Source organism: Copidosoma floridanum, unplaced genomic scaffold (assembly GCF_036245765.1).
Source record: "Copidosoma floridanum isolate Cflo_tuat_1 unplaced genomic scaffold, Cflo_Japanese_pri ptg000040l, whole genome shotgun sequence".
Lineage (NCBI taxonomy): Eukaryota > Metazoa > Arthropoda > Insecta > Hymenoptera > Encyrtidae > Copidosoma > Copidosoma floridanum.
In genome coordinates this window covers 2,066,019-2,354,376 of record NW_028321917.1, presented here as the reverse complement: position 1 = coordinate 2,354,376, position 288,358 = coordinate 2,066,019, and the positions used below count along the sequence as shown (strand labels likewise).

The 288,358-nt window shown below is 34.9% G+C and overlaps 9 protein-coding genes, 3 long non-coding RNA genes and 1 pseudogene across 18 annotated transcripts; 8 read left to right on the top strand and 5 right to left on the bottom strand.

Annotated features, from left to right (window-relative positions):
- The first annotated feature begins 13,800 nt into the window (after nucleotides 1-13,800).
- Nucleotides 13,801-15,212, top strand: LOC106644775 (uncharacterized). Its single transcript, XM_014360442.2, has 2 exons — nucleotides 13,801-13,826; nucleotides 13,874-15,212. Exons 1-2 carry the CDS (start codon nucleotides 13,801-13,803, stop codon nucleotides 15,210-15,212), a joined length of 1,365 nt encoding a protein of 454 aa, XP_014215928.2.
- An 801-nt stretch (nucleotides 15,213-16,013) lies between these two features.
- On the top strand, nucleotides 16,014-18,089 carry LOC149373121 (uncharacterized). The gene has a single exon (XM_089597927.1). It carries the CDS (start codon nucleotides 16,014-16,016, stop codon nucleotides 18,087-18,089), a length of 2,076 nt encoding a protein of 691 aa, XP_089454053.1.
- Nucleotides 18,090-18,138: 49 nt separating this feature from the next.
- On the top strand, nucleotides 18,139-19,162 carry LOC149373120 (uncharacterized). The gene is made up of 2 exons (XM_089597926.1): nucleotides 18,139-18,501; nucleotides 18,557-19,162. Exons 1-2 carry the CDS (start codon nucleotides 18,139-18,141, stop codon nucleotides 19,160-19,162), a joined length of 969 nt encoding a protein of 322 aa, XP_089454052.1.
- Nucleotides 19,163-32,155: 12,993 nt separating this feature from the next.
- LOC149373119 (uncharacterized) lies at nucleotides 32,156-34,011 on the bottom strand. 2 transcript variants are annotated; one of them, XR_016293449.1, is made up of 7 exons: nucleotides 33,712-34,011; nucleotides 33,449-33,612; nucleotides 33,130-33,344; nucleotides 32,872-33,065; nucleotides 32,570-32,799; nucleotides 32,364-32,508; nucleotides 32,156-32,273 (listed from the first exon to the last, which is right to left on the bottom strand). It is a non-coding gene; the product is annotated as an uncharacterized LOC149373119 (long non-coding RNA). The 2 variants fall into 2 exon arrangements; XR_016293448.1 differs by having other exon boundaries at nucleotides 33,130-33,612.
- Nucleotides 34,012-37,240: 3,229 nt separating this feature from the next.
- Nucleotides 37,241-39,474, top strand: LOC149373118 (uncharacterized; annotated as a pseudogene).
- Nucleotides 39,475-43,245: 3,771 nt separating this feature from the next.
- On the top strand, nucleotides 43,246-44,597 carry LOC106643051 (transmembrane protein 177). 3 transcript variants are annotated; one of them, XM_089597851.1, is made up of 3 exons: nucleotides 43,246-43,306; nucleotides 43,403-43,582; nucleotides 43,659-44,597. In XM_089597851.1, the coding sequence occupies exons 2-3, from the start codon at nucleotides 43,437-43,439 to the stop codon at nucleotides 44,464-44,466; spliced, it is 954 nt and encodes a 317-aa protein (XP_089453977.1). In that variant the 5' UTR covers nucleotides 43,246-43,306; nucleotides 43,403-43,436; the 3' UTR covers nucleotides 44,467-44,597. The 3 variants fall into 3 exon arrangements, with proteins under 3 accessions (XP_089453977.1, XP_089453976.1, XP_014213510.2); XM_089597850.1 differs by having other exon boundaries at nucleotides 43,247-43,306; nucleotides 43,399-43,582; XM_014358024.2 differs by having other exon boundaries at nucleotides 43,255-43,306; nucleotides 43,418-43,582.
- Nucleotides 44,598-79,843: 35,246 nt separating this feature from the next.
- LOC149373117 (uncharacterized) lies at nucleotides 79,844-82,332 on the top strand. The gene is made up of 4 exons (XM_089597812.1): nucleotides 79,844-80,116; nucleotides 80,192-80,894; nucleotides 80,950-81,211; nucleotides 81,828-82,332. Exons 2-4 carry the CDS (start codon nucleotides 80,713-80,715, stop codon nucleotides 82,143-82,145), a joined length of 762 nt encoding a protein of 253 aa, XP_089453938.1. The 5' UTR covers nucleotides 79,844-80,116; nucleotides 80,192-80,712; the 3' UTR covers nucleotides 82,146-82,332.
- On the bottom strand, nucleotides 81,776-92,701 carry LOC106646105 (uncharacterized). 2 transcript variants are annotated; one of them, XM_089597810.1, is made up of 10 exons: nucleotides 92,464-92,701; nucleotides 92,185-92,269; nucleotides 89,132-89,298; nucleotides 88,703-89,044; nucleotides 85,081-88,435; nucleotides 84,696-85,012; nucleotides 84,560-84,589; nucleotides 82,628-82,930; nucleotides 82,326-82,555; nucleotides 81,776-82,218 (listed from the first exon to the last, which is right to left on the bottom strand). In XM_089597810.1, exons 1-9 carry the CDS (start codon nucleotides 92,548-92,550, stop codon nucleotides 82,532-82,534), a joined length of 4,710 nt encoding a protein of 1,569 aa, XP_089453936.1. In that variant the 5' UTR covers nucleotides 92,551-92,701; the 3' UTR covers nucleotides 81,776-82,218; nucleotides 82,326-82,531. The 2 variants fall into 2 exon arrangements, with proteins under 2 accessions (XP_089453936.1, XP_089453937.1); XM_089597811.1 differs by lacking the exon at nucleotides 82,326-82,555 and having other exon boundaries at nucleotides 81,776-82,032.
- Nucleotides 92,702-95,001: 2,300 nt separating this feature from the next.
- LOC149373116 (uncharacterized) lies at nucleotides 95,002-97,565 on the top strand. 2 transcript variants are annotated; one of them, XR_016293444.1, is made up of 4 exons: nucleotides 95,002-95,308; nucleotides 95,388-96,498; nucleotides 96,567-96,965; nucleotides 97,045-97,565. It is a non-coding gene; the product is annotated as an uncharacterized LOC149373116 (long non-coding RNA). The 2 variants fall into 2 exon arrangements; XR_016293443.1 differs by having other exon boundaries at nucleotides 95,002-96,498; nucleotides 97,045-97,560.
- Nucleotides 97,566-104,767: 7,202 nt separating this feature from the next.
- Nucleotides 104,768-109,080, bottom strand: LOC106637457 (uncharacterized). Its single transcript, XM_089597925.1, has 5 exons — nucleotides 107,872-109,080; nucleotides 107,254-107,526; nucleotides 107,031-107,162; nucleotides 105,016-106,923; nucleotides 104,768-104,773 (listed from the first exon to the last, which is right to left on the bottom strand). The coding sequence occupies exons 1-5, from the start codon at nucleotides 109,078-109,080 to the stop codon at nucleotides 104,768-104,770; spliced, it is 3,528 nt and encodes a 1,175-aa protein (XP_089454051.1).
- Nucleotides 109,081-112,558: 3,478 nt separating this feature from the next.
- Nucleotides 112,559-115,124, bottom strand: LOC149373115 (uncharacterized). Of its 2 annotated transcripts, XR_016293446.1 has the most exons (4): nucleotides 114,818-115,124; nucleotides 113,628-114,738; nucleotides 113,161-113,559; nucleotides 112,559-113,081 (listed from the first exon to the last, which is right to left on the bottom strand). It is a non-coding gene; the product is annotated as an uncharacterized LOC149373115 (long non-coding RNA). The 2 variants fall into 2 exon arrangements; XR_016293445.1 differs by having other exon boundaries at nucleotides 112,560-113,081; nucleotides 113,628-115,124.
- An 8,257-nt stretch (nucleotides 115,125-123,381) lies between these two features.
- Nucleotides 123,382-130,885, bottom strand: LOC149373114 (uncharacterized). The gene is made up of 6 exons (XM_089597924.1): nucleotides 130,843-130,885; nucleotides 127,811-128,355; nucleotides 127,576-127,762; nucleotides 126,864-126,969; nucleotides 125,617-126,766; nucleotides 123,382-125,505 (listed from the first exon to the last, which is right to left on the bottom strand). Exons 1-6 carry the CDS (start codon nucleotides 130,883-130,885, stop codon nucleotides 123,382-123,384), a joined length of 4,155 nt encoding a protein of 1,384 aa, XP_089454050.1.
- Nucleotides 130,886-146,920: 16,035 nt separating this feature from the next.
- On the top strand, nucleotides 146,921-287,265 carry P5CDh1 (delta-1-Pyrroline-5-carboxylate dehydrogenase 1). The gene is made up of 7 exons (XM_014353790.2): nucleotides 146,921-147,288; nucleotides 180,301-180,514; nucleotides 180,804-181,238; nucleotides 181,644-182,054; nucleotides 182,156-182,334; nucleotides 285,535-285,723; nucleotides 285,897-287,265. The coding sequence occupies exons 1-7, from the start codon at nucleotides 147,245-147,247 to the stop codon at nucleotides 286,129-286,131; spliced, it is 1,707 nt and encodes a 568-aa protein (XP_014209276.2). The 5' UTR covers nucleotides 146,921-147,244; the 3' UTR covers nucleotides 286,132-287,265.
- The last annotated feature ends 1,093 nt before the right edge of the window (nucleotides 287,266-288,358 follow it).

The following is a 288,358-nucleotide window of genomic DNA, read 5'->3' as shown; positions in this document are numbered from 1 at the left end:
GAACAGAAACCAACCACGTATAATTCTTAACCAAAAACAGAATTTCCTCCATCACAATCCCCCTCCTAACTCCTATTCCTCTATTCTGACGTCAAATAATCCCTCTCACAACCTTTGACCTACCCAACCCACCTCCCCTTTCCCTAAGCATCACTCAAACGCTATTACTTCTCAATATACTAGAACGTCTAATCTACCTCGCAACAACACTAACAACAACGCCAACGCCAACCATGGAAAGAATCTCCCCCTCATCGGTTACGAACTTCAAAACCTCCGCTACTCTAATAAATTCCTCCTGAATCCAATAACGCTGAAGAATCTCCAGAATCTACACAAGATGACTCCAACCTAACACTTATCGTTGAAATGTTCAACAAAATTTTACAAATAACTTCTCCAGAAACCATCTTAAGAGCCCTCTCACTATAGCCATAGGTAAACCCATACCCCTCTTGATTCCCACCTCAGAAAACCCTTTGATCCCCCCTAATCCTGCAATAAAAACTAACACAGACTCTAATACTCAACCGTTCCTTCTATCCCCAATTACCTTTGATTAATCCTCCCATCTTACTTCTCCAGTCCATCTCTATTTTTTAAATACCTCAAACAAACTATCATTTTATTTTATTATATTTTATTCTCTTTTACCCACCTATTTAAACCTCTATCTACTGAACAGTCATGTTTCCTCAAAATCATGACAGACAAACCAGCACTTCGTTTAAAGATCTGAAAATCCTCCAATGGAATGCTCACTCAATTATGAACAAAAAGTACGACTTAGAACTAATTGCAAACCACTATGGTATAATCCTGTTGTCAGAAACTTGGCTATCTCCAGATACACCTTTTTACTTTAAAAACTTTCATACAATTAGAAATGATAGAATTTACACTAAAAAAAATAAAAATAAAAAAGAGGCTGGAGGAGGAGTTAGTATCCTAATCAAGAAAGATATTGTATTTGAAAGAGTGAACTCCCCCAACATCCCAAACGTTTTGGAGACTGTGAGCATAACTATTCCCTCAAACGATGGCAACATGTTCATAAGCTCCATCTATAGAGTACCTGATCGAAACACACCTACCCAAACTTGGAATACTCATTTGCCATATTTGGTGGTGACTTTAATGCCCACCACCCCTTATGGGGATCCAACAAGGAATACCATACGGGACGTTCCCAAGTAGATTCGTTAATTGGAAAATACCTAATTGTCCTAAACGACAGCTCTAACACTTACTTTTCATATTCAAACAACTCCTTGATTAAATCTGCCATTGACCTTACCATCGTTTCTTCCAACCTCTCTCTCACGTCGGAATGGAAGACGATTGATGACAGAATGAACAGCGATCATACCCCAATCAAAATCACCATTAACCATAATCCCAATAGAACAGCTCTCTCTCTTATACTCAAAAAATTAATCTGAAACGCTTGAACCGGAAAACCTACTCCTCTGATCTAAATATCATTATTTCTGATTCCCAACGCAATGATCAAAACCCGCCTTTTACCAACCTTGACACAGAACACAAATACACCTTCTTAATGGACTGCATCTGGAAAACCCTAGAAGCCAACGATATATATCAATAACTCAAAAAAAAAAATTTCCTACTGAACAATCAAAAACATCTCAAAGAGACTTACCTCAACGCAACCCAAATAACTACACAAAGGAAAAACTCCGTAAGAACTTTCAACCGCATCTAACCGAACCACCTTGGTGGAATGATGAAGCCGCTAATCTGATAAAATCAAGACACCAAATGGAGAGAGACTTCCTTTGTAATCCATCATTTGAAGCCTTAATACAACTTAACTCCTTCTGCAACCCGGTCATGAAGAAATTGAAAAAAATCAAAAAAGAAAGCTTTCAAAAATTTAAAGAGCAAAAACTTAATAGAGAATCTAACCCAACAGAAGTCTGGAATACGATTAAAAAATTCAAAAAATATAATCAGCCTAATACCACAAATTTTGATTTAGAATTAAATACAATCAAAAACTCATATAATGTTATTAAAAAATTTTGCCATTCTACCTCACCTCACAATAAACCTCCATATCCATCAGACTGGGAAAAACACAACATCTTCCCTTTCAATGACCTTGACAGACCCTTTACGCCAAATGAAATCAAACTGGCAATACTCATTAAAAATCGAATCATCTCCAGGCCTCGATCAAATTTCAAACTTGCTAATCATCTACTCCCCACCCTCTTTCAGAAATCTCCTTCTACTAGTACTCAACGAAATCTTCAACAACGACTCTGACTTCCCAGAACAATGGAGGCAATTTCTTATAATTTTAATCCTCAAGAAAAAGAAAGGAAAGCTCAGACCGATAACACTCGTCTCCAACATCCTAAAACTCATGGAGAAGATGATACAACTGAGACTAATTGACTTTTGCGAATCCAATAATTTAATTCCTAACACTCAAAATGGATTCAGAAAATCACGTTCCTGCTCAAATAGCTTGACACTATAGTATGCTCATTAAGTGCAGATCAAGTACTGGGTAGGTACTGATAAGTGCTGATCAAGTGCTAGTTAAATAGTGATCTAGTTCTAGCTGATCAGGTGCCGATCAGGTGCTTATAAAGTGTTGGCTAGGTGCTGATCGATTGCTGTTCCTTTACTGTTTATTTGTCCTTAATAACAATCATGGTTTGTATTAAACCTTTTGCCGTTATCAATTATTAATAGAAAGTCAAGTTTAATATATCCCTTACAATCAGGTGCTTAAAAAAAAAATCTACTTAAGAAATAATAAAAATAAGAGACAAAGGAAGCCTGAACTTCCATTAACATTTGTGAAGCAAAGCACTAAATAAATAAATAAAAATGACATTAAATGACTTTATTCATAATTAAACGTGTACATGTGGTCGAGACAAAGTCGTAGAGCCAACTGTATCTGTTACAGCGCAATGGTCATCAGAGTTTGCGTCGGTCGCGACACCCATCGGTTCAAGATGAAAATAAGTAAGAAGAAAGGAGTAGGATTAAATAATAAGTTAGTTTAGTGCATGCATATATAGATAATATAGGTATGTTCAACACTCCCCCATAAGCTAAATTATTTTTAAATCATTTGGATCATTTAGACAGCCTAAGCCCCAGTCCTTGCGAACAAAAATCTTGCTGTTTAGGAACTGCCTTGGTGAGTACATCAGCAATCATCTTCTTCGTAGATAAATATTCCACCTTTAATCTTTTATCCTGGAGAGCTTCACAAGTGAAGTGCATTCTTATGTCGATGTGTTTGGTCCTCGAATGATACATATGGTTGGATGCCAGTTTCCCAGCTGACTGGTTGTCGTTGAAGATTACACAATTGGATAATTCTGCAAATCCAAGTTGTAGAGTGGAAAGGTACATGTTTTCCTTTGCAGCTTCCATGAGGCTCATGTACTCAGCCTCCGCGCTGGATAATGCAACTGTTCGCTGTTTTCTGGAACACCAGGACACAGCACCTCCGGATAGAATTAAGGCATATCCAGTGTAGGAGCGCCTGTTTACGATATCAGAGCCCCAATGAGCATCAGAAATTTTCGTAGGGCCTCTCCGTCTTTTTTATACGTGAGTTCATGTCTTCTGTTCCTTTCAAGTATCGTAACAAGCGTTTTGCCGCTTCCCAGTGTGATTTTCTATAGCATGTGTTGAATTGACTGAGTGAGTTTACAGCATGTGTGATATCAGGCCTGGTGGCTACTGATACATACATCAAAGTGCCAATTAACTCTCTGTATGGATAAACTTCAGGTTGATGATCCTTGCACGGTTCCAGCTTCGCTCCGATTACAAGTGGCGTGGCGACCGGTTTGCAGTCAGTCATGTTATATCTGGACAGCACGTTTTTGATGTATTTGGTTTGACATAAACTGATAGAGTTCTTTGTCTGCTCTATCTCTATATCCAGACAGTATTTAGCGATGGACAAATCCTTGAATCCAAAGTGAGACGATAGTGCTTCCTTGATCTCGGTGACTCTGGCCTTATTGCTGGAGGCGATTATGAAATCGTCAACATACAGCAACAGGAAAGTTCTCTCATCCTTAGAGTCTACGTAGAGACATGGGTCTGAAGCTACCGACTGGAAGCCTATTACACCTAGCACTTGGTTGATCTTGGAGTGCCACTGCCTCCCGGCTTAACGTAACCCATAGACGGCCTTGTGAAGCTTACACTCCTTGTTGCCTGTCTTTAAATCGTTAGGCATTGTTTTGACCTTATCCATGAGATTCTTTTCCTCTCCTGTTCTGGCGATTGACTCCAGTATCTCTTTTAACATATATGACAACAGGTCTCATGTACAGTTCGGCATCTACCTCTCCGTTGAGATATGCAGAGACAATGTCAATTTGATGAAGTTCCAATCCGAATTTGACAGCTATGGCCGACAAGATTCGCAAGGAGTCGAGTTTGGCAACAGGTGCAAACGTCTCGTAGAAATCGACGCCTGGAACTTGCAAAAATCCTTGGGCGATGACTCGCGCTTTCCTGCAGCTAATTGAGCCGTCCAGATTGAATTTGTTTCGCAGTATCGTTCGACTTTCAATGAGCTTCATACCTTGGGTCTTTTCGACGAGAGAGCAAGTGTTGTTGACCAATAAGCACTCGATTTCTCAACACATTGATTTAAACCATTCGTCTCGGTTCGGTCCACTGAGGGCTTCCTTAATGTTCACTTCTGTGACGTACATGTCACTTTCCTCTTCTCCTGGTACTTTCTGATGAGTCGTAACGTGGCCTTGGTATGATGCTGTTGGTATTGTCTCTGGGATTTTGAATCCTTTAAAGTCCTCTTCCTCCAAGGATGACGTGCTGACAGGTCGTGCCTCGTTCTCTTGGGAGCCGAGAAATGGAGGTTCGTTTTCGACGCTTGTGTCGTGACCTTCTTCGCTGTCGACGTTCGGTTCATAATTTTCGACGTTGTCGATTTGTTCCGACTGAGCGTCGGCATCTGATGGTGCCTCGTCGACACGAGGAGCATCGTTGTTTTTCACTGGATTTTTCACTTCAATCAATTTGACAGACTTACTCTGGGGGTCCGTTGTTTTGGTAATTTTTTCGATGAGGTACGCTGGTGCTGACGGCGAAGTGCTGTACTCGTTTAAGAACGCTACGCCTCTTGATTTTATCACCTTCCTTGCACCCATGAGATATATCTGATAAGCCTTGCCATCCTCAGCGTATCCTAGGAAAATTCTCTCGATGCCACGCATGTCGAGTTTGCCTTTTGTTGGGTCTTTATTTAAGACGTGAACTTTTTCTCCAAATGTTCTTCCGTGCGCGACGTTTGGCTTCAGTCCCATCCATCTCTCATAGGGAGTGCGTTGAGATATGTTTCTTGAGATGCACCTGTTGCGTACGTATATAGTTAGTAGTGAGTATCGCTTCTGCCCAAAAGCTCTGTGGTAGACCAGACTGATGCAGCAAGCAGCGAGCCATCTCGACGAGAGTGTGGTTTTTCCTCTCAGCTACTCTATTTTGTTGTGGCGTATGTGGGACAGTGTAACGCTGCTGTATCCCAGCTGATTTTAAAATTTGATCAAGCTTTCCGTTATCATACTCTTTTCCACCATCTGAAAGAAGAACTTTTATCTTGAAACCGGTCTGGTTTTCGACCATGTTTTTATATTCCATGAATTTTTCGGTCACTTCGCCCTTCTTGTTGAGAAAATATACCTGACATTATCGTGTGTTATCGTCGATGAATGTGAGAAAATATCTTGATCCACCTTTTGATTTTGTCCTCATGGGACCACATACATCGGTGTATACAATCTCCAGTGGCTCTTTTAATACTGTTATGCGACCTTGAAAAGTAGTACTGGTCATCTTAGCTGCCGCGTACGTCTTGCAATTACTCAAATCTTGTGCTTTAACGTGATCTATTCCTTCGAAACATCCTTGGTATATCATGAGTGACAGATCACTTGCATTTAAATGTCCGAAACGGCAATGCCATTGATGCATGCCTGGACTGTTTTTCACTATGTCGCGCGCGTAAGACGACTTTTCAATGTCATTTATGAAGTATAAGTCACCAACTCGTTTGGCTACGGCAGTACGGCTTGCGTTTCACCTCGGTTGTTGATGATAACTGCTTGATGTTTTTGAAAATTTACATTAAATCCTGCGTCGACTACCTTGGCTATGGAGACTAGGTTTGTTCTTAGATTTGGAACGTATAAAGTATTTTTGTAGGTTATGCACTGTTCTCCATTTTTGGCTGCTACTTTTACGACTCTTTTTGCTTGAATTGATGCTGTGGCGTCGCTGGCGAGTTGAAGGTTGCCATCGTACTGAGCGAAGTTTTCGAATGCGTTTCTGTTGCCGCAAATGTGTGATGTGGTACCGCCGTCAAAACACCACTTTTCTTTCGCTGTACTGCTTACGAAGAAACACATGCTGAACCGTTCGTCCTTACTTTCGCCTTGTTGATTCTTCTTTGTGTAACAGTCAGCTTCTTTTTGCCCTCTCTTTTGATAGTAGCCACATCTGAATTTCGGCTTTCGCTGCTGCTGTGGTTCGTTTTCACTCGACTTACTTGTATTCTGATTGGTTGCGCTACCTTTGGGCTGATTTGCGTACGTTTGTTTTGCGAGCATGGATGAATCGTTTTGAGCTTCCTCTTCACGATGACGAGAGTTGAACTCATCTTTTATTATTTCGACTTCGGAAAAATCTAGACGCCCGTTGGTTCGTACCAGCTGCATCTCCAAGGAGACCCGAAGGTAAATCTTATCGAGTCTCTATGATCGATACAGCTAGAGTCCGGGACAGACACTTTCGTTACGCTCATCAGCTGCCCCGACTCTTGATTAGTCATTCCAGATCTAACCGTTCGCAGACAGCTTTGAAGATGACCGCATCCACGGGGAAACCTCGAGGCGGCGTGTCCGTCGGCTGCCGCCCGGAGCCGCGTCGTCTGCTATGAATAAATAGGGGCGCAAATCTCTAAGGCCAATTTTCATTTGGTCTCTCATACTCGTCTTTCAATAGTTTTGTTTTGATTGCTTTTCTCTCTCCACTCACGCAGAGTTTGCATTCTTCATAAAAGATTTGCAAGGCTCCGAGAAAGCGGTGAAGATTTCTTGACTTGACACGAAGTATTAGTTGTACTCTGGCCACTTATCGAGTTCTACCTTTCGCATGAATTGCTTTCAATTTACATGCGTTCTGGAGCAGCTCGTAAGTCTATGGTCAGAGGTATCCTTTGCCCCACTAAACGCAGGAAACACTGGCCGTTAAGCTAAACCGGTACAGGTTTGCTTTGAAATTTTCATGGCCAGTAAGCGCCTAAGTGCTTGCGTAATCTAATTCAACCACCTCGTGTCAAGTCGGTCTTTGACATTTTTGATGAACGGAAACGTTACACGTCCATTCATCGAACTTTCAAAATTTTGGCACTCAGCCTGCTAGTCAAGTTTTACCCCGTATTCGATCCCTTACTTCGGACTCGTTTTCAGGTCACCCAATCTCAGTAGAGAAAGGCTTTCCGTATCGTCCGTTTTTCAGTTCACGATCTTAACGAAGTAACTTGACTGGCCGTGGTGTACTTAAGGCGACACATACCTTTGCCTGGCGCTTATGCGCTTCAGGTCTTGAGCTGAGACAAGCCCAACTCCAATCGCAATTGGATCGTGGTCCTTATTTGTCCTCAGAAGGGTCATTTTCTTTCTAATCTTGCAAAGGGCAATGCTACTCTCGTTGGGGTTCATGCGAGAGTCAGTCAGTTGCTTCTTGCGCTTTTTCACATTTATTTGCCTTTCGCTCCTGCTTGTAATCACTGGCAGATTTTTGTTCATCTGTTCTCATGGAAGAAAGAGTTGCGCGAAGTATCGGGTGTTTGACCAGAGCAACCCACTGCCCCCAATCGCAATGTTCTTCATGCGTTTCGTTTTTCTGAAAAGGTTAAAGAACCTTTGACTCTCAACCAGGTGGTCAAATTCTGGTTCCGGGTCTCCTTTCATGCAACATTCTTCCACTCACGCCTTAGCTGAAGTCGTTGAAGCATGAGATTTGATTACCGTCATTGAGAGAAAACGGCGCTCATTTTCCCTGGCTCGGGGTCACTCGGGCTCATTTTTGGTGACTGCCCCCTGAGGATTCTGAAACGAGGACGCTTGCTCCCAAGCCAGCTCGTACAGGGATAACCACTTCACTTCACCTTTAGTTAATCAACTTTTGCAACATCACTTTAAGCATGATAGACAGTAGATCGTCATCAAGTGTGACACCCATCGATTCGAGCTTGTCCCTTGCGTCGAAAAATTGCTTGAGGTGCGTGTCAACGTTGCCGCTCTCCGCCATTTTATGTTGCGTGAGCGTTTCGTAAAAGGCAGCTTTGCGAGCCAGCGCTTTCGAGGCGTGCTCGAACTGTAGCTTATTCCATGCTTCGTTGGAAGTAGCGCATCCTTTTATGTCGGATAAGAGCGATGGGGATATGCACAGAAGCAATTCGGCTTTCGCCTTGCGGTCCTTGGCGAGTCTCTGCTGCAGTTTGGGTGGCAGCGTCCGTTACTGCCAAGTTGGGCTGCTATTTCTCCAGACACATATTCCCACATGTCATTCTTTATAAGTAGTGCTTCGACCTGAATCGCCCATATATCGTAATTTTCTCGAGTCAAAATCTCAAATCGTGGAGAATGGGTTGATCCGTGACTGTCCACCATGTTGGCTATTTGCCAGGTCTACGCCGGTTTTCTAACCTCAACTCGCACTTTTTAGATTAAACACTACCCAATTAAAAATGTCTAATAAAAACTGAAAAAAATTTTATTGTCCATTTCTATTCAGTTTTTGCGCTAGGAAAACCACATAAAAAACAATAATGTTTGGAAGTTAATTATTCTCATATCTATTTTTTTACTAGCATGAGATTAAACATGAGGAAATTGTCAATTTTAGTCGTACCATCTGAATGGCAACACCAAAACAGGGGGGTTCAAGTATTTTACATGGAATCTTAAAAAAAGTAAAAAAAAAACTTTTTATTACAGTTCCACGTAAAACACATCAACTCCGCTGTTTTGGTGTTGCCATCCAAATGGTAGTACTTAGTTTGTCAATTTACTTATGTTCAATCTTGTGCTGGTAAAAAAAAAGATATAAGAAAAATTAACTTTTGAACGTTATTGTTTTTTATGTGGTTTTCCTACTGCAAAAACCGAATATAAACAGACAAAAAAAAATTTTATCAGTTTTTATTAGACATTTTCAATTGGGTACGACTCGATTAAGACGCGTTTATATAGGCTTACGCGTGCAGTGGGTTATTTCGTTATGCTCTGGGCCCAGCTGTTAAGCAAAGCACGAAATAAATAAATAAAAATGACATTAAATGACTTTATTCATAATTAAACGTGTACATGTGGTCGAGACAAAGTCGTAGAGCCAACTGTATCTGTTACAGCGCAATGTGCATCAGAGTTCGCGTCGGTCGCGACACCCATCGGTTCAAGATGAAAATAAGTAAGAAGAAAGGAGTAGGATTAAATAATAAGTTAGTTTAGTGCGTGCGTATATATAGATAATACTAGCTGCCCCCCGTCTCAGATTCGCCCGAGACTTACTCAATGGAACATCGTAGTTGTTGACATGTAATGTGAAACGTTTTTAATTAGAAATTTGACATCTATTCCTGACACCTTTCAGAACAAAAATTTTCCTATTTAAAACGTATTTGTTCGCAATCCACACCGTTTATTTGGTCAAATAATAAGCTGTAAAAAAAAAAAAAAAAATGTAATTATGCTGAAAAGTACTGTGCGTTCCTTATGACAAAATAATCGTTGGCTCTTAAAAGCCGTTGATTTGCAGTTTCTCCCGTCTAATTAAAGAAAAGGGCCATTTATGAAAGCTTTTAAGATTTTAAACTCCCAGAAAATATATGGTAAAAAAAAATTTTTTTTTTTTCTCTTATCCTACAACTTTATTACCAGAGCAACAAAGTCCTGGAGTTTTTTTGCCACAAAAACACAAGTATATTTTTTTCTTATTTAAAAATCTGAATTTAGATCTTTACAAATTCAAGAGATTACTGTGAGGGTACAATGAAAAGCTGATCTCTCACGTAATGGATTCTTTATTTGTCGATTTTGACGCTGCTGTTCTAATCTCGATAACTTTTCTGCGTCAGTTTCTTGACGACTGAAAAATGTATTTGTTAGATTTAATTAAAGTTCTCCTTCTAATTTATCCTCTTGCAACTTTTGGCATGCTTATGACTTTTTTTGACCCCTTAAGTCTGTCAACTTTGTTAAGTTCTAATATATTTGTTGGCAAGGTAGTTCGACGTCCGATAGCCCTAAAAAAGACCGGTGAGCTTATTAAGTAAACTCTTTTTTGACTTCAGTTTACAGCAATTGTGACTGCCTGGATACCTCAGGGTGATCTTCTCTGGCCTGCTGTTGAAGCCCCAGACTGATCGGAAGAAAAATTACAAAGTCCGAAGCTTCGGAGGTAGTTGTAGAGATTTTTCCTAACGTCTCCTGGTATAACGTCGAAGACGTTGGTGTCTAAAGCACCTTTTTTTTGCATACTCACTCTTTTTGATGATCTAAGATGTGGAGATTGGTTCGTGATGCTTACCCGTTGGAGACTGTCCCGTTGGCTCAAGTTTTTTTTTCCCTTCATAGCTGTTAGGTTCGCCCAGCACAGACCTTGGAGAGGATTCGTGATTCCTGGTTAAATGTTTAGAGTCAAAAGAGTAATATAGGGTCGTCGATCATCGGAGTTCCCAGTCTTGCAACGAACAGCTCCGCTCGTGACGTCTGCCAGTGAATAACTGACATTGTTTAATAGTGGCCGTCTTTAGTTACCATAGTCTTTTAGTCGACAAGTTGCGTCCGGAAATGGTAGTAAAAATGTATTTGTTGTCAAAGTAGCTTGAACTTAGGTGGCCCTTAAAAGAACCGATGAGATTAATGGTTAAGTAGGGAATGTAAATACTTACAACGGCCCCAAAAAGGGCCAGTGGTGAAACTTCCAGCTATTCCTTATTATTATTCCTGATGATGAAGAGCTGGCTGCGGGTAGCATGACTTACCGTCGAAGTCTCCATATACGATGACTGTGATGGAGGGAGGTTCGCCACTGACCAGAGAATATCTCGTCTTCGGGCCATTCCCCGGATAACCAGCCGCTCATCGTTAGTCGGGAGAATGTGGGTATTCCGTTGGGAACACGACCACTGAGAAGGTTGCAGTTGTGGCTGCCCGTGCCCCTCAGGGCTGTCTTCCCTGGCTTACATTTGTAGCCAAAAATTCACAGATGGCACCAGGCGCGATGGTGGAGTGGTCATATAATTCGTAAGTGTTTGAGCAGGCTGTGCTCTGGCTAGATGCGTCTCAGCTGCACGACTATCATTTACATTCTTGATGCAGCTCGATGAACTGCCGGTAGACGACTGCAGAATTTATCGAGACGCTCCGGCTTATTACAACTACATTACTCTTATTTAATTATGTTACAGGTAGTCTCGATTTTTTGTCGACGCTACCTAGCGGATCTCACTGAACTACAGTGAAAAGCTGGCGTATTTTTGCAAAGCTTTTAGCTTATTTATTGTTATTGTTATTAAATTTTTTAAGATAAAAACTATACTAAAACCATCTAGGAAGTGTCAAGAATCAATGTGCAAAATTTCAGCAAAATCGGATCAGTGGTTTTCACGGTTAGCGATTACAACGATTTTAGCGACTTTGCTTTGTATATGAGTAAGATAATACGTATGAGATCTTTAAATACAACTATTCTTGTACTACACTGTCTGGAGACCACATGAGGTTATGCATGTTGGCGGCTGCTATGTGCTATTATCAGATGTGTAGTATATATGCACGTGTCATCCATTTAAACATAATCGTGTACGTCGGGCGTAATATATGTTTACTCTACTGCAGCGCCTGTCAAACTAACCGTGATCTAAATGAAGCCTTTATTAATTATTTTCTCAAAGTCTGTACATTATTTCAGTTTTTGCATATGAGAACTATTTATCAAATAGGCCCATAACAAACAAATACAACCAAACAAACAAAAAAAACAACAACAAAAACAACCAAGCAAAATAAAACAAAATGCAGTCGGGAAAAATTAATAACGTTGTAGGTGGGGCGGTGGACCACTTAGCAGACGCGGAGGTCGTAACAGACGACAGTTTATGGTTACAATTTTGCCACGATCCCGAGGCGGTCAAAAAATTAGAAAAGTCGAACAAAAAAACAAAAGACTTAGTTGGAAACATTTTTAAGGGCATGAAAACGGTCGTGCTAAGAGATAAGAAAAAAGAGGGCCCTAAGGAAATAATTGGAGGAAACGAAGCCTCAGAATAATATATAGAGCCCCTGTGTAGTGATGATAGTGGAGAGGAAGGGGATGAGTCAGATAGGGGGCCCGCTAGGAATCAGCTTGGCAATTGGAGAAGGGAGACAGAGTTGCTCCGGAGATGGCCAGAAAGGGAGGGGGGAGAAAACGAAAGTGAATTACACAACAGAGATAGAAGGAAAGCTAGACTGATGCAGAAGTTCGAAAATTTTAAAAATAACCAGAAGAGATGGGAGCAAACAACAGGTGGACCTACACACAGATCGCCGCATCACCGGGAGTATGAGAGAAATATAAATTACTCAATTAAAGAATTGAGCACAATAATCTCCACAATACCAATATTTACAGGGGACCCAATAAATCTAACAGCGTTCACAAGAGTAGTAAGGGCAATAGGCCGGCAGGTGGATGACAGAGACGTCCTACATTTTTTGGCAACGCTGTCCAGCAGGCTAAAAGGTCGAGCGGCAGCACATTTAAACGATAGAATCATACAGTTTGAGTCTAGTGAAGAATTTCTCGAGGTTTTCTCGTGTATTCAATCCCCTTACACTCCCAAGCTCCACAATTCCCACGTAACAGGAGTAACAAACAAAAAATTTTAGATAAGAAGTTGTCCATCTTAAAAAGTTCGAATTTATCTGCTGTTGACCATAAATTATTCTGATATTGATAATCCGCCAAAAGCTGAAGACTCATGTGACATGTACGACTTGTACGACTTGTACACGCGTAAAAATAGTGATTTACAAGATGAAAATGAAAGGCTAAATCAAAAAATTTGCCAGCAGGAAAAAGAATTGAGTAATTTTCTTTATCTTAACATAAAGTTGCAGACCGAACTTTTTGTGTAATGTTGTGTAAGGGAGGTCGTCGTGGTTGAAACAGTTCCCACGATTCGACACAGGTGTTGGCCGCGACGAAGTCGTGCCGCCATTAACGCTTGCCTTGCTGGCACTCGCGTTATCAACAGCATGCACACGGTGGCTGCCGCGGTCGCCACAGAGCCCGCGGTCCAGCAGCTGTGCTCAGCCATGGCAGAGATAAGGCCATACGGTTGTCGATGCGACGCTTTGTTCGACGCCATTCGAACGTCGGAAAGCGAGGCTTTCGCGGCCGCCATTGTTAGCCGCGATCAAGCGCTCGCGGTGTCCTCATCGGCCGCGGCCGCCATGTTGGCCTCGTGTCGCGCGCGTCCGCCTCGCGTGGCGGAGCTGTTGCGCTTCGCTGGCGCGGGGGGTCGACGCCGAGGGACAGGCTTCGAAGCTTGTGTAGCTTGCGTGCGCGTTGGCACGCGCGTGGTCTACGCACGTCACTTCTGGCACCCTCGCCCTTTCGTGTTCTCTCTCACACTCTTTCTCTTTCACTCTCCTTCTATCTGTTTTGTCTGCCATCGATGCGCCGCGCGTCGACAGCTGTGTCGAGTCTGGCGATGACATGGCCCCGCCGCTCGTGGCCCGGAGGCAAGACATGCTTCGTGCAAACGTCAAGCTAGTGATCGTTTTTTCAGGTCGAACGACGACTGGACGAGCTTGCTCGGCTCCCAGAGCGCCCTCGCCGGCGTCATCAGCCGGTTCGCACGGGACGTCGAGAAGATCGACCCCCCTAACTGGAGCCTGGGTCTCGTGGAAGTAAGGCTCGAGCTGCTAAACGGCTACTGGAACACTTTCCAGGCCAATCACGTGAGTCTCCAGGAGTCACCGCCGCCCGAGAAGCTGGAGTCTCTTGACCAGATGTACTCGACGGCAGAGTCGGACTATATCGCCTCTCGATCACGCCTCTACAACGCAAGAAACACCCTCACGCCTCTCTCTGGCCCGGGCGGCGCCGACCTGGACCGTCATAACTCGAGACACGGAGCCCGCTTGCCCAAGATCAGCATCCCTTCCTTCTCGGGGAAGCGAGAGGATTGGGAAAGTTTCCGGGACCTCTTCCGCGCGCTCGTCCACGACGATAAACAGCTCACCGACGTGGAGAGGCTGTTTTATTTGAAATCCTTGGTGGACAGAGACGCCAAGGCCGCTCTCGACACCGTTCAGACCATCGGTGCCAATTACCCAACGGCTTGGGCCTTACTCGAAGCGCGTTTCGAGCACCGCCGTCTTCTCATCCATGATCATATCACGGCGCTCCGTAACATCAAGTCTCTGAAGGAAGAGTCAGCTCGAGGGCTTCAGGGTCTCCTCGACACCCTGGGAAAACATCGAGATCAGCTGGAAGCTCTGGGTCGTCCTGTGTCTCAGTGGGACGACTGGATTGTCTCCTGCGCGATGACTGGCATGGATCCGACGACCCGGCGCGCGTGGGAGGACGAGATCGAGCGACTGGAGAGCGCTGGCACGGACACCACGGCGAAAGTTGCCACTTTTGCTGCCTTGACGACTTTCCTTCGTCGACAGTGCCGCGCGCTCAGCTCCGTCGAGGCCTCTCGCCCTGCTCGTTCAGCCAACACGGCCAGCATGCGCTCTCCGGCCCCCCCGTTTCCTGGACGAAACTTTAGAGCCCTTGCCACCAGTAGCTCGCTGCCACCATGCCCGTCGTGCAGAGAGTCGCACTACCTGGGTCACTGCGCGCAATTTCAAGGCCTTGACGCGCAGGCCCGGCGACGCATGGTCTATCAAGGGCAGTTATGTTTTAACTGCCTGAGACCAGGTCACGCAGTAAAGTTCTGCCCTTCACGGTCCGTCTGCCAGCAGTGCAGGGAGCCCCACCACAGTCTGCTGCACGAGAGCAACCATCGGCGCAAGCCTGAATCGGATCAGCGTCCCTCTTCGCCCAAGAAGCCAAAAGTCGACCCCGCGGGCCCGTCCGCCACCGACTCACAGCATCAGGGGCCTCCATCGTCCTGACTAGCCGTACTTCCGACCGCTCTTGTCCAGCTAACCGGTCCCACCGGCCGACGAGTCGCTGGTCGAGCTCTCCTTGATGCGTGCTCTGAGGTTACACTCATCTCCATCCGGTTGGCCCAGCAGCTCGGCGCAGCGCTAGAAGTCAACGAGGCGAGCATTCATGGAGTTGGGGGAGGGTTGACCATCCCTTCGAGAACCCGAGCGCATCTACGCCTTGAAACTGGAGAGCGTGCACCGCCAATCCACCTGACAGCGCTCTGCTTGCCGCGGCTCGGGCTCACCTCTCCGTCTGCCCCCTTGCACCCAGCTGTGATGAGACAGTGGCTCGATCTTGAGCCTCTGGCCGATCCAGCGTTTGGCACACCTCGCCGTGTAGACATTCTGCTCGGAGTCGACGTTTACCACCGCCTCATCGAACCAGGTTACGTTCAGCGTGACGAGCTCGTCGGACAGCGCACGGCTCTTGGCTGGACTCTCGTCGGCCGGGCCCCTGGCCTGGGCTCGAACGCCCTCATCGCAGGCACAACTCTGCACACGAACACTCAGTCGCCCTGGGATCAAGAGCTGGCTGCGCAGCTCCAGCGATTCTGGGAGATCGAGGAGGTGCCACATGTCAGCCACCGAGCGCCTGAGGATGTGGAATGCGAGCGAATCTTCGCCGATTATCATCGCGCTGACGACGGGCGTTACATTGTGCGACTTCCACTGAAACATGACGCTGTGCGCCTCCTTGGTGACAGTCTGCAGGGTGCCACAGCGGGCTTGCGCTCGTTGCATCGTCGGCTGCAGCGGACTCCTGAGATGGCTTCTGAGTACGCCCGGTTCATGGCAGAGTACATTGCCCTCGGTCGTATGAACCCCCTTACTGATGACCAACTCGCTGCATCGCACCGTCCAGTGCACTATATCCAATATCACGGCATTTGGCAGCACGGTGACCAAGGTCGCAAACTGCGCGTTGTTTTCAACGCGTCGAGCCCGACTTCCAGTGGCTACAGCCTAAACGACATGCTCCATGCTGGTCCTCGGCTCCAGACGGCTCTCCCCAGTGTGCTCCTGCGTTGGCGTCGTCACCGGATTGCGTTCTGTACTGACGTTCGCATGATGTTCCGCCAGATCCTGATTGATGAACGCGATGTCGACCTGCAGCGCATTCTGTGGAGCTCCGACCCAAAGCAGCCACCTACGAACTACCAACTGCTCACCGTTACCTACGGTGCCTCGTGCTCCCCGTACCTGTCACTACGGGTCGTACAGCAGCTGTGTGAGGATGACGGCCGCCGCTGGCACGAAGCCGTTCCAGTGGTGATGAACGATCGCTACGTTGATGACATCCTCTCCGGCGCTGATGACATCGGCTCGGCCAAGCGTCTGCGCGACCAGCTGATCGGACTTCTTCAAGCGGGCGGTTTCCCTCTGCGAAAGTGGGTTGCCAGCACGCCCGAGCTTCTTGAAGACCTTCCCGAAGACGTCCGCCTCCGTCCTACTTGGGATCAGCTCAGTGTTGAAGGCCTCGTCAGCGAACTGGGCGTAGGCTGGGACCCGCCCTCGGATTTCTTCCATTTGACGCCGCCCGTTGTCGAATCTCAAACCACAAAGAGATCCATGCTCGCCGCGCTCGCAGGCTTGTTCGATCCGTGCGGCTGGCTTGCCCCGATCGTGTTGAACGCCAAGCTTTTACTGCAAGACCTGTGGCGCGTGCGCTTGGACTGGGACGAGAACGTACCGTCCTCCATGACTCGCCGCTGGACCGCTTTCACCGCCGAGCTGCAGGCCATTCCCGGGTTTTCTCTGCTTCGTTGGATTGGTATGTCTCCGTCGTCGAATGTCCAGCTGCACGTGTTTTCTGACGCCAGTCGCCGTGCTATGGCCGCTGTTGTATATTCGCGGCTGCAGTCCTCAGATGGGCCCGCTCTCTGCCACATACTTTTCGCTCGTACTAAGCTTGCGCCCATCCGCACGCTCAAGCCGATGACCGAGCCCGCCGCTCGCATGACCATCCCACGTCTAGAATTGGGAGCGGCCCTCATCGCCACCAAGCTTCTCCGCTCAGCAGCCAGCGAGTTGGGAGTCGCCATCGAGCACTGCCACGCTTGGTGCAACTCTCAAATTGTGCTCCACTGGATACGCTCCGATCAGCCGGCCAACAACGTGCTCGTCGACAACTACGTCGCTCAGATCCAGGAGGTCCTGCCACCCAGTGCCTGGCAATACGTGCCGTCGCAATCGAATCCGGCCGACCTAGCTACCAGAAGTGCCGACATGAGTGGCCTCCGACAGCAGCCCCTGTGGTGGAGAGGCCCCACGTGGCTGGCCCAGGACGACAAGTCTTGGCCCCAGGAGACACTGCCTTCGCCCACTCCCACGCTCTCACTCTGCTGCGCCTTCTGCGCGCCTGAATCGGACCTGCTGCAGCTCTTCTCGAGCTTGCGCGCTGTATTGGGCCTCCTCGTGCGCGTTCGTCGATGGGTGCGACACCGCTTGCAGCGCAGGCCCACCCGTTCTGTGCTTTCGCCGTTGACGCCGTCTGAGATTCAGGACGCTTTTCTGGCCTGCGTTCGGTTGAGTCAATCGATGACGTTTGGGGATGAGTTGGCACTCCTGCGGAAGCGTGAACGTCTTCCGAAACGGAGCCCTTTGACCTCTCTTGCCGCCTTCCTCGATGCCGACGGAGTTCTGCGTGTTGGCTCGATCACTCATCGCTGTCTTACGAAGAGAAGCACCCTCCCATCCTCAGCGGAACATCGCCGCTCGCTCGACTCGTGGTCTCTTGGGCTCACGCACGCGCCCTCCACGGTGGATATCGCGTTACCAGCGCATACGTCTCCAGGCGTGCCTGGATTTCGGCGGGCCACGCAGAATCAAGGCTCACATTAGAGGGTGCGTCATCTGTGCCCGGTTACAGGCGCGCTCTTCAAGCTAGTTGATGGCTTCGCTGCCCGCATCTCGCGTCACGCCGTCTCGCGCTTTTGGTCGCACCAGAGTCGATTACGCCGGGCCCTTTTCCGTGCTTACATCGAAGGGACGGGGGATCCGGACCACAAAGGGCTACATCGCTGTCTTCGTGTGCATGACCACCAAAGCCGTGCATCTGGAGCTTGTCGGCAACCTTTCCACGGCCACCTTCTTGGGTGCTCTCACCCATTTCACCGGTCGTCGAGGCCGACCATCCGAGCTTTGGAGCGACAACGCCACCTGCTTCTGTCGAGCTGATTTGGAGCTCCGCGAGGCGTTGCAGGGCGCAGAATTTAACTGGGACCTAGTCGCCGGGACTCTTGCCTCCCAGGGGGTTTCCTGGCAGTTCAAAACCTCCCGGTGCGCCACATTTTGGAGGACTCTGGGAGGCCGCGGTCAAGTCGACCAAGAGCCATCTACGCCGTGTGCTCGGCTCTCGTCATCTAACGTATGAAGAGTTCTCTACGGTTCTCGTTGGAATTGAGGCCGTGTTGAATAGCCGCCCGTTGACGCCCTTGTCTGGCGATCCCTCTGACCTCGAAGTGCTCACGCCTGGACATTTCCTCATCGGGGCTCCCTTCGATTCCATCATCGAAGCTACCCCCGCTGCAGAGAATTTGGACCCGCTCACGCACTGGGAGCTCGTCAAGGCCGTTCGCGCCCAATTCTGGACGCGCTGGGGCCGTGAGTATCTAAATACTCTCCAACAGAGGCCGAAATGGAGCGCTGTCCGTCGAAACTTCGCGGTGGGGGACCTGGTGGTTCTTCTTGACCCTACGCTGCTACAGTCCAGCGGACGCTGGCCTCTGGGCCGTATCACCCGCATACACTCTGGATCCGATGGACTAGTCCGTGCTGCTGCCATCAAGACGGCCACCGGCAAACACGTGCGGCTCATTGTCAAGCTTGCGCGTCTCCCTGTGGCATCTGCGGACTCGAGCCTCCCTGCGACGGACGATCGAGGGACTCCCCCCGCTTCGGCGGGCGGTGACTAGGGTTTCGCTCTTGGATCGAGGCGGGCGGGATGTTCGGGTTTTCTTATCGACCAAGCGGGGACCCGCGCCCTGCCATGCAACGTCGGTCGCTGCGCTCTCTCCCGGCCTCCCACCTCGTGCGTCACCGCGCTCGGCAGGTGGCACTCACTCGTGTACGAGGGCTCAGCGAGGACAGTCGCACGCCACGCTAGAGAAGGAGAGAAGAAGAAGACGACGATTACACGCCGAAGCAACTATCCTTTGTGCCTTTCTTTTATTTAAAGCGTTGAAAGCATTTTGTAATCCCCTGCGAAATAAATAAAGCAGTAAAAACATTCAACTATCGAAACATTTCCTGTACATAATGAAGATTTTACTTCGCTGGTAAGCGTTATATTTTAACTTTCATTATAAAGAATTGCGCTGTATATTTTTATTGAACGTACGGTAAATATCCCTATTCGTAGAACATGTTCCTATTCGCGGAACATAAGAATTCCTGTATTTGTCATAAAATTCACATAATAATCATGTTATGATAAGGTAAAGGAGCTAATACTCGACCACTCTACAGAATTTTGAGGTTGTTTTGGCCAAGCGAGTGGAATAATTATAAAAATTTAACACTGCAATTGTTAAAAAGTATAAACAAACTATTAAACTTTATAAAAATACAAAAGAAAAAGAATTGCCTTTTAAAATTTAATCACCAGTAAGAATATACTAACATACCTTTCTAACCCCAAAAATTGATCACCAAAATTAAGGTGCATTTTTATTTCTGCGCATGTGCAGATGACAAAAATACTGTGGTCTAGTATTGGTGCCTGGTCCAGTGTCCAGTATTGGGTCCTTTACCTTAGTTGTCTATTTTATTAATTTTTATTAACTCACAAGAAAAACGACCAATTTTAAAAATGATTCCATAAATAGAAACAGTCAAACATAATCTATATTTTGAACTATACATAATATGGTACCAAACTTCAACGAGTCATTTATATTATTCCAGTAAGTAAATGAACGTTATAATTATTTCTGTTATGTACAATAATGTTGTGTAAATAAAAAGAACTTTAGTTTTTTTGAAATATTATATTAACATTATGTTTTTAAGAAAGTTTCATAAATAGGAATATAATTATCACGTACAATATTTTATTGTTATGTCCGCCTTAATCTTATAAACTTATAATAATAAAAGGTTACTGGCTAAACAGTTAAGAACCATATTTAAAAATTAGAATATTAATGATTTGTTCAAAGTTCATAGCGCAGCAGCCCTAGTACAAGGTATGACCTAATTCCGGTAGTAATTACGTAATTTGTTATTTCTGAAATTCTTAATGGAAAAGTATGTGTAAAGCCATGTGGTATTCCATGCAGGCAATTGGTGGGGAAACTATATTTATAATACAACATGGCATTACATATGTCATTACACATGACCTTACAAATAAATTTACAGCGATAAAAATAAAAAAACACGTCTAAAGAAATCGATTGATACTAAATTGTAGCATCTCTATATAGTGGGAGTCAGCAATAATTAAGATACACGCTTTTTATTAGAGAGATCAAATGGTTTATTACTTAACAGTACACAAGGATACAGAGTGGTCATTGCGAGATGCATGCTTATGCTCCCGTGCCTGCACATACACTGGACTCGTACACGCCAACGCAACGCTAATGATCTGTGGCGCAGGCAACAGCGCTACTCTATAGTAGTTACGCTCGCACTCACATACACAACAATCCTCTCCCTTGAAAAAAAAATAAGGCGCTATATTGTCAGCATGAGTTTTCGCTCACGTAACTCTTACAGCAACTGACGGTTTTTTGATAATTTCGGCCTGTATTTCGCACGAAGACGCATCTTTGTTTGTTTCATTACAAACCACAACATCATTAACAATCTGATCTGGAAGGACTCCCTGATTATTGCTAACCATTTCTTTTGTATCAGAAGGATCTATCTTGCTTAACTGTGGGACAGCTGAATGACTCAGCATACTTGGTTTGACATGATCAAGATGTCTCTTCCACATCAGATCATTTTGAGTTTTTACCAAATAAGTGACTGAACCTAATTTGTTTACAATCTTAGCTTTTTCCCAGGAATTATTCCTGAAATCCTTGGCCACGACTGCATCATTACTGTGGAAATCGATCATTCTGTTACCGCGAAAATTTTCTTTTTGTAACAGTTGCTTCTTTTCAACTGACCTCTCTGCGCCTTTTTTTAGTAGATCAAAACGGGTTTGGAATTTTCGACCGGTCTGGAGTTCGGCTGGCGAGAGATCAGTGGTTACGTGCGGAGTAGATCTATAGTGGTATAAATACTTGGATAGTGCTTCGCGCCTATTTAGTCCCTCTAACAAAAACAATTTAAATTTACTTTTGAAGGTTTTAACCAAATTTTTCGCAGCCCCGTTGCTAGCCGGATGATAAGGCGGGGTTAAACAGTGATCGATCATATTACTGCGCAAAAACTTCCTAAATTCCTGAAAAATAAACGCTGGGCCGTTATCGGTAACAATTTTTTCGGGAAGGCCACACGCTGCAAAATACTCTTTGAACGCCTCAATAGTTGAATTAGCCGTGATATCACTCATTTCTTTCACGTCGACCCATTTAGAGTGCGCATCAATTACTATCAAATACATCTTGCCTTGAATTAGCCCTAAAAAATCAACGTGCAAACGTAAATTTGGAGCCTGTGGCCATTCCCATACATGCAATACAGATTTAGGTGGATCATTACCATGTTTTAAACATAACTCACATTTTTTTGTAATTGCCTCAATTTCAAAATCAATGCCCGGCCACCAGACATAAGACCTGGCCAACGCTTTCATTTTCACAATGCCCATATGACCACCGTGTAATTCGCTCAAGACTAATGCGCGCAAGGCCCTGGGGATGACAACCCGGTGACCCCATAATAAACAATCTCCTTCAATAGATAACTCAGATGCTCGACGCTGATATAACTTAAATTCGTCGCCAACCACGCATGGCCATCCGGTTTTGACAGAGTGGCGCACAGTTTTGAGAATTGGACACTCATTCAACTCACGCAGGACATCGTCTATCGAAACGAAGTTCAATACTTCTTGCGAATAATTTAAATACGTAAAATCTCCTTCTACAGGATTCGCTATCTTAGAATTATTTAACCTAGACAAACAGTCGGCGTGGCTATTATTTTCACCCTTAATGTGAACAATTTGATAATCATACCCTGAAAGGAAAACTGCCCACCTTTGCAAACGGCTCGTTGACATCTGGGGTGAACCCTTTTTCTCCCCAAATATGTGAACCAGCGGTTTGTGATCAGTTTCCAAAGTAAACTTAAACCCAAACACATACGGATGAAACTTACGAATTGCAAAAATAATAGCCAATGCCTCTCAATCAATTTGAGAATAATTTTGTTCCGCCTTAGTCAAGGTTAGCGAAGCGTAGGCTACCGGCCTTTCGCTACCGCCCATCATGACGTGAGACAAAATCGCTCCAATACTCGTAGGCGATGCATCGCATGTGACCTTGATCGGAAGCTTTGGATTAAAATGAACAAGAACGTCAAAGGATGCTAAACTAGCTTTGGTTTTGATAAATGCATCCTCGCATTCTTCTGACCAGCACCAAGTTACATTTTTCTTAAGAAGATTGTATAAAAGATGAATGGTCATCGCATAATTTTTTAACAAACTTAGAATAATAATTCACTATACCTAAAAAAGTTTGTAGCTGTTTCACGTTTTTTGGGCTAGGGATCTGCGAAATTGGATCTATTTTTTCACTCAAAACATGGATACCCTTGTCATCAACATCATAGCCCAAAAATTTAATTTTACTTTTTGAAATTAAGCATTTTAACAAATTAAGTGTAAGACCTGCTGCTTTAAGACGTGAAAGTACCTGCAATAACCGATCATCGTGCTCAGCTTCTGATATCGTCAAAAAATATACTAACCCTTTCAATATTACCTAACAGCCCTTCCATTTCTCTCATCAATTTTATTAATCAAAACAACACCGTTAGGATCACGCTTTATTATGTCCAATGCCCATGACCAATCCAACCAAACGATAGGAACGTTGTTGTCTGGCATCACAAATAATTCTAACGAGAGACTTTTATTTTTATATGTCACAGGCACAATAGCGGAACCAATTGGGTTCATGGTCTCTCCGGTATAACAATTAAAACGACGCGACGTTGGGTGGATTTTCATATCATTAGTAAAAAACTTACAACAAGTAGATTTGGAAATAGCCGATATGACCGAACCTGTATCAATTTGAAACGTGACTTCCTTGTTACAAACGAAAACATCTACGGTTAACCTTCTAGTATCAACATCACTCACATCTTCTTCGTCGCCCGATTTTTCCTCTACAAATTGATTTTTAGCTTTAACTTTAGAACTAACTTTCTTTAGCTTAACACTAATTTGGTCACTTTTCTGTGAATTAACCTTACAAACGCGCGCTAAATGTCCTTTCTGACCGCACGCATTACAAACATACTCAACAAACCTGTACTTCGACGCTAAATGATTCGCATTTCCGCAACGAATACACGCTTTACTTGTCCCCTCCGCTGAATTTGATGAACTGCCGATGCTGCTGCTGCTGCTGCCGCCTTTCTGCCGCTGCTGCCGCCCCTTAACGAAATTCATGGAACTGCTATCAAGAAGCATGCCTGCCGCGTCACGTGTTGCTGACTCCATTGCCAGGGCCTTTTTTACCACTGAGTCAAATACTAAATTCTCTTCCCACAGCAACATCTTCTTGATGCCATCGTCGCGAACGCCCAACACAAACTGGTCGCGTAGATGACTATTGAGCTCGTCGCCGAAGTTGCAGTGTGTGGCCGCCTTTTTCAGATTCGAACAAAAGATACTGACTGAATCGCCGTCTCGTTGAACACAATTTTTTAACTTAAATCTTTCCGTTATTTCACTAGGTGCTGGGCGAAGGTGCCTCTTCATTAATTTAACCAATGCCGTATAACTCTTCGATGAGGGCAGGTCAGGCATGCACAAGCTCCTTATCAATGCATATCCTTTTCTACCCAACAACGTTAGAAAGCACTCACTTTCTTGGTATCATCAATGCCATTGGCAGTGAAAAATAACTCTAATCGCTCAATCCATTGATCCCAGTCATCTTCGTTTTCGTCGAATGACTCGACATTTCCCATTAGACCTTTGTTTGCCATAGCTTCTACTAATTTTGTTGACAAGTTGCGATTCTCTTGCCCCAACTTGAACACACTCTCAGTAAGAGTAAGTTTTCAAATCACTAGCTTGTTGTGCAAATTCTTTCTGACTTACATTGCACTATTCACACACATCTCCTATCACCTGCCATTCACCTCACAGCAACTCCCTACGTTGTAGAAGGAAAAAAAAATTTTTTACTTGGCGCCAAAATCACCAAGCACGTGCAAGCCACTGCCCGTTGCACTTGACCAGATGAACCTCTCAACCTTTTTCCTCGTCGCCAATGTAGTATCTCTACGTAGTGGGAGTCAGCAATAAGATACACGCTTTTTATTAGAGAGATCAAATGGTTTATTACTTAACAATACTCAAGGATACAGAATGGTCATTGCGAGATGCATGCTTATGCTCCCGTGCCTGCACATACACTGGACTCGTACACGCCAACGCCACGCTCATGATCTGTGGCGCAGGCAACAGCGCTACCAGAGATTAGTAGGGAGATTGCTGACTGCCATGCTACGGAGTGTGCCCACTTTTTTCCAGTGGTTCGAGCGCCCCGCCGCGGCCAAGCGGCCGAACCAGGCGCACATTTTTTTTTATTTGAGAAGCACGGTAGGGGTAGGGGTATGAGAAGAGTGGATTCGCGTGGAAATGTCCATATAGGCGCACATTTTGGAGACGCGTGGAAGGGGTATACCGAATGTGCGCTTACGAGGAGAGGAGTGGAAATATCGGCTATATAGCTGTATATATCTGAACGCACAGCCAAAGCAAGCGACGACACGAGTTTTGCTTTTTTGAGAGTCTTAGGACTCTGCAACTGAGTACATGCTATGTATATATTTAACTGACTTGCTCTCGCTCTGGCTTCAATGTTATCCATAAATCTTATTTAATTAAATCGTGGAACTAAATGCTCATTAATTATATACACATAATTTTGATTTCAATACATTATGTTTTAACTCTCCCGTACTCTTAAAATTCCCAAATCCATTTATGTTTTCAAAAAATTAACCACTAATTTATTAATTTCACACATCCTAACTTCTGTAAACTGTAGGACAAGCTCCGCAGGACATCCATGAACATATGTGACTTCGAAAGAGTTATATCCCGTCCTTCGGATAGCTAAGATGGATAAGGCTTATGCCCCTACATAGATTGTTTTGCACTTCAGGGTTCAAATCCACTTCATGGTAGATATTTTTTTTTTTTTTTTTTTATTCAATGTATCATTTTGTCTTCATTTCTTTTATTTATGTTTCGTTAAAATATATATATGTAGTCAACATTTTTTTTCGGATACATCAAAACAAATTAAATTAATATTGATACTTTGATACAAGGCAATTCTATAATTTTGTAATACTAAAATAACTTTTAAGGATTTTAACATAATTTGTGTATTTTAAAACTCCTAAGAAATTGTGAACATCCTATTTACGACAAAAAAAAGCCGAAGGCAGAAGAAAACTCATTCTTTTACTACGATTATATCAAATATGATCATTACCAGTAAAGTTCAACTTACATCCAATTATACGTGAATATTTAACTACGTACATATATAATATTTTTGAGCTTATGTACAAACATAAAAGTAGATTCTTTATAGTCTTTATAAATAGTGCGTATTTTAGATTAAAGAGTCTTACAGAGACTGAACGAAGCTTTTTTTATTCAACACATACTAGTTTCAACCACTTGTAACTCAGAGTATGGTTTAAAAAAAAAATTTGTATTCTGTGTAAACAATTAATCTTTTTACCTATAACCAAATGTTATTGTAATTTTTCAGAAATAGTTACCAAAATTTGTGACAGTGCGTAAATCATATACAGTTAACAAAAATTTTTTTTTCTCTGTTTTGAAGGTGGCACTATATATATTGTTATAGATGAATAACTATACAAAATATTAAAATTTCACAATTGAAATTGTTCTTTTAACTATCGGAATCGATCAATTGATTTTACATCGTATGCAACACACAATGATTCGCATAATTTTATTCGATTGTTTGTAGTTGATAAGATAAACCATCAAAAAACACCTCTCGCCACACAACGCAAGGCAGCTAATATTTTTTTTTATAGTTATAGTAACAACCGCATTGTCGGTATCTTCAACCACGTGACATAGGTTGCTTTTATTAAAAAGTTCGCGGAACTCTCACGACGAGTAGCTTAACTTTAAAATCTTTAAAATGCCTTTTTCATAGCTCTACATATTAATTATTGATAATCATAGCTGAATTAATTTATCATAAAGAAGTATGCACTTAACTACAGTAAACAATAATAGTTTGAATACTTCACGATTTTAAGAATAAAATGGAAAACTAGAATAAATAATTGGTCGATTTTTTCAGAAAACTGTAGATTTTTGAAAGATTTTACTCTACAAATGTATATGTTGATACTATTTTGAGGGGGTTTTCGTGGTACAGTCAATTTCAAAATTGAATTTTCGTATTAGAAATGTCTTTGTTGTGATTATTCTTAACAAAACAGGTAAATAATTTAAAAATTAGGTGTATGGAACAGAAAAATGCCCAGGAAAGTAAACACAAACGTTAAAACAACAAATTAACCTAACTTTCGCCTCGGACTGTACCACTATATAGGTATTCTAGTAACGTTGCAACTGAACTTTAAACTGTTATATTTTAAAAACAGTGAAGAAAGGCTTCCCTAATTTCGTTATACTTATTTCAACTATAATAAACCCTAACATATTAATTTTTTAAAAGATTCTTTAAAAAATTGCAAGAGTCATGAGTAAAAACGTGCATTTTCCGACAAGTCTATCTAAAAGCATGTGTATAAGTGGCCAACTTCGCGATTTTATTTCTCCAAAACGGTGAAACTAGGCTCTTTGAAATTTTAATATGTTATTTATGATACTGAAACATACCTATACAAATTTTTTCAGAAATTTCTTAAACAATGAAATATCACAACATCCCCGTAACTTAATCGAAGTTTTTGCTAGCAGAAATAGACCCAGACTCAGTTTTTACTAATATAGAAATTCGTAGTTAAAAAATTTTGTTAGTTCTCACAATTCCTGATTCTAAATAATTTATCACGTTAGCATAATAAAGAGTCTTCTCAGAGTCATAGGCGTAAAAGAGCCTTTTCAAACTGAATATAAGAAAGAGCCTTTAATTTTTATTTCTCCGATTTAAAGTTGGTGCTACATTTATGTGTGTATGTATATAATTGATCTATAAAAATATATACATTACTACCTTAAAATAGAAGTAAACAAATTAGTTGAAAAGGCATTGATATCTTTTGGTTAAACTCCTCGTTTTGCTCTCAAGTATAGAATAAATGTGTGGATTCGAAAAGGGTTACGAGACCAACCGAGAGCTGGGTGAGGAGCAAATAAGAACTCAAAAATGTCGAAGAATAATCTTGAGCGACGTTTCGTTGGGCTTAATTATACCAATCGACGCCGGCTTAATACACCTCAGTGCGAGTGTACCTCTGTATAAAAAGGCTTTTTCTTTTAGTTTAAGAGGACTTTATTCTGCCCGAAAATTTAAAAAAGCTCTTTCTTGACTTTTACTCTAAAAAGACTCTTTCTTGCACTCACCCGATTGTATCATTGTTAAAAGTATTACGATGCTTTTTCTGCATTCAATATAAATTATTAAACTTCCTTAATAATCTACAGCCTAAAAATATGTTTATTACAATCATCACTTTTAAAGGTAATTAATTTTTTTTTTTTTTTTTCAAACAAAATACTGCGGTATTACAAAAAATTTTTTGTCTCAGAATCTTGCCGAATAAATTTTATTACTTATTCATCAAACTGTTTCATTCATTATTATTCTTCTGGCTGTCTAAAAATAAATAAAAGTAGCCCACCTTGTTAAAGATTTGCAAACAATTTTAAAATATTTACAAAACTATTTTCTATTGTGTTCATCAAATTTATTTACTGATTAAAATTTCAACATTAAGTAAATAGCAGTAGACGGGCGGCTTTTTTTTGTCGTGAAAAGGATGTTCATAATTTCTTAGGAGTTTTAAAATACACAAATTATGTTAAAATCCTTAAAAGTTATTTTATTATTATAAAATTATGTAATTGCCTTGCTAACAAGAAGTATCAAAATAACAATATTAATTTATTTTGATGTATCCGAAAAAAAAATGTTGACGTCATATATATATATATACATTTTTTTTTTAACGAAACATAAATAAAAGAAATGAAGACAAAATAATAAATTGAATAAAAAGAAAAAAAAAAAATATCTACCATGATGTGGATTTGAACCCTTAAGTGCAAAACAATCTACGAAGGGGCATAAGCCTTATCCATCTTAGCTATCCGAAGGACGGGATGTAATCCTTTCGAAGTCACATATGTTCATGGATATCCTCCGGAGCTTGTCCTACAGTTTACAACAGTTAGGATGTGTAAAATTAATAAATTAGTGGTTAAAGCTGTTTTGAAAACCTTAAAAAAATAGTTGAAGCTACATATTTTTTCAAAACATAAATGGATTTAGGAATGTTAAGAGTACGGGAGAGTTAAAAAATAATGTATTGAAATCAAAAGTCTGTGTATATATAATTAATGAGCATTTAGTTCCACGATTTAATTGAATAAGATTTATAGATAACATTGAAGCCAGAGCGAGAGCAAGTCAGTTAAATATATACATATTATACATAGCATGTACTCAGTTGCAGAGTCCAAAGACTCTCAAAAAAGCAAAACTCGTGTTGTCGCTTGCTTTGGCTGTGCGTTCAGATATATACAGCTATATAGCCGATATTTCCACTCCTCTCCTCGTAGGCGCACATTCGGTATACCCCTTCCACGCGTCTCCAAAATGTGCGCCTATATGGACATTTCCACGCGAATCCACTCTTCTCATACCCCTACCGTGCTTCTCAAATAAAAAAAAAAATGTGCGCCTGGTTCGGCCGCTTGGCCGCGGCGGGGCGCTCGAACCACTGGAAAAAAGTGGGCACACTCCGTAGCATGGCAGTCAGCAATCTCCCTACTAATCTCTGCTACTCTATAGTAGTTACGCTCGCACTCACATACACAACATGAATAAAGTTTTTATTAGCAATCGTACTTGATTATGCTTACAGTTATTATTAAAAAAGGTGTCGTATGGGTGAAACGATCTTGATCGTTGATCTAGATGATAAATATTTATTGTGAAATAATATTTTTAGATAGTAAGAATAATGAGCGTCTATATCATTTGTGTAACGCATCTTTATAACATGTAGACTAATACATTATACCAACAGCTTATCATGAAAAATGCTATCATAAATACTTAAGAGTTGTAGAAAATATTTAAATTGTTATTTATAACAAAAATTTAAAAAAGCAGACGCAAATATAAAAAAGGCAGAAATTATTTTTAGTATAAAATCTTTGATATGTATATCAATTATTGCAAGTTTTAACCAATGATAAAAGATTCTAATGAATTTGAAATATAATTCAACGCTACGCTTTTCTATGTTAAGCTGTGTAACATTAATTCTAGGGCTTCACAAGAGTCAAGAGTAATCTTGTTATTGTCTTGTATTGTCTTGAATTTCAAGACAATATTCAATACAAAATGCGAGTCAAATTTTCAAGACAATATCAATATAACTCCCTTAAGAATATTGTCTTGACAAAAATTATTGACTTTTCGTGCGTGTAGGAAATTTGGGTACATTTAAAATAAAAATGATATTAATGGCAAATTCAATTTTAATTTTTATGCTGTACAATAATCTTACAATATTTTATTATTTAAGAAACATATATATCTAACTATAGCAAAAAAAAAAACGAATTTCTGACAACTTATATATCTACATTACAAATTTTGTTTTTTAAAGAACTCTTTATCCACGAACTCACACAAACCGAAGCTTTCATAGTTTGCAAGCTTTTTAATGATGTTCTTGTGTTTGTCATAATTAAAGCCGATAGAGAAAATAATCGCTCCACGGGAACTGACGAAGATAGTATGCCCCATATATCACGAGCCATCTTTGATAAATTGGGATATACTCGTTGATGATTTTTCCACCAATTCAAAATATCAGTATCCGATTTTGCCCGTGGAGTTTGATAATAGTTATTTAACTCTTCCTTCCAAGAGCAAAACGGTTCATCATCTTCAACATAAATTGAATCAAAATTGAGAAGATCATCGTCGTCTTGGTTGTTTTTTTTTCAACAACGCACTAGTCGTTTTTTAAATTAACGCAATACACATTTTGAAACATACTTTTAAATTTTTTAATACTTGGTTCTTTTAAGTCTTGAGCCCAACTTGTCACATCAAAGCTCTCTAACAAATGCCTAGGGTTTGAAATAAGTAATAAGTGATAAACCCAATTACACTTTTTATAGTGCTTAAGAAGCTTGTCACATCCTGCTTGGAAAGCAAAAAGCATTGTTTCATCTTCTCTTGTCCTATCTTTAGTAGCATCCAATTCGAAAATAGTTAAGGCAATTTTATCAATCAGTTTATATTAAATACGACAACCACACTTAGAAGTGTAACGTATTTTTCACCCCCTAAAAGCTTAGATACTTGTATGAAATATTTCAAAAAGTTGAAAATTTTTTCTAAGATAGTAGACCACTCGTCTTCTGTGATTTTACATTTATGAACTTCACAACAAGTGTCCCATAAAGATTTTAATGGAACTTTCAATTTGAAAACATTATTTATCATATCAAACGTGCTATCCCAACGAGTGCGAACATCCAAAGTTACCTTGATAAAATCTACGCCAGTCGCTGTACACATGAGTTCAAGCTTTTTTTTAATGGCTCCGAATAATTTATTTTTTTTACACAATTGTCGAACGTTTATTATAATGTTTAAAAAATTTCTATTTGTATCCGATTGTTCATTTACGTCATCATCATCATCTTCATCATCATCATCATCATCATCATCGTTCAATTCCTGAGTATCCTATAACAACAGTATGTTGGGGATAGACTTTAGACGCTGTTTAGGTAAAATCTACGCAAGTTTCTATGCTGTTTATACATAGATTCTATGTAGATTATACATGTATTCTATGTAGTTTCGCCACAGATTCTTATAGATTTTACGTAGAATCTGTGTGGATCCTGTTGAAAAAATGAGTAGGAACTGCATACAATCTTTATAGAATCTACGAGAAAGCACACGTAAAAGATACGTAGAATCTATGTAGAATCTAGACTGCGTATAATCAAATCTCAGAAGATTCTGCACAGATTCTGCATTAATTCCATTGTGAATTAATGTAAAAATGGCGTGTTATCTGGTGGATCTAATATATGATCTATGTTGAATGTACGTCGAATCTCTGCAGAATGTATAAGCTATGTGTTGGTAAAATCTGCATAAAATCTACGTAAAATGTATACTTAATCTGAAATAGTCATAGACAAAGTCCACTTAAAATCTACGTAGTATCCACGTATAATTTGCAAAAAATCTGTGCAGCTTCGTATCAGTAATTCTTGCATATTCATCTTTATCAAAATAATTCGATCCAGATTGACAAGATTAAGAGGGTTTAATGACTTCAATTTTTATTGAATTTAATACATACTTTATGCCGCCAAATTACAAGTAGATACATGTAACATGTAATCTATACTTTCGTAGCAAAATACATTTTTTAGTGAAATTTTTACACATTCATCACAAACATTTTTTAGTCGAATTCTTACAATTTTCAATTAGAAACTATTCATTTTTCAAAATTTAGATGTTTTGATTATACAAACAAATTTAACTGCAGTCGAACAAACTCTATAATGCAATTCTAACTAACTACGTAGTCTATGTCAGTGGATCATCTTTTTGAGTCATCGTTTTCTTCATTTTTAGCTTGCTGAAAATTAATAAAGATTAATCAATATTGGTGTTTTTTAAAGTAGTATGCGTTAAAGTAGTTGATAAGAGAAAAAGTGAAATTTCTTACTTCATTTGCTTGTGTCGCTTTAAGAATTCTTTTACTTGGAAGTTTATTTCTTGGCTTAGATATGCTCGAACTCGTTTTATTTCCATTTCAAAATCATTCTTCAACAGGGATGGTCTGACGTACACTATGAAGTATTTTAAGGCATCTGAAAAAACCATTCAAATGATGTGAATTTACTTTTTGACGTAATTTGTGAATATACAAACCTTCCACCACCGTCATTTTAGATGGAGTTAAATTTTTTCTTGGTGAGTCTCTGTCAGATACTTTTTTGGGGTTTCCTCTTGTTGTAAGACAGCGATTGACCAGTGTTGACGCCCCAAACGTTTCTGGCAACACATTTGGCAAAAGAAGATGCAGAGTTACTTTTTTTTATGATGTTCCAAACGTCAAAAGAGATGAAAATGTTGTTTCCAAGGTACACTTTATTTTGTCCCTAAATGCAGAATATAATATTGGAAAGAAAAAAATGATTTGTCGATTGGCTATATAATTATATACTGCTTACGTCAACAATGACTTTTTCATATTTTGCCATTCCAGACCGTGGCTCAATCAATTCAACCTCGCGTTCCAACAATACGCGAGACTGTTTGCATATTTTGTCGGGCTTTGCAATTGTGAACTTGCGCTTTCTGCTCAAGGGCGTGCTTGTAGCCACAAAACATTCATCATCAAGAGGAACAATGTCGTCAAACAGTTCTATAAAAATAAAAAAAATTTTACTAATTTTTTATTCAATTATGACGAATACGTGTACTCTTACCATAAGATTTATTTTTTGATAGCTCCTGAAAAGGCTTGGAAATCGTGCTCTGAGAACGCGAAGCTATCGATAGTTGCACATTTTGACTCTTAGAAATCAACTTGTTTGATTTACCGTTGTCATTGCCAAGTATTTTTTTTCATAAGTGCATCCATTTTAGCTTTTACAGCTGATGCCTCCTTTGCTGTATCCTCAGGCTTTCTGGGTAGCTCATCCTGCATAAATATATTTATGTAGCACAAACCCACACATATCATGATTAGCGAGTTTTACAAAGCTGTGCTGGATATGAAACAAATTTCTTCTGTGAGTTTTGTACCTCACTATTAGCTTCTTCCTCAGATGAACTGTTTTGGATATCGTCGGGAACAGAATCATCACATTGCTACTCTGTGATCGAGGAATTATTAAACTTGGTAAATCTGAATTTTCTGGTTCTGCAATTTCTTTGCTGACCAATTTCTTCATTCAGGTCATTTTCAACTTCAAAACACAAAAAAGTTAGATTTTTTGTAAACAAAATGCGTCATATCAATGAAGCTACTCGAAAATACATCCTAATAATCGCATAATAAAACTTACCACCGAGTTGGAAAATTTCAATAGCTGACCACGGCTCCTTGACTCTATATACGTCGCCCACGATGAATGTGTTTTGCAACGAAATCAAATTCGTCTTGTGGCTCGTCTAACCTCATCTCTTTGATGTTGCTCAATGGAATGACCTCGACCTCCGAGGTCTTTTCTGGTATAAAACGCACAATAGCGTGCGAAATCGTCATACTTGTTTCGCTGAACTGCGTAGCTATGAATATCAAAGGCTTATTTTTAAGTAACTTAGCTTTTCTCTTCTTATTATTTAGATAAGTGTACATACCCTGGTGGTCAGTACACTACAGTCTATAATACAAAAGAAGTCATTTTACTGAAAAACCTAAAGGTGCGTTTGCAAGTTGTCACCAGAGCGACACAGGGCCCCTATGATAGGGGCATACGGCACCTTCGATTATCATCGTTTGTTCGTTCGGTTCGTTCGCTTTGTTCGTACAGTTTGCTCATATCCGTTAAGTGAGTTTACTAGTTCAGTCATGTTGTATTTGCTCGCTTGCGTCATACACCTGATAACCTCAGGGTAAGGCGCCGCCCGAGCAGAAAAGTAATTTAGGCGCATGTGAAGTTCTAATGAGGTGCCCCACTATCGTCGCTAGGCCCTACCGTGGCGTGTGCATTGGTTAGATAGTGTGAATAGACGGGGTCTTCATGTGGTCCTAGGGAGGCGTTCGCGTTAAAGACATTTATGTTGACGTTTGCATGATAGATTAAATAAGTATAAGCTGTAGTTAAGAAATGCAAAAGTCAAGAAACAAAGAAGACATTTTACGTATTTTTCTGATCTACTAAATCAAGTTGTAACAATGTAAGTTATTCATTTTATTTTTTTTTTTGTTAAATTACCTAAGAATAGAAATGAATTTATATGATGTCGTTTGTATCTTCTGTGTCTTCGTTGTCGTTTGAAAATGAAATGATTAATTTTACGGCTCATATTTTAGAAATGTTCTTTCAGCAAAAAGAGATTATGTGGACTTCCTGCTCCGAAATGCTAGCGTCACCCTGGGAAGCCTCTCTAGGCTCTAGTATCTCCCTCGTCGCATACCAAACACGGGCCTAGCTAAGTCACCTAGTTAGGGCCTTACCCACTCATCAGTCAGCCACGTGAAATTTCTGTTCGGGCGTAGACTACGGCCCGTAGTACGTAACTTTTTTTAGGATCTGAACGCCCTTTTAGTTTTGGACCGTTCCACACTTTCCTCTCTAATGCCTCCATACTTCCATAATTTTTGGCAGCGCAGAACAGCACCATTACAGATGCGCCTTTCAATTTCGGTGCACTATATAGCTCGCAGTTATTTTTTTTTCTAAACCAACTACTTAGTGCTCGCTCTTTTGACAATAAGAAGAAAAAAAATTTACATTTGCAAGCTCTTTTTACTACATTCTGTCGACTTGCGATAGTACGAATCCGCTTATAAAGTAATTCATGCCGTATTCTGCTACCAGAAAAATGTGAGTACTTATGGCGTAGCAAAAGATTATACAAAGCATTTTATTTTGTTTAGGTATACTACGTGTTCTAAATCATCTTTATCTATGTATGGATAAATATTTTATTCAACGTACCTCTTATACTTAATAAGCTTCAAAAGTTATTCCTGCAGTGCTGCAGATGAGAGAAGTATATCTAGAGAAGGCAATTCATATTTGAGAAATTGTTGTTCTAAGAGTCATAAGTGGACTGAAATGAAAAGAATATATTCTTTTGTAGATTGTTACGTAGTTAAGTTACGTAATATAGTTACGTAACTAAATTACGTAACAAAATGGAACAAATCGTTACGTAATTAGGTTATGTAATCAAGTTACGTGACTAAATATTACGTAATGTGATTACGTGGTATAAAGAAACGAATCATTACGTAATTAAGTTACGTAATCGAATCATGTGACTTAGTTACGTAGATAACTGCATCGATGACGTATTACAAATAAAGTGTAAGTAATATTTACTTATTTTTTACGAAATTAATATTTCAACACATGTACGTGCGGCTAATTGTAAATCAAGTTTAAAATTTAGTTTTGATTAGGTGTACCTAATTATGTTATAATAACAAAATTTGTTGCGAATAGTTATGTAGATAGATTACATAATTTAGTCACGTAACTACATTACGTAATTTAATTACGTGATATAAAGGAACACACCATTACGTAATTGAATTATGCAATCGATTTACGTGGCTAAGATAAGTAGGTTATTGCATACATGAATATAAATACATTTAATGGAGTGAAAATGTTTCTAAGTAATTTTAATAAAATAAATAAGTGAATATAATTTAATAGACAATGTAAATGATTCATTTTTTTAACTTGAAAGGGCATTCTAGTTTAAAAAAGCACTAATATTAATTGTAAATTATAAACTAACAATCATACATTAAAATTATTTAGTTGTTTATTGTTTCATTAAAAAAAAAGATAAATACAAAATTAATTACATAAATAGTTGTTAGAATGAACAAAATTTTTTTAATGTATAACTGTAAATATTAAAAATATTATTACAGTGCGGTAGGAAATTAATCAATGTGAAGTACTTCACAGCTTTTAATATGAATATAAATTGGGCACTGGTGAAATAAATTTATTACTACCATCAGTACTGATTTGCACACAAATCCTATCTATTTTATTTGTTTTGATTGCAATAAAAGCGTCACTGATTCTCACAATTCGTTTACACGATGATGCATTTGTATCATTAAAGATAATATCTTCGGTATTAATTGGATGACAAATCGTAAATTCTTGTACTTGAATCGGGTTGACTATAAAATCTGTTATTTGAATAAAAGTTTCACATTTTGTAACTGCAAACGAGTTGTTAGAGCGAAAAGCAATACTTCTGAGAGATGTGAATACAGACTGATTTTTAATCATTTTACGGTATATTCGACTTTCATTAGATAAATTTAGTTGTTGTATCCATCTGAAACTTATTGGATAGCTGGGTCCAAAATATGTACAGCAGGTGAATTTAAAAAATGATTTGGTATCTTTTTTATCCAAATACGTGACAAATGGTAAAATTTGTGAATCTGGATTCAAACTAATATGACTTTTGAGGATAAATTCACTTTTATCCATTCCGATTCTTCTGCAGATTTGGTTGAGGACTCCTTTGGCCGCATAAACCTTTTGTATAATACGTCCGTTGCCACTTTCGAAAGAATACCCAAAATGAGACCACAAAGGACCCCAATCAGCTACGCTTTGCGTTAAATGTAAAAGCTGATGAACGTTGTACGTCATAGCTGATCTAGAATAATAATACTCTGTGTAAACAACAAATTTTTTCAGCATTCTATCAGACTCTTGTAAATCTTCTTCAGTGATATTCTCCTTCATTAAAATAAAGTAGGATTGTACTAATAAGTTCCAATGCTCTGCAAAAGGTCAAAAATGAGGAAAAAGTAATAATATGGGCACACTGTAATATAAGACCCAATTTTCCCATTCTTTTGCCTTCCAATAGCTCCTATCAGTAATGGAACGAGAAAATCTGGCTATTTTCTTGGGAACCTTAACTTTTTTCAGTACGGCTACATTTCATAGAAAAGAGAAGCAAATAAGATGTCAAAAATGTGCAAAAAATATTCCTGTACAAGAAAATAAGGGCAATTTTTTTATAACTATAAACCCAGGAAATTCGATTAAAAAATTAATTGAATCCCATGAAAATTATTATAACGAAATCAAGAGCTGTGAGAGACAAAATAATAATTGTAGTCCCACCTGAAAAAAAATGTCGGAATTCTATGTAGAATTACTTCTGTAAAACTTTCAGAAAAGCCATATGGCATTACACATGGATTTACATATGGCATTACATAAAGGGTTTTAGCTTGGTGATGCCATATGTAATTCCATATGGAAAAACACATGGAATTACTAATTAGAAAAAGAAAAAATTTCTATCATCTATAAATAACTGCAAAATACCATAATAAGTTAATTGCAGTTAACAATTTGTCTTACCATCGGGATGATAACTCCAAAACAAGGAGGTTCAGCTGATTTTACTTCTATAGAAAAAAACTTAATTTTATTATTTATTTATTTTTTTTATTCCTGAAATATAACTTGAATTCCCTTGTTTTCGAGTTATTATCCAGATGGTAACATTCATTGTTCACAGTAAATGACGCATTACAGTATTCTGCAGTTATTTCTAGATGACAAAATTTTTTTCCTTTTTCCAATTTGTAATTCTATGTGTTTTTTCAAATGGATGTACATATGGCATTACCAAGCTAAAACCCCTTATGTAATGCCATACGTGAAACCATATATGTAATGCCACATGGCTTTCCTGAAGGTATTACAGAAGTTATCACACATGGAATTCCGTCTTTCTTTTTCAGATGAGGTGACATTTACGATGGTTCTCTCTACAAGGACTTAGTTAGTTCACTGCCACCTTCTCGAAAAAGCAATTATGTCACGTGTATTTTTAACAGCGACGGTTCCCCAGTCTTTGAAAGTTCATCCTTTTCAGTGCGGCCTGTCCAGATTATCATCAATGAAGTTCCTGTAAATGAAAGAATGAAGCGTCCTATTACTTGTGCTTTGTGGTTCGGTAGAACAAAACCAAAAATGAACATTTTTTTGGATAGCTTTGTTAACATTATACAAAATTTGTCAAATAGAGGAATACAGTGTACCATAAACTATTTATTTGTACGCATTATGTTGCTGCGTCGACAGCGTCGCCAGAGCGCCTATGCAAGGCTTGATTCAATTTAATGGGCACTTTAGGTGCCCATGGTGTTACCACCCTGGCGAAGTAGTCCTGCAAAAAACAAAAAATACCATCAAGTACACCTTATAGGACGAGGTTTCTGAGCTTCGAACTGAAGTGGAGGCACTACAGCACATACGAGAAAAAATCGAAAAAAACGGTAAAGAATCAGTTTTTGGGTTTAAAACTGCTTCACCTTTATTGAACTTTGACACGTTAGACATCATTAAAGGATTCGTACCAGATGCGATGCATAATATTTTCCTGCGTTTTTGCAGACAGTTCGGAAGTTATTGGTTTGATTCTTCAAGAACTGAATATTCATTGCGTTGAGAGATGCCAAATATAAGTTGTTATTTGCAAAAAATCAAAGTTCCAAACGCCGTCGCACATTTATCTCGTCCACTAAAGGAAGAACAAATTTGGAAATCGAAAGATTGGGAGAATTGGTTGCTATTTTTCAGCGTTTTTGTATTAAACGACATAGAATCGTTCAGGAAGTACACTAAACATTGGATGCTATTGGTCGATAGCAGACATATATTATTACAAACTTCAATTAATAGGAATTGATAACAGCTGACAGCAAACTTAAAAAATTCGTAGCCAAAACGCAGTTGTTGTACACTAGGAAAGCCATGACGTTTAATATACATCAAGCGTTGCATTCATGTTAAAGCGTAGCTGATTGGGGATCATTACGGAGCCATATTGGGTATTGTTTTGAAAACGGCAATGGCCAATTGATTACTGATATTAAAGCTGCAAATGGTGTTCTTCACCAATTATGCAGACAATTTCATCACAAAGAGAGCATCGATATTCTTGAAAAACATGTTTATCGCTTAAACCACAGTCCAATCATCGATTTCTGTAATCATTTAGATAAAAAAACCACCAAAAAAAGTGTTAAGGTAAAAAAGTGTAGATACTTTGGAAAACCGTGCGTCGTTGATCTCGCAACACTCACGAAACATTAACTTTCTCGAGACCACACCTCATCGTATCATCGAATGGTAAAGGAAGAATGTATTTTTTCATTGTGTAAAAAAGAATTTACTCGTTCCTGTAATTATTACGCTGTAACGCTTGATGGAAAGTTCGTTCAAATTATTGAGTTTTTAGTTGATATGAAGAATGTGAAAGAAAAAACGATTTGTCTAGAATTATTCACTGAACCAATGCAATATTGTAGTGCAATAAGGATACTAACTGGTATAAATGAAGAAATAGTAGCAATTGAGACAGAGTCTTTATCAACTGTAGCTGTCTGCTCGAAGATTAATAACAAATCCTACATTACATCTGCTCCCAACTTATATCATATCAGTTAAATAAAAATTGTGATAATGAAAAAGTTAAATGTATATAAAAATGTAAATAATTTGTATGTACTGCAATAATTATTGCTATATTCTTTATATATTTTTTTATCAAATTTCTGAAAAAAATTTTAAGCAAAATTAGCGTGATAAAGCCTTAAATATACCAAATAAGTTTTATAATATTAATTACAATCGAAATTGAGCAAAAATTGGCTATTGAAATACCTAAGCTTCTGTCTAGAATCTACGTAGATTTAATTTGGATCTACTTTGGCTTCTGAATAGATTCTATGCAAATTCTTCATAGTTTTCTTTTTGCAGTTGTAATATATATTCTGCAGGGATTCGACGTACATTCAATATAGATCATTTATTAGATCTACCAGATAACATGCCATTTTTACATTAATCCACAATGGAATTGCAATTTTTAAATGTTATTTTTTTAACCTGTACTGTACTTATCTATAGGTCTATAGCTATAGCTTATCTTAATATTAATAATAAAATTATTTTAATACCTATACAACAGATTTTTTAATTGGTTTAATAAAAATTATAGTAAAAAAGTATAGTTTAATCAAAAATCTCTTTCCAAACAATGTTTTCTGTAACTTAATTATTCTCTCTTTCTATTTAAATTAATATCCCATTTTTATACTTGCATTTTGATAATGGGACATTAACTTAACCATATGGAAACAAAAGTTTCTTCAAGTATAAACCAACATCATCAAAACTCTGACCTTGAGATTTATTGATGGTCACAGCAAAAGCTAAAACCAAAGGAAACAGTGTTTTGTTGAAAATAAACGGTAGTGAAGAAGTATCTCCTGTATTTAGAATTATTCCTCAAATAAAAACTTTCTTTCCAATTTTTTCTCCAGTTATTACTTCACCTTCTTTACTGTATTTATATAATTTTGTTATTTGCAACTGTGTGTTATTACATAAATCATCTGATATACTCAAGTTTCTTATTAACATTACTATAATTCCAATTTTTATTTTTAGTTCCTGAGGTGGTGAGCCTTCCTGGATATTATTTAGCATTTCTACAGAAAAGTTAATATAAATATTATCATCTGATTCATCAACACCTTTATAAGTTGCTTCATCAATGCTACAATACAATTTAGACTCTCCTTTTAATGTTTTTAAAATTGTATCGTTTAAAAAAAAGGATATACATTAAATGAAGTTAAAATAACATTATTTGTTAAGTAATTATTTAAAAATTTGAAAGATTTTCCATGAAAATGATGATTTAATAGTTTCTGCTATTATTATACTTCTGTTACTGTTTTTTATTACTGGAAGATTTTGCCTAAAATCTCCTCCTAAAACGATTAATTTATTTCCAAAGTGTTTTTCCGTATTGCACAGGTCACGTTAAGTTATATTAACTATTTCTAAAGATTTCTTTGGAATTATTGACGCTTCGTCCCGAATAATTAAATGTACCTCTTAAGTCTTTCTTATCAATTTCCAAGTCTAAAAATGCACTTTCAATATTTACTTATTCAAGTCCAAAGGTAATCGAAAAGTTCTGTGACTCGTTATTAGGATTATGCCTCTACCACGTGACCTCAGTATATATATGACTAATATAGAGGAGAAATAACACAGGTCTTATGGGAGGAATCTTGTTTTTATTTTTTTTTTCGCACTTAAAAAGATATTGAGCTTAAAAAGGTTGTTAATTCCATGTTACTGACATAATGAGAATTACGTAGTTATTTTTTTCGTTTGGTGAATTCGTTTATGAAGGTTGAAACAGCGTTTTGAACGTATACGGAGTGCCGTTTAACCCTACTTTGAGCTGTTTATTTCAGCTGTTGCTGCTGCTGCGCTACTGCTGCTGATGCTCAGAGATAAACAAACAGCTCAAAGTAGGGTTAAACGGCACTCCGTATACGTTCAAAACGCTGTTTCAACCTTCATAGACGAATTCACCAAACGAAAAAAATAACTACGTAATTCTCATTATGTCAGTAACATGGAATTAACAACCTTTTTAAGCTCAATATCGTTTTCACCTCCTTGAAGGGGATGTTTGGAATCCAGACCACTTTTCCTATATTCTGTGCTAAATAAGCTGTTAGATAAAAAAAAAGACCATCAAGATTGGTTAATTCGTCTTGGAGATATTTTATTTCCGGAAAAAAAACCGTTATGTCCCACTGTGCGGCGTTACCACGACCTACGTAACACTGCTGGCAGCCTGGCAGCATTTGCGAAATACAGCCTTGTAGAGACGAGCATAGATATATATATATATAATGCGATATGATGTGCCCCTCTCAAGCGAATGTAAGAGAGGAGAATTCTAAAGAGCACGGGTCGCAAGTAAGTCAACGAGTATCCGAGGAGAGCGAACAGTAGTACCGAGTCGAACGGCCTGGCAAAGTGTAAAAGCCAATAGAGCCATTAGAGGTTCCAACCTGGTGTATAGACTCCGGAGGCTTAGGATCCTGGCCCGAAACTCTACAGCCTAGGTGTGCCTAGCGACACATAATGGCCAAGTATGGTACTGAGATTACCAGATGGTTGGAATGAAATCATCATTTTACAAACCACTTTAAAATAACAAAAAGACAAAATAAAAGGTTTTAACAGGAGCAGAAAGTATTTTTAAGTGCTTGAGTTTAAAATAATGTAGAGTTAGTTTTTTCGGTTGTCTCATGATTATATTAAAAGAAAATTACGAATAAACCTGCACTAGTTAGTTTATGTTTTCGTAAACAGTAGCGTCAGAAACGATTACTGACAGTCACTGACCGTTTTACAGAGCTGTAGCTCCATGGCAGCTCCAAATGTTTACGAAAACGTAACCTATTGAGTGCAGGTTTATTCGTTGTTTTCTTTTAATATAACCATGAGATAACCTAAAAAACTAACTCCACATTGTTATTTTAAACTCAAGAACTTGAAAACACTTTTTTCTCCTGTCAAAGCCTCTTATTTTGTCTTTTTGTTATTTTTAAGTGGTTTGTAAAATGATTTCATTCTAATCACCTGGTTATCTCAGACCTCAGTACCATATTTGGCCACTGTATCACTAGGTACAGTAGGCACACCTAACAAGGCGAACTCCGAACTGACACTTTGGTACCTAACTGCCTAAGCCTATAACTATAGATGACGAGCCTATACTAATACTACGTAGTACCCAAGCCCATAGACGTATAGACTGCTAGTTTTTATGTACGGCGCTGAAACAGAAGTAAGAGACATAACAACATTGAACGTATCTGTCTCTCTCGTACCTTACCACCTTAGGCAATGGGCGCGAGAGAGATACCCACGTTCGATGTTGTGTCTCATTCTACTTGTGCTTCAGCTTCAGCGCCGCACACAAGAATGAGCAGTCTACATTTCTTACGTGTCTATGCCCAGGACTATTTAGAGATGATAGAGTGCCATCTAAATCCTTATATTCTATGACTGTGAGCCAAGGTGGGCTGCATCCACCAAAAATTTTTTCGTAAGTACTGTTCGTTTTCATTTTAATTTCTCGTCACAAATATTTACATGCAGTACAAAAAGTATATTACTTACATGGACAATTTTATAAAGACAGAAAAATATTTTCAAGTTACTGACCATATTACAAGATGTCCAGATTAGGAGCAAACGTACCACACAAAGCGGCTAGATACATTGGCGCAGCAGCGGCTGCTCTTTCTTGCGTCTCACTTCTTGAAATATTACCTCATACTTTGTGCATTGAAAGGTATAAGAAGTTTCTTGCCAAGTACAAGTATGTGACTTTGTTATATTATAAGTAATTGCGTATACACTTAATGCTCATATCAATAGCTGTTACGTTCATTTAGACGTGGAGAAGAGGTACCAGTACATGAAAATACAAAGAAGCTGTTCAGTGAAGTTTTGGATGATTTAAAAGTTAAGCCCAAGTACAAAGAACTTTATGAACCTTTCATCATAACAGGCTTTGATACGTACAATGCAGGAATCGCTACGAACAGGTGTAAAGTAATTATTGGTATTCCTAGTTATTTCATTTACAAAAACAAAAGTTTAGTTGATGTAATGGATATTCGAATTGGTCCTAATCGAGCACTTCTCAATCCTTATGACCCGACTACAGAAAATCTTGTTGAATCGCTTGTGCTTTCAGAGAAGGCCAAAAAGTATGGTATTGCTCGTGAAGTTCTGATGAGTCAGTGGAATTTGCCTTTATATCGTGTACTTGAATCTCCAACAATAATCACCTGCTCAATTATCATATCAGATGTGATGCAAAAACGATATCAAATATTTCAGAAACCATTAATTGTTGCGGTTTTTGCTTATTTTGGTTTAGGTTTGATGAGTTTTGCAACGTGGTTTCAAATACGAGATGCATTAAATAACTATTTTGAGAAAAGTGTGGATGAGCAGTTGGCAAAGCTAGGTCGAGATTATGTAGAAGGTGGAAAGGAGTTTTATGAAAAGCTGTTAAAAAGAAATGTTGCAGTCAGAAAGTTACTTGGACCCCATGGAAGAAAACAGTATAATCAATTAGGTGATGAAATTCGTTTTATTCGTCATAAAAAAATACCGCTTACAGAAAGAAAAAAATTCTTTGAAGATTACAAAGTTCCTGAAACACTAATTCAAGGTGAACGATTGAGTGCATAGATTGCAGTCTAGGGATCCGTTATCATAATGCTTTTATTAGTTGTTAAATGTCACATGTGTGTGTGCACCTATGTATGAACTCCCAAATAAAACAATTAAACCATTTTGTACCGTTATTACTAGCTTAATACTCTTACAAATAAAATAATTTCTAAGTTATATTGTTTACAAGAACTTGCAACCATCTCTTTCCTAGACACATTATCAAAGCTTTAATCTGCTTTGAATAATATTAAGTAAATGAGTAAATTAAAAAAATTTGTATCAATTTTTTGTCATATGCATCAGGTAGATTTGTAAAATATCAATAACAAAATCATATTATCAAGTTGTCTTGCTACACAGGGTCTGTACCATATAACTTTTCTTCGCTTTGCGGGCCTATGTTAAAACATACGCCAGCGAAGCGAAAAGATTTATATGGTTATTGGGTTATTGGAAATCGGCTCCAGAGGAAAAAATAATGGAGCAAACGCATAGCGGCGATGGAAGTGACCCCCTTTTTTTGAATCTCTGTGATTGGCTCATCTTCTTCTTAGGAGGTTTTGGTGGCTCTAATTTGGCTGCTTGTTAGCAGCGTAATCCGAACGGCCATTAACGAAACTGATCCCAACGTCTCGCTAGCCCGCGCCCAGCGGGATGGATCTCGGCGCCCTCCGCCGTTTGTGAAGTGGTGCTGAACCTCGCCTCATCGCACTGAACTAGCGAGGGCGAAGACCCGACGGGCGTGGACTGCGGGACGTGATAGGGCGCGCGGTTTAGAAATAAAAAGTATAAGTGCATTGCAGGGGTTAGAGGGTGTATATGTAGGGGTGGGTGTGAAGAATGCCGTGTCAGGATGATTATGGGGAAGTAAAGTAATACAGTGGGAGATGAGCTTGGGTCTAGGGAAGTGTGTATTCAGACCCCTCCGTTTGGCGTGCGTGTAGAAAATTCTTCTAGATTACACGAAAACAAGCGATGTCCGTTATCTTCCGTACAGATAATTTGGAGCTGTTCACATAGACATTTTTTGCTTAATTCAATGTGAACGTTCATATTGAAAAGGGGGTTCCACTATTCCGCCAAACTCAAATTGACTGAGCAGACCTATACCTCTTTTTCCATCAGGCAACAAAGCACATGGTCGCAACTACGTTGACTGACAGAGAACACAGCATAGGTCTGTTCAGTCTGTTCACTCAATTTGAGTTTAGCGGAGCAGTGGAACCCCCTTTTCAATATGAACGTTCACATTGAATTAAGCAAAAAATGTCTATGTAAACAGCTCCTTTATCTGGCACGTTGAGATCTGTTTTCGTTTCTGTCCGTAACAAACGGAACAGTAGGGCAATTCTCGTAGGTATCCGTACTAGCCCGTGGCTGTCCGTCACAGTTCGTGAGGAGATCAAAAGACCCGATAGCCACGATTAGCCCGTGGCTGTCCGTCACAGTTCGTGAGGAGATGAAAAAACCCGATAGCCACGATTAGCCCGTCGCTGTGCGTCAGCCCGTGGCTGTCCGTCACAGTTCGTGAGGGGATGAAAAGACCCGATCACCACCATTAGCTCGTGGCTGTCCGTCACAGTTCGTGAGGGGATGAAAAGACTCGATAGCCACCATTAGCCCGTGGCTGTCCGTCAGCCCGTGGCTGTCCGTCACAGTTCGTGAGGGGATGAAAAGACCCGATAGCCACGATTAGCCCGTGGCTGTCCGTCACAGTTCGTGAGGAGATGAAAAGACCCGATAGCCACGATTAGCCCGTGGCTGTCCGTCACAGTTCGTGAGGGGATGAAAAGACTCGATAGCCACCATTAGCCCGTGGCTGTCCGTCACAGTTCGTGAGGAGATCAAAAGACCCGATAGCCACGATTAGCCCGTGGCTTTCCGTCACAGTTCGTGAGGGGATGAAAAGACCCGATAGCCGTGATTAGCCCGTGGCTATCCGTCACAGTTCGTGAGGGGATGAATAATCCGGGAGGAAATACTACACTCAGTTGTTAATAATATTGTCATAAGAGAAAATAAGAAATAGTGAAAGTGTTATGACATGTAAATAATATATTTATACTTTACTACAATTTTTTGAGATATAAATGTGATGCGCAAAGATTGATTGCAGTTAATAATAATATAAGAAAGTATGTTATCACTCTATCTATCAGTATTGCATTTGAGAGATTGAGAGTACTCATATACTACCAAGGATAGTCACTGGCAACTTTATGTCAGTATTATTTTACCTTTCTGCATTTTCACTTGCACAGGAAGTGCCAATACAAAGTGGATGCTTTGTTCTCTTTAGGTATTACTCTAGAGTATGATGTGAAGCAATAGTATTAAAACTCATCTACGTCGTTTATTCAGTACTTACTTTATTTGTTTGCAATAACTAAGTATTGACTATTGAATAAAATCGAGTAATACATAATTAGACCTTGTTTATTTTCATGGTGAGTGTTTTATTTTCATAAAAGAACTTAAGAAACTCAATTTTTTTGTAGATTACATTACTAGACTCGCATGTTTTTAGCGACTGCAAGTAATGTAAAATCTTTAAAAAAAAATAAAATCATGTCAAATAATCGAATCCCATGACTATAATAGACACAGCTGAAAAGACTCTGACACTGTAAAGGGAGTTACGAACCAAAAAATGAGGAGTATACTATCTTTAGTAAGAATGGAATGTAAAAAATCCGCAAATAGGCGAGTATAAATTATGGCTGGATTCCAAAGACTGTGGCCATATAATTTTTGTAATATTAAGTTCTTTATTTTAGAAAAAATTTTACATCTACTGAAAGTTTTTAAAACTTGTTTTGAAGGAATATTTGTTTTTTAAGTAGTGATAATGTTATTTATACGTCAGTTACTGCTGTAAATACTTCCTCAATTTTACAATAAATGGAAATATAGAAATGTTTGTTGTATGTTAAAAAAGAAATTATAATAAATTCTGGTTACAACATGAAAGAAAAATTAAAGTTATAATTAAATGTAACAACTTTTTAGACGTAATAAAAATACTTTCACTGTGTACACTGCTTAAATGGACAAAAAAAACATCTTCTGGTACGTCTGACAAGCCTACACACACGATAAGTCGAAATAACAGAGGCAAGCTTCACATAAAATGAATACAGCTCCTTCTGTACCATCATTATTTTTTTTGCAAATGGAACAAACCCAGGTTGTATTTTTTTTTCACAATTTGGTTTTGCAATTTAGCAAAAGCATCAACTGTCATATATTTTCTGAGTAGTTTCAGATCATCTGCACTTATATAACACAAGGACTCGACAATTTCAGAATGTATGTCTTGTGCTTGTATTCGATACTCCTTACTCATGGTATTTTTGATGGCTACGTCAGGCAGGTTCAACCATTTAAACATGTTGTCTAGTTTTTGCTCATTCGTTTTTTTGAAAAATGATGTTTTCTGCTCAACATGAACGGATACGAGGGAATAAATAGATTTATTAGAACATTCTAAATCTTCTGGCTCACTTTTATATTCTTCAATGGTAAAAACTTTTGTGTTCTTTTTTTTTGAATTAACAGGGTGCTTTACCCTGTAATACGAAAATGTAGGGTAAACATTACCGTACAACATATTAAATTTGTTAATATAGCTAGTCTTAAAAAACACAAAGGCATGCATGAATCCACTAAAATTAACTGACCTGGATGTTTTTTCCAAATCGTTTTTTTTATTTGCAACAATTGAATTGTTCATTTTAGTTTTGAAGGTGGCTTTTTTTACTCGTTTTCCTCGTCCTTCATTTTTGCTAAAAACATAAGAAAATGGGTTTTATACCATAAGTGAGATAAAATACACGATTTTAATAAAAAAGCACTTACACAGCAGACAACGTTGAACTTTTTTCAGTAGTAACACTAAGGTTTTGTACAGCTGATGGTTGGGAAGCTGGGTTTTCACTCGCTGGTGGCAATAATTGTTCACCATGATTTAATCTAGAAGGAGAATATTTTTTTTAATTAATCTACATAAAAATGAAAGCACAACTCTGTCTTTGATAATGAAAAATAAAAACTATTAAAAAATAACTATAAAATTATCATGGATCCTATTTTCTTGAACATATTAGGGCCATCTTACTGTTTAAAACCAGTATTTAACTCATCAAGTATTTTTTTCACAGAACTAAATGTGATGGACTTCATTTTTAAAATACTGAGGGAGTAACTAAATTGGTTTAAGATTTCATACTCGTTACGTTAGCTTGTGCTAGGATGTTACACATACCCACATACACAGAGTTTTACACTAGTAGCTATTTTCAGTACCAGAGCAGAGAGTAGTCAAACTTCCACGATCAGCCATATGTTCATGTTAGTGCGAATGATGAGAGATAGTAAATTGTATTTTTTCCGGGTCCTCCCTTTCTTGCGCTGACATAGGCATGAGGCTAGTCGTGAAAGTTCATGAATATATAAACAGCCTAATACAGCTCGTCTCTGATAACTTGACGAAAAAACAACATAATTGCTCCTTCCGAAAATTTAAATTGCCTTATCATAAAAATTGAACTATTTTAATATTATTGAGAAAAAATATCTGAATAAAAACTACCATAATAAGACGTGAAAACCAACTTACATCATTATATTATTCGTTGAAGCGTTGAAATTATTCACAATATTGTCTTCACAACTGTAATTAAAAAATAATATCGTAAATTAGAACATTAGTGAAGGAAAATTTAAATTTACTGTAATTTATAAATATAGAGACTCATAATTTGTGATATTCGCCCACCTTATGTAAGCTGATGAAAGGCTTGATATAATTTCTTTTGAGATTTTTTTTTCAGTATTGTTTTTTTCACTATTCACATCAGTCTTGACACCAATAGGCAAATTAGTTTTTTCAACTTCTAATCTGTAAGTAGATGATAAATGTATAAAAGTACATATAATAAGAAAATATTCTACCTGCATAAATGAGACATGTTTTCACGGATTGTGGAATGCATTAAAAAAATCAGTTTATAAATCAACTTACGTCTGTAATCCATCATCTTTAAGGCTCAAACAGTGTTTTTTTTTTTTTTATTTGAGGATCATTACCAGAACTAGTGGTCTCATACTTGGGAAAACACTTTTTATTGAGTATTCTGTAAAATAAAAAATAAAAAAAAAAAAATGAAAAATAAAAAAAAAAAAATGAAAAATAAAAAATAAAAAATAAAAAAAAATTTTGTAGTCAAATTTTTTTTCATTCGTTTTTATTTTTGAACTGGTCCAGGATCTTATATCTAGGGTAACCCAAAGTAGACTTATAGGGGTACCGTAAGATATGAAAACATGTATTATACATGAAAAAAATCGGTAACAAGAATTAATCATAAGGCTTTGGAACAATTTTCAGACGAAATATACTCTGGAAAATTTTTTGAACGAGCGTATCAATAAAATATTACTAAGTATGGACTTTTATTACCCTGTAGATGTATTATATGACTCTTCATCGTAACCATAAGGAGTGTCGTTATTATCTTCCAGGTCACTAGCATTTAAAAGTGGTGGCCTGTGAATGAAGTTCATTGAAATTATACGTTTTTTACTACAACATTACAATTAAAAAAGCCAGTCGTAACGAAACAATCTTAACTTACTCATCAACAAGAACTTCAATGCAAGGAATCAGTTCATCAGTTTCTGTCGTAGTGGAAGATTTACTTTTTGATTTTATTAGTGATTTAATTGTTTGCACGCTTACTTTAAACTCAGATTCGTCTTCTTTTAGCAATATCTGTGCCAAGTTTTGAGTTAAATCATTAACTATTTGCAATCTGTCATCTTGTTTTTCTCGAACCTATATGAACAATGTATAGGTATATTTTATAAAATAGCTTTGTCAAGTTAAAATTATTTGTGTACTTGAGATTAACTCCCATGGGGGATATATAATTAATATAAAAAACACTTATATTTACGTATTTTCATACTTTTATAGGGTGGTTGTGCATCTTGTTGAACGCAGTTAGCTGTAGTGTTTGATAGCTATCTCTTGGCATTAATTTGATGATTGAAGGGCAATCTGTTGTTTTTCTAAGAAAGCCAAAGAAAAGAAAATAAACTAGAAATGTAATAATTCAAAGGAGATAAGCAGCATCATTGATGGAATAATTATCTAATGCAGTGAAATTGATTACCCTGTTATTTCATCATGGTTTTTTCCCTTGCATTGAACGAAAAACTCACTGTAAACTATGCTGGGATTAAATGTCTTATTTCGAGCTCTTCGGTCATTGGCAACGTATTTTGTTGAACGGTATTTGTATTCAAGATTGTACATTTTCAAAAAACTATCGTACAACACTCGGAAGCTTTCAAAAGATTGGAATGTACTATTCACATTGAGTAAATCAAACTTGGTTTCATATAAACTCATATTGTGTGTAACGTTTTTTTCCACACTAGACTCTTCCATTTTCACAATAGGGTATTCAGTCACGTAGATGAATTCACCTAAAAAGTATCAATAAAATTTAAGTCATTTTTTTTTTACTTATCAATAATACACATGAAGTAGTATGAAAGATTCTTTTTGCTGATTTACTTTGTAAGTACTTATAATAAAAATCTGTTGAAGTCACAACACCCGAGTCGGAAGCCGAAGAGTACTACACAACCCACAGAATCCAGTTTTTCTCTCTCACGCGTGCACCGTGACTGTAACCAACTCGCAGTATTAAACCAAAAAAAACTCTAGAAGTCTAGAACTAGGAGTTTCTTCACTGTTGTTGTTGTTTCTCGTTAGACAGCGTTAGATACTGAAGGACTTAACACTTATACACTATCCACTCTAGCACATGTAAATAATACAAGGCCAATAAACTAAATTAAATGTAAACCTTACACAATACACATTATGCAACAAGGTATACTTAATTAATAAATAAATTTAATACACTACACAGCTACACATACAATATGAAAATATTGAAAATCCGCATTTTGCAGTAGCACTAGCGCTTATAATTATAGCTATAAATTATAGGTATATTTATAGCTATATAGCGCGCGGTGGCTCAGTCGGCTAGGTCGTGGATTGGCACGCAGGAGACCGTGGTTCGATTCCAGGCCAGTGCGACTTTTCGGGCAAGTACCTCTGTGATTTTTCACATGTGCTTTTTCACCACGCAATGCTCCTTGAGGAGGGTTTAGGCGACCTCCTCGCAGCATAATTGCCTAATTTCCCCCTACCCCCCTCCCATTAATGGGAGGCCTCCCATCCCTCTTCCCTTCCTTCTCCCAAGTGCTAAGTGCCCTCAGTAGAGCCCTTTATAGGAGCCGGACGTAGAGCACTATAATATAAAAAAAAAAATTTATAGCTATAAATTTTTGACTGAGACGGTTACCGGGTTACGTAGTATTATGACGCATTTCTGAAATTAAGCTACGGCTACGGGCTACGGCTACGGAATTAACGGGATTACTTATTTATATACTTACAGTATAATATATCAGTTTTTCGGCAAGTGCAGCGGGTTGCGGCGATAACAGTAACCTGTGTATAACCTTGGCGACAAAATATCTGAGTTTCGACACTTTACACTTTTTTTCAAATGTATACGAATTTTTATCAATCTGTTGGCTTCAAATTATATAATGCAATGCAGTGTTCAGTAAAAGCAGTTAAAATTATTTATTTTCAACCACGCTCACTAGGAAAACGCAATGTAAAATTATTAAATTAATAAAAACGAAAACTGGAATAATTAAACTGGATTTATAGAAAAATAAGGTCCACCCGGCTGGTCTGGGCTAGTGATACAAACGACAAATCTTACATGCTAAACATAATTTTAAAAAAATTTTTTTGTTACAATATAAATTTGTTCTTTATAGCTTAAGGTGATTTGTAGATAGTTCTATAATCAGAGAAAAAAAGCTAAAAAGACTTTTAGAAACTTAAATTTCAATGTGATGTTATGATACTGCAGATATAGTATAAGTCAAAACTAAAAGAAAATAAGTTTGTCGACTACTCCAAGGTCACTTCTAAAACGTACTAAAAGTTAATTACTTCGTCGTTATCATAAGATATGTATTTCGACACCAATATTAAGGAGCTTGAATTTTTTAAAATTGACTATGGATACCAGGTTAGTATGAGATCACTGTAAACAGCTATAAGAAACCTCTTAACTCATTTCAATACGGTCAGTTTCCAGAGTTAAAATTAAGTATACTACATATATTTTTCCAGTTCTATAAGTGGCATTCTATGACCGAAATTTGTACATAAAATGACTGCCGTTTCTGAAATGAAACTTGAAGTAGGGAAAAGTTTCACATCTTATGAGCAATTTCGAAAAACTTTGGATGAAATTGAACGTGAAACTTCACAAAAATTTGTTATACGTAAATCAAAACCAGCTAGTTCCAATAATCTAGTAAACAAAGTGGTAAAAAAGAGATAAAATATCTTAGTATTGAATTAACTTGTAAACATGGTGTTAGAAAAGATCCATCAAAGGCTACAATAAGAAAAAAGCTGTAAGTTTTATTTTATAGTATTCAATAGTATAAAAATTACTACAAAATTTTATTTTGCTTTTTTAACATAGATCTATGAAAGTTAACTGCCCGGTTTCTATAAGATTGACAGCGTCTCGAAATGGAAAACTTCTAGTCATTACTCGCTTATGTTTGACACACAACAACCACTTGGATACAAAGGTAAATCATCATACTCTAATGTGATCAATATGAGCATTTCATTTTAAAGAATAAGAATGAACTTATCATGACCTGGACTTTTTTATTGCACAGTTGGACCCCCCTCCAGAATGTAGACGGTTAAATTTTGAAGAACTACAGTATGCCATGGATTCAATAAAAATGAAGTGTAAAAATCATTTACTGATACAATCTCTAAAAAATAAATTTAGCAAAAGTGTCACTTCTAGGGATTTGAAAAATATTGCCGCAAATATGAAAAATGGTAAAAATAAGGATGAAGTAAAATCTACAATTGCGTACTTGGAACAAAAAGGTATTGACCTTATAATTACTAAAATTATTTCAAGCCCTAATACAATCCACAATGAGTATCTAAAAGTAGCAGCCATTAAAAGAGTATCTCATGTATCATACAAAAATATTCAAAAAAATTCGTGCTCTACCTATAGTCTGTGGTTATTATTTTCTGAATATTTTTACTCACATTCTGATATTTTTTGCATCTTCTGAGAGGATATATGTAGCAACTCCTTGCCCATAAGGCCGTGATGCAACCAATGCGCCTGTAGCACTGCATTGTTCAGAGTTCAGACTCTATTCCAATACACTTCTATGCCAACACACCAATTCGGCCTTACCAAGTCATCTCTCCAGCATTTGCAATTATGTACAGGCTTTGATGTATTTATATAAATTCTGTAAACTAAAGACAAATCAAATTTAACGATACCAAAAAAAAAACTGATAAAAAGTACTTACATAAAAAAAACCATACACTTAAAACTTTTCATACTCACAAAAAAAAAAAAATTGTACTCACTAGGAATGAAAACTGCAAATCACCCTTATCACAGTGTTGTATCTATATATATAAGTAGAATACCAACTAGTAAGCTTACATTTAAAAATTATTTTTTTTTGTTTTTTTTTATGAATACTTTAACAGCTTAGAATAGGGACAAAGTAAACTAATTATTCATTACAATTTTATTTACTACTACACAATTTTTTAGGGGCCGATATTGAAATTTTGGAGGATGACAAAGAATTTTCTGGTATATTCATAACAACCAATGATATGTTGGTGTCACTCAAAGCTTGGGGAGAAACCGTATATTTTGATGGTACTTATAAACTATCACGGAATAATCTAGTGTTGATTTTATTCTTGGTCGAAGATGACAATTTTCTAACGGAATTGGTTGGTGTAGCTATAGTTCGCCGAGAAGACCAAGCCACATATGACTGGATTTTCAAATGCTTTCAAGCTCACCATGGAAAATCAAATTGTGAAAAAATACTATACTTCATGAGCGATAAAAATGCCACTCAAGGCAACGCTGTAGGAAAATTTTTTCCACAAACAACAAAACTCTTGTGTTTATTCCACACTTTAAAGACATTCAGACGAGAAGTTAATAAAATGTGTCAAAGCAAAGATGAAAAAGAATATAGTTTACATATCTTACAAAAAATAGCTTACGCTGAAGACGATGTACAATATGATAAACTTTTAACTATTATTAGATCGGAACTTCCTGAATGTGTTCAGAATTATTTTCTTTCGAACTGGGATCCCATTAAGTATGAGTGGTCTATATAATATAATAAGCATCCTAATACTTCCTTAAATAGAACCAACAACGGATGCGAAAGTTTAAATCAAAAACTTAAAAACCTCGTTGGACTTTTGTTAAGCTTACTCGAGCTCATACATAATTTTTTTGATTGGAAAGAATTCCATGATGATCAGGTAAAACTTCAAATCATTAATAATTTTGGGCATACCTTACCAACAGACTCTTTTTCTATGGTTGAAAAAGAGTATTATCATTTTCTAATGAACAAACCATTTGAGATAGTGCAAAAAGAATTTCATTACAAAAACTTTTTAAGTCTTAATAAAACTAATGATGGATTTTGTATACGAGAATCTCATCGAATTACTACAGCTACAACATGTAATTGTCAAATTAGTAATGCATACAACTTACCATGTAGACATTTGTTTGCAGTACGCCAAATTTTGAAGCTTCCGTTGTTTCATGAATCTTTAGTGAATGAGAGATGGACCAAAAATTATTGTAGAAAAAACCACAGAATATATTTAATCAGAATGAGAGTATTTCACCGGGCACAGTTAATGTAACAAAAAAAGTACATGCAGTAAGTAGTCAAAAACAGTTAGAGAATATTAAAATTAACGAACTGATCGATGACATTACACATGTTGCTTCCCATGCATGTGGGAATAAATTTTTACAAAAATTATGTATTTTGCTGCAAATAACTGAGAAATGGTCGTCCAATTGGTTTATTGATATTGTAATTGAAAATAATGACAGTATAAGTGATGTAGATGAAGTGATTTTGAAGCTACAAGATTTAAACTTTGTACCATCTATAAGTTGTATTGAAAAACTCACAGTGCCACAAAGCGCAACAGAATCAGAAAATTATTAAGCAATTTAGTAGAGTCTTGCAGCATTCACACTGATTTTAATTATAAATTTTACATACTGAGTAAGCTATGTAGAGCCTGGAACAGCGACAAAAATGTTTCCATTTCAGTAATACAAAAATCCATGGCTATTGCATCTGAAAAACAGAACGTTATGTTTCTGCCACAAGCAACAAAAATTTCTGGAAAACCAAGGCACTCACTAAAAACAAATGTAACATTTAAAAAATAATATGTTCCGAAGCTGAAAATTTTTCATCGCACTAAGTAGATATACTGGAGCTGCAATATAAAGAATAGTAAATGATCAAACTAGTAGTAAATTTTTAACTAATTATTAACGTTAATGTAAGCTGACTAAGATATTTCTGTGCTGTAATATTATTAGGAATGGAGACTATGTTTGAAGATTGAACAAAACTGTTGTTTTTATTTTGTTGATAGAGCACAAAATATATTTATTACATTTTCACTATTACTATTAATTTTATTACAATTTTTAATTAGGCATCTACCCGTATCCTTAAGGAATAAATTAGTAAACAAAAATATGCAAAAATAAAGATATTATTTTTCATTTCTAATAAGTACTCGTTTTCAGTATCAACATTGTCAATAAAAGCTTACCTTCAATCTCTGTTAAGTTTTCAGACAAAAATGAATTTAAAAAAAACACCTCCATCATTTACATCCAGCCATTATGTTAACAATATTTTAATCTAATCCATGCTCCATACTCTACTGTCAGCATTGACCCAATTGATCGCCCTTCGTTAGAATACCCAATTTTTTTAAGTTGATAAACTGTCCAGACAAACTCTTAAAATTTTTGCAGCACCAAATTCCTCAATTACTTTACATATTTTTTGCACGTACAGTTGTGTGTATTCTTCATAGTTCGATATTGAAATAGATCTGTAAAATACATGATATGATGAGGGAAGAATAAATTATAATACCTTCATTTTTCGAATTGGTTATCTACATGGATACACTGCAGTAGCCGAGGCAGTAGCCATTTAAAAATGGCTCACCTTATTTTCAGAACCACAATTTATTTACACTTCTTACGTAATTTACAGTGAATTTCTTGATAGTTGCTCTTAAGTGGATAGCTGCTCTTGAGTGGATAGTTGAAACGCTGATCTCAAGGTGCTCAACAATTTACATCAATGATCGAGTTCCCACTTAGATGTTCTTGTTAAATAAAATTTCCCACATTTCCAAAATTTTACCTTTGACTGTTTCTTTCACTGCAGTAAAGCAACCATTACATTTTAACTTCTGTTGTGTAATGGTTAGTATGCTCCTGCGAGTAACGTGTCTGGGATATCTAGTCAAATCAAGTGACATCAAGAGTGGGATCACTGATATTCTCAAAAAAAGCCATTGAAGCAACAAACCTAATGCTTGCTCATATCTAGAAGAACGAATATACTGATATTTATTCATATTTATGCCTGTTCAAAAAATGCACCTGTGCGCTTACCTGATGAAGTACCCAAACAAATTAAGTGAAACACAGTAACATATACTGGCTTATGATGTATTAAATAGTGTCATGCAAACAGAAATTTTGCAACCTGCATCACTGGTAGAAAAACCCATCTGTAAAAATATTCAAATTTTATTTCAATAAAAAAAAATTTTAATCTTCAAATAAATCTAATAATGTTTTTTACCTTAGTAGTTAATAAAATTATCATTACAGATGTTAGATTTAGAAATTTTATGAGTTTCCACAAAATATGCTGTTTTCATTGGGTTTATGTTTTCCCATCGACCCTTTTCTTAATTTTAAAGTTTGTACATCCTGATACCAGTAGTAACAATTATAAAAGCTTTAATTGATTACTGTATACGTTTTTTTTAAAAGACGTTTAAATAAAATCATCAGCCGTATAGTTATAATACACCAAGAATAATTACCATTGCTGTATCCAAAGTGTTAATTTCAAGAGTGGATTACATAAATTAAGAACATAAATAATACATTCTTCTAGTTGTCAGTCCTTAAGTAGGATGAATTCAAAGTAAATAAGCTCTTTAATATTATTTTTTTTTTTTATTTATTTCATACTCCGTCCCTTTCGGGTTTGGAGGGCTTCCGTTACATTTCTTATCGTTATCTTTGCACATTCCTTTTACATATGTTTTACATTTTCATTCATGATTTTCAAGTTACATAACCTATTCTTATTAGTAAGTAAACAAAAACATATAATAAATTAAAAAAAAAAAACTTTTCAAAGATAATTTAAATCTAATTTGAAATTCATATTAATATTTATATTCAAATTTAACTACAAATGAAATAAAATGAAATCTATTAATAATACTGAAATAATTAGTCACTTTTACTTTTAGATAATATTATGAACCTAAAACTTTTTAAAGATAATTTGCTACTAATTTAAAATTCATATTAATATTTATGTTTAAATTTAACTAGAAATGAAATAAAATGAAATCTATTAATAATACTGAAACAATTAGTCACTTTTTCTTTCATATAAAATTAGAAACTTTAAAAAAAACAAAAAAAAATATACTGTCCATATAGCCACTGCAATTAAATAAATTAAATCTTAAATACTACAGTCTTTTTGAAAGTATATTTACACTTCACTTTACACTTAACACTGTTTTTCTTGATCCTTTCTCTTCGCTCTTCTCTCTTCTCATATCCTTCCCTTCTTCCTTCTTGATTTCTTCATCCTATTTCTCTTGGCACTCTCAAGAACTCTCCCCTTCTTTTCTTTTCCTAACTACTCTTCTCAATATTTCTATTTCCTTTGCGCTCTTATCAAGTATATCTTCTATTACTTTTTCGCTCCTTGTTTTTTCGCATCTCTTCAGTATGTGTGTATGATTTTCCTCCTCTTCCTTGCATAATCTACATTTCCTTTCTTTTTCTTCCTTCCAATGTTCTCTGCTTTTACATTCATTACCACATCTAAATCTTGCCATTAATTTTCTATCTTTTATTGGTATTTCCATCTTCAGATATTCTGGTTCATCCTCTGTTATTATGTCCTTGTATATCTTATAATATCTTGAGTTTTTTATCTTTTCTAATCTTTTTTCTTTTTCCTTTCTTCTTATACTCTCTGTTATCTTAAATCTTACTTGCTCTTTGAATTCTGTCCCTCTCATGTATCTTGTTTCTGTTACTTCTTCTTCCTTTAATATTTCCATTCTCTTTTTTGCTACTCTTCCTATGTTTTCTCTTTCTTTATCTTTATCTTTTTCTCTTATGCCTTCTTTTGCTAATTTAATTTTTGAGTCCCTAATCTTTTCTTCAAATTTTATTGCTCTTCTTAGCGCCTTCATTTTCATGCTTTCCAATTTACATTCTTCTTCAACTAAATAATTTGGTGTATTCCTGTCTAATCCCAATAACCACTTAATATATTTTCTTTGTATACTTTCCAATCTCTCATCTTCTTCCCAGCCCCATACTTCTGCTCCGAATAACGCTATACTCTCCACTAATGCCACAAATAACTTCTTCCTTCTTTGGTAACTATACTTAAATATCCTCTCACCTATACTCCAAGCGCTTTTCATCGCCATTATAGCCTTTCTCTTCCTTTCTTCCAAATGCCTTTCATTACTACCATTTTTTTGTAAAATATATCCCAGATATCTAATTTCTGTCACTTCTTCTAGTTCATTTTCTCCCCATTTCCATACTCTATCTTTCCTTGCTCTTTTTTCGAATACTAAAATTTTTGTTCTTCTTTCGCTCAAAATTATTTTCTTTTTCTCAATGTACTTTTTGAACCTTTTTAACATATCTTTTAGCTCTTCTTCTCTGTCTGCTATTAAAACTATGTCATCAGCGTAGGATAAACTCCATATTTTTTCATTTCCTATTCTGCATCCTCCTACTTGCCCTTTTCTCATTTCCTCTTCTAGATCCGCTAGGTACACATTAAATAATGTTGGGCTCAATGGACACCCTTGCCTTACTCCTCTCTCTGTCCAAAATTCATCTGATATTTCATCTTCTACCTTCACTATATTTATAGTTTCTTTGTATATATCCATAATTCTACTTATCAATATTTTACTCACCTCCACATCTTGCAATCTTTCCTTTAAAACCGTTCTATCTACTCTGTCAAATGCCTCTTTTAGATCAATGAAGCATGCGAATATTTTTCCTTTTGGTTTACTTAATTTGTCTTCCACTATGTGCTTCGGCGTATAAATTGCTTCCATCACTCCTCTTCCTTCTCTGAATCCAAATTGACTTTCTGCTAATTTTTGTTCAATCTCTTTTTTTAATAATTCATTTAACATACTCGCGTATATTTTATATGCCGTGCATGTCAAAGTTACCCCTCTGAAATTATCCAGCTCTTCTTTATCACCTCCTTTATAAATTGTGCATATCACTCCTCTTCTCCATTGTACTGGAATCCTTCCTTCTTCCCATACTTTCTTCATCAATTTCCATAGCGCTGCATCCACCTCTTTTGGCATGTATTTCCATATTTCGTTTTCTAGTTTGTCATCTCCTGGTGCCTTCCTCGGTTTTAACCTATTTATTAACCTCTTGAACTCTTCTTTGCTTAATTCTTCTTGGTCCTGTGTACTTTTCTCTATTCTTGCATTCTCTTCTTCCACCTTTTCTATCATCATAGCTTTTTCATCCTTACCGCCTAGTTTCCTCATAAAATGCCTTCTCCATTCTTCAATTTCTGTCTTATTATTAACGCCTGCTTTCTTCTTTCTATATCTATTTATATAATTCCAAATTTCCCTTTCTGATTTTGCGACCTTTATATTTCTTTCCTCCGTTATTTCATACCTTTTTCTTTTCGCCTCGCACCAATTTCTATACTCTCTCTTTTTGTTAATTAGATAGTTTCTATCCACTTTCTTTTTTCTCCATAGCTTCATTATTTTTCTCAGCTCCTTCTTTTTTGCTTTCCATTCTTTGTCATACCACTTTCTTTCTCCCAACCTCCATACCTTAGACTGTTTTTTAGTTTTTGGTACTGCTGCTTCTATTGCTTCTTTTATTTCTTCCCAACTTCTTTCTACTTGTATCTCTTTCCAATTCCATCCTTCGCACCTCTCCTGGTATTGGTCTATCAATTCTTGCGTCCATTCTCTTCTTGAAATTTCCTTTTCTTCCTTTCCCCTATCTTCTACCATCTCTATTTCATTTTCTAAGTATATTTCTAATGGCATGTGATCTGACTCTGTTCTTTGTCCTATTTTTAATTCTCTTATCTGATCTAACGCTTCTTGATTACTTATAACATAATCTATTACTGACTCACCTCTGCTGCCAATGTACGTGTAGTTTCCTTCTTCTCCTTTTTGTCCGTTAACTATACCCCATCCTTCTTCTGTTATTTCCTTAATTAACCTTCTTCCTTCCTCGTTGATTGTTTCATCTTTTGATTTCCTGTTACTGACTTCCTTGCTTCCAATCTCCATCTCACTGACCCATCCACCTTCCCTGCCAGTCCTCGCATTCCAATCTCCTGCCAGTATAATACCACCTTTTTCCTGCGTTCCTATTTTTTCTTTTATAATTTCCATTGTCTTTGCCACGTCTTGGCAATATACTCCTACAAATGTCCACTCTTGTTCGCCATATTTAATCTCTTGTTTTACTATGTTACCACTCAATTCCTCGTAATTTTTAATTTCTAACTTCTTATTAATTCCTGTAATTATTCCTCCTTTCGCTCTACCTTTTTTATGTTCTCTTTTTGCTGCAACAAATTTCCATTCATACTTTTTCGACATCTTACTTTCTATATCTTCCCATTTATTTTTCTCTAACCATGTTTCTACTAACATTATAATATCAAAATTATTTAAATATTCCCATACTTCCACGTCCTTATTTAACACTCCTGCTATGTTCCAAACGCATATATTTACACTTTTTTTTTTCTCCTCCTCCAGCTCCCTCTCCTCATTCCCTTCTTGTCCTCTTCATTCTTGCAATCTTTCTGTTATCTTCCCCTGTATCCTTCTTCTTTCTTCTAGGAAATTTCCCTTCCATTCGTTGTATCTATACCACTTATCATCAATCATCAATTTCATATAGCCAATTTTTGTGGTTTTTCCTTCGTTTCTTTGTTCCTTTGATTTATCTAATATCAATCTTTGTATTTCTCTTTCTTTTCGTGTCAAATCATTTTCAATATATATTCCTTTTTCAAGCTTCTTCTTGTTCATCATGATACTATCTTTCATTTCCTTGCTTTCCAATTCTACTACTACCATTTTCATATCACTTTTTCCTTTCTTTACCACTATTTCAGTAGCATTTTTCACTTTTACATTGACATTGATTTTCTGTTCCACAAACTCTTCCACCTTCTTTTTCATATTTTCTTTTTCTATAATTGCACCTTTAATGACAATGTTCTGTCTTCTCTTCTCCCTTTCATTTTTTTCTAATTCCCATTCTAATCTGTTGATCCTTTCTTCAATAGCTTTTTTCTCTTCTATCCACTCTAGTCTTTCTTTTAACCACCTGCTTCTTTCCTCTCTCCATTCTTCTTCTCTTTTTTCTAATCTTTCCATCAATTCAAACATACTATCTAATCTCTTTTCTATCATATTCATCTTATCATTTTGTTCTTTAACATCCTGACTTTCATCCTTTTTTTCTTTTTCTCTCTGGAAATTCAGGGTGGATTGTTCTTTGATTTTTGGATTTGTGTTTGTATTACTCCTCGTGTTAATATTTGCGTTTTTTCCTGTCATTTTCAAAATTTTACCGACTCTACAGATGTCTTCCTTACCGACTCTGTCAATTCCGGTAATTCAGGAATTCTTTTTATCTACTGCCAGTAACCAGGTTGTCAAAAACTTCTTTATCTACTGTCTCTACTTTCTCTGTCGGTAACCGATAAAAAGAAATCACCTTTTCCTGCCCGTGCCCTTCCTTCTTACTGGGTTTCCTAACCTCACTTTTTTCTATACCCCTGTTTGCCCACTTTTTCACTATTCACTGATCACTTTTCTTTAATTATTATCACTTCTTTCTTTCTCCCTTTTCCTTCGTATACAACTTTTTCCTTTGTTCACCCGATTGCACTATTCTTTTGCGACTTGCATCGGCGTCTTGTTCGTCTCTCGCGTTCTCTGTCCTACCTGTTTTTCAATCCTTTATAATCCTCCTGTTTCACTTTCTTTTTCACTTTTTGTCACTGTTTATTATGTCCTCATGTATTTCACCACTTTTTAAAGACTTTATTATAGCTATCTACCCTTGCTCTTTCTTCTATTTATTGCTTTATTCAGGAGCTCACTTTTACACGTCCACTCTCCTACGTGTCCACAACCAATAAGCTCTTTAATATTCAAAGCTTAACTACATACTGGGTTGCAGATTTATAGCTACCCGGCCTCAACAAATCATGTGAAAATTACGAAAAAATCATACGAGTGTCTTGTGATTTTTGTCATGAGTACAGTAAAAAAAATCCAATTCAGATTCAGATACTTTTCTTTGTTTATTCATTTATTCACCACTTCTATATATACTCAAATAAATACAGGCTAAAGAAGACAAGTTTTCAGAATAATTAATAAAAGCATGAGAATTGTCTTTTAATTTGGGCTTACGATAATTTAAATTTCAAAATATATAATAAAATAGTAGGCTATAACTATTTAATGGATAACCAAAAGATTACTGTAAATGTAGTTCCAAAAAAAATATTTTTATTATTACATTTTTGTATACAATTTTATAAAGCATTAAAATTTAATTTTAAATTTACAAGTTTCAATAAGTCATATGGAAGAGTGGCATAGGCTTAGTGGTAAGCGTGCTTGTTACTGATACAGCGCTGTTCTAGGGGTCATTCGTTCGATTCCTGGTGAGTGCAGATTTTTTTAAAAACTGTTATCACCGGAATAAGTTCCCATGCAAAGTTTTTCGGTTGTTTCGGGGCAGGTTTTCCAGTAGTATTTTCATGTAGAGTAATTCCAGGGTTTTTTCCTTGCCCCACAGGTTTTCGGGCCTGGGTGAATGCAAAACAGTGTTAGGGTTATAGGTAGGGAATAGCGGATCTGATCACCCTCGGTGGCCCCAGCATCCAGGCTAATAGGCTGTCGCAGCAAAAAAAAACAAGGCAAATGTAAGATGTCCGTTTAAAAAGGAAACCGCACAAGATGTTTCATAGAAAAGCAGCCTTTTATTTTTCAATCTCCTTCCCGAGGAGCATTGCGTTGTGAAAAAGCACATATGAAAAGTCACAGCGGTACTTGCCCGAAAAGTCGCACTCGCCGGGAATCGAACCACAGTCTCCCGCGTGCTGATCCACAACCTAGCCGACCAAGTCCCAGCGTGCTCTTACAAATATTTACAGATATATTTTTTTCTATTTTTGAAGGCAGTGATACAGTTTTTAATGACTGATTTGACAATTAAAAATGTCTTTCAGCTGTAACCATAAAGTAGTGAAAGTGCATAATTCACCAACGACATAAGTAATTAAGTGTTCTTCTTTAGAATTTCCGAAAACGCTGGTTACAAAGCCTTTTAACAATAGATTATGGGTATTTCATTCCAAATACAGATTTTGTAAGAATTATTGCTACTTTAATCTAGAAACACATCTTTTGTGTAGAATATTTAGATAAGGTATAATAACCTTATTTACCTGAGAATAAGAATATCTATGTGATTTCGGAATAAGATATGCAAATAAAATATTTACAAAAAACACCATTTTGTAGCATGTACATGTTTTATTTCAGCAATTAACATCATTTAGAGCTTTTATGTAATATAACTTTTATTTACAAAATTTATTTACAGTCTTTTGAATGTAGTATTGGAAATTACATTTTTTTAACTAAGGAAGAAATTAGACTCTGCAGAACTTGCATGTGGAGCGACGCATGCAGAACTTTAGTCGGCCAATTAGAGAGTCTCCGCATTTGTCGCTCCGCAAGAGTTTTGTGTCCCCCACTTATACCATGCGTCGTGTTTAATATGGAGGGACACTGAGCCCATGAGAGTTAAATTAAACGAGAGGAAACGTGTATGTGCTACTCTTTCGCACTCACGGGCTTAAATGGCGCTACGCACGGAACGTGATGCACAGTGTAAACGAGGGACACAAAACTCCTGTGGATGCGGTACATGGCCCGCATGCACAACAGTCTGCCCTTTACTCATTCTTTGGATATGGAAGCCATCGTAAGCAGATAGGCTAGTGATACTACAGAGAACGGCAACGTCCATTGAACAACAACAACAATGGTTTTTTCTCTCACTTTTCCACACCTTGATTCGGGTGAATGGTCGGCAACCCGCGGGGGGACGAAGCCCCAGTAGTGTATATATATGAAATGCTAAGGAAAAACCTTTTTTAGTACCGCTTTATCTTCAGTAGGATAGTATTACGTGCCAGTTAATGCCGCTTCAGGACAGTCATTACACATAGGTTTTTTTGATAGATATTATTAAAATATCAGACGTACATTCGTTATAGTATAATAAATAGCCACAAAAAATTACAAATCGTTTAACTGTAACTTGTTTTATGAGATTAATTTTAAAAAATCGCAATTTTACATATAACATTATGGAAGAATCTCGTAAAATTGCAGATATAAGGAAGTGATCTTTAGAAAGCTCCCAAGTTTTTGTATGATACGTAAGTATTATGTAAACCTATAAAATTTTGAAATTGATTCACAAAATGTTTTTTTTTTTTTTAATAAAAAATATATGGCAAAGTATGAGTAAAATCGCATAAATAGGTATGTCCATATGAAAATAGTTGCCAGCGTTGCTTTATAATTGTGCTCCTGTCACCTCTCTTCATTTTCCCCTGTACTAACAGTGATGAACTTTTTTAACTCAAAGCAATCACCTTAGTCTCGAATAAAAAAACTGTTAAAGAATAAAACGCAATGAACGTTAATCAATATATTAATATAGAACCTTGTATGCATAAACCGTTACTGGAAAAACGATGAGAAAAATATAAAAGTGTTAGAAAAAAGTTGAAAAACTTGAAATAAATTAAAAGGTTGTTAAAATAAGTATTTATTGATTTATTTGAAAATTAATAAAAATTAATGAAAATTAATTAAATATGCATCAATGTATAGAAAAGCTGCTGCTAAAAAAATATTGTATTTAAGTTCGGAAAATAATTATTTAATTATAAAAATAAGAAATAGTTAATTAAATAAATAATTGATCTATTAACATAACGTATTATCAAACCAAATTAATTAATTAACAGTGAATAAATATTGAACTTAAAAATAAGTGACAAACCATACTATAAGAAAAAGTAACTGGCTTTTCTATGTCGGTACCGCTCGTAGCAGAGTGGATAAGACACTCGGCGTGTATGCAGGAGGTTGGAGGCTTAAATCATGTGGAAAGTGATTTTTTTTTGCAGAAGAAGAAAAATTTTTAAATTGAATAAAAATTTATTGTAGAAAAAAATTTAAATCAAATAATAAATTTCTTGGTGTGTGGGCTTTAGCGATGCGATGTGAAGGGACTCGTAGGGCGGGGCAAGATGGGCAGGATGAGTGGAGGTGTGCGAAAGACTGGTACAGCATGGTAAGGGGGGGAGTATGCAGGGGACTACCGTGGGATGGTGAGACTGATGCAGCTTGATGGGGCTCGACGGGGTAAGGAAGAAGATAAAATGAAAATTCACTTCTATCACATATTTTTTCAAGGTCGAAATTCTGAAATCGTTGATTTACTCTCTCGCATAACGTGCCAGTAGAAGTATAACTTCAAAAAATTGTTTTAACAAATTGTGACAAGATTGTGCCCTGGAAATATGAATATTCTAATTCTGTTCGGTCTTATGAATTTGACTATGAAAAAAATCTGACTGCCACAATATCGAGTTCGCGATGCCGCGAATTTCGAGTTGGTCTATTCAGGAAGCAGCGTGACACTTGGGATATGACGCTCAGTGCTAATATAGGCTTTAGCTTTTAGTTTGAAACTTTTTTCTTAAATTTCTCACAGAGCATGAGGCAACAACTGGTGTCTAATATATTATTATACATTAACAAATAAGCAAGAAATAATTCAACTGAATTCTTTTATTTAAAACTTTAATGCATAAAGTCACTTACAAAAAGTTGGAAAATAGTAAGACACAGTAGAACTTCTCTGCTATAGTTGTGATTGTAAAAACAGTATATTACGCACTAAGGGAGCAAAGTACGGCATTCCCTCCCGGGTGTGTAATTGCCTCCCGAGCCGAAGGTGAGTGGGGAAACCACCTGGGAGATGATGCCGTACTTTGTTCCCGAGGCCCGTATACGATTTTTTCTCTTCCTCATCCGCTCAAAATACGACGTTGTTCCCTGATTCGAAGGAGAAAAGTGCAATATAACCTCTCAGGTAAAAATCGCATATACTTACTGCTTATTAGGGAAAGTATTTTGGCATTCTCTGCGAGGAAATTGCCTCCCGAGCTGTAGGTGAGGGTGGCAATTATGTAGAGGATGGCACAATACTTTTCCTATGAGCAGTGCATGCGATTTTTTACCTGAGAGAAATGTGGCACTTTCGGTGGGGTATGAGAAAAAAAAAATTTTAGAATACCCGTAAAAAATTTACAGTAACCTCTTTGTAATTCTCAAATTATAGTCTATAAATATTTTCTACCATTTCAGGCCTGTTTTATGATTATTTGCAGCAATCAAGATTTATATCTAAGGAAGAAAAAATCCAAGAAATACTCAAGGTAATTGATCGATTAAAATACATCATAAGAGATCTTAGGAAAAATGAAGTGTTAGCTAAGGGTGGCCGCATAAATGTTATGCGCAAAAAAACGTACAACAGTAAAATTTAATGATGTAATGAGAGATCTTGAAATACGTTTGTGGTATAAAAGAAAGATTTATAAGTTTCAAGTACAATCAAAAACAAAAAAAATGTTCAAACTAAGTTTAAGCTAATCCACCTGAAAATGGTAGTATTTTAACTGTTCCTACGAATAAAATGTTTAAGGTTAAGCTAGTGATACTTGCATAAATGCTATGAAACTTACAACTGTAAAATTCACTACTCCCTTTCAGAAGCTGTCTGCAAATAAGTCTGCAGACATGTCTGCACATTTCTTACTCTAGAATTCTGCAGACAAGTCTGCAAACTCATGTGCAGACTCTCCTGCAGACTAGGCTAGCTCAAATTTTCCAAAAGAACATTTTTGTCTAAATCTGATTTATTAAAGGTATATTAGCCTTAGTAAACGTTATCATCCGGATGATAACACCAAAACTAAAGAGTTAAAGTGTTTTGCACACTTTTTGAAAAACTGCAGATAAAAAAATAATTTTTAATAAAAAAATTCTTTAAAACCCTTGAACTCTCCAGCTATGATGTTATCATCCGATTGGTAACGCCTACAATGGCTGATATACATTCAACAAATTAGATTTAGACACAAATTTTCTTTGAGACTTTTCTGTAGCATTCTGGAGCAATAAATATGCAGACAGCTTCAGTAAGGGCTTGCATAATAGATATAAGAACACTTTTGCAGTTTAAAGTAAGGAGATTGATTTAGTTTTAAGTGGTATTTGAATGTTTAATACTGAGTACGAACCAAAGTAAACTGCAAATGGTATTGTTCAACAGTATTATTACTATTCCAAAGCATTGTACCTGTAATTTTAATGAGATTGATCATTTATTCGTTAAAAAAAGTTAGAAAATGATAATTAAAAACAGTTTCGTAACTAAATATACATATGAAAAAGAGATATATTCAATTGTTGATGGTAGAGAACATGTGTTTTAAAAATTTTCGTTTATTTATGAAACGCTTATGCTTAAGGACTGTGATTTGACTTGTGGAAGACGAATAAATAACAACACAAAAATCATTAAAAAAATTTTGTTGACAAAGAAAATCAACAAATGTTATTTTGAATAAATACAAGATGAAACATGTAACTGGCAACAATAAAACATGTATATATTAAAAAAATAGTGGTTTTAACTAATAATATAATTATATACCTTTATCCCGAAATACAAGACGCTTTTTACAGCTTCATTGTCTCTTTTACTGAATTTTTGACGACTACAGTAAATTTACTATTCTGATCATGGCAAACTGAATTCTAAATGAGTATTCAAAGAACCCGAAAACCCCAAAAAATTAATGTTTTTTGGCTACATTTCCCGTTTCAGTACTTGCTGTCGTCCATTTTCTATCTACAATCTTAAGTTTTCAACATCCAAAATTGAATGAGTAATAAGTTCTTTAGAAAACTTAAAAAAATAAATGACTGCTTTTTTATAAAAAATCTTTCGGAGTTCCCTTTTTGAAAGGACATCTTACATGTGCCTATTATTAAGACTTATAAGTTTAAAATTAAATTATAATGTTGCATTAGAATGTGTAGAAAAATATAATTATCAAAATATTTTTTTGGAACTTACTTTACAGTAATCTGTTGGTTATTTATCAAATAGTTGGCCTACTATGTTATTTTATATTTTAAATTAAAATAAGCCCAAATTAAAAGACAATTCTCATGCTTTTATTAATTATTCTGAAAACTTGTCTACTTTAGCCTGTATTTATTTGAGTATATATAGAAGTGGTGAATAAATGAATAAACAAAGAAAAGTATCTGAATCTAAATTGGATTTTTTTTACTGTACTCATGACAAAAATCACGTAAAAATCACGTGATTTTCAAGTGATTATTCGGTCGAAATTATCACATGAAAATCACGTGATTTACACGTGATCATCACAAGATAATCGTATGATTTTTTCGTGATTTTCACATCATTTGTCGAGGCCGGGTAGGGTCCACATTTACAAAAGTGTGTTTTGTTAAAGACACTGCTAGGAGATAAACTGTTCGCACAATAGTTTCTCTGCGCTCAGGTAGCTTTTGAAACCTAAACACATTGTGAGCCCCTTGCGTTATAATACTTTGATAAAATTATTGGACCACAATGAGAAGATGAAACATGGGTAAATCAATCACAACAATAATTTACTGTTTTCAATTATCAGCCTCTGCCAGTAAAGCACTCAATTACAGTTTGAACTTACAAAAACAACCAGTTTCAATCATCTTGTGAACTAACTGATCAACCAGATTTATCTATTGAAGCTATATATAACGGGTGTGCTGCATCTCACCAGTAGAAAAGCAGACGACGTCGGTCTACTATATATATTCTGTCGTCTGCTTTACGATCAGAAAAATAAAATTCACGAAAAAGAGGGTAAGGATACCGATGTCGTCTGCTTTTCTACTAGTAAGATTGCGGAACACATATCAGACATCACCAGTAAATTGACAGTAGCGCCCCTCAACCACGAAACGTTGTCACTAGTCACTTCGTTACGAGTCACGAATCACGTCTTACATGTAATGTAACTGGCTGGTGGCGATTGCGGAATGCAGCCAACAGCTAACAGATAGTACTGTAATGGTGGTTATCGGGTCTTTTCATTTCCTCACGAACTGTGACGGACAGCAGAGATGAGTAGAGAGATTGCTAACGCCAATGCTACGGTGTGAGACAACTTTTTTCCACTGATCGGGGCGACCCGCCGCGGCCAGCCGTCGAACCAAGGCGCACATTTTTCGAGAGTGCGAGACTCGTATCGAAGAGCGTGCGCCTACAAGAAGAGACGTGGATTCGCGTGGAAATGAGCATATAGGCGCACATTTTGGCGACACGTAGAAGGGGTATACCGAATGTGTGCCTACGAGGAGAGGAGTGGAAATGTTGACTATAGCTATATATATCTGAGCGCACAGCCAAAGCAATAAGCGACGACACGAGTTTTTCTCTTTTGACTGCAACCGAGTATATGCTATTGGGATTATGCCTCTACCACGTGACCTCAGTATATATATGACTAATATAGATGCGAAATAACACAGGTCTTATGGGAGGAATCTTGTTTTTATTTTTTTTTCGCACTTAAAAAGATATTGAGCTTTAAAAGGTTGTTAATTCCATGTTGCTGACATTATGAGAGTTACGTAGTTATTTTTTTCCTTTGGTGAATTCGTTCATGAAGGTTGAAAAAGCGTTTAGAACGTATACGGAGTGCCGTTTAACCCTACTTTGAGCTGTTTGTTTACCTCTGAGCTTCAGCAGCAGTGGCGCAGCAGCAGCAACAGCTGAAATTTTTTTTTTAACGTGATTCATCATTCTAGTTTATTTTCTTTTTATTTATGTTTTATTTATGTTTTATAAATAATATTAACAAACCCTTTTTTCCCTATACATCGAAATACATTTTTTTAATACTAATTATATTAAACAATTTCATAAGCTGATACTTATCGTTAGCATGGCCATTTCGGAATTTCATATAAATTCTTATATTATCGAAAATTATGTTCAAGGTTAAACTTTTACTTTTTTGAATTTCATAATGTAAGTGACAAGTGGTTGTAACTACCAGGTAAAAATTTTAAGTAACGTAAGAGTTAACTTGATATATAAGATCTGTTTTTCATTACTGTTCAGATTTTTGTTGCATAATTTTCAAAGGTATTAAGTTTTGATACTTACATACGCTAATTAAAAGTTTGGTCTAGAACCAACATTATGTAATTGAAATTGAAATTACATATTTAATCAACACAATAAGTATAGCTGCTATACCTAAAATTTTTTTACAACAAAAGACGGAAAATAAATGTTTAGGGAGTTTTATGTAAGTTTTCTTGTGCCTCCGAAGATTATGATTATTGTATAGATAGATAAAAATATCGATCAGAACAGCTTAATCATTTCTTGGAAAAAAAAAAATAAAAATTAATGAAAATTATGTATAAGGATTTTTTCTCTCTTACTTTCTTTGGAGTTTTAAATGTAAGAATTATACTCATATCCTAAGAAATTATTTTATTATTATGAAATTCCGAAATGGCCATGCTAACGATAAGTATCAGCTTATGAAATTGTTTAATATAATTAGTATTAAAAAAATGTATTTCGATGTATAGGGAAAAAAGGGTTTGTTAATATTATTTATAAAACATAAATAAAACATAAATAAGAAGAAAATAAACTAGAATGATGAATCACGTTAAAAAAAAAAATTTGCCGACAGTTGGGATCGATCCTCAGATAGCAAAACGAGAAAAGTAGTGGCATAAGCCCTTACTACCTTAGCTATCGAAACTTCGAGAGTAAGAGATCTGAAAGTCACATATGTTCATCGATAACCTCCGAGGCTTGTCCTACAGTTCATAACAATTATGATGAGGAAAAATAATTAACCAGTGGTTATAGCTGAACTGTTATCCTTAAAAAAATTAAGCTGATCATTTTTTCAAAATAATACTAGATTTCGAATTAAGTATTAACAATATAATTAAGAGGTAAACAAACAGCTCAAAGTAGGGTTAAACGGCACTCCGTATACGTTCTAAACGCTTTTTCAACCTTCATGAACGAATTCACCAAAGGAAAAAAATAACTACGTAACTCTCATAATGTCAGCAACATGGAATTAACAACCTTTTAAAGCTCAATATCTTTTTAAGTGCGAAAAAAAAATAAAAACAAGATTCCTCCCATAAGACCTGTGTTATTTCGCATCTATATTAGTCATATATATACTGAGGTCACGTGGTAGAGGCATAATCCCAATAGCATATACTCGGTTGCAGTCAAAAGAGAAAAACTCGTGTCGTCGCTTATTGCTTTGGCTGTGCGCTCAGATATATATAGCTATAGTCAACATTTCCACTCCTCTCCTCGTAGGCACACATTCGGTATACCCCTTCTACGTGTCGCCAAAATGTGCGCCTATATGCTCATTTCCACGCGAATCCACGTCTCTTCTTGTAGGCGCACGCTCTTCGATACGAGTCTCGCACTCTCGAAAAATGTGCGCCTTGGTTCGACGGCTGGCCGCGGCGGGTCGCCCCGATCAGTGGAAAAAAGTTGTCTCACACCGTAGCATTGGCGTTAGCAATCTCTCTACTCATCTCTGCTGTCCGTCACAGTTCGTGAGGAAATGAAAAGACCCGATAACCACCATTACAGTACTATCTGTTAGCTGTTGGCTGCATTCCGCAATCGCCACCAGCCAGTTACATTACATGTAAGACGTGATTCGTGACTCGTAACGAAGTGACTAGTGACAACGTTTCGTGGTTGAGGGGCGCTACTGTCAATTTACTGGTGATGTCTGATATGTGTTCCGCAATCTTACTAGTAGAAAAGCAGACGACATCGGTATCCTTACCCTCTTTTTCGTGAATTTTATTTTTCTGATCGTAAAGCATACATAAATATATTATTTACATGTCATAACACTTTCACTATTTCTTATTTTCTCTTATGACAATATTATTAACAACTGAGTGTAGTATTTCCTCCCGGATTATTCATCCCCTCACGAACTGTGACGGACAGCCACGGGCTAATCGTGGCTATCGGGTCTTTTCATCCCCTCACGAACTGTGACGGACAGCCACGGGCTAATCGTGGCTATCGGGTCTTTTCATCCCCTCACGAACTGTGACGGACAGCCACGGGCTAATCGTAGCTATCGGGTCTTTTGATTTCCTCACGAACTGTGACGGACAGCCACGGGCTAGTACGGACACCTACGAGAATTGCCCTACTGTTCCGTTTGTTACGGACAGAAACGGAAACAGACCTCAACGTGCCAGATAAATTATCTGTACGGAAGATAACGGACATCGCTTTTTTTCGTGTAATCTAGAAGAATTTTCTACACGTACGCCAAACGGAGGGGTCTGAATATACACTTCCGGTTGGAACGCATTCTGCTGAAAGATGCGACTTGGTCTCTTGATAGGGGGAGAGAATGGAACCAGGGTTTTGCAGAGGGTTTGAAGCTGATGTCGAAGTAGAAAAGACCTTTTCTAGAGTTGTCATCTTTAAGGAGTTGGATGAATTTTGAGGAAATTTGTGAGTTAAATAGGGCTTGATAATTCGAGAAAAGGAGAGGGTAGTCAAGTAGTAAACCATCGGCTATGGCTTCCTTTGCAAGTAGGTCAGCTTTGTGTTGCCCGGGATGCCTTTATGGCTGGGGATCCAGGTTAGGATGACTAAAATGTTTAAGGAATGTAGTTCGTAAAGGATTTTCTTGATACGGTGAATGGTTACATGAGGTGATACGTTTAGGGGGGATGTGTCAGCTAAGGATTCGAGGCTGCTGAGTGAATCAGTAAAGGTGATTGCGTTGTTAAGATCTTTGGAGGATATATAGACGAGGGTAAGGTAAATAGCAAGATCCTCTGCCGTGAATATAGAGGCTGGTGGAGATAAGCAGCCTTTGAATGTATAGTTGATTGTAGAGGGACAGTGAAAGGCCAGACCAGTATTGGATGTAGTGTTAATTTTGAAGCCGTCAGTGTAGAATGGGGTGTGAGTAGAGATGACATTATTAAATCGGTGCAGAAATTCTGATTGCGGGTCAAGAGCTTCGTTGATGACAGAGCCTTTTGTTAAAATGATGTAGGGCATGAATTGTTGGCTCTCCATAGAGAAAAAATAGCAAGGGGGTACTGAGTTGGAGTAGATGTGAGACTTGTGTGGGGAGAGTTTGTTAAGGGCGAGTATAAGGGGGTGGTTAAGGAGCCTGGTACAGTTTGGATTTGATGCGTTTTGAAGAAGTGTGGTGATTGAAGAAATAGAGGGGTGGTTGTCTATTGAGAGACATTTGGTGATGTAGTTAAGGGCTAGTTTTTCTTGTCTTAAGGGTAAGGGGGGAATTTTGGATTCAGCGTAGACAACTCTGTTTGGAGTAGAGTTGCGTAGACCAAGGGCAGCTCTAATGGCTTATCTTTAGATCATGCCTAATTTTTGCATGAAGGAACTGTAAGGGGGGGAAAATGCATGGTAGAGAATAGTCGATTGAGCCTTGCAAAAGGGTATCATAAATGTTTAGAAGTGTTGATGGGTAGGCGCCTCACCAGGTTGTTCGAAGGCTGCGAATGAGGTTGACTGTAGTGGAGTATTTTAGAGTTAGGTGTTTGAGGTGTTTGGACCAGGAGAGTTTGCTGTCTAGGTGAACCCCGAGGAATTTAGCAGAGTTGGATGCTTGGATGGAGGAGTTTTCAAAGTTTATGGAGAATTGTGACGGATCTATTACATTTTCAGTGAATATAACTAAGTAGGATTTAGGGAGAGAGATAGAGAGGCCTTGCTTGTTAAGGTATCTGTTGGCTTTAGGGAGGTTGGATTCAATAGTGTCTACACAAAACTCGGGGTCATCGGATGAGGCAAAAATGGCTATATCGTTGGCAAAGTTGCTGAGTTTGCAAGGTGGATCTAGGTATTTTGCGAGATCCTTGTTGCCTATGTTATAGAGGGTGGGGCTGGAGATGCAGCCTTGAGGGAGACCCTAGTAGGAGTGGAAGGGGCCTGATAGTTCTTTGTTAATTTCGAAAGTGATGAGTCTCGAGGAGGTGAGATTGTAGAAAAAATTGCAGATATTTTTGGGTAGCTCAATATCTTTTAGTGTGTGTATTAGTGTGCCTGGGTCGATACAGTCGAAGGCACTTTTCACGTCGAGGAAGTGGGCGGCGGTGTTGCCATTGTTGGCGAAGCTGAAGTAAATAGAGGAGGTGAGAATGGAGAGGTTGTTAATGCAGGATCTGTTTTTGCGAAATTCGAATTGAAGGGGGGAAAGGAGGTGATGGTGTTCAAGCCACCATGTGAGTCTACTATAGATCATTCTTTCAACGAGTTTAAGAGGAGATTGGGCTATAGATAATGGTCTATATTTGTTGGATGCATTTTTTGGAATGAAAAAGATTAGATACTCTCTCCAGGCTTTTGGGAAGAGACCTTGGGAGAATATTCCGTTGAATAGTTCGAGGAGGGATGTGATAATGTTGCTAGGAAGGTTGTTGATGATAATGTTATTAATTTTGTCAAGGCCTGGAGCGGAATTAGGTTTGAAACGGGTTTTCTTGATAGCGCTGTTAATTTCAGACTCAGTTAAAGGTTTGGAGAAGAAGTTTAAGGTATCTTGTGTGGCTGAGAAGGAGGAGGGAAAGTTAGGGAAAAAGCATGAGTCGGGGCAGAGAGAATGTATGAGGTTTTTCATAGAATCTATGTTTGACTGGTTTGTGGGTGAGGGAGAGGCTGGAAGAGCTTTGTGCCGAAATCTTCTGACAGTGTTCCAAATGACAGTTGGTGAGGATGTTGGGGAAAGACTTTCGCAGAATTTTTCAAAGGATTCGGATTTATGTTTTTTGAAGGTGGCCTTGGCGAATCTTCCGGCTTCGACATGAGAATCGTATAGGTTGGGGTTGCGTCTAAAGTTTCTGAGTGCAGATTTCCGATTTTTGTCGGCTTCTGCACACTCAGAGTTCCACCATGGGGGGTGGTTAGGTTTAGGGCGTTGGGTGTGGCTGGAAGAGGAAGAAGGTTGACTACCAATGAGAGAGGCGGCGTCTGTAATTTTTGAGACGAGAAAGTTGTATTTGTCTGGGGTTGATTGTGAAGGGGCATTATCGAACGTGAACGTCCGAAGGTTGTTTCTGAAGGCAAGCCAGTCATCTTTGCCTGTTTTTTTGAAGTTGAATCTGTGGGAGTTTTGAGGGGTAGAAGGGAGGGTTAGGCCCAAAGTGATGTCAATTGGGAAGTGATCGCTCATGAAGTTATCACACACAGTTTTCCAGTTACTAATGGTGTGGAGAGATGGAGAGACGAATGTGAGGTCAATGCAGGATTGATAAAGTGATTGGCTTGTATATGTTGGGGAACCATTATTGAGGAATTAAAGGTTGAGGTTGGAGAATGTTTTAAGGGTGAAATCGCCTTTTGGGCATAACTGGGAACTGCCCCATACTGGATTGTGGCAGTTGAAGTCGCCACAGATAATAGAGTGGGTTAGGTCAGGTAGTGTGCTTAAGAGAGAATTCTAGTAATGGTTAAAGAAGGGCCTTAGTGGTCTACAGGGGGTCTGTAGAGCGCTGTAGAGTGCAACTATGTATAAAGGTTGGTTAGTGGTGTGGATGGAGATGGCTAGGGTTTCTAAGATCCTGGGTTTATGAAAGGTGTCAAGGATTCTGAAAGTGATGTTGTTACGGATGCAGATGGCTATGCCACCGCCGTACTCGTCGATCCTGTCTTTTCTAATAATCGTAAAGCTTCTCAGAGATGGGTTGTGATGAGGGGACAGTCTCGTTTCTTGAAGGATGATGATATCGTATTTATGAGAGAGTAGATGGATATGGGTTCGTTTTTGGTGAAAAGAGGTGCAGTTCCACTGGAGAATTCGGAGACCTTGTCTAATGTTGAGTTGTGTAGCCATAGGAGTTGAAGTTGTTGTTGAGGAGTTCTAGGGAGTAAGTGATGGGTAATAGTGTTTGGGATTGGCCTAGTGTGGAGAATAGTGGACCGAGGATATTATTGACGAGCTCTTTCAGTGAAGAGACAATTTGTGTAAGGCTTTAAAGTGTGTTGTTATTGTTGGGAGGGAGTATATGAGATGAGGAGTGAGTCGTCTTGAGGGGTAGAGAGCAGGAATCAGATGAGGTTAGCACTGAGTTGAGAGAGCTTGCTGAAGAGAGTGATGAAGCGAACCCGGGGAGGGAGGTAGGTGATGTGGAAGAGTTGTGGATTTGGAGAGTGGGTGGTTTATTTTGGTGTCGGGAGTAGGCTGGGTTTAAGAGAGACTCTGTAAGATTATCTGGTGTATGAGGTGTGAGGCTTTGGTTGAGAGCTGGAGGAGGCAATGGTGACGATGGGCGTGGTGTCGAGGTTGTGATTGAGGTTGTGCTTGACCTCGTTGACCCGAAGCCTGCAGTTGCTGAGGCATAAGATAGGGAGGGGGATAGTGAAAGGGAGTTGGGCGTAGGAGGAGTAGAGGTAAAAGTGGGATGAGGTTGTGGTTGTGACATCAGAGGAAGAGATATGGGGGATAGGGAATGAGGAGTGGAGAGTGGGTTGCTAGGGAAATGTGGAAAAGTGGGAAAAGAAGGGTGAAAAAATTGGTTTAGTAGAGGAGGGATGTGGTGTGCAGGATGGGAAGGGTTGATAAGAGATTGGCGGCCTTGGTGAGATGGTGGAGAGAATTTTTTCAAGTAAGAGCTAGCATCTTTAAGAGATGTGTTGTTTGTGGCGGCGAATTGGTGTAGCTTTTGTTGGAAGATGTATTCTGGGCAAGTTTTATCTAGTGGGTCATGGGGGCCTTTGCAGTTGATGCATGTGGGAGAATCGATTTTGGGACAGGTAGTGCCGTTGGGATGGGCATTGAGGCCACAGTGTAGGCAGTGTGTATTTTTAGAGCGGCAGAGCTTTTGGATATGACCGTATCTAAGGCATTTGAAGCAGGACTTGATGGGCTGTACGAATGGCTCTATGGTTTGCCTGACACTGTAGAGATAGACGTGTGAGGGGAGTGATTGGCCGATAAAGGAGATTAGTATGGAGGAGGTAGGGGTAAAGGATGTGGTATTGGTGTCTTTATCAAGGACTTTGCGGTTAAGTCTTTTAACTGAGTGAACTGGTGAAGGAGAAGCGAGAGGAGCATTGAGACATGAGAGGATTTCATCCTCTGAAAGGTCGCGTGGGACATCCCTTATGATTCCTTGTTTATAGATGCAGTGGTTTGGGATTGACGCTCTGAGGTTTTCTGGAGAGAGAAGCGGGTTTGAGAGAAGTTGGTTGGCAGATATTCCGTCGATCATGGTGACAGATTTTATGAGGTCCAGAAGAGGCAATGGATGTAATTTTGCCTTTGTATGTGGCAGCTATTAGTCTTCCTACTGTGGTAGGGTGAAGCTTGCTTGTTAGTTTGGATGAGTCGATAGGTTCAAAAAAACAACGAAGGGGCCTTGGTGAGTTTTGCTGTTTTGCAGGTTTAGTGATTGGGAACTTTTGCTAATGGTGTTTGCCGTTAGATTGTCTTTGAGCGAGGAGAGAGGAGTGTTGGTTATGATTGTTAAGTTGCTGACCGGGGGGATATGATGAGGCATATGATTGGGGGAAGGAGGGGTTCTGTTTTCTGATGAGAGTTGTGCAGCTTCATTAAAATCAAGGGATGGAAGGGTGGCTGATGGGAGATTTTGTTGGGCGTTGAGAGTAGAAGTCGGAGCTTGTGTATTGGGGCTTATGCGGGTCAGTTTGGGGGTTAAAGCTGTGGTGGTGATGGTTTTGGCGGGAAGAGTGCCAAAGGATTCTTCGTAGAGAGACTTGAGCAGAGTTTTGTTTTTTGTGTCGGGTGAAGGAGCATGCTTATTTTTAAGGGTTAGGGAGGCGTGAGAGGAAGCAGAGGAGGATTCAGAGTCGTATCCGTGTATGTAAGCGTCTTCTGTCTCCATGTCGTTTTGGTTGTCTGAATGTGAGGGTTCGGAGCCTTTTTGCAGTTTTTTGGAGGGGGCTGAGGAGTTCGTTGAGCGCTTATTTTTGCGCTTTTTAGATTTAGATTTGACCATGACTAGGATAGGAGAATCGGCCTGGTCAGCATTAGCTGTCGGCAGTTCGCCAGTTATGGCGGCGGCCGCGCGGCGATGGTCAAGGCCGTGGGGTGGGTGAAGGTTATGAAATTGGGAGAGGGATTGGAAAGAAGGGGTTGGATAAGAGGAAATAGGAAGTAGTTTCAAAGTTTTGTTAGGTTGGTGAGAGGTTGGATAAAAGTGTATGATCAGGCGGAGCTATAAACTAAAGGAACAATGCACTTACGAGAAAGTAGACGCGCCCTTAGTAGATCCCATATGACGTGTGTGCCACTGTGTGCTGTTAACGCATGTAAGCTATATAGCCCATAAGCACAAGCCCTAACTACGGAGCAAATGCATAAAGGCACTGACTTTTTTTCCATCGTGCCTATGCGTTTTCGGGAGAGAGGGGATACCGTCCTGTAGCAGTCAATATATATAGGTACGTATACACTTCTTGTCTGCTACGCACTATATAGCTGACTATAGGACGGTATCCCCTCTCTCCCGAAAACGCATAACATATATATAGCACGATGGAAAAAAAGCCAGTGCCTTTATGCGTTTGCTCTGTGCTTAGCGCTTATGCTTGTGGGCTGTAGCTTACATGCGTTGAAAGCATACCATAGAGATATTATAAATAGAGTAGGCAAGCCTGTAAGTGGTACCGTGGAGCGGAGGCGATGAAAAGAGATGCCAAATCGAGTGACGATTCTGTCTCTTTCTTTGGTCGCTGCTGATTGGCTGCTGAAATTTCATATGTATATAGGCATATAAGCAATACACAATCTTAATACTTGTATGTCTATGAATAGGTACGTACAGCTGACAGCTGACAACTGAGTCCAGTGTCTGAGTCGAGGTCGAAGGAAATCGACATATTAATATTTTTTAACTGCTTATTTTTAATTGTTCTTATTATTTAGTATAGTAGTAAAGCGATACGGGTCGTTAATAGTATATGGATAACATGATAATTCAATAGTAGTTGAATCTTTTTTTTAAAATGACCTTAACCTGCGTAGTATGTAAGGCTGCAGAACCTAATCCTTCAGATAAAACTCGGAGTTTTCATAAGTAAGTCAATAGAATTTTTGAGTGAATATGAATACCATTCTAAAATATATGATTGTATGAACAACTGTTTCACAGATTTCCGCAGCAGCAAGATCAAAAAGAAAAATGGATGAAACTTACTGGAGTGACAACTGTAAAAAAAATGGGCTGTTTGCAATCTTCATTTTTCGGCTAGCTCATTTCATGTAACTGATGGTTACACAACACGGACAAGACTGTTAGCAGGCGCTGTACCCATTGTCGAAACAGACAAACCATTGTTAAATGACATTCAAAGTCACACAAAAATCACACGAAATGAAGAATAGAGCTCCACGTTGGAAAAAGGTGTCCATCTAAGTAAAGAGTATCTTTTGAAATCAACGTATGACTCTCCAACGTCTGTACCACATTCATCTCCGAGTACTGATCCACTTCGTAGTGAGAATCTTGTCGGAGTAGAGTTTGAAGACAATGCGTACTGTGATCAAGCATGTACAAGTAATAAGCCAGTATCAAATGGCATTCACAGTTTTCCAAATACTACTCTTAATAATAGTGTGAAACAAAGCTTTTCATTGGAAAAAGTGAGTGTTTGTGTAACACCAGATCCTTTCATGAAATCCAGTTTCAACTCTTCTAAGTCAGAACCAGACTCATCGACAAAAATATCTGTTTTGACTAGTACTGAACAAGCTGATGAAGTAAATTTTGGAGTCAGTGAATCCTGGGAGGAAGCAACCATTAGTACAAACAGTGCTAAGTTACATGGCAGAGAAAAAACAAGAAATTTAAAAAGGTTTGTTATAGAGATTACTTAAATTTTGCGACATGTCAATGTTATATCTTTCCAGAAAACTATGTACAGACAAAACTGAAATATCTCGCAAGAAGATTAGGTTCATGGATGGATTTCGCACTGAATATTTGAGCAGAAATGATTTTGTATCTGACGATGGGTGGAGACAGTTTTTACAGTTCGTCGCAAGCAAAAACAAACAAATTAAGGCTGCTCAAGAGAAACGTTACAGAGAGAAGAAAAAAGTAACACAGTTTCAAAAAGAATTGGAAGACGCACGAATTGAAAAAGATTCAGCGGTCTTTAGCCATTTACAGGTTAAATGTTAATTCTTGGTATTATCATTTATGTACATGTATATACTCTATCAACAAAATACGTTAGATCTTGAAATAGCCTTTGTTTTATGTCATCAAGAGATTTTTACACATAACAAACAATTAATTTCATATATTTACAAATTATTTTTTTTTACACGAGTACATCTATATTCATCCTTATTACGATTAGCAATATTTTAATTGCAAGATTTTTTTTAACGATTTATTATTTGTGTTATTTGAAATATACCTACGATTGTATGCATTACCAATGTATAATGCAATCCAAACTCAATGATGTGTATAAGTAAATTATTTTTAATGAATGTTACAGATATATGTTTATATCTAAGGAAACAAATCAATAATTAAATTAATCAAAGTATGCACCATCATAACATTTTTATTACCTTACTTAATTAACTGCATATCCGTACCGCACAAAAAAATTTTCTAAAACAATAGCATTTACACAAGTCAAAAAATAAAAATATATTTAATTATTTTATAACTAAAGTGTATATATCTACAAATAAATTTTCATGCAATAAAGTATGATAGTTACTTTTATATGACAAAACACTTATGCAACTCTTTTTTAAACTATTTACAGGGCTTGCCTGAACACGTGAAGCAGATTATTATTAGAATGAAAAACGAACATTCAACAGAAAAATTCCCTTCAGAATTGAAAACATTCGCCCGTACTTTGCACTTTCACTCTCCAGCAGCCTACGAGATGGTGCGGCGATCTTTTTTAAAATGTTTACCATGCGTTGAGAGCTTGAGTAGGTGGAACAGTTCGTTGAATTTCAAGCCTGGAATTTGTGAAGAAGTTCTTTCTTATGTTTCTTGTCTAGTCAAAAAAGAGGCAGCAGCGGGTCGCAAATTGATATTTAACATTACATTACTATCTATAACATCTCTATGAAGCATACACGTCATGAGCCAATTACATAGGTTCAAAAAAGAGGGGGGCACTTCCATTGCTCCATGATTTTTCCCTTCGTGTAGTTAGACACAACAGACACAACAAAGTTAAATAAAAAAATTTATTTATCAACAGTAATTGACATTCTTAAAAGAATTAAAATATTTTAATACATTATACCTATTCAAAATAATCTTGTATAAAGTAAATGTTAACAATAAAATCATAACTATGAATAATTTGTATTAAGATTGGTTTGACGGCTCATTTGAACATATAAAAAGGGCAGTCAGTAAAATAGCTGTCTTGATGTAGTGAAAGTTAACACTGGCAATATTCATGGTCAAATAATTGTGATTTAAATGGATGGGAATGGCTGGGGTATGTTATGTTAAACCTAGCGATCCCAGCTGAAATGAATAAATTCTTATAATTTTAAGTAAATTAAACAAGACACTGTTTATTCATTATATTACTTTTACCAGTGATTGTCTGTCTTCTTCACGTTTCAAAATTTTTGATGTTTGATCTTGATCAAATTTAACAACAGCGGCAATGACCCTGGCAAGCACCATAGTCTCCTTTCCCATCATATACTTAAACAGTATATTTCTGAGATATTCAACTTCTGTTGAGTCTTCAACAGACTCTTGCCTTATTTTAACTAACTTCCTAAGCTCAGCCAATTCTCGCTTTTGAGATAACAATGTTTGTTGGAGTGTATGAAACGAGCTCGTATTAGATTGCACGGTTGCCATTGCAACCCTAGCCGTATTTTCTAGTTCCTAAACAGAATAAAAAGTTATTTAAATATTGTACATTTGTAATTTTATAATGATGTTGTTGAAACCGCAGTTCATTTAAATTGACTTTTCACTCACAATACTCGAGGCATTATATTATTTTGTTCAATATTCTACTGGCATGCATAATTATGTTTTTAGTCTTTTAAACAGTGCAGGAAATACAAAGGAATAAAAATATCAAATAGTATAAATAGTTAGTTGAATGTATATTACATCTTACATAATTTAATTAATAAGTCTCATCATCAATGTATACTTGATGGTTTTATATTGTTAGTTAACATTGTGCAGTTTAAAGGAAAACCCATCTGTTTTTAAGCACGATTGATACTTAGGAGTGCCTTATCTTTTTGCTAGAGCAAAAAGTGTAAGTACTTTAAAACTAATTATTTTTATGTAAAAAGTTTTGGTAAAAAAAAAAATTGCGATCGCGGACCTCAGCGTCAGGGGTGTATGTATGTATGTGTGGGCGTAATCAAGTTTTTTTTATTAACTCATGCAGTTTATGTCACATTCGGCTGAAATTTGCCAAATAGCTTCATCTTTTATGTCTTACGTGATGGTTTAAAACTCGGAAGGTTTCTTGTTTGAGAAAAGAAATGGCAGTCGTTTTAAGATGGTACTTTCAGTGAAAAAAAAATTTTTTTTGGATAACGTGATATTTTCGAGGTTTGCTGTGAAAGACAAAGTTGTAGATATACTTAAAAAATACAACTTTTTCGAATTTAAAATTTTCGTCCAGGATGTAACCGAAACGTTCTGTGAGCCCAAAAGTGCTCAAAAATCGCCAAGACGTAGTTTTTTCCTATCTAACTTATTTGTTTTGTACTTTAAATTATGATATTTTTAAACGTTTAAGTTGTAGATCTTATTGAAATATAACTGTTTTGTGTGAAACATTTTTACCTAGGATGTAACGCACACGTTCTATGAGCCGAAAAGTGCTTGGAAAACGAATAAAAAGTCGTTTTCCCTTAACTAACTTTTTTGTTTTGCAATTGAAATTATAAATTAAACGTGATAGTTGAAGGTCTCGTCGAAATACAACTTTTTTGTATTCAACATATTTAGTTATGATTTTAAATTTGGGCTCTAAATCGCAAAAATGCTGAAAAATTGTAAATTTATCGTTTTCCCCTATCTAACTAACTCGTTTTTTTAAATTTAAATTTCAGATTACAAAGTTAATGTAAAACTCAAAGATCTTGAAAAAATATAACTTTTTTTAAACTAAAATTTATGTCTGTAAGATAAAATTAACGCCATGAATCGCAATAAACAATGTAATACTGTCTTGTTCAGAATACATACGATTGACACTCAATGCAAAGTTAAGGGCAATAATCATTGTGTTCTAAGGCTTTCTTTTTTTCATCGCGTGGGAATATGTACATTTATTTACCAACCCTACAAGTACCAATATAAGTAATATATATTCCTTTGTATCAGTCGTGCCTTAAATGCAAAAACGCAGTTTTTGCAAAAATTTAGCCGCTTGTTTATAATATAATTCATGCAATTGATAAGAAATGCTTTTTTTAGTTGTAATAGGGCATTATTTCTTTACGCATTGCCAATGCTAAATGAAAAGGAAAAAAAATGTATCACCTTATCAGTAACATCGCTATTTTCATCACTCTGAAAGATATTATTTTAAAAGGTTAATAAATGAATGAATGAATAAATAAACAATTGAGCAGTCAAGAATAAGAATATAAATTTTTTTGAAACGATTAATACATACTTTTCGTTCATTTTGCCACGCAGTGGTTAGTTCTGCAACTTGTTGTTCATGTTTGATCTCCACATTATTAGTCTTGAGGTGAATAAAGTTTTTCCACTTCTTATCAACTTCTTGCATTTCTTTTATATGTTGTGACTTGATTTGGTTGATAACTGCTGAAAGCTTTTTGACTTCTTCCTGTGACTCCTTTAAGAGTTTTTCGTCTTCGATTTTTAAATTCACAATTTGTTGGGATTTTTTTGTGAGTTCAACTTGAAAATCTTTTAACTGATTTTTGTACTCTTGTGCAGTATCTGATTCATAATTTTTTCGATGATCTGTAGCACAGATGAATGAAATTATTTGGCTTAAAATCAAATAAATGTTATTTCAGCTAAAAACTTACCATATTTTTTTTTTAATGCAGCCTGCAATTCTTTTTCTTTGTCATAAAGTTGAGCTTGAAATTCTTTTGAAATTTGCTTTAATCTTAAACTCTGTTCATCTTCATTGTTTTTCAACTGCTCCCTTAATTCAAGAATTTTATTTCGCAACTCATCATTGAATGCTTGCATTTGCAATTCTTTTGCTTGGAATGTAACCAGAGTCTCGTCCAGCTGGGATTCTAATTTTATTTTTTCTTGCATGAGGTATTCTACGTTTTTCGACAATTCCTCACAATTCGATTCATGTTTGGTATTGTTTGTTATTTCTCTTTCTAATTCTGTGCACTTTTTTTGCAAATCTTCCATCAAGGAATTTTTTTCAGCTAATCTTGTCTCACAATGTATAAAATTTTTGTGCAATTTTTCTATTTCTCGAGTCGATTTCTCTTCAACTCTTGATTTTAGCGATAATAGCTTCTCAATTTCTTCTAAAAGTTCGGTGTTTTTGGACTTCATGACTTTCAACAACCTCTTTTTTTCTTCTAGTTCGATTTTAAAGTTGTGACTATCTTCCTGTGCATTTTTACTAAGAGCATTTAACCCTTGGACTCTGGAAGACAACGATTCTTCTAAATCGACGATTTTACTTTTAGAATTATGTACTTCAATCGTTAATTTTTCATTTTCCACTGTACGATCTTGTAAGCTGGATAGTTTCTTTGTCAAAATATCAATTTTTAAGCTTAGGGAGTCATTTGTTTTTGTCAGAGCCTTGACCTGTTCCCGAAGATTCGAATTGATTAGCTCAAATTCTTTAGCTTCATCTATAAAAGCACTCAACTCATTGTTTTTGTGTTTCACTCTTTCCAGTTGTGACTTGAGTTTTTCTAATTCGTTATCGCTAATTTTCAATTTATACCTACAGGTTTCTAACTCCTGCAGAGTTATACTTCGTTCCTCAATCAAGTCGCTATTTTTTTTCTCTAACTTTTGAAGCCTATTCATTAAGTCACTCTGAGTCTGGTTAAAAACATTGTTCACCTTCAGCAAATCATTCTGATTGTCCTTAAGACTTTTATTTTCATTGCATAGCAACTCGCATTCCAACTTCAACTCTTCGAATCTACCAGTGACCTTATCCTTTTCGATTTTTAGTGCTTCTATTAAAATTTTTCCTACCTTCAGCTCCTCTTCTAGTCCTGCAAAGAATTGATGTTTTTTTTTCAGTCGTTCGTTTTCTTCAACCATTGAATTCAAAGACTGGTTCCATTGTTCCTCAGCAGTCTTTACTTTTAATTTCTCCTGCTCCAAATTAGCCATAGCTTTCTTTTTCTCTTCCACTGTTTTTTGAAATTGTTCCTCAAAAGCTTCTAATTTTTGCAGCAAATGAGTTTTACTTTCAAGGGCGTTCTGCAAAGAATCTTTGGATTTTTCCCACTCGGTAGTTAAGCTTTCTATGGCTATCTTCGAATTTCCCAATTCTTTGTTCAGCAGAGACAATTTATGGCTATTTTCTTCAAATAGATGCTTGTATTCTATACGTTCATTTCTTGTTACAGAGTATTGTTGCTCTTGTTGCCTATTTTGCACTTGCAATTTGTTGACTTCAATATTCCTTTTATCTGGTTCCACTTTTGCAGAAGTGAGTTCTGACTGAAGTTGCTTGATGTCTTCCAAAACAGTGTAGTGATTATTTTTCTCTGATTTCAGTGCATTCGTTAGATTGACTGTTTCTTCAGCAAACTCGTCTACTTCACTCAACTTCTCAGTCACATTTTCAATATCATATGTAAGACTTTTATTCTTTGTTTCGAATTGGTCCAGATAACTCATTTTTATTTTCACTTCTCCGATCTCACTCAGCTTTTCTGCCAATTCCTTTTTCAAAATTATTTTTTCGTCAAATATTTTTTCCGATTGCGTATTGCTGTTGCTACAAATGTTTTGAAGCTCGTGCATTGCACTTGTTTTTTTGTGCAAATCGTTCAGTTGAAATCTGAGACAATTATTTTTCTCATTTATCAATGAAAAAACTATTACAATTTCCCCTATAATTTCAGTTGTTGCACTCTTCACATTATTTAAATTACTATTTACATCTTTTTTTAATATTATACAATCTTGTTTTAAATCTTTAACAAACTTTTTATACATTTCCAAACATTTATTTAAACTATTTTTATGATTAACTACACCACTCATTTCGTTTTTGAGATCATTTATTGTTATTGAGGTTGACTTGAGTTCACTACACAATCCCAAAATATCAGTTTTCTTATTTTCATGCTCTTCCTGAATTTTTAAAATATCCTCATGACGGCTTGATCTGATTTCTAAGATTTTTATTTCTTCATTCTGATTTTGTAGTTTTTGCCTAAATTGCTCAATAGTTTCGATGTAATCCTGCATTTCTTTATTCAAATCACTGCAAACATTGTTTTTGTTGATCAAATCATCCTTTAATATTTCTATTTCTTGTTCATAGTTAGTTTTGATTTCACTAATGGATATTTCAATATTCCTTTTAAATGTGGTAAGTTGGGCTATTTCTCTCTTTAAATTTTCATTCATAGTTTTGTATTCATTTTCTCTAAACTTTTGTTCTTCACATTGCTTTTTTAAAACTTTAACTTTTAATGATAGCTCTTTGTTTTGCTTCACTTCTTCGTTAAGTTTTAAGCTAAACTCTTTTTCAACATCAATTAATTTGTGCTGTAACTCTTCTCTCTGTTGTAACGTTTCTAATTTTACTTTTAAATGCTGCTGGCTTTCTTCAGCCTTCTGATTTGCAAGTATTTTTATTCTCTCTATTTCTTGTTTTTGCAACTCAAGGGTTTCTTCCAAAGATTTTTTAAACTTGTGCATTATTTTCACCTCAGATTCAAGCTTTTTAATTTTTTCCTCTTTGCCTTCAAGTTCTTTATGAATGGATAATTTGTTTTCTGCCAATGACAGAGTACTTTCTTCTTCTCGCTTTCTTAAGATATTAATATATTGTTTTACTCGTTCAAGTTCTTTCTTTGAACTATTCAATTCAATTTCCATATTTTCAAGCTTTTCTTGGCTTGATTTTTGTAAAATGTTATAATTCCTTTCAACAATTTTTTTTTCATTTGTAATTTCAAAAATTTTTTCTTCATTTTTTTCTAACATCTCTTTATACTCTTCTAAAAAGTCATCCATCTTTTGTAGTTTATCTTTCAACTTAGTATTTTCAGTAGTCAATAAAGATACTTCCCCATTTCTATCATTCTCTAAATTATTACACAGGTTGACAAGAGCAGAGTCCTCTTTGCTATTTTGATGGTAATTTTCATTTATTTCTACATTTTCTAAACCTTTAATATTTGGACTCTTTTCTTGTAATAACTTTATCTGTTACAAAATTAACACCTTGAATAATATGAATTCAATAAGCACAGAGCAGAGCACTTAAAAAAATACGTATGAAAGAAATGTTGGAGAACGTTAATGTTACGAAAAATATAAAACTTTGAATAAAAAAAAAAAAAAAAAAAAAACTAATGAGTTTAAAAGAGAAAACGATTAGTAAATAAAAAGAAATAAACAAATCAATCAAAATTTTACAAGTGCTAAAGTCTCAGAGAATGACATTAAAATTTTGACACTAAAAGAGCTTACTTTAGTTTTCAAAGAATTTATAATATGATCTTTTTCCTCAATATCATTTTTCAATTCATCCTCCAGATTTGATTTGGCCTGTTGTTCCAACTGACACTGTTCTTTTAAATCACTTATACGCCTCAGTGCTTTATCTTGGGTTTCAACTAATAGACTTTCCAATTTTGATTTTTCTCTTTTTATTCCACCATGATGATTAACAAGATCTGTGTATCTTCCTTTGTATTTGTCATACTTGCATTTTGCTTTACGATATGCAGTGTACAATTGTTCCTTGGAAACACGATCCAACTGAGAACTGATGCTTTCGTCGATGTCACTTGCAGACTGATCCATGTCTGACTGAATCGTTATAACAATTCTCACATCATTGAAGACTGAACTTTATGTGTTAGCAATTTAAATTTTGTCACGTGCTTACGAACTTACCTGTGTGTGGTATACCACACCAGGACTCTCGTGAGTGGAAAACAGGAAAGACCTATCACTGACGTTGCTACTAACAGATGATCTCCTTGATGTACTGGAAATTACAGGTGGGGATGTCAAATCAACAGTTTGGAAGTCATGCTTCTCCGGACTGTTTTTTGGTATTTCTAAAATTGAATGAACCAAAATAATTATCTTAGCAAGTAGAACAGTTCCCTGACTTCCTACTATTAAATGGTTGCTCTTTTTAACTTTGACATTTTGCTAAGCCAAAAAATTCACTTCACTTAGCAGTAAAAAATTTAGAAGCAAGGTTACCCTGTTAAATGGTTCCGGTACTACTTGATAAAACCTGATATAAATTTCTTTTTGTATACCGGACATAAAATTGCGAGGTATAATATTTTATCAGTAAATTTTTTATCTTCCCAATGTATCGGTGTATATGATGTAAAAATATTTACCATGATTCGGAACGAAATATACCTATATGTAGATAACAAGTACATATGGTAATTAACAAAATAGTTGTACGTATTATTTTAAATAGGTTATTTTCTGATTGTTGCGTATGGCGAACCTTGATTTTTATTTACAACTTTTCGACTTGTTTGTATTACCCGTCCAGAATTAAATATCTCTATTTAACGACGCAAACTTTATGACATAGGTTTTTCTTGATACACTTCTGATAAGTTTGAATAAGGAAATTCTTTATACATTTGTATCATGTCTTACAAGCTAATAACTATGCATAAACTATATAGGATCATACACATTTAACTTCATGTATGTTATTTTTTTCTTAGTATTTTGATGTATTCTCGGTGTATCAGGTCTTATAAAATATGTCAGGTGCAAATACACACATATATTCTTATAATTTTAGTCTTTAAATGGTGTCATATGATGTATTAATATGATTCTCGTCTAATTTCTACTGGTTTGGTATTCAATGCGGATATGACTGACAATGTCAACATAAAACTTTTTGTCTTAGGGCCCACGGAGCTGAGCTTGCCAAAATATTGTGTAAATATTAAACGAACAACTACAATTGTGATATACACGTTCTAACGTGTGCTTCAATGTAACGGATTCACAAGATATCGATGGATTCCCGCGTGACGTAGGTATACTTTTATATCAGTTAAACAATTTATATCAGTTTTTCTTCATTCGAATCCAATGTTGCCATAGCTCAGCGGTCACACGTCGGATTCAAATACCTGTGGACTCCGGTTCGAATCAAACTCACGGTGAAATTTTTCACATTTAATTTTCAGGGTGGTAATTAATATAAAGTTATGTAAGTACGTGATGAATAATAATAATTGTCAGACTAAAATTTATGAACTACATTACATTAAATAAATACTTAGTATTTAAGATATGATCTATATTTAGGCTCTTAAGGAGGCTTGGGCGATTTTGAATTGAATGCTGGCTAGGTCTGAAATTCAGAGATTATATAGATGAAGTTTGCTAGATTTTTTTAGGAAAAAAAAATAGGTAGGTCAACACATTTATTTTCGAGAAAATCGCTTGTGAAAATTCGTCATTTTAACACGCAACCTTACGGAACCCGAAATTCAATAGACTACCGTACCGCAATAAAAAGCTGTGGGTCCACACATTAAATTGGTACATGTACTTGAAAGTATAAAGAATCTATTATTTAAATAAAAGAATAGGATCAACTCGTTAAATATTGAGAAAATAGCGAGGAAAACATCGAACATGAGAAATGTTTTGTTCAGGTACTGTAAGTGCGCATGCACTGTACATTCATAAACATACAAGAATGAAAATTTAAGTCTAACACAAGTATAGGTATATAATAGCAGATGAGAGCAAGAGAGTACAGTGTTGTCAGCTTTATCGTGGCAGGGCCGTCCTCTTAACACAAGGTACCTCGGGAAAACTAAAAAATTTTTTAATATCCATTTTCCCAATGACTTTTCCGCGTATTATTGCTATTTTGTTCACACATGTGTATAATCAAAATGATTTTAAAAAAAATATTACAAAGAATCATTTGTATGACAAGTACCCCACAGGGGCCCCTCAATAGATACGACACCAAACGCCCAAGCCTCCTTAAGTACGTAAAAACACATAAGATATATGTAAAGATAGTCTAGTCAAAGGCAAGCCGCGAAAAAAGGCACGTTTAATACGTTTTTTATTTTTTCAAATGATTATTTTAAATTTCAACAAAGTATTTTCATTTGACTGAAAATATGTTAGAATTTTATAATAGTGTATTAATCGAATTTCCCAAAAGATTTGAGTTCTAGTCAGACATCTAAAGTCATTTTCTTAAAAATATTAAATTTTCAGTCACGTATATTAATTAGCTGACCGTATAATCACAGGTAAAATATTTGAGTGTGATCATGCGTGAAACATAAATATATGATATGATGTACGTTATAGCACGTTATAACATCATGTCACACGTATCGTAATAATTTAGTGGATCCTGATAAATAATTTGGTCATGTAATTAATCTTATACGACATGATACAATTTTGTGTCAGCTCTATACTCTCCCTAAAAAAACCTATAAAAAATTGTAAGACGTATGTTTGAATCAGAAAAAATTTATATATTTTACAATACTGTTTAAAACTTGTATGATCCTATAAAGTTGATATAAAATTATCGTGGGATATTTACACGAAAACACTGATCAATATATCAGGTTTTGGTGCAAAGACACACATCTATCATGATATAATTTTTTTTTATCGTGTTTTATCGGAACCATTCAATAGGGTACTATCCTCAGCATTGGAAATTACACTATGGTATATACAGTCGATGTACTATACTGAAAATTGATTCGATCATTTTTAACTTTGAACAGAATAATTTTATTACTGCATTTCTATGTATAATACGTAACCCAAACAACTAATGTGACTGTAAAGAATATAGTAGGGCTAAACCAGCTACCTAACACAATGTACTTACTGCATCGACTGCATCAATATTATTTCGTACCTCGAAATTCTCGCAGAAATATTAATAAATAAATAAAAGTTACCGTCTGCTTGATCACTTAGACTGAAATTATCCCTGGATAGTGACAAATCTTGAAAGGAGCTGTTTGATAACGACGGCGAGACGGCCTATCATTAACAAAATTTATTTCAAATAAAAATGTTTTTTTTTTTTTTTTTTTTTTCTAATACTCAGATAAGTTTGAGTTTTTCAATGATACAATTTTAATTTCTTTCGTACTTAACACACAAACAACTTTACCAAAACAAAAAAAAAAAACTGTGAAGAAATGGAATTCATTGATCAATTTAAAATGATAAACCTGTGCTAGTTGTTGCATGCTGGCATGCAGCCTGGCAGGAGACTGCTTCATTTCCTCAGTGAGCTTATCTTTAAATTTCTTAAACATTATTAGACTAAACTGAGCGCTCAATATCAACAATCGCTATCGAACTTTTTAATGGACGAACTTACTATACAAATACAATGTGGTACTGCTCATAGACATTGCTTTGGTCACATTATAATTCTACTTGCGATTGCGAGTGACTGGTGACCAGTGGTGACTTGGTGACAGTTCATTTATGGTAAGCTTGTGTGAGGCTGCAGTCACATGCCTGACTTGGCATGACTTCTCTTCGGTTTCCCCCGGTAGACCAAGAGCTGAGGCCAAAGCCAAAGGAGTGGTCAAAATTTTAACCTGCCACCACTTTCACCAGAATTGAGGACCTTCATGATTCGTAGAGATCCGAAATATTTTTGTCATATTTCATTTTGGTGAAGAGTTTTGTTGGTACTTAGGAAGTGCCATATAGTTTTTTTATAAATCAGCCGCAACTTAGAGCAATAAACATAAAATAAAAAAAGGAAATGCCGTTCGCAGCAAGATGAAAATGCATCTTGTACCCGAAAATCGACCTTCAAAAAAATAGACCCCGTGTCCGATCTTATCTATAATACTTAAGGGGGCTCCAGCGAGCACTGGTACCAACCCGAAAACTATTCGGTTAGTTGGTATCACTTCTGTGAGTATATATCTATATATACGTGTATATATAAGCGAGCACCATCATCTATATATATGATGTGTCCGTACCTATGGTAAACAAACAGCAGCTTCTGTCACGTACAGAGCGTTTTATTTAGAATTAGTTTTTTTGTGTTATAAAAAATGAAAGAAATCACACATCACTGTAAGAGTCATCAAGACTTGCAGGATGCTGAAATGATTTTGCAACAGCAAAAAAGAAATAAAAAAGTAATTGATGATAACAAACAAAAATTAATTGTATTAAAATATATTATTAATAATAAGATAATTTATAAAATGGCCAAAGAATCGATATCAATAGAAGTATTAGTAGATGCATATAAAAAAGATCCTACAAATGGCATCACCTCATTATTATCTATGAGTGTAAATAATAAAGTAAGAGTTATTTCAAATAAAAAAATTATTGACGCAATTTTTGATAAAATAAAAAATAATTGCAGTTAAAATTTTTCAATGTTCTATTTTATTTAAAAAAAAAAATATGTGTAAGTAATCCATAGGAGAACACGATTAAAAAAGAGTTACAAATGACATGAAACTTATGTAAGTACTTGCAGTGTAATTCTGAAATATTCAAAAGCGCGCGCCTTACAAACAACAAGATGGCATCCCGTCATGACCCTGCTAATTCAATGACTTGATCAATACTTTACAAAATATCTCAAATATTTCCAGGGTTACCTATATTTTTGAAGGTACCATCTGAAAGCTGAGATGTTTTTCTATAAAACAGTTACAGTCCTGACATGTAACTCCTCAATTATTGTTAGAAAATACCGATGTTTTCACGTTGCTCTATGAGAGGCTATGTATAATGTACGAACTTTGAGAGCAAATATCTCAAAATTTTCCAGGGTTAGAGGGGTAAATCAGGACACCGTTGGAATCAGCGTGTTTTTACCTATCAATTAGGCTACCTGTGACCTCCTAACTCCTCCCGCTGGAGCCCCCTTAAAAGATAATATATAAGGCACTGTAGATAACGTTATAGATAAGAATACAATATCTATATTTTTGGAGGTCAATTTTCGGGTACAAGATGCATTTTACTCTTGCCGCCAATGACATTTGCACTTGACGACTTTTTTGTCTATCTATTGGTGTAAGCTGCGACTGGTAAATTAAAAAGACCATATGGCACTACTATGATTACGACATAACTCTTCACCAGAATGAAATATGACCAAAATATTTTAGATCTCTACGAATTATAAGTTTCCCCAACTCAAATGCGAGTGGCAGCTGGTTAAAATTTTGACCACCCTCGGACCCCCTCTCCCCCAACCCAAGAAAGTATTTTAAAAAATACAGTTAAAAGGAACAAAAAATGCACCCTCTGATTACACAGTTTGTTTAAATTGAACCCTCATAAATTTTGTAGAAAAAAATTATTAACAGTTGCCAAGGTGTCTTGTTTTAAACCTCCGATATCTGTGGAAAACACTTCTTTTTCGATACAACGTTGCTTATAAAAAATAAATCTTTTCTGATTTAAATTGAGCTTATCTTACATTTACAAATATTAGCTTAGTTTTTTATTAACAATTAATATATAATACTGGCCTAAAAGCTAACCTCATCTCTATCATGTATATCAACTGCGCATGCGCTCTGGGGGCTTGTGTCAAGATGGCGAAAAGTGGTCCCCCCACCACTCTCCCGTCTAAGAAGAGTGGTGGGGGGACTGCTTTTTGGTCGCGGCTGCGCGACAGCCAAAAGCGTCGTCTGTTACCACAGCGGTTCTCAAATACTATAGTCACTAGTCATGTATGTTGTAGCTATATATATACATGTGTGTATATAATATGTACCAGCTGATTGTTGCGCGATATAGTGGTTAAGTGCTCTGTTGTCTGTTCTGTCATTCCTGTCTCCTGTACCGGTGCTGATAACTGAGATACCAAGAGCCAAGCCAACGTTAATGCTGGTACTTATAAGTACTGACCAATGGCTTGACCTTGACTTCTCTTCAACCAACTGTGGCCTTTTTTCACCAAGTCAAACGATGAGGTGAGCAAAGATACTACTGTTAGTGCTAGCAGTTTGACAAGTAGCTGCTAAGCAGATCTGACAAGTAAACTGCATATTTCAGTTATAAGCCCAACAGTGTTTGGTGAGTTGCAGTGCTTGTTTTTTTATTTTCTTTTTGTATACTTTTTTGTCTCTCTTAAATTAGTATATAAATCAAGCAGGACTTTAACGTGGGATTGCTAACAAATGAGTAATTCCCATAAGTTTCCAGTCACAAAGTTGTGATTTACTTTTCCTGCAATCAAATCAACCAAAACAAAAAAAAAACTTATCAAGAAGCAAGAGGTTAAAATTTAGTTTTATCAAGCACAATTTTGGAGGATAATAAGAAAAATCAAGGGCTGATGAAGTTTGACAAGAAAATGTACCTGAATCTCTGAAATGATCGAATGGCTGTGAATTCCAGTTGCTTTAGAGGCTGTAGTAAAGAGTTTTTTAATAATTGTTGTTCACAATGGAGGTACAGAGAAAAGTCACTCAACGCTCTTATGAAAACTTGGTGCCATGTGATGCTAATAGCACAGTTAATAATAAAAATGAAGTTCAGACTTGCTCAAAGTTAACAAGTGCGCAGCTCATCATATTCCAAACATATAGTACAGTTGTGGCAGATGGTCTTTACGATTATTCAAATGAAGTAAATTATGAAGGTAAAGAAATTTCATGAAGCTGTAGATGTGACCTGGTCACCTCCAGTCCAGCAGCCCACCAACTTTCCAATTTTGCTGGCTGCAGTAACAGTTGCTCAGCAGTTGGATATCAGTTTTAGTATTGTAATGCCAGTTTGGATTTGTATTCTCTCAACCTGGAGGAGCCAGGCTGTATGATACGTACATCAAGATCAGTGTGCCAAGTGATCGAAGGTTTTGTCCTTTTTTTTATTCATGTGTACCTAAAATATTCGTAGTGTTGAGAAATTAAGTATGATAATTATAATTACCATCAAGATTTTACAAAATAATTTGGGGAGCTGGCGGAACGAATCCAGCTGGCATTATTGTGAGTTGCTATGATTGTGGAAAAATAATGATTCACTTTGCTGACAAGATGTTTGAGAACGACAGCAACTGTTTGATTAGCAGTCCCGACAAACACAAAGGTCCTGTGAGAGCACTGGACTTAAATCCATTTCAGTCTCATTTTCTAGCTACTGGTGCGACAGATAGTGACATTTATACTTTGTATATTAATTGGACAAATGAGCCTATGTCTCCTAGTTCCAAAAAAATTTACCACCTGAGGATGTACTAGATGAATCATGGAATACACGAGGTACGTTACATGGCAACATTTTTTTTTACACATTCATAATTGACATTAGAGCATTTTGTTGTTTACAGTGCAACACATTCTTGCTTCAACATTTTCACAGCGTTGTGTCATTTGAAGAAGAATTAAGCCATGGTAATACTCACCGATGCCAATTCAAGAGCCTCTATAAGCATTATCATCAGGAATTTTAACATAATAATTCTTCATCATTATTGAAATATAAGTGAGATGGAAATCAGTACACTGACATCCTGATATATAGTCACACAGCTGTCTCTTGCTTCAGAAGAGGATTAAACTCCAATTATTGAACTGTAGGATTTGAGATTTGCAACCACACCGTAAAAACATTCCAAAACCATCGAAGGAAAGTAATATCAATTGCCTGGAATCCTTATTATTCTGATCTTCTCAGTTATGCAAAAGACAATAGAATTCTCTCTTGGAATCCTAATTTCGATATTCCAGTACGTAGCAGTTAAATTTTTCTTGCAACTCTGTTTTTTATTGTGTGATGCTTATTTTTTATTACAAATCTTATTTTAGGGTGGTGATATTGTTGGCTAATTGGCTCAAACAAATCATGGAAACTTAAATGTATCTTAGTGTCCTAGATGAGCTTGCTTGGTTGTGAGTACTACTTCATATGGCCAGGCAATAGTATACTCTCTGTAAGGTGGAGCTGACCATTGATCTGCTGAAACGTTGAATAAAATGTTGATTTATTTCCTGGCATGGACCCATTTCCACAAGTCTCACCGATGATGCAAACAGAAGTATATTATGAAAATAATGCTGTAGAGTCCCCAGTCTCTGGTTTAATGGTAGCTAACTATGCGAATAATACCATAGTTGAAGTTATACCTTTTATTCAACTAACAATGAGAGTTGGAAACAAAAATAAATTAGTACCCGAACCAAATAATATACCAATTAAGTCAGACTATACACCTGAAATTCATGATCAAACTGATAAATTCCAACCACTCCAATAATTGTAATTAAAACGCTTCCAACTACTGTTCTCGTAATTTATGTAGCTCTACTAGAAAAAAGTAAACATTTGCAATTGACCAAATTGTTTAAAGAGATGCTACTTTAAAAAATTTAAGTATTAGTTACATTTCAACATTTTTACAAATTAAAGCTAATTTTTTTTTAGAAATAAACATTTTATTACACCTGGATCTGTCCTTACTCTTTTCTTCCATTATCCTTTTTTCACGATATTCTCTATTGGATAACATTTTTCTTTGAGCTCATAAATAGAGAAAACATTAATCATACACAACGTTAAATATCAAAAGAAAATTGCAAAATCTACACCTATAGAAATGATGTAAAGACAAAGACAAGATTATTTAAAGAGTAAAAAAAAATAGAGAGGTAAATATAGAGATGAATAAGAGGGTTAGTCGAGTTATTAAATTGTATATTCGTTTATTTACCATAAATCAGTTATTAATCAATTTTTTTTTTTTTTTTTTTTTTTTTTTCTTTAATTTAATGATTTTAATTTAGGAAACGTTTTTTTTTTTTTCGTCACATTTTTTACAGTAAATCTTTCTCTTTTAAAATTGCACCTGACAATGAATTTGCAAAAGTTGGACTCAACAATAGCTTAATAAAAAATCAGGTAACTTTTAAATGAATATTATGTATACACCGGGTAAGATTTGCTCAAGATTGACATAAATATATTAATCTAAAATTACAAGAACATTCTAAATAATAATTAATTTAAGTACTGGGAAAGAAAGCGCCAGTTAAAAAAGCCTTGCTGTTTCGAAGACTTTAACAGTAAGTAAAATAATTCTTATGTAAGCAAGCGGTGGTGATAACTAGCCCAGCCATTTATTAATTCATTTAATGAATAAATTATTCCTTCGGCGAGCAAGTGACGGTGAAAAGTAGCTCTACCATTTATTAATTTACTTAATAAATATATTATTTCATTGGCAAGCAAGCGGTACCAACAATAAGTTTAGCGATTTATTAGTTTATTTGATTGATAAACTTTTTCTTTGACAAGCAAGTGACAACAACAAGTAGCTCAGCTTTTTGGTGGATTATTGAGTTAATAAATTCATTCCTTGGTGAGCAAGTAGTGGCAATAAGTAAATTAGCTGTTAATTAATTTATTTGATAAATTAATAACTTCTTTGGCGAGCAAGCGATGGCAGTTCATAGCTCAGCTATTCATCAGTTCAGTTAAGAAATAAATTATTCAGTTGGGGAGCAAGAAATGCCATTAACAAGCCCAGCTAAATTTCCAAGTTTAATGAATAAATTATTTTTTTGCTGAGCAAGCGAAAGCGAAGAGTAGCTCAGCTATTTATTAATTTGTTTAATAAATATATAATTTCTTTAGCAAGCAAGTGATGGCAATAAGAAGCTCAGCTGTTTATTAGTTTAATAAACTAATTAACTCTTTAGTGAGCAAGCGACAGCAAGGAGTAGCTCAGCTATTTATTAATTTTTTAAATGAATTAATTCTTTCTTCGGCGAGTAAGCGACGGCGATGAGTTGCTCTACTATTTATTAATTTACTTGATGAATATATTATTTCTTTGGCAAGCAAACCACGGCAGTAAGAATTTCAGCGATTCATTAGTTGATATGATGGATAACTTATTCCTTTGGCGAGCAAGCAGTGGCAATAAATAGCTCAGCTATTTATTAGTTTATGCAATAACTCAGATGATTCTTTGGCAGGCAAGCGATGGCAAGAAAAAGCTTAGCATTTTGAAAGTTCATTAAATAGATAAAATATTTATTTGATCAGCAAGAGACGGCAAAAAGTAGCTCAGCTACTTATTAATTTATTAAATAGATAAAACAAAATCTAAAAATAGATATATCTCTATAGCGGGAATGCGACGTTAATGAGAAGCTCAGCTATTCATTAATTTATTTATTAAATAAATCATTTTTCTAGCAATCAAGCAGCTGCAAACAAAAAGCTGAGCTTATCATTATTTTATTTGGAAACTACATTTTTTCTTCGGTGAGCGAGTAACGGCAACTAGTTGATAAGCTATTTATAAATTTATTTATTAAATAAAGCATTTTTTTTGTAAGTAAGCGACGGCAATGAGTAACTCTGATTTTTAATAGATTATTTAATAAATACAATATTTCTTTGGCGAGCAAGCGGTAGCAATAAATAGCTCAGCTTTTTATGAATTCCTTTTATTGTTAAACTTATTCTTTGGCAAGCAATCGTCGGTGGTAAATAGCCCAGCTTTTTATTAATTCATGCAATAAATAAATTATTTCTTAGGCGAGTAAAAGCGGTGGCAATAAGTAAATTAGCTATATAATAGTTTATTCATCAAATGAATTATTTTTATGGCAAGCAAGTTTCGGTAATGAGAAATTCAGCAATTTATTTGTTGGGAAAAATCGGGTTTCATCTGGTGCATATTCGATCAGGGAATCACGAGTCAGCCAATAACGCTACGCTTATGATGGCTTTTTTACTGCTAGCCTACAGATAAACTTTTTCTTTGACAAACAAGCGACGACAACGAGTAGCTCAGCTTTTTGATGGATTATTGAGTTAATAAATTTATTCCTTGGTGAGCAAGTAGTGGCAATAAGTAAATTAGCTGTTAATTAGTTTATTTCATAAATTTATAACTTCTTTGGCGAGCAAGCGATGGCAGTTTATAGCTCAGCTATTTATCAGTTCAGTTACGAAATAAATTATTTATTTTTGGAGCGAGTGACGCCAATAAAAAGCCCAGCTTTTGATGAGTTTATTTGATAAATAATCTTTATTTTTGGCAAGAAAGTGATGGCAATGAGTTACTTATCCATTTATTAGTTTATTTCATAATCAAATTAATTTTTTGGTGAGCAAGTGACGGCAACGAGTAGCTCAGCTTTTTGTTAGTTTATTTAGTAAATAAATTTATTCCTCGGCGAGCAAGTGGTAGCAGTAAGTAGCTCAGATTTTTATTACATTATTTGATAAATGGATTATTTATTTGATGAGCAAGCGGTAAAACTAAGTAGCTCAGCTTTTTTATTAGTTGAATTGATAAATAAAAAATTTTTTTTGGTGACAAATCGACGGCAAGAAGTAACTTATCTATATCTTAAATTTATCAAGCAGATACATAATTTCTTCAGCGAGCAAGTACCGGAAATAAGAAGTTTAGCTATTTATTAATTTATTTACTGAGTAATACATTCGCTTGGCAAGCGAGCGATGGCCTTACATAAAATCATTCATACAATAGTTTATTTGTCAAATAAATTAATTTTATGGTGTGCAAGTGGCACCAATAAATAGCTGATTTATCTCTTAGTTTACTTGATAAATGATCTATTTTAGTAGCGAGCAAAAGACGCCCTAAGGTCATCTGCTATCTATTGATTCATTTAATAAATATTCTACTTTTATGTACGACCATGAAATGGCAATAATTTAATTAGCTGTTAGTTACTTTTCTGCTATGTTTATTTCTTTTTTAGCCAGTAAGCGAATTTAACAAGTAAATTATCAAATTATAAGTTTACTTAATAAATAAAATATTGTTTTGGTAAGCAAGCGACGGAAATAAGTATTTTATCCCTTGACTAAAATGTTTGATTAATAAGATACTTTTTTGGCGAGGAACTGATGGCAAGGAGTAGCTTAGCTTCATTTTCAGTTTGTTTAAAAGTGAGATTATTTTTTTAGGGAGCAAGTGGCGGCAATGAATAGCTGAATTTTTTTTAAGTTTATTTGATGCTCTTATTATGTATTTTGCGGGCAAGCCGTGGCAATAAGTGAATCCTATAATTAATTTATTTAATATGTAAAATATTTTTTTTGCCACAAAGTGCCGGCAATAAGAAGCTCAGCTATTTATAAGTTTATTCAACAATTAAAATTTTATTCTGATGAGAGCAAAGGACGGCGATGAGCAGCTCAACTTTTTATGAGTTTCTTTGATAAATAAACTTAATTTTTTGCAAGAAAGTAATGGCAATGAGTAGCTTAGTTATTTATAGAAGCTTGAGAAATAAATTAATTCATGGGCGATCAAGCGGTTGCAAAAAGTAACTCAGCTCTTTATTAGTTTATTTCACAAATAAATTACTTTTTGGCGAGAAAAAACGATCTTATTTTTTGGCAATAAGTAAATTAGCTATTTAGTAGTTTAATAAATCAATTCATTCTTTGACAAACAAGAAACAGCAAAGAGTAGCTTAGCTATTTAATATTTTAATTCAAAAATAAATTATTTTTGGGGCGAACAAGTGGTGTGCAATGAGTGGCTTAGCTACTTATTAGTTTAATAAAAAAAATTAATTTTTTGGCAAGAAAGTGATGGAAATAAGGAGCTTAGCTATTTATTAGTGTAATAAATAAATTTATTCTTTGGTGAACAGGCAGTGGCCATAAGGCAATTATCTATTAATTAGTTCATTTAATAAATATGTAACTTCTTTGGCGAGCAAGCAATGGCAGTAAGTAGCTAAGCTATTAATCAGTTCAGTTAGTAAATAAATTATGTATTTTTGGAGCAAGTGACGCCAATAAAAAGCCCAGCTTTTGATGAGTTTATTTGATAAACAATATTTATTTTTGGCAAGAAAGTGATGACAATAAGTAACTTAGCTGTATATAAATTTATTTTATAAATAAACTATTCCTTTGGCGAGCAAGCAGTGGCAATAAATAGTTCAGTTATTTATTAGTTTATATATTAACTAAGATGATTCTTCGGCAGGCAAGTGATGGCAAGAATGAGCTTAGCAATTTATAAGTTTATTTAATAGTTAAAATATTTATTTGATCAGCAAGAGACGGCAGGAAGTAACTCAGATTTTTAATATATTATTTAATAAACGAAATATTTTTTGGTAATCAGCCGACAGAAATAAGTAATTCAGCTCTTTATTAGTTTGTTTGATTAATAAGATATTTTCTTGGCGAGAAACTGACAGCAAGGACCAGTTTCGCTTTTTTTCAGTTCATTCAATACTTAAATTATTTCTTCTGCGAGCAAGTGGTGGCAACACGTTGCTTAGCTATTTATTATTTTATTTGATAAATAAATTATTTTTTTTGGCGAGCAAAAGCGGTGGCAATAAGTAAATTAGATATTTATTAGTTTAATAAGTAAATATGATTCTCTGGTGAGCAAGTGGCATCAAAATGTAGCTTATCTATTAATCAGTTCAGTTAAGAAATAAATAAATTATTTATTTACGTCGCAAGAGGTGCCAATAACATGCTCAGCTAATTGTTTGTTTAATAAATAATGATTTTTGGTGGGACAAGCAATCATTGGCAAGGAGTAACTCAGCTATTTAATTATTTATTTATTAAGTAAATTCTTCTTTTGGCGACCGAGCGTTTATCCATTCAATAAACGAAAACTAAGGTAAGCTACTACTTGCTGACAGTTGCTCATCAAATAAATAATCCATTTATCAAATAATGTAATAAAAATCTGAGCTACTTACTGCTACCACTTGCTCGCCGAAGAATGAATTTATTTACTGAATAATCTAATAAAAAGCTGATCTAATCGTTGCCGTAACTTGCTCACCAAAAAATTAATTAATTTCTCAAGCTTATATAAATAACTAAGCTACTCATTGCCATCACTTTCTTGCCAAAAATAAAGATTATTTATCAAATAAACTCATAAACAGCTGGGCTTTTTATCGGTGTCACTCGCTCCCAAAATGAATAATTTATTTCTCAACTGAACTGATAAATAGCTGAGCTATGAACTGCCATCGCTTGCTCGCCAAAGAAGTTATAAATTTATTAAATAAATTAATTAACAGCTAATTTACTTATGGCCACTACTTGCTCACCAAGGAAACGAATTTATTAACTCAATAATCCATCAAAAAGCTGAGCTACTCGTTGTCGTCGCTTGTTTGTCAAAGAAAAAGTTTATCTGTAGGCTAGCAGTAAAAAAGCCATCATAAGCGTAGCGTTATTGGCTGACTCGTGATTCCCTGATCGAATATGCACCAGATGAAACCCGATTTTTCCCAACAAATAAATTGCTGAATTTCTCATTACCGAAACTTGCTTGCCATAAAAATAATTCATTTGATGAATAAACTATTATATAGCTAATTTACTTATTGCCACCGCTTTTACTCGCCTAAGAAATAATTTATTTATTGCATGAATTAATAAAAAGCTGGGCTATTTACCACCGACGATTGCTTGCCAAAGAATAAGTTTAACAATAAAAGGAATTCATAAAAAGCTGAGCTATTTATTGCTACCGCTTGCTCGCCAAAGAAATATTGTATTTATTAAATAATCTATTAAAAATCAGAGTTACTCATTGCCGTCACTTACTTACAAAAAAAATGCTTTATTTAATAAATAAATTTATAAATAGCTTATCAACTAGTTGCCGTTACTCGCTCACCGAAGAAAAAATGTAGTTTCCAAATAAAATAATGATAAGCTCAGCTTTTCATGTTTGCAGCTGCTTGCTTGCTAGAAAAATAATTTATTTAATTAATAAATTAATGAATAGCTGAGCTTCTTATTAACGTCGCATTCCCGCTATAGAGATATATCTATTTTTAGATTTTGTTTTATCTATTTAATAAATTAATAAGTAGCTACGCTACTTTTTGCCGTCTCTTGCTGATCAAATAAATATTTTATCTATTTAATGAACTTTCAAAATGCTAAGCTTTTTCTTGCCATCGCTTGCCTGCCAAAGAATTATCTGAGTTATTGCATAAGCTAATAAATAGCTGATCTATTGATTGCCACTCCTTGCTCGCCAAATGAATAGTTTATTTATAAAATAAATTTATATACAGCTAAGTTACTTATTGCCATTACTTTCTTGCCAAAAATGATGATTATTTATCAAATAAACTCATCAAAAGCTGGGCATTTTATTGGCGTCACTCGCTCCAAAAATGAATAATTTATTTACTAACTGAACTGATAAATAGCTTAGCTACTTACTGCCATTGCTTGCTCGCCAAAGGAATAGTTTATCTATCATACTAGCAGCCCCCCGTCTCGGCTTCGCCCGAGACTCGCTGAATGAAACACATGTGTGTTGACAAATAATATAGGACGTTTGCAGTTAAAAAACTTAATATCTATTTTTGACACTTTTTGCAACAAATAACTTCTTATTGAAAATATCGAAAAAAGGAAAAAAATTATGGTAAAAAGTATCGTGCATTCTTTACGTCATAAAATAGGTATTGGCTCTGAAAAGGGCCGTTGATTTTTACATGTTAACGTTATGATATAACAAAGGGTTATTTGTTAAAGCTGTAAAGATACAAATATATAATTTAAAATTATTTTTTCATTCACAAAATTTCAGTATACGTGACATTTTTAGTTTTATTTCCAGAAGGAATTAAAACAATCTGATGATAAGGATCACCAGTTCTTGAAAGCTCGACATACAATTGTCCATGTGAAAAGCAGTTTGAACGTAAATCTACCCCCACAAAATTATAAGTTTGTCCTTGCGACTTGTTAATTGTCATCGCAAAAGAAACTCTGACAGGAAACTGTAATCGCTTGAACTGAAAAGGTAAATCAGTTGGTATCATCCGAATTCTTGGAATAAAAGCTATTTGTCCTGATGCTAGACCTGTCAAAATAGTAGCTTCTATAACATTATTTCGCAGAGTTTTAATTTGCAGTCTGGTTCCATTACACAGGTTCGGTGGTTGAAGATTACGTAGTAGCATAATCGGAGCTCCAACTTTTAAACTCAACTTATGGGGTGGAAATCCTGATGGAGTTAGGGAGTTTAAAAACTCCTGAGGATAATTAACAACATCTTCAGATGCGATGACTGAATCAATAGAGAGGTACTCTCGAGAATCAGCTACAAACTTTTGAAGAATAATATTGTTAATTTCCTCTGCTGTAGAATTTCTTGGTGAAATTATCGCTCTCTCACATAACCGTTGGTATGATTTGTTTGATAAATTTTCAATGTCTGGGTAAACTTCAGAAATAAGATCATCGACAGTTGTAACCAGTTTTCCAATGGATTGATCTAGGGTGATAAAACCGTTTTCATTTTCCATCGTGCCATCGCCAATTTTTAATAGCTGAGTTGGAAATTCCGTGTTTCTTCCGCAGAGATGTGCTCTCATATTAGTACGTAAATGAAGAGACTCTACATAATGCCAGAGAAATGATGATTTTAAACAGGCATGAATAATATCAGCTCTAGTTCCTCTCGGAATTACTGGTAACGTCTGCCTAAAATCACCAGCAAAAACAAATGTAATGCCACCCATTAAATTCTGGTTTGATCTTAAATCTTGCAATGTTCTATTAATTGCTTTAATGTGAGCTCTGTGACTCATTGTGCACTCATCCCAAACAACAAATGTTGTATCTTGAAGAATTTTTGCAAGTGGGCCATTTTTGCGTATCGGGCACGTGTAATCTTCTCCGGAAAAAACACATAATGGAAGTTTAAAAGTGGAGTGAGCTGTTCTACCTCCACTCAAGAGAGTGGCAGCAATGCCAGAAGATGCAACAGCAAGGGACAGTTTTCCTGCCGATCTTGCTTGGGCCAACATAAGATTAATTAGGAATGTTTTTCCAGTGCCTCCAGGAGCATCCAGGAAAAAGACTTTTCCACCACTATTTAAGACACTATCAATTATACGATCAAAAGCTTGTCGTTGGTCTGGAACCAACTTAGGAAGATTTTGCTCAACGTAGTTATATAAATAGTTATGATGATAACCATGTCTGATGGAATGTTCCAAAGGATCATTAGTACAGAGTTCATCTCGAACCGGTGAGTTTAGCCCAAATGCAGTCAAATTTTTTTCTGAAAGAGAGATGATCTTGTCTTCTACTTCAATTAAACCTTTGTTGAACACTTCTTCAGAAAATTCAACTTCAAAATCGTTGAGTTGAATTCGTCGAGAGTGAAGAATATCTTCACATAATTGTTGTTTAAACATATCCCACAAAATTTGAGGTTGCGATGGCTCACAAAAAACTAAAATAATAGCAAATAAGTCACGTAATTTAGATGGATTCTCAGACAAAGCAGCATCTGCGAGTGTGTTTTTCCATTGATCATCATTTTCCAATAAACCAAGTGCGTAACAGGCAGCTTTGAAAGTTGCGTAAGTAACACCATCAACGGTTTTTAAGTACTCAAATGAAGTTGGGCCTCGAACATATTGAAGTAACATTCGAAGATGGAAGCATTCCGACTGGGTGGGATGAATCGTATAAACTCTACCTATAGCTGAATCTTTTTTTACTCCTGGCCAGCCTGGAACATCTTTACCCTGTTTTCTTTTCACAAACTTATTACTGTCCCATCGGTAATAGGCGGCAACTTCGGAATACAAAAGAGTTTTAGCAAAATCATCTATTACGCAAAGTTCAAAAAACGCCATCAACGTTGTTTTTCTCAGATTTTCGAGAATCTGTTGAATGTTTTGCTGATTTATGTAAACTCTTTGATAATTTTCAAGGTGAACATCTAAATGTAAGACTGGAGGATACTGTGCGTGAATCTCAAAGTCAAAAAAACGCCAAAATCCCTCAGAGGAACAAATATAGCGTCCATTGGCATAGTTTGCAATTTCGTCAATGTTTCCAACTGAAAAAGTGGCACGGTCCGATCCTTTGTTGATATATTTGCAAATATATTTAATTGCTTGCACTGAATGACAAAATTCGACGTTAATATGTGCATTGAAACATCGTGATAAGACGGGTGAGTACGGTACAACCCAACGGTTATCAATCTGTACTTCTTTGCCACGAATTGTAAGTACAGAACTATGACCTCCATCTGCAGGGGCTTTTCTACGATAGGTTGGGTAGCCATCATCTGCAGTTAGGGTTTCTTTAACAAAATTTCGAGGAAACTTTTTTGTACATTTTCCATTATCCATACATGGTGAAGCCATGTTGAATTCACCGCAAAGTCCATGAATCATACTTTTCGAAATGATACTGAATAGCAAGGGATCTTGTTGAGGATCTGGTAATTCAGCTGAAATGATCTTGTCTATTTCATCCGGCTGAATTTTTGTTTTAAGTCATAAAAGTATGTGCACATGAGGTAGCCCTCGCTTTTGCCATTCGACACTATAGATCCAAGCATCAACTTCCCCGTATATTGCTTTCTTGGTGAGGACATCTATAAGTTTCCTTAATTTTAAGTGAAAAACCCTTGAAACAATGTCATGCCTGTCTGAAGGTTTTTGATTTTTGTGTAATTCATTTTTTATTTCCGACCACTCAGGGTTACACGTGAAAGTGATAAATAAATATGGACGCCCAAACCCACGTACGTAAGCCATTGCATCTTGAATTTTTTCATGCATATATCGTGGTGAGCCAGTGAATGAGGATGGTAAAATTACAGGCTGTCCGATACTGGAGGGTTCAATGTTACGATCATTATTTATTGCATCTCGTAGATGAATGTAACTTTCAGCACGCAGTTGTTTTTGATGTGTTCGCAAGTAAAGTAAACGCTCTGTGATCATTTTTGCCATCATATCAACAACAAATTGATTGAGCAGGTTCTTATAATAAAGTAGGTAATTTATATGATCATTTTTTAACATAAACCTATAAGAGTAGAACTGCATGCAAGAAACAGTTTTGTTTGAAACACCGTGAAGTGGTACATCAATAGAATATCCATTTTCTCCAAAAACAAACATAAGAGGATATTGCAAGGAGTCATAGAATCGGTGAAGCTCAGAAACTCGCTCCAACCGCCCATGTCGACCATGTAAAATAATGTCTCTAGGACCTTTTTCCTCGTTAACTATTAGTGCAGCAACTTCATTCACTCTAGGCGCATTGTATCGTCCTCGATGCTCCCCAACAGGAGTTCGATCGGCATGAATAATCAATTTTAAATTTTCAAGTTCATCTACTGTTCGAGAGTCATAATTGGATTTAAAAGTTCTTATAAGAGGATTGCAATCATGCATCACCTTTTGTAATGATTCAATCAAAGTTTTTTTTAGGGCATTATCTGACCGAATAGAAATTTGTTCAGCTTCAGACATGAAATAGATTTGTAAGCACTGCGGACTCTTGTTCTGTTCAGGAAGTAAGCTACCTATCAAGTGGTATACTTGACCTTGGATTTTGAAAGTTGGCATAAAGTTTCCTTCTCTAATTTCTTTCCCTCCAAATGACGTCATTTGGAATTGCGTATTGTAACGTCTGTCGTTATCAAGGAAATGTTTTGATAGGGGGTGTTCGTCCATTAACAGACATCTTAACAATTCAGGAGGATTTTCTAGTGGATCAAGGGAAACTTTACCACCAGAACAACAGAGCCCTGGAGCTTCATCTCTCCATTTTTTAGCGCCACAATGAGTGCAAATAGAAACCATTCCGCCAATTTGAATGGATGGAAGATTTAAGTAATCAATATCAGGATTGTAACAGAAAGCGGATCTGTCACTTAAGTAGTTGTTCAATCGTCGATTTTGCCGTTGCTGTTCTACTCTCGATGAATGTTCTGCATCAGTTTCTCGACTCCTAAAGTTGTAAACATTTAAAGCATTAGAAGTTCTCCTCCCGATTCGCCCTCTTGCGATTCGAGGCATTGTTAACAATTTTTGCGCGCCGCAAAAAGGCTGTTTTTGTTATACTTTGTCAATTACAATATATACTTTAGCAGGTGTTCAACGTTTAATGGCCCTGAAAAGGGCCAATGAGATTGACCAAGTTAGCTGAACGCTAATCTTGGAGGAAAAGTAATTTCTGGCCTATGTAATTCGAGTGCAGAAAGTCGTCGATGGCCGGGGTTCCCAGACTCACGACAAACAGCTCTGCTCTTGATGTCTGCCAGTAAATGACTGACTTAGTTTTGGAATAAGCTGTCTTTAAATAGATCCCTGTTGGACGAATCGTTGCAATTCGTTTAAAGACATTTATCCAAAAGTACAAATAAGATTATTTTTGGCAAAGTGGTTCAACGTTTAATGGCTCTGAAAAGGGCCAATGAGATTGACCAAGTTAGCTGAATGCTAATCTTGGAGGAAAAGTAATTTCTGGCCTATGTAATTCGAGTGCAGAAAGTCGTCGGTGGCCGGGGTTCCCAGACTCACGACAAACAGCTCTGCTCTCGATGTCTGCCAGTAAATGACTGACTTAGTTTTGGAATAAGCTGTCTTTAAATAGATCCCTGTTGGACGAATCGTTGCAATTCGTTTAAAGACATTTGTCCAAAAGTACAAATAAGATTATTTTTGGCAAAGTGGTTCAACGTTTAATGGCCTTGAAAAGGGCCAATGAGATTGGCCAAGTTAGCTTAATGCTAATCTTGGAGGAAAAGTAATTTCTTGCCTATGTAATTTGAGTGCAGAAAGTCGTCGGTGGCCGGGGTTCCCAGACTCACGACAAATAGCTCTGCTCTCGATGTCTCCCCGCAAAGGGCAGATCTATGTTTGGAAAAGTAGTTCAACGTTTAATGGCTCTTAAAAAGACCGATGAGATTGAAAGTTACTTTACGGTAAAATTTATTGATGGCCCTGGAAAGGGCCGATTTTTATCTTCATTTTTTTTTTTACTAACGATGGAGAGCTGGTGAGGGTCAATTATTTGACACGCTTTATCAGGCGTTCGATAAACGGCAAATATTTGCCGCTTCACTCTGCTCAGTTGACGGGGATCGCGGAGCTCGGGTGTCTGGACCCGAGGTTGCTTCGTCCTTGCCCTTGGAGTCTCTGAAAAAGGTGAACGCGCTAGAGGAAGGTATGTAGCCGGCCGAACAAAATCTCGTTTCCGGGTCGTTCCCCGGATCACTATCTGCTGACTGTTAGTCAGGGTAGTGGGCCTGAAGAATATCTTCTTCGTGGGGTTCCTCTCGCGACCAACTTTTGAGGAGGAGGCTGGTAAACTTTCCAGCTGATATGTCTGCTCACACTCCTCATGGTTGTTCTGCTTGGCTTGCTCTTCTAGAACCAGGTTGGATGGAAGAAGGGCTTCGAAACCTTGTATTGTTGGTGGAGCAGGTTGAGCTCTGGCCGGACGTATCCTGGTATTTCGCCTAAGACGTTGATGTTTTGAACGCCTATTTTTCCGTGGCGTTCGGTTATCTTGGCGATTCGGGGTTAAAGCCGATGTATTTCGCTTGTCCATGAACGAAGCGTGTCAGCGGTAGCCGGGATGCCCAGCTTCACGACAAACACCTTTATTCTTAGTGGACTGCCGAAAAACGACTATGGAAATCGTCGTCTAAGCGGGGCAACTTATAACCACTCTTCACTATCATTGATTGCGGGTGGCTTCAATTTTACCTCGACGCCAACTAGCGGATCCTACTGAACTAAAGTAAAAAGCAGGCGTATTTTTGCAAAAATTTGAGCTTGTTTATTGTTATTGTTATTAAATTTTTCAACATAAAAACCATACTAAAACCATCTAGGAAGTGTCAAGAATCGGTATGCAAAATTTCAGCAAAATCGGTTCAGTAGTTTTCGCGGTTAGCGATTACAACGGTTTTAGCGACTTTGCTTTATCTATTAGTAAGATAAACTAATAAATCGCTGAATTTCTTACTGCCATGCTTTGCTTGCTAAAGAAATAATTTATTCATCAAGTAAATTAATAAATAGTAGAGCAACTCATCGCCGTCGCTTACTCGCCGAAGAAAGAATTAATTCATTTAAAAAATTAATAAATAGCTGAGCTACTCCTTGCTGTCGCCTGCTCACTTAAGAGTTAATTAGTTTATTAAACTAATAAACAGCTGAGCTTCTTATTGCCATCACTTGCTTGCTAAAGAAATTATATATTTACTAAACAAATTAATAAATAGCTGAGCTACTCTTCGCTTTCGCTTGCTCAGCAAAAAAATAATTTATTCATTAAACTTGGAAATTTAGCTGGGCTTGTTAATGGCATTTCTTGCTCCCCAACTGAATAATTTATTTCTTAACTGAACTGATGAATAGCTGAGCTATGAACTGCCATCGCTTGCTCGCCAAAGAAGTTATTAATTTATCAAATAAATTAATTAACAGCTAATTTACTTATTGCCACTACTTGCTCACCAAGGAATGAATTTATTAACTCAATAATCCACCAAAAAGCTGAGCTACTTGTTGTTGTCACTTGCTTGTCAAAGAAAAAGTTTATCAATCAAATAAACTAATAAATCGCTAAACTTATTGTTGGTACCGCTTGCTTGCCAATGAAATAATATATTTATTAAGTAAATTAATAAATGGTAGAGCTACTTTTCACCGTCACTTGCTCGCCGAAGGAATAATTTATTCATTAAATGAATTAATAAATGGCTGGGCTAGTTATCACCACCGCTTGCTTACATAAGAATTATTTTACTTACTGTTAAAGTCTTCGAAACAGCAAGGCTTTTTTAACTGGCGCTTTCTTTCCCAGTACTTAAATTAATTATTATTTAGAATGTTCTTGTAATTTTAGATTAATATATTTATGTCAATCTTGAGCAAATCTTACCCGGTGTATACATAATATTCATTTAAAAGTTACCTGATTTTTTATTAAGCTATTGTTGAGTCCAACTTTTGCAAATTCATTGTCAGGTGCAATTTTAAAAGAGAAAGATTTACTGTAAAAAATGTGACGAAAAAAAAAAAAACGTTTCCTAAATTAAAATCATTAAATTAAAGAAAAAAAAAAAAAAAAAAAAAAAAAAATTGATTAATAACTGATTTATGGTAAATAAACGAATATACAATTTAATAACTCGACTAACCCTCTTATTCATCTCTATATTTACCTCTCTATTTTTTTTTACTCTTTAAATAATCTTGTCTTTGTCTTTACATCATTTCTATAGGTGTAGATTTTGCAATTTTCTTTTGATATTTAACGTTGTGTATGATTAATGTTTTCTCTATTTATGAGCTCAAAGAAAAATGTTATCCAATAGAGAATATCGTGAAAAAAGGATAATGGAAGAAAAGAGTAAGGACAGATCCAGGTGTAATAAAATGTTTATTTCTAAAAAAAAATTAGCTTTAATTTGTAAAAATGTTGAAATGTAACTAATACTTAAATTTTTTAAAGTAGCATCTCTTTAAACAATTTGGTCAATTGCAAATGTTTACTTTTTTCTAGTAGAGCTACATAAATTACGAGAACAGTAGTTGGAAGCGTTTTAATTACAATTATTGGAGTGGTTGGAATTTATCAGTTTGATCATGAATTTCAGGTGTATAGTCTGACTTAATTGGTATATTATTTGGTTCGGGTACTAATTTATTTTTGTTTCCAACTCTCATTGTTAGTTGAATAAAAGGTATAACTTCAACTATGGTATTATTCGCATAGTTAGCTACCATTAAACCAGAGACTGGGGACTCTACAGCATTATTTTCATAATATACTTCTGTTTGCATCATCGGTGAGACTTGTGGAAATGGGTCCATGCCAGGAAATAAATCAACATTTTATTCAACGTTTCAGCAGATCAATGGTCAGCTCCACCTTACAGAGAGTATACTATTGCCTGGCCATATGAAGTAGTACTCACAACCAAGCAAGCTCATCTAGGACACTAAGATACATTTAAGTTTCCATGATTTGTTTGAGCCAATTAGCCAACAATATCACCACCCTAAAATAAGATTTGTAATAAAAAATAAGCATCACACAATAAAAAACAGAGTTGCAAGAAAAATTTAACTGCTACGTACTGGAATATCGAAATTAGGATTCCAAGAGAGAATTCTATTGTCTTTTGCATAACTGAGAAGATCAGAATAATAAGGATTCCAGGCAATTGATATTACTTTCCTTCGATGGTTTTGGAATGTTTTTACGGTGTGGTTGCAAATCTCAAATCCTACAGTTCAATAATTGGAGTTTAATCCTCTTCTGAAGCAAGAGACAGCTGTGTGACTATATATCAGGATGTCAGTGTACTGATTTCCATCTCACTTATATTTCAATAATGATGAAGAATTATTATGTTAAAATTCCTGATGATAATGCTTATAGAGGCTCTTGAATTGGCATCGGTGAGTATTACCATGGCTTAATTCTTCTTCAAATGACACAACGCTGTGAAAATGTTGAAGCAAGAATGTGTTGCACTGTAAACAACAAAATGCTCTAATGTCAATTATGAATGTGTAAAAAAAAATGTTGCCATGTAACGTACCTCGTGTATTCCATGATTCATCTAGTACATCCTCAGGTGGTAAATTTTTTTGGAACTAGGAGACATAGGCTCATTTGTCCAATTAATATACAAAGTATAAATGTCACTATCTGTCGCACCAGTAGCTAGAAAATGAGACTGAAATGGATTTAAGTCCAGTGCTCTCACAGGACCTTTGTGTTTGTCGGGACTGCTAATCAAACAGTTGCTGTCGTTCTCAAACATCTTGTCAGCAAAGTGAATCATTATTTTTCCACAATCATAGCAACTCACAATAATGCCAGCTGGATTCGTTCCGCCAGCTCCCCAAATTATTTTGTAAAATCTTGATGGTAATTATAATTATCATACTTAATTTCTCAACACTACGAATATTTTAGGTACACATGAATAAAAAAAAGGACAAAACCTTCGATCACTTGGCACACTGATCTTGATGTACGTATCATACAGCCTGGCTCCTCCAGGTTGAGAGAATACAAATCCAAACTGGCATTACAATACTAAAACTGATATCCAACTGCTGAGCAACTGTTACTGCAGCCAGCAAAATTGGAAAGTTGGTGGGCTGCTGGACTGGAGGTGACCAGGTCACATCTACAGCTTCATGAAATTTCTTTACCTTCATAATTTACTTCATTTGAATAATCGTAAAGACCATCTGCCACAACTGTACTATATGTTTGGAATATGATGAGCTGCGCACTTGTTAACTTTGAGCAAGTCTGAACTTCATTTTTATTATTAACTGTGCTATTAGCATCACATGGCACCAAGTTTTCATAAGAGCGTTGAGTGACTTTTCTCTGTACCTCCATTGTGAACAACAATTATTAAAAAACTCTTTACTACAGCCTCTAAAGCAACTGGAATTCACAGCCATTCGATCATTTCAGAGATTCAGGTACATTTTCTTGTCAAACTTCATCAGCCCTTGATTTTTCTTATTATCCTCCAAAATTGTGCTTGATAAAACTAAATTTTAACCTCTTGCTTCTTGATAAGTTTTTTTTTTGTTTTGGTTGATTTGATTGCAGGAAAAGTAAATCACAACTTTGTGACTGGAAACTTATGGGAATTACTCATTTGTTAGCAATCCCACGTTAAAGTCCTGCTTGATTTATATACTAATTTAAGAGAGACAAAAAAGTATACAAAAAGAAAATAAAAAAACAAGCACTGCAACTCACCAAACACTGTTGGGCTTATAACTGAAATATGCAGTTTACTTGTCAGATCTGCTTAGCAGCTACTTGTCAAACTGCTAGCACTAACAGTAGTATCTTTGCTCACCTCATCGTTTGACTTGGTGAAAAAAGGCCACAGTTGGTTGAAGAGAAGTCAAGGTCAAGCCATTGGTCAGTACTTATAAGTACCAGCATTAACGTTGGCTTGGCTCTTGGTATCTCAGTTATCAGCACCGGTACAGGAGACAGGAATGACAGAACAGACAACAGAGCACTTAACCACTATATCGCGCAACAATCAGCTGGTACATATTATATACACACATGTATATATATAGCTACAACATACATGACTAGTGACTATAGTATTTGAGAACCGCTGTGGTAACAGACGACGCTTTTGGCTGTCGCGCAGCCGCGACCAAAAAGCAGTCCCCCCACCACTCTTCTTAGACGGGAGAGTGGTGGGGGGACCACTTTTCGCCATCTTGAAGCCAACACTGGCTTGTGACTTGTGTGTCCGCAGAGCGGAAAAAGCTCACGTACTCAAAAATTATAAAACAATAACACGTAAGGATTAATAGTAAAGAGTCATATAGTATTTATTGAAAAAATTCACACCATTTTGTGTTGAACACTCTTGATAATGAGGCTCTAGACTTATTTACCACTTATTTATAATCAATATAAATTTTTAAAACGATAATATAACTTGAGTTTTTATAATTGAAGTACGTAATAATGAAATATTCACTGTTTTAATATAGTATGTTTGTAAGTATGTATGTATCAGGGGATCCATTGCAAACATTTTTAAATAGCCGTAAAACTTTGTTTACTTGTACGAGTGAGTTCTAATCAATTTTTATTTTATTTCCAGATTTTTTTTTTTATGTATCTAAGCATTTATTTTTTTTTTCTTTTTTTTTTTTTTTTCTTTTTTTTTTAAAGACCCATAAGAATTAAACACGTATTGAAACTAAATATGTTTAAATTATTTCAAGAGAAACACAACACGTACTTTTTTTAATTATCTGTTGCAAAAGTTCTAATAGTGCTTTAGCGTAATCATAAAAGAATGTGTAAAAAAACTGAAAATCATTGAAGAGAGACAGGCTACTTAAAAACACAAAACAAAATTCCATCGAGTTTCAATCATCTCGAATCTCGAATGCACGTTATTGTGTCGGTAATACCGACCACATGAAGTGGGAGGAGGGAATGATGGACTCATGGACTTATGGATAAACAATTTCCCTATACCTAATCAGTGCATGACATTGTGTTTGTATTCGTAATCATCAGTCGTGGCATCGTTATATTATATAATCATAAGTTTTGAAAACGATCGAAAGAAGCCGGTGCTAGGATTCCTATGATTCCCAATCAAAACGATCCATATGGAAATCCATATAGAAAATCCATATGGATTTCCATATGGATTTTGTTCCAAATCGCCATATGGATAATCCATCAGGACAATCCACACGGATAATCCATATGGCTCTCAATTTTAATTGATCGTGATTCAGTTTATGTAAAGTAATTATGATGACAGTTATACATATTATATATTTATATCCATATCTGCGATCCGTACTGCGAATTTTGCAATACATGTTTCAAACTCCTTCAAAGTTTTTGTGCATTGTTTAAAAAAAATGGCCCTGTACTGAATATTTGTGGATATAAAAGAAGACTTAAAAAAGTTTTTCAATACCATTTTTTTTCATACAAATTTATTCAATTTTATATTTTATTAAATGTATAATACACATATCATCAATTACCATATTACAAACATAATGATAATGGTTACATAACAGAATAAGGCAAAATGTATACGTACAATATCGTATGAGTTAAGCATTGATGAAAAAAGAAAAAACTTTTGAACAGTTTTTGAAAAACATTAAATAAACAATTATTTATTTAAAAACTGCAAAGTTATAAAAAAAATTAATAAATATTTAATAATACATAGAATAGCTGTTACTAAAAAAAGGGTTTGTAAAGTAAATAATACTGATTTGGTTAAATGAATAATTTATTAATGAATATAATTAATAATTAAACCACTATACTTAACAAACAGTGAATGGATATTTAAATAAAAAGCAATGAAAATAAATAAGTACTTCTCAATAAGTATTCAATAATATATAAAAAAGCTGCTGCTAGATACATTGTCTTTACGTTTTAAATAAAAATTATTTAACAATATAAAAAAATAAGTCTATTGAATAAATTTTTTTTACCTCATACAAATTGTTATTCTACAAAATTAATAAATAAACAGTAATTGAAAATGTAATTTGAAAATAAATTACGAACCGCAGCATAACATCAAGTAACCGACTTCTACATTTCGGGAGCGCACACAGTGCAGTGGACAAGGTACACAGTTCGTGTTCAGAATATAGCGTGTCAAATCTGAATAAAAGAGTTTTTTTTTCGAAGAATTAGTTACAGAATAAGAAAATGTGCAAAAATAAAATTTAATGTTCCTTTTTCACATGTATGGCGTTTGTAAAAGGGACTAGCGCAGCGTGGTCAGACGGGCCTGGGAAAGGGGGGGGTTATAATACTACATAAATTTATGTACGCATTACGTGTACTTTATATAAAATTTTGTTAAGCTTGTTCATGAAGATTTGTATATAGCCTTTAACATTCATCAAAAACAGGCCAATATAAATTTCCGTATGGATTTCTATATGGATCATCCACATAGATTCCCATATGGATCACGTATATGGATTTCCATATGGATCATTCACATGAATTTCCATATGGATCATCCACATGGATCATTTATTTATATTTTTACATATATTGTTTTATAGATTTTTAAACGGATAATTCCAATATATTTTGCGTTCGCATATTAAGTTTAATTTTGCAAATTGATTTACAAAACTGTATTTTTTAAATACAATATTTTCCAGTGGACCAAAAAGGGTGCTGCCATTAAACTACAGTGCTAAACTATAGTTTTTTTCTGTCATTGCATGCGAACTATTGCAAAGCTTATCGGGCCTATTATGAATAATAAGGATAAAACTTCAGTTAAACGACACACTGTAATCGAAAAAGTCGATACACACATAGTTATTGAACATAATTACTCGTCAACAAAATATCTGTAATAATTATTGCAGCTCACGTTTATACAGTTAATACACTAATTATATATGATCACAAATGCATAGAGTTCTCAAAAATCTGACAAGCCTGTTATTTTCTCCCACCATTGCATCGGCTCTACTGTCGTTCTTTTTTACCACCTTCAACGACTAGCACACAGCAAATATACAAATACTTTTATTAAACTGACCTCTTTCTTGTCAACGATTACAGTAAATTTTTTCAAAAATTTATAATCGACACCAGATCCATCCACAGATAAGGCTCTTTCCACACTTTTGAATTTTGTGATGATTTCTTGCAAATGATGAGCGTCATCAATTTCATTCGATGAGGCTTTGTTGTGGTCGTGAACAGCAGCAAACTCATCATCGCTATATACAATAAAATTGTTTCCCTTCTTCGTAGCTACTTCGTTTTCCTGGTTTTCATCGTCTGTACCGCTAAGTGCTCTTTTTTTTTGGGAATCGAAGCAGCTGACAATGTCTCTTGTCTGGCTATTAAACAATATTACAATCATTTTTGGACCGTCTTATTTTAATATTTTATGAAACTTGTAATAACTCAAGTAAAAGACTTGAAGACCCAAGCGAAAGTAATTTTAGTAAATAAGCGATTATAACTGATAATAAAAATTAATTAAGTCTGCAAAGGAAACATCACAAATTTTAATAAGTATTACTATGAGTTATTATCTTTTTTTTTGTATCATTTATGATGACAAAGGTACAAAAAAATATGTAAGGAATCATAACTTTAACAAACTTATTCTACTTATAACTTATTGATTGTATTATTTATTATTGGTTATTGAGACACAAATATTTACGGAATCAATAAGAACTTGTGATTTTTGTACGTTGAAATTGATTCTAATTATAAATTGTTACTACTATTTAAGAGGAAATAGAACCATATTTCACAAGTATAAATGTTTGACAGCTCTACTAGTGGCAAATAATAGATAAGTATTTAACCAATCTTAACTTTGGACGACTCAGCTAAAAATATTACTGCTTAATATTATGATAAATTAGCTTACATGTACATTTGAAGTGTTGCTATCTGCATAGCATTAAGTACATCGCATAAGCTTAATTTTTAGCTACTTATATCTATACTAACTGATCATTTATTAATAAAATACTAATTAATGAAGATGCCCCCCAGGCCCTAATGACATACGGCCCTCTGCGCTTGATTCTCCTCTAAATATAGTTGAAAGTGTAACGTTTTGTCAATCATCATACCTGATTTTGTTCCACTGCTTTTTGGTGTATCACAAAGATCGACGGAGCTTTGATAATTATTTTCTATCATATCAGATACATTTTCCTCCTGCTAAAAAATTATATGAGATATGTTTGGTCTCTTAGTACATTATTAATTTTCTATTATAATTATAAATGATTTAATTATTTTCTATACTTACAACCACGGGTAGCCATAGTCGTTCAAATAAGATCAAGGCTAGCCATGTCTGTTGTAAGAGATACTATAAATCTACCATATTAATTGATACGATTCATCGTCCGTTACTCCAAAGAAATTTACAATATTAATATAAATAAGAAATAATTAATAAGAATAAAAATTTATTTATTCATTTTTTGTTATTTTTGTTTTTTAAGAGAATATATTTAGATTAACAAAAATCCTACTGACGGTGGCTAAAAGCAGTTGTTGTATTATACTGTCAATCAACCAGCTGCACTTTATACATTATCACTTGTGATCAGTATTCGCTAAAATGATTTGTACTTGGGAGGAATTTTACGGACTACCCAAGGTAGTTGTAGGGCAAAGAAACTTTTGTTACAATTTTCCTATAATGTTGTGTAGGAATCAACATTAGCAATATTTATAATGAGACACAATATGTAAAGTCTTAGAGAAATAGTTTCAGAGATATTAAATTTTGAATTTTGAACTTGTAACACAGTAGAGATAGGAAAGCATCTGAAGTATGGTCAAATTATAAACAAAATTGTTTATAGTTCTTCAACGCTTTTTACAATTTTTTTGACAGAAAAAAAATGTGACAATGATTATTTTTCATAAAATAAATACCAAGTCTTAAAAAGCCAGTCGACATAGTTCTGTAATATTAGCTTTTTACAGTTGAAAACTTCCGTACAGCGGCATAAGAAAAAAAACAGCTGTATATTGGAGAATTGTACATTAGATGGTGCAACTATGCCTTAGTAAAAATGGCGTCGTTCACGTGTAACAGTATACTTGTATATAAAATTCCAACTTGTGTGCCTATACCTATTCTATATATAGGTAACTCGTATGTACAATTATACTGCTACACGTGAACGACACCATTTTTTCTAAGGCGCGGTTGCGCCATCTGACGAATGAGGCGTATGGCACGCACTATGGGGATGGCGACCTAGCAAGCTTGGCTCAGATGGCGCCAGGGAGCCAAGACTCCAGCCAATAAGGTTGAAGAAGAAAAATCATACATTCTGTATATCTATATACATGGTATTCATCTTCCGCTCACTGCAGACAGTAAATATGTATATAGGTATACAAAATGTATGATTTTATTTCTTCAACCTTATTGGCTGGAGTCTTGGCTCCCTGGCGTCATCTGAGCCAAGCTTGCTAGGTCGCCATCCCCATAAGCACAGTGAGTACCATCGACAATGACACTGGATGTAGAGATATTTAAATTGCTAGGTAGTAGAAATAAGGAAGCCCCTACAACTTATGATAATCAAACGTTAAGTGCGTGGTGGCTCAGTCTGCTAGGTTGATAATATTCATCCGTAACAAAATAACATAATGTGATTACATAATTTTAATTAGTTTTTTTTACCTAATTAAAAAAATGATGTATATTGTTGAAGTTAAAGAAATATAACATTTTTCCAAATTGAACAAAATTTTATTTTCTAACATGATTTTATGACGTGTCAAAATGAAGTCACGCTTTTCCAAATCTGTTACGCGGTTCACGTAATTTTACTTAGAGAATAAATTTTACGATGTAATTTTATTGCGTAATAAGGATATGTGATAATTTTTAGATAGGAACAGTATGACAGTAGATGAGGGTGAATAGTTATGTCACAAAGTCCGAATATTAATAGAATACATTTTTCAGAAATTTGATGTGTACAGACGACACGATATACAAGAAAATACTAAGCTTAGCATTACTATTCTATAATTAGTGTTATAATTCTACTTACCGCTTCCTTACTTATTGGAGGGGAATGAGAATCATTTTTCCCCATTCTGTTACTTGAAATGCTTTCCGTGTTTAACTGACATTTCGGAAAGGGAGTAGGAGAGCTCCTTGATCTTGAAATATTTGATTTAACATACCTTACGATGTTTCCTGTGAATGTACATAACAATTATTAAGCATTATAATACGTCAACAGAACAAATTATGCCTATATATATCTTCTTTTATTATTCAACTCTTAGAGTGGGGCTCGCACCCCCTCCTGCACTTAACGCCCCCCTCCGCAAAATAAGGAAAAATTCTATCGGTATCAATATTATTGTCACACAGTAAAACAATGACCGAAGCTGGCTGTGGCCTCCTTGGCCACCACGCACAATTTTTACAACCCCTTCCCCCAACAATATGAGGGAAAATTCCGAAAATTTGTCCAATACTTTAATCAAATAAAGGACTCCGTTATTTTTTTGTGACTCTCTCGCACCCCACACATTTTTTTCCATCATTCATGGAATTCTAGAAAACATTGAGAAAAAAAGTGAATGCAAAGAACTTATATTATTAATTATCACTTTCCGATACTTGACTTTTGAAATTCATTACAAAACTTATATTTATTAATAACTGGTAATAATAGATTATTTTGATTGCATTACGTAGTATACCAGATAAAAAAAATTATAAAAAATAATATTTTTTCCAGGAACTTGTTGTACAAATCGATCTCGCAATTAAAAAAAATATAACTAATGAGCATTTATGAATTTTAATAACTTTTGACAGTTAGTTGTAAATAATAAGTTTTAATATTTGTCTGAAATCAAGACATTAAACTGTTATTTTTTATTATTTTTAACTTAGTGATTAAAACAGTTATTATCATCCCTGGTAGCACAGTCTTTGTAATTCTTACGTACTTCTTGCACAAGATTCACATTGACAGCGAAATTGTGTAAGTCTGCATCTAGTCTGCTTTTAAGATCTTGTGTAATTCTGATGCACAATGGGTGAGCAAGACTATTATTGCGTAAGAAGTGCACAAATTTGATGATCAGTCGAGTGCGTTGTCTTGATTTCACGCACTCCTGATTGCGGCAGATTGGCGCAAGATTTGTGTGCAGGCAAGTGCGCAAGACTCTTGCGTAAGAAGTGGGCAAATCTGACGGTCAGTTAAGGGCGTTATCATTCTGATTTGACGCTGTTTTCGCCGAGTCTCAGCTTCCCGTTTTCTCAGAGAACCTGGATAATTTTAAATTAATTTTTTATGAGGCTATACGTCTGACTTACTCTTAAAGCATGCAAATTAACCGCAAGTCCGCATGGTTCTGGGGTTAAGATATTTAATCAAACATTGATTTTACAATAGTTTTACAACACATTTACAAAATGGAAAAATAAAAAAACAACTAATTAAAGCAGCTCGAAGTTGTCTGTGTAAAAAAAAGGTGAGTGAGAAAGACCAGGAAAATGAAAGAGAGAAAGAAAAAAAAGACGCTAGCATGCTAGGCAAAACTCGTGCAAAGGGTAAATAAACTCGTGTGAAAAGAACTCGTGCAAAAATACTCGTGCATTGTAGGCGCAGTCTCGTGCCCTTGCCTGACGACAAGAGACTGCGCTTGAACTAGGAGGATCCTACCTGAATGCACAGCTGAACTGTGATCCCAACCCGGGTGGCCACCCTTTGCATATGAATTAGGACTTGCGAACCCTGAGGCGTCAAACTCCTTGAATTCTTGAAAGCCAACTTCCCGGTGGTCTTGTCTCGTCTCTTGCGCTGTCAATATCGCGCCTCGCCTTTCCTGGCAACTGAGATGAAACGCGTAGTGTCGAGGAGAAATCGAATAGCGGCGCCGACTTCTGTAGCCTTTCCACCGTATTAAACACGGCAAGGAGCGAAAAAAATGTTGCCCGATTCTTGGGGAACAACTAGCGAGCGTGCGCATCCGAAGATTGCAGAGAATGGAGAGAGAGAGAAAACCACTTTTTTTACTGTCCTGAACTACAACGCTAGCTGCCGATTTTTTTCCGTTGCCAAGGTGACGACTGCGTGTTCCAATGACATCTGAGCGGCCACCACCGCTCGTTTTTATTTCGAACATCAGCCTAGCCGTGTTGTTTCGTTGAACACGAAACATGCTCCCCCCGTTGCGAAAGTGAGAGCAAAGATGCAAAGTACGAGAGTAGCATGAGTGATGGGTTGTGTAATTGGGTGAACTCATGTTTTACAAATTATCGTGATCCTCAATATTAGGCAAGGGGCACAGCTTATGGTAACGCTTCGGAGGTAGTCTCCTTGTGAAGTTTTGACCTTGGCCACGCGCACGACGCCATCGCTCCCAGGGCTGACCTCCACGACCTTTCCAAGCAGCCACTCGCAACACGGTTGCTTTTTGTCAATAATAATGACGATCGAGCCGACCTTTATTGAACCGGTGCTCTTTAGCCACTTCTGTCGCCTCTGGAGTTCATTGAGGTATTCGACATGCCACCGTTTCCAAAAATGTTGCCGTGCTCTTGTGACAAAATTCCATACCTCGAGCCGATTTTCTGCAACAGAGGTGTAATCGTGCTCAGGAACCATTGTTATTGGTCGTCCGATTATAAAATGAGCCGGTGTTAATGAGATGCGATCGTTTGGATCGTTAGAAACCGTGCAAATTGGACGGGAATTTAAAATGGCCTCTATCTCTTTCGCAAGCGTATCTGACTGCTCGAAAGTAAGTAATTTCCCCCCTGTAACGCGCTCAAAGTGGTGTTTAAATGACTTGACCGAAGCTTCCCACAGCCCGCCGAAATGAGGAGCCAAAGGCGGATTAAAATGCCACTTTATACCCTCAGCTGACGCGTAATCAGAAACTTGACTTTGATGTTTCTTTGTGCTATGCACCTTGAACAATTCGCGTAGCTTATTATTCGCGCCTACGAAATTCGTGCTGTTATCGGAATAGACCTGTGACGGCCGTCCTCGGCGGCTAACGAACCTTCGGAAAGCAGCTAAGAACGCATCAGTAGAGAGATCGGACGCGATTTCAACATGCACTGCCTTTGTGACCATGCAAATGAAAATGCAACCATAAGCCTTAAGCACCACCCGATTTCTATCCTTCTTTTCCTTCATCGAAATCGGTCCCAAAAAATCTACCCCCACCCGGCTAAAAATCTCGGCCTGTGCCACACGCGCCTTGGGCAAATCACCCATCTTACACTGCACCGTTACTGGACGATGGCGAATACATGTAGTACAGCTCCTTACAATTTTCCTGACCTGGTTTTTGCCATCTAATATCCAATACCTAAGCCTAAGTTGATACAACGTGCTTTGAATCCCGGCGTGCAGTAGTCTACTGTGGGCCTCACGTATCAAAAGATCGGTAATGTAGTGCCGCGACAGTAACAAAATCGGGTGCTTCTGCGCGTAAGGAATTTGTGCATTTTTCAACCGACCTCCTACCCTAATAAGCCCGTGCTCATCGACGAAAGGGGAAAAAGCGGCCAACTTAGTATTATTTAAACCCTTCCCGTCTTTTAGCAGCTTATACTCAGTAGAAAACCGCTCGATCTGTATGGCACGCAGCAGCCGCCGTTCGACCTCAACACGCTCTTCGGGTGCGATAGTAAAAGTCTTTAGCTTCTCCGCTGTCCGAAATCGTTTGAACAAGCGCATGCAGTAAACTCCCGTAGCAACTATTGACGAAAAAGACGATAGTTTTCTGTAAAACGGCTCTAGATCTACTATGTTGAGCAAGCAAACATTCTTACGCATCCCAGGCAGATCAATGCTCATATCCAATCTAGACTCACGCCATGTGGCACTCGGCTGCCGAATCCATGGATGCCCTTCGAACCATGTCTTATTTTGCATAAACTCGGCAGCCGATTGCCCACGAGACAGCACATCTGCCATGTTATCTTTGCCTCTTACATGCCGCCACTCGCAATCTTTTGACAATCTCTGGATTTCTGCGACTCGATTCCCTTCGAATACAGTCAGAGCTTGAGGATTCTTTTTTATCCACTGCAAAACGATTTTGGAGTCTAACCAAAATACGACGCGATTGATAGGAAAATTAAAACAGCGCTTGGCCTCATTAAATAGACGAACGAGAACTATCGCACCGCATAACTCAAGCCGCGGAATAGTAACCTCTTTGACCGGGGCAACGCGAGATTTAGCACAAGCTAGCCGTACCAAAATCTTTCCTTCCTTGTCTATCGTCCTAATGTACAAGCAGGCGCCGTACCCGCGCTTGCTAGCATCGCAAAACCCGTGCACCTCAGTCGTGACCGCGTTTAGCAAAAGCAAAACCCGTGATATTGATAAGTTCCTGATTAATCCTGACTGTTCGGCAAAAGACCTCCATGCGGAGTGAAGCGCTTGAGGAACCGTCTCGTCCCATCCTACTTTAGCTTTTCAGCATTCCTGGATTAGAACTTTAAGCGATAAAATTACCGGACCTAAAAACCCGAGCGGATCAAAAATCTTAGCGATCTCCGATAGGATAAACCTCTTGGTAACCTTACTTGCCAACTCGATGGGCTTAACCGTAAAATTAAAGCTGTCCGCCCTTGAATTCCACGCTATACCCAACGTTTTTCGAAGGACCTGCTCGCTTTCTTGCTCTGCTGACTCGAAAGTATGGTTCATGCTACTTTCATTCATTGAATCACAGTTCGAGGCCCATTGACGAATATTAAACCCTCCGCTAGCTAGCAGCTTTGTAATTTCGGACCGAATTTGAGCCAATTCTTCGAGCAAATTGCTGCCCGTCAGAAAATCATCCACATAAAAGTCCCGATCTACGATAGCACTAGCAAGAGGAAATCGCTCTTTTTCGTCCTTGGCTAGCTGTTGCAGTGTGCGAATTGCTAAGAAGGCCGCGGCTGATACCCCGAAAGTCACGGTATTCAACTGAAAAATCTCGGTTTTATTATTAAAAAACCAGAAGAACTTTTGATACTTCCGATCAGCAGGATGCATGAGAATCTGCAGATACATCTTTTCAATATCAGCTATAAGAGCGTACCGGTAACTGCGAAAGCGAAGCAAGTGATCGAATAACTTTGGTTGAATCGTTGGCCCGGTCATTAATGAGCTATTTAATGAATTACCGGTGTCTGTTTTTGCCGAAGCGTCAAAAACCACGCGAAGCTTCGTCGTTTGGCTAAACGACTTAATCACCGCGTGGTGAGGCAGAAAATACCCTTCCGACGAATCGTCCTGCGCTCGAGATACGTAGCCCCTCGCGACATGGTCCTCTATTACGCTTGAATAATCTCGGTACCGCTGAGGATTAGTCTGGAAGCTTCTTTGCAGCGACTGAAACCTACGCGCCGCCTGACTACGCGAGTTCCCCAAATTGACCACCGGAGTCCGGAACGGCAATCGAACGATATACCTGCCCTCCTTATTGCGCGTAGTATTTTTAACATAATGCGCTTCGCATTCCTTATCCTCTTGCTCGCGTATCGACGCTCCTCCGCAATCCTCGATCTCCCAGAATCGCGTTAATCTTTCGTTCAATTCGAGCAAGTTACATGAAACTGAATTACCACGTGCATCGTCGTGCCCCCCCCGCGATAATCCACCCCAATTGCGTTTTCTGTAAGTACAAATCACAATTTCCTCGCGACAAATTGATCTGCTCGACTGATAAAAGCGACAACGTTGCCCCTGAGCCCATAAGCAAGTCCACCGGCCTTGGTATGTGAAACCGTGGGTCCGCTAAAGGCAAGTTTCGCGGAATCTCAACCGACTCGCGTTGGAAAACCTCGCTCGGATTCGCGTCGCAAATTTGTGGCACCACTAACGCAGTCAGGGATTTTTCAAAATCTTTGAATCGCGATCTCACTACTATATCGATAGTCCCTTCAGACAAGGTTTGCATACCGTTCATCGCACTTACCGAAACAGAGCATTTCCTAATCGGTAACTGTAACCTGCGGCTTAAATCAGCTGTGATAAAATGTGCGGTTGAACATGTATCAAGCAAAACCTGAGCTTGAATGAGCTTACCATGTCTGCTTTTTATGAAAATAATAGCGCTCATCATAAGCTGCGAGTGTACGTGATGCGAAAGCGCGTTAAATGCTTTTTGCACTAGTCATGCCGACGAGTCGTCAGAACTATTCCCAGCGCGACCCTCACTATTTTTTGACGAATTTCGCGTACTAACCTCAACATGCAGCAGTGTATTATGGCGATAATTACATAACCGACAATGGCCGAGCGAGCATTTGCCTTCGTGAGCGCGTAAGCAATAAAGACAAAGAGCTTTAGACCGAACAAAAGCTTTCCGATCATTCACATTTAACGCCTTAAATTTTTGGCATGTATAAATCGCATGATTACTGCTGCAGAAAGGGCATGGTGGAAGCGGAGGATTAGCCTCCGTTGATGTTATAAACGCACGTGCATTGCCGTTATTTGTCTTTTTTGCCTTGACCGGACACGACGTGTCAGACGACCGCTTTGCACCCTGCAACCTGCCATCCTGTCCTAAAGTCTGCTCGGAAGTACAAAGCCGGAAAAGCGACCGATCGATGAAATCAATAAATCTTTTCAGCGTCGGGACCTCGTCCAACTGCAGATTCTCCTCCTATTTCTCGCGTATATTTAACGGCAGCTTACGCTCCATCATACAAACTATGGTATGGTCATCAGGCTTGACCCCCAAAGAGCCAAGCATGGTTAAATGCTGCTTGAGTTCATCAATCAAGCCGGATAACCCCCTTGATGAAGCGATTTGCAACGGTTCAAAGTCAAATATCGCGTTTAAGTGCTTAGAAATCAGTATCCGCTTGTGCTCGTAGGCCTGAATCAAACTTCTCCATGCTTCAGCATAATTATGGGCGCTGAGGCTGAAAATCTCAACTTTGCGCAGAGCTTCCCCCGACAGAGCATTCCGCAAATAAATAAACTTAGTCACCTCATCGATGTCGTTACGAATGTGCACGACATTCATAAACCAATCTTTGAAGGACAGCCATTCATGATGGTTCCCATCAAATAGAGGAATGTTCGCGGTCGGCAGCTTGGATTGCTTAGGCCTCTCGGCAAACGTTGAATTACCAGACGGATTAAACGTTAAGCCCGAATCGTTCAGCCTTGGATTAATAAGTTCCCCGACCTTCCCAGCCACGGTGTAATATGCCGTGCGAACCTCGGTGCTATTATCAGCGATCGCCGGATCTTTTGAAATAGACGCACTTTCGCTTACGGCAGATTTGCGTAAGATTAGCGTGCATGCGAGTGCGTAAGACTCTTGCGTAAGAAGTGCAGAAATCTGACGAACAGTCGAGTGCGTTATTTGTCTTGACTCGAAGTTATACACCTGATTGCGGTAGATTTGCGCAAGATTTACGTGCAGGCGAGTGCGCAATATCCTTGCGTCAGTAGTGCACAAATCGTAGGTTTGTACTTGCTTCTTATAAAAAATATATAACAGTTTTGCGAAAATATGCAAAAGAGACAGAGATACTTGCAATTGTTTAAGTTGCAAAATGCAATTTCTCGCGAAAAAACGTCAAAAAAAAAAAATTAAATTTTTTGTTGTTGTTATTAATCATGTCAAATACAATGTTTTTACCGAAGCGAAATGTCAATAAACCAGCAATTAAGCTTGTAATAATACTTCAAAGTTTAACTTAAGAAAATAAATAATAATTTTTTTGCAATTTTACAAATAGCTGTTTTTAGTTCAACTTAATATCTATATTTTCTCATGGTTATATTTACATTTAAATTGACTCGATAGTTTGTTTCCTACGTAGATCAAAAGTTTCTTAGTGTGAAACATTTTTTTGCATTTAACCACCCATAACTTGTTATTAACAACAAATAATTTATTCGAAAAAGTTTCTATTTATTCGAAAATTTGATGACAAAGAGATTGGTGGTCGAAAATTTTTTCTACGAGTAATAGAAGCAGAGATATAAGCAAAAAACTAAATACAAAATTTGCATTTTTTCATAAATTGTTAAATAAATCAATTATGCTGACGGTTGATTGGGACAAAACTATTTTTCCCGTATTTCTGAGAAAATTTTGTAGGGGAATGACGAATTTTTTTTTACTAATAAAATAAGTTTGCTGCGTATTATATAATCTTAATAAAAATTTATTTTTGAATAAATAAACAAAAAATTATTCTAATTTATATATATTATACTTTTATTTGAAATTTTTTCAGATTTATAAATTATTTGTATCTTATACTCAAATATGATTTACAAAACTTAGGATTGTCAGAAATATATTAATTAAGTTAATAATTACACATTATTTTAAATAACTTTTTTTTAAAGTGATATATGTCTTAAAGCTTGTCTTACAAGATGTCCTACAGAATCTCCTAATTTCGTCGAAAATAGGACATCTTGTGGAACATCTTGTAGGACATAATGTTGGACGTATAATATGACATGTAAGAAGAAATGTTGAAAGATGTCTTTCAGGACAACTAATAGTGCATGCTGTAGGATATGATAATAGTTGAGTGGGATAAGTAATGATTTTTTCTAATAGTGCCTTTTACTAGGTCAATTAAAAGTTTAGTACTTAATCACACTAATAGGAGCTTGTGCTATTATATGTTTGGCAGATTAGACAACATGGCGTCTTTGAGAAACCTAATTGGTCGTGCTCAAAATTATGCCTGAGGTCATAATACCGTACGTCAGCCACTTACTTACGAGAGGTTTAAATTTGTCTATGATGTAGTCGACGTTCAATGGTAATAAAAGTACTATTATATTCATCCGAAGAGCCTCGAATTTTCATAAAAATTGTGCCACTTCACTTAATAACTAACAGTTAGCGCATCATAAGATGCATGTACAGATTGACTCGAAGGATGAAAAAATTATTAATGCTTATTACATTGTATGTACGTTTGTGTATGGTTCTCAGAATTAGGGATTGTGTTAGCTCCACAAATTTTTTACGAAACCGTAAAATGCACAGAAGGGTCTGAAATATTTACAACCCAGCTCAATTTCATAGAAAACTATGAATCTTTACTCCAGCAGCGTTAATTTGGTTGAAAGTGACAGTTCAGTGCAACGACCGTTCATTATTATGAAAGCCAATCACAAGGCAGTTGACTTTGGCTTTCCATTTATACAGTTCTATGTTTTACTGTCAAAATAATAAACAGTTACAGCACTGAGCTGTCTTTAATTGTCATCAAAATAAATGTCATTGGATTAAACATTTCTAGTTTTACTACAAAATTGAACTGAGCAGTCAATATTTTGGATCCCCCCTCCCCCAATGGACGTATGAGGCCTTCAGACTACCAATACTTTTATAACTGTGTTACAGTCCCATAATCCACATAATTGTCAGCCCACTTACATTTGGTTTTTCATATGTTATAGGTTTTCATTATTTAACGGTTTAAAAAAAAAAAATTAATATGACTGATAGGTATACAAGCGAATGTTGATACATCTAAATCATTGTATCAAAAGATGCATATGTATAGATGGCAGCACTTTATATACAAGCACTCTATATTCCCCATACATGCCCTTTTTGCAATATCCAATAAACTTAAGACTCATTATAGTAAGCCACATAATTTCTTTTTCAAGAAATTTTCATGGGGAAGTAAATAAGAATGAGAAAAATTTTCTCCCCAGGTGCGAATCAAACACATACAATCTCCTGTTTACTGGACAGTTGCTCTACCATTTGAGCTACCGAGGAGCTGTACATTCACTCACACAGTAAATTTCTGAAAAACCTATCGAAGCCCAAACTAGACCTACATCTTGTTTTCCCTTTTAGATAAATTTTGCACAGCAAAATGAACAAGAAAATATTACCGCAAACGATAAGTCATTTATTGTAAAAGATGATATAGAAATATGGAAAGTCAATCTTGACTTAGAAGAGTTTAAAATCTCTACACTAAAAAAAAAAAAAAAAAAATTGGAACAGATGTCTCAAACAAACAGTAAGTGAGTAAACAAAAATCAGATTTTTAAGTTGATGGAGAACAAACAGAAAAAAAAATAGCACAGTTACAATTAAAGCTTCAAAATGTGGAAGCGACAAGCCATATGAATCAACCATATTTACAAAAACACTATGTGTCAACTGTAAAAAAAAGTAAGTTAAGGAGATTTAATCCCTCACTGTAGTCAATGCAACGCTCTCTATAGTTGAGTATTGTCTATCTCTCTCACTCTCCAGTAAAAACATAATCTTCAGTGATTTTTACTTTGCTTCATAATAAATTTCTTCTTTTACCAGTACTCTCGTGAAGTTTAATAAAATGAGATATGATCATTAGATATTTTTTTATCATTGGTTAAATTTGTATCACCTGCTCATTGATAATATGCGAAGTAAATATAATAAAAGTGCTGAAAAGGATGACAGCTCATAAGCCTGCATGTAAAAATTGGCCAAATGTTAATATCAATTATTTGACTTCCAGAAACCCTCGTAACTTCCAACTTTGGCATCATCATTTTGGTGTCTTTATTTATTTTTTAACGAATTATCATTAAATTCTTATCGTTAATTCTGTAACCGATGGAACTTCCTTAATTATATTATTTATATAAGTATTATTTCATAAAAACGTGATTGAAATAATTGTATCATATGATCAGTTACGTCATTCAGTTATTTCACATTAATCAAACGGTGGCCATTCCAAATTCATTTATTTATATTTTAACATGTCTGTTGAAATGCTTAAGCGTAGTGTTAATAAAGCTACTGTAGATCTGAAATTATATTACATTACTAAATTGTTTACTTCGATGCAATATGTTACGAAACTATGGATAATATATAAACATTAACATTCAAAAAAGATTTTATCTCCTGATACGTTTGCATTTTTTTACACACTTTTTCTCTATCTTGACTTGTAATTATTATTTGCTCATCTTTCTCCATTCATCTTTATCTACTATACTTTCTTACTAGTTGCACCTAAAGGTACATCGTCTGACGGACCAAATACTCGTACTCACTACTTATTTCTTCTTTTTTTTCCAAAGTTCTTAAGGTGGTTCACCAGTGGGTTTGTTCACAAGTGTAGCAACCCGATGTATACATTACATCAAGGCCTTGCGCTCCCGTTGTCCACAGAGTCAAGAAATGTTACGGATACTATGCTTTATAACTATATAGGTGGAAACTCTCACAACATATCCTAGGCCAAGCACGCTGCAAATCAATAAACAGTCAACCTCTTCGTTTAATATCTCAGTAAAAACTATACTAACCCCCAACGTTTTAAGTACGAAGAGAAATCTCACGATCTTACCTATAAATCTGTCATTTTTATTGTACTGTAGTGAGCATTTTTACAAATATATTTTTATTGTTTTGATAAAAATCCGTTTTACCATTCTAATGTCAACCAGCCTATTGGTATAATTTTCTCAGAGCTTTTACGCTTAATTTCCCGTGCTAAATGAATCTAAAATTTAAAGTGTAAGTATACTAGGACTTTAATAACAATTTCTCAATATTTCATTGAGTTTGTGAGACATTTGGGTTTTCGTCAGGAAAATTATATTATTTATAAAAAAAATAATAATAATAAAAATACTAATAACAATAATAATACGAACACAAGTTGGAAATCATACAATAAGTTGCCGTTACTTATAAAACCAATAATCAAAAATAGGTTTCAGGCCTGCTTGATATAAATAAAAGCAAATCCAATAACAAATCCAACTTCTCATAATATATGTATAAGGTTTAAAAAATTGACATTACAGTAATATCACTTTTCTATGGATGCATATACATGAAAAAGAATATCTCTTATTTAAAAAACCGTTAAGCTCCTCAGTTTCCAAGTTATTTTATCCTGCAATACGGTCAACATCCAGAAATAACCAAGAAAATTTATGTGTAAAACTGTTTCCAAAATTGTTAGCGCGATTATTTTGGAAATTTCGCTTATTTTTGTACGCATAATGTTTTACAGGAAAAATTTTGCAAAAATGATACGAAATGTTCACCAAAAGTTTGTGTTAATAATTCAGCACACATTTTTACATAAACTTTTGCAATTTTTTGAGCTAAGAATGTTTCAAATTATTTTGCAAATTTTCTTGCAAAAAAAATTTGTGAAAATATTTGCAAATTTTACTGCATGAAAATTTGAAAAAGAATGTGCAGGCTTTCTTACGAGAGTGTTTAATTCCTAAAATATAACTGTATACAAAAAAATTAAGAAAAACCCCCCTGTAGTAGAGCTTTCTTCAATAGGGTAGTATAACATACCAGTAAATGTTCCTTTAGGACGTTCATCACACATAGGTTTTTTTGACAGATGATATTTCAAGCATCTAACGTATATTGGAATAGCGTAAAAAATACCCAAAAAAATTGCAGGTCATTTGTATGTACCATTATTTTATACATGCAACATTGAAAAAGAATCGATATTTATCGTAATTTATGAAAAAATCATGTTAACGTGCATTTATATGATTTGTAAGAATCTTCCAATTTTTCGGATACAAAATATAACGTTAAGATCAACCTATCGAATTTCGGGTGCCGTGCCGCGCACAAGTTAACTATGAATATTATTTTTTCAGAAACACTTTCTAGACAAATCATTTCTATTATTTTTTAATTTTAGATGAAATTCGAGATGTAAGCTTTTTAGTTTTATTACTTAGTTTTAAAAAAAGTTGATACTCAAAACTCATAAATGTTTTTTTTTAATTTCAATATTTTATCATTGATTGGAATAACAGCATGGATTTACGAAGTACCTTGTATTAAATTTGCTTCATCAAATCGAGATTTGAATTTAATTTTACATTTTTCATACGACTCGTTACTCAAATGAAAAACTTGTGTTTTCTTGCAATAACTCTTTGCCCAGTCATACAAATTGTCTGCTGTTCAAATTCGGTTACTTATTAGAGGAAACTAAAAGACTTTCACGTTTTGCACCTCTCTTCAAGTTGGCTTTAATACCGTCACATGCTCCCTTTCCATGAGCAGTAGCAAAAAAATGCCATACACAATCAATTTTGAATTTTTTTTGTGCAAAAGTATGTTTCTAAAATTGTTCTTATTTTTAAAATGTTGACTGGCCCCATCAGTTATCTAAAAAATTTTCTTCACTACAAACTTATATTTTAAATAATTTACTATACCTTTTTAATACTGATATACAGCAATTGTATTATGATTTAGGTTATCGGAAATAACAGGAATACTTATGCATTTAAGCTCATCTTCTTCTTTAAAATTAACTAGCAGCCCCCCGTTTTTTTTTCTTTTAATTTACCCTCTTGCAACTTTTGGCATGCTTAAGACTTTTGTGACCTCGAAATTTCGGTCGACTTTGTTAAGTTCTGATATATTAGTTGGCAAGGTAGTTCGACATCCAACGGCCTTAAAAAAAACGGTGAGCTTCTTAAGTAAACTCTTTCTTGACTGAAGTTAACAGCAGTTATAACTGCTTGGATACCTTAGGGTGATCTTCTCTGGCCTGCTGTTGAGGCCTTAGACTGATCAGGAGAAAAGTTACAAGGCTTTGGAGCTAGTTGTAGAGATCTTTTCCAACGTCTCCTGGTATAACGTCGAAGACGTTGGTGTCTAAAGCATCTTTTTTTTGCAGACTCAGTTGTTTTGGTGATCTAAGATAGGGAGATTGGTTCGTGATGCTTGCCCATTAAAAACTATCCCATTGGCTTAAGTTTTCTTTCTCTTCATAGCTGTTAGGTTTGCCCATCGCAGACCTTGGAGAGGATCGGTGATTCCTGATTGAATGCTTAAAGTTGAAAGAGTAATATAGGGATATCGGTCACCGGGGTTCCCAGCCTTGCGAAGAACAACTCCGATCGTGACGACTGCCAGTGAATGAGTGACTTGGTTTAATAGTGGCTGTCTTTAGTTAACATTGACTTTTAGTTGACGAATCATTTCCTAAAATGGTAGTAAAAATGTATTTGTTGGCAAGGTAGCTTAAACTTAGATGGCCCTTAAAAGAACCGATGAGATTGATGGTTAAGTAGGGAACGTAAATACTTATAAAAGCCCTGAAAAGGGCCAGTGGTGAAACTTCGAGCTATTCCTTATCATTATTCCTGATGAAGAGCTGGCTGCGGGTAGCTGTGGGTGGGTATGCGTTGGGGATACGACCACTGAGAAGGAAGCCGTTGTGGCTGCTCGTATTCCTTTAGGACTTTCTTCCCTGGCTTACATTTGTAGCCAAACATTCTCTGACGGTACTAGACGGGATGGTGGTACGGCCACATAACTCTGAAGTGTTAGAGCAGGTTGTGCTCTGGCTAGATACGCCTTCTAGTAATCCACTGGAGACATTATCGGTTAAAATAATTATTTATTGGTGGCACTCATCAATCCCGAAGATTCAGGGTGGATGTAGACCTAGGTCACTTGCCCATTAAAGAAGAGTGTAGTTGGTTACCAGGATACCCAGCTGCACGACTATCATCTACATTCTTGATGCAGCTCGATGAACTACCGCTTAAAGAATACAGAAATTACCGAGACTCTCTGGCCTTTTAAAACCATACTTATTTAATTATGTTGCAAGTAGCCTTGATTTTATGTTGACGCCACCTAGTGGATCCTACTGAACTAAAGTGAAAAGCTGAGGTGTTTTTTCAAAACTTTGAGATTACTTATCGCTATTGTTATTGAATTTTTCAAGATAAGAACTACACTAAGACCATCTATGAAGTGTCAAGAATCGGTATTCAAAATTTCAGCAAAATCGGTTCAGTAGTTTTCGTGGTTAGCGATTACAACGATTTTAGCGAGTTTGCTTTATATATTAGTAAGATTACAACTGTAAAAATGGAAGCTTGGTTATTGTTCCAATAAAAAGATTTGGTTGAATTCTGTATAACAAACGCATAATTTTTCAAAAAATCACAAGTTACAAGAAATTCTTCACTTTTAAGATCTTTTTTCAGTTGATTAATAACTAGTGATTATTTATTATGTAAATAAATTAAAATATGCAAGACAATTATAATGAATTCAGAACAAAAATACGCTGTGTGTTTAGACGGTTCTCTTAAGTCTACCTGAAAATCATATAAAAAATAAAAGATTTTATTTTAAATACACAATACTTTAATGATTAATAACGTATCAGCATACTTCATTGTCAAATAAATAAATAAATGTTACAAAACTAATAATATTAGTTACCTTAAGTGGAGCGCGTTTAGACAGCCGAACGTCTACTCTTTGGTTTGTTTTACTCGAACTTTTCAATGAGAGCACATTGCTCAAAAAGACGTTTTTAATACAAAAAAACCTCAGCTTTCCATATAGCCTATCAAAAAAAAATGTTAAGAATGCCTTTTTCGAGATATAGAATATTTTATGTTTTTTTTTCAATCAAAACGAAATTTTTTTGTGAAACTAACTATACCATTGGAAAGCTGACTAAAAAATACATCGAAAATGCTATTTGCAACATTTTTTTAGGATAGGAATGAGGCCAAGAAAATGAGCTGAAAACAGTGACTTTTAGCGCTCACGCGACGGGCCTGGGGCGTTTCGCGTTAAATGCCTCATATGTAAGTACATCTAACATGATAAATACAATTACCAGCTTTACTGCACACATTAGCGTTCCTCTCATTTCTCTGAACTATTTCCTCACTAACTATGTGAAGAACGTCCTTAAGTAAAAAAATAACTTTAATCACAAATAAAAAAATAAAAAAAATAAAACACAAAAAAAATTAATTATTGTATTTTTGCAGTACAAAAATTTTTTTAAATTTTTTAAAATTGTAAAAAAATATGGAAAATTATATAATCAATTATTTATTTACTGTAAAAGTGACAAATCCAATACATAGGAATAAGTATTGATTAATACATTGGAAAGCTACTCTGCTAAAATATACTAATTTCCAAGTTTAAAAAAAAAAAAATTATTCCATTGATTAAATTGTTTATTAATTTAATTTTTAACTTAACGAAATGAATTATTATAAATTAAAAAAAAATTTATAAAAGTAAGTTACGAATTACATCATAAGATGCAGGAATCGAATTCTCTGTGAAATGTTAATATTGAGAATCTTGCTACAGTGTCTGATGCTAATATTACAAAAAGTTTACAAATGATATTTGCCTTTGACATAAATTTTTCTCAAATATGACACGTTATTTCAAATACAGGCATCTGGAAATCCAATGAATCCATGTTCAAAGCTTGCTCTGGAGGTATGTTTTCACTAGCACAATGTATCGTAGATTGCATCTTGATAAAGTTAAGTTCAAATCAAATACTTTCTGTTTTAGAAGTTGAAACGTCACATAAAGATAGCTTAGAGTCGAATAAGAGTGAGTGGACATTGCATGTAACATCAATTTTTCGATCAAGTTATAGATGTGTTATACGAATTTTTTTTAAATTATAGAATGCCATTAGCTCATAGTGCGAAAAATTGATATTGTTGACATAGAGATTAACGACCTAATTCTTGAAGTAAGGAATTTGAGAATTGATATTAACCCTATCTCAAGTTATGATATCAATCATGACGTCATTTGTGACATCGCGAAATACGTCATTTATGACGTCATGAATGACGTTACATTGACATCAATATTACGTAATTTACAACATCGCTAAAGAGGTATTTTACGACGTCTTAAGAGACGTCATTTATATAGGTTATAATTTAACAAAGGGCTTTTTAAAAGGATTTGTTGGCTCTGTAGGTGCTACTATCAGGATGGCAACACTTAAACTGCGGGGGGTTCAAGTATCTTTTATAATAAAGAAAAAAAATTATTTTTTCTCAAATAGGGAAATAACTTTCTAAATTCAAAAACTTTTCGAATTCTTCTGTTTCGGTGTTACCATCCTGATGGTAGCATCTATGGGGCCATCAAATGCTTTCAAACAGCCCTTTGTTAAACAACATCCTATGTAAATGACGTCTTTTGAGATGTCGTGAAGTACGTTTTTTGCGACGTCGTAAATGACGTTATATTGACGTCAATGTAACATCATTTATGAGTTAGCAGAATTGAGCAATTCCCATTGAGGACGTGATAACTTTAACATCAATATATGAAAAGTATGAGCTAATATTACCATTATTTAATCTAGAGGATTTTGAAGCATTGAACGCTAAGCTCGAAGCAGATGTTAGTTTTAAAACTGATCATGTAAGTTTCTATTAAAATTTTAAATGAAGTGTCCATACTTTTATATTAAATTTCATTTTAGTGAAAGTAATGCCTATATCATTGTCACAGACTCATCATCGTTAAATTAACAAAAAAATTTCAAAAAAATTTTATCTGAATTGGTTTTAGCTCACACCTTTCAAAAAAAAGGGTGAGAAATCAATACTCTTTGACAGTAGTTATCATAAAGTGTAAAGAGGTATATAAATATTTAGCTTTTCATTGGTTTTAAAATACTGTCTTTTAGCAAAAACAAAGAACTATCTTTTTACGTTTAATAATTTTTTTCCAGACTACAACATTAAAAAACATACATCTGCCACAGGCAGTGCAATTAAAACTAGAACCGTGCGAAAAGATCTGGGTATATCAATTATTGATGCTGCATTTCGGGGAAATAGTTAAAGTGATACGGCAGCTGATGATCACGAAATATATGTCGTCGGGCGATAGTCCAGTATGTCAGTGTCATATGCACACGTTATATTTATCTGTTTCTCTTTTAATACATAAATTATTTATTTTTATACACTTGCATCACTACATAAATATACAACTCAACCCTATCACCTTATTTACTTTTTTTTGTTACCAATTCCTACACAACCACTAAAATTTTAACATTTTTGTATACAACACAAATGTATTGCTGTGTAGCAAGTAAAATAATTTGCAACAAATACAGCGGGCAGATAAAGTATGGATCCATTTCTGATTAATGAGTCCAGTTGCTAGGATCGATTACTTAACCTAACCTTCAAACACAATGGATCCAGCCTTATTCTACTGGCTGTGAGAATAACAAGTGGTGTCCTCAGCTCGTGGCTTTTGAATATAATATCTAAAAAGACAAGCATTTTATGGTAAAACATGAAGCGTAAAAGACATAGAAAATTCAATTATAAGTATGTACCTTTCATCCCATGGAAATCAAAGCAGGCGTTTTCGTATTACAGTTGTTGAGTATTACAGTTGTTGAAAGTATGAAGAGCCTGCGAGAGTATGATGTATATATAGTATATATATTATATCCAAACGGTGCGTCTGCTCCGTGTTTTGCTCTCAGTGTTGCTATACATATAAGGTTAAGCAAATGCAACGCACAGTTCTTGCCTGAATTTATCAAACTTTTAACGGCTGTAATGACAGAATGGCAGGACTGATTGACATGGAATAAAAAGGCACTTACTAATAATTCAATTCACTAAATGTCTTACACTTTATGTATCACCATTCAATGCTTACTTTTTTAGATATTTAAAGACATCCACAAACTACGGGCATTTAATGCCCCAGTGGCCCCCTGTGTTTTACTCAATCGACACCATGGGCACTGGTGCATATCGTTTTATTCCCTCCAGATATATTTTCGGAGCGAACATTATGGATAAATCCTTGATATAAAGCTACTGTATATGGATCAAGGCTTGATCCAACCTGTAGGTTGCTTTCTACGTGGGATATCTATAACTAGTAACGCATCCGAATTTACACCTTGCCAGAAGCCCATAGTTGAGAGTGATGTATGGATGTTCGACGCAATGAATGCCGTACAAAGGAAATGCTTATCAAGCTTACTTAATGAGTGTCACGAGAACTTAGCTATGAATGATTTGAAAGTTGACTGTTGTTATGGGCAATATATAGGCATTAAAAAATCGTCTGTACACAAGCACATCCTTGTATTCCAAATTGTACAAAGCGAATGGAAAACAGCGTGAAATATTGAAAAAAATAGTCAAATAGTAACAAATCAGTATTACGCGCAAAACTAACTCAACTGACGTAAGTCCCTGTTTATTGGTTAAAAAGGCAGACAGCATGCATAAACAGCGGTCTATTGTCGATGGCTTCACAAACAAACGGTTAGGATGAATTTCTCGATGCCTAATGTTGATGATGGGCTAAAAGAACTGGATGGAGCAAAAATATTTGCAACCCTAGATTTAGCACACGTGTGTTTTGCCAATACCCATAACCAAGTGAATTAAGATAAATACTAATTTAATTATTTTGGATGAAACGGAATAGCTTAAAAGAGCCATGTTTGGTCTTACGTATATTCCATTTTATTTCGTAAAATTAATAAAGAAAATTTGGAAATTACCACGAAAAACTCTTCTTCTTAACTATATAATTGATTTTTTAAATCATGCAAAACCTTGGAACTCTTTCTTTGGAAAACTGGAGCTTGTGCTGCAGTTGTTTAAAAAAACAGGACTTACGTTAATCCTGAGGAAATGACAAGTGAGGAGTTGTATCTGGGTTTTACTATTGACGGTTATGGTATAGGGCCAAACGAGCAGAACGTAAAAGCGATCACTGAGTTTCCGAGACCACAAAACGCTCTTGAGTTGCGTAGATTTTTAGGCCTTGCTAGTTTCTTTTGAAGGTTAATGCTATGCATGGGATGATTGGCGCGAAAATGTTTTTGTCAAGAAAACAAACTGTGCAGCAAACCAGTGCTGGCTTGATATAACCCGAACGCAAAACGCATAGAACTGCATTCTTATGCATCGAGCGAAGGGCTTGGAGCAATGCTTATGAAAAGCGATAAAAATAATTTTATGTGCCGTATGTATGCAATCAGTTAGTGAACATCAGAGGTAGAGCGTACCGGCCATTCTAGTCAATTAGAACTATAGGCAATTACGGCTGAAACCGTGATTAATGAGTTTACATTTTGTATTTGTTTTTAATTTTAAAGGACTGGCTTAGGTCAACTTTTAGAAACTAAAAATCCTTTAATTGTTCACTGACTGGCTGCAATCGCAGTGTTCAATTATGAAATACTTCATTGAAAGGGAAGGCATATAAGGCATGTAGATACTTTGTCTCGTGCACTGATAGAACCAGTGGAAAAGTTAAAGTGAGCATTTTTACAATGTCAGTGTGCATGAGGGCAAAATTTCACGGACGCGTACGGACGAAACCCTGTCATGGAATGTAAGAACGCAAAAATGGCAATTTGTCCGAATATGCATTGAGAGATGGCATTTTTTACGAAACACACTTTGAAGACAGAGAATGCTATGTCATGCCTTTCCACATGTTGAACAGAATTATTATTAGAACCTACGATTTGACTAGCCATTGTAGAGTCAATGGAACTATTGCACGGATTAAAAGATATTATTAATTTCCTCAAACAAGAGCATGTGTAATACGGCATACATCGTCATGTATCGAACGTTTACTTGTAAAGAATAAATCTCGGAAAAATGAAGGAATATTGCACCCAACACCATCAAAAGATAGGCTTTTCGCTATCGTATATTAAGACCATTTAGGCCTCTTTGCTCGCTTTTTCAATTGTAATAAATACTTCTTATCAGCTATTTAGACGTTAATAAAATTCGTATATATTTACGCTGTAAAGGATGTTAAGGCGTCAATGGCCGTAAAATGTTTGGGTAAAATAATAAATTGTTTTGGAGCACCGATTAGTTTCGTCACTGACTGCCAGACTGCGTTCATATCTACAAAGTTTGAGGAGTTCTGTAACACAAATGGCATATTTCTTACTCTAAATTCTAGTCAACACGCTTAGGTAAATGGTTAAGTAAAGCGCCTAAATCAAACAATTGTTCCTGCTCTTCAAGCTAACTGAGTGAGTGACACAGCGTCAGAGTGGAACGTATATATTGAGCAGCTTGAACGTGACTTAAATAACTTGATAAGCGAAACAACCAGCCATACTTTTTTAGAATATTACATGGCCATCTTGTGTGATTTAGAGAAGGATTGACCCGTATAATTACTGTTAATTCCAAAACTTACCATGTACCCGACGAAATAAGGCTTGATGGGGTGTATAAAATCGAAGTAGATCAAAAATGATCAAAAAATGAGAGAAAAAAATGTTAGTTATTCTGAGGGTGATATTATTTTAATAAAAACTAATCCAATTACAACTGGCGAGTCAACTAAATTCCTATCACGTAACAAGGGACGATTCATCGTCGAGAAAGTCTTGCGCCATCCGACACCTACTCCACTCAAAATCTGCATTCAAAACGATGTGTAATTGTACACACATACACGCCATACCGTTTCTTATGACAGTTAAGCCTGTATGACTCTTTTGTATTTAACATTAACTGTAATAATATATCTATAAAATAAAAATTAGTAAAAAATGTACAGATATTTACTTCAAAAGTAACCTTGAGCTAAAGATTTTTTGTGTCCAATGTGCAGTTTCTATAAAAATCAATCAAACTATAAGAGTAAAACTGCGTTTGTCAACGAAAAACCTCTACAAAAATTAGCCAAAACTATTAACGAGAATAAAGTCCGTACATAGTGCAATCCCTTTACGTCTTCCTCACTTGGCCAGTTACTCGAAATCTTTTGAGCGCGCTGAAGGAATCGAAAATAACTTAGAACTACCAGCGATATACCCAAAAAAAAGGCAGGTTGACAGCACCAAGAAGTGCTGAGAGCAGCTAACAACGTTGGAAAATCTGAGTGCAACCAACATCGTCTAGAAAACCAAATCATAACTTGCAATGCCAAGAAAGCCAAGTGATTCAACGTGTTAAGCCACTACATGTTGTATTAATACGTGTGGTAAGCAGTCCAAAGAGAATAAATTTAAACCAATGCTTATTCGCTAACAATGTACATTGTAACTTACGTAAGATCATAACGTTCTCTTAATACTGCCTATCACATCCAGTAATGTTGCAAGAGATCAAGTAAATACATTTTTTGCTCTCATTTTGTTTAAAATTTTTTTTTTTTAAACATTCAAACTACGAGTGTACAGCCCAGTAGGATTCCCTTTCCCGTTAGCACGGCACTAGTAGAGGATTAATACGTCCAATAAGCAATGACTGCAAGCCTGGGGTAACGCTAACAAAGCACTTTTATAAGTAGTAGCGCAGAGGTACATACAGCTGTAGCTTCGTCAGTTAACGAAGCTTAGCAGCATCAGCCGTGGTTAGCGCTTGAACGGGAGACCGGTATCTACCTTTTTTTCTAACAAACAATATTTCCAAGTCTACAAAATTCTGAATAACAAATTTTCCAATTTCAATTTTCTGATGACGAATACTCCAATTTTATTTTTTCCGATATTCAAAGTTTTTCAAACTTTTCAAGGTAAAGCTACTCAATTTACTTAACATTAAATTACATTTACATAAAATCTGAACCTTATATACATTGTGCCAGATCACTCTGAAAAATTGGATTCAGAAAATTATTTTAGGAATTTCAGGCAGTTAGAAAATTTGTCAATCAAAAAAATGGAATCGGTGAAATGACCAGTAATCGGGTAATTATGCATAGATATATTTTTTGCCTTTACTGTTTATTTAAAAGATCGATTTTCTCAGTCTTCTATGTTTCAGCAACATGAATGAAAAATTTGTTGGTGCTTCATCCTGATATCTTCGTTTAATATCCATTAACACCTGATTTAGGTAGCTTCCTTGAAAGAACCTGCAAAATTAAATAAGTTTCATTTGATATATTCTAATCTGCTTAATCCAATGGTATCCTTATTTATACCTTGAGTGAGTTAAAATCTCTAGATATTTCAGCTTAAAATTATACCTTTTAACACTAGCTCGTATGGCAGTGCATGAAAAAATTCGCTGTAGAGGCATTTTTTAACTCACAATACTTTATAATAATTTTTACACTTGTAAAAAATTTTCTGTTCTTTTTACATATGCCTTGCAAAATGCTGGTATTCGGTCATTATTCAGAGATATTTAACAAGAAAGATTGCGAAAATCAGTTTAATGGTTATGAGATAGACGTTTGTCTATCTGCTATTGTATTAAGGTGATTTTTTTATGAAATGTTCATAAACATGATAACATGAAACCTTGAGGAATTATTTATCAAGTTGCAATATATTATCTCTCAAAATTTAAGAGTAAGCTGACAAATATAAACGCAAGAAAACGGTAAATAAAAATTAAATTCTAAACGTGTACTTTATGGAAACTAAGCATTCCTGTACTGAAAGTTATAACCTACAGTTATTTATTTATTGAAGATAATTAGGTAAAAAAACTGACACAGTAAAAATAAAGTTCATGCAATACGAATAATACTGCCATCTCAAAATAAATGTGTTCACAGACTTAATTATAATAAATTAAAATAAACATCGGCATACACTCTCATTTTCTATGTTGAAAATATAGGTAAATATCAACTGCTGTTATTTTGAGGATAAGCGCAAATTTTACGTAACCATTCCTACAAACTTTTATACCGGATATCATGACCTGAAGTTGTAAATTAGTACCTAATTTGACTCAATAAAGAATAGTTGTGAAAGGACCACCTTAATCAAGCGCTCGAGTTAACGTAAAAGTAAACAGTGTCGAATATAATTATTCCTAAATTATCATTTAGCAGAAATGAGAAATTTAGTCAATTAAGAGTTACTTCATAATCAATAGTAACAAACTAGGTACATTGTGAATAGTTAATAATTAAGTTAATTTTTTCAGTGTGTCTTAATACTACAAGCAGAATACCAACATTACTGCACTTATGGACACATAAGTACACATTTATATATTATACGTTCGGACGTAGAAAAAGTCAACCCAAACTTAACCCCCTATTCCAACTTTCTCTTCATTATGTTCTCAAATGTCGAGTTCTGCAATAGAAAAGACATGTATCACACTCACTAATACATGCAAAAAAATCTCTACTGTACGATAACTTTCTCATGGTATAACGTGTCTTCATTTTGTGCTGTGGTATGAGACGGAAAAACGTTTATCTCATAGAGGCATTTTGTATAGCTTACTTTTTCATTTTGAATTCTCTTATTTGATTCTATGTTATTTTTTGAATCTTTTTTTTCTTCATTTAATAAAATGTAACATATGCTTTTACTTAATTACATTTTGTAAGAAAATATATTTTATCTAAAAAACAAAACTTTGTTTTCATCACGATAAATTGCGCATTAAAACATCTTCTTAAAATTCAGAAGAGATATTATTTGTTTGTGAAAGTTGGAAACCTTTGGGACCCAACCTAATCGCTCAAGAATACTTTAAGATATTTAATCTTTTTATTGTACGATACGCGTACATGTGCATGTGCACAATAGTTTATTATTAAAGCACATGCAACTATTTTTAGATTTCTAAGAGTAGTCTTTTTAAATGACCCTTTTCAAATAAAAAACTTTGTGTAAATGAGTAAAAAAAACTAAAAAATTAAGTATTTCCGTTGACAACTGTTCTATCAATCACCTTCTAGAAAGATGTGCACCAGTGATAAAAACGAAGATATTTTTTGTGTGTACATAAAAAGATACTTCAAGCTAAAATCTGAAACAAAATCATCAGCGGTTTTTTTGAGGTAGTATTTCCGCACATTGATCTACAAGATTACAATAAAATTAAATGTGTAAGATTATTAGCACCTTATATAATTTAGATAATTTTTTGTGAACCCAACACCCCTTTGTACACTATAGTCATGTAATTAATGATGTGAAATCCTTTTGAGATTCGGGGTGTTACGGTAATGACCGCTTATTTTACAGGGAAAAACTCTGTATTAGTGACGATACTACAAATAGCCACATTAAAATTTGGGACTACAAAAAAATTGACAGTGTTCTCGTACACTCCGAAATACAAGACGATGAATTCCAAGTGTCTGAAAATTAATCACTTGGCCACATTTAATCATTTGTGGTGCGCAGTTCGAAAGTGTCAAAAGTAGGCTTCACAAATAAAACGTCCCATACTTGAAGACAAAATTTTTTTTTGGTTCTAAGCTATCAGATGAGATGTCCAACACCTCAAATTTTTAAATAGTACATCTTTAAAAAATTAAAAAATCAATGTCTAGACACCAAAAGACGTAAAAAATAAAATTTTTAAATGCTTCGCGGTACGGTAATAAAATTTTGGTCTGTTTTTTCAACCTTACGGCCATGCAAAAAAGTTCTCCAACTCGATCTCAAAAACACATCTAGGAGAAGTTGGCTTAAACCATTTTAAAAAAGTTCTAACTCAAAATAATTCGATCAGTCGTTTGTAAACATGGGCATCATGAAATATCGCATTTTTTGTGAAATGACCTACATATACAAGCACATTGGCGTTAAGATAAAGCTCTCAGTTGATTAGTGCGATATCGATAACACTACCTTAATATTAGTACAATAAATTTTATTAAAAGTTTAAAAATACTTGACTTTCTCGTTTTTTACCTGTTCATAAGGAATTTGCAATTAATGTATAAGCTACACATGTTAAAACAGGTATTCTTTATTTTTACTTCTCGAGTAAAAATTTTTTTCCACTACCAAAATTTTCTATCTGTAGATTTTTCATGGAATCTGTCGTGTGTACGGATGTATCCATACACAAACAGTCATAAAAGATTCTCTGTTGAGCATAAACTTAGCTGGAAGCTGAAACTAGATTCTTTACAGCCAGTTTTGACCAACCAGGAGACTCCTTTAGCTACACAGGCAAACGGTCTGGCTGGCCCCTGGGTGAACAGAAACTAGGAGGTGCGCACACACAACAGCTAAACCAAAAGAAGACGGTGGGGATTTGAGGGGCGCGTGCGTCTACTCATAATGGTGTATTTCGTATATTAACATTAATCTATATACTTTCTCTTGTGGATTACCTAAACATCTAATCTCGATGTCCAATCGTTGCAGCAAGAATTAAGCATCATTGTAGTATAAGAGCAAATTCATATTTTTCTTTTTTGCTTGACGTATCACTGAGTACTTCAATTAACTGGTCATAAATATAATTATCGACCTGACCCGTACATAGAAACGAACCACCATTAGGTACTGTAATTCTTCGAGAAGCCGTCGTTATACGATACATAAAAAAAGTAGAGTGTAGCTCAACGGACGCCAGAACAATGCTAAGCCTCTGCCGGCAGCTGATTTTCGTTAACCCACAAAAGTAAGTACCTATATACAAATACTAACTTAGCTGTACATAAAATGTGCTCTCACACTTTCTCACATATTCTTAAAGCCTCACCATCGTCACATTAACTACGGTCTTATACAATTGAGTAGGTGTCATACGTTTCATTTGGTGAAATTTTGCATACATAAACTGTCACTAAGGTTGGCTGAGCTGCCTATAAATTTTTTGACCTACACTACTCTTAGTTATGTTAACCACCAGTACTCATCTCTCTACCTCTAGTTTTCGATTATTTTACATCTGTAACGTAATTTTTTTCAAACATGTAAAGTGTATTATTACGCATGATACATTGTCAGAAGTTTCTTTAAACCCTCAAAAATTAAATAAAGTATTTTCTCTCTCTGATGAGCTTGGCAACTTATTAAGTATCCTATGTACACATCGCCAAGATCTGAGTGATTCATTTTTTTAAGTACTTCTACAAAGTATAGAAGTACTAAATACGTCTAGAAAGTCTATTTCTTTCTTTTCTGCACTAATGACTTCTTTCTTATCAATTTTTCACTTTCATAAACTGCTGTTTTTCTCACTTTGTTCTCTACTTTTGCAGTAACTTAATAGAGCACGTAAGTAAATTTTCCTTTCATATTCATTAATTTGTATAAAGTAATACTTCTCTCGGAGCTCGTCTATTTAATCGCATGCACCACATAAATTATTATTTAATGTTATGACTATGCTTTTACGTTATCACGACCATTTCCTTTTCTAATTTTTTTTTTTTTTTTTTTTTCAAAGTTGTGGATAAAAAAAAATGCTAAACACGTAAGTAGTGGGTATATTTTCGTTGAAATAATGAAAGCAAACATATAAGCATGAGAGTATATAATACATGCTCGCTCTATACCTGTCTACACACGTAAAAATTTTTCTTTTATTTTGTTTATTGCAACTTCAACATCTCATTGGTACATAAAAGACTAGATCTGTGCAAATTAAACATTGTGTAGGCAGACGTATGAGTGATAAAGAAAAGTTGAGGAAAAGATGAGCCACCTCTACTTTTCTTGGACTTTCTAGATATATATGTAACATAATTTGAAGGTTCATTAATTATAAAGAATACTTCATCTCAATCGACTTAGTTTTATTCCAGTAGATTCATTGTTAACAGAATTAAATGGATTTGAATGGGCTTAATCGATTTTCCTGATGAAAAATGAATTGACTTGGATAAATTAATTTTTTTGACGAAAATCTTTTGAAGTAGTTTGAACATTGAAAAGTACCATTTAAGGTCATGAATTTAAACAAGCACTCTGAACTATACTACATTAAATGACTTTGCTACTGTGTTTGCATTGATTACAATCAACTTCAATAGTTGGGATTATTATTCCTACCAGTGTTAAGTCAATTTAAATAGTAGTTTTTACCATTTATTATAAACAAATTGAATAACAATCCTTGATAATTCAAGCTTATAAACTTTTTTAGTACTTTGTTAGTGTATGAATTTATTTGTTCTTATTTTTGTTTTGACATCACGCATTTAAAAACACGCATTTGACATGATTTTTCTAATTCTAAATATATTTTTATAATCTTACTATTTTAGTTTAGTAAAACCTATCTTATATAACTTACGACTCAAATTTTCTCCAATCAAAGTTTTATTTTGAAATTGGTTGGTGTAATTGGTTTTCTAAGCTCCCTATCCAAAATATCAGTGATGAATCAATGCTGAAATCAGTCGTAAATTACATCGTTGATTCTGCGTTTATTCCATGTTGAATCAATGCTGATTCAGCGTTGAATCAACGTTGACTTATTATCAACTAGGGAACATGTTGTTGTAACAGGTTTTAAGCTTCAAAATAATCTATTTTAATTGCAAACTGCAATGCTACCATGAAAAATGCACTGTTTTGAAGTTAATTACTATTATTGTTTTCAACAAACGCTGATTAAATGCTGAATCAGCATTGATTCAACACGTAATAAACGCTGTAGTTTACGACTGATTTCAGCGCTGATATTTTTTATAGGGAGATAAGACATCTTTTATTAAAATGCTCTCTTTAATAGTATTAGACATATTAGGTGTGCTTTGCGCAAAAATATTTTTTTTGTAATGGTATATGTGATGATAAGAAAGTTTTCCATTCACAAATAGTATTGACTAATCATCAAATTTTTTTTCCTTAGTACTTACGACGTCTTTTTTTTTCCTTATTCAAAAAGTACAGTGTAAAGTACTTCACCTACACATCATATAGCGCTGTTACTGTCATTGATATTTACGTATAACTTTTTGTTAAGACCAAGAATATTACCATGAAATCATAAGTTTGATTACATTTTTTTTAAATTGGTGAATAATTAGAGTAAGTATTTACAAACAATTTACTACAACTAGTGATTTGAACCAATCACATAATGAATAAAAGGATGAATTAAAAATTTTTTTTTCTTAAGATAATATATTATTACGTGATACTACTTAACTTAATTAAAAGATTAATAAAAATATTTTAAATTTAATAAAAGCAATGGTACTAATCTCGTATGATGGTAGCGAGTAATAAAAAAATTTAAAAAAAGGTGTTACTTAAGAGAGTTGGGTCGCAATTCACTTAACGATAAAAAAGTTTCGAAAAAATATGTGTTGTAAAGAAACATTGCGTGAATGTAGTCACAAAATTTTAACAGATTTCGAGAAAAAAATTCATGAAGTTTTCTTTTTTCGTCGTCTTTCACATGGGCTCCAATGTAAGTTATCAAAAAAGTTGTGGAAAAATGCCTGGTACTCTTGACACAGCGACGAGAATATTTTGAAAAACTAATATGTTATTTATGACAACTTTATTTCTTTACGTGCAAATTCTTAACAAAATCGCGTCTGCAGTTATGAAGATATTTGCACAAACGTAACAAAACTTTTTTCCAGTTTGCATGCTACATTCATGCAGCAGACAACGACGCACTGCTACTGCACACTGTCTGTTGTCAGCTCAACTTTTTACGGGGCAACATGGCTTTTCACAATGTCACTTCTAGAAGCCGTTTTACTTAAAATTCTGATCTCAAACTTGGTATAGGCCTTAATAGGACTTTATACTTTAATGGTATACCATTAAAATCTCTAATTTCGAGAACTTATAGCACACTTTTATCAAGAGAAGATGAGATCGACTACACCTTTTTCTTCTTATTTTTTATCTTCCGTACACAAAGTATTTATGCTGTTTACTTTATACTATAAGAAACAAGGTACCTTGGAGAAGATTCTGTAATTTTTTTAAACCATATTATTTATACATTATCGAGTACTGATAAGTTAAATACAAATGCATTTTCCGTAATCGAGAGAGCGGACATTTTTAGGCTAGGTTAGTACAGCAGACTTTATCACGGCGCTTTATGCACATACACGGGCTTCCCTTCACCTCCCCATGGGAGCGACCCAACTCCCTTAAGCACTTATGAACTAGATTTTAAATAAAATGAAAAAACCAGGCGTGCGTCTTAAGATCCCCAACAGATGTGAAACATTAAGGAATACGTTATGGAACTCAGTGGTATTGGACTATCTATGATGAAAAAGTATTTATTTTTTTCACATTAAATAATTTTGATGTTATATTTCTATATTAGAAAGACAGTTTATTTATAAATATGTGTTTTCATCAATGTATATTACATATACCTTAAAAAAACAAATACTAAATTATGTTTACACTTTTTTTTCATTCATCAACATATAAACAACGAGAATGAGAAAGAACAACAATAAATGGCAAAGAGTATCTTTACTATCTATCTACACATAGGTACACAAATATGTTCAACGGTACGTTTGTGTGTAATACTTTCTCTGTTTTTTTTTTTTGGATACCTGTGCGTAACTGCGCACGTGCGCGAGTTCATATAGCTCTTGTGTCATCTTGTTATTTATTTGGCTTTTGAGTACCTAATTGGACACCGTTATGTCACATTTCATGATCGCTTTTGAGTATTTAATTTTTGGTACCGTTTTTTCATTACTGTCTGCAACGGCATGGTAAACATCGAAAAGCCAGGAGCTATCACTATGATAATAGAACATGTAGATAAAAAATCCCACAGAGGTGCCGCAAGTGCATGAAGCAAGGATCAAACTCGTAAGTACCTGTAAGAGCAATTGAGATAGAGAGAAAGAGAGAGCTATATTGATTATCTGCTGTCACGCTCGCTGTCTCTATGAGGGTTATTTTACGGTCAGCTGGCGATAGTGTGCCAATGAGAGATTTTGATAAAACTATAACTATATATTTAATACCTAAGCAGTTAGAGTTCTGTAGAAATCTTACATGTGTTCATTTTAAGTAGCCACCTGAAGGTAGAATAACCCTCTCTGTACTCAACAGATAGGCTTTTTTCATTGCTTCTCTCAATATTTTGTGCTTGTAGAAAATGACGAATAAATCATAAAATTAACATTATTTTTTCATCATTCAAAAATTCCTTTTCCGTGAGCATAATTATTTTAAAATATAAAGATTTGACTATGATTCGAAATTTTCCTGGTGTCTTTCAATTGTATTTACTCGAACTCCATATAAAACCACCTTTTAGTTAAGAGCCAAAGGAGTCGAGAGCTACCAGTGTCTCGATCAGTGGTAGAACGTTCACCTTTCACTTGGAAAGCTATGATTTGATATCTGCTCCATGCACTTGCGGCACTTCTGTGGGATTTTTTCTCTACATGATCCATTATCACTGTGATAGCTCTTGGATTTTCGGTGTGTACTGTTCCGTTGCAAACAGAAATAAAAAAATGGTACCAAAAATCAAATACTCAAAAACAAGCATGGAATACGGTCTAACACCCTGCTAAGTTGAAATGCGGTAAAGGTATCATAGGTGTTATCATACCGTATATAATTATATTCACTATGCGTCTAATTAAGATGGCACCACCAAGTAAAAGAAACTATGTTTCGCTGAGATTTCCAGAATACACGAAGCCTTATGAGAAATTTTTTTTATCAATCAAACAAGATTATTGAAAGTGACTTGGCCAGAAGAATCAGTGATTCGAGTATAACTTGTGCTAGTGTTCAGTAATAAATTTTGTTTTGTATTGTCACGATCCTTTGAAATTAAATTAGAAAAATTAAAAAAGTAGATAGCAGCTGTTTTAACACAACATGTGTACGGATGTAAATTTTGTACCGAAGAAGTACGAGTGGTTGTGTTGCTGAAGTACGATACATCACTGAACTCCTACAGTATGGGTGATGTGTGTCACCTAACCCAAAGTTTGTACACTTATAGAACAGCGCAGCATTAAACGGTGGAGCGTCGGAGCGTCCAAACGTTTGAGCTCACAATCATGAATGTAAGATATACGTATATATACATATTGAACCACCTGAGTAGTAAGGGTACTATTTTTCCAGACACTTTGATAGATATATGTCATACGGCTGGCTGCAAGAGTGGGGGCGTGGCCGGGGTCCTATTTTGACAGATGCCACGTGATCCTGCGTGGGTAGCCAGTATGCGCGGAAGTGGGCGCGCAGTGGCCCCGCGTAATTTAAATATTATTACTGACACTGCCTGGTTGGTAACATTTTTTTTTTTTTTTTTTTTTTTGGAGGGGGAAAATTAAGGCGTCCAAGTTCCAACTGTGCCGATTGGTAAGCGTGACTGAATTTGAAAATTGAAAAATTCAAAAATTTGTTCTAATTCTTGACCGCTGTTCGAAAGGGTTAGTATGAGGAGCGGGTGGTGGGTGAAGTTTTTTAAATAAATTAAAAAATATTTATCATACATATATTATATAAAAATAAACAGAATGTTTAAATGTTTTACAATATAATTACAATATTACAATATTACAATGTTACAACATTATTAATTCTTTTTAATTTAATATTTATGTCTTTTAAAAAAATCTCTAGACAGTACGTTATTAACTCTAATGAAAACTGCAACAAAGGTTCGATCTATCTGACGATGTATATTATAGTGAAGCCTAACGACGATTTTTTCCATACATGACGAGCTTACCAGTTTGAGTAAATCGTCCCCGTACCTCACGACACCCTACTTCACATTTCTTGTCGTCACAATTTATTTCTTCTATAAATCCATTTTGAAGACGGAGGTGGCGACTCCGTTTCTTCAAATCAACTTCCCATGTTTGATGGCCTATGTTCGATTTTATTAAGTTAAATTTATAAGCGTATTGCTTATGCAGCAACAGCTCAAAAAATGCCACCATACACATATGATCCTTAGGTACTCCGGCTTCTATAGCTTTTGTAGTGAGGTGATATGCTGCACATAGTGATCCTCTTATGGTCTTATGTTTCGAGCATATTGGTTCCGATCCATAACTCAAGTTATTACAGTATCGATCTTCATGTGGAAACTTCATTCTCACATCACACCTGTGCATCTCCTCGAACTTGAGCCACTTGGAAACAAAATCATTCCACTTTGTTTTCCTTCTGATTTCTTTGATTGACATTTCCAGACGACAACCATAGTCCTGTACGTCCTTATACTTTACATATTCCTCCATTTTTGCGTCGAAGTATCTAGCTATATTAATCAACAACCAATTGAAATCATGGTGTATTGAATAGATAGCATAATCTATTATCTCATGACAATAGATCATGATTTTTGCAACAAACATGTAGTAAACTAGCACCAAATCGAAAAAAATTTTGACCGATGGTTTGACCACTGGCTGATAGTTTTTAAAAAAGACTAAAACCTAGTGTAGAGTAAGTAAGGTCAGAGAAGCCCAAGAGCTATGGAATACTTATACATTTCGAGCAAACACTTCATTACTCATAAGTCTACAGGGATTGGAAAAATGCATCGGCTTAAAGTCAAACATTGATTAAAGTCAAGAAAGTCTACTTGATGCTTACGTTTCTCAATAACATTTTGTGTGAAAATTTTGAAAATTAAAAATATAATTCTAAGTTATTCATTTTCATCAAAGTACATCGTAAAACAATTATTAGAAGTGGGTAGTTAGGCGGGTTTATAAAATAAAAGCCATCTTAAAATGTATCATATACATATATTTTTATAATAACTTACATTATCGAATTAAGCTTACATATAAATTTTAATAATGTACTTTTCTATGGTTGCACTTAGATTTACTAGTTTGAGTACATATATTGCTTACAATACGATTATTTCTATAATTCCTACGTCTAGTTATACGATTTAAAAAAGTTACAGCTATTTTATCATTTATAAGAGTATTTGTTGAAAAAAATGAACAAAACATGCCTAAAGAATAGTTGTTACACATGAAGAATAAAAAATCGATACAGTAATTTCCACAAAAGGTGGAATTAATATTTTGAAGCTGTTGTACATTCTAATGGTTAGTAATGCAGTTTCTTTTGAGTCTATCAATATGATGAGAGATCGTGGGTGGCAGGCCATAGCTGTCAAAGTACACTCCATCACCTTTAATATCAACATATATAGCTACCCAATGCGAGCCAGGTTTGGAACTTTCGTCGGTATTAACTATGAGAGCACACGGTCTCGTACAAACAAAAGGTAACTGGTCAGCGGGGAATAATCCGATCGTCGCTGCAGGTATATTGCAAAGAGCTCTACGCAGTTGCAACGAGTCCACAATAACAGATGTTTAAATTCTTATGAGTTGAAATCCACAACTACTTGACGATTTGAATCTATTTCCAATATGTTGTCAAATTCAGCATACAAAATGCAATTTATAGTTTTCGTGAGAGCTGTCTCGAAACGCACCTCTATTCATACTGTACCATTTTTTACTAAATTCCAATGACCTGCAAAATGTGATGAGAGATCAGGTGTAAGATCGAATGCAAACAGGCAATACCCATTGGGATAGTCTTTTTTGTGAATACTGTTTCCCTCGTTCATGTAGTAGATCCCGGTGCCCGAAAATAAAGTATGGTATGCTTCCACGTACATAGGTGTGTTACCTGGAAATGTCGGTTGCAACGGTTTATAGGGACTTGTACACCATCAACGTATAACGACAAAAAATTTATAGAATAATTTTGAAAGTTGAATGGATTCATCTTTCGATTCCCGTTGAAGGCTTTGTTGTCAACAAAATCTAATTCTGAATGAAAAATTCTAAATGATTTTTTTCGGAAGTTGTCCAAGGATATCGTTATCCAAACAGTCACCGCTACGTAAGGTAAAAGATTTGACTTCGACGCGCGTAATTGGATACTTGCCGTAGTGTTAGCCAAAGTTTTTGCGTGCGCGATCAAAACTGTAGGGCTAACTTTCACTCGCCAAATAAGAAGCGTAGCCTCGGTAATGCTGATAGAATAATTTTTCGTTGAAGCATCCATGAGACAAAAAGCATCTTTTGAGCGTATTAGATGTAAACGAACTTCGACGCCATTTAATAATAATTTATCCTGATTGAATACGTCGTAGTGTAAATGACCCATTAAGTCTATGGTCTTTCCGTCTTTTAAACATTCTAGACGTTTAGTAAGAGCTGAATTTTTTTTTGAGCCGGATAATTCATCCATTTCACCAGCGACATCTGTTTCCCAAAGATTTGTTGACAAATGTGATGATTTTGCTGCAGGGCCGTAATTTAAAAGCGTTTCAATGTATGCTCTGTAAGGGTAAGCATTATTTGGGGGAGTCACAAGTTTTTGATTAAAATATACGTCAACTTGGTTGAATATCGAGTGTAAAAAATTGTTTACTGGAGCTACAAGCGCATCCCCATCCTTGTCGTAAGGTGTCAATTTGACATTCACTCTGAGCATCGTATGGGCCAGGTCGATGTAATCCTCGTTTTGAGAACTGATAACAAACTCTATTGAACTCTCGTCACTTAACGACGAAACAGGTTTGTAATGCACCCATCGGTTAGCTTCCAATGCCGTCTGCGTGAGAGGAACGAAAAATAAATCCAATTCGCTCTTCAAGCAAGGGTCTGTGTGACTATGTAGGAAAGACATGATTATCCAAAAATATCTACTGGTTTTAATTTTTCATTTTTTACTGTCTTTCTCTTAGTTTTGCGAACAACTCTTTTTTTTACCTTTCGGTTTGATTTTTTTTTCTTACTTTTTTTTTTTATTTTTCTTACGCGTATCTTTCTTTTCGCTTGACTTTTCTCGAACGACTTTTTTTCTTTTTTTCTGCAGCGTTTAACGAGTTGTTTACACCACCGCTTTTACGCCAAGACTGTGCTCTTTTCTTATATGGTAAAGCATTATATCCCGATCCTTCCATCAGCTTCACAATTTTTTCTGTAGCTTTACGTTTTAAATTTTTACCAGATTCGTTTATCCGATTTTTGAATGCGCGTTTAAATAAAATATTGCTTTCCCCTATATCTTCAATTATATTTACTCCCGCTCGTAAAGCTTCTTTTCGAACGGCACGAGCACCTCTGACTATGTAGGGCATAGCACTCCGAAATAGTCCAGTGAAAAAAGAGCAAAATCCATGTTCTCTCTGTCTTTATGACCCCGCAAACACATGCTTGACTCCTCTTCCACCCCCGTGCTGTGTGTGATACCCCTCGTAAAAAACCATTTTGTAACGATTCGCTTAGAAGAAATCTTTTCTAAAATGTAACACCACGGTCAGTGTCCCGAACTCAAATAATATTGGTTTACCAAATTGATCTCTTATATCTATTTCAATTGTATGAAATCTATTATTGAGGAGGGGTACGTAGGTTGGTGGAGTATATCTCTTGACAATTGTGCTTCCGAAATTAATTTTTTGAGCGGCTAAATTTACCATTTTTAGTAGGTGTGCAAATGTATCACCAACTATACTTGATTCACATGTATAAGAATAGATAAAAAGTTGATCGGGTACCTTGCTGGTTGTTTACCATGAAACAATAGCCTGTAATTCCCTCTTATTTCGGCACGGTCACGCTCAATCTCGGTCAGTCCTTCCTCAAACCCAATAACGCGTTTTACTACAGTTGATACAGCCAAAGTTTTTCCGCATGTTCTTGTACGTCCTGGTCCTATTATTGGAAATCCAATAAATACAAATTCGCCTCGATGATCATAAGTTAACTGCTGACATTTCTTATCTTTATGATAGTATTCCCACCATTTTCTATTTATTTCCTCGCATAAACTATGTCTAGAGTCGTAGGTGCTATGCTAAATAAAAAACTTTTTTTCTTCACCAGGATCGCTTATTACTGCCTCTTTTCGTCGTACATGCAAAATAGTGAGCGGTACGTGAATCTCGGAAATTCCTACCTCCCATTTACCACTAAGCTCGATCTCTTTCGGTAACTGAGTGGAAAAATTTGTTGTAGTATTGTTCGGAAAATATATCATACTACTATTGCTATGTAGAGTTACAGTAAACTCGTTATGATGCATTGTTTTTTAAATCGCTTGAATTTATCCACGAGTTAAATTTTTCAGGGTATCCTGCCCAACTAACAAAGTGTTGTTTGTTTTTTCCTTTTCCTCTTGTTTTCGAGATCTTGTAAATTTTATGGTCTTGTTCTGAGACACGCTCTTTGCGAACAGGGTTGAGTTCTTGAATGTAAAAAAGTCCTTCAATTTTTTCATCATCTAAATCACTGAGCTCATATACATGTAAATTTTGTCTTTTCAAAATTCGAGTAATTTTAAATATCTTTTCACTCCATGTTTTTACTGCACCTTTTTTAAACACATTTTTATCACGGCTTATGCGTACATAATCACCTACTTTATAATTATATTTACTTTGACTGTGCCGTTGTTTTGTTCGAGGTTGTCTCGAATTGACTAAATTTTGTCGTGCTATATGTGCGTTATATATTGTTACACTGCTTGGCACTAACTTTGTTGTAGAGTGGGGGGTATTATTGTAACCACTAATTAAATCTTGTAAAACGTCTACGTAACGGTATGTATTTTTGTATGTAAAATATCTGTACATACGCTCTTTAAACGTTCGAATGACACGCTCTACTACGGCCGCTTTAACATCAGGGTTTTTGGCAACTCGAAATTTAATAGCATTGTCTTTCAAAAAGCGCTGAAATTCACTGCCTAAAAATTCAGTCCCTCGATCCGTTTGTAACATAAAGGGCGAGTGAGATTGACTATTTTCAAGAATTTTTTTAAAACCTGCTGTTTCATTACGGCAACTTTTATCTTTTAAAGGTTGCACCCATACAAATTTGCTTAATACATCAATTACAATTTAAATAAGACACTCCGTCGTTGTAGTTTTTTAATGACGTCAGTTGAATGAGATCTGCTTCCCACAATTCATCTCTAGCATTAACATGGTAAGACAACCGTGGAAACTTTCGCCGAATAGATTTATGTAAAGTATGAGCATCATGTTTTTGCAGCCACTCTTTGATTTTCTCGGGGGAGATTTTGTTTTTATTTACTCTTATTAAATTGCGGACCCCAGAAAATGTTGCTTCATGGTTAGGGGTAAAATATTGTTTCTCTAGCACATTTATTATTTATTAATATCGTAACCAGCTTTTAACACCGCTTGATTTTGGTGTAGATGAATCCTGTACAATTTTTTCCGAAGGTGATGAAAAAGTCTCGTGTTCTAACGTTTCTTCGTCTTCTTCGAGCGACTTTATATTACTGCTCCTATCTAACAGCAAGCTTGAACTGTCGTGATCTACGATTTTCAAGAGGTCTGTGTTTCCCACGAGTTCTTGAGGAGTGTTTATCTCCCGAAGTACTTTAGCAAAAATTTTTCTCCCCACCGATTTAACATTTTTCCTTCGCCTTGCAGCATCATTAATTAAACCGATAATATTTGACCCATCAATTTTTTTACCTTTATAAATTACTGTACCTGTACTATCCCACTTAATATTGTTTTTGTATCCTTCTAAATGTTTTAAAAGCAGCATAGATTTTTGTTGGTACACTTTAGGTACAGTACTGACAATCGTTTCTTCGCTCATTCCATAATCATCTGTAGTAGTAGTGATATTTTTAACTTCGTTTTTAGCAATCTGCATTGGCTCACGCTTTTCATCGATAAAGTATTAATACCTGTACAAAACTCTCAAATATTCCTTCAATTTATCGTATTCATTGCTATACGAATTTGAATCTAGATTTTTTTTTATCGAGTCATCTAATCGACTCAAGTTATCTCCGGCTGTCTGTGTGGTTTGTAAAATAGAATGTGTGAAAAAATTATTTGCGGCTGTAGGAGTAGAGTGACTGGGGTTTCCTTCTTCGGTGGTGCTTTCTCTTTTTATTCTTTCGAGTTGGTCTTTAGACAGTAAAATCATTTTTTTCCCCTCTTGCCATTTTATTATTTTTACAATATTCTTGATAATATTTCACTTAGAATAGGTTGTTATATTAGCGGTAAAAAACCGTTACCTTTTTGAACTATAATTTTCCTCTTTTTTTTCCACGAATTTTTACCTTGACTTTTAGCAATCAATTGTCTTAAAACACTTTTAAACTTAAAAAAATTTTTTTTTTGACTGTTTTTCAGAGAAACAACACCTTTAAGAATGTTTAAAACACACTCGCACAAGCAGTCAATTAATTTTTCGTCTCCTTTTTTTAATAATGCAACTCTCTGTTCTCTATTGAGATGAGCGAGAGCTTCTAATATTGCAATGTACTTTCTTTCAAAAGGAGCTTCACGAGCCTCGTCCACACAACGAGGGGGTTGTTTAAAACGTCCGTTTTTCGGTGTTGATGGCTTCATTGTCAAAAGAAAACTGAGAGCTATGCGTTACTACAAACTATTTTATCTGTTAATTTAACCCAAATGCGCAAAAGCACTCGTTGCATATTTTGGCAGGTAAACATATTGATACTCGTCGTCGGGGAATATACACGCACGAAATCTTAACTCATCCAATGTGTTCTGTTTGCAATCAATCATTAGGTAACCATGACCTTTAGCCGTTGCATCTTGATAGGCCTCTTGCACAAATTTCGGATCTTCAAGATATATCTGTCTCGCTAAATGTTGTATCTGCGCACGATCGCGAGGATTTTTAAATACGACAATATACGATGCGTTCAGACTTATGTCTCGCGAATGAGTTGACTTGTGAAAAATATTTTGCGTTATAAACATTACACTAATATTTTTATGGTGACTCCCTTTTGTAAAAAGATCTACCACAACATGATTCGACGATTCACGCATCAGATCGTCGATGATTAAAAGTTTTTTAAGATGAGGATCGTTTGAATAATCAGAAGGTTTTGGCAACCCCTCGTCAAATTCAATTTGTCGTCCATTTTTCAAAAATTCTCACTTTTATAGCCATCCTGCCACTCTGCATAATAAAATAAAATACGGTCAAATGTAACGCTTGCCATTTGTTCTATATTATTTAGAAATCTTTTAACAAAAACTGTTTTTCCACAACCAGTTGGACCGCAAATCATGCTTGTCGACGGATGTTGCCAACGGGTATCCACTATGACAATATTTTTTATACTAATTATATTTTGAAAAGCTAGTACGTTAAATACTTCACCGAAAAGCATACCTACTTTGTGGTGGTGGGTGCAACAGTACGATTTTGTAGCTAATACTTAAGCGTATATATGTATATTCATACACACACACACACACACACACACACATATATATATATATATATATATATATATATATATATATATATATATATATAAATCTTACGCATGGGTTGGTTCGATGTGTGAGCGTCGGCTGATTTGTCTCTACGTACACATCAGACGCTACTCTCTTCTTCTTTCAACTACTCCCTTGGGTATAGATGGAAGGAGCATGCACCGGAAAAATATTACCTGCATTGGTATCTAACTACGCAAATGAACAACTCGTATACTTTTATTACTTACAAAGTAGTTGTAGTGCCTAATTCTGATTTTGGAAGATGCAAGTCCTGAAAAGCTCAGTTGGTTAATGGTTTCATCGACATGAAACCGTTGATTCAATTTGATCTCTTCAGGGCTTGCATGTAATTTTTTTTTATTTTTTTTTTTTTTATTTACATATTTTATTACACCTAATATTTATAAGTATGGGATTTTTTAAAAATTAAATTTTGGATGGGGTACCACTCTAAAAAAAGCCAAAATATTAGTTTGACGATTTTATTTTGCAATAACTTTTTTCATAAACGTACAGTAACAAAGAATTGTTTTATTTTTTATTATCACCGACGCAATCCACAACGTCAGGACATCTAGGGGATGGTCGTAGCGATCTTTGACGTTTAAGCTTCTGGTAGGCGTTGTAATATGCATCACTATCCAACGCTGATGCTTTATTTAGAGATTCAGTCTTAATGATCCATTCTTTTAAGAAACATGCTATATACAGTGCACAAAATGACTGTTTATCTTTGAAATGTTTTTGCGCATGCGTTGGACAAGTTGGTAAGCCAATTTTTTTATTTTCATACATTTTTAATGAGGTATGAATTTGCGATAAGTCGTTAACTTCACGTGCTAGTATTGAACTTATAAACTCGGCTCCATCGTTACCGTACATGTAAATTCTCTTGAGATTTTTAGTGAGCGTAATAAGACTATATTTTAAATAATTTATTGTGGTATCTCCATCAAACCACTCTATACCGTGAACTTCTAGCGTGCGGTGATTATCATACTTTTTTACATCGTAAGGTAAATCGTTTAATGGGCGGGGTAGTTTAATTATCCAATGACCGATGAAATTTGCTTGTATCGATACCACGGCAACTTCTTTTGGTATAAAACGCCTGTCAGAGTCATAAAAACCTTGTATATCTACAACCAAATCCATGATGGTGAATTACTACACTCTCTTATAATTTTTATTCTCTGGACAAGATTTTTGGTTGCTGGAGAATCGATCGGTCGTGAATTTTTTAACCGATGAAAATAACGATTTCTTTTTTTTCTCCTCGTCTTTTCTGGTAAGTAGAGGGGTCTTCTCTTCTATAGTACCCTTTTCCTTCTTACTACTTGCAGAAATCATGAAATACTGAGTAAAAAACATATTATAACATGCTCTTATAATATATTTTTACAGAATGTAGCGACATCTTTTTCTCTCTCTCTCTCTCTCTCCTTTATCTTAATAAGCCCCTTTGAAAAATATCATAAAAATGATCATGCTATGAGTAAAAGAGATGAAAGAAGCAAGTGACTCACCTTTCGCAACTATAACCATCATCGTTTTTCTTCCACAGCGTTAGTATATAACAAATGTTGAATATCAAAATTTTATAAGAAAATATATAATTAGGAAAAAATAAAAAAAGTTTCACATTCATGTTGGGAAAAACTCTATTTATCAAAAATTAAAAAAAAGTCATTATTACAATATATTTTTGATTTGTGTTTTACAAGTGCATAACAACAGACGCACACCAGTCATTTTGACAATTATTGTCATCTTGTATTGCTATTACATAAATATCTGTTATTTTATTTGTATTTATTATAAATAAAACTTTAGCAATTGTAATGTTCTCAAATTCTTGAATATTGTCGTTATATTCTGTAGAGCCATGATAATTTATTATACTCGATGCTTGAAAATAGCCTATAAATTTTACATGAAATATGATATCGGAAACTGTTTTCATGATGTACATTTTTTGATACAATTGTCTATTAGCGAATATCTGCTTTTTATTTTTTAATTCTATCAACATATGGAATAATGAGTGCCACGATAAGCCTTGCAACGTCTGGCAAAAAGTTGGAAAACGAATACATTCAGAAAATTTACAAACATTTTCAAAACATGAACATTTTGATGAAGAGCAGGATGTTTGAATAGTACGCATGAGATCTATAACAAACAAATCAAAGTATCAAATTAGTTTAATCAAGTAATTTTAATGTACATAAAAACAATTTTTTAGAATTCATTTTCTAATAAGCTTAGTCTACGTCTATGTTTAACTACGTCAATCCATCGGTTGTAATATGTTTTTTTTATCAAATGACCGTTGCAACATTTATAAATCACACCGTCATCACGTTGCTCTTCATCCAAACGTCTAACTTTATGAAACTGAATTTTTATAATTCGATTTGTATCGATTAGATGTAGGAGTTATGCTGTTCTAATATTTAAAAAAATTTGCGCACCTAATAGTCTATTGTACGGTACAGTATTTAACTGATCGTTAGGTTCCAAATTTTCAACGGGTTTTTAAAGCCTCCATATGACGCTTGACTCGTTTAAATACCCCAACACTCTTACATATTCAAAGGTCATCTCAATAAAATCAAGCTTTAATAGATTTTCGTACATTTCGTGATACGCTTTAACTTCTCCATCTGCTTTGAGTTTAACAAGCGTATGTAAAAGGGAGTGCCATGCTAATCCTTTTAAAGAGGATTTATAGGGCGGATAATACTTGCACGTTGGCACACGATAACAGTACCGATGGCAATCACAATTTCCGTCAGCACAGACTTTTTTGATTGCGCGTACTGTATCTATGACAAAAATAATTTATTTCATTTTATTTTGTTTTTTCTGATAACCAAAAGGATACGATAAGGTTTCCAAAATAAACCGCCGCTTTTTTAAAACTATCGGACATGTTTTTTCTTCATTATGCGTTACCACTTCATGTGTGTCGGACTTTCTAATCATCGTATTTTTAATTTTTATTGTGTTATCTGATTCAACATTATTTTTATTCCATCGATCAACCATAGTTACAATAGAATCGAAATTTATTTTTAATGAATTTTCGTAATTTAATTTAATACCCTAGACTTTGCATACATCAGGAAACCCCCCAGTAGCTGGTCGCACACGGTACGCATAAAATTTAGGACCTCCTGAAACATGGGTCTCTATGTACGATCCCTCACCATACACCTCTAATTCATCTGTTAACTGTCCTAATAACTAACTGGTAGGTGGTTGATATTCCCTGACATTTTCATCATTACTTGTTAATATTACTGAGTCTGTATCATAATATAAAACTCTTCTATCGAGTTTTCCCAAGTATAAGTAACGTTTTAAACGTGCTTGAGCGGTCGTATATGCAACTACAGCAACGTTTGTACATGGAGAGGAAAGTGCCACTTCCTTTTTATATCGCCACGTTACATACATAACACTATCATTCGCCGGTAGACAATTTTCTACATACTTCTCACTATCGCATAATATCTTTAGTATTTCTTTATAATCATTAACTATACTAGTTTGAGGTAAATTTCCCCTTTGACCAAATTTCCCCCAAAACGAATTTATACATAATTTTGCTACAGAACGCAGACCCGAATTTCTTTTAATGTTACAGATGTCTAATTTAATACCTTCTTTATGTTCATAATTATTGATATATTCTAATTTATCTTCTTCCGTCTTAACCGTACTGGGCCACTCACTTGCTTCTTGCTTAATTTTAAAAAAAGTGTCTATATATTCTGTAAATAAACCACCACTTTGAGAAGTCTGATCGTATTTAGCAACTGCATATTGCCAAATAACATTAACTTTTAATAATTTATACCCTAGTTCTAGAGCTTTCTTTATTTCGACGGATACCCATGTACCGGATAAAGCCCTATCTGACACTGAATCGTGTTTACATTCTTCCTGAGAGGGTGTTACCATAACTACCATACACGTGCGACATAATCCAAAAAGTAAACGACTATTCATTTTTGTTCGAAGTATACGGTGAAATAAATTTCGCGGCGGTAAAATTGTGCATTTTACTAAACCTTCGACTTTTTCTTGAAAATTTTCAAAGTTTTTTCCTGATAATTCTAAACAATCATTCCCGGTATAAATTTTCAGATGTTTAAGTGGAAACGTGCCTGTTTTACAAATGTAAGGGTATAGTGAGCAAACGTCCAAATATTTTATCCTTTCATTATTTTTAATCGCATAATGTGTGACAATATTCCCTGTACGACCACCATAAAAAGCATCTCGAGGGTTTATAGTGCAGATTTCCACAATTAGGTGATTTTTTATATAGTCTAAGTACTCGTTATTATTTTTTATAAATTTGTCAAAATCATGCTCCCACATCTCAATCACTTCGTAACCGTATTCTTTTATTTTAAAAGTTGTTTTCATAGTATTTTCATATCGTTCGGTAAAAGTTTCATTATTGTTCAATTTTTGATATCGATCGTTAGGAAAACAGCGAATACAACCATGAAGATAACACCCATGAAACTGAAACACGGTTCCTTTCGGATTCATTGTTACTGCTTGAGGTTTTAAATAACCATCAACGAGAAGACCTTCTATTAAACGATATTCTCGCGATCTACCTGCATGGATGATCTCTACATTCCTTACTTTTTCTTCCTACAAAAGCCAGTGGATACATTTTTTATAAAACTGCCCTGCGTGTGTATATCCAGTTGCTGTAATAATCCCAATTGTATCTTTTTTTAAAAAGTTTTTTCTCTATAGTACGGAACACGCACTTGCTATTGTCATGCTTTCAACACGGGGGTCTACATTTCCAACTTCACGTAATATTTTAACATCTTGCACACAATACTCAACAAGTTCTTTTTTAAAGTCAAACTGTGCGTTTACGTCTGAAGTAACTTTATGGTACCATTCTAAAAACTTTGCGTGATCGCGGGTGTTCATAGAATCTGGCGCGTAGGAGCGAGAATCTGGATAAGGACCTTCATAATTTTTATCGCTCGTAACGAATAAATGTGGAAAATACCCTTTTTTTATATTTCCTGCAAGACTAAACGTTTTGGGTAAATCAGCCAATTTCATGGGTAAGTAATTTAAACTATCTATAAACTTAGTTTTTCCTAACGACATAAGAATAATATTACGCCCATTAAGAATAATCTCGGGAGAACCTTTTTTATTATCTACAATATATTTTAATATAAATTGACCATCAAAAGCCTTAGAGTTATCAGCTATACAGATAAATGAAGCGAAAGTTTTACTTTCAAATCTTCCTGCAAAATCAACAAAATTTTTTAGACACTCTTCACCCTCAAAAATAATCTGTTTAATACCACGGAAGGGACAAATCGCGTGGGGATTTTCTTCTATCTCGTCTATACACGCATCGCATCGTACTTGCAGCACGCAAAGGATCAGTATGTGTTAACACGTGTTGGCTGTATCATGTAATTCTTTATCTTGTCGCGTTTCAAAGTCGTAAAAAGTAAAACAATTTTTTTTAGCATTTAAATTATTCGTTAACGTAATAGGTTGCATACTACAAAGCGTGTTAAACTTATGAACGCTTTTACACTCTTTGCAATATTTTTTTCCGCATTCATGCTTACCTTTAGCTAAGTTTATGAGCTTGGCACATAAATTACAAATTTTAACTACATCGCATATGCTTCTTGTCGCTCTTTTGTGATATTTTGTATGCGCAAATGACCCTTTTATCTTATGATTAGTATAACATTGATCTCCGTAAAATTCTCTCCTACAATCAGTGCAAGATTTTTTTAACGTATCGTTTGTGTTATTACAATTTGGCGACCCATTGCATGCAGGGCAAACCGATTTACAAACATGCTCACCCACACGCTTGTAATTTTTATTGCATGTTGCAAAAAAATACATTGATCTTACGGTTAATAAATTTTTAATTAAATTATAATGCCGTATGTCCTCATAAAACATGATGTTTATAAATGATGTGCAATATACTGCTCCGTCATTAGCACCATCGTATATAAGAGCTGTGTCATCACCAAAAGACTCATATTCAAATATCCGAATACATATATTATGTTATTCAAAATATCGCTGAAATTTCGAAAACTCTACATATCCATACCCTTGTTCGTTATTTATTACAATGTCACACTCTTGCATTAATTTAATAGCTTCCGACTTTTGTTCATTTTCGGTTTTAATTTTTTTCCATTGTTGGGACCAATCTGACGAACAATTTTTCGCAGTCAAAACTTTACCACATACAAGAGCCCTAGCTAAACATAGATTATCTCTATTATTTACTCAAACTATTTTTAATATCTTCCTGTGCACCCCACCTTTGAGGGAGTTTGACGTATGTAAACTCAACTACTAAAGTTTTCGTGATGTCGATTATTCGTTTGCTTTGTTCAATTTTTTGGCATAAGCTCCAGATATCTTGAAAATTTATTTGATCAATAAGTTTGTAATAGATACCCGCCAATCCCTCAGTCAATGCGTCTGAGTGCAAATCTATCCCTACAAGATAATTACTAGAGTAATTTTTTTTAATAACAGTTATAAGTTCTTGAAAAGCGTTCTTAATCCAATCAAAAGTATTCGCTGCATCGGAAGGGTTGGTAATTTTAAATTTTGTCGCGCGACAAGTGGTTTTAAAAGATTTTACAAATTTTTTTTCATCGCTTTCCAAAGTAATATATTTTGTACCTATTGACGGGTCCGGTTCATCCTCTGTTTGCACGGCGACGCTTGCAACACCTCTTCCATGTTGATGATAAGGGATTTGCTCCTGCTGTTGTTCGATATAAGCACCATCAATCCCATTAACTCTATCTGTAAAATAAAAATATGTTACAATTATAATTAAAATATTATACATTGTGTTTGAGAAACACTAATATTAAATTTATTAGTTACCTGCAGGGGTGTAACGCATCATAGTTACCCCCGACGGACCAGGCATCGGTTCGGATACCTCCTCCAGCTGGCGGTCAGTTTGGCTCTCTACGTAATATTTTGAAATGAATATAATTTTGAAACTTGAAATGGATAATAGAAAAAAGACGTGTACGTAAAGATTTTAATTTACCTGAAAATATTTTTATCTTCTTGTAAGAGAGGCCCGCCCCTGACGGTCCAGGTATACCATCATCTAAGGGGTCCTCCTGCTTTCTCTTAAGTCCACCATCAACGTTTGAATGATTTTTGGAATCTTCAAAACATATGTTGGCAACTAAAACAGGATTTCGTTTAATTTTACCGATCATGTAAAATTTGTAAGTATAAAAAATTTTGAAAAAATACAATACAATACATTACTTACCAAGTTTATCGTAGGCCTTATAAATTTCCTTTAACATCCCGATGTTCCTAGCGTTAGACGGTAGACACTCTACCACCGCTTGGATGGCTATGGGACTACGAATTAGATACAGAAGGTACAATGCAACCGCGTTCACCCCCGCCAGGTAAATGGTAAAAAGCTCCTGTAATACTCCTATTAATTCGTTAACGGAGAATGTAGGTAGCACGTTACTAAACCACTTGTCGGTGTACACCTTACGCGTATCTTCCGACACGATGGTCGCGTATCGCACACACGAACGGACAACCTCGAATAAAGCACTGACCATAGATGCTTTCATTTTTTCTTTTACTTTTTTTATCAACGCAAAAAAAAAAAAAAACTAAGAAAAGTTTCTGTAGCTAACCAAAAAAACTGAAGCAACGCCACGGTGAAAACACACTGTTACAAAAATTTAAACAAGTTTAAATAAATGCAAGAAATACACTGTATTTAACTTTCAAGTAAATTGAGGAAGATCTCAAACGAATTGAACGCAGAAAGTTATTGTAACGTATCAGCAAGATGTGATTCGGCTAAGAGTGTCAGATAAGGACTGATTTTCTTTTACGTTATCTTCTCTTTCTTAGCTACTTCTATACTTTCCCCCCTTTGGTCGAAGTTTTAGTGAGATTATGATAAAAGTAAAAGGTATACACAGTCAGATAGGTCCACTAAAGTCGTAGCCTGGGAAACTCTACAGGTATGACGTCAAATATTACTACCGGGGGGACAATCACGCACTTTCACCGCTGTTTTTTGTAGTTCTTCATGTTTTTAAAAAGATTAAAATTATTGTAGCTGAGGGACAATAAATATGTTGCAACTGAGGGACAATTGCATATTTTCCACCGTCATCACTTCCTCTCTTTCATATTTTGAAAAAGAGTGAGGAAAAACCCTACATTTGTTCACGAATACTTCTCAGATGACTATAAGAAAGACAAAATATAGGTTTGAGCTCGCGTTCAAGCATATTTTAGCAGGTTTTTCCGTAGCAGTGTACGTGATAAACATAAATGGTGTACTATCTATAGGACATCCTTATGAATCATGTATCGACAAAAAATTTGAGAGGGAGAGTGTAGCAGAAATGAAAAATTTTAGCATTAAAGTATCACCTTTCTATTAGACTGTCAGTCATCTTCATAGTATCGATAACGACGGTTGCATAGGTAACGTTCACTCTGTTCGCAAACGTGTATTTCTTTAAATTTTTAAGTGAAGTAAAATAACACGAGTGATTCAAATTTTACTCACGTTACATCGATCTGTAAAATGGATCTATTCAAACAGAAACAAAAATATTTTTTAACGCGTGATAGTGACAAGACAGGATCCAATTTCATAAATTTTGATGAAAATACAAGAGACAGTGAAAGTGCTTTCATATCAACTGCAAAGGTATTACTGCATTCGTATTCACTCAACAAGATGGCTACGAAAAAAATCGTCGTTGGGATTCACTATAACATACATGGTCAGTGTTTTGAGCCTTTGTTGCAGTTTTCAAAATGTCAGTTTACAGGCGGTGTAATTATAAATGCATATGTATGGAGCTAACTTAAAGATCATTTTGCTTTTATAAATGATTACTTTACTGATAAAAACACCCGTCAGATGGATCGCATACAAGTAGGTAATATCTAGTTGGTATTCACATCATCTTACGGAAAGAAATCAGTTATTTTTGATAAAAATGAGTTTAGTAAAGATGATCATGAAGATGCTGATAAGAAAAAAAAAAACTTATGATTCAACTATTGTTATGCAGCACTGTACATTTTTAGGGCTCGCTCAATCTGTCATGTGTGTGGATGAAAGACTTCGCCAAATCGAAAGTGAAGCAACGTTAGTTACTAAATGTAAGGAATTTATAATAAACGAGTTAATTGTTTTATAAGAAAGTATGACTGAAACGAATAAAACCACTGTATTAAATTTGGGAAAGCTGATTAAGGAACACTTTTCATACTTACAAAAAAATGTCAAAGGAAATCTTTACTCTTCGATTGATAATTTCTTTTTAGAAAATAATTTCGACATGGTATTTTTAGAGTTAACTACCTACTGTTAAGAAATATTTCTAAACGACATACATTTTAAATTAAACAAAATTAATAATGTTGTAACATTGTAATATTGTAATAATATTGTAAAACATTTAAACATTCTGTTAATTTTTATATAATATATGTATAAAATATATTTTTTAATTTATTTAGAAAACCCCACAGACCACCCGCTCCTTATACTAACCCTTACGAAGAGCAGACAAGAATTTGAACAAATTTTTGAATTTTGCAATTTTCAAATTCTGTCACGCTTACCAATCGGCACAGTTGGAACTTGGACGCCTTAATTTTCCCCCTCCAAAAAAAAACAGAAAAAAAAAAAAAAAAATGTTACCGACCAAGCAGCGTCAGTAATAATATTTAAATTACGCGGGGCCACCGCGCGCCCTCTTCTGCGCATACTGGCTACCCACGCAGGATCACGTGGCATCTGCCAAAATAGAACCCCGGCCACGCCCCCGCTCTCGCCGCCAGCCATATGACATATATCTATGAGAGTGTCTGGAAAAATACTACTCACCTGATGTTGACACTTAAATTTAAAAAATGTGTATACAAACGTATATATTACATTGACTATGGCCGCAGCTCAAGCGTTTGGATTCTGAGAGTATAAGCGTCTGGGCTCAGGCAACCTCTTTCCTTGACCTTCTACCGTTTAATACTGCACTGTACTCTATGCGTACTAGCTCTGGAACGAGGTTAGCCTGATCGAGAGCCTGATTCATTCGTAATAAAGCAGTGCAGTGGAGTTTGGAACTGTTATGCACAAACTGTTAGGCACAAAATTTCTTTCTGTGTATAAGTTCATATATGTGCTTTCACGTGTGTAAAGCTAAAGAGATACAAAGAATTCCATGGCAATGCTATATAAACACGTAGAGTTTAACCTGACCTGACATTATTATTTATGTTTATTAAACACCGTAATGTGACAAATGGATAAAGTCAAGCTGTCGTTGTGTTTCTCAAGCTTCACAAAAGTGCAAGCACATATATGAACTTATACAGAGATGCATATACACGTACTCCCCTTCATCACTCTTCTCCTCACCCCCCTAATGGAATGCGTACTTTTTTTTAAAATTATTTTAAAAAAACTAGATGTGGGTCTCAGGACCCCTGGCAGAGGTAAAACTTCTCAAATATTATCAAACTCGGTATAACAGAAACTGAGAAAGTAAGATGACATCTAATTTCAATAGGTCTTTAAGAATCCAGTTTTGAAATAGTGAAACTGTTATCATTATTATTACGTACTCAAGCACGTAAGTGCATAAAATACTTATACTTATACACACTATTTAAGTTACACGTGATTCACGCATTTTACCTACTTCTATGTTTGCTATGATATATGTATTAATGTATGTACGAATTGTTGGTCATGTAATGCAGAACGAAGCAAAAAATCCGAAAAATAAAATTTTTTTTTGAATTTTGGCTACCATAGAAGTAAATCCACTCTATCTGATTATGATTAGGTAAAACTATAGACATACAGATATTTTTTATTGTAAAGCTGTAATTTGTGATTTAACTCGTTTTCTATAATTATTTATAAATTGATATTGAAATTTATCTGTACTTATAACAAATTCCTACCAATCTCAAAATTAATAATAACAATGTAAGTTTTGGTCACGTGACAGTTATTTTTATAATACATGATAGAACATAGAAAATAAATTAATTTATAGCTCAGATATGTATGATGTAGCCTTAACTGTTATTTTTAGAATTATTACGATTGTTTGTACAAATCCGTGTAACATTTTTTTTTGCACCTTAATAATTACTTTTTATATGTGGAATTGTTTTTGGCCTATCCGACTTCCCTGTCAATATAAGACTATTTTTCTAATTTTAAGAGCTTATGTTGTAACAAAAATTTTTTGAAGATTTGGCCATACCCGTATTTATGTTTCAAACATGCCATACTCAATAAAAAATTTTTTGTGGCTTGTTCTTTTCAAGATACAGTCAAAAAACGATAAAATTGAGGTGATGTTTGTGCACAGTCATACCCCCACCTATTTGTAAGCGTTGATCATGTAGTTCCGCTATAGAAGATTGGTAAAAGTGGTTATTTTGGGTCTATCTAGCTTCCCTTTCGAGATATAATTGTTTTTCGTATTTTTAGAGGTTATGTTGTGCCAAAAATTTTTCGAAGATTTAGTACATATCCATAATAATTTTTCAAATACGGCGTGGGAAAAAAAAATTTTTTTACTCGTTTATTTGAAGGTACAGTCGAAAAAAAAAAAAATTAATTTTATGTTTGAGCATAGTCCAACCCTTCTATATTTGTGAATCTCGATTATGTAGTTCCCCTTGTGGAGACACGTTAAAATTATTATTTTTAGCCAATTTTGCTTTCCTTTTGAGATACAGCGTTTTTTCTTGTTTTCAAAGGTTACGTTGTCGTATTATACATATTCAATACTATATGCACGTTTTTAACATACAGGTATACATTTGAACATGTATGTAATGACCGGGACATGCAACACGTATATATATGTATACAACATACATATGTAAACTTTGCCTCTAGTATAGGTATGTACAGGTATTTTTCTCTTTCTTCATCTTTTCTCTATAACTATATCTTAGCTTGAGCTAGCGCATCCCCGAACGGAAATTATAAGTAGGCGATCAGTATGGCTTACTAAGGCTGCCTCTCTTGCCAACTGAGGACCTATGTTGGCAGCGTCAGGTGGCGTTTGGTATGCCGTAAGTAGACTGCCTCCATTGAAGTAACATAACCAACTTTCAATTGATTAATATATAGATATGTTCATATGAGAATACACAGTGTATTATAATTAAACAAAAGTCATGCTTCATTTCAAACGAATCATATTTTATTTCTTCATGAAAATTTTTTATCATGGCATTGTTGATCATGTGTAATGACAAAAATATAAAATTAAGACAAATAGAAATTTTATATAATAATAAAGATACAAATGTCACCTTAAAAGTATCTCTCATTCACAATTGATATCAAGTTTACAATATGAACAAGTGATTCGTTAGTTAATTGTGAGGAACTGTCAAATAATCAGCCAGAAACTAATACAAATTAAATGCTCACACTGCAGTTTACTTTTCTTTTATGCAATAACATATTGATTCAATTAAATAACAGATGAACTTGATTTGACGGCAGACATCTAAATGACAGTGTCCAAGCTGTTGAATGTTAAATTTAATAATCTTAGTACGGTTTTCAAATAGTTTTTATTGATATTTTTTGAAGCAACAATCATTATTTCTAATTCAGTACTTTGGAAAACTTTGTTTAGTTGACAACAAATTTTATGTCGATTGATTTAATTAGTCTCATATGTATAAGAATACTCATTAATCATTCGTATAGGACTCAATGAAAGACGCTTGTAACTTGTGTACCTGTGTATAATTTTATGCTACAGTTTACACTGCAACTGTAGCTGATTTGACTGTATATACTATTCAAGAAGTAAGATAAAGGTAAATTATGTAGGCTGCCTAATGAGTACCTCACGCACGCCCCCTGACGCGCCTACTTGTGCCCTCAGTAGGCCGCCTAAGTAGGGCCTCATGAACTAGAGAGGCCACCGACTTTTATTTCTGTTCGGGTCGGTTTAGTTGCAGAGTAGAAACATACAAAACATATACCTACAATACATATACTATTTACTTTTTTTTATATAATAGTGCTTTTACGTCCGGTTCTCTTGTAAAGGCACTACTCAGGGCACTTAGCACTTGGGATGAGGAAGGAATTGGGATGGGATTGGAAGAAAAGAGGGCCCTAATAAACTGCTCCACATTCGCCCATGACGTTTTGTCATGTTGATCAGGAGAACCCCTGGAAATGTATCGTAGGAAAAACCTGGTCCAGAACTACCCAGTGTATCTACCTCATTTCTGACCTGGTGTCCAACCTGCAGACTTAAACAACGGGGCCGAAATTCGGCACACCTCCCGCTCACGATGTCAAAGGGATAGAGAAACAGTCAACCAATCCACGAAGCAAACAGCAGAGGCTAAACGGCAAGCAGTGTTTTTAACTACCCAAGAAATTTCGCGCACACTTATGCGCATGTTTACTCTCTCTCTCTCTGTCCCTGAGCAGGAGAAGGGGAGCGCCCTCTCCTTAATTTCAACATAAGCCCCACCCACTTCTCACAGCTTAAATATCACATTTAAGGTGGTTCTTCACGATGGTGCCGTATCAAAGTGACACGGGACCCTGTGATTTTCTAATTTTCGATTAGCGTATTATTTGCAACATAAAATATGTTGTACTGGCACTTGACTATAATATCATTGCATTTACATACAAATAAACAAGCTAATAAAGTCAGAGTAAGAGTTGTAAAAAAATTTTTTTTTGACGCAAGGTTCTGAAAATGGCATGTACGCTCCTACTCAAGCAGACGTTGCCGCAGTTTACACGGCAGACATTTCGTTTACGATTAAATATCGTATACTATTTCCCTGATTAGCCCAAACTTTTGTTATATTATTAGAAAGCTGAAAAGTTCTTCTTTCACTACAAACTTTTTCTATTACGATCTTAAGTCTACTTTACGAGATATTACATGATATCGTAGTATGGAAAAGTAACCTACATAAGAACACATGTTAAAAGTGCATTTTTTGACTGACTTGTTTTCAAAAATTTGCCTGATAAAGGGACTTGAAATTTTAAAGAAAGATGCCTTATAACTTTAATAACAATCCCTCCAAATTTACCTGTAAGTTTAAGTAAATGGGTTAGGTGAAGAACCACCTTAACTGTAGCTTAGCAGAGTCCTCGATGGGTCAGTTGGATAAACCTTTTACTCCAAGGCTCCCAGATTTTCAGGAGTTCGCTGCATGCACAGTGCGCAATCACCCTTTCTCCATAGAGCAAGCTGGAGCGGGAGAGCCCCCTTACCAAGACCTTTAACCTAAGCCCCGCCCACTTCTAACAACTCAAATATGACATCTTGTCAGATAAAAGTATAATCAACGATAGCTGCGCGGGCTAATTCTCTTGCCCTAGCCAAACTTGACAGTTTTCGAATCTCACTGATAATTTTTTTTTCTTTTTTTCTTTTTTCCATCTGCACAATTTTCATACGTTAGGTTTTTATTTAAAAAAACATTTTGTTAGTTTGTTGCCTTTTGTACGCTTGGTACATGCGACGGGTCATCACTATAGACAATTTCAACAAAGCAAAATAATAAATTTTTTTTTTTTATTAAATTTTCTTTAGTGAGTTAAGCGTCGAGTAATGATAATTAAAGCATTATTTAGTATTTAAAGACTACCAAACGATACGTCTTCATAATTGTTAATGTAATTCACTATTACATTATTATGGTCGGTAAGCAACACTGTTTAATACATTTATCTGTCCCAAATTGCACAAACTTTTTTTTTAATGGTGTATCATTAATAACTTACTTCGCTACATATATTTATTTTTGGAAATACGTCTCGTCGAAAAATATGGATTGTCATAAAAGCTCATGCTACAATTTCTCAATATTTTTCTATATGTACCCTAAAAACACTTGACAAAAAAAAGTAAAAAAATTCATGCTGATTTCAGATAGTATAAGTAATAAAATTTATAAATTTTTAGTTGTTGTTAAATAAATAAACAACTTTTCTTTCGCTCGGAGTATGTTTATCACAGCACCCTCTCTCTGTAGTTTCTCCGGGCTTTTTTTAATTTTGAACGTGAATGTAAATAAATTACCGCGCGCGTAATGTGGCCACAGTAAATGTGCCGGTCTCAAGCCTGGACAAACAACAGAGAGAGCGTGCTGTAATAAACATACTCTGAGCAAAAGAAAAGTTGTTTATTTATTTAACAACAACTAAAAATTCATAAATTTTATTACTTATACTATCTGAAATCAGCATGAATTTTTTTACTTTTTTTTGTCAAGTGTTTTTAGGGTACATATAGAAAAGTATTGAGAAATTGCAGCATGAGCTTTTATGGCAATCCATATTTTTTGACGAGACGTATTTCCAAAAATAAGTACTTGTAGCGAAGTAAGTTATTAATGATACACCATTAAAAAAAAAGTTCGTGCAATTTAGGACAGATAAATGTATTAAACAGTGTTGCTTACCGACCATAATAATGTAATAGTGAATTACATTAACAATGATCAAGACGTATCGTTTGGTAGTTTTTAAATACTAAATAATTCTTTAATTATCATTACTCGACGCTTAACTCACTAAATATTAATGTTTTGATTTCCTTAATAAGTGACGAATATTTTGTTTTATAATTTTACTTACCTTGTCTTGTACATAGTATGTTAAAAAATTATGTTTAAGTATTAAAACGTTATACATAAGCTTACATAATTACATAAACGTGTCATGACACATTATGTATCACGTACATAAAAAAGAAAAAAACTTTAAGCATTTTTTTAATAAAAAAAAAAAATGTTATTATTTTGCTTTGTTGAAGTTTTCTATAGTGATGACCCGTCGTATGTACTAAACGTACAAAAGACAACAAACTAACAAAATATTTTTTTAAACAAAAACCTAACGTATGAAAATTGTGCAGATGAAAAAAAGAAAATAAGAAAAAAATATTATCAGTGAGATTCGAAAAAATCGCTAAAAGTTATAATTTATAGTTGGAAATAGAACGTTCGAATTATTTTCTAACTAAAGTTACCTTGCAAAATGTACATTGTTATAATTTTTATTGAGTTTATCAAAGTTAAACACATCGAGAAATATAAATTTCTTTGTCCAAGAATAGCTTCCATTCGATAACATAAGATTTTTCTTATACTTGGTACTTGGACAGTAAAAAACACTGAAAATTATTGATTATTACTGAATCTAACACGTTAATTTTACTGTTGAAAACTAAAATAAAGTTGAATGATGACCAGAAACTATACCATGGAGTTAAGAAAATTAAAGTCATTGAGTAGTTGATACATGTGAGAAAGCATTTTGAAGTTAGGTCCACCCTAACCTCGTTTCCATTTAATTAATATGGGATATCCAACTACTGGTCCCAAGTCTCATGTTGGTCCTAGTACCTGGACACTGGTGTCCAGATACAAGGTCTTGATGATTTTTCTTTGATATTAATTTTTTCTTTGTTTATTAACCTGACACTTTTTATTTTTTTTCTAATAAATACAAAAAATTTTAAATAATTAATGAATTTTTTTTCGAACATCATTTTTTGTTAGTTTTTTATAAATCAGCAAACAAAATTTCGATTGTCAAAAGTGTTCAACTACTGGGTACTTGTCATAGACCAATGCGTAGTAGTTATAAGTGCCCTCCCCCTTCCAATCTAATCCCAATTCCTTCCTAATCCCAAGTGCTAAGTACCTCAAGGGGGTTTCAGCGGGAGAAGCTAAAAAAAGTCGTAGGTGGCTTAATTGATAGATAAGAATCCACTAAATCGAGTGGTGTCTTTATTTAGCCCTCTAACCGTGAAAAATTTCGAGTTATTGGCTCTCAAAGTTCGCACATTATACACAACCTCTTATGCAGTAACATAAATACATCTTAATTTTCGAACCATAATGTAGGTGTGACATATTAGGACAGAAACTGTTTTATGGAAAAAATTTTTAGCTTTTAGATGGTACCTTGCAAAATATAGGTAACCCTAAGAAAATTCGAGATATTCCGTAAAGTTTATTGAGTCGTTGTATTCTAGTTGTATTAGCACACAGTTTTGACAGTTACACATATACATATACCATGGTGTTCGCACATATATCTGCAGCAGTGACACCAACTAACTCAATTATTTTTAGGTTGACAAGGTAAAGGACCCAATACTTAAGCAGGTACCAGTACTCAACCACAGTATTTGTGCCATCTACTCGTGCGCAAAAGTAAAATTTTGCTATCTACACATGCGCAGAAATAAAAAATGTACCTCGATTTAGGTGATTGACTTTTGGTATAAGAAAGGTACGTTTGTAAATTCTTCAAGGTAATTAAATATTAGAAGGTAATTATTTTTTATTTGCATTTCTATAAAGTTAAGTGGTTTGTTTATGCTGTATTTTAAAAGGGAAGCAAAACTGGCCTCCTAAAAGGGAACTACATAATCGAGATGCAAAAATATCAAGAGGTTTGAGTATGCACAAACTTAGTCTTAATTATTTCCTTTTTCGACTGTATCTTGAAAAGAACAAGTAAAAAAACATTTTTTTATTCAGTATGGCATGTTCACAACATTATTACGAATGTTTACAAAACCTTCGAAGATTTTTTGTTACAACATAACCTCTCCAAGTTAAAAAAACAGTCGTCAAAAGGGTAGCCAGATAGGTCAAAAATAATCCCACGTATAGAAAATAATTATTGAAGAGCAAAAATATATGTTACACGGATTCATTCAAACAATCGTAACAATTCTAAAGATAATAAGTCATATCTCAAAGGCTATAAGCTACGTCTTACATATTCTATCTATAAATCGACTAACCTTCTATTCTCTATCATATATTATAAGAATAATTATCACGTGACCCAAAACCTATACTCTTATTATTTATCTTAAGAATCGAAGGATTAGTTAAGGACGGGTGAATTTTAATATTAAATTATAAATAGTCATAGAAAACCAATAGAATAACAAATTACAACTTTACAATGAAAAATAGCTATATGTCAATTGTTTTCCTTGATTTTAATAAGATAGAGTGGATTATTTTACTTTTATGGGAGCCAAAATTTATAAAAATTTGTTGGATACAACGATTTCAACAAGAATTGATTGCACGTATATAATATTTCAAATGCACGAATTAAAAATGTTATATAAAAATAGTTTTTGTCCCACATAACTAGACAAAAGTACTTTTTTTCGGTGCACCATGGTGAAAATTTTTGTTATTTTCTGCATTACATGACCAACAATTCGTACATATATTAAAACATATATTATGGCAAACATGAAAATATTTGAAATGCGTGTAACATGCGTCGCATGTAACACAAGTATATGTATTTTATGCACGGGCGTGCTCGAATACGTGATAATGATAAAATTTTTACCATTTTAATATCGTATTCTTAAGGATCTATTGAAATAAGGTGTTATCTAACTTTCTCAGTTTCTCTTATACCAAGCTTAATAACATTTGAGTTGGAAGTTTTACTTCTGCTTGGGGTCCCGAGACCCGGCCATACCTGATTTTCTTATTAACTTGCTTTCTCCTGAAAATACCAGAAAAATCAAGACAGAAATAATCTTTTGAGGTGGCTTATTACAAAATCGAAATACTTTCAGTAGAAATGAGACTTATAGGAATAATACTTAAATATTAACTGGATAATCTCAAAAAATTTCAAACTATTTTGCCAGGTAATTTTTTTCCAAAATGAATCACCTACAAAATTCATGTTTTACGTTCTTTTATAGAAAGTCATTTATTCTTAATATTATTTGATACAATATTTTCCAAATTATACATTTACTTTCATGATAAAACTTGGTACTGAAAAAAGAGATCATACGCTTTTCTATGGTACCAAAAAAATGTAGGTTTGCCAAGCAATATATATTGTACGATTTTTTTATTAATTGGGTAATTGTGTATTTAAATAAATGGATTACTTGAACTATGATTACTTTATTACCCGATGTTTTTAGATGTGATAGTCTAATATCACAAAAGTAGGTAGTACAGGTGTGAGGAGCCACTTGAAGTACCGCTTGCACTAAAAAATGTTACCTTACGACAAAACTGCTTAGTTAACTTTGTTTAGCATCACTGTCAGCACTTCTTTGTTACAAGTTATAGAATTAATATTTAGAGGTACCAATGACATCATTTTAGCTGCCCTTTTTATGTTAAATATTATACTAAAAACATCTTTTTTTTTTTATAGAATTTTATTTATTTTTTTGTAAAGAGTAGATTTTTCACAATTCTATAAGTTTTTAAAAATTGCAGAATCCACCTAAGATGTATTGGAAGCGTCGTACCAGTTTTGAATCTCAAAGATTACCCGTTAGTAAATGAGCCAATTTTAAGCTATAGGAAGGGCAGCAAAGAAAATTCAGATTTAAAAAATACTTTGGATGAAATGGCTAGAGATTGCGAAGAAATTCCCTTAATTATTGGTGGTAAAGAAATAACAACAGAAATCGTGAAGTATCAAGTAATGGTAAGGAATGATTATCTCGGGAAAAAATATTATTGTCGTTACTGTCATTTCAAAGTAATAATACTATTATTTTTTGGCTCTGAAGTGTCATATCTATCAGAGCAGACACAGGAGTACAAGATCTTTTGTATTTTGCCCTGTAAGGAAATATTCTAATATTAAATAATTTTCTTTATAAGGGCACAACAAAAATCTACTGTCAAGACCAAAAAGTCTAAATTCCGTGTTTCCTCTAATAAAAAACGTAAATCATGTATTTGAAAGTAATAAGATTTATTAAAATTTTTAGCCTCACAATCATCAGCACAAGATTGCCAAATATTATTATGCAACGCCAGATCTGATAAGACAGGCAATCAACGTCGCTGTTAAGACTCAAAGAGAGTGGGAAAAAGTCTCTTTTGAAAAGCGCTTAGATATTTGGTGGAAAGCAGCTGAATTAATGGCTACAAAGTATAGGCAGCAATTAAATGCGGCAACAATGCTTGGCCAAGGAAAAACAGCAATACAAGCGGAGATCGACAGTGCTGCTGAACTTGTTGATTTTTTCAAAATGAACGTTCATTTCGTCACAGAGGCCCTTAAGTATAAACCCATATCAACAAATCCTAAAGAGACTCTAAACTCGATGAGGTATCGAGGAATGGATGGTTTTGTGGCTGCTGTGTCTCCATTTAATTTTACTGCTATTGGTGGTAACCTTAGCTATACGCCAGCTCTGATGGTTCGCATCTTATCAATTGGTTTTGGTAGTAAAAACGCTAACATTAAAGTTTTATAAAAAATAATGAAATCAAAAATCTCTCTTTGAAGAATATCAACGTAAAGCTGTAAAGTTTTTCTTAAATTTATTAGCTATTAAGGCTTTAAGTCATCGCTTGCTTCTTCTCATTATTCTTGATCCATACAATATAAATTTTTTATCCTCATTTTCAGTTCAACATATGTATATGCGATTAATTGTAAGACATTTTGAGATTACGTTATTAAAATTTTATAGAATTTTGTTGGACTTTTTTATCACCTACAGCTTAGAAATAGTAGCTTCATTATTTTACTTTTATTTACTCTTTAACATAATATTCAGTACTGTCTACTAGAATCACTGAAAGGCAAGTAATTTTCGTAGGGTAATTCAGTTTTATGGAAACCATCCGACACTGCTATTTTATCTAACTGGTGGATTTACAAAATTTGTCGTGAAGCTGGTGTGCCAGAAGGGGTTGTCAACTTTGTTCCTGCTCATGGTCCAGATTTTGGAGACACTATTACAGCCTCTCCTCATCTTTCTGGCATAAACTTTACTGGTTCTGTACCCACCTATAACCGACTTTGGACTCAAGTTGGAAATAACGTGAACAACTATAGAAATTACCCAAAACTCATCGGGGAGTGTGGTGGCAAAAACTTTCATTTTATTCACCCTACTGCGGATGTACAATCAGTGGTTAACAGCACAATTCGTAGTGCTTTCGAATACAATGGCCAAAAGTGTTCAGCATGCAGTCGAATGTACGTTCCAGAATCCTTATGGAGCAAGGTAATATGGATAACAATTAACGGTTTAGTCGTCATATCGTGCAGGTATAATAATTTTTACTTATATATATTTATTGGTATTTATAATTTTTTTTTCTTTAGATTAAAGCGGGACTTTTAGAAATTAGAAATCAATTGAAAATGGGGGATCCAAGAGATTTTTCTGTTTTTCTTGGAGCAGTTATAGATGGCGCAGCTTTTAAACGAATTTCCAGCTATATTAAACATGCAAAAAACTGTTCAGATCTCGAGATAATAGGTGGAGGTGGCTACGATGACTCGTAAGTTAATAAAGATCTTTTCAATACATAATTTTAATTATTATATGAGAGGTGATTAATTGAAACAAATGTATGATTGTAACGTAAATAATATTGCAAAAGTAAAAATATACAGCCACATAACGATATTGAGTTAATTTTTACGAGAGGTCTTGTTGTTAGCAGACCTTATTTAAGGTCAGAGAAAAAAATGAAATGTAAGAAATCTGTAATATTTGTTAGCATATCAAGTACAAAAACATAATTTTTAACATAAGTAGTATCTAATATAGATTTACTGGAGTGATTGCAGCTGCTGGGAACGAGTGCCAGTTGACCACATAAGTGGCTAGCTCATGTTTGATAAGCATGACACCTGTTAGCAATAGTATAGTTCTCCTACACTATTGCTCTGAGGCGATGCAAATTGGGCGAAAATTATTGCAAACGGTTAAGAGCATATATACATGCGTATAGCTGCTCTTGTGATTGTCTGAAGGAGACAGCAGGTGGGTATCGTCGTTCACTCTCTATTCACTCTCTAGCCTGCTAATGAACGCGCCAAGAGGCAATTACAAACAGCTATACACATGTATATATGCTCCAAGCCGTTTGTTTACATGCAAGAATTGTGGCCTCATTTTGGGTAGAGAGGGCACAACATTTGCCTCGGCTCATATATGAGGGAGGGGCACCACTCTATAGAGGCACTATCGGTACTGGAACTATTTTGCGGTCTCTCGAACCTTTTGATAACGCTTATGTAAGAAATACTATTTTGGCAGGTCAGACTGCTGTGAACGTCCAAATGTCGTAAAAAATAACCAGAGGAACGAAAAATAAATTTTTTGCTCATTATGTGCGAAATCAAATTTTCTTCAAGTTAAACTGTACGAAAAATACTTTCTAAGTTTCTTCTAAATACTAAGTTTCTCTGCACAGATATAAAATTTGTTTTGCGATTTTATCAAAAGACGTGCAAGAATCTCTCATACATATGGCTTACAAAACTTCTTGCGTACTAAAAAATACATTTCAAAACTTTTAAATTAATAACTTCTATTAATTCGAAACAACAAAGTGCTTCGAAAAATTTTTTTTTCTTACACGAAAAACTTTATATTCTTTATTATTTTATTTTAATTTAAATTAAGCTCGGCTATCACTCGACTAAGAAACATTGCCTCCCGTTATTAAATTTTTTTTTAAATATCTTCATCAGATAGTATTACATTTAACCTTATAAGGACCACTACTACTACTGCACTGGTAAAAGAAGGAGATATCTTTTTGTGCTGCAAGATATAAGTTTGAATTTATCGCAAGATTAACGTATCAATCTCGAAAAATGTCTTATTTAATTTATTTTTCCGATTTAACTAAATGTGTATAGGTGATATGCCAAAGAAGTTTTTTGAAGATGAAAATATTCTTAACTTAGGTAGTATTTTATATTGTGTGCATTAAACTCCAAAACTGGAAACAAAATTTTGATATTTTCTGATCTTTTGAAAACCACGCAGTTATCTATTTGCAGCTTCTTATAAAGTAATAAATTGCTGTAATAAGTAAAAAAACACAGATAACTAACTACAACATACTTGTACTTACAATGGTGGATTAAATAGAACACGTAAACAAAGTGTAACAGTATTAATGCTTTTAACTAGATACTTACAGATTTTTACGTTTAATTTATGTACATTAGTTAATGAATGTTATCTACTACTGGCTACTTAATTAATTTAATCAGAAAGATAAAAAAAAAACAAATTTTTTGAGATTGATCTGTAAAGCAAGCTAAAAAAACAAATAACTTAATTTATGGTCGATTTTTATATTTCCGCAACAAAATTTCTGCGCAATATCGAATAAGATTTCAGAAGAAATATCTGACAAGATATGTTATATGAAATCTTATAGGATGTGGTGTAAAATTTCTTGTACGATAGCCTACATAATATACTACACAATATCAAGCAACATTTTCGGCAACTAAAAAATGAAAACGTATAACCTACAACACTTGAATTAAGAAAGAAATTCATTCTGCATGGAAAAAGTGCGAGCACTTAATGTAAATGATGAAAATAAATTAAATTATCCTATATCTCGTGTGAGGGGATTTAAACTTGGTCTGGAGGATCTATACTCCAAAGTCTTACCCACTTGGTCAGAGATAATGAGACACTTGCGATAGAATTCATGTCTTTATGAGGTATACATGTTTATCTCCAACGTAATCTTGTTTCCTTATTTCGAGTATAGTATAAACTTTTAATAAAACTTATTCTCTTTACTAATTTATAGTTAGTAAACATTCTATTAATAATCGTGTAACATTGTTTCATATCTGTTAATACAGTTGTCAACAGTATATCTCGTAATTGGTTACATGAATGCGTTCCATTGACAATTTAAACTAAAACTTTAGAAATACTTTTTATTCTAAAGGGAATGTAATCGATTATTAAAAGTCTAATAAATTTTTTGTAATTACTAGAATAAAGTTGAGATGAAATAACAAAACAAAAATATTTTAGAAACTATCACATAATGTGTATTAAGGGGGTTAGAGCAAAAAACAAATTTCTTACGACAGTCTTCGAAAAATTGTAATGCGTTTGTTTTCATTACGTTACCAACATATTGAAATTTCAGGAACCGTAGCGTCACAGTTTTTGAGAAAAAAAATAGCAAACTCAGTATCTTATACACAGAATCTTATTAGAACGTCGTCGCGACATGTACATTTTTACCAACAACTTAGAAAATATTTTTACAATTCTTGCAAAAAACTAGTATGTAATTGTAAGTAACAACTAAAATAACACATCCAAATTTGAGAAAGCAAGCCGTCACGATTTAAGAAATACTTTAATTAAAAATTTTACGAAAATGCTATTGGTACATCTATATACAGCAGATGAAAAATAAAACATGGAGCATAAATTCGATTTTGAAGTATTAATTTTATATTTTCTCACTTGTTAGTAATCTTCTGCTTTACGATATGAAATAGCTCACATGATTTATCAAGAATAGTCATAAATACACTAATTTTTAATTTGCATTAACTTTTGAGACTGGCTGTACCGCTCTAACCCCCTTAAGTTTACACTTTTGAGAACATCAAAATTTTTTTCGCTATAAATATATTGTCAACATGTAATGCTTCGTGATTATTGGTATTATTTATAAATTATATTGTTTACGTTAGTAAAAAGCATGCTTAAAAGTAACGGTGTTGAGATTTTTTCAATACTACTACACATGGACAATAGAGTTAGGTTAAATTAAAGCAACGGTAAAGTTGGGACGCCATCCCGGATACCATATTTTTTATATACGTGCCAAGTAAGTTTTACTGCCATTTACGGTAAATTTTTTAGTGTACATAGAATTTATCAGGATTCATCCATAAATTTTACAGTAGGCTAAGGTAATTTTTTCCCTGCTGGAAATCCTGACTGATATCGGAGGTTGGTATGGTAGAGTTATTGTAGCAGCTGATGAGTACGACGAGGTCCCTACTATACCAACCTTCTATATCAGTCAGGATTTCCAGCAAGGAAAAAATTACTGTAGCCTACAGTAAAATTTATAGATGAATCCCGATTAATTCTATGTACACTAAAAACATTACCATAAATGGCAGTAATATATACTTGGCACGTATATAAAAAATAAGGTACCTGGCATAAGCGTCCTAACGTTACCGTTGCTTTTGTGGTTAAATTTAACCTAACTATTTTGTCCGTGCACACAAAGTAGACAGCATGTGGTACAATTATTCAAAAATTTTAGAATTAATTTTAGCTTTTAACAAAACAAAAGCGTATTGTAAGTTTAACGAGTTGAGTTAATATTTTGAAAGGAATTTTTGAAGCCTTTAAACACTAACAGTAAATAATGTTCTTCCTAACAAATCTGTAGCCTTAAAAGGTTCTAAGATAAAAATACAAAAACGGTAAAGTTTTTGAAGTTACACTTCTATTGGCGCGTTCTGCCCTACAGAGTAAACCAAAAATTTCAGATTGGTGACCTTGAGAAAAACTGTCCCGTGGATTTGGCTTTATTCTCCTCCCTTTGCCACACCCCCCATGACGTACTTCCGATTTTCTGTACATAACACCACCACACCACACTACAGCAAACATTTTGAATTTTATCTTTTCTATCAGCGGTCCTGATAAAAAAAATCCGATTACTTTATGTTATCTTACAGTTCGTAACTTACTTCAAATGTAAATTTTTAATTACTGTGTATTAATTCATTGGGTAAACTGTACATTGAAAAAATTGATAATTTATTTATTGAAACATATTTTTTAGGTATATATTTTTTTTGAAAATTTGGAAATGAGTATATGTTAGCAGAGCATTTTTTATATACACTTCCATGTCAACCCGGCCACCCCCTGCTGCCCAAAATTCCTTGAGGTTTTTTGAAATGAAATACCAAGGAATTTTTAGCTTATGGTCTCTAGTTTTAAATGCCGAGTGGTACTTTGTGAAAATTCAAAATGGTGGTGCCAATATGGCGGCTGCAAGCAACACACATCACTGGGAAAAAACAGTTTTACGTACTGTACTTTGATTCTGGCTGTTTAAAATTTTAAGTTTGACATCATTTCCATGTATTTTTCACGGGCCAATACACCTATACCAATATTAGTTACCAGTGACCCTTAAATTTTTACCTAACCTCAAATAATACCTAAAAAACGTTGATTTTTGTAACTAACAGTGACTGATTGCGTTTTTAGTCTAGAAAATTAAACTTTTTTATGCAAATAATATCTATTTTTAGGACTATGTGTATATAGACGTCTATCGACCCTAATATTTAAACCTAACCTCAAAATATACCTTCAAAACGCAAATTATCGTAACATACAGTGACTGAGGGTCATTTTGATGAAAGAATTTAACTTGTTATAGAGCATATTAGACCACCATTTATAATTATAGATGTTTCAAAAACCATATACCCAAAATTTTGTACCTAACCTCAAAATATAGCCTAAGAACGCATATTTTTGTAACGTGTAGCGACTGAGGGCCGCTTTGACGAAAGAAATATATTTGTCATAATACTTATTAGACAACTATTAATGATGATAGATATATAACGAACCTTCTACCCAAAATTGTGTACCTAACCTCAAAATTTACCTGAGGAACGCATATTTTCGTAACGTACGGCGACTCGTGGCCGTTTAAACTAAAATTTTTTACTTAAGTCTATGTAGTTTCGACGGTCGTTCAGGGTTATGGATATATCATACACTATAAACATAATAGCTTGCAACTTACCTCGAAAAACACCTTAAAAACCAAATTCTATCTCTATTTATAGTGACTGAGGCGCCTAAAACTAAAAAGTTTACTGCTATTTTGGCTGTTTCTCCTGGCAATCCGGAATATGACCATATTTTTGTTTATAATTAGAAATCATCCCACCTAACCTTAAAAATTACTCAAGCAGTGTACAGTTAATAAGAGTGTTTAATCGAGAAAAATTCAATTATACTCTTTTTTTTGCAGCCCGATACGATTATGATTATATCCCTCTACCGTCACGAAAGCTGACACTCGACCTAGGACACTAATTTAAATAGTTCACTACAATTTACTGCCACTGAATTACTTATTTTTTAAAAAATAGTACATGAAGCAATTGCAGTTTATTTTATTGATCGTAGGGCATAGAGGGGTCGGTGTAATATATATTTCAAGAAAGTATCGCCATCGCTTGCAGTGAGAATCAATGAACATGTACTTAAATGTCGCTTTTCATGCTTGCGCATGCACGCGCGTGATCTAAGACATCATGCGCACGCTGAGGTGACCTTCATACACGCACACACACAAACACATATCCACATACTTCCCGGACTTTACCTCGACGCTTCCGATGAAGAAAGGTTCATGACGGTACGTTACCATTTACCATAGCATTGTAACACGACGTCATGAACGTTTCTTCGTCGGAAGCTTCGACCTGTCACTTTAGTTACTTGCTGTGTGACAGACCCGCTACCTATGAAGATCCAAACCGTTGAGCACGCCATCCAGACCTTCGTGCTCTATGCATGAGGCCCATTGAGAAACACTCACTCTTCCTTCTTTAGAATTTGTCACAGACTTATGTATCAAGTTACTTAAACTAAAACCTCATTCTTATATAGTGAAACAGCAAAATGAATACATTGAAAACAGGAAAAAAAATTTACATATTAGTGAAGTGATTGTACATGGATTTTTCAGAAAACTACAAGTATATAGTGCAAGATGCCGCTCAGGCATTTCATTTTAACAACGATCAAAGCACGGTTTTTCCTGTTGTCCACTACTATAAAAAAGTTTCAAAAATAGAGCACAAAAGTCTAGTATATTTGTCTGACAGTACTGAACACGATTCAGCAGCTGTTTACACGGTTCAAAATCAATTGATAGAATACATAAAAACTAATGTCAAGTCAGCTAAGCATATTATTTATGTAACAGCCGGTGCAAAACAACATTTTAAAAACAGATTTCAAATTAATAATTAAGTTAATCATAAAGAAGATTTTGGTATGACTGCAGAGTGGCATTTTCATGCTACGGCCCATGGGAAAAGCGCTTGTGATGCTATTGGGGAAACATTCAAACGTGAAGCCGCAAGAGCAAGCTTATTGGCTAAGCCTACGGAGTCAATACTCGATTACAAATCATTGTATAATTGGGGTAAAAAAAATTTTGATACGATATCAACTTTTTTATACAGCAAAGCAGAGCACGCAAGAGTTCAAAGGAAGCTTAGAAGCAGATATGATCATGCGCCAGCGATTCCCGAGATTCAGAAACAGCATTCTTTTATTGTATTACCAAATAAAAACTTACTATTAAAAAAGTATTCTAATGCTCAAAATAGTATCCAGTTTAACTATGCATAGATGCACATAATCGGTAATTTATATCATTTCTAATTTAAATTCCTACTAAATAATAAATATTTTGAACAAACCGTATGAGAATTATTTTTAATGCTCTTGATGCAACGAAGACATTGTTTAAAACACTCTTATTAACTGTACACTGCTTGAGTAATTTTTAAGGTTAGGTGGGATGATTTCTAATTATAAACAAAAATATGGTCATATTCCGGATTGCCAGGAGAAACAGCCAAAATAGCAGTAAACTTTTTAGTTTTAGGCGCCTCAGTCACTATAAATAGAGATAGAATTTGGTTTTTAAGGTGTTTTTCGAGGTAAGTTGCAAGCTATTATGTTTATAGTGTATGATATATCCATAACCCTGAACGACCGTCGAAACTACATAGACTTAAGTAAAAAATTTTAGTTTAAACGGCCACGAGTCGCCGTACGTTACGAAAATATGCGTTCCTCAGGTAAATTTTGAGGTTAGGTACACAATTTTGGGTAGAAGGTTCGTTATATATCTATCATCATTAATAGTTGTCTAATAAGTATTATGACAAATATATTTCTTTCGTCAAAGCGGCCCTCAGTCGCTACACGTTACAAAAATATGCGTTCTTAGGCTATATTTTGAGGTTAGGTACAAAATTTTGGGTATATGGTTTTTGAAACATCTATAATTATAAATGGTGGTCTAATATGCTCTATAACAAGTTAAATTCTTTCATCAAAATGACCCTCAGTCACTGTATGTTACGATAATTTGCGTTTTGAAGGTATATTTTGAGGTTAGGTTTAAATATTAGGGTCGATAGACGTCTATATACACATAGTCCTAAAAATAGATATTGTTTGCATAAAAAAGTTTAATTTTCTAGACTAAAAACGCAATCAGTCACTGTTAGTTACAAAAATCAACGTTTTTTAGGTATTATTTGAGGTTAGGTAAAAATTTAAGGGTCACTGGTAACTAATATTGGTATAGGTGTGTTGGCCCGTGAAAAATACATGGAAATGATGTCAAACTTAAAATTTTAAACAGCCAGAATCAAAGTACAGTACGTAAAACTGTTTTTTCCCAGTGATGTGTGTTGCTTGCAGCCGCCATATTGGCACCGCCATTTTGAATTTTCACAAAGTACCACTCGGCATTCAAAACTAGAGACCATAAGCTAAAAATTCCTTGGTATTTCATTTCAAAAAACCTCAAGGAATTTTGGGCAGCAGGGGGTGGCTGGGTTGACATGGAATGCCTCGTGTTTACTTATCATTAATTTATTACTTCTAAAATAAATAAATTACTGTTCATAAAATTTTTCACATTCTTCTAAAAATTTCAGTTAAAAAAAAATTTTTGTACTGTATGAATACAATAATTGATTTTTATTGCGTTTTCTTTTTTCACAATTTTTTCTTCGTGCTTGAGGTGATATTTTGACTTAAGGACGTTTCTCACATAGTGGGGAAAAAGTTCAGCTGAAAATTCAAAGAGGTAGCAGGAGCGTAAATTTATGCAGCAACGATGGAAATTATAATCATTTTTCTTATATGGAAGTAGTGACATACACGCTTTTATGCACACTTAACCCCTTGTTTTTTGTGTTCTTTTAAAAAAAAAAAAAAAAAAAAAAAACAATTCATAGATGTATTTGAAAATTAAACAGCAATATCGAAAAGTAATCTTTCATACAAACAAAAATTGTCAGGTTCATACAGATCTTATTATTGTAATTTTAAGTGATTGTCCTACAAGGTTATATGTTAAATAAATTTTTAAAATAAAACATGTGAAAAAAGGTACAGTTAAACGACCTGAAAGTTTTTATGGGCATTTCTTATGGTATTTTCAGTATAGTCTTGATGCTTGAAAAATATCTGTGTGTGCAACTTGGTATTATGGAAGACTGCCTTGTTGTTAAAGAAAGGCTTTAGTTGCATGAAGGCTCTGTATGCCCTGACGCGAGTACTGTTGATGTGACGAACGTACGGGAGTCGACCATCCAGTGTGACGCCAAGATACTTGGGGGAGTAGCTCCAGTCGATTTCGACTCCATTGAACTTTATCTTCTGCAGTTTCTTCCTTGAATTTTTTCAGGAGACAAGCATCGCTATAGTCTTTGAATTATTTATGACCAGTTTTTAAAGACTGTACCGGTTATGTAGAGTGACGATATGCTCGGTTAGAAGGGTGGTGCACCGAGAGTGTTGTTTTGACGTGCAGCTGACCGCGACGTCGTCTACATAGACATACGTGTTGTTGTCTTCGAGCTGGGGCAGGTCATGGTAAAATGCGTTGAAAAGGATGGGTGAGAGTTTGGAGCCTTGGGGGACTCCGGAGGTTATTGGGTGTGGGTTGGAAAGGAAATTGCCTACTTAACGTGGATGACACTATTCGAGAGATAAGATTTGACGGTGCCGATGAGATGGTGTGGAAAACCTAACTGAATAATCTTGTAAAGGAGGTCTTCGTGCCAAACTCTGTCGAAGGATAACTGTACATCTAGAAAAGCTATAGCGGTGATTTTGTGGATGAGGCTGTCGGAGAAGTCTTCAGGGACCTTAGAAGCTCGTGTACAGTCAAAAAACCGTACTGCTCGTCTGGAAGGATGTTGTTTTCCGTAGCGTGCTTGTTGAGGCAGGTGAGAATGACGCTTTCGGTGATTTTACTGGGTTAGGAGAGTAGACTAATAGGTCTGTGGCTCGAGGGGTTGCTGAGGAGTTTTCCTAGCTTGCAGATGACCGTAGCCTCCTTCCACGCACATGGGAAGTAACGAAGGCGCATCATGGTGTTGGTAATGTTGCAAATCGCCGTGATGAATTTTTGAGGAAGGATCTTCAGAACGCTGTTGGAAATACCGTCTCTACCAGGGGCTTTCCAGATTTTTAGGGAGTGGATGATACCTCTGATTTCGAAGGTTGTGCAGTGTTTAAAATCCGGGTTGTGAAGGACCTGTTGCTGCACCGTGTGGTTGGTTCTCGCGTGTTCCTGCGCTAGTTCTTTAGTACTAAGATTTGGGGAGCATTGATTTTGCAGTAAATCTGCAAAGATCTCTGCTTTGTCCGCGTCTCACAAGTAGAGTTTGTTCCCTTGTTAAAGGGGGGGGGGTGTTGCCCTCGAGACCGGGCACTCTTTGGTCAAGGCGTGTCAGCAGGGCCATTATGAAGCGAGAATTGTCTCGGTGGTGGTGGGTGTGTTGAGCAGAGGAGTTAGGGGTTGAGCTTTTGTCTGGTGTAGCTTAGAGAATGCCACATTCACGTATAACATCCCTGGGTGAATGGTGTTTAAGCCTTGGTATGTTGTCCGAAGAGTGGATCTCACAAAAGGAGGAAGAGGGGCCGTTTCTTTTTTGGAAGCATGAGCTCTTTTTTGGGGGATTTTTTGGCATCCTCAGTAAAAAGCGCGGTGCTCGTCGTTGCAGTTTTCACAGCGAGGGGTGACTTGGTCCGTGTCTTTTTTTGTACAGGCTGTGGTGGCGTTGTAAAAACTGCAGAAGCCTCAGACGAAGGCAGTGCGACAGTAGGCTGCCGTGTGGTTGAACTTTTGGCAGCGACGGCATAGGGGAATGTTGTTCGACTTACACTTATGTTCTACACTGACCGATGTGCCCCCGAGGAACCTGAGGTTGTATATGTCATGGGATTTGGCGTCTGAAGCGTCACGGTATACGGTGACCAGGGACCAGATCCAATTACCCTTGGTCATGCGATAGACACGACGGGCAGAGGGTACTTTTTTCTGGATGATGTCTAGGATTTCAGCTTCCGTGTAGCCAATATTAACGCCACGGATGACGACCACCATTTCACGGTCTTCGTGAAGCTGGTGTGTGGTAAACTCGACCTTTTTTTCGTCAAGTTCGTGTACGATACTTTAGAAACTGTCGATATCCTTGGGATACACGCGAGTGCCTTGAGAGGTGGTGATCACCCTGTAAAGCGGAATATGTTCTGTGGAGAAAGGATTGTTCATCTTGGGCCAGAGTTTTTGGTCCAAGATCGTGATTGGAGGTGGTGCTTTTTTTTTAAGAGTACTGGCACTCTCCTCTTGTTCACATTGCGGTGGGTCCTCAAGGTGACCGTTGAACGTGTTTTTCTTCGCTTGGGAAAAGCTTGACGGAGATCGGGAGTTCGGGAGTGGAATTGTCCGCTTCGAGATCTCGCAGTCTTTCACAGTTTGTAGAGAGTGCTGCAATGGCAGCGTCTTTCTTCTCGTTGGAGCGTTTTAAAGAAATTATTTGCTGGATCGAGTTTTTCAATTGAACTGAGTACTCACTCACAATTTTTTCCAGGTACTCGATCCATTGTTTTTGGCTAGCAAGTTCCCTGGCGATCTCAGGCGGCATTGTTGCGGAGAGTGGGCTGTGTTCCTGCTGGGAGTTGCGTCAGATGACGTGAGGGTCTCGGCTGTTTAGCTCAAAGAGTAGCTGGCCCACTGGCTGGCTGTCTCTCATGCTTGACATTGGGGGAAACTGTGCACTATTGTCACTTGCACGAGCACTATCACTTGCACTATTGAGCGTGAACATCTCGGAAGATGACGAGTCCGTTTCTTCCAACAGCACGTCGAAAGACTATGTCATAATGACTTTAAATTGTGGATTATCCACTGTGTTGCTTGTTAGGCTGTGCCTTTGCAAAGGTAAGAAGTGTAAGATTTAGCGGAAGCACAGTCACGAGGCGCGACTAAGTGGTAGTTACCAAAAGAGAATAGAGGTAGCCCTGAAAAGGGTCGTATGGAGAGAACTCAAGTCCGAGTAAGAGCGATGCGTAACGGGCGTCCGCAGAAAGCGATCGTTCGGGCAAGACTGTGAAAAAATACCCACCCAACGTAAGTATACTTATACCAAGATACTTGCACCACCTTTGTATACAATAACGTTTTATTGGACGTATATTTATATTCATAATTTTATTATGTGCCATACTTCCTCCTTGAGTACCCAAGCACCCACTGTCCACTGATTTTTTTGTTGTTGCAGCATACATTTTGTATGACACACGTAGCATAATACTTTTTAGTATTTGTACTTTAACAAAATCAAACTAAGCAATATTGATACACATTCATTAGAAAGAGAACTATTCATTGCCAGTGTATAAAGGCTTCAGAAATTTCTTACAAAATATTAAAGCAACACATCAAGCTTACCTATCTTTTTTGTTTTGTTAAAAGGCATTTATATGAAGATATTATATCTTTCCAGGAAAATATTTTTTAAATGTTCATTTAAAAAAACTGGAATACTCATATCAACTTGTATGACTGTACAAGTACAGGATAGAAATGAAGTCTGCACAACGTAGCTATGGTAATCTACGATGGTTTCACTAAATATTTACTTAAAGTTGCTCGTACGAAGATGTTTTGATTACACAAATGTGTGCAGAAGTTGATTTATATATGAATAGCTCATAAATTTACTGAACGAAATAAATTAAAAAAAAAAAATACAGTTTTCAGATTCTTATCTATTCTGTTTTATTGTTTTTCTCTTTTTTATTAAACTACTTTATCGTTTAATTCTCTTTATTGTATAACTTTTAGATAAAATACTTAGTATTTTTTTTATTTTACAGCCAACTAGGGTACCCATACAGGTCCTACTTGGCTCTGCATGACTGTGTTACTCTGCATGTGTTGGCCCCATGCATACTTCGTGCTGCCCTTATTTTATACCCCCAACCCATGTTAAATCTTATGGAAGTACATTGTACCTATGGCAACCACTGACGACACTATACCACCGTTTTCATAAAACTCCGTGTTGAACTGATAGCCAGCGCCAGCCCTCTTATCCAACTTCATGCACGGAGCCAATATACTATCGTCATTGGCATATTAAAGAACCGCCTCAGATTTAATATGGCGAATCACTTACACAGCAATAGGGACCTTATTTTACCTGGCTTCCAAACCATCGGACCACGGTTTAAAACATGAGCAATTGATCCCTCAAAGGTACAAGCCAAGTGTGTAAAAGTTTTAGTCTTGAGCTCGGAAGACTGTGTTACCAAGCTTCCAAGCCAGAAGAACCAAGACCTAAGCCACCGTGCTACCGTGGCTGCAAAATACTCAGTTATTATACGCAAAAAAATTACCAAATGTATCATTTATTTCACTAGCTTTTGTTCTAATATCTTTCTTATGTATTGATAGAATTTAAAACTTTAAAGTTACAGTTTTTAATAATTGAGTAATTGTTGCAATAATTATTTGTTATAAAAATATGTACGAAAATTGAAGAAGCGATGCACAAGTTACTTAAAAATTTATTTTGACTGCATAATTACTCATTTTACTACTACTTTAGATATTGGTTAGTAATGTATGATTATTTACAAGCCAAATCACTGAGTTAAATGAGACTTAGGTTTACAGCTTGTTATTAAGGGCATTCTGCGAAATAATTAGAGTTGCCTGTCTCATCGATTAAATTATATTGATACTCTTACAACTATATTACACAGTTTATTGTAAGTAGCTGTTTGATCAATCAATATGTAAATCAGTAAATTATTTGATTGCGCCTTTGACTTAGGACACACGGTTTAAAAAAATAAAAAATAAGTTTATGTTTTAATCGTCAGTCATCTTATTCTTCTCCTTGAGCTCCAAATCATGTCACTAAAATAATGCGGGCTTCATTATTTAGTAGAAACGGTAAAGTTCAGTAGCAATACTATTCTTTTCAATAAAAAAATTATTTTTCAAATATTTTTGGTTGATTAGCTAGATACTTACAGAAATATAATTATAAAGGTATAAAACTTTAATTTTCTTAGTATTATCTGTTTCTTAATGTCTACAATTTATATTTATTATACAAATCATACCCTTTTCACTGTTAATGCGTGTTTACCAACTACGAAGTCCGTAGAAACGCTACGAGTAATGATTTAACACTGTTACTAATGAATTAGCTAAATTTATTGCTAATAATTAATTTATTTATTACGAGTTTTACTTCAAATGCTTAAACCAAGGTATTCACGTTTTAGGAGCACGAAATTCAAGGTTAGGATAATAGATCATTAATGTATTTAAGATGTTAAACTTCTCGTGTGTCATTTAAAATTTCCGCGAAGTAAGTGTCCTACTTTAGCAATACCACGTGTTGTCTGACTTTGTTTAATGGTTGTGGCTACACACATACATGTGCATAACTTCAATTTGCCGTATAAATTTGATTATTTGTATTATTTATTATTTATGGAAGAATTTTACTATGAGAGAGTCATCCACCCACCCACTCACCTCTGCTGGGGAATTGTTGTTCTTTACTATAATATGCAAATCTGCATGCCAGGCTAAAAGATAATATGGCAGTTCTCTACTTATATGATACCCTAGTAATTATGTCCTATGAAGAACACCACAAAGTTAACCAAGAGAAAGTAATGAAATGGAGTCTTTGACCCAAGCCCTTCAGATGGGAAGCAAGCTGTCCAGCATCTTATACCAGGAAAAGGAGTCAATTAGAGAGGTGTTGAAAAAACGCCAACCAAGTTATTTCCACAAATTAGGGTTCATCTCTGCACACATTAATAATGAACCTACAATCTAATAGCTGAACTATTGTAGATTTTCTTTTATTCATCGGAAAAGTTGTAAAAACGTAGTTTTTTTGGAATTATGGGTTTTACACTTGACTAATTAGAAAAAATTTATTAGATAATAACTTGTAGGTATTAAAAAAATCTACAAAATCAACAATTTTTAAATAACATTTTAAACAAATAGTCTTACACCTAGACGTCCCTAATTTAAAAAGACTGTAGGCTTCAATGTGTTTTATTAGTGGTATTTTTTTTTAAATTTTTGACGCTATCATACACTAAACAAAAAATGTGCAGTTCGTCATACGTGTGTAAAATGTTCCAAGCAATAGAAATTAATAGTTGCATTAGTAAGTTGATAAGAAAAAAATCCATAAGAAAATGATTTTTGCAGGCTTTGGCAATGGTTGAAAAAAAACTATTTTCAGATTTAAAACAAACAACTTTAAAAAAAATATAATTTCATGTATAAACTGATACTCTAAAAATTTAATTGAAGAGGCTTATCACATGTAACAAAATACCCTAAAAATAGATAAAATTGATATCTATGATTTATAAGTATAAATTTTATCACTGTGCAAAATTTTGGTATAGATTGCTGTGGAAAATTTTGAGAAAAATACTTTTCAAGTGACCAAAGATAAAAAGACAGATTGCTAACGCCAATGATACGTTGTGAGACGACTTTTGGCACTGATCAGGATGACCCACCGTGAGCAGCTGTCGAACTGGGTGCACATTTTTTCAGAGTGCAAGACTCGTATCAAACAGATTGCGCCTACACGAAGAGGAGTGGATTCATGTGGAAATAAGCATATAGGCGCATATTTTTGAGACATGTGGAAAAAGTATACTGAATACACGGCTACGAGGAGAGGAGTGGAAATGTTGATTATATAGTGAGATCGGATTAGCTGAAATGTCAGTAATTTTTCATGAAATTCAGACTAGCGCAAAAAAATACGTTGTAGAGAATCAAACAATGCTAATCGATTGTAATGAAATCGAACAAAAAATATTTTCTGCTAAGGTTAAAAAAAATGGCAAACACGGTATTAAGCGTCGAAAATAAACAATAAGACTTAAAATAAAAAAAATAAAAATATAGAAGGATGTATGGCAAAAAGACAAACAAAATAAGGTACAGTTGATGCCGATTGGTTCCGTGGTTTCCCCGCAAAATGTAAAAAATCTCGTTTTTTGAGCCTATATTCAAAAATTAATAACTCTCTTTCGCATAAACATTACAAACTGAAATTAAGCAGAGTTCAAGCTTTAGTAATCTTGAACAACCACCCCAAATTTTAGCACAATCGGATCCATAGTTTTCGCAAACCGCAGCTAAATGCAAAAAAAGGTACTTTGACAAAACGGCCCTAAAAAAAGTTGTTTACAACGTTGGATGCAACTTTTTTGCAGGATCATATTCTTTAATACTTACTCTACAAGTGACCAAAGTATCACATTTTTTTGCCATGTAAAAGTTGGTTATTCGTTCCCGAGATATCGTTATTTTTAAGAGCACTTGCAGTTCGAACGTACTTGGTCGATGTCACCGGAGTCGAGCTTCAGAGAGTGGACGTGGCTTATGCATCGGTGGCTACGGCAACTCATTGCTCCTCACGCGCCATACCACCGTGCGCAGTAAAAAATCCATAAGGTTTATGATTTATTAAGCAACTCCCACATAGGAAAAAAATTTAATACCCTAGTAACTTGTAGAGTAAATATTAAAAAATATGATTTCGCCAAAAAAATTGCATCTAACTTTGTAAACAACTTTTTTCATGCTATTTTGTCAAAGTACCTTCTTTTGCATTTACCTGCGGATTGCAAAAACTATCTACCTAATTCTGCTGAAATACAGTATGATTATTTAAGATTTCTAAATCTACAATTCTACTAAATGTTAGCTCGTAATGTTTATGCAACAGAGAGTTATTAATTTTTGAATATTTGCTCAAAAAACGAGGTTTTTAAATTTTGCGGGGAAACCAATGGATCTATAAAGATCGACTGAAGCCTATTTTGTTTGTTTTTTGGACACGCATACTTCTATAATATTTTTTTTTTTAATTTGGGACTTATTGTTAATTTCCGATGCTAAAAACCGTGTTTAACGATTTTTGCCATTTTTTTTGAAGCCTTAGTGAAAAATATTTTACGTTTAATCTTATTAGAATCGATTGGCATTGTTTCATTCTCTACAACAAATTTTTTTCGAGCAAGTATAAATTTTCCTTGCTGAAAACTTAATTTGATTTCACTAATATAGCTGAGCGCACAGCCAATGCAAGCGACGACACGAGTACTTCTCGTTTGACTGTAATCGAGTAGGTGCTGTATATATTTATTTGACTCTTTCTCTTGCTCATGCTTCAATGTTATCTACCAATCTTATTTTATTAAATCGTGGAACTAAGTACATGCTCATAATTATATGCACAGACTTTTGATTTCGAAACTTTTTTTATTTTTCCCGTACGTTTATACTTATTTTGAAATCCAGTCTTCCTTTGAAAAAATACTAAGCTCTTTTTTTAAGGATAGCAGTGATAGCAGTTTAGCTATAACTAATAATTTATTATTACTTAACCCAAGGTTATCTATGAATATATGTAACTTCAAGATTTATTCTTCTCCGATGTTCTGATACCTAAGATGGTTAAGATTTATGCCACTACTCAGATTGTTTTGCTTTTTTAGGACCGATTCTCACTGTTGGCAAATTTTTTTTTTTTTTTAAAGTGATTCATCATTCTGGATTGATTTCTTTTATTCATGTTTAATTAATACATAATGTTGCAAATACTTATTTTCTGATACGTCAAAATAAATATATTTCTTATACTAATTCTATTTAATCATTTCCTAAGCTTATGCTTCTTGTTGGCAAAGCCATTTTGTAATTTCATAAAATCAAAATAAATTCTTAGGAAATGAGTAAAATTTATACGTTTGAAAACTCTCAAAAGATTATGAACTTCCAATGTATGGGAGAAAAAACCCGAAGCTACAAGAAATCGTACACAAAACTACCTTAACATTTATTTTTTGTCTTTTGTTGTAAAAAATTTTTAGGTACAGCAGCTGTAGTTATTATATTGATTAAATAAACAATTTTCATTTTACCTGTAAATTAATAATTCCAAAACAAAGTTTCCATTAGCGCATATAGATATTCAAACTTGATACTTTTTAAAATTATGGAAAAAAGATCTTAATAGTAATGAAGAACAGACCATGTAGATCGAGACTGATTTTTCTTCTATTCTTTCTTGCGTACTAGTATGAATAAGAGCTACTTGGCTGAACTTTATTATTGGTCCAAATTATCAAGGCGAATCATCAGCGTCCGTCTACTATCAATTACTGCATGTTGAAATTTTTATCAGTAAAAATATTCTATAAACACAATAGAAAAAATTTTTGTAAAAATTTAAAATGATTTTAAATCTTTAGTCAGATATATAGCTTACTTCTAATGTCTCACTGCAAAAAAAATCATGAAACAGCTTCTCTATCAATAATTAAATAAAATTATTGGGCAAGTCTCTAAGGCATAAGGATTTTTTAAAAATATCTGATTAATTTGTTTATAAAAAAAAAAAACTTTAACTTTTTAGGGTGATGTAAAATAACGAAGGTTTTATTTTTCAAACTAAAGCATTAGGAGCTGTGTTTTTATTTATAAGTATTTTAAATGATTGCAATAGATATCTCAAAACTGTGCTTATCATCCAAAGAAAATGATTATTGTATGGACATGGAAATAATATTGATTGGAACAGCTTTATTATAAAAAAAAAAAAAAATACACACACTATGAATGAATAAAAATTATGTGTGAGCTTAAATTTTTTATTTTTGTTGAAGTACATATTGTAAATTACAAGTGGTTGTAACCACAAGGTATAATTTATAAAGAATGTAAATACAAGCCAGAAAATATAATGTATGTACACAGACAAATATCCTTGTATAATTAGATGTATGTTTTATTTTACTGGTAGTAATGATGTTTAATATTATTGTAATGAAGGTAAGTTTTCTTGTGCCTTCGAGTTTCTCTCTCTTACAATGGATGTTTATAATTTCTGAAGAGTTTTAAAATGTTTGAATTTCACTCATATCCTCAGAAATCATTTCATTATTATGAAATTACGAAATGGCTTTGCCAGCGAGAAAAATCAACTTCCCAAATTTTTTAAAAGAATTCGTATTAAAAAAGTTTTCATTTCAACGTATCGAGAAACAAGTGTTTAAAACATTATTGATTAATTTAAGTAAAAAATAAATAGAAGAAATCAGTCCAGAATGATAAATCACATTAAAAAAAAAAAAAAAAAACCTGCCAACGTTTGGAATCGATCCTAAGATAGCAAAACAAGTCGAGCAGCGGCATAAACCTTAACCATCTTAGCTATCAGAACATCGGAGAAGATAAACGTTGAAAGTTACATGTGTTCATTGATAACCTTCAAATCTTATACTACAGTTCATAATAGTTACGATAGTAAAAATAATAAATTAGTTGTTATAGCTAAACTGCTATCTTTACAAAAAAGCTACATGTTTTTTTAAAATAACTTTGGATTTTGAAATAAGTATTAAAGTACGGGAACAATAAAAAAAAATGTTTTGAAATTAAAAGTCTGTGCATATAATTATGAGCATTTAGTTCCACGATTGAATTAAATAAGATAGGTAGATAACATTAAAGAAAGAGCGAGATTGTTGCGGCCTTGGCTCCACGTCTGGCTTGGACAACGAGCCACCACTGCCCCCATCAAGCCCGCTATGCTCCCGAGTTCATTGTTACTAAGAAGACAGTCGTGATGTTCACTCTGTAACTCTACCAGCCCCGAAACGCTCCTGAGCACATCGTTACTGTAAGGATAGCCGTGAAGACCGCTCTGCGTCTCCACCTACTCTGCTGCACTCCCGAGTGCATCCACGCTGAGGGGACAGTCGTGATTAGCATCCTATGTCTCCTCCAGCTTCATCGCGCTCCCAAACTCATGGTCGCCGTAAGGGTGGCCTCGCCGTCCGTGTCCATTATTCAACTCCTTAAGGCCTATTGTATTCCCGAATACCTCGCCTCTTTAACGAGTCTGACTGAGAAGAAAATTCATCAAGAAGCGAAAATGAGGATGAGGATATTTTGAATGGTTTGCGTTATGATAAAGTTCGTAAAAGGCTAAGAAATCGTTTCCAAAGTACAAACTCATCCCAATCAAAAGGAAATCCAATTGATTGTTCAGCAAAACTGTTAGAGTCTACTGTTATAGCTGTCAAAGAGTCTGACATGAGCTTGCATGATTCTAAATACGTCAATAGAGTTTCGAAAAAATTTTTACCTGCCATTTCTGGGAAACATCTTAATTCGAGTTAATTCAAGCAAACATACGAGACTTTTATCCGTTTAGATGATTATTCGGACGAAAAAAATATTATGCACCTGTATGAAGCGTTATAAGGAGAAGCTCATGACGTAACAAAACCTTTGTTTGCCTCTAAGTCGTCGGTGGACGATATCGGTGACAGTCAAAAGTGCACAAACTTTCTAATTTTTTTACTAACTTTCCACCGTTTTATTTGGGGCAAAATCTTTACTTTGTCCTGCATTGTATGTTCAAAATTTTAGTGCCTCTCAATTTTCGTCTGAATTTCCAGTTACTGCAAAGAGTTTGATCGATAACTGTTAAATGGATGACTTTTTAGATCGCAGTAAAACGTTAGAAGAAGCGTTCGTGAAAGTTCAACAAGTAATTAAGATCAGCGCTAGCGCTAATTGGTCCTAGCATAAATAGGCAAGTAATAATGCTTTTTGTTTGTCAAATTTAATTTCTTGCGATAACAACAAAAATCTTATCAAATAAAACTCTAAAGAAATCGGTGGGAAAAAATATTATGTTTAAAGTGGTTGAACATTTCTGATGAGTTAACTTTTAATTTGGAGCTTAATAAAATTAATCGCGAACTATTGAATGAAAAGAAAAAATTACCCAAAAGAGAATTTTCAAGCATAATTATGTCCGTTTTTTATTCTTTGGGCTTTGTAACTCCTTTAACAATCCATTCGAAAATTCTTATGCAAGACGTGTGGAGCAGTAAGGTTAAATGGAACGAATAGCTTCATGATACCGAATATACAAAATGGAAACAATTGCTTGATGAGTTTAAAAAATCAAATGATTGTCGCGTAAATAGATGTTATCAGTTAAAGTATTCTCATTTTAAAAGTGCCGAGCTTTATATTTTTTGTGATGCAAGTTTGAGAGCTCATTCAGCAGTTGCGTATTGGCGTTTTCCAATGAAAGATGGCAATTATCATGTATCTTTTATCATAGCAAAAAGCAGAATCACTCAGTTAAAAAAATGTACCATTCAATGATTAGAGTTGCAAACTGCTGAGTTTGCTACCGCACTTGCAAATGTAATTCAGATAGAACTCAGCTTCGAAATAACTCGGCAAGTATTTTGGTACAATTCCCAGATAACACTTCATCGTATTAAGAAAAATCACCACGATTATCAAACCTTTATTGCAAATAGATTATTAAAGATAAAAGAAAGTTCGTTGGTTGCTGAATGGAAGTGGATACCTTCCAAATATAACCCGGCAGATGACGGTACAAAAATTGCTTACGATGCTTTGACAAAAGAAAGTCGTTGGTTTTTTAGGCCCAAAATTTATAAGAGATTCAGATTCAACATGGTCAATGGCGAATTTTCATTTTAAAATTCCCGATTGTGATCCCGAAAGTAAACAAACAAAGTTTTAATTTTATGTTGAGTTTTAAAAGTCCCTCTAGTATATTTTTCACGATTTTCAATGTTCAATAGATTGATTTATACGGGAAAAAACGTTCTAAAAATTCGAGACGCTATAAAAAGAGGAATACAGTTTTTTGTTTCATCTTAATACGGAAGTGGAAAAAATTTGTACAAAGATAAGTCAATTTTAGTCTTTCCCGCATAAGACTAAAGGTTTAAATGATTCTTCTAAGATTAGCAAAAAAAGCAAATTAATATCCGTAGACTTATTTTTGAATTCAAAAGGTATTTTATACGCAACAGGTCGTAATTCTAAATTTTATCAAACAAATCAATCTTCCCATTGAATTGTTCTCTAATCTAAAGAAACTTTCACTTAGTTACTCATAAAACATTATCATAATAAGTTCTATCACGGTAATCACGGGAGCATTTGAAACAAGTTACGTCATTTCTATTAGATAAGAGGCTTACGTCAAAAGCTACGATCTACGGTTGACAAGTGTTCCATTTGTAAATATTTTCGGGGTAACCCATTTAAACCTAAAATAGCCCTTTTACCTCTGGCCAGATTAACTTATCAAATCCATCCTTTTACTTATTGTAGACTCGATTATTTTGGCCCTATATCAGTTAATATAGGCCATAGGCATGAGAAACGCTGGGGGTTATATTTGAAAGTATGACAATTCGAGCCATTTATATTGAACTCACGCACTCTTTAAGTACGGATTCCACGATAATAGCGCTGAGCGGGAATTTTAGAGGTATAAACAACGAGTTAATTAAAGTTCAAAAAGAGCTAGATCGAAATCATTTGAATAATTATGCTACTGACAGTAAAATTTAATTTATATTCAATCCGTCAACCGCTTCACATATGGGAGGAGCTTAGGAGAGACTTATTAGATCTATAAAATCTGTCTTAAACGTTGATATGAAAGAAAGAGCTTCTAGCAAAGAAGTCTTTCAAACGCTTTTAGCAGAAATAGAACATTTTGTGAATTCTTGTCCTCTCACTCATGTTTCTCTTGATCCGCAAGATCAAGAAGCTCTCGCGCCCAACCACTTCTTGTAAGGAGCTTTGTCTGACCAAATTAAAATATATAAATACGATAACCAAGCAAGTTGTACGTGCTAACAATGGATTTTGTCTCAAGATTTGGCTGATGCTTTTTAGCATCGTTGGCTACGTGAAATTTCACCAACTTTGATTCCTCATAAAAAGTGGCATGAAAAGAGAGAAGACCTAAAAGTTAATGATATAGTTTTTGACGACAGTATTAATTAAAATTTTCAGAGAAAGGGTGCAATTGTTTGAATATGTCACTGAAGGTTAAAGTTTAGATATTGTTTAAATACACCCTCACAGGAAAGAAAGAGTCAGTTGGTAGATCAAGCTCTCCGTGATCAAAAGACAATTTTTGTATCTTTTCTCAGAAAAACCACTACGTGTAAATCTCAAAAATCATTTTACTACGTTTGTGTTTAAACAAGAATGATTTTCAATACTACAATATGGGGATATGGGGATATATGGGAAGAATGATATGGGGTTAGAGAATGTGCAGGGCGTGCAAAGGAACCCACGTGCTGTTACGTTGCACATCGCTAGATTAATAAATTTATCTTTCATAGTATAGTAATTTCTCCATTAATTAAAAAAAGGTTTTTGATAGAAACATTGACGTAAAATACAATGGTAATATTTAAAAATTTCTACGAAGGTTGGACAATGGTTAAAAATCGATTTTAACATTTTAGTTACTTATAACAGTATATATGTGTCATTAATTTTTATTGAAGTATTTTTTTCAAAAAATTCATTCTTTCAGCTGTTAGATAAAAAAAGAGTTTACAGCTCTAGCCAAACTAAAGTTACGAATTGTTTGAAATAGGTCTTCAAGCCAAAAATCATTAAAGTGTTAAATTTTTTATATCCTCTAATTCCAAAAATGTTAAGGAAAAAATTCCTTAAGCATGTGTAGCTTTTTTTTTTATAAAAAACCTGTAGAGTAAGTTTTAGTTAAATCAAACACTTGTTGCTTCACTTTTTTCCATACCTGTCCGGTTCGTTAAAGAATGATCCATAAATTACTTTTATCATTTATCATACATTTGAAAAAATATTCTTCTTCATTTTGCAGTAAATCATATAAATCACTATTGACGTATGTCATTCCTGCGTGGTTTTTAATGTTTACCACTATAAATCTATTTGTTCCTTATTAGTATATTTTTACAGCAGAAACTACAGTTGTGAATGTAGGGAGTAGATTGTAATATGAATGTCTTAAGTAATAAATACTTAATCCTCAACTTTGGTAGTATTCATCCGAATAAACTAGAGGCATACTACGTAATATTTGCACTTCCACAGCAATGTAATACAGTGGCTACAAAAAAAGTAGTAAGTAGATAGACTATTGCAGTTCTGAGCCCCCCCCCCAGCTGCCCCCAGCTGCCCTAGAGTAGTGGTGGGAACAGTGCAATACTGCGCCAGGAGAAGGGAATACTACAAGACGAGCTATTAGATGGGGCCCGAGCGTTATATATATATATATATATATATATATATATATATATATATATATATATATATATATTTATATCTTGCTTTCGGAGTGCTCCCTCTTTCTCCTTGTGCTATTGGACAAGAGTCCATGCATTATCTCTCTCTTACTCCCAGTATGGTGATGGCGATGAGTAGTGGTGGGGATATTGCGATACTGCGCCAGAAAAAAGGAAGTACTATAAGACGAGCTATTAGATGGAGTCTAAGCGTTATATATATATATATATATATTCATATCTTGCTTCTAGAGTTCTTCTTGTGCTATTAGTCAAGGGCCCATGCGTTATCTCTCTTTCTCTCTCCCTCTTACACGCCCAGCATGGTAGTGGGGATAGTGCAATACTGCGTCAGTGGTGCAGCCTTGTGCTGTAAGATGGGGCCCATGCGTTGTATGTATGTCTCACTCCACAAAGTGCTCTCTCTTTCTTTCTCCCGCTATTAAACAAGGGCAGATATAAGTAGAGAGAATGCTAACGCCAATTCTACGATGCGAGACGAATTTTTTGCACTGATCGGAGCGCCCCACCGCGGCCAGCCATCGAACCAGGCGCACATCTTACTACTCGTATCGGACAGCGTGCGCCTACGAGAAGAGGAGTGGATTCGCGTGGAAATGGTCATATAGGTGCAAATTTTGGAGAGACGTGGAAGGGGTATACCGAATGTGTGTCTACGAGGATAGAAGTGGAAATGTTGACTTTAGCCATATATCTGAGCGCACAGCCAAAGAAAGCGACGACACGAGTTTTTCTCTTTTGACTGCAACCGAGTATATCGTATACATATTAAACTGATTTTTGCTCTCGCTCTTTTTTCTTTTTCCCCTACTTTTAATACTTATTTTAAAATTCAGTATTATTTTGAAAACGTGTTCAGCTATTTTTTAAAGGATGGCAGTTCAGTTATAATCCCTAATTTATTATTTTTCCTCATAATTGTTATGAACTGTAGGACAAGCTCTGAAGGTTATAAATGAATATAAGTTGCTTTCAGATTCCTTAGGACCGAAGTTTCGGTAGCTAAGTTGCTTGATGCTTTACGCTGCCGCTCGAATTGTTTTGCTATCACGGGATCGATTCCAACTTTTTGCAGATTTTTTTTTTTTGTTATTACAGTTCATCGTTTTGTTTCAATTTCTTTTATTTATGTTTTATTTAAATTTATAAATAATGTTGCCAACTTTTTTTCTTTTTTTTTGTATACGTTAAAATAAATATACTTTTTATACTAAATCTATTTAATAATTTAGTAAGTTAATACTTCTCGTTGGCAAGGCCATTTCGCAATTTCATAATAATGGAATAAATTTTTTAAAATGTAAGTGTAATTCATACATCTGAAGACTTAAAAGAAATCACAAACATCTAATGTAAGAGTTAATAAACAATAATTAAAAAAAAAATTTGGCATGTTTCTAAGGCATAATGAATTTTTAAAATATATTATTAATTTGTTAATAAATAAAAAAAAATTATAACTTATCAGGGTTATGCAGAATAGTATGCTCTATGTATGTGTATGTATGTATGTATGTATACATGTGCGACCTTTCATGCATACGCGCAATCGTACGCGTGCATGACGCACGAGCGTAAGCATGCACCACGGGCAAGCGTATGCGAGCACGCGCGATCGTACGTGTGTATCTCGCACAAGCGTATGCAAGCACGCACAATCGTACGAATGCACCGCGCGCGATCGTTAGCATACGCATAATTACATGAGCTCTCACACAAGCTTGGATTAGTGTATCCGTAATCTTAAATTATTAAACAGAGCACAGCCTGGCATTCAAAAAAAGTCTGCATATGCACATGCCGTTGATGCGGGACGTAGATTTTGTTCGTGCTCTGTAATATGCATGTCCTTAATAGCTTAGTTGGTTAAGCATCTTATTGGTATAAAATTGTTAATCATATTGATCCGTTAAACATTTGAACTTTTAGTTTTTTAATTTTTACTTACAACTAAACTTTACTTCCTTTTATGATTTTTTAAATCTTGTAAGCAAGTAACAAGGAAAGGTTCCGTATAGGTAATTCAAATGAAAACATAATGTGTTAGTTTATAACATTTTTTGATCATAATATTACTTCAACACGTACAATTAAAAATTTTATAGACTATTTCTCAAATTTTGCCACACAATCGACGACATCTTCACCTATAATCCAGTCTGGATTATTTTTTTTAATATACAATGTTTGTAGGCGTTATAACACTTATTACTATTATACGTCGAGGTTTTTAAAGATGAAGTCCTGATAAATTATTCTTTTAGTAAGTATGCTTTGTGTAATGCGCAATATAGCTGTTTGTTTTCAAAATGCTATTGTGCATGTGCAAGACATATGGGTGAAGAGTAATCCTCGATTTTTTTTAAGGAAGAATAAATTGTTGACGAATCACAAACTTCGCCATCTAAGAGTAAACTAACGTACTTAGCTTCACCATTACCAAGCACATAAATTCTTTTGCAATTTTTAGCAAGATAAGCAAGATGATACATAAAATCATTTATTGTAGTGTCATCATCATACCACTCAATACCATGTACTTCCAGCGTCTGATGACTATTATAAGTGAGCGCAAGGTGGCTTGTTCATCTAATGCCCAAAAATGTTTTCTTGTAATGATACCACTGCAACTTCTTTTGGTATGTTATTTTTATCTGCACCGCGAAACCTTTGAATATTTATGATGAAATCCATGATGTTAAAAACTACTACACTTTTTAATAACCTTTATTTTCAGAAAAAGTTTGTTTATTTGATAAGTATCTATTAGTTGTGATTTTTTCGAAAATGAAGACAGCGATTTATTTTTCTTCTCCTAAACTTTACTGTTGACTAGGAGTTTCTTCTCCTATTTGCTGTCGCTCTTACCACTTTTCCTCATTGCAAAGAACTGAGGAAAATATATTGAGCAACCATTATTTATAACTCTTCTTCATCATAGTTAGTGGCATCTTCCCATTCTCTTTAAAAATACAATTTTTTGATTCTCTTAACATTGTGAATGGCATAGATCTAACGAACCATTATGATGTGGGTATGCGCTTGCCAAAGATGGTAGCTCAAATGGTGGATAATCTGACATATGAGTAACCTAAAAGTTAAATCACTCGAGTCATTTTTTCTTTATCTTACCAATCACAAAAATATTTGAAGCATCTGTATAATTCTCTCGATGCACGTTGCCAATTTCTGTGTAGTTTATATCATCTGATTGCTAATTATGTCCATGATATTTGATTTCAAGGCATGAATTCAATCGTTTGTATTTATCACTCAATTGATGCCAAGAAAATGGTGGCTTAAAAAGAAAAACACATGGCTCAACATTTTCATCATGCGAAAGAATTGCCCACTACACACAATTTTTACCAGGCTTATTAAAGCACTGCATGTCTACTACGTACCCCATCACGATAAAGACTAATTTGAAGAACTTCTGCTAAAATGTTTTAATTCTCAGGTGAGTCTAGACAAGTTGTTTCACGTTTCCACTAACAGGATTATATTCTACTATGCAATCGTGTAAAATAAGATAATAGAACATTGACTGCCACGCTTTTCAAAGCTTTATTTTATTTATAGCAGTTAATAACGATGAGGGGCGTGTGTGAAATAAGACCTTTTTACTAAGCATAGATTCTACTTCTTTACTATAGTATGAATCTACAGTCTTCACTGTAACAAGTAAGTAAATTATCTGTGATGGAACTTGAATGATTTTATAGCCTGGTGGAACTACAAAAAAAAATTTCTGAATCGTATGAACTTACATTGATTAATATATGTTCCAGTGGTTATGTTGCATTCAACTCTAAGTGCATTGATTTGAAGTATCGCTACAGGTTGATCCGACTCATGAGTCAAGTCTGATCTAAGTATACGTTTTGTGAATCCCAATACTGAACCCAATAAGTCATGCGGTCGAAAATCAATCGGATGGCTGCACTTGATTAAGCTGCGAAGCGTATCATTGTTTGGTCTTTAATTTATTATATTTTTAGAACGAAGTTCTTTATGTCACGTACTCGGGGGGCTGGAGTTTTAAAACCGACAGATTTTATGAAACGGAAGCGGCTTACCGGAAGTCTCTTCCTCTCAAGTTTCCCCCGTTACCCCGTCCCCCTCACCTACAGTTCCCTACACACTTACCCTCACCCCTCCATATATCTATATCTTCCAACCATGCTGCCCTACTCTCCTGCACACCTTTGCCCACCATTTACCTTCACACTCCCAAGCAATACATTTTGAAACAAATTTTAATTTTATTATCCCACTATAACTTTTCTTTAACTTAGAAATTTTTTCTTTTACAATTCTCTAAAAAAAAAAAAAAAAAAAAAAAACACGTTCCAGTTAAGAAATTTGAACCCTCAATTTCCTGCATACGAATCGGGTACCTTACCCACTCTGCTACGAGCACTGCTGACTATATAAAACTCGATTTCTTGTACTTATCGTACAGTTCGTAACTATAATATTCCATTTTCATATGCATTCACTGATAATACATTCAATTAATGATAAATTATGTATTTGTTTTCTAAATAATACATCTAAAAAAACAAAAAGTTGATTAGCATAAATATGGTTTTGTAGATTAAATCGAATAAGGCGCGTTATTACGTATTGAATATTTGTATTTTATGCATTTAATGCATAAAATACCAACCAATTTTTTTTTAAGCCTGATGTTTTTTTGGCATTACAGTAATGCCAGTAATTACTGTTATAAAAAATATGAGAATTAAATAAAATAAAATTTAAAAAAGGTATGAATACAATGGAATGAAAGCAAAATGAAATATAAAAGGGAATTAAAAAAAAATAAAATAGAAAAATACAAAAAATGAAATAAAGGAAATACAAAAAAAAGAAGAAAAAAAAGTAATAAAATAAAATATAAAAAAATAAGAAAAAGAAGCATAAAAAAAATAAAACAAGAAATAAAAAAATAAATAAAACAAGAAATAAATAAATAAATAAAACAAGAAATAAATAAAACAAGAAATAAAAAAATAAATAAAACATGAAATGAAAAAAAAATTAAAAAAAAGTAATAAAATTAAATATAAAAAAAATAAAGAAATAAAAAATAAAAAAAATTATACAAGAAATTGAAGTATAAATAAAACAAGTAATAAAAATAAAAAAATGAAATAAAAAAAAGTAATTAAATTAAATGTAAAAAAAATAATGAAATAAAATATGGAAAAAAAAAAAAAAAAAAAAAAAAAAACAAATTAAAAGAAACGAACCAGGAGGTATTAATAGGTCAGGGGACCCATGGTAAGAACGAAGGTCTTTAAACATCAGATGAGTATGAAGACACACAATTTCTCAGGTAACAAGGGGGTCACCAGATCCATAGAAATAACGAAGCTCTATAAAAATAAGTACTGCATTCATGTAGTTCATTGGAACAAAAACTTGAATAACGAATAAAAAAAATAAGAAATTTTAGTTTAGTACTCACGATAATTGAACTTTGTGAGTATTTCATGCATAAATACAGTACTCACGAAGTTCAACTATCGTGATTGTGTGTCTTAGACGGAATATCTTTAGGATTCTGCGAATACGCTATATCATGCTATTTACAAGCTTCATAAAGAGGGTTGATACCGGGATTACCACGAGTAAGTCTTTTAGACAACATAGTTCCTGGTTTGCAGTATCGATAACCTGGTAAATGTAGTTCTCCAGGTAAACTATTGATTATTCTATCAATCACTTTACAAACTTTTTTTTCAGTGAATGATCATCACTGTTTAAAAGCTCAATTACAAATAATGTTAAAATTATAAAAACACTTTATTTAAAACTTAAACAATCAGTTGCACATAAGTCATTGAGCAGTCAATATAAGTTTTATTAAGCAAAAAATAAAACTTACCGTTGAAAATTTTGACACACTAGTTAAGCAAGATAAATGAATTAAACGTCATGAAGATCAACTCCTTGACACAATTATGGCTGTTTTGTGTGGCTCTTTAAACGCTAAAAAAATAAGCAGCTTACTCAGGTTAATAACACATTCTATTAGATTAAGATTTGAAAATGTACACATTTACTCAAAATCACTAAATAAACCAAAATATAAGTTTTTGAAGAAGCTATAAGATACTATTAAGAATGTTCAGTTTTTTTCATTTAGTGAGCATAGAGTTGTCATTGCACCAGATACATTACTCCCCAATTATATCACGATTTTTGATGATATAGCGTGCAAAAGGCAAGATTATGTTAAAGCATTTTTTTGTATGGGGAGACACAGAAACGTCCATTGTTTCTATCTATGTCAATCTTACGCACAAGTTCAGAAACATTTGGTTCAAGATAATGTTAATCTGTTGATAATATTTTGTCAGGATGATATGAATTTAAAACACAATTATCGAGATCATGTAAATACAGACATAATTTTTGCAGAATCTAAAAGCTTATGCATAAAATGTTAGGAATACGGAAAACATAATTTTGTCGTGAAAGGTAAGGATAGAGATATTGAAAATGGTGGATATATTAAAGGAATTAATTGTCTCGCTATAAATGTAACACACACACTTTAAAATTATTTTAGTCTTTCAATATTCAGCAAACAGTCAACATGTCTGAATTTTGTCAACAAAAAGAAGTTTTCCAACAGATTAAAAAGTCTAGAGAAGCTACAAGGCATAAGCATGGATTAAAAATAAATAAATGATCAAACTTTGACAAAGCCATCGAAAAAACATTTAAACCCTTCACCGATCCTCTTGAAGAAATCATTAAAGAAAGCAAGAGAAATATAACTTCTCAAGTGTCTATACCTCTAGTTGATCAAAAGATGTTATATCAACGCATGCAGAAAGAAAGCGATATGCTCATAAATCTTTACTGTTACAGACATCCATTATTTATGATAGTGACGCTGATGTTTCTAGTGATGATGCTACCAATACAGCCAAGCATACTTTTCAAACTCAAACGTCTCAAACACATATGAGTCATAACGTTGATGACGTCAATGATTCTTTGGATAATACTTTAGGAGGTTACGCCACAGTGGTAAAGTATGATGACACCAATAATGATTCATCTGATGATATTAAGTTGTATCTTAAAATATTGGATCAAATTAAATTGGACCAATTAAATCAAATTTATGGTGTACGAAAAAAAGATGGAGTTTATTTGCTAGTTAATTCAAGAATAGGTTTTAATAATAATCAAATTCAAATGAATGGTAAAAGGTATCCAATAAGTGTTGGATTAAAGGAGCTACTCATTGAAAAAAAATTTGATAAATATCTTATCACGAATGAGGATTTGATAAATTATTATCTTATTCTAGAAACCCTAACCGTAGATAGAAAAAAATTTGACAAAAATACAAGTGTACAAAATCAGGAAAGTATGGAATGTAATAAAGTAATTGGACCAACGTTTAATAAGGTTGTTGCTTAAAAATTAAGAGTAGCAGCGTTTAAAGCCCTTCGGGCAACGGATGCGGACTTACTCCAGATAGCCAGCATGATTTAAATAACAAAAGATTTTGCAATCTTGCCAAACCAAAACAGCTTTAGGATGCAATAAATCATGCTAATTTGGATGAAAGACTTCAAGTAATTGCTAAAAAAATTGACAGTATTCGAACTTTCATTGACAACTTAGAAAAACAGTTGCCATATATTTGGACTTTGACAAGAACTTTGACAATATGTGAGCACTTCAATCGTACTCTAAAATATGCTATGTGGAAAAAATTTAACCTGTGTAATAGATATAAGTGGATCGATATCTCAACCAAGTCAATTACAGCATATAGTAATCACAAACACCAAACGATTGCGATAAAACCTAAGAATGTGTCAACTGCTAATAAAGGTAAGGTTTTGAAAAAATTTATATTCGAAGCAAAAGTGTAAGTAAATCATAAATTGAAAGTGGGTAATAAAGTTCGAGTTAATGATTCTAAGCAAGTTTTTGAACAGGAAAATACGCCTACTTGGTTGACTAAGGTATTTACTATTGTGAGAGTGGCACGTACAAAGCCACCAACATACCATTAGACGGATTACCCAAAGCAGCCAATTTCTGAGGGCTTCTACGAGCAGGGACTACAGAAGACTAAGTATCCAGATACTTACCTTGTTAAAAAATTCTCCGTCAACGTAGTAACAAAGTTTCTGTCAAGTGGTTGGGCTTTGACAAAACTCATAATAGTTTTAATAATGCTTATTTATATTTTGTATTGATAAGAAAAGGATTTTTTTTAATAAATAAAAAAATCATGAATTATAAATGGATTTCTTATTTTTATATCCCGTTATGCCTAACAAAATTCAATATGCACACCGTTATATTCTTTAAATAATTTTGTCTTATTGACTAATACAAGCAAATTATTGTATACGCTATCTTTTCTAACTAAGTCCTCTGATACATATTCGGGTAAAAATATTAGGAATTCGTTTTTTAACTCCACATGAGTTTTCTGGCCAAATTTGGTTTTCACCTTCTTCAGCATTGTTACCATCCATGTTTGGCTGCCTGGTAGCTCAACGATTTTTCGATTGGGAAGAATCCCCCACTAGCTAATTTATTGAATGCGGCCAAATCTGCCATTTATAATGTAAGTCAAGAAGTCACTTAATTAGTTATACAACTTTATAAATAAAGTTTATTTTTTCTTAATTATGGGGAGAACGAAACGAAATGAAGATCTCTTAGTGTAAAGCAATGCAATATTTTACTTGCGCAAAAATGCATAACTTACAACAAATTAAAACTTTAAAAGATTATAGTGAATAATTTTATTAAGGATATAAGAAATATTAACGATAAAATACAATTGTAACATACCTCGAAACTAAGCTTTGGTTCCTTGAAAAATTTTTTTCTGACAGTTCTACCAACTTTAAACTTCTTTTGTAACTTCTTTCATGCTTCTGCACGCGTTTTTAGTCAACAACTGATACTGCTGTTGCTTTGGGATACTGGTTCACGTTTTCGATTAAACTGATCTGCAAAGGGTGCAGCTTACCTTTACGTAAGGAACCCCTTATCACTTCAAGTGATTTTGCTACAATCAGCTGATCTACATTCATCTCTTTTTAAAATAGTTATCTTTTTATGATTTGTACACCCTTTCCTCTGTTTTTTATTTTTTCATACTTCATTGTTTAAATTGCATTGCTCTTCAGATGGTAATAAGGCAGTTAAATGGACTAACTCTCTTTGACTTATGGTTTGCGTTTTGTTTTTGTGATGGTCATATACACATTGAACTTGTTGCTGCACGTCTTTTTTATCCGCTTTTGAACAATTTTCTAGAACATTTTATTCCTCAATATTTTTTTCTTGATTGGTCACTTCTTCGTAATTTCCTTTTTTCATTATCTTTCCTTTTTTTTTATCTATTATTTTATAATATCCCCAAGGTATTGTATCCGTAGAAGTAGTAAAAATATATCGCTTACTATCGTGGGAACTGAGAGCAATTTTATTTTGCTTTTCTGCATACATTTTATGATGGCGAGATCTAATATTCATTTGTTCTCACTCGATTTTTTTGCCTATATTGTGCAAGCAGTTAACGTAATCTTTAACTTGAATAGTAGCTTTTACAACGTTAGTTTCAACACTCTTTGCTTTTTTATTAGATTTTCATTTTCCATTAGAATACCGTACATTTTACTTCTTAGGCCGACGAATTTTGAAATAATATTTCTATTGCACTCATCTTTTATGAGTCCAACATCTTTTCTGTTTCTTAAGAGCATTGTTAATTTATTATTTACTGCATAATCTGTTGTATTAATTCTTGTATATCAGCTTTCATCATTTTATAAATATCTTGGTTTTTAATTTCATAGATTAAACTGTCTATATCAGTATATAGTAATTGACATTTATTTTTAATTTGGAAAACATATAGTCATAATGAAAGCGATAAACAAGAGTTTTATTTCAGTTTGACACACTAAGTCCAATATATATAAGCTTTCTTTTTTTACTTCTGTACGTTGGAGTTAAATGGCTATGAAATTTTTACCGAAAATATCACAGCTGGGAAGATTAGGTTCAGAAAGATAAGATCTTGCACCATATCGTTCACTCCAATAATAAAATAGCTTAACATCGATTCGTTTTCTCTTGTTTTCATTTGTTTTACCAAAAATTGCATTACTAAACAGTTTGAAAAGCATTATTTCAAACTCATTTCTAGACTTTTTTCTCTGACTACTATTTAGGTCAACATCTTTTTTGAGCCATGTACCCTGCCAAAATTTTAAAGCACGATGAATTTTTGTGACTTGTAATCCATGATCTACGGCTTGCTTAAGAGCTTTATAATGCAATACATAAGTATTCTTATACAATGTTGTTATTAGAGGCTATTCGTTAATTACGTAAACGTATTTTTTTTTTTTAGCCCCCCTTGATCCCTCGTTAACTACAGTAATATTTTAGGAATCCCCCTTTCTTTTTAGTGAACACAATCCATATAGTAATGTTAAAAATGATTTGAATTAAAAAAAAATATTTTAAAAAATTAAAATTATTGAAATAGACAAAATTAGAATTAAGGCATATTTGTCTTTGCTATATTTATTTGCTACGTATGTTATATTGCATTGTTATGAATATATTTAAATTCATAACAATAACTTTATACTAAAAAAATGCTATTCAAGAGATAGTAAGTGAATAAATTAGTTTACGAATCTTCTCTATCGTGCTTCTGGCAGAAGAATCCCCTTACGTTAGTCGTCTAATAGATCTGCAGTATCAGTAAAAATTAGATCGACTACTTGTCAGGTGTCAGTTATGAGAAAATACGAAAGAAAGGAAAGATGAAATTTTTCATATTAGATGTTAAATTGGATTACGTTATCTTTAAATGTTCCGCCCCCCCCACGTAATTAATAGTAAACATAGTAAACAAATAACATACCCCCCCTAAAAGGTGTTTACGTAATTAATGGACAGCCCCTTAACTTTGTCGGATTCGATTCTGGAGACTGATTATTGGTCTCAGCATATCTGTTACAGTATTGGCTGATTCCACCTCTTATTCCCTTTTAAATAAATAAAAAAATATCAGTGTTGGCAATAAGTTCTAGTGAAATCTAAAAATAATTATTAATTACTAATTTGTACGAAAATAACAGTAAATGTACTTAAGTATACAACAACTAACTTTTTTTTTACCATAGCATCCCAAGTAAATCCTGGTGTAGTCAAATAGTGCGCTGGATCTAATTTATACATTTTCTAACAATTATTCCGAAAGTTTTCAAAAATGTATGTCTATAGAAGCACATCAGTTTTGAGATATAAGTCTGAGTATTCTTAAAGGTTTTCAATATTTAAGGTTTTCCATATAGTTTCAGCAAGCACATAATCTGCATTACTTATACGAGTGTTGTTAAACTAGCTAATCTTATTGTTGAATGGACGTGAAGAAATGCGTATTTATTCGTGAGGGAGGCGTGGTACGTTTGGTTGCATAAATAATCACTCGCTGTGTATGAATTATTGTTTTGCTTTAATTTATAGAGAATAGATATAAAAAGGTTTACAACAGTTTTACAAAAGATCCCTACGTGAATGCATTCAAGGACAACAATACAATTGGTACAAATCAAAGACGCGTCTTGCCTACCTGGGCTCCACTGTGAGATACCAGAACTAACTCGTGGAAACGAGGGTGCGAATTATAGAGAGAGAGTGCCGGTCGCGCGTCTTGATAGCTGGATACACTCTCACTGGCAGGCTCTTGTGATGACTCATCGACTGACACAGATGTTAATTAACTCTACAGGCCTGTGTTTGACTGCGATCACAACTGTTCCTTTCACGCACCGATCTCTCGGTCAGCCTCAGCGTAACGCGAAGGAAGGCCTGGTGAAGGTTAAGGGCTCTGGCTCCGTACACTGACGTCTCGGTCTGCCTCAGCGTAGCATAGAGTTCGAGTTACCGTGGTGATGGTAGAGGTTCCGGTTCCTCCGTGTCCGATAGTCTTGATCAGCCTCGGCGTACCACGGAGGATCACACCGACGTTGAAAGCCTGGAAAACATACTCTAAAATGTGATACTTTTCAAAGTAGAATGCCAATTTATCTAGAGGTAATGGTATTATTTGAAACGAGATAATCAATCGTAAGTTAATGCTCATCCTTTCAAAATATTTTTTTAAAGAAACATACTTTTCTTTCGGTTTAGGAATGACTTGTACTCGTCTGGGAAAACAAGTAACGAGTTTTAGTACAAATAAATGTGCATATGGGTATTGATTGAGAGTCTTGGTATTTAATATGCATTCATTATGTGCAGGTCCTTGATATCTAAATTATAAAAATAAGATTTTTACTTTAAGAAATAAATGTTTTTAAATAACGTAAATGCATGATACCTACTCTCCAGTTAAAGATAATGGTCATAAACTTTGTTAAGATTTGTAATTGCTTTCTCACATGTATGACACCTGTCTGCATCAAAAAAATAAAAATTTTCTTAATTAGTAAGAGGTCTCTTGGTACTGGATTATTATGTATGTTTTGTAGCTCCAAAGCAAGATCTAGGATTTTTAACGCACCAAGAAGCCGAATCTTCGTCACTTTCATTGTCTTGTCTATAAAACGTTTATCGTGACTTAGCGTTATTGAAATTGTACTTTACGTAAGATCCCACTCTTAGAGTTTCATGATGTTGTATGGCTTTCTCCCCATCATGTATGAGTTGTTACATGCATTCAAAGTCAGCATAGACAATAAATATTGCTGGATTCATATTCTTGTGATTTTCAAATCTTGAAATATTATATTCAGAATGTGGTAAAGTAATTTTACACTTGTTTACTTTGACGCACTCCACTGTATGAATTTTTAATTTATCATTAGTTGTCAAGTTATGAAGGCAGCGATCACAAATATATATTTTTTTCTGGTATTTAGTTAAAGAGCTGCAAACAAGTCAAGATAGATCTTTAATCCACACATAGTGATTGTTTTTATTGTTACAATCACTATCACTGTCACCATCTTGACTTTCTCAACTTCTTTTGCCTCGTTTTCATTATATTCCTCGTGTTCTTCATCTTTCGTGTATTCTCCATCTTCCGTGGTATCATAAATTTATTGTTTAACACCCACTTTGTTTTTCGTTTTTTTTGTTTAATTTTTTTATCATCACTTATGTCTGTGAAATCTTTTTTTTTAAGCAGTAGATTTAAATGTTTTTTTTTTCTGCTGTCAAATAGAGGGGTAATGTTTAAAAAAAATTTTCCATTTCTAAAAAATATACATTAACTAAAATAATATTTTGTTCTTCAAATTTAGGTATCTGTTTAGTTTGGACGCAATAGGTAATGCCACTAAAATTGTTATTTTATTTATCTTTTTATGTAACTAGAGACGCGATTTGATCTATTACGCGTAGGATGTAAAGCAGATGAAATAGCCAATTTAAATTAAGGTTGATCTATTTTTTAAACATTTATGCAAGCTTTTTTTTTACGACAGTAGGTGAAAGTTTAATGTAACAACTTTCATTTATTGCACAATACTTATTAATATTTACTATTACATTTAAAATGAAGCGCAAAGTCAATCCAGAGTCTCTCTGCTGAAACTCTTAAATGTTAATGCAAAAAGAATTCTGTAGGGTAACTGTGGGTATAACTAGCACTTTTTTGACATAGGCTACTTTAATGTATGGTATAAAAAATAAAAATGTATTAATCTGATACTTTTTTAAATTATTTACTTTATTTAATAAAAAACAATAAATGATTTTTAAATGGACATAAATAAGATCACATTATTAATAATTAATATTTTTGCGAATAGTCAACATGCTTCTGTAACTGACACCATGCACGTATTACTGCCCCCCCCCCCAAAAAAATACAGTCTAAATTTGAATTACTAGCCGTGTAATACTGGAAAATATAATTTTTTGACACTTATCACGTGAAATCACATTAAAATTTACCTAATTTAATAAAATCTATGATAATTAAAAAAAAATTTTAAGATTTAGCTATCAATGAGTTTTAATTTTGTTTGCAATTCTCTTATTTGGTTTTTCAAATCTTTTTCTAACTTTATCATCACTAAAATTTCTTCTTGAGATTTATTTTTTTGTTTAATTTCATTAATTTTTTTTGGTGTGCCACAAGTTTTGTCTTTTCTTTTTCGATTTTAGTTTGTTGTTTTATAAAATTTTTTTTTGCTTGATTAATTTGTCGTTTTCTCTTTTGACTTGTAACATTTTTCTTTTCTCTAATCTCATTTTTTTTCTGCTGCTGTTTCCAATTTAACAACTTTATCTTCTTCTTTTTTCTTCACTGATTATTTGCTACAGAGGATCTGATATAACTGATGGAATTTTAGTTTAACTCTTCTTTTTATTTACTAATCGAAAAATATCTTTAGAAGGCCAAGACAAATACTGAGCAAGAGGCTTTAGTGGTTGATGACTTTGTTAGGTTAGATTGCTGTACCTTACCGAATCACTGCCAGTAATTCAACAGTAGTGACAAATATTGTACCAAATACTGGCATCAAAATGTAAAAAAGAAGAAAATTTTCATTGCATTTATCGAAAAATTGAGGTTTTTTTTTAATTCAATAAATTGTTTTTTGTGTGATTTTGCCATATTTATTAATAAAAATACCATTGAAAGCTAGTCGCTTTATGCTGTAAAATCTAACTTTTTGAGAGAGAATTACACACCCGTCTGTGTTTTCATTGACAAAATAATTCAAATTTATGTTTCGTACTGATACGTGATTAAATAATATTTGTGCAGTTATCTACTTTACGAAAATAATTTCTCTGCAGATTCATCATTATATAATAATTTTGTATGTATTTATTTCTATTGACTGCCAGTAATTTAGGCAGTGCTAGTAATACACACAGTTACCCTACATTTATTTCAAACCAATTGATAGAAGTTTGTTTCATGGAAAATACACTCCAACTTAGTATTAAAATATTTTATTTTAATAGTCCTTACATCTTTTGTAACTATAGCAACTCAGCTGGAAGTGTAGTATTCAATTTCAGAGTATACTGTTGAATCATAATTTCTTGCACTTTTGAAACAAATTTTTTTCTGCAGATTTCACAAATGTCATTACATCCAAGTATCTACTATTAGCAATTATGGTGGTCCGTAAACGCCTTCTAAATTCACTATTAACTTCTTCCCACGTGACACTCCGCATTTCCTTCAGCAGATGTACCAATTCCTAATCCTTGCACTTCCAATTTTTTACGGAATGTTAATAGAAAAATTGATACTAGACTTTCAATATTTAATAACTTTTTTTCAGTGTTTAATGATAACTTTATCGCAGTGTCTATTTGCACGCATATCCACGTAATTACATGAATATAAGCAGGTACACGCATGCGCGGTCGGCATTTTACAGGGTCCAAGTTTATTTTCTTTTCCGAGCGAGCGAGGCCCATGCCCATATCCACGTAATTATGTGGATTTACGTTCAAATTGACTCTGCGTATTTTTATACATTTCTTGTGGTTGAAATACTTTTAAGCAGTAATACAATTATCAATCAGATTTTTAATACTAGTAATGTTATTATCATTTAACAAACGTAGATGTTCTAGTCATACTATATCACAAAAAATGACATAACGTTCTATAGAATTAGCATTTGCAAAGCTTAGGAATAGTTGGTCCATGATGCTGATTGTGAGCGATAATTTACTCGACTGTTAGCATGCTCCACCTTTTTATCTATGGAATCCTGTAAGAGGGAGACAACTAGCGGTTACACAGTAAAACTACTATGAAATGTGTACAAAAAGTAGTGCATTCATATTAATTAAGAAAAGTCTCTCCATCGATAGTGTTAACTGTACATATTTCCCTAAGGTGCACTACAGCAACGTCTACGTTAGATATTTTTCTCGAATCCACCAAAACCCTCCTGTATCATGTGCGTGCCACATTTCTTCTTATATGAGTAAAGCGTTGCAAACATTATATTAAAATATTGTATGCTCACATAATATTCTTACATTTCCTATTTGAATGTTTTTAGAACCAAGTATAAAGGAATTAAAAGTAAAGTAATGCTTTCCTAGGAAAGCTATTTGGAAAAAAAGTGAGTTGTGTCTGACGTATACAGTAATATCATGAATTATTGTTATGCCCTAAGGATCCACTCCACCAAAATGCGCATCCGTATTTTTAACTACGTTTAAACAACACGCACAATGTGTTTTTCTGCTTTTCAGTACTTGGCGAAAGAGTCCTGTAAAATAATTGAAAATATTTTACACGTAAAATTAACTACACCTGAGAGATATTTTGGAAGTATTCTTAATTTTACAAAATTTTTATTCAAAAATCCTTATCACAACTACCGTTTTCATGCTACCCCTTCTCTCAGCAACTTGAAACTGCTGCTCTGAGGTGTAGATAAGTGAGCTACTTACGGTGAAAAATTAATTTATCGACAGTTCTTCAAGGTTTTAAAAATGTATTCTAGCAGCATGGAGAATTAGAGATATTTCAACGAGGCATCTGCGCTATTACACTCATTTTCAAATGGGTTTTCACAGCATTAAATCGACTCGTGACCAGGGTTCAGTTTACAGAATATTCATGATGTCATTCTGCCCAATGTCTCTGGTAAGTTTTTCATTTTATATTTGTGTATGATGCCAAAATATTGGAGTGTTTAAGTGAATATTTCTTAATCAATAAGTCAATATTTGTTACAAAGCCTGAACCTGAAGCGGGTTGTAGTTTTTGAAATATACCAGATGTCATTCCACCCACTATCTACAGCAAGTTTTTATGTTTGCAAGATGGCATAGTATTAAGTTTTTTATTTATTTTATATTTCAGAGCTGCTTGATTTAACACTGTAGAATGCAGTAGCTACGATGGCCAAAAACGTTGAGAGGTTTCTACGTTCCTCAGCATCTCCAAGCAACAGCGGTCTGTTGTGGTATATGCCACTATGACCAGCTCAATCGGATAAAAATGTTGTTTGTAGACCGCGACTATCAACATCCTCACCAGCATCTCCAACTCTCTCTTTCATATAGAGATTCGAGGTTCAGCCGCTAGTAACATCTCTGCAAGAGCACAGAACTATACCATTGGTTGATTTGACTGAGTCATCTCCATCATCACCAGAGATCAACAACGAGGTTAGATATAATGTAAGAAGAACTCGTCAAAAATGTAGGAAAAAATTAAACCAGGTTCGATGTAAATTGTTTTATAAAAATACGTAATAGGTGATAGATAAAATATATTAAATCTGTGAAATAAATTTATAAATAAATTTAGTTACGTATGTTTGAGGTATGGTTATAGTTAATAAATGTTATAAACTAATACCTTATGTTCTCATTTAAATTTCCTACACGAAACCTTTCTCCATTACGAACTTACTTACAAAAATCAAAAAACCATAAAAAAAATAGTTGATTAAAAAAAGTTAATTCATAAGTTTAAAGAAAAAAATTCAATGTTAAAATCATCAATGGATCAATATGATAAACCATTGTATACCAACGAGATGGTGAACCAACTAAGTTATTAAGGACTTGTATATTACAGAACACGAATGAGATCTACATTTCACAACCATGGCATGTACATATGATAACTTCGTGTATGCAAAAGCTCGCACATGTATGCGTGTGCTTGTACAAGATTAACGTATAAGCATGTACGTTATTCCGTATGAGTGTGCAGGTGTATTTGCAAGCGTGTGAATGAGAGATCGAACATATATACATACGTACATACATACACATACATAGAGCGCTTGAACCCTTGTCCAATAGTGGGAGAAAGAAAGAGAGAGCTCTCAGCGGAGCGAGACATGTATATAACGCATGGGCTACATCTTACAGCACAAGGCTCCACCGTTGATGCAGTATTGCACTATCCCAACTACCATGCTGGGAGTGTTAGAGGGAGAGAGAAAGAGAGATAACGCATGGACCCTTGTCTAATAGCACAAGAAGAACTCTAGAAGCAAGATATCAATATACATGTAACGCTTGGACTCCATCTAATAGCTCGTCTTATAGTACCTCCTTTTCCCTGGCACAGTATCGCAATATCCCCACCACTACTCATCGCCATCACCATACTGGAAGTAAGAGAGAGATAATGCATGGACTCTTGTCCAATAGCACAAGGAGAAAGAGGGAGCACTCCAAAAGCAAGATATATATATATATATATATATATATATATATATATATATATATATATATATACATATAACGCTCGGATTCCGTCTAATAGCTCGTTTTATAGTACCTCCTTTCCTCTGGCGCAGAATCGCACTATCCCTACCACTACCCTAAGAGGGCAATTAGGGGGGGGGGGGCGCAAAACCGCTATAGTCTATCTACTGTAGTAGACAAAAGATCTACTTTTCTAATTGCATGAGTCATTATGCCTCCACTCTATGTTGTTAAACCATCGTAACACTACCGAATAACCCAATAAGCCCTCCTCACAACTTTAATGAAATTTTCTTCAGCTACCTATAGCCACATCTCTTAATAAGGTTAAATTCTATTGGTTATCATGTCACTTTTAGTTTTATAACATTCCCCTCTCCCTCTTAGCTCTCCTTACATTATTTAAGTAATCTTTCAGAGTCCCTACAAAATTTCTAACGACATTGTCTGAGGAACGCTCCAATATTTGTTTCAGCCCTTTGCTGCTAATTTTTCCCACTCTCTTAGTTATTATTTTATCTTTATAATTTGTTACCATAATTCCACTCCACCATTGCTGTTGAGATATATTGCGCTGATCTTTTTTTTTTTAAGTCTTAGTAAGCCTATAAACAGCATCATTTAACGTGTGTATGAACATGACATGATACTTTCATACTTCATCAAAATACAACGAACAATCTTACCAAATATTTAAACCGTGAAAGTTCCTCGTAGTTCTGTTAACAACAAAAAATTAAAAATCTTTTCCCCTCTTTATTGAAATATGTTAAATAATTCAATAAAGTTTACTCGTTTTCCTTCAACCTAGATAATGCGCAACGTACGATAGAAAATAATTTATATGCAATAAACTTTATATTATTTAAAAGCTTGATGTACACATTATTTTAATGTATTCGTAATACGTTCTTGTTTAATGTATTTGTCTTCACGTTTTTATTTAATGTTTTAATACTACAAATGTATTGTTTCAAAATGAATCAGTAATTTGAGAAATGTATTTTTCTAAATTAATAAAATTTAATAAAACTCGAAAGTATACGTTAAAATGATATTTATGTTGTAACGGGGTGTGAGTACTCACTTACGGCTCTGATAGGCAGTAATTATCGCCAGGAAAACTCTAACCCAGACTGTGCTTCCCAGGTACCCATGGAGACACACTTACGTGACGACGTGGACAGTGAGTCTGCTTTTCCTTGTTCTCGTCTGCTTACTGAGGGGCCAGCTCAGCTCAACTTAGGATGCTCGCGCTCCAGTGTTTACGCGTGAGCCTGCAGAGGCAGCTGGATAAGACTGGTACTAGGCTTACAACTCCTCTTTATAAGTCGTGATCTCTGAATAAAGCCTGTAAATAAAGAATAGCCGAAAGGGCTTCATGCAGAAAGAGTCGTGTGCAAAGTAGAACACAAACATTGGATAACCTTAAGCACTAACTCTAATAACTGCACTAATACAAAAGCATACGTGTGAGCATGTGTATGTGTATTTTGCTCAATCCCGCTGATTACCAGGCATGTACGGCCAGATAAAGGCTTTCCTCTAGGATCCGACGGCCCAAGATGGTTCTACCTAGCACAGAGAGAGTTTACGCAGCTAACACACTTTTTCACGCACGCACTGCGCTTATCTCGCTTTTCGTAGCCTTGTGTTTACGCTTGTTGGCCAAGCAGATGGTCTCTTGGCAAAAATTCTTGGCCTTGTATCTTGGTGGCAAGTCGCTTGTTCGTAAACGTCAGGTAGCAGGAGCTGATGAAACTTGGTATGCTTTGCTGGCAAGAGATGCACGTGTGTACACTACCTCTACATGATGTCTTCTAACCTAAAGGCCAAAAGCATCTCTCGCTAATCCCCATATCAAGACGCTTATCTCTCCTTTCTCTCTCTCTCTCTCTCTCTCTCGCATTATGATTCTTCCCCCTCTCTCCAGCCTTTCTTCTTTGCGTAGTCTAGGTGAACGACACTCAAGTATTGACTGCCTGGTACAACGAATAATAATACAGTATTTTGATTTTTATAAAAGTAAACAGTAAAAAATAATTATGAAAATTTATGCTATCGTGTTATAAAACAATTTTTTAATAACAAATTTACTAATCTTAAGCACTGATTTATTATTTTAATAAATTGTGCAATAATATTAAGTGTGTGAGTATTTGTTCACTACTTGCAATGATTCAGCTTTTACTCTTTCAATACTTGATAATAACACAGCCCCACAAAAAAAAACAAGTTGCGGTACTTTTTAAGAGACACATGTCTTCTTACATATCTTGAGCCGCTGATTCCGAATTTTCAAAACAGCACCTTCCGCGATCAGTTTTTTAGATAAACTCAAAAAACCGATTTTTTTAGTATGTGATGGAAATACTTGGTTTTTATTTGGACTTAAAACTGCTGAATTAAAAAATAAAGTCACATTTTCAGGAATACTGATAACTTAGTAACATAACCTTTGAGGAAAAGTATCAACTCTGGTTTGTAATTTTTTGAGCACTGTACACTTGTAGATTTTGAGGCGTGGAACCTGGAATGTTCAGACAAAAAATTAAAGTACAGTTAATTGGACTTGTATTTTTTTACGTATTTAGAGTCACTGAATTTGAAACTTTTAACAAAATTTCGTTTGCCTTGACTAGCTTTTCAATAACCTCAAATAATTTCATTGTTGAATGTGTGATGAATAAGCATTTATTATGAGAATTTACAGCTACTTAATTGAAAACCTAACTCAGTAAAGTAATATTGCTAAAAATTGAAAGAAAATTGTCAAAAAATTTCTTGACAGCAATTTGTAAAGTAGCATCGTCATTTAATACATATATTCTGAATTTTGCAGCCTTGTTTTTAAGTCAGATCAATATAACAACGAATGAATTCCTGCAGATTTTTGAAAACGCTTACACTTTTCTCCTAATATTTTTATTGAAAACTCTTTTTGTTAATACATTTTACTTAATGAAGTTTTCTACTTTTCTTTATAATATAAGTATGATTTGAAGTTTTAAACTACGAGTTTCGCACGATTGGTGGGAGCAAAAAATGCCGACTTTTCAGTGTACTCAATTCACTCGGAAACTCAATTCCCATAACTGCTGCTGTACGGGATAGTGGAGATAATGACAACTGCCTCCAAAGAGGGTGTGTAGAATGATTTATCTACCAACTCAGTCAGTAACGAGGCCAGCGAAGGCACACTGCCTTGCAGGAGGGTATTGAGGTGTGAGCATTAAGGCAATCAAGCCATAGTGTGTCCGGTGATAAGTTGACATTGTCCTCATCAATGCCGGAAAGCCCTCATACTTAGCTCTGGGAAGGTCTGAGGGTTATCATTTCCAGGACAGCGGGCTCTCCTGTGATCCGGCTGGGATCCTTAATATGTGGGAATTATAACTACCATGGCTTTAAAAATGAAGCACATTAAAAAAAAAAAAAAAAAAAAAAAACAGTCGGGCAAGCAGTCTGGATCAATTTTGTTTCGTTTGTATGAAATATGAAACACCAAAATATATCGGAAAATCATGATCGAAAAAATTTGAAACATGTATATGAATACTTTGAAGTCAAATTTGGAGAGCGCAACGAGAGCTGAATTCCACATATCATTTGCTCCACTTGTCATGTAATGTTGTGTTAATGTGAGAAGAAGGGTAACAATCATAAATTATAATTCACTGTACCAGCAATTTGGAAAGCACCACGAGATGAAGAAAATTGTTACTTCTGCATGAATAATGCAAAAAAAAATAGTATATTACGACCCAAGGCCAGAAAACTGAAGATCCCGTGGTTATGATGGCCGAGGCGAAGCTGAGGCCCTCATACACGCAGGCCGGGGTCTTTAGTTTACTGGCCGTGGGTCGTATACGATTTTTCTTCATACCCCGGCCGAAAGTACGTTTGATACATTAATAATAACTAATAAATAGCATGTCTGGTTGATTGATAGTTGACGCTCTGACACTCGAGTATATACGTATACGTTACTTTTTTGCTGTCTGCATCCGCGCCATCCACCGGGGATCTCTTGTAGCACATGTTGCTCATGTGTAGTCGATGCCCGCCCCGACTTTTGAAGGCCGAGGCGAAGCCGAGGCTGTGCTGGTCGGGGGGGCGGGCATCGACGACTTTTTTTACTAACATTTTGTAAGAAATCCGAAATTAAATACGATTCATTGAATAAGTGCAGTAGGAAAGCTTCATGAGTATGAAGTAATTATTATTTCTATCCGAATAATCTTTATTAGATAATGAAATTTTTTTTATAAAAAACCAAATTATACATAGTATTTTATAGTAGATATTTATAGATATTTTGTAACAAATAGTAAGTTGAAATTTTATTTTTTTTTGTAAAAATAATATTTTCAAGTACGAAATTTTGCAGTGAAAATTCTTATTTGTAGCAATATTTTCACAGGCAAACAAAATTTTTTAAGCTATTTCTTCTCATTTACATTAAAAGTACAATTATGAAAATTACAATCTTTGTACGATACATATTCAGCTTTACCCGTAGTCTCAGGTCATTGTTGATGATCACAGCATCGAGGCAAGAGCAGTCTATACACTATATATATTGCGTGCACAAGTCGGGCTCGTTGGCTCGGTTCTTGCTGTTCTTGCTTCCACTGCGCGTGCGCTGCTGATAGCAGCAGCAAAAGGCACGCAGCCAATCAGAGGCGCCCTCTTTTCTGGCCGGCCACAAAAGCTACACTTCCTTGAGTGAAATCGAGCAGGGAAGCACGTACTTTCGGCCGGGGTATGAAGAAAAAAGAAATTTTTAACAAAAAACCGAATTTATATACAAAAGTGTCTTTGGTAGTACTACCACATATGAAAAAAGATGTTTAGATCTTAGTAGAGGCTGGCTCCTCTCGTTCCAATTCTGAAAAGATGAAAACCGTGCCAGAGAAAAAAAAGGTCCAAGTGATAGTGAAATTCCAGTAATAAATATGAAGAAATGGATGATGAATACACTTCATATAACGAAAAAATGAAATGTTCCGGGATGTGGACTCAAGATGAATTAAATGACTTGATTCGGGACTTGGGATTACCTAAGGATGGTGTTGAACACCTTGCTGCAAGTTTGAAATAAAAGGCAATTTTGCAAAAGTAACAAAGTCCAGTTTTTATCGGAACAGAGAAAAATGTTTTCAAAAATACTTCCATCTTAACCGAAAACTTTCTTTACTCTATTGCACAGATATAAATGAACTGATGAATGAGTTTAAACCAGGAAGTTACAAAGCTTATGAATAGAGGTTGTTCATAGATTCTTCTAAACGTAGCCTGAAAGCGGCCCTATAGCACAACACGAACGTTTATGCATCAGTCCCAATTGCTCATTCAAGAAAACTTAAAGAAGATCACAAAAATATAAAAACTGTTCTGGAAAAAGTAAAGTACGAACAACATTAACGGCATTAAAATGAGAACTCGTGAAAAAAAAGCGAGGCTTGACTTTAAAAACGTTTTTAAACAGTTCCTGGGCAATGTGAAAAGTCCAGAATGGAAAAAACTGTATCAAGAATTGTTGACAGTTTCAAAAAGCTAAATTACTTGATGAGTTTGAAGTTACATTTCCTTAATGTTCACATAGAATACTTTCCTGAAAATCTTGGAGACTACATTTAAGAACAGGGTGAAAAATTCCACCAAGATATTAAAGTGATCGAACAACGATATCAAGGACGATGGCATGGAAATATGATGACAGATTACTGTTGGACATTAAAATGGGATGTGCCTGAGATAAAAAGTGGAAAACAAAGGAAGCCACTACGAAGGTCTTTTGAATGCAAGAGAGCACGTTACGATAAGAAAAAAAATAGTTTTATTGAACAGCTGTGAGATACCAACACTAATCCAAACTGAGCATGGGATTTATTGTGGCATTTAAAAAAATGCTTATCTTAAATTTGTTTTAAAATCTTGTACCAAATTTCTTACTCAATGTCTGACCTGGCACTTTTCTCAGTTCAGTGCCTTTAAAAACATTTTAAAATCATGCTGTCAAATGAGGAACTCAAGCACTTAAACATAAGATTTTTTAAGGTTATGTCTACTAATAATCGTAAAAAACGATATAATTTCTAAAATATTTAAATTCAGTGACTCGAAATACAAAAAAAAAATATATGTTCAATTAGGTATACTTTTTTTTGGGGTGTAAGAATTTCAGGTTCCACGCCTCAAAATCTTCAAGTGTACGGTGCTTAAACAATTACAAACAAGAATTGATACTTTTCTTTAAAGGTTATTTTGCTAAGGTATCAGTATTTCTGAAAATGTAACTTTACTTTTTAATTCAGCAGTGCGAAATCCAAACAAAAACCTCGTATTTCCATTACATACTCAAAAATTATGATTTTTGAGGTTATCTCAAAAACTGATCGAGGAAGATGCTGTTTTGACTTTAAATTTAAAATCAGCAGCTCATAATCCATAGGGAAACATGTGTCTCTTTAAAAGTACCACAACTTTTTTTTGTGGGGCTGTGTAATTTTGAAAATGCTTTGTCAATTAAGTGAATTTTAATATTAAGTTTTAAAATACGAAACAATAACAAAAGATATTATAATTAAGTGGTTTTTTAAATACTTTTCAGTATACTTCTATTACTTTTTTTAAACTGAAATAATCTGTCTAAAGTCTCGTTTAAGACAACTCATTTATGATTATAATATGTATTTGAATCACATACATTACGTCATGTTTTTCCAACTATTTCTTAGGCTTTTTTCAAATTTTCTAGAGTTTTCTGGAAATTTTACACTTAAATTTAGCTGTAATGAGGTATTATTTTCTGTATCTTCTCCAAAATCGTTAATGAAAAACTGTCTAAATTTTCCCCATTAATGTTCACCACAAGTATCATCGGACACTAGGAGCCATGCAAAAAATTTTTTTGAAAGGCATGGTACCATAACGTTACATGCATCTTATAAAACATTACAATACTTGAAAATCATGTTCCACTAAACCAAAAGAAGTAGCAACATCTTTAAATGTACTGCAAAGTATGTTGTCACTTGTTAAAAGATTCTTTTAACATTTAAAAAGATTCTTCTTCATAATGCGATTTAAAATTAGTTTAAAAAGACTACGCTGTAAGTCCTTAGGAGACACTATGGTAAGTTGACCCATTGTTAAATTATCTGGAATTCATCCAGTTTCACCAAAGTTTTTGTTACTAAATTAAAACAGTAATATTCTGGAATATTAACATAGCAAATCCTGTTGTGAAAAATTTTGGCAAAGTGAAAGACAAAAATTCAATTGTAAACGTGGAAGAATACTTCTACCTGCTTTGAGTCTGTATGATGATAAATTAAAGCAGCTATTGCTGAACAATAAGGATTTGAGATATTTCATTTGATACTACAATAATTTTTTCTCTTTGGCATTATTTAGTGCCGATGTTCTGACACAAGAAAAAAGCTATTTATCATTAGAAAATTTAAGGTCAAGTTTTTTACATGACACTTAAATCTGTTATAAATAATTCGTATTATCCTTTTTGCAATAAGTTATATATATATAATAATCTAACTTCTGTAGAAAAGGGTTAGCCTGAAAAGCCTGTTTTTATATTTTTTTGTTTTTTCTGCGTAACATATTTAATTGTATCTGTTACATTTGTTGACAGATTTTTTTTACTGATTTATTATTTATTGATCTTAATTTCTATATATGACACTACTAGTTTTTTGTTTTTTATTAGGAATTATGTTTATATTATCTTGCAACTTTTTTTAAAATAATGATAATTATTGTTCATGGCTTCCTTTAGCTTTTTCCTTAATTCCTACATTATAATGTTGTAATAAGTCATAATTCTCACTGTCATTATCACCAGAAAAGGAGTGTGAAATTTTAATTCTTATATTTAATTGTTACAAAGGAATAATAAACATTATTAAAACTTTTTAACTTAACTTCTGTTCAAAAAATTGCCTTTTTTGTCGTGAAAATATTAATATGCAATATAAGTTACTTTTTAACGTATAAAATTACAGAACTTATCATTTAAGACTCAAAATAGAGATGCCATATGAAATCACACGACTTTTATTTTGAGATAAAGAGATAGGAGGTTGGAGCATGAAGCACATAGAGGGGTGAAGATCCGACTTTCCACTACATATAAGCTTTAAAAAATTTAATTTCAAAATTATTCTATATTATATAATTAACTGAGTGGCTCATTTAGTACAACCCCTCTATGGCACCCTACAAAACCTTTACAGACTCCCACTCACCTCCACGACCCTTCTACACATCCTTGAACAAATAAGGTAAAATTACGTCATTTCATCCCTTATTTTGACATATCACGATTTTCGTCTTAATTGTCAACCAGTCTCTAAAGACCCCAAAGACTTCCCGCAAACACTTATGGACCCTCCAATGCCCCATGCATTTTTTCTTGACCCCCCTACCATCCTCCACGCCACTTTTGGACCACTTGACAGATTTCCTACCAATCTTTACGGACCATGATATGTATACATACGTGTGTGTATTGTACATATATGTATGTGAGCCACAAATTTAAACATATACATAAAAATGTATATAAATATAGGTGGAGTTTGATCCCTACATTTTTTATCGCCACAAAAATACAAATACATATCCTACCTGTTTGAAAATCTGGATGATTTAAGAGATTACTATGAGGTGTATAAGAATATTTGAAATTAAACTAATTTTATCGATTGGGTCAGTATTAATGCAGGTAATTAAATTCATCGACATTTTCCTATCTAGTATGAGATTGTCCAGGCAACTCAAATTTTTTAGTTAACAACTAGGTTTCGTAGAAAAATTGTTATACATAGCAATTAAAAAGAAGTTTCACTTCAACCAAGATTTGAACTTAGAACTTTTTTCTTACCGAGAAAGTGCGTTACCAATTTCGCCATCGAGGTCTTGGCAATTCCTTTTCGCAATTGCTACATTTTATACTTTCGGTGATTTTTCAGTCAATGCCAGCTCATATGGTACATAAGAACATTATAAATTAATTTAACCATATCGATAGGTCAGTATTAATGCGGGTGCTTGAGTTAATCGACATTTTTGCATCTAGTACGAAATTTCCAAGGCAACTCGAATGTTTTAGTTAAAAACTACGTTTCCTAGAAAAATTGTCATACATAGCAATTGAAAAAAAATCGTAATTAAAAAAAAAAGTAGACATATATATGTTTGAAAGTATGACGAAGTCATTTTTCTCTTCTTTCTCTGCGCCGAGATGCGTCCTGAAGAGGCAAGTTCATAAATACCTACTATAAGACTAATCGAGATCCGGGTTTGGTCCATTAGTTTGTTTCATGTGTGAGAAGTCGAAAAAAAGATATTGAAGCGCCAGGGATAACTAAGCTAACTAAGCACGTTATTCGCGTGACCAATCGCACACTGGTCCGACATTGGTTAAGGCGTACGACACCGCGGATGCAGGAAATAGCGACCGAGGAAGTAGAGCGAATGTACAACGAGGGGATAATCGAAAAATCGTCGAGCAATTATAGTAGCGCGCCAGTGATGATAAAGAAACCGGATGGGACTTACCGATTTTGCATCGACTTTTGCGACTTAAATAAGGTGACGACTCGCAATGCATACCCCTTGCCGAGTATGGATTCGATTATGGACCGACTCCGAAGTGCGCAGTATCTGTCCAAAATCGGTCTGAAACAGGCCTACTTTCAGATACCCATGGAAGCTTTGAGTAGGAAGTATACCACGTTTTTAATGCCAGGTTTAGGGCTGCGGCATTTTCGACGGATGCCTTTCAGCTTGACTAATGCGCCGATGACGTTCCAGCGACTCATCAACATGCTTTTTGGGCCGGACTTACAACAAAATGTTTACGAGTATCTAGACGATATAATTATAGTGACAGACGATTTTGACGAACACTTGCGTTATTTAGAAATAGTCATGGGTCGAATAACGTGGGTCAAGTTAGCGATTAAATTTGACAAATGCGAGTTCTGATTATCGCAACTTACTTATTTGGGGTTTATCTTAGGTAAGAACAGGTTGTGGCTCGATCCCGATAAAGTTGCGCTGGTACTGAAATATCCCGCCCCTAGAGATGTTAAGCAATTGCGCCGATTTTTAGGGATGGTCGGGTGGTATAGCCGATTTATCGATCGTGATTCAGAAATAAAAATCCTGTTAGTTAAATTACTGCTAAAAAGCAAGCGTGGTCATGGGAAGGAGATCAGCAGGAATCGTTTGACAAATTAAAGGGGGCCTTGACAGATGTGCTGGTATTAGCGCGGCCGGACTTTGCCAAGCCGTTCACCGTGCAGACCGACGCAAGTAACTACGTGATCGGCGCTGTGTTAGCTCAAGAGCATGAAGATGGTGAGCATCCAATCGTGTATGTAAGCCGTGTATTAACACCTATGGACAAGAATTACAGCGTCACGAAGAAGAAGTGCCTTGCGGTAATTTGAGCACTTAAGAAGCTGCGACCGTAATTGGAGGGGTATTGGTTCACCGTGATTACTGATCACAGCTCTCTGAAGTGGATCAAAGACTTGCGCGAGCCGACTCGACGACTAGCAAGGTGGGCGTTAGAGATGTCCCAATAGGACGTTGAGATCGTGCATCGTAAGGGAGCGATGAATCACATGCCGGATGCGCTATCTCGGTTATCAGGGGAAGAGGAAGAAACAGCGGCTGTTGGTGGAATTTGCGACGAGTGGTACGTGAAAATGACGCAAGAGATAATCACAAATCCACTTAAGTATAAAAATTGGCGCGTAGAGATTGTATCGTCACCGTGTGGATCCACTGTTAGACCCAATCACGTATCGAGATAAAAGGTGACGACTGGTAGTGCCGCACAATCATATGGAGCGTGCCACGACCAACGCTTACTGGACGCCGTCAAGCGAGCATATGGTAATTGAGGAAATATACGACCACATAGCTCGTGATTATTACCAACGGAGAATGTATTATGACGTCCAGAGTTTCTAAAAGCGTGCGAATTATGCCAGCAGGTTAAAGTGCCGCAAACAGCCTCGCAAGGGTTAATAGGCAAGCCAACCATGGAGAGACCGTGGTTCGTCGTGGCTGCCAATCTGATGGAATTTCCACCGAGAAAAAGTGGCCATTAGTACTTAATTGTTTTTCAGGACTTATTCACGCGTTACATCGAAGTTTAGCCATTTCGTAAAGCCGATGGTAAAAGCGTAGTGCGAGCGTTAGAGGAGCAAATTTTATTTCGATGAGAGACGCTGGAGTACTTTTTGACCGATAATGGCCACAAATTTAATAATAAGCTAAACGCCGAGACATTAGAGACGTATGGCATTCGACACGTCTTTACGCCACTTTATCATGCCCAAGCCGATCCCGTGGAGCGAACTAATCGGACTTTAAAGCAAATGATAGCTATATTTGTAGGCGCTGATCATCATTACTGGGATCTGCATGTGCATAAGTTTCACCATGCTGTTAATACTGCAACTCAAGCGACGTTGAAAGTTTAGCCGGCGTTCTTAAACTACGGCAGAATTCCGAAACCAGTGAGAATTCTGTGCCAAGAGGTCGAATCAAAAGAGAAAATCGAGCGAATTTCCCCAGATGCGTGGGGGGATCAAGTTAAGTGATCGGATGCGCTGTGCGACTTAGTGGCTAAACACATTGAAGACGCAAGATCAGAACAGGAAAGGCATTATAATCGCAGGCGTCGCGATGTGCGTTTTAACGGGGGTATGCAAGTGATACAGCGTACTCATAATCAGTCTGACGCTGCGAAGAAATTCTTAGTGAAACTAGCGCCGAAATTCGAGGGACTGAACGAGATCGTCATAGTCAAATCACCGGTACTGTTTGTCCTTCGTGATGGAAATAAAGAGCGCATTGCATACGTATCGAACATCAAGCGATATATACCCCCGCGAGGGAAGCATAACGCTTAGTGGAGGTCTAAAATCTTTTTTTGCGCCTATTGTCTTCTCTTTTACTTATCCTTTTCTTGGAGTAAGTTCGATGCTGAAGTATCAAACAGCGATGCGAGCAAGAGTCACCAACCAAGGGATCAGCCAGCTGCCAGTTAGCATACCTGGGTAAGTAATAGTCGCTTTCTTTTTACATTTTTATGTACCCTTTAGACGTTCTTCGAAGTAGACTGAACACTTGGGAAAATGTTTGTTCTCGGGAAAGGAAAATGACGGAGTCATTTTTCTCTTTTTCCTCTGCACCGTGATACGTCCTAAAGGGGGAAATTCATAAATACCTACTATATGACTAATCGAGACCCGGGTTTGGTCCAGAATTTCGTTTGATGTGTGAGAAATCGGAAAGAAGACATAGCGCCGAAGAAAAGCCAAAGAATATACAGTTCTAGTTCATAAGTGTCTACCTATGTAATTGCGTATTATAAAACATTTGTAATTACTGCGCCATTGTACTTATTCAGTGTTGCTTCATCGATGAGAAGTGTATGTATACATATATATCTGTATTAAGCATATGTACTATAAATTGCGTCGCGTTCAAGTGTGTGTGAATGATGTCCTGTTGGTGAGATTCAGAAGTATGTATGTGTGGTGGGCCTAACGTTTCACTTTTAAAGTAGCATTCGCGCGAATCAGAGCTCCCAAGTAACTCGCGATTTCTATAGCTGAGAAAGAAAAAGAGAGAGAGAGAGAGAGATATTGAGAGAAAACGAAGAAGAAGCCGACTAGGACTTCTTACCAAGCTGCCCGATCTCGCACCCACCGTCACGTTCCAGGCCACCACTTCCGCCAGCCAGTCCTAGAACCCTTACCTGCTGGCCCGCAAGTCGAAGGACGACGACGACGCCGAAGACCAAGTCTGACTTCGACAAGGTCACCAAGGTAGTATCAAGGGGACCAAACCATGGGGAACCCGAAGGTAAAATAGCCACGTAATGTCCTAGTGTAACTCGGAATAGAACGTGTAGATGTGCGTCGACGGTGCAGTGCCCGGGTACGCTGGACAAGACATTCCCCGTAATCGCAAGCAAAGAGAGCGAAAGACAGAAAGAGAAGCATGTTTATCGTGCCACATGGCGTAGCGCCGGATCGCACCAGGACTTCCGGGCCTAGATGCGTGTGTATGCGTTTTTTGTGTTAAAATAAGAGGATTTCTATTATCTAGAGTAATTCCGCCTCCAAGGTTTTCTTCGTTATCAATCGCATGTTATCTCCCGACAACGTCGTTTTCAGGTCGCATCGATCATTTCTCCCTAAAAGAGTAGCTCGTTTCCCGATGGGCTACCCCTGGCAAGACTTCCTCTAGGTAAGAATCTCAAAAAGCCCAACTGGCTTTGGCCGATTAGCAAGCGTCGTTAAGCAGTGGTGGTTTCACCTTTCAGGTGCAGTGCCACTCACGTCCTTTCCAGTGCGGCACTCGGTGAGTAATTTAAGTGTCTTTGTGCGTTGCTTCAGGACCAACCTGGCCAAGACAGCCTACGTGTCACAGGGCAAAAGAACAAAACGTTACAAAAGTTTAAAAAAACCAACGCTTTCTTTAATAAAGTAGTTTTTTATTTTTTTATTTTTTATTTTTTTTTTTTTTTGTGGAGAAAGGAAAATGCATTAAGGCACACCGTAGGAACAGTGGGAGCCACCCCACCCCCCAATGCCACGTAGTTTTAATTCCACCCAAAAACCGCGTTAGCATTACTTCAGAGTGAAGCCACCATCGCGTCCCACAGCATGAACCAGCAAGTACACAAGTGTTGGCAAAAAGGATCTTCACATCACCCACCACTTTTTAAAATCAATAAAATAACCACGCAAACGCCTACCTTCACACAATCTGGAGCGCTAACTGGTCACTTTGATTATTTTAATGTATAGAATAATAACGCAATCGCCTATCCCCACGGAACCTGGGGCGTTCACTGGTCACTTTAGATATTTATTCACAGAAAATAAAATAATAACGCAAGGGCCAGTCACCACAACACTCGATGTACTTACGAATCGCTTTGAATGATTAAAATAAATAAAATAACAACGCAAGCACCTATCCCGACACAACATAAGGTGTTTACTGGCCACTAATTCTTCATAATAAATAAAATAGTAACACAAGCGCTAATCCCCACACAAGCTGGGGCAGTGACTGTTTGCTTTAATTATTTATTATTAATAAAATGATAACGTAAGCGTCAATTCTCACACAACCCGGGGTACTTACTGGACGTTTCAATAATTTATAATAAATGAACTAATACTACAAGTACCAATCCCCAACTTTCTTAAGGTACTTACTGGCTGCTTAAATAATTTATGGGTAATAAAATAATAACGCAATCGCCTATCCCCACACAACTCAGGGCAACTTCTGGTCGCTTTAATTATATATAATACATAAATTAATAACGCAAGCACCTATCCCCACACAACTACAAGTGCTTACTGGTCGCTTCAATTATTTATAATAAATAGAATAATAACAGAAGCGCCAATCCCCACACTACCCAGGGCACTTACTGGCTGCTTTATTCATTAATATTTAATAAATAATAAAGCAAGTGCCCATCTCCAGACCACCCGAAGCGCTATCGTTTCGCTTGGATTATTCATAATAAATAAAATACTAACGTAAGTGTCTATCCCTACGAAACCCAGGGCATTTACTGACTGCTTCAATAATTTATGGTTGATAAAATAATAACGCAAGCGCCTATCCCCACACAACTTGGGGCGCTCACTGGCAGCTTTCATTATTAACAGAATAGATATAATAACTCAAGACCCAATCAACACGACACTTGATGTGCTTACAAGTCACTTTGATTATTCAAAATAATTTGAATAATAACACAAGCGTCAATCTCCTTACAACTTAGAGGGCTTACTGGCTGCTTCAAATTAATAAATTTAAAATAACAATGCAAGCACTTATCCCCTCACCATTCAGGGCGTTTACTGGTCACTTTAATAATTCATAATAAATAAAATAATAACGCAAGCACCAATACCCACACAATTCAGGGTGAAAACTAGCTGCTTTAATTATTAATAAAATAAAAATAACAATGCAAGAGCAAATCACAACAACCTTTGATGTACTAACAGTCGACTTCGATTATTTATAATAGATACAATAACAATGCAAGCGCCTATCTCTACACAATTAGGACTGCTTCGTGGCTACATTAAAAAATAAAATTTATAGAATGATAACGCTAGCGCCAACCAACACACAACCCAAGGTGCTCACTGGTCACTTTGATTATTCATCATAAGTTAAATAATACCACGAACGCCAATCCCCGACAACCCATGGTGCTTACTGGCTGATTTAAATATTCAAAAAATGAAGATAATAAAGGAAGCACCTGAGCCCACACAAACCAGGGTGTTTACTGGACACTTTAATTATTCATAATAAAAAAAATAATAATGCAAGCGTTTATCTCCACACAACGTAGGGCGTTTACTGGCCACTTAAATTATTCATAATAAATGAAATAAGAACGCAATCGCCTATCCCCACGCAACTTAAAGTGCTTACTGGTCAATTTTGATTATTTATAATAAGTTAAATAATACCACACACGCTAATGCCCGACAACCCATAGTGCTTACTGGCTGCTTTAAAAATTGTTAAAATAAAGATAATAGGGCAAGCAACTATCCCCACACAATTCAGAGTGTATGCTGGCTACTTTAATTATTAATAAAATAAAAATAATAATGCAAGAGCAAATTACCACAGCCTTTGATGTGCTATTGGTCAACTTCGATTATTTATAATAAATAAAATAACAACGCAAGAGCCTATCTCTATACAATTAGGACCGCTTAGTGGCTTCATTAAAAAAATATAATTAATAGAATAATAACGCAAGCGCCAATCAACACACAACCCAAGGCGCTTACTGGTCTCTTTGATTATTTACAATACATGAAATAATAATGCAAGTCCCTATCCCCACACAACCCACACAACCCGGGGTGCTTACAGGCTGCTTTAATTATCGATATAATAAATATAATAACGCAAGAGCTAATCACTACAACATTCGATGTCCTTACGGGTTGCCTTAATTATTTACAATAAATAAAATAACAACGCAAACGCTTATCTTTACACAACCTTATGCGTTAACTGTTCACTTTAATTATCCATGATGTATAAAATAATAACGCAAGTGCCAATCACCACAACACTCAATTTACTTACGAATCGCTTTGATTATTTGTGATAAGTAAAGTAACAACGCAAGTCTCTATCTCCACACACCCTGTAGTGTTTACTGGTCGCTTTAATTATTTACAATACGTAGTTGACACGAATGTTGACGCTTTAAGTCAATTGAATTATTGACTTTCATACGTAGAGCAACTGCCACAAATTTTGCCATGGTTGATAGGAAAGAAAGGAAAAACTAAATAAACAGCAAGAACAATTTGCTTAACTTATGAAACGAGAATTGACTTTATTTGTTTTTGTTTTACATTTCGAAAGGTCTCGAATAATATCGTTGCCTGACCGCTCGCAAAACACACACCTATTATCTCTTCTTGTAGTAAGTTTACAAAATACCTGCACTGTGATACTAATCTCGCTCGCAGATGTTGAGGTGAGACGAAGGCCTTGATTTGACGAAGAAAAAACGATGTATTTGTTGGTGCCTCCAAAAGGCTGCTCGTTGCTGATGAAGTCTACGGCAATTGATAAGTTGTAGTCTTGTCGCTCTCTTGAATCTTCAAATTTGAAGAAGAGTCAACTCCGTGGCTTCCCTATCGCTTGCTGCGGCCGAACAGAACGAAAAACCGAACTCGAATACGCCTCGCACCATCGATTACCTCAAGAAAATTTCCCCCACGCATAAGGAAAAGCGAGCTATCTTTGTCTAGTTAATACCTAACAACACACAGACTCACACGGAGAGAGAATACCTACTACTCAAATTAAAAATTTACTCTCTACTCTTACAGCTCTCTCTCTCTCTTTTTGTCATACATCCGAACACAATACATGAAATAATATTGCAAATGCCTATCCCTACCCAACCCAGGGCTCTTACTAGCTGCTTTAATTATTGTTAAAATAAGTATAATAACGCAAGAGCCAATCACTACAACACTAGATGTCCTTACGGATCACTTTAATTATTTATAATAAATATATTTATAAGATAAGCGCTTATCTTCGCACAACTTATGGTGCTTATCGGCTGCTTTAAATATTAGTGAAATAAAGATAATAAGGAAAGCACCTATCTCCACACAACCTAGGGTGTGTACTGGCCACTTTAATTATTCATAATTAATAGAATAATAATACAAGCGCATATTCCTATACAACTTGAAGCGCTTACTGGTTGCTAGAATTATTTATAATTAACAAAATAATAATGCAAGTGCTAATCTTTACACAACCCACGGAGTCTACTTTTTGCGTTAATTATTCATAATATATAAACTAATAACACCAGGGCCTATCACCGTACAATCCGTGGTTGTTACTGGTCGCTTTGATTATTTATGATAAGTAGAATAATGCAAGCGCCAATAATCGTGCTTGCGTTATTATTTTACCTATTGTAAATAATGAAGGTGACCAGTAATTGCCTCAGGTTATATGGGGGTTGGTCCTTCCTTTATTATATTTGTTTAATCAGTAATTAAAGCAACGAGTAAGAGCCCAGGGTTGAGTGGGGATTGTTGCTTCTGTTAGTATTAAATTAATTACAAATGATTTAAGAATCCAGTAAGCACCTCGGATTGTGCTAGGATAGGCGCTCGTGTTGTTATTTTATTTATTATAATTAATAAAAGCGACAACTTTTAGCCCAGGGTTGTTTCGTAATTGGCGCTTGTATTATTATTTAATTTACTATAAAAAATTGAAGCGGCCAGTAAATGCACCGAGTTGTGTGGGGAAACTCCTTTGCATTATCATTTTATATATTGTTAGTATTTGAAGCGCTGAGTAATTGACCCAGGGTTGTGTTATGATAATATAAGCGACTAGTAAGCACCCTAGGTTGAGTGGGGATCGGCGCTTGGGTTATTATTTTATGTATTATGAATGATTAAAGCGATGAGTAATTGCCCTGCCATACTGAAAATATTTGTGACTTGTTATATTATTTGTCAGGGGACATGTCAAGTGAAAAGTCGTGCCAATTTACTATATAGAAGTGTCGTGATGAATTGTCATGTGAAAATGTCATGTGGATTCTTATAAGCTAGATTTTCAGATATTTAAGAATAAAAAAGTAAAACTTGTACTTTTAACCGCTTAAAAGCTGTTAGAATAGCTAACATAAATAGTTCAAACAAAAAAAGCATCCCTTAGTTCCAGTAGAGGGATTTGGACCTGGTCCAGAACATAAGTAGTCGAGTGTATTTACCACTGTGCCAGAATGGATTAGACACTTGGGACATAATTTACGTCCTTATGTAGTACATCTGAAACTAATGTTTATTTTATCATTTCGGGAATAACATTTACCGCCTTAGTTACCCAATTGATAATCAACTTCTTGTAAAAGTACATTTTACATTGTTTCGTGTCTCTTAATACGTTTGTCAATAGTAAATTTAGTAATTGATTTTACTACTACTTTTCGTTCACGGATTTTACTTAAGCTTTACATATACTATTCATTCCAAAAAAAAAATAGTCTATTTCTAAAAGTGTAATAAATTTGTTGTAACTGCTACAACAAACATGATTACCTGCTCCTCTTGAATACTTTAATGTGCGAATCGAATACAAGCAAAAAAAAAAGTTTTTTCAATTATTTGTACTGTACTCAGATAAATTATATAAATTTTTGCAACGTAACCTTATACATAAAATAAGATTTTTTCGAAAACTATTAGATTTAAACAAAAATTTGGAAAATGTTATCTTAACTAGAATTGGAGATTGTAAAAAGCATTATTTTAAAGACATTTCTGCTGGTATTCGATATGTGCATTAAAGTATTAAAGAGAAAAAAGTAATTCACAACTTTAATGTAGCAATTAAAACAAATTTATAACATTTTTAAAAATAGACTATTTTCTCTTGGAACGTTAAGTATCTGTAAAGATAAAGAAATGATAAAATAAACATTAGTTTCAGATGTACCTCATAAGGATGCAAATTCTGTCCCGTGTGTTTAATCTACTCTGGCCAAGTGGGAAAGACACTCAACTACCAATGTTCCGGACCAGGTTTAAGTCCCTTTACTGGAGCTAAGGGATGCTTTTTTCTTGTTTTTACTGTTTATATTAGCTATTCTAACAGATTTTAAGCAGTTAGAAGTACAAATTATACTTTTTTTTAATTGCCGAAGATCTAGCTTATAAAAATCCACATGACAATTTCACATGACAATTCTACATGACTAATAAATTGGCATGACTTTTTACCTGATATGTCACCTGACAAATAACATGAAATGTCACCTGAATATTTTCAGTAGGATTATACCCTTGCTATTTCTTTTTTCTGTTTGTTTTCAATCAACATCAAAATCTGATTCTCCTTAACTTATTTTTTGTTCTTTTGAGACATCTGTTCCAGTTTTTTTTACAACGAAGTTCTTTATGTCGCGTTACTCGGGGGCTGGAATTTTGAAACAGATTTTTTTTTTGGGAAACGAAAGTGGTTTCACCCGAAGTCTCTGCCTTTCAAGTTTTCCCCTTACCTCGTCCCCCTCACCAACTGTTCTCTACACACTTCCCCTCTCCCCACTATATATGTATATCTGCCAACCGTGCCGTGTTACTCTTCTGCACACCTTTACCCACCATTCCCCCTCACACTCGCAAGCAATTAATTTTTTAACAAATTTTAATTTTATTTTCCCACAATGATTTTTATTTGACTTTAAATTTTTTTTCTTCTACAATTCAAAAAAAAAAAAAAATACTTTCCGATAAATTCGAGCCCTCAACCTCCTGCACATGAGTCCATGTATCTTACCCCACTCTGCTGCGAGCGCTGCCGACTAGAAAAATTCGGTTTCTTGTACTTATCGTGCAGTTCGTAACTATAATATTCCATTTTTATATGCATTCGCTGATACTACATTTCATTCATGATAAATTGTATATTTGTATTAAAAAAAAAAAAAAAAATAAATAAAAAAATAAAAATAAAAATTTAATTAGCATAAATATGGTTATGTAGATTAAACATAATAAGGCGCGGTATTACGCATTAAATATTTGTATTTTATGCATTTGATGCATAAAATACCGACCGATTTTTATTAAACCTGAGGTTTTTTTTGGCATTACAGTAATGCTAATAATTACTGTTATAAATAAATTATTTTATAAATAAATTATTAAAATAAACATACACGATAGAGTTGCACAACGTATTAATGGTTTTTAAGATTTTCAATTCGACTAACTAATTATGTTATAATGTCAGATAATTATATAAATTGAAAAAAAAGGGGAATGAAAAAAAAAAAATTAAATATGAAAATAAGAAAGAAATTAAATAAAGGAAATACAAAAACATGAAAAAAAATGTAATAAAATGAGATATAAAAAAAAATAAAACAAGAAATGGAAAAAAAAACAAAAACGAGAAATAAAGAAAAAAATATGAAAAAATGTAATAAAATAAAATATGAAAAAAAAACAAACAAGAAATAAAAAAAAACAAAATAAGAAATGAAGAAAAAAAAAAAAAAAAAAAAAACCAGGGGGGATAAATGGGTCATGGGACCCACGGTAGGAACGAAGTTCTTTAAACATGAGATGAGTATAGACACGATTTCTCAGGTAACAAGGGGGTCGCCAGACCCACAGGAAGAACGAAGCTCTGTAAACGTTAGTACTGTATTCATGTTGTTTACTAAAAAAAAAAATGGAAAAACGAATAAAAAAAAAAAAAAAAAAAAAATAGTTTACTACTCACGATGGTTGAACTTCGTAAGAACGTCGTGCATAAATACAGTTTTCATGAAGTTCAACTATCGTGAGTAGTAAACTATTTTTTTTTTTTTTTTTATTTCTTGTTTTATTTTTTTTTTTATTTCTTGTTTTTTTTTTTTTTTTAGTCAAGAGATTTCAGACTTTTTTAAGTCAAGATTGACCTTCCATATTTCTATATCATCTTCTACAATGAATGACTCATCGTTTGCGGTAATATTCTCTTGTTCATTTTGCTATGCAAAATTCATCTGGAAATGAGGACAAGATGTAGGTCTAATTTGTGCTTCTGTAAGTTTTTTTAAAACCAATAAATACTGAAAACCTATTATATAGTTAAATTTTAAAATCAAAATTTTCATTTATATTCTATTAAAAAAGAAATAAAAGTCATAAATAAAAAATACTACAATTTTTCTCATACATTATTATTCTTTTTTACAAAATCACGTATGAAATTCTCATTTTTTGCTGAGACAGCAGAAATTTTTCTTTATAAAAGGGATTCTATGAGGCTTTTATTTCATTAATTTCGCATTTAGTCTTACGTATTCCCTTGATTGAATACAACAAAGAGAGCATACCAAGGTATTTTATGCTCTTTCAAAGGTAAACATACGTATATGTAATAAACACAGTCTTGTATACCTATATTTAACACAATTTTGCGTCATTTGGGATGAGTGGAGTACGGAATGCGATGTATAAGTATAAGGTCAGAATCTTAAATGGTTGGTTGACTCCGCAGTGCAAAACGTGCCTATAGAAGTATAACTCAAACAAGAACATACCTTAGTTATAGTTAAAAAATCGAAAAATAATACATTTCGATATTCCAAATACTGCGAATTCATTTAATCTTCTAATTTTTGTCAGTGTCTTTACCAATTAGAGAGAAAATCATTATTTTTTAAAATAAATATAAAAACTTTGATTTGGCTTATAACATCGATGCCATAGGAATAAACTGTTTTATGGTCTGTTGGTAATGCCGTAAGCTTCCTACATCCTTGACCCCGCTTCGCCACCCTGCTGAAAGATTGTGTTGAACCTCCCCAATAATATATGTAGATAAAAATTTGGAAAAGAAATTGCTCATAATTTCATAAATCTTTATAGAGATCATTTTACAAGCTGCACATTGGACAAATAGTTTTAATGCAAGGAAAAACCAACTAAAGTTGAATTATTACAGAGGATTGAGTGCGAGGTGCCGTATCAATGGAAAAGGGCGTATCATTGCAAAGTTAACTGATGCATTTGATTTACTAGTTCTGCTAATACAAATAATTATAAATCATAAGTAAAACATTATGAGTAATCTGTATAGTACTTTTGTTTCTGTTGGTTTCAGTTAAAATATGATGATTGTGTCCATTTTTTATGAAAAAATTTTAACCTACAATGTGCAAAAACGAAGGAGACAGTACCGAAACTGCTCCAAACCTAATTTTCCAAACAAGTATATCTTGTTTAGATGTTACATTATAAGACAATATTTATTTTTAATATTTGTAATTCTTTGTCCCTTCTTCTTTGCTGGCTGGCCTTCACCTTCGCAGCCGCAAAATTGCCTCAGTTTGGAACGTGTTTATAAGAGGCTTAGCGGCACTATAAATATCATAAATTATTATTGTCTTGCAAAGGAACTTCTGATGAACACGTACTTCCATGGAAAATTAGGTTTAGACCATTTTTGGCGATTCCCCCTCCAATTTAGAAAAATACCTATTTTTACATTCTTGCAAATAGTGTCGATGCTTACAAAAATATTTTTACCAAACTTTAATCATCGTTATGTATAACTAATATCTACAGATTAAGCCCTGCACAAAGTTTTCAAAATTGTTGGGAGCTCCGTAATGAAATGGTAAAAATGGCCATTATGTTCCGCAGTTTTTGTTGCAACAAATATCAGACAAATAAGGACTCACAGAGGGTGATTTTTTTATGTTTTTTAGCAGTGGTTCTAACAATGGTTTCACCAAAAAAATTTTTTTGCATCGACAATTGCGATAAATGTGTTTTACAAGCCTTTTCACACTTTTTTAACGTAGGATCCATGGCGAATTGGTTATATCAGGTATACTTAGTTATCATTTCTATTTTTCTTGTTATTACCACATAATAAAAAATTGGAACAAGAATTTATGCAAAAGATAACTTTACTCACCTAAGTAATTTTGTTAAATTCTGATCGAAATAATAAATTAAATTACGTAAATAAGCCAATTTTTTCAGGCATACTGATTTTAGTATAAATAAATGAATTGACGTAATGTAACACAATTTAAAAATTAACATGATGATAATAATGACGATGATAACGATGATGACGATGATGACGATGATGACGATGATAACGGAGACGATGACGATAACGATGACGATGATGATGATGATGATGAGGACGATGGTGATGATAACAATAAAGTAAGAAATCTAAACCTTAGTAGCAGTAGTTTAGTTCAAAACTGTGCTGGAAGAAGTAGTATCGATAGAATGTCTGCTACTGTGATGCCTCTTCATAATTTTAGCTATGCCAAAAATACTGATAATGTTGATGATTATTTTGATATTGCTTATAATCAAGAGACGGATATTTGCGGTGGTGTTAGCAGCGATGCTGTCGACACTTTTTAAAATAGTTACAGTATTTATTGTGGAATTATTATTGATGTTTATATATCAAATGACGACGACAATGAGGTTGTAGAAAATGACAATGATTGAGAAGGTATTGAATTTAACACCGATTAATTCTACGACGATTCAATTAATTGCTTGGATGAACGTAATGATAAAATGAATGTTGAAAATCAGATGACGACTAACATTTATCATTGTTGATTATATATTAAACGCACCAAATCATTATGTACCCCATATTCTTTTTACTGCATAAATTTGCCAAAATGAGATTAAAAAGTCTTGCTGCCAAGTCATTGTTAAAAACTTGGCCGAAGATCCTGCAAAAAGCTTGGAAAAACTTTCACAGTACTTTTTGCATTAGCGAAATCTATTAGTAGTGCAAAAAGATGTAACGAGGCAAAATGGCCTCTATATTCCAAAATGCTCTCGCTGATGCAACGTGTATACAAAGAGCATTAATTTGACGCTTCTCTGAACTGTTTGTTTTTCGGGAGCTGTATGCTCGCTTAGAGGAGGGAACGAGGACGCCAACGGACAAACAGTGGAAATGCAGAGACACAGCAGCGCCAGCAGAAAAGGATTCGACAAAGAAAGTGCGAATGCGACTACCGAGACACAGCAGCTGCTGAGTATGAGAGTGACTGCGAGAGGAGATACGTGGTGGCGGCCATTGCTTAAGCAAGAGATTGTGAGTCAGTCTGGAGTAGAGCCTCGAGCTGCACGCTTAAGCGCGAGTCACGAGAGCTTCGGTGGTTTTGCAGGATTTCGTGGTGAGAGTTGAGAGAGAGAGTTTTCGAGAAGGTGCGTTGAGTGTTGAGAGAAGAGAGAGGAGTGTGCGTGCGAGACGAGAAGCTGCTGTGTTCTCTGAAGACGACAAGGTCTCCAGGTTGAGGACTACGACCACTGAGAGAAGAAGCAGAGAGAGAAGAGTTGAGAGAGAGAGGAGAGAAAGGGTAAAGCCGCAGGACGAACGACCCGCTTGAGGATGCCGGACGACATCACGCCGGGTTGGACTCACGGATGTTTGACCAGGACGTGAGGCTAGAGAGAGAGAGAGAGAAGTAGTGTGTAGCGTAGACAGTGTGTGAGAGAGAGAGAGAGAGAGTTTGAGTTGACGAGACGAGGTGTATGAGAGATCGCGAGGTGCATGGGAGGGTCCATTTTTCGTGCGTGTTGTCGTGTATTAGGGTAGATAGTAGAGTAGAGAGAGAGAGAGAGAGAGAGAGTGTATAGTCGAGCAGAGAGAGAGAGAGGGAGAGAGTGTATAGCAGTGTGAGTGTGTGCGTAGTAGTGTGGGTCGAGGACGAGCAGGAGCCCCTCCTGGTCCCGGACCAGCTGGACGTGGTGGACGAGCGCTTGCGGCTCACCGGGTGCGAGGCGATGTCGCTGCAGTGCAGTTCAGAGGACGAGGTGAAGCGTTGTGTCGTGTATTGTGAAGAAAGACACTGTGTATTAGTGTTAAGTGTGTTAAATAAAGAAATAGTGAAAGGTATTTGTTGTGTGTAAATTATTAGTTTTCCCCGTAGAATGGGAGAACTCCCGCGCCAATCCCCTTTTTTCAGGAGTAGGAACCCAAGAGGTGAGAGGGACAACTGTGACGAACGTGATCGAGATTTGCTAATGCTGCGTCGGCGCCTCGTTTTAATTTAGGTCAAGAAGCAGTGTTACAAAGATTCGTAAAATTAATCGCAGATGTGTTTGCAAACTAATTTTGAAAAAGTCGTTTTAAAACTTTCTATAAAATTTCTAGTAGAAGATTTCATCATAGGACTAGCCCCTAACTAATTTTAGCATGTCTTTTTTTGCATGAGTAATGTCAATAAACAGGTACGTGAATGTAGTAGTAAGTACATAGTGACAGGAGTTTAATGTTACAAGTTTTACTTCCTACATAGATCTGGAAGCACATAACATTATTGTAAAATTTGAGAACAACATGTACACTAATCACTAAATTTGAAGTATTTATGCTTTTCATCAGTGCATAAGGCTTTGTACGATAGATCGATGATGAGACGGAGATAGAGTGAGTTACTGATATTAAGCCTTTCACTCCATCGCAATATGCCCGATGTGGCACTAGACAATATAGTACAATCAATTGATTGTCATCTTCCTGCAGCTGAATAACACAGCTCCACAAAAAAAATCGAAAGTCTAAGAGCAGAGACCTGACATACCCTCCTATATGTAATCAACCACGCTGAATTCGAATCCGAGGTCAATTTTACTCTATCACGTCAGGATTTTTCATAACCTTAAAATTTAAGCCCAAAAACCCTATCTTAACCCAAGTAACGCTATAACCTTATGATTCGATCATCCCTAAACTCCATTAACCCCAAAACCCTAAAACCCAATAACGCCATAACCTCTAAACCAGATGAGTAACAGAGGTTTGAGTCTCTAGTGCTGAGATGTCGAGGTCAATGTTGTGTTTCTCCACGTATAGCGAATCTCCTAATTCGCCAGGCCCCTTAACTATATAATTATTTCAAACAATAACTGTATGACCCTATTAACTCATAACCAACTAACTCATTAACTCTAAAACGTAACCTCTAAGCCCGATCAGTAACAGAGTTTTGAGTCTCCAGTGCTGAGATATCTAAGTCATTGTTGTGTTTCTTGACGTATAGCGAATGTCCCATTTCGTCAGGCCATTTAACTACATAGTTGCATAAAACAATAACTGTAGGATCCAATTTACTCATAACTTTATAGTTAAACAACCTCAAATCCCAAATAGTAATAAGCGCGTATGACACTAAGTACAGAAATGTAAGTTTGATGGACTATTTGACAGTATCAATCTATTTAAGTTTATTTATTCTAATTATTAACTTTTCAAAATAAATCATAACTTTTAGCCCTCTAACCAAATATTTTATAAATCTAGTGGACTTCTAAGATCGCACTTTTTTATAACAAACCTACTTTTTGCCGAACCCAGGAACAACGACGTGGACGTAGCAGGCATATGTTCCCTTTGAGGTGCTTTATTTAAGTGTGTTCCCCTTGCCTCACACTATCCGGTATAAATAACACAAACATAACAAAACTGGTTCGGTTTATTGTCATCGTCATGTTTGTGGACGTTAAAAGTTTTTTTTGTTGTGTTGCGTCTCGTAGCTTCATACTCTGTAGAAGCCGAAGTACCCACCGTTACAGAGCTGCAGTCGATGGATAACTACGCCTGTGGGCCTGCTTTCTCACCCTGACCAGCCGCCGATACTGAGGATCCGACCCTTTGCATCGTGAATTTTTTTTTTGTGTTTGCCATGACGGCATGAATGCCGTTATCCAGGGTCTCTGCCAGATCACGGAAAAACTCCGTTGCCCACCGTCAACCACGTGGAGGTGCCCTGGATTGCAAACACAAAAAAGAAAATTTTGTTTTCAGTGATACAAAAGATCCGTCTAACCGGTCTAACTCCTAATCTATGGCGTTATGGAGGTATAAGGCTATAGAATTTATTAAGTAAAGGGGTTTCAGAGTTATTGATTCTTAAGCTCTAATGACAGTGTGGTTTGGCGATATAATAGTTTAAAACTTCATTTTCTCTTCTAGAAAGTGCATAAGCCTCTTTTTCACTAGTTTTTAGGGTTTTAGGATTATAAGGTTGTAGGGTAACAGAGATACTGGGTTTTATAGGGTTATGGGGATGTACAGTTCATATTTTAATAAGTGATAAGGTTACGGTGACTGATGACTTAAGGATTTGGGAGTTATTGGGCTAATTTTTCTGGTTTTTAGGGTTTCGTGGTAATCACGTTTGAGGGTTAATGAGCTAGTTAGTTATGAGGTAATATGGTCATACAGTTAATGTTTTAACCAATATGTAGTAAAGGGGCCTGGCGAATCAGGAGATTCGCTATACGTGGAGAAACGCAACATTGACCTAGACATCTCAGCACTAGAGACTCAAACCTCTGTTACTCATCTGGTTTAGAGGTTATGGCGTCATTGGGTCTTAGGGTTTTGGGGTTAATGGAGTTTAGGGATGATCGAATCATAAGGTTATAGCGTTACTTGGGTTAAGATACTGGGGCATTAAATGGTTTATGTGTTATGGGGTTCTTGGGCTCAAATTTTGAGGTTATGAAAAATCCTCAAGTGATAGAGTAAAATTGACCTCAGATTCGAATTCAGCGTGGTTGATTACATATAGGAAGGTATGTCAGGTCTCTGCACTAAGACTTTCGATTTTTTTTGTGGAGCTGTGATGCTTTTCATCGGTACATAAGGCTTTGTACGATGGATCGATGATGAGACGGAGATAGAGTGAGTTACTGATATCAAGCCTTTCACTCCATCGCAATATGCCCGATGTGGCACTAGACAATATATTACAATCGATCGATTGTCATCTTCCTGCAGCTGAATAATAATCGAAGTACAGGTTTTTAAAATTATTTCCTTCCAGAAGCATAAATGAATATTACTTTTGTAAGCAGTGTTTCGCTATACTTAATTTTGAGAGTGGAAACGCAATATGCTGCGGAAAGAAATTAAATCAACGTATACTAGAAAGAAATGGACAGTATTTTGTGTACATTCTTTTGAAGGATCAATTTGTAGAAATTTTAAGTAGCCCTCAATACCTACACTTCTGAAAGGCAAAAGATGAAAGTGACGTAACAGATGGCAATGTTTATAATTAGTGCTGCGAAATTATAAACTATGATGATATAACGATAACGTTTAACACTGACGATGTTTCATTATGTAAATTCTCAAAATTATGTATGTGGCCTATATTAGTGCAGATAAACGAACTACCCTGCAGAATAAGGAGAAACAATATATTTCTATGTGGTTTATACACAGGGTGCAAAAAACCCATTACAAATGAATTTTTACGGCGATTTATAGAATAGTAACGTTCTACTGCACCTTCCGCTAGCAGTAAAAAACTATGAAGCATTGTGGGCATGGTTGGCAATTTTAATGAAACACACAAATGGTGTCATTGCAAAACTGTGTCATGGGACTCAATATTCTATTAAACAAGTTTGCAAAATGAACGATGGATTCAGATACATCAAAAAGAATTCCTCTGTATTTTTCGAAGATAACTGTGAGATTTTTGTTCATTTTTTATTACTAAAATTAATGAATCAGTGTCGGATCAAAAACTGTAATGAGTACGAGTCATTAAGATTGTTTGGAAAATCGAAAGTTTTAAAACTAACTTTTATTAAAAAGAGTGTAGTATATAATTTATTTGCAGCAGATGAAGATAAAAAAACTTTTTTATGAAGAATTTATTTATAGTATAATTTTAGTTCATACTACACGTAAATCTTATTAAGAAAACGCAACAATAGCATTATTAAAGCTGCCAATGATTGAATAAGTATGTATGGATTGTTTAAAGTAACGCTTGCAGAGACGCGAATTAAAAAATAGATTGTGTTAGGAAAATTATTAAGAAACACACTGAATATTTTATGTTCTTAAAAAACCCTCAAATCTACAAAATTTTCTTACATTTCTGAGAAAACCAATGTGACAAGAGCATATGCGGTGATAAGTATCAGAAAAAAATGCATTATTGTTTCATATGACGGCAAAAGTTGTATATATTTATTAGTTAATAATGTTGAAACTGACAAATGCCATATTTGAACATTTGTATAAAATAATCATACATAACAATTCGAAATAACTTTGTCATTTTCGCTTTAAGAATGAAATGTCGGCTAATAATGTCAGAAAAAAACTGTTCTAGTAATAAAAATAATCCGAAATATAAAAGTAATTATAGTAATTTTTTACAGACTTTAGCATAATAATTGTTTTTAAGTTTTACATACTCTTGTGTGAAAATGTTGGCAGAAATTTTTGCAAAAACGATACGAAATATTTTCCAAAAGTTTGTGTTGATAATTCTGCACATATTTCTGCATAAATTTTTGCAAATTTTTTAACAAACAAAGGTGCAAATTATCCTTTTTTATAACGGTATGGACTAGGAATAAGTGTGGGATCGTATGTGATAGATGTAAGTGTGATGTTATAGATTTAATCAGCGTAGGCCCTGAAGGTGGTTTATTAAGTTCAGAACGATCGTCACCGTTAGTAGGGGAAAATTTTAGAGAGGTGAGGAGAGTGCAAATATAAAGCAACGCTGTCAATTATTTGATTTATATAGATTAATCTACATTTACGCTTTCATTTAAATTTGACCCATTCTTTTTATTTTACTAATAAACCAACTTGTAGCTCCATTTTAAAGTTTTATAAGTTTATCTCATGTTTACCTATCATACAAAAAATTAATTTCATTTACGCATCACTTTCCTAGAAACTTTATTTTATGTTATTTTTTAAAGGGATCACATGTTTCATTGACATTTTTTGTTTAATTATAAAAAATTGTTAATCACGTAAATAATTAAATAATTTTTTTTAACATGATGAAAAACAACTTTTTTGGTCACAGTTTTTTTGTGTATTATAAAACGTTTATTTAATTTTTACTAAATTATTTATTTTTAAACAAGTATATCAATAGTTGTGTTTACAACTTCTAATTTTTTTTCAAAATTATTTACATACAAGATACTTAAGTTAAATTATAATCGTCCTCCACGTTAACACTATCCTTCCCTGGGTGAAAATCAAACACACAACCTCCTATTTTCTTCACAGTTGCTCTACTACTTGAGCTACCGAAAAGCTCAGGCCCAGATTAAGGTTTGAGGGGCCCAGGGCTACCTATACTACAGGGGCCCTTTTTTAATTCATTAAAATTATGGTATTTGAAACATAACATTTTAATTAATAAAGTTATAAGGATTTTATATAATAAATACAGTTATAAAGATTACCAAACGTAAATAAATATCTCAATATTAATAAAAGAACAATCGAATTAACATAATAATTTATTTTTTATTACAAGAATGATTTTTTCCTTAATTTCCATTTCACAAAGTCTTGAATGATATCATTAAAGTCAATCGATCTCATTAGTTCAGATTCAATCGCTAAGCGAGTTAATGCTGTTAATCTTTCATCTAACATTACTGTTTGGTACATACTTTTTATCCGTTTTAAAACTGAGAACGATCTTTCTGCCTCACAGTTCTCTATAGGTATGGTCACAAATATTCTAAGTGCTATATAAACGTTTCAAAACACATCCACCATTTGTTTTTCAACTGTCCAGTTGAAGACTTTGAAGGGAGAAATAAGTTGACTTTTTTCTTCTCGAACTATTAAATTAGAAAAAATCCCTCCGGCTGCATTTTCAGCATTGGAACAAATAGTTCCATTCCATTGACTAAATCGATTTCTAAATCCTCATGATGAACTTTAACTAAGTTTTAAGATTTTATTCTAATTTCATCTCCGTCCATAGTCAAAAGATTACATAGAAATCCAAATGTTTCAGTAATATCGGCATAAGCATCGATTCTTTTGTGCATTTCTGTAATTAATTTACTAATTATAACACTAAAAGTCTTGATTCTAAATTTTTCAGCCCTTAAAAATGTTTCCGTTTGTTTTTCGCCATCCCTTAATTTTTTTGTGATTTTTCTTTTATTAGCGTCAGAGTATTTTTGGATGGTTTCTGAACTTAAAGCTTTAGACTTTTCCTCTATTCTTTTAAAATCATCCCTTAATTTTTTTTAAAATTTTACTAAAGATAACATCATAGTTTTAGCTGCATTTAAGTCTTGCTCAACTTTTTGTAAATATGCAGTGGTAGCATTAAATTGACTCAAAACTTCATGCCAAAATACTGCCATAAACGCATTTTCTAGTTTAGTGATTTTATTCTTCAATGACGAAGCTTCTTGTCGAGTATCTGTTTTTTGAGTTTGATCATTGGCTTAGTGGCATAGAGCATTAAACATACCAGTAAAATTATTTATGAGAGCACTTGTGGCATCTGGTCTTTTTGACCATCGAGTAATGGATAAACTTGTAAGTTTACCGTTTTCTTGCTGCAAAATATTCTACCTATGAGTGAAACCACTAAAAAATGTATACAATTTCTGTAAAATACCAAAAAAATTTGCAGAAGAAGTGTTGTCATCAACGCTACATGTACCAACGAGATTCAACGAGTAACCAATACAAGGAACATAAAATGCTAATTCATTTTCCTTTTTAAACGTGCTTAAAAGCCAGAATACTTTCCTGATATGTTACTGGCATTTTCATAGGTTTAAGCTCGACTCTAAACCAAGTTCTTCCAGTAAATGTAGAATATTAATACTCTGCTGCTCCCCTGTATGACTTTTCATTTGTAAGAAACAAACAAACCGCTCATGAGCGTATCCATTAAAATAATATCTAAATATTATTGATAACTGATCCACGTGAGATAAATCAGGAGTGGAATCAACTATAAGGCCCCAATACTTAGCAAATTTTATCTCATTTACAATGCTTTTCAATACTTTTTTTGACATAATTTCAATAAGCTCCTCACAGATTGTTTTCAACAAATAAGAAACATTTCCCTTACCTTTGTTTGCGTACTTAATTAAGCGTTGCTTTAAAAGTGGATCAAAATTAGATAAAAGTTCTCTGATTCCAAGGAAGTTACCATTAGTTGGAGAACCAATAACTTCATTAGTGCCTCGAAACGGAAGACCTCTCTCAGATAAAAAGCGAATCACGGCAACAATCCATTTCAGAATTTCAGTCAATTTCAGCAATATTAAATTCTATTTGTTCCACAAGCTTTTTATTTATGCGTGAATCCTTGTTTAAATAATTAATCCAATCGACCATACATTTGTGATGTTCTTTACTACTTTTATGTGCTGGTATCGCTTCATCAACTTTCTTCCAATTATAGAATCCTTTATTAACAAATGTACTGTTATGGTCACATAAAAAAATTTTGCATGCATAACAAAAAACTGCGCCAGCAGACTCAGAATATAGAAGCCATTTCGATCACATGATTCTCCATTATTTAATTTGCGTTGAAAATAGTTGAGGGAAAAATGTCTGTTTTGCTTGTCAAATTCTCTCTTTGAAGACTTGAAATCAGAGTATGTCCTTTATCCAAATACTTTTTACGATACATACCATTAGTAGATAAATTTTTTGGCCATAGTGGTAGATCTTTTTCCAAAACATCTACAAATGTAATGATTTGAATGAGTGTATTTAAATATTTCTAATAAAATATCTCATGTCATTAAACAATAAATCAATTTCATCTAATTATAATAGAATACATTCATTTGTGATTGTATAAAAGTTTCAATTTTTTGAAGAATCACAAAAAGTGATACATTTCAGACTAAAAAGGTTATATGCCACACGATAAATGTTAGAGAAAAGTAAAAAGACAAAGTGTGTTTGCATGTTGCCATCATAAAACTTATGTACATAGGTTATATAACCTTATTGATAACGTGTGGCAGTAACATATATACAAAATGAGTTAATTTTTTTTAACGCGCACAAAAGTTTACATTTGACTGATTGATTTTAATGAACTCTTTGATCTTAAGGTTTTGATAGCTCACGTGCTGAAAGAATCAAGTTATCTTGGGTGTACATCCGCAGTGTTTATTACCTCGAGTATGTACTCGCCAGAGCTCAATTGGAAAAAGTTTTAGCAGATGTGAATTCACTTACACTACTAAATAATTTTTGCAGCCCTCCTTCACTTACTTACTACAATTATGAAGCTCACAGCGCACACAGCATTTATTTGTCGAACATTCACTTACCCTTACCAGAAGAACTTAGTGATACTATAGCAATATTTGTATCATGAGAAACAATTTTTTTACTGTCAAAATTATCGTAAACGCGAGATTCATCAGTATCCTCAGTTGTTTCACAATGTACTGGTAATGCATCTGAGTTCTCAGTAACATTAGAAGTGTTTTCATAATTATCTCCATCTATTTGGGCTGAAGATGAGGCCGTACAAAAGAAATCAGTCATTTTTCGTACTTTTGCTTGATACTTCTTTTTTTCATCTTTTAATTTTCTTTTAGCTGCTCCACTTAAGTAAGTAATGTCTTTCACTCATTTTATTTAACACGCTAGTATGTCAAATTAAGAAAAAAAAGCACAAGCACAACATTTAATTATCTTATGACAGAATTTCATCACTCTTTTGCTTACTAGGTGTCTGCTAAATTAGTATTACTTATGCTAAGTGTATTTTCGCGACTCAGCCAATGCCCTCGTGGTGCCACCACTGCACTGTTACCGCGCCGTTGTACATGATGCGGCTGGCGTTGATAACAAGCACCCACACGCACTGATCTCTAAGCCGACTGATATTTGTTTTTTTCTGTTTTGTTTTTTTCATATTCTTATATCTTTACTTGGTACGTGTGAAAAGAGCAGCTTGTATACAACTCATCACAATTGTATTATTTAAAGAAATTTTCTCACTTTTAAGTTATTATTTGCAATTTTATTTAATTTGCTGTTAAATTATAAAAGTTAAATAGGCTGAATCATAGTTCACAGTATTAGTAAAATCAACAAATTAAAATGCAACTTGAAAATTAAAAAAATGCATTAATAATTTTGTATGGTTATTGTAATGTAATTATTTTTTTGTATTCTTAGGAAGGTGCAAACTTGTGATACACTTATAAAACTTTAAAATAAAGCTACAAGTTGATTTTTTAATAAAATAAAAAGAATGGGTCAAATTTGAATGAAAACGTAAAAGTAGATTAATCTATATAAACCAAACAATTTCAAGCGTTGCTTCACATTTGACCCAGCAATCTCATCTATTACGCCTAAGCAAAAAATTAACGGCGCATTTTACAAAAGAGTCTTACATTGAATTCTTTCGAAAAAAACTAGCCACATCTCATTCAGCATAAAAACTGTTTTATTTACAAGCAAATTGGTCATTGACGACAGTTGTGCTCTGAGGCCATTTACAGTCGAAAATGTGGTCAAATTAAAGATTTAAAAAAACTATTGGTCGAGGGATCCATGGGAGAAGTGAAGCTTTCATGAGGCTTTTTATAGAAAAACTTATTTTTTTTAAATATGTAACTTTTTAGTAATTGCTTATAAACATTATTTTACTCAAAAAATACAAAACGTACTGATGCTCGTTCATCAACATTTTATCATTGATACTGAAGACTTATTTTGGCTTTCAATAGTAGTAACTATGGGCTTGTGGTACACACTATAAACTATAAATCAATGGTTCGACTTTATCTAAATAACAAGCAAAGATGGCATTAATGATTGTTTTACATTTAGTAGTCATTTGACATGGGTTGTTAATCATGTTTAAATTACATTTTTCTTCTAAAAATTGACTTAATGGTACAGTAGCTTCTGAAGAAAAGTTAACATTAAAATTTCCGCTTACCACTATATGAATATTGTTTTAATTATTTCGAAGTATTGTACAACTCACGTTGGTATACATTAATAGTTTTTCATGAATTAGTTAAGTTAAGTACTAACTACGCTCTATCTCTCTCGCACACTTTACTGACACATGTAATGTAGCTCACACGTACAAGCTACAAAGGGATTCAGGAATTTAGTAACCACGTGGACTCACTGTTCAGCCACAAGTTGGCACCAGTGCCTTTGTGCATGGAGCCTATATCACAGCCCCTTTACATATGTATAGTTGACAGAAAGAGAGAGAGAGAGAAAGAGAAATAAAGAAAGAGAGCGTGCACGCTCCACTGTATGCGTGTATTATACGCTTTACCTTACTACTTGCTGTTGAGAGAGGATGCAGTGGTGGGCGGACGAACAGGAATAAAGGGGGCAAGAAAAAGTGTAATGCTTTTCCCTACTTTTATCTATCTATACATAAGAAGCTTCGCTTTAAAAAACAGATGGTGTTAAGGGCAAAACACTGAGGCAGGAGAACCTAGAGAAGGGGAGGTAGTACAAGCCAATGTAACCTCTGAGATAGATTTCTTGGCTTCATATACACGGACTAAAATAATGTCAATTTTAACTGCTACTCCTATGTATTGACCCCTTAGATTAAGACTATTCCTTTTTTGGTCCTGGACATAAACTATGCCTTTTGGACGTCTTGGGCAAAGGTGATGCTCTTTTTTCTAGTTTGGACAAGAACTATGGAATGTAAAACTATATGACCTAATTTTATCAATGAAACACTTTTAGACCTAAGTTTCAAACACTTAGATTAACAGTGTTGAACTAGTAGTACTGTTGGTAATGCAGTGATAATGTGAATCGCGATGCATCAAGTATGATGCTCACATGCAGACTATTAGAAAGTGGAGAAGTACCATCAGTAAATATTATATCGATTTATTCGACAGTACATTTATAAAAAGTCGTCACGAAACAAATTCTATGGGACTACAAGGTTTATTAAGGGAAAATAAAAAAATGTATCCAGATCGGGTTGGTAGAAGAACTAAATGGAACACGATGCGTTACTCAGCATAGATTTCCTATTCTCAATTAGGAATTCAGATCATATGTAAGATTCGCTAATAAGAGGTTCAAAAACGTGAGTGAAAAAGTTTTTATTTGATTGGAAACGAACATACTTACTTTTCAGCTATAACTACAATCAAAGAACTTAAAGCTTTGTCCAAAAATAAGCAGCCAGAATTTGAGGTAATATAACCCGAATGGATCTCTTTCTATTCAGAAAAGTTAGAAGTCCGCGCAACTGCAAAACACCTTATGTGATCATAGACATTAAGAAGTTTGACTTGATTGAACATCGACCTCAGTAATACGCTCCTAAAGTTCTGCAAGTTGCCTGTGATGAAATGGATAAATTTTTAAAAAAGGGTATAATCAAGGAATCTAAAAATGCATGGTACAGCTATCCTTTTCTAACTCCCAAGGCTAACGGGAAATTCAAATTTTGTATCGATTTCCGATAGCTGAATGAAATAACTAAAAGAAATGCTTACTCTATGGGAATAGTTCATGATGTCCTCGATGCACTTTATTTCGGAGATGTACCTTGAAATCCTTATGGACAAGGATATTAAGGATTTAATAGCATTTGTTGTTCGTGGAAGATCTGTATGCTCCATGGCTTCACAAATGCTTTGGATACATTCGAGGACATAATGAGCTTTTCTATCAGCTAATAAAATATTTGGAAATGAGGTTGTCCAAAACTTTATAGCGTCTCAGAAAAAATTCATCTGATCCTTCATTATTTAGCCCTTACTACGTTGAAACAATCCAAATGATTTATAGAAATGAGCGATATTAACGCTTTATTTTTAGGCTAACTTCAAGCACCCTCAATTTAACTGTTGTCGAACAATATGATGTGTAAATAGGAAAAACCACGAGAAAGTGGAACGAGCTGTCTTCGAAAAGCTAACAATGCCTCTTACCAAAGCTTCTGTTAAGTTACAACTAGATTTTACAAAATCGCTTACTCTCTACACAGATACTAGTGCTTATGCAATTGCTAGCGTTTTAACCCAATAATTGGATATGGAGAAACACCCGATCTACGACTTAAGCTAAACACTCAATAAACTTGAGTGCCACTAAATGAGAGTGCTTGGCCATCCTGTGGCCTATTGTTTCACTAAGGAAATACCTAGAAGGTGAAAGATTTACTGTTGGTAGTGCTTAAAAATTTATAAAATCATTGGACCCTTAGTATTGCAAAAAACTAGAGGTGGTAAGAAAATCTCCACACAAAGTTTCCAACTAAAAAAACACTTCCATCCTCAGCATACGTTGTTACAATAAATATTCATAAATATTTTTATATTTAGTGTACTAGCATTGAACAATATTGTAATCCTGCTATTTTCCTTTCAACCGCTTTCATAACTTAATGATACAAATTCTGAGAAGAGCGAGTTCAGTAAGTGCACGATGTCTCATGAAGGTGACAAATGAAGCTTTTCTCCATTCGGAAAAGGTATCTAAAAAACTAGCTAGAATTTGATAATAAAGAAAAAGATATGAAAGATAAAAAAACGTTACTTACTCTTATGGCATACGTTGAGCAGGAGACATTGAGTCTTATTAAGTAGCTATAGTGGCACCAGCTAAGACTATCGAAAAAATAGCATCTTTGGCTATACTTATTTACTGTTATTTGCTTTATGCAATTATCTTAATTAGCGTAATAAAAACAGAATTGTCATGCTAACTAATAAAATATTTGTACTTCTCATTAAAAAATTTTTTTACTCACTGTGAAGCCGCAAAAAAAACGATTTTAGTTAAAAAGTAATAATTACTACTGAAAAAATTCATTCAGTTTGTCAAAGATACGTTAATGTAGCAAAAATAGATAAAAGATATTTGTACCGTAGTAGGTTAGAGGCAAAGAACCCAATTGCTGTGCACTAAAACTTTCGACTGTGCTAAATTTTCCATTTCTCAATGTTGGATGAAGCAAATTACAGCAGTTTTACTTAATCTTCATCTGCAGGATCTTGTGCAATTAGAACGATTATCGTTTTTCTATTATGTTACTTTTTTTTTCAAATAATTGTTTTAGTGCTGATATCACTTACTAGTATTACTGCGCACGGTTATAAAATCAGCACCAGTCGCTGCGCCCACACTCAGAGATACTTTCCATTTACGTGCACGTTTGGCCTTCAGCCGCGTGGTGGCGTGTCGACACCAAACTAGCTCAGTGAATACCGAGCGCTCACTCAGCTTTCAGAGGAACAAATTTCGTTCACTCACAAATCCGAGTGAACACACTCGATGGGCCGGACGAGTGTCTAACCGACACTGAGAATATTATACGTATACATACGTATTATATATGTGCATGGATATACATGATGTTTATAATTTTACTTCGAAGGGTGACAGTATTGCTGTCGTTACTTGTACAAGAAATCAAATTTAAGTAATAAGTGTAAGACGGCAGTTTTTCTTATAAAACTTTATTTCATCAAAAATTCGTTCAATAACTTTTAATACTTTTTATTCATCGCACTAGACTTTACAATCGATGCTTCGGGACAACGTACAAACAATCGTTTTTTTTACGATTATACAAGGATATCGATCATGTAATATTTGATAAGAGATAAATTTTTTTTCATTTTTATTTTAACCCGTTATTTATGAAATCTATTGTAAAATATTTGTAATATATAAGTCAACTTTTCCTGCTCGAGTAACAACACTTTCGTAAAGAAATACTGTCCTTCGAAATCAGCAATGTCTATCGCGTGTACGTACATATTATATACGTATGATATTCTCAGTGTCGCTTAGACACTCGTACGGCCCGTCAAGTGCGTTCTCTATTGAAAATAACCACATGGTAAACCACATAGTTTTACCACGTGGTTTACCACGTAGTTTTTGTCTCAAAGTGCCACATGGTTTTTAAAACCAGGTGGTTCTGTAATACCACGTGGTTTTTTCACCAAGAAGCTTAATAGTTTTTACAAATATTACCTTCTTCTTTCTAGTTCTATTGATAAATTTTTTTTTGTCTTGTTATATACTATCATAATAAATACTTTTACAAACAGTTGTCTGAGCGATTTCTGTTTCTCTATTGAAAAAGATCACGTGGTTTCACCACGTGGAAAAACCATGTGGTAAGCCACGTGGTCTTAAATCATAAATCACGTGGTTTTGTTTCAAATTAACACAGAAGTCTGAAAACCACGTGGTTTTACTAAACCTGTGGGGTTTTTTTAAAAACCATGTGGTATTTTTAGACAAAACCACGTGGTTTATGATATAAAGCTACGTGGTTTACCACAAGGTTTTTCTACGGGGTAAGACCACGTGGTTTTTTTCTATTTTTGAGAATATCGGATAAGACAAACAAACATAGCAAATAAGGTAATCTCTATTTTATATTTAGAAGCTGCAATCAGTTCATCAATCACAATAAATATTTTTCTCACTACCTCCCCCGAAAGTTTGAGTTTCGGTGGCTGTAAATAGGGACGAAAGCCGATATTCCTTCCCTATCGATGCGACATTTATGTCGCATAGAGGGGTCAGGAGAAAAGCTCCCTGCTCCTTACTTTTCTTTGCGTGAGAGAGAGGTAGAGAGAGTGAGCAGCAGTGCAAATGTTCATTTGTATTAAGTATTTACCTACGCAGCGTTTAATTATTTTTTTTCAAGCTGTGAGAAAATTTGGAGCACGTGTCGAACTCGAGTGTGATTATAAATTTGTCGTGCAATACATGTTATCTCTTTCGGTAATGTGTAACGTAGTAAATTTCTAACCTAAATCTGAATATAAAAACAATCATAAGATGATTGTTAAAAAATCTCATCAAAATCTAACTCTTGACTTTTGCAGCAACTAATGCCGAGAGTCGAAGAAATAATCATATTAGCGTATAAATGATTGAATACTGTTGATAAGCAAAAATAATATTTATACGATATCATTTAGTACCTCATAAAATTTGAAGGATTTTTAATAAAATGAAATTGTTTTGACCGACTTTCTCGCATTTCGGGCCTGTTAACATCCACTAACCAACAACCCTCGCTTCACTTGGGTCGTAAATGTTATTGCATGATACAGGCTCTTTACTTTTGCCCTAAACATAACCTACCACTACTGAAGCTAATTATTTTCTGATTGTTAATGAACCACAAATTTTCGGCCGAAGCTGCAGGAAAAACAGTATACATTACACGGAACGTCACTTAATAATGCGTTCCGGCGGTTTACCCCTCGGCTTCGCCTCGGGGGGCAACTTCACCGCCAGAGCGGAGAAGTTGTCCCTTGTAATATAATGTACTATGAATGACATGTTGTGTGTAGTTTAAAAATCTAGTTAATACATGTTGAAGAATGATGTTTCTATATTCCAGAGTGTCTTTTTTGGGTTTTTTGTGTCATAACAAATGTAAAAGTACAAAATAATTATACACTTCAGTTTAAGTTATAATTAGTTTAAGTTAATTAAATTTTATATATAATATTTAAAAATAATATATTACAGCGTCTTACATTATTTTAAGGATAATTATATAATAATTCAAATGGTACGAAAATCACGTGAATTGTCATGTAAAAAATCTCGTGATTTAAACTGTGATCAATCACACGATGCATAGCATGATATTTTCGAGCAAAAAGTCACGTGATAAATCACGTGATTTTCTTTAAATTAACGTAAGAAAAATATTATATTGTAATAAGTATTACAATTATCAAAATTATGATAATGATTATCATGACTAAGATAAGTACGATTTTATTTGTAATTACAATTATTACCGTTCAAAACCAGGATTATTAGGATACATGTACGTAATTAAGACTATATTCATCATTAAAATAATTATGTGATAATTATGATTATCCTGATTTTTTAATTATTGTGATGATAATAATATTTATAAAAATAACAAAATAATAATAGTAATAATAATAATAATTATAATAATTTCTACAGTTACGACGGTGGTAACAAAAGTTATGATGATGATGAACATGCTCATTCTTTTTATGATTGAAATGAGTATGATAATGATAATAACGATTATGATAATTATAAAATTATGAAGATACTGATTACTATGATTTTTTTATAGTAATAATAGTTATTCTAATGAATGCGATGAATGCAATTGAACGAATCACAATGATAATGATGATTGTGTTTATGATTGAAATAAATGTAATGTCTATTACAATATTTATTAAGACTGAAATGCACACACATACACGTGTGGGCGTACAATGACTATGATAATGTTTATGATTGCGATGATTGTAATTATAATTATAGAAATTATCAATAGTATTATTGTTCTAATCGCCATGATAATCATCGCCCGATACTAAAAATCCATATCAATCTATATGGTTTTTTTTATTGGGCGTAATTATCGTCATAGTTTACATCATCTTTATCACAACAATTATTATCGTTATTAATAACAAAGTCATTGCATTTATTTTCTTAATTATTATCATAATCATAGCAATAGCCTAAATAATTCATCCTGATCGTAATCACTACCATCTTAATTGTTATTATAGTCATCTTAATTATCATACTCGTTACTGTAATCGTCACGACCATAAACATCACCCAATTTTCATTATTATCATAAAAATCCTCATAAAAACTATAACCACTAGTGTAATCATCTCTATCTTCATCATTATTATAATATTGATGATTGTAATACTTATTACAATATAATATTTTTTATTACGTAAATTTAACGAAAATAACGTGTTTTATCACGTGACTTTTTCATGATGTGTAGCGTGACATTTTGCTCGAAAATATCATGTGATGCATTGTGTGACAGTATAAATCACAGTATAAATCACGTGATTTCTTACGGGACAATTCACGTGATTTTTGTAAGTAGGATATTGTACTTTGAAAAAAAGTTTGCCTCATATGCGAACAACGCTAATGCTTAATTATTAACTATTGGAGATGTGTGTACTAAGACGCTGAAGTCATAAGATGCAATAGTAAAACAATGAAAAATTTTAGTCAAAGATGTTTGAAACATTCTTGTACGAATCGCTTAAAATTTTGACACTTTTCAAAACTTAGTTTAAAAATAATCACGTCGTATCTTGAAGGGAAAGCAAAATAAACAAAAAAATAGGACTAAAGCTACATTATATAATTGATTTTATTATTTTCACAGAGCTTTTAACTGTAAATTATTTATACACTTCTAAACATTTACTTACGTTATGATTGTTACAGACTATTATATATACATCTTTATTTATACTATACATATTATATATACATAGTTTATCTATAATTAACTGAAGCATGCATCTTCATTGTAGACACTGTTGTACGTGCTGCGCTTGGCAACAAACTTTTGTTATTTGATCTGTAATTAGGTCCACCTACGGTCCCTTAAGAATATAATTAAATGAATAAATAATCTAGAAAAGGTATTGTAAACGTGGTGCTTACAGGAGAACAAAAATATTAAGATGCACCAAATGAAACGTATACTATTAATATAAATACTTATACTGCAATACGAATTAAAGGTACGCTGTTGAAAAAGTTATTAAATTTACTAAGAATTTGATTAAATTTTATAAACTCTTACGATATATAGGTATACTTAATCTACAGAATTAATAAAAAGTTTAATGATACAATAATACAAATAATTGACATTTTATAAAGTTTTGCCGAAAAATTTTTAACGGTGCACACGTCAAGAAAAATATAATAATACTTTTTAAAAAATAATCATAATACTATAAATTTCGAGCATAAACAGCAAAGAAATGTACGGAAATCGTGCCAAATAGCTACATTTTGCTTACAATATGTTATATAAGACAATATTATTATAATCTTTGATAAATGATTAGTATTAAATATAATAATCTCCAAAATTATGATCATTTATACAAAACACTTCTTGTTCTTCAAGCTGTAAAAGATAAATATACAGATATGAACAGATTAAGAATGATTGAACAAATTGTAGCAATCAATTACTATTACAATCACTAAATTATATATTATATAAGAGTAGAGATAAGTGATCTGTTGGGAGTGAGGCGGGAAAATGACTATACGAAAGTATTTAACATTTTCCATGATAAAACTCTATATGCAGAGCTCTTTTTGATGCATACGTCCAATAGTTGCATTGGCCCAGTATACACAGCAAGGTTGGGTATAAGAGGAAAAAAGGAAAGGATTTGAACACGTTTCGTCCTAGATCGTTGGCGGGACTCATCAGTGTGGCTGTGCCAACGATCTTAACCATAGACGCTGGTGTCGCAGGATGGAATTTTTGCGTATGATATGCATCCACATGCCAAGGGCGTATGTATGATGGAGCAGAAGGGCTGGACGAACAGTGCAGGATGTTGTGCAACATTATTATATGTTGCGAGTCTAACTCTGATCAAAGACTCAAATATTACTATATTGAATTAGTTAAAGCACCCTCCACTGTCATATGATATAGGAGTAGAGATAAGTGATCTGTTGGGGGTGAGGCGGGAAAATGACGTATACAAAAGTATTTAACATTTTCCATAATAAAACTCTATATGCAGAGCTCCTTTTGATGCATAGGACGAGACGTGTTCAAATCCTTTCCTTTTTTCCTCTTATACCCAACCTTGCTGTGTATACTGGGCTAATGCAACTAGGGGTGAGTGTACCTATCTCCGTGCTCTGCCCTATTACCGTGGATTTTGAAAAACTGATGATTACTTGCTTAAAATAAGAAAAGATTCATATAAAATAATTTTTTAATTTTAATAATCTAAAATGACGTTAATGTAGATGCAATTCAAACAGAAGTATTTGTGTATATTTTGAGTAAATAATTATTTTCCACGGTATTCGGTACAACGCGCTCATTAACTGATTGTGTACGTATTTCCGCAGTAAGAGTACGTAAACATAACCCTATACTTACAGAACGCACGACAGTTGACGCGTAATCAATTAGTAGGTAAGCACGTCGATCAAACGTAACCAAGATGAAGAAAACTAAAAAAGGGAAGAAAGGCAAGAAATCGATCGAAATAAAGAAAAACAAAAAGTGTTACTCTCCAGAGACATTAAAATTAGCTTTGAAAAGTATCTACTCTGGAAAATCTATTGCTGAGTGCTCAAAAATGTATAAGATTCCTACTAAATAAATAAGCAAGTACAAAAAAAAGTAAAATTTTTTTAAAACAATAAATAAGTCATGTAGAAAATGTAGGTGAAATTTTCATTTTTTTTTATACTCCGCAAATACAACTTTCTTCACCCACGGTAATACAGACACGGTGATTGGGACATCCGCGGTAATACGTACACGGTAATAGGTACACAACCACGGTTATACCAGCATACCGTTTTTATTCGTTTTAAAAATATTCTACTGCAGTTTTAGCTTCATAAAATTGTTTTAAATATTCCGTAAGAGATTATGTAAGATTTGAAAAAAAAATATTCCAAAAAATTTTAGTATACCATTTTTTATGGTGCATTTAAGTTGGAATTTTCAGTACGTGCCACGGAGATAGGTACACTTACCCCTATTGGACGTATGCATCAAACGGAGCTCTACATATAGAGTTTTATCATGGAAAATGTTAAATACTTTCGTATATGTCATTTTTCCGCCTCACCCCCAATGGATCACTTATCTCTACTCCTATATCATATGACAGTGGAGGGTGCTTTAACTAATTAAATGTATTAAATTATATTGTTTTTTCTGGCAGTCTAAGTCAGTTATTCTTTTAATAAACTGGCTTTTTCTTCTGCTTTTGGAGATTTTGGTAAAAAGGCATTAGTTTCTTCCAAGTGTTTATTTGTTTTTCATTTTATTAATAACAAAGAAAAGCTCATATAAGTTTGTATATAAGAATTGACATAAGATCTTACCTAAGATCTTATATAAGTTCTTATGAATTATTTTTTCCTGGGCATACGTTAGTTGAAAAGTTTACTCTCTCACTTAAGACATTATTATTATTTATTAGTGTTTATTATTACTGTTAAAATAATAATTATCATGATCTCCAAGGTATAGTTGTTGTAAAGTGTAATTGATAAGACATAATTATGTTTTATGTAATAAATAATACTTTTGATATTTTTTGCCATCCAGAATTTTTTACTGTATACTATTCTTTCTATCCTTTATTATACATACGTATTAAAGTATAAATCATACGTTAATAGTATGTCTCAATAGTCGTGTAGACTCTTATGCCTTAGCATCTATTATAAAATTGCGAGAACAGGATCCATAAAATCAAGTTGTATGACTAAAGAGACCCTCCAGTGGATCATACAATGACGGATATTAAAAAAGTTAAAGAGTTTGTACTCAAACATTTCGTAAACAATCGCTTGATATTTCTATTACGTCGATTAAAAAAACGTATCCTTGCGCAATAATCGGAGTCTATAATAAGAAAGTATACGTAGCTTTCTAGTACGTCAGTAAGTTATTTAGTCAATTAATGTACAGAAAAACTATAAAGGTCATTATCTAGACTAATAGCATTCCTCGATGCCTCTTGAGTGGAATCTTAAGTTAAAGATTCTATAGAAAAAAAACACGTGGTTATATCTCGTAGAAAAACCATGTGGTAAACCACGTAGTTTTATATCATAAACCACATGGTTTTGTCTAAAAATACCACACGGTTTTTAAAAAACCCCATAGGTTTAGTAAAACCACGTGGTTACAGAACCCTGCGTTAATTTGAAACAAAACCACGTGATTTATGATTTAAGACCACGTGGCTTACCACATGGTTTTTCCACGTGGTGAAACCACATGATTTTTTTCAATAGAGTTCACTCGGATTTGTGAGTGACTGAAGTTTGTTCCTCTGAAAGCTGAGTGAGCGCTCAGTATTCACTCAGCTAGTTGGGTGTCGACATGCCACCACGCAGCTGAACGCCAAACGTACACTGTGCACGTAAATGAAAAGTATCTCTGAGTGCACAATTACTGCACGGGTATCTCCCATAAGGTTTTCATGCTAAAGCCCCAGTTACAATTGCAGCGCACTATTTACTACGCATGACGACAAAGTTTGGTAGGTTCGATTCATTAAAAGTCACTTAGTTAAACAATTATAAATGTCACGATGTAACATATGATTCTTGATCAAACGTTATTAATGTCCGTACGTGTTACAATATCCAAGCATCCAAATTTTCCAGTCTGTTTTTCTTATTTTCTATTACCGTCAAGTACTCAGTAGTTGGTGCCTGCGCAGTAGTTGGGTCATCTACCCCAGAATATAATTTTGTGACTAAGTATCACAATTCTTTTTCATGCAAATAGCGCTATTTCAAACTCATGCACAAAACAAAATAATTTTATTAAATTTGTACCACATCTGTAGATCATGCTTAAAGTCATTAACATCAGGGCCATCTAAGGAGACTCGTACTTTTGGAGTGGTAAGCCAATACCAAATAAATAGAAGGCACGTTTGTTCGTTTACTTCACTAAAAAACCAATACTGAAGAAATATACAAAAACATGAATTGTTTATAAACCGCATATTTCTGAAGCATTGGTTCTGCTGGACAGCAAACAACGAAAGTTGGATAATTAAACGTGCCACAACGTACCTTTTTTTTTGCCATTAAAAAACTAGGTATGGTAAGGTGGGTTACAGAACTATGTGCTTATGTAATGGTCCAATCAACCAACTAAAATTAATTTACGAGACATAACAAATTCAAGCCAAAGTATAACTAATTACACAATCCGTATAAAAACTACCTTTTAACAGAACTAAAAAAATTAGACTGTGCCTCTGTAGACCTGTAAAAAAATTAAATGTGCTGAAATAAATACAATTCGCAGCTCTTTTTTGTATTAAATAAAATAAACATTTCTGTACTTCTAAGAATATTAAAAAATAAGTCTTTACTGCATCATTTTGTTAAATTCTTAAAATATCAGTTACTCAATCTTATCAAAATTTTTTTTCGTTTCATATAAATTCTATCGAATCTTAGTAATATATAAAGCAAAGTCGCTAAAACCGTTGTAATCGCTAACCGCGAAAACTACTGAACCGATTTTGCTGAAATTTTGCACAGTGATTCATGATACTTCCTAGATGGTTTTAGTATAGTTTTTATCTTAAAAAATTTAATAACAATAGCAATAAATGAGCTTAAAGTTTTGCAAAAAAATGCCAGCTTTTCACTTTAGTTCAGTAAAATCCGCTAGGTGGCGTCGACATAAAATCGAAGCTACCTGCAACATAATTAAACAAGTGTGGTTATAATAGGCCGGAGCGTATCGATAGTGGTATAGTCGAGCTTCGGCAGCTCAACAAGCTGTTCAGAGAACGCTGGTGATACTCTTGCAGCTGGATATCCCGGTTACGGACGACACTCTTCTCTAAGGGGGCAGGGACCTAAGTGTCCCTTCACCCTGAATCTCGACGAGTGCGATCAAAGAAAAATAAATTACTTCCAACCGATACCGTCTCTGCCAGAATTACCAGGAGACATATCTAGCCAGAGCACAATCTGCACCAACTCTTCAGAGTTGTGTGGCAGTCCCACCTTCCCACCTGGTGTAGTTAGAGAATTTGTGGCTACAAATTTAAGCAGGGGAAAACAGCTCTGAGGGGCACGGGAAGCCACAACGGCTACCTTTTTGGTCGTCGCGTTCCCCAACGCGCTTACCCACATGTTTCCGTTTAAAGATGAGCAATTGAGCAGTTGGTTATCCGGGGAACGACCCAAGACGAGATATTCTTTGGTCAGCGGCGTACCTCCCTCCATCACAGTCTCCGTAAATCGAGACTCCCAGGGTAAGAATCAAGCAACCCATAGCCAGCTCTTCATCATCAGGAATAATAATAAAGAATAGCCTGGAAGTTTCACCACTGGCGCTTTTTAGGGCCATTATAAGTATTTACGTTCCCTACTTAACCATCAATTTTATCGGTTCTTTTTAGGGGCCACCTAAGTCTAAACTACCTTGCCAACAAATACATTTTTATTACCATTTCCGGAAGCGATTCGTCGACTAAAAGACTATATTAACTAAAGACGGGCACTATTAAACCAAGTCAGCTATTCACTGGCGGACGTCACCTGCAGAGTTGTTCTTCGCAAGTCTGGAAAACCCGGTGACCGACGACTCTATATTACCCTCTCGACTCTAAGCATTCAACCGGGAATCACTGATCCTCTCCAATGTCTGCGTTGGGCAAACCTATAACAGCTATAAAGGAAAAAAAACTTGAGCCAACAAGACAGCCTCCACTGGACAAGTATCACTAACCAATCTCCCCATCTAAGATCAGTAAAACAACTGAATCTGCAAATAAAAAAGGTGCTTTAGACACCAACGTCTTCGACGTTATACCAGGAGACGTTGGGAAAGAGCACTTAAACTAGCCCCAAAGCTTCGGACTTTGTAATTTTTCTCCTAATCTGTCTGGGTCTTCAACAGTAAGCCAGAGAAGATCACCCTGAGGTATCCAGGCAGTCACAATTACTGTTAACTGCAGTCAAGAAAGAGTTAACTTAAGAAGCTCACCTGTTTTTTTTAGGGCCATCAACCGTCGAACTACCTTGCCAACAAATGAATTAAAATTAACAAAGTTGACTGAAAATAGCCTTTAGGGGTCATAAAAGTCGTAAGCATACCAATAGTTGCAAAAGGGTGTATTGGAAAGAAAACCTCAAATGTATCTAATGAATAAAATTTGAGGCGTCAAGAAACTGACGCAGAAAATTTATCGAGATTGAAACAGCAGCGTCAAAATCGTCAACTAAAGAGTCCATTACGTGAGAGATCAGCTTTTCATTGTACCCTCACAGCAATCTCTGAAATCTTTAAACATCCTACTTCAGATTCTTTAATGAGTAGAAAATGTATTTGTGTTTTTGTGGCAATAAAAATGTTGGGTTTAAGGTTCAGGACTTTGTTGCTCTGGTAATAAAATTGTGAGATATGAGAAAAAACAATTTTTTTTCAATAAAAATTTTTTGGGGGTTTAAAATCTTAACAGCTTTAAAAAATAGCCCTTTTCGTGAATTACACAGAAGAAACTAAATCAACAACTTCTTATAGCCATCGATTATTTTATGGCATAAATTTTCAGTATAATTATTTTTTTGAATCTTTACACCTTATTATTTGACCAAATAAACTATATGGATTCCGAAAAAATATGTTTTTAATAAGAAGATTTTTGTTCTGAGATGTATCAGGAATATGTGTAAAATTTTCTAACTAAAAATGTTTCACATTACATGGCAACACACTACGGTGTTTTATTTAGTAAGTCTCGGGCGAAGCCGAGACGGGGGGCTGCTAGTTCTTATATAATTTTATCAACTAAAATAAATATTTAATATGGTATTTCATCGGGGTTATTTCAATGTAATTATATTTTGTACGACTACAAATAATAACAGCAGAAAAATTGTCAATAAAGTATTAAAAATATTTTAAACAAAATATTTGGTCCACGAAAATGCTGATCTAGCATTTTCTTTTATTTATTTCGGCTTGAGTAACTACTGTGAATATAATCGTAAATGAATTGGTTACTTGGTTGTGTTCAATTTATGTCGTTGGTTCGTTTACCATTTGTTTATTGTTTGGTTGCTCTTGAAGCAAGTGTATACAGTGTATCTTCTAATATTTTATGGTTATTTTAGAGGGGCTGTCGACAAATCCCCTTCACACCCCCATCATCCCTTTACAGCCCTCTCAACCCCCATGTTTGGCAGAGTACAGTCCTCTGCCGCCCTATCGACTGCGTCTATGTGACGTCGCCAACTGATTTCTTACCTTGAGAAATATGTGGAAAACCACGACATAAATTTATGAGTGAACTGTATTTAAACACTAAGAAAAGCACTAATTTTTGCATACGTTTTAAGCAAGAATTACTAAATTGACTTGACTTGGGATTTGTACGACGAAGGAAAAGGTGGTATCAGGTGAACTAAAAAAGACGCTGCTTATCAGCCACAACGAAGATATATTTGTGACTGAAAGGAGGAAACTCCGAAGTGAAAACCTCCTGGAAGAATGAAAAACCGATACAAGTGAGAATGTAAAATTTGCAACTTAAGGTATAAACAACTTCCTGGTGTGAACAAGACTCTTTCTCTCTGTATGTGTATGTGTGTGTTTGAGAAGGATGTGTAAAGTGCACATCCGCACTGTTTTCCTCGCTCTCGCTCTCGATCACGGGAACACGGTTCCACTGACGCGGATTTTCGCCATATTCACTCGTAGCACTCCGATATAAAAAGACTGGACACCAATGATAACGAATCTAAGATATAAACGCGTGATACCCGTATGCAAACTATGCAAAGACTTACTTCGCACAATAAAACAAGAAAGAACTGATAAAATAAGTAAGTACTCGAGATCACAGTGAAAACTTTACACCACTCTATTCGCTGTGTGCAGCATTCTAAAACAGGGCCACCTGCATGGCAAGAAGGAGGCGCTGCTGGATAACACGGTTACATAGCCTGTTATGGGCTGCAAACTTTGTTAATTGTTTTTTGTTTCTTGGAATTTTAATACATTTTTAATATATAAGTATAGATTTTCAGTGTTAAGAATTTTTATTAAACGCAAAACAATTATTTGTTACATTATTATTTTTTTTTCTTTTTAACTGTAAAATAATAGTTGTTATCTGTTTAAAACCAATTCTTGACACTAAAAAGCGACACTTTAGGTATGAATAATGCATTAAAACTAAAAAAAACAGTTAATAAAGTTTGCAGCCCATAACAGGCTATGTAACCGTGTTATCCAGCATCGCCTCCTTCTTGCCGTGCAGGTATCACTGTTTCAGATTACTGCACATAGCGAATATCAACTGCAGTGTTGGGTAAGGAGGGTTTAATTTTGCATTTTTATCACTAGGACCTATATATAGCTACATATCCTAGTAAGAAAAATGCAAAAGCTGCATAGGAGGGGGAGGAGGCCAGTGGTTTTCCCCAAATGTGACTGGCAAATTTGTGGGAAATTCAAATTGGCAATGTGGTGCAAGACGCAAATACCCAAATAACTTAAGACAATTACATGCACAATAACTTAATAAACTAACCCAAGCCATTTAACCCAATAACCCGATAGGCCAATGAGCAGCCTCATGAGTTTAAATAAATAATAAAATTTATTAATTAACAAAGCAAGTGCCAATCACCACAGGACCCAAGGCACTTACTGCTTGCTTTAATTATTTGTGATTAATAAAACAATACCACAAGCGCCTATCCCCACACAACCAGAGAAGCTAGCTTGTTGCTTTAATTATTTATGATTAATAAAATAATACCGCAAGCACCTATCCCGACACAACAAGGGGCACTTACTGGTCGCTTACTTAAATTACTATAAATAAAATAATACCGCAAGCACCTATCTCCACACAACAAGGGGCACTTACTGGTCGCTTTAATTATTTATGATTAATATAATAATACCGCAAGCACCTATCCCGACACAATAAGGGGCACTTACTGGTCGCTTTAATTATTTATGATTAAAAAAATAATACCGCAAGCGCAAAATCCCCACACAACTGGGGTGGCTGACTGGTCACTTACTAAAATTACTATTAATAAAATAATAATGCAAGCGCCTATCCCCACACAACCAAGAAAGCTAACTGGTAGCTTTAATTATTTATCATTATTAAAATAATACCGCAAGCACCTTTCCCGACACAACAAGGGGCACTTACTAGTCGCTTACTTAAATTACTACACATGAAATAATACCGCAAGCACCTATCCCCACACAACAAAGGGCACTTACTGGTCGCTTTAATTATTTATGATTAATAAAATAATGCCACAAGCACCTTTCCCCACACAACAAGGGGCACTTACTGGTCGCTTTAATTATTTACGATTTAAAAAATAATACCGCAAGCGCAAAATCCCCACACAACCGGGGTGGCTGACTGGTCACTTACAAAAATTACTATAAATAGAATAATAATGCAAGCGCCTATCCCCACACAACCAAGGAAGCTTACTGGTTGCTTTAATTATTTATGATAAAGAAAATAATACCGCAAGCGCAAAATCCCCACACAACCGGGGTGGCTGACTGGTCACTTACTAAAATTACTATAAATAAAATAATAATGCAAGCGCCTATCCCCACACAACTGGGGTGGCTGACTGGTCACTTACTAAAATTACTATAAATAAAATAATAATGCAAGCGCTTATCCCCACACAACCAAGGAAGCTTACCGGTTGCTTTTATTATGTATGATTGAAAAAATAATACTGCAAGCGCAAAATCCCCTCACAACCGGGGTGGCTAAGTCGTCACTTACTAAAATGACTATAAATAAAATAATAATGCAAGTGCCTATCCCCACATAACCAAGGAAGCTTACTGGTTGCTTTTATTATTTATGATGAATAAAATAATACCGCAAGCGCCTACCCCCACACAACTAGGGGAGCTTAATGGTTGCTTTTATTATTTATGATTAATAAAATAATACCGCAAGCGCCTACCCCCACACAACCAAGGTAGCTTACTGGTTGCTTTAATTATTTATGATTAATAGAATAATACCACAAGCGCCTACCCCCACACAACAAGGGGCACTTACTGGTCGCTTACTTAAATTACTATAAATAAAATAATAATGCAAGTGACTAACCCCACACAACGAGGGGTGGTTACTAATCACTATAAATATTTAAAATCAATTGAATAATGCAAGCCTCTCGGGTCATGTGGGGATTAGCGTTCACATTATTCTATTTATTGCAAATAATCAAAGCAACCAGTAGGCGCCCCGGGTCATGTGGGAATAGGCGCTTGCATTATTATTTTATTTATAGTAATTTTAGTAAGTGACCGGTCAGCCACCCCGGTTGTATGGGGATATGCGCTTACGGTATTATTTTATTTATCATAAATAATTAAAGCAACCAGTAAGTGCCCCTTGTTGTGTAAGGATAGGCGCTTGCATTATTATTTTATTTATAGTAATTTTAGTAAGCGACAATAAGCCACCCCAGTTGTGTGGGGATGGGTGCTTGTGGCATTATTTTATTAATCATAAATAATTAAAGCAAACAGTAAGCAACCCCTGGTTGTGTGGTGATAGGTGCATGCGGTATTATTTTATTTATAGTAATTTAAGTAAGCGACCAGTAAGTGCCTCTTGTTGTGTGCGGATGGGCGCTTGTATTATTATTTTATTAATATTAATTTAAGTAAGTGACCAGTGAGTGCTGCTTGTTGTATGGGGATAGGTGCTTGCGGCATTATTTTATTAATCATAAATAATTAAAGCAACCAGTAAGCTTCTCTGTTTGTGTGGGGATAGGCGCTTGCGGTATTGTTTTATTAATCATCAATAATTAAAGCAACCAGTAAGTGCCTCGGGTCCTGTGGGGATTGGCGCTTACTTTGTTAATTAATAAATTTTATTATTCATTTAAACTTATGAGGCTGCTTATTGGCCCATTGTGTTATTGGATTAAATGGCTTTGGATTAGTTTATTAAGTTATTGTGCATGTAATTGTGTCGAGTTACCTGGGTATTTGCGTCTTGCACCACATTGCCAATTTGAATTTCCCACAAGTTTGCCAGTTACATTTGGGGAGAACCAGTGGTTTCCTCCCCCCTCCTATTTAGCTTTTGCATTTTTCTCAATAGGTTTTGTAGCTATATATAGGTCCTAGTGATAAAAATGTCGAATCATATCCTCCTTACCCAACACTGATCAACTGTAGCCTCGGAAAGATCGTCCCTCTGCCGTCTCTTCTTAACTTTTCGCATCTCTACCAGTGGCGTGGGCGCCAAATCCTCTCCCCTCAATTTACCTTGCATCTCTTGAATGACGTCTAATAATTAGCGTGACGATACAGCACAAAAGTGTAAAACAATACTGACTACATAGGAACAAAAACGAACATGAAAACGAATCTTTTACTGGGTGCTCGACGTGCTGCGAGACTCTCTTCTTTACCAATTGCGTAGCGGCCCGTACGTTTTAATCGTCTTCAATTGAACACCTCACAGTAAAAGGAAAAATTCTATATATTTCTCAATGAATTTAACCTAATAAAATATATGTGACCCCCCTCACCCCCCGCAACCAACCCACGGCCCCCTCACTTGAATTTTGTGGCCCCTCACAACCTCTTACTACCCTCCACAGAAACATTGAATATTTTGAGAAAATGTTATTATTATCCTGTTTTAATAAAAATATGTTAAAGAAGGATATATATGGGGTAATATGTTCACCCCACAGCTGTCTTCCACATCTTTTCACAAAAATTTACAATGTATTGTAGAGGTACTTTAACAAAGAGCCGTTACGAAATACTTACCTCCACAGCCCCTCCACATCCTCTTACTTGGCTTATAATTTTTTGAGAGATTACTTTATCATAGGGACAAAAGGGGCTTATCACCTACTCTCTGTATAAAGAAATTGGAACTTTTCATGTATACCTATTACTTTTATATTTGGACATGGCACCTTACATGTACTGTACACTACATTGACTCTAGTAATTTTATAGGACGATATACTCATACATTTTTTTGCTATTTAAGGACAAGCTTACTTACATACAACAATAACAGAACCTAATGAAATTTTAGAATAGTAATATTTAGACTATTGTGAACTTATCCATATTCTTGAAGCATGTGTTATAATATCCAATATTGAGGAATAACACGATGTAAAATCGTGTTAAACATGGGAGCGTATGGGAATGTCGCCCTAGCTAACTAAGCTCAGATGGCACAACAAGTACTCAGACTTCAGCCAATAACAGTAGAGGGCGTGGTTCTTAAAGTAATTTCTGATGCGTTTACGTTATCAAAAAATTGTTTCCTTGCAAAATGCTATTTTATATCCATCAAAGATGTATTTTTCGATCAATGTTGTTTTATCTATTCTAAATAAAGGAGTTGTTTATTTGTTAGTAATGTCTTCTCAAGACATTGCTAAAATGACTGTTGTGCAACTAAAAGTTAAACTGCAAAGTAGACTTACTAGTGTGAAAGGAAAAAAAGCATATTTAGTAGAAAGGCAAACATTAAAAAGGAGTAGAAAAGTTATTTTCATGCATTGCAGTCGTGGAACTTTTTATTTTTGGATTAAAGTCCTGTAGATTGAACAACAATTTTTTTGTAACAAATAAAAATGACAATGATGCTAATTCCCCGCCAAATTTTGAAATTCCCAGTCATAATCTGTTTAAAGATATATATTTAAATACCACCTTGCCCAATGTAACAAAATAACACACATTTTTTTGCACAGAGTAGGTAAATACTTCAAATTTAAAGAAAAGATTTTTTATAAATGTATATAATAGGTACATGTTAAATAATAATCATGTATCTAGATTCAATAAAGAAACCAGCAAGGGAGAATCTATGTATAAAAATTGGTTTTTATCATTTGCAAGACATTGCAAAGTCGATGGCAATCACTTCATACTGGGGCAATGTCACGCTGAACTATACAAGGCAGTCACATATTACACAGTACTACAATCATCTGATAATGCTGAGATCGATGGGTCTCAAAGTGAGTGTGTGGCTGGTTATGAGGATAGTGCACATTGTAAGCATGAAATTGTCATGCTGCATACATGAGTGCATTTACAGGAGAAAGGGATTTGCTCTACTCAAACTTCTTGTACTCAAAAGCTCCAAATTTTCCACCGTCCTAGTAAGCCCTTCTATGGAACACCCTTAAAAGGTGCTTTATTAACGACTGAAAAAATGTAGTCATCAGTTGCATATGATCCACATCCATTACAATACAAAAACACAAACAAAGTGAACACAGGCGTTCACAATTTATTTTAGCCTTACAAAAAGAATGTTGCTATCGAACAACTTCTGTAACAAGCTTATTCCTACGGTGTAGATTAAGATCATACATATATTCCTTCAAAAATCGAGTACGATCCTTTCTGCAAGATCTGAAGCTAATAGACGTCACAGAAGCAGAAGTCTTAGACATGGAGAAGAGTATGATGGGTCAATCAGAAAATTCACAACGATTTTTACACAGGAAATATAGATTAACAGCAAGTAACTTCTTTTTAATTTACAAAGTCAATGATGGAGATGACCACCAAAAACTTGCTGTTAAATTGTTGAATCCTCAGGCTTTCAGAAACTCTGCCACTTGTGGTATCTGATATGAAAAAATAGTTGTAGACCTTTTTCTGAAATAATGCAATGGTACATTAAAGGGAAAAAAATGTGATGTATTTATGAAAAAAAGTTATTCATCCCTTGCAGCATCTCCAGACAGACTGGTTAGGTCATCACTATACTAGAAGTTAAATGTTTCTACAGTAGCAAAAACTTATGCATTAATCTCATCATGGCTCCTTATTTATTTATTATTAATAAGAAAGAGCTGGCATTGAAGCCAGGACACAAATAAATGTAGGGGCAAGCGGGGCACTACTGGCTCCCTAAGCTAATTAAATTATTGTACCGAAATTTTTTAAATTTAATGATCAAAAAAATTTAATAATAAAGACAAATACCTAAAAAATTTAATTCAAGCCCTCCATGATTATATTAAAATTAAATGTGCATGTCATTAATAAAAATAGAAACCGTTTGAGAACGGGGCATGGGCCGTCATAGAGAGGTATAGTCTGTCATGGGGTGGGGCACGTTTGGCCTGAGGTTTACCTGTAAAATGATTTCATGCATCTTCTATTTATATGAATTAGAAATTAATTTAGATGATTATTGAAATTTATTTTACAAATGGGAATGAAGTTAAAAATATGGAATAAGGAAAAGAATACACAGTATAGAATGTACTTTCAAAATTTTATTTTGAATCACATTTTTAGTATTCATTATTTGGACAATTAAAGAAATATTATAATGAGAAATATTATAAGTAATAGTATTAATACGTAATGCGTTTTAATGTCGAACAATTTTTATACATTCAGTATTCTATATTTATTAGAAACATTTAAGGAACGATTTTATTAATGTGTGACTATTTTTACAAAAATATTCTATCAAAAATAATCAGTCTCATTTTTTATGTGTATTATAAAAATAATTTTTTTTTTTTTAACAAATACTTGTTATTTTACTTTTTTTAAATTTACAGAAACAATTTTAAGATCTCTTGTTAACAGTTATAAAATTGATTGATCATATTATAAATATTGAAATTGACCTGGCTGAAACAAATCATTGTGAATCTGTAAATTATTTGTACTCAAGGAGTCACTTTCATTACCTGAATCAGGAAAAAATATAGGAATATTGTCTATAATTAAAAATTCATCAGAACTTTATAAAGGCTCACAAGAACTCAACGCAACAGAATCAATAACTTACTCATAATTAGAAGTCTGTGTACGTTTTGCTAGAGGCTCATTGTGTATAGGTATCTTTCGCTTCATTGTTTTAGCTTTACAGACATTTGTACTAGATTTTTTAATTACACTATAACTCAAAATTTTAGGCTTTACTTTATTCTTGCCCACAGGCTCTTTTTTAATCTTCTTTAGTTTAATAGCAATTAAATTTTTTGTATAATCATCGGAAGTTATCACAGCAGCCTTGCCCTTACTTACATTTTTCTTGGCTACACCTGCTTGAATTGCACTTGGTTTCAAGTTATCACTAAAATTAAAAGTCAAACTGGAACTCCTCAGATGATTAGTAGTATTTGCATTCACAGGCACTTGTAAAGACTGTGAATCAATAATTTAATGAATACGATAAAGCTTACGTGTCTGATTTGAAGGATGAGAAACAGTGAACTGATTGGAAGACTCTTCATCGATACTTTGACTAGGAAAATTAGTTGACATCGTTTTTTTTGCAAACTGACCATGAGTAGATGGACTTTCTGATTGACTAGGTATAAACGAGGTCTTGGACGTAGAATAAGGTTGATAATTTTCAAGCAATGGAAAATAATAACTCTGTACATGAAAAATTAGAAAACAGTATTAAAAATAAAATTAAGATTAGAAAATAATTGTTTTTCAATTTACAAAACTCAATGATTCAACCATAAAATTAATGAGAGGCATAACTTTTTCAAAATAAGAGATGAGAATTTTTATTCTTGGTTCTGCTTGATCAATATCATTGTTACTCCTCGAACTAGTATTGTGCTGGTCATTGGAAGGCTGTTGATTGCCAACTTCCAGATGGAATACATTCTGATCCATATCTGAGTTGACAATTTGTTTAATGGTGTTAGAGCAGTCCATAACTTTGGAAAATGTATTGCAAACTAAATTTTTTTCAAGTTGTAGTTTTTTACTTCAAGAAGTCTCAAGTATAAACGCAAAATTTTTAACTAAAAATATTTTATATTACGTGTCAACACACTAAGGTGTTTCATTCAGTGAGTCTTGGGCAAAGCCGAGAAGGGGAGGCTGCTAGATATTTAAAAAAATTTTTCAATTAAAACTTCTGATACTACTCAAAAAGGCCTTTCTCCCGTGGTACTGGTAAAGTTGGCTGAAATTTTTATACGTTACAGATCATGACTCTTTGATTATAAGTATCAAAAAATGCAAGCCATGAAAAAAATTATTAACGAAATTTCTTACGAATCAATTGGTACGAACAATTTCATTTTATTATAAATGTCATTTGCAATTTTTTTCTATAGGGTGGAAGTACAGCTCATATGTAAGGAAAAGTTCAGCCTTTTGTTGCGTTTCCCGAGGCGTTTCCAAACATGTGTTTACCGTTTTTCTTATTAATTTTGATAACTGATTTACAAAACATTTAAATAATGTCAATGAGTAGTTTTGACAGCATTACTTTTCAAAAATTTATGCGTGTGAGAAAGATACTGTAAAAACGAATAGTCTATTATTATTTAATTGCAATGCTAGACGATAAACAATATAACGTATTCGTATTAAATATGGATTTTTTCAGTTGTTGTAGATAAAAAAGCGAGAGAGCGGAGTTTATACTTCTGCAAGAGCAATATTAATGAACGAAATTGCTTCTACATACCCGAGTGGAAATTGTTTTTGAGCTACATTGCAACTGTTTGCGTCTCACTAAGACAAACTGTGATAGACTGAGCCAAACTGAGGACAAGTCGAACATCTGGCACAGTTTGGCTCACTATGGCATAGTCTATTGCAGAACAGTGCAGTTTGACTCAGTGTGGCTTAGATCACAGTATTAAATAGTAAAACTCAAACTTTAACTTTATTATTTTAATTTTTATACACGCAGCCTATAGTACAACTCAGTTTGGTACAGCAAAGATCAGTTTGACTTATATAGGCTCAGTCTGTATTAGTAACGCTCAGATTGGCTTCATTAGACTCAGTCTGGATTAATTTGGTTTAGATTAGCTCAATCAATTTCATTGTGCAGTTTACCTCAGTTGCAAAAGATGGAACCCGGATTTCTAGAAGTCTTCTACATAATTTAAACGGATTTCAAGGGCAATTTACACTGATTTCTCACTCAATCTAACGCTGTCCACATTGATGTTCTATAAAATGTCCGTAAACGATGCAATCTCTGTGGATTGTCTAGTTAATCCAGTTAAGGTTTTGAAGTGATTATAACCGTTTATTAACTTTTAGAAAAAAAGTAAAATTAGCGCGTTATGACTATTTATTACTTTTATTAATTTTTATTTAATATAAATAAATACAAGACTTTGATGATTGATATTAAATAATTATATCTCTAATACAAATAGTTGATAAAGCACTGTAACCATATAAAATCATACAACAAGTTAAATACAGGTTGCAAGTTTATCAACAATTATTGCCATACCTAGTAGAAAACTCTGGCCTTGTGTGTGATCCTGTTGAAAATTTCTTAAGCAAAAATAAAAATTTTTTTAATTTTTCAGTGCAGTCGAAAACTGTAGATTAATTGGTAAAAAAAAAAAAGTTTCTTACTAATTCAGAATACGAGATTGCTAAAGATATTATTGATATTAATAACATTTAAAGTTGTTACAAGTACACTAAAATAATGTATGATAATTTACGTTACACGACTTAATCGTATTTAAGAAATAAAAAACGTAATGATTTCATAATAGTAACTACGGATGGAAAATATGGACTTATTAAAAGTATTTACAAATGTAAAATATCCAATGTAAGCAGAATGATAATTTTTTCATCAATACAAATATAAGTCATGTATATAATTATACTGTCAAAGCCATGTCGATGGATTCTGTTAAGTGTGTTGATAATCAATAAAAACTATTTTTTACAATTTTAAATTGTTCTGACTTTTATAACGTATTACTGCTTATATTTCTTGAACACTGAAATACAACAAGATAATAAGAACACTCTAAAAATATGTATTATGTACTAAATAATTAAACCTAGGCATACAGAGATAAACTGAGCACAAATCTGCCAAAATAAGCAAAACTGAGCCAATCGAGCCAAACTAATTCTAACTGATTGTAATTGGTTTTTTACGATACTTGTTGGGGCTATATGTTCGAAATGACTCTGTAGTGTAGCGCAGTCCTACTCGGTTTGACACGATAAGGATTGATTTGGCTCAGTTAGGTACAGTTGGGCACAGATTGGCTCAGTTTGATTTATTTTCACTCGTGTAGAGCAATAATTTCAGATATAGTGCTTTCCTTCCTATCATTTGATTCGTATACTATTTAATCAAAGTGTTGTGTTTTAACAACATTATTTGTTGCCATAGCTTTAACCATATCAGTATTTATTTCTGAATGCTTGTATAATAACCTTTTATGATTTTGACAAATGATTTATAACTAACTCATCGACACAGGACGTAAATAATAGTAGGTTAGTTATCGGGAAACAAAAGATGTAGCATTATTATTACTTTTTTAAATCTCACATCCAAATGGGTTTATCAAATTTACTAAAACTGCAGTTTATTAATTAACATTTTCTTTAAATATTTTCAGTTAATTTTTTTGGAATAAACATTAGGTGGATGATAAAAGAGTATTTTATAGTTATAAAGAGCTTAGTTTAGTTATCTATTCTTTTGAAAGAAATGTTCAGTTTTCATTTGCAAGAATGTAATGCCTTTGCAAATCATGTGATTTCTTATTAAGTACCTTATTTTACTTCTTACAGGCGTGGGTACTTTGTTGAGCCTACAATAGTGCAGACAAAAAATCCAAAGGATAAAATTATGACTGAAGAAATTTTTGGTCCAGTACTCACTCTATATGTTTATAAAGATTCAAACTTGGACGAAACAATGAAATTAGTTGATTCGTCAACCCCTTACGCCTTAACTGGAGCAATATTTTCACAAGACGAGTGAGTTTCTTATAAAGGTTGCAATACATAAGCTTAAAGAATGACTCATTTAAATTTTACTTAACTTTTTTTTTGGCGTCAAAATTGCATTATGATGTTAGTTTACTTTGTTTTCTCACTTAAGTCTAATGTTATTGATATTGAAAAAATACTTACAATTGTTGTCCCTACAGTAAATGGGCCTCACGTGCACTTGAAGAATTTCGATATGCAGCTGGCAATTTCTACATAAATGATAAATCAACTGGCTCAGTTGTTGGTCAGCAACCATTTGGTGGAAGCCGATTGTCCGGAACAAATGATAAAGCTGGTGGACCTCACTATGCTTTGAGATGGGCATCTCCTCAATCTATCAAGGAAACTTTTGTACATATAAGAGAACACGATTATGAGTACATGCGTTCGTAATTACTTGTTTGCATGCTAGAGAGTTACTTTATTATGTTCAAAAAGTTAATAAGTATACAAAAGCGATATTCTTGTAGTTTAAAATGCATCCAAACGAAATAAGGGAGATTTTTTCAACTACGGCTGCAACTGAAACCTTAGCTTAAAGTATAATTTTCCTCTTTATTTTGGAATTCTATCGATTTAGTTTCCAAGTATTAAACTTTTTGTTGAAGTGCAAATCACTGATTACTTCGGTTCTTGTGTGAAGCAACTTTAAAACAAAATATTTTATCGTCATAATTTTAAAAGTTTTTAAACTGCAGAGCATTGTAAAAGATTTAATAAAACAAACCTTTTGCCAAATAAGGATACATAATAACTCATGCTTATTAGGTAGGTACAGAAATAAGAATGGTCATCGGTGATAGTATAACACAAGACAAATTATTTCTTACTATAGTTGTAATTTATTCTAATTGTTTTATAGTAATTTCACAATAAACGACATAATACAATATTGTTATCAAAATAAACGCCCGCTGGCGAGCTCTGTTACAATGTAGCATTTGTTAAGTTGTGTATAAAGAAATAAGACTACGTTATATTTAAGAAAAACAAAAATTAAATCAGTTAATTCTCATCTTCATACATCTGTACTACCACTTTTAAGATAGATATGGTCATAATGTATTTAAATTATAGCGATGTAATTAAACCAATTCTGAGTTAGAGAACTTGTTAAATTATTATAATATTATAAACGGTTATTTTTATTTTTTATAATTAGTCTTACTGCAACAGTGCTCTAAATATTAGTTTTATGAGAGTAAGGCTTTTGATATTTTTAAAAACATGACATAATTCAAAGTTTTGTATTTTTGGATTAGAATTCCAGTAAAAAGTATATAAAGATTTTCTACAGTTATGTGATATATTATGTGATCATAAGACTACCAAATTTCCTTAAAAATTTTTAAATCATGACTGTGTATACTCAAAACTAAAAAAATATTGAATGAGCTTATGTTAACATTACAATTTGGTCATTCAGCACCACAATATACTTTTATAGAATAGATGAATAGTACTTCATAGTCATGTATGATGATATAACTCTTTAACTCATAATAAAAGTGTTGAAAAATCATCAAAGCGTTAATGCTTAGTTCAATGTTGATACTTAGCAATAATTTCATTGAAAAATATGTAATGGTTTTATACAAATAAATAATTTATTGTGTAACAGGAACAAATAAACACTTTTAAAAAATAGTAATCATAATTACAGTGTAACGCCATCAGACAAAATATTAATTTCCAAATTAGCCATAAAAGTATTGCAGTCATAAGTGTATTTGTTGATTCACCCTAACCAACATTATTTAGTCCATGTTTTTTTTTTTTTTTTTTTAAGCTTCTGAGATAAAAATAACAGAGTTACATGCTGATGAATAATTAATAAAATAGAACGCACTATAACGATAGTTTTCATACCTAGTGGTGCATGTCTCCAGGGCTAGCGCCATGCATGAGATACCTGTAAAGTACGGCCCAAGCGACTCCTTGTGCTTACCCTTGCTAGATATACACCAGGTGTGAACCCTATTCTGGCAGCCGAGGGCACATCTAACCCTCAGAAATAACCGAGATAGAAAAATTTATTTTTTGCAATAGTGTGCGGAAAATAGGCGTTTTCCGCACTGATATTAGTGTGGAAAATCGGTTTTCCCACATAGTGTGCGGAAAAGGTGAGTGGCAAAGGTTTTTGTCGCACACCTTTTCCGCATACTGTGCGACAACTCGTGCTATGCACTCGTGTGCTCAACTGGCACTCGTTCCCGCCAACTTCAGCCACTCGTGCGAGTCAATCACGACTCGTGCGTGAAATCGTCTTTTCCGCACTTGTTACGTAAATAACTATCTAAGGGTCGAGTAAGCCCTCAGTAGGAAATATAAAGCTCGCACCTGATGCACATCTAACCAGACCAAGCACAAAGAGTCCCTTAAGGCCTGCTTCATAGGTCCATCGAGCCTGGTGCTCGCCCTAGTGACATGTGCCACTAGATACAAAAAACTACCATCTCGTCAAACAATAAAAATATTTTACTCATACACTGCAGTCAATTTTCTCATGAATTTCAAATTAATTATTTTCTAAATCTAGACCCTTGATTATTATTACAATTTTTTGATGCCATTTTCATAAAAAAAATTATTATTGGAGATGCAATCAATTAAATCTTGT

What these genes read in the sequence shown, in the direction of transcription:
- LOC106644775 (XM_014360442.2), top strand. Translation starts at nt 13,801, where the DNA reads ATGGCCCCGCCGCTCGTGGCCCGGAG. An exon ending in CCGCCGCTCGTGGCCCGGAG is followed by an intron (nt 13,827 to 13,873) that starts GCAAGACATGCT and finishes TCGTTTTTTCAG; the next exon opens with GTCGAACGACGACTGGACGA.
- LOC149373121 (XM_089597927.1), top strand. Translation starts at nt 16,014, where the DNA reads ATGGCTTCTGAGTACGCCCGGTTCATGGCAGAGTACATTGCCCTCGGT.
- LOC149373120 (XM_089597926.1), top strand. Translation starts at nt 18,139, where the DNA reads ATGGCTTCGCTGCCCGCATCTCGCGTCACGCCGTCTCGCGCTTTTGGT. An exon ending in GGACTCTTGCCTCCCAGGGG is followed by an intron (nt 18,502 to 18,556) that starts GTTTCCTGGCAG and finishes GGACTCTGGGAG; the next exon opens with GCCGCGGTCAAGTCGACCAA.
- LOC106643051 (XM_089597851.1), top strand. Translation starts at nt 43,437, where the DNA reads ATGTCCAGATTAGGAGCAAACGTACCACACAAAGCGGCTAGATACATT. An exon ending in AAGTTTCTTGCCAAGTACAA is followed by an intron (nt 43,583 to 43,658) that starts GTATGTGACTTT and finishes ACGTTCATTTAG; the next exon opens with ACGTGGAGAAGAGGTACCAG.
- LOC149373117 (XM_089597812.1), top strand. Translation starts at nt 80,713, where the DNA reads ATGAAATCCAGTTTCAACTCTTCTAAGTCAGAACCAGACTCATCGACA. An exon ending in AAAACAAGAAATTTAAAAAG is followed by an intron (nt 80,895 to 80,949) that starts GTTTGTTATAGA and finishes ATATCTTTCCAG; the next exon opens with AAAACTATGTACAGACAAAA. An exon ending in CGGTCTTTAGCCATTTACAG is followed by an intron (nt 81,212 to 81,827) that starts GTTAAATGTTAA and finishes AACTATTTACAG; the next exon opens with GGCTTGCCTGAACACGTGAA.
- LOC106646105 (XM_089597810.1), bottom strand. Translation starts at nt 92,550, where the DNA reads ATGTTTAAGAAATTTAAAGATAAGCTCACTGAGGAAATGAAGCAGTCT. An exon ending in TCTAAGTGATCAAGCAGACG is followed by an intron (nt 89,299 to 92,184) that starts GTAACTTTTATT and finishes ATTCAATTTTAG; the next exon opens with AAATACCAAAAAACAGTCCG. An exon ending in CGTGGCAAAATGAACGAAAA is followed by an intron (nt 84,590 to 84,695) that starts GTATGTATTAAT and finishes AATATCTTTCAG; the next exon opens with AGTGATGAAAATAGCGATGT.
- LOC106637457 (XM_089597925.1), bottom strand. Translation starts at nt 109,080, where the DNA reads ATGCCTCGAATCGCAAGAGGGCGAATCGGGAGGAGAACTTCTAATGCT. An exon ending in CCTCCAGTATCGGACAGCCT is followed by an intron (nt 107,527 to 107,871) that starts GTAATTTTACCA and finishes ACAAAAATTCAG; the next exon opens with CCGGATGAAATAGACAAGAT. An exon ending in TTACAATTCGTGGCAAAGAA is followed by an intron (nt 107,163 to 107,253) that starts GTACAGATTGAT and finishes TTTGTCATTCAG; the next exon opens with TGCAAGCAATTAAATATATT.
- LOC149373114 (XM_089597924.1), bottom strand. Translation starts at nt 130,885, where the DNA reads ATGTACAGCTCCTCGGTAGCTCAAATGGTAGAGCAACTGTCCA. An exon ending in AATGGTAGAGCAACTGTCCA is followed by an intron (nt 128,356 to 130,842) that starts GTAAACAGGAGA and finishes CTATTTCAAAAG; the next exon opens with ATCCGGCGATCGCTGATAAT. An exon ending in AGCCTGATGACCATACCATA is followed by an intron (nt 127,763 to 127,810) that starts GTTTGTATGATG and finishes CGCGAGAAATAG; the next exon opens with GAGGAGAATCTGCAGTTGGA.
- P5CDh1 (XM_014353790.2), top strand. Translation starts at nt 147,245, where the DNA reads ATGCTAAGCCTCTGCCGGCAGCTGATTTTCGTTAACCCACAAAA. An exon ending in GGAGGTGGCTACGATGACTC is followed by an intron (nt 182,335 to 285,534) that starts GTAAGTTAATAA and finishes TACTTCTTACAG; the next exon opens with GCGTGGGTACTTTGTTGAGC. An exon ending in GCAATATTTTCACAAGACGA is followed by an intron (nt 285,724 to 285,896) that starts GTGAGTTTCTTA and finishes TTGTCCCTACAG; the next exon opens with TAAATGGGCCTCACGTGCAC.